The 271,762-nt window shown below is 40.7% G+C and overlaps 73 protein-coding genes across 73 annotated transcripts; 30 read left to right on the top strand and 43 right to left on the bottom strand.

The window, feature by feature from the left end:
- Window positions 1-8,993: 8,993 nt before the first annotated feature.
- EAF01_004502 (uncharacterized protein) lies at window positions 8,994-10,537 on the bottom strand. The gene is made up of 3 exons (XM_038912756.1): window positions 10,212-10,537; window positions 9,577-10,079; window positions 8,994-9,500 (listed from the first exon to the last, which is right to left on the bottom strand). Exons 1-3 carry the CDS (start codon window positions 10,292-10,294, stop codon window positions 9,064-9,066), a joined length of 1,023 nt encoding a protein of 340 aa, XP_038772440.1. The 5' UTR covers window positions 10,295-10,537; the 3' UTR covers window positions 8,994-9,063.
- Window positions 10,538-16,855: 6,318 nt separating this feature from the next.
- Window positions 16,856-18,679, bottom strand: EAF01_004501 (uncharacterized protein; the record flags this gene model as incomplete). The annotated part of the gene is made up of 4 exons (XM_038912755.1): window positions 16,856-17,855; window positions 17,908-18,114; window positions 18,213-18,252; window positions 18,307-18,679. The coding sequence occupies 4 exons, from the start codon at window positions 18,677-18,679 to the stop codon at window positions 16,856-16,858; spliced, it is 1,620 nt and encodes a 539-aa protein (XP_038772439.1).
- A 5,293-nt stretch (window positions 18,680-23,972) lies between these two features.
- EAF01_004500 (uncharacterized protein) lies at window positions 23,973-25,366 on the top strand (the record flags this gene model as incomplete). Its single annotated transcript, XM_038912754.1, has 4 exons — window positions 23,973-24,161; window positions 24,264-24,322; window positions 24,379-24,725; window positions 24,789-25,366. The coding sequence occupies 4 exons, from the start codon at window positions 23,973-23,975 to the stop codon at window positions 25,364-25,366; spliced, it is 1,173 nt and encodes a 390-aa protein (XP_038772438.1).
- A 1,217-nt stretch (window positions 25,367-26,583) lies between these two features.
- On the bottom strand, window positions 26,584-28,743 carry EAF01_004499 (uncharacterized protein). Its single transcript, XM_038912753.1, has 3 exons — window positions 28,004-28,743; window positions 27,384-27,920; window positions 26,584-27,320 (listed from the first exon to the last, which is right to left on the bottom strand). Exons 1-3 carry the CDS (start codon window positions 28,392-28,394, stop codon window positions 26,896-26,898), a joined length of 1,353 nt encoding a protein of 450 aa, XP_038772437.1. The 5' UTR covers window positions 28,395-28,743; the 3' UTR covers window positions 26,584-26,895.
- Window positions 28,744-30,297: 1,554 nt separating this feature from the next.
- Window positions 30,298-31,696, bottom strand: EAF01_004498 (uncharacterized protein; the record flags this gene model as incomplete). Its single annotated transcript, XM_038912752.1, has 3 exons — window positions 30,298-31,201; window positions 31,258-31,374; window positions 31,584-31,696. The coding sequence occupies 3 exons, from the start codon at window positions 31,694-31,696 to the stop codon at window positions 30,298-30,300; spliced, it is 1,134 nt and encodes a 377-aa protein (XP_038772436.1).
- A 385-nt stretch (window positions 31,697-32,081) lies between these two features.
- EAF01_004497 (uncharacterized protein) lies at window positions 32,082-33,575 on the top strand (the record flags this gene model as incomplete). Its single annotated transcript, XM_038912751.1, has 1 exon — window positions 32,082-33,575. The coding sequence occupies one exon, from the start codon at window positions 32,082-32,084 to the stop codon at window positions 33,573-33,575; it is 1,494 nt and encodes a 497-aa protein (XP_038772435.1).
- Window positions 33,576-34,353: 778 nt separating this feature from the next.
- EAF01_004496 (uncharacterized protein) lies at window positions 34,354-36,225 on the bottom strand (the record flags this gene model as incomplete). Its single annotated transcript, XM_038912750.1, has 2 exons — window positions 34,354-35,975; window positions 36,030-36,225. The coding sequence occupies 2 exons, from the start codon at window positions 36,223-36,225 to the stop codon at window positions 34,354-34,356; spliced, it is 1,818 nt and encodes a 605-aa protein (XP_038772434.1).
- Window positions 36,226-38,248: 2,023 nt separating this feature from the next.
- Window positions 38,249-39,264, bottom strand: EAF01_004495 (uncharacterized protein; the record flags this gene model as incomplete). Its single annotated transcript, XM_038912749.1, has 4 exons — window positions 38,249-38,623; window positions 38,678-38,737; window positions 38,792-38,821; window positions 38,881-39,264. 4 exons carry the CDS (start codon window positions 39,262-39,264, stop codon window positions 38,249-38,251), a joined length of 849 nt encoding a protein of 282 aa, XP_038772433.1.
- A 1,267-nt stretch (window positions 39,265-40,531) lies between these two features.
- EAF01_004494 (uncharacterized protein) lies at window positions 40,532-41,220 on the bottom strand (the record flags this gene model as incomplete). Its single annotated transcript, XM_038912748.1, has 2 exons — window positions 41,138-41,220; window positions 40,532-41,062 (listed from the first exon to the last, which is right to left on the bottom strand). Exons 1-2 carry the CDS (start codon window positions 41,180-41,182, stop codon window positions 40,532-40,534), a joined length of 576 nt encoding a protein of 191 aa, XP_038772432.1. The 5' UTR covers window positions 41,183-41,220.
- Window positions 41,221-42,530: 1,310 nt separating this feature from the next.
- EAF01_004493 (uncharacterized protein) lies at window positions 42,531-43,271 on the top strand (the record flags this gene model as incomplete). The annotated part of the gene is made up of 2 exons (XM_038912747.1): window positions 42,531-42,855; window positions 43,027-43,271. The coding sequence occupies 2 exons, from the start codon at window positions 42,531-42,533 to the stop codon at window positions 43,269-43,271; spliced, it is 570 nt and encodes a 189-aa protein (XP_038772431.1).
- Window positions 43,272-43,740: 469 nt separating this feature from the next.
- On the bottom strand, window positions 43,741-45,836 carry EAF01_004492 (uncharacterized protein). The gene is made up of 3 exons (XM_038912746.1): window positions 44,843-45,836; window positions 44,090-44,790; window positions 43,741-44,034 (listed from the first exon to the last, which is right to left on the bottom strand). The coding sequence occupies exons 1-3, from the start codon at window positions 45,003-45,005 to the stop codon at window positions 43,765-43,767; spliced, it is 1,134 nt and encodes a 377-aa protein (XP_038772430.1). The 5' UTR covers window positions 45,006-45,836; the 3' UTR covers window positions 43,741-43,764.
- A 1,579-nt stretch (window positions 45,837-47,415) lies between these two features.
- EAF01_004491 (uncharacterized protein) lies at window positions 47,416-48,072 on the bottom strand (the record flags this gene model as incomplete). Its single annotated transcript, XM_038912745.1, has 1 exon — window positions 47,416-48,072. One exon carries the CDS (start codon window positions 48,070-48,072, stop codon window positions 47,416-47,418), a length of 657 nt encoding a protein of 218 aa, XP_038772429.1.
- Window positions 48,073-50,483: 2,411 nt separating this feature from the next.
- EAF01_004490 (uncharacterized protein) lies at window positions 50,484-51,377 on the top strand (the record flags this gene model as incomplete). Its single annotated transcript, XM_038912744.1, has 4 exons — window positions 50,484-50,696; window positions 50,750-50,884; window positions 50,940-51,122; window positions 51,180-51,377. 4 exons carry the CDS (start codon window positions 50,484-50,486, stop codon window positions 51,375-51,377), a joined length of 729 nt encoding a protein of 242 aa, XP_038772428.1.
- A 1,006-nt stretch (window positions 51,378-52,383) lies between these two features.
- Window positions 52,384-54,357, top strand: EAF01_004489 (uncharacterized protein). Its single transcript, XM_038912743.1, has 2 exons — window positions 52,384-53,313; window positions 53,377-54,357. The coding sequence occupies exons 1-2, from the start codon at window positions 52,683-52,685 to the stop codon at window positions 54,303-54,305; spliced, it is 1,560 nt and encodes a 519-aa protein (XP_038772427.1). The 5' UTR covers window positions 52,384-52,682; the 3' UTR covers window positions 54,306-54,357.
- Window positions 54,358-54,906: 549 nt separating this feature from the next.
- EAF01_004488 (uncharacterized protein) lies at window positions 54,907-56,113 on the top strand (the record flags this gene model as incomplete). Its single annotated transcript, XM_038912742.1, has 2 exons — window positions 54,907-55,302; window positions 55,361-56,113. 2 exons carry the CDS (start codon window positions 54,907-54,909, stop codon window positions 56,111-56,113), a joined length of 1,149 nt encoding a protein of 382 aa, XP_038772426.1.
- A 661-nt stretch (window positions 56,114-56,774) lies between these two features.
- On the bottom strand, window positions 56,775-57,509 carry EAF01_004487 (uncharacterized protein; the record flags this gene model as incomplete). The annotated part of the gene is made up of 1 exon (XM_038912741.1): window positions 56,775-57,509. The coding sequence occupies one exon, from the start codon at window positions 57,507-57,509 to the stop codon at window positions 56,775-56,777; it is 735 nt and encodes a 244-aa protein (XP_038772425.1).
- A 1,499-nt stretch (window positions 57,510-59,008) lies between these two features.
- Window positions 59,009-59,483, top strand: EAF01_004486 (uncharacterized protein; the record flags this gene model as incomplete). Its single annotated transcript, XM_038912740.1, has 3 exons — window positions 59,009-59,113; window positions 59,182-59,337; window positions 59,433-59,483. The coding sequence occupies 3 exons, from the start codon at window positions 59,009-59,011 to the stop codon at window positions 59,481-59,483; spliced, it is 312 nt and encodes a 103-aa protein (XP_038772424.1).
- A 2,144-nt stretch (window positions 59,484-61,627) lies between these two features.
- Window positions 61,628-64,760, bottom strand: EAF01_004485 (uncharacterized protein). Its single transcript, XM_038912739.1, has 6 exons — window positions 63,211-64,760; window positions 63,030-63,160; window positions 62,851-62,980; window positions 62,437-62,800; window positions 62,326-62,387; window positions 61,628-62,271 (listed from the first exon to the last, which is right to left on the bottom strand). Exons 1-6 carry the CDS (start codon window positions 63,245-63,247, stop codon window positions 61,997-61,999), a joined length of 999 nt encoding a protein of 332 aa, XP_038772423.1. The 5' UTR covers window positions 63,248-64,760; the 3' UTR covers window positions 61,628-61,996.
- Window positions 64,761-66,239: 1,479 nt separating this feature from the next.
- Window positions 66,240-67,329, top strand: EAF01_004484 (uncharacterized protein; the record flags this gene model as incomplete). The annotated part of the gene is made up of 3 exons (XM_038912738.1): window positions 66,240-66,288; window positions 66,342-67,203; window positions 67,260-67,329. 3 exons carry the CDS (start codon window positions 66,240-66,242, stop codon window positions 67,327-67,329), a joined length of 981 nt encoding a protein of 326 aa, XP_038772422.1.
- Window positions 67,330-70,119: 2,790 nt separating this feature from the next.
- Window positions 70,120-71,380, top strand: EAF01_004483 (uncharacterized protein; the record flags this gene model as incomplete). Its single annotated transcript, XM_038912737.1, has 2 exons — window positions 70,120-70,145; window positions 70,246-71,380. 2 exons carry the CDS (start codon window positions 70,120-70,122, stop codon window positions 71,378-71,380), a joined length of 1,161 nt encoding a protein of 386 aa, XP_038772421.1.
- Window positions 71,381-72,060: 680 nt separating this feature from the next.
- EAF01_004482 (uncharacterized protein) lies at window positions 72,061-75,694 on the bottom strand. Its single transcript, XM_038912736.1, has 3 exons — window positions 75,615-75,694; window positions 72,620-75,476; window positions 72,061-72,539 (listed from the first exon to the last, which is right to left on the bottom strand). The coding sequence occupies exons 2-3, from the start codon at window positions 75,246-75,248 to the stop codon at window positions 72,484-72,486; spliced, it is 2,685 nt and encodes an 894-aa protein (XP_038772420.1). The 5' UTR covers window positions 75,249-75,476; window positions 75,615-75,694; the 3' UTR covers window positions 72,061-72,483.
- Window positions 75,695-77,968: 2,274 nt separating this feature from the next.
- On the bottom strand, window positions 77,969-78,967 carry EAF01_004481 (uncharacterized protein; the record flags this gene model as incomplete). The annotated part of the gene is made up of 4 exons (XM_038912735.1): window positions 77,969-77,988; window positions 78,037-78,106; window positions 78,165-78,326; window positions 78,851-78,967. The coding sequence occupies 4 exons, from the start codon at window positions 78,965-78,967 to the stop codon at window positions 77,969-77,971; spliced, it is 369 nt and encodes a 122-aa protein (XP_038772419.1).
- Window positions 78,968-79,405: 438 nt separating this feature from the next.
- EAF01_004480 (uncharacterized protein) lies at window positions 79,406-79,903 on the bottom strand (the record flags this gene model as incomplete). The annotated part of the gene is made up of 2 exons (XM_038912734.1): window positions 79,667-79,903; window positions 79,406-79,600 (listed from the first exon to the last, which is right to left on the bottom strand). Exons 1-2 carry the CDS (start codon window positions 79,772-79,774, stop codon window positions 79,406-79,408), a joined length of 303 nt encoding a protein of 100 aa, XP_038772418.1. The 5' UTR covers window positions 79,775-79,903.
- A 61-nt stretch (window positions 79,904-79,964) lies between these two features.
- On the bottom strand, window positions 79,965-84,687 carry EAF01_004479 (uncharacterized protein). Its single transcript, XM_038912733.1, has 7 exons — window positions 84,137-84,687; window positions 82,804-84,083; window positions 82,558-82,651; window positions 82,174-82,507; window positions 81,975-82,121; window positions 80,646-81,912; window positions 79,965-80,589 (listed from the first exon to the last, which is right to left on the bottom strand). Exons 2-6 carry the CDS (start codon window positions 82,911-82,913, stop codon window positions 80,843-80,845), a joined length of 1,755 nt encoding a protein of 584 aa, XP_038772417.1. The 5' UTR covers window positions 82,914-84,083; window positions 84,137-84,687; the 3' UTR covers window positions 79,965-80,589; window positions 80,646-80,842.
- Window positions 84,688-86,157: 1,470 nt separating this feature from the next.
- Window positions 86,158-87,567, top strand: EAF01_004478 (uncharacterized protein; the record flags this gene model as incomplete). Its single annotated transcript, XM_038912732.1, has 2 exons — window positions 86,158-86,251; window positions 86,303-87,567. The coding sequence occupies 2 exons, from the start codon at window positions 86,158-86,160 to the stop codon at window positions 87,565-87,567; spliced, it is 1,359 nt and encodes a 452-aa protein (XP_038772416.1).
- Window positions 87,568-90,482: 2,915 nt separating this feature from the next.
- Window positions 90,483-91,203, bottom strand: EAF01_004477 (uncharacterized protein; the record flags this gene model as incomplete). Its single annotated transcript, XM_038912731.1, has 2 exons — window positions 90,483-90,642; window positions 90,851-91,203. 2 exons carry the CDS (start codon window positions 91,201-91,203, stop codon window positions 90,483-90,485), a joined length of 513 nt encoding a protein of 170 aa, XP_038772415.1.
- Window positions 91,204-95,360: 4,157 nt separating this feature from the next.
- On the top strand, window positions 95,361-97,479 carry EAF01_004476 (uncharacterized protein; the record flags this gene model as incomplete). The annotated part of the gene is made up of 7 exons (XM_038912730.1): window positions 95,361-95,433; window positions 95,483-95,544; window positions 95,600-96,036; window positions 96,086-96,131; window positions 96,179-96,709; window positions 96,763-96,911; window positions 96,963-97,479. 7 exons carry the CDS (start codon window positions 95,361-95,363, stop codon window positions 97,477-97,479), a joined length of 1,815 nt encoding a protein of 604 aa, XP_038772414.1.
- A 589-nt stretch (window positions 97,480-98,068) lies between these two features.
- EAF01_004475 (uncharacterized protein) lies at window positions 98,069-99,758 on the bottom strand (the record flags this gene model as incomplete). The annotated part of the gene is made up of 3 exons (XM_038912729.1): window positions 98,069-98,256; window positions 98,312-99,433; window positions 99,581-99,758. The coding sequence occupies 3 exons, from the start codon at window positions 99,756-99,758 to the stop codon at window positions 98,069-98,071; spliced, it is 1,488 nt and encodes a 495-aa protein (XP_038772413.1).
- A 9,846-nt stretch (window positions 99,759-109,604) lies between these two features.
- Window positions 109,605-110,738, bottom strand: EAF01_004474 (uncharacterized protein). The gene is made up of 3 exons (XM_038912728.1): window positions 110,723-110,738; window positions 110,475-110,639; window positions 109,605-110,343 (listed from the first exon to the last, which is right to left on the bottom strand). Exon 3 carries the CDS (start codon window positions 110,080-110,082, stop codon window positions 109,834-109,836), a length of 249 nt encoding a protein of 82 aa, XP_038772412.1. The 5' UTR covers window positions 110,083-110,343; window positions 110,475-110,639; window positions 110,723-110,738; the 3' UTR covers window positions 109,605-109,833.
- Window positions 110,739-112,392: 1,654 nt separating this feature from the next.
- Window positions 112,393-114,621, bottom strand: EAF01_004473 (uncharacterized protein; the record flags this gene model as incomplete). Its single annotated transcript, XM_038912727.1, has 4 exons — window positions 112,393-112,756; window positions 112,804-113,417; window positions 113,467-113,891; window positions 113,940-114,621. The coding sequence occupies 4 exons, from the start codon at window positions 114,619-114,621 to the stop codon at window positions 112,393-112,395; spliced, it is 2,085 nt and encodes a 694-aa protein (XP_038772411.1).
- Window positions 114,622-115,481: 860 nt separating this feature from the next.
- On the top strand, window positions 115,482-116,519 carry EAF01_004472 (uncharacterized protein; the record flags this gene model as incomplete). The annotated part of the gene is made up of 1 exon (XM_038912726.1): window positions 115,482-116,519. The coding sequence occupies one exon, from the start codon at window positions 115,482-115,484 to the stop codon at window positions 116,517-116,519; it is 1,038 nt and encodes a 345-aa protein (XP_038772410.1).
- Window positions 116,520-118,503: 1,984 nt separating this feature from the next.
- On the bottom strand, window positions 118,504-120,221 carry EAF01_004471 (uncharacterized protein; the record flags this gene model as incomplete). The annotated part of the gene is made up of 2 exons (XM_038912725.1): window positions 118,504-120,006; window positions 120,099-120,221. 2 exons carry the CDS (start codon window positions 120,219-120,221, stop codon window positions 118,504-118,506), a joined length of 1,626 nt encoding a protein of 541 aa, XP_038772409.1.
- A 3,056-nt stretch (window positions 120,222-123,277) lies between these two features.
- EAF01_004470 (uncharacterized protein) lies at window positions 123,278-125,545 on the top strand (the record flags this gene model as incomplete). The annotated part of the gene is made up of 10 exons (XM_038912724.1): window positions 123,278-123,723; window positions 123,775-124,175; window positions 124,225-124,324; window positions 124,373-124,481; window positions 124,534-124,731; window positions 124,790-124,905; window positions 124,956-125,114; window positions 125,167-125,261; window positions 125,318-125,398; window positions 125,454-125,545. The coding sequence occupies 10 exons, from the start codon at window positions 123,278-123,280 to the stop codon at window positions 125,543-125,545; spliced, it is 1,797 nt and encodes a 598-aa protein (XP_038772408.1).
- A 674-nt stretch (window positions 125,546-126,219) lies between these two features.
- EAF01_004469 (uncharacterized protein) lies at window positions 126,220-129,085 on the bottom strand (the record flags this gene model as incomplete). The annotated part of the gene is made up of 5 exons (XM_038912723.1): window positions 126,220-127,361; window positions 127,410-127,602; window positions 127,689-127,696; window positions 127,747-128,635; window positions 128,687-129,085. 5 exons carry the CDS (start codon window positions 129,083-129,085, stop codon window positions 126,220-126,222), a joined length of 2,631 nt encoding a protein of 876 aa, XP_038772407.1.
- Window positions 129,086-137,708: 8,623 nt separating this feature from the next.
- On the top strand, window positions 137,709-139,186 carry EAF01_004468 (uncharacterized protein; the record flags this gene model as incomplete). The annotated part of the gene is made up of 2 exons (XM_038912722.1): window positions 137,709-138,190; window positions 138,244-139,186. The coding sequence occupies 2 exons, from the start codon at window positions 137,709-137,711 to the stop codon at window positions 139,184-139,186; spliced, it is 1,425 nt and encodes a 474-aa protein (XP_038772406.1).
- A 2,710-nt stretch (window positions 139,187-141,896) lies between these two features.
- Window positions 141,897-143,495, top strand: EAF01_004467 (uncharacterized protein; the record flags this gene model as incomplete). Its single annotated transcript, XM_038912721.1, has 1 exon — window positions 141,897-143,495. The coding sequence occupies one exon, from the start codon at window positions 141,897-141,899 to the stop codon at window positions 143,493-143,495; it is 1,599 nt and encodes a 532-aa protein (XP_038772405.1).
- A 1,260-nt stretch (window positions 143,496-144,755) lies between these two features.
- On the bottom strand, window positions 144,756-148,517 carry EAF01_004466 (uncharacterized protein; the record flags this gene model as incomplete). Its single annotated transcript, XM_038912720.1, has 7 exons — window positions 144,756-144,782; window positions 145,258-145,488; window positions 145,647-146,315; window positions 146,365-147,379; window positions 147,438-147,467; window positions 147,604-148,331; window positions 148,380-148,517. 7 exons carry the CDS (start codon window positions 148,515-148,517, stop codon window positions 144,756-144,758), a joined length of 2,838 nt encoding a protein of 945 aa, XP_038772404.1.
- A 1,660-nt stretch (window positions 148,518-150,177) lies between these two features.
- On the bottom strand, window positions 150,178-152,286 carry EAF01_004465 (uncharacterized protein; the record flags this gene model as incomplete). Its single annotated transcript, XM_038912719.1, has 7 exons — window positions 150,178-150,346; window positions 150,409-150,526; window positions 150,576-150,830; window positions 150,889-151,119; window positions 151,163-151,588; window positions 151,641-152,050; window positions 152,102-152,286. 7 exons carry the CDS (start codon window positions 152,284-152,286, stop codon window positions 150,178-150,180), a joined length of 1,794 nt encoding a protein of 597 aa, XP_038772403.1.
- Window positions 152,287-154,261: 1,975 nt separating this feature from the next.
- Window positions 154,262-155,214, top strand: EAF01_004464 (uncharacterized protein; the record flags this gene model as incomplete). Its single annotated transcript, XM_038912718.1, has 2 exons — window positions 154,262-154,364; window positions 154,415-155,214. 2 exons carry the CDS (start codon window positions 154,262-154,264, stop codon window positions 155,212-155,214), a joined length of 903 nt encoding a protein of 300 aa, XP_038772402.1.
- Window positions 155,215-157,145: 1,931 nt separating this feature from the next.
- On the top strand, window positions 157,146-159,182 carry EAF01_004463 (uncharacterized protein; the record flags this gene model as incomplete). Its single annotated transcript, XM_038912717.1, has 1 exon — window positions 157,146-159,182. One exon carries the CDS (start codon window positions 157,146-157,148, stop codon window positions 159,180-159,182), a length of 2,037 nt encoding a protein of 678 aa, XP_038772401.1.
- Window positions 159,183-159,707: 525 nt separating this feature from the next.
- EAF01_004462 (uncharacterized protein) lies at window positions 159,708-162,228 on the top strand. The gene is made up of 3 exons (XM_038912716.1): window positions 159,708-160,121; window positions 160,177-160,954; window positions 161,004-162,228. The coding sequence occupies exons 1-3, from the start codon at window positions 159,855-159,857 to the stop codon at window positions 161,615-161,617; spliced, it is 1,659 nt and encodes a 552-aa protein (XP_038772400.1). The 5' UTR covers window positions 159,708-159,854; the 3' UTR covers window positions 161,618-162,228.
- Window positions 162,229-162,327: 99 nt separating this feature from the next.
- On the top strand, window positions 162,328-163,371 carry EAF01_004461 (uncharacterized protein). Its single transcript, XM_038912715.1, has 6 exons — window positions 162,328-162,475; window positions 162,527-162,583; window positions 162,645-162,660; window positions 162,714-162,839; window positions 162,896-163,177; window positions 163,252-163,371. The coding sequence occupies exons 1-6, from the start codon at window positions 162,473-162,475 to the stop codon at window positions 163,299-163,301; spliced, it is 534 nt and encodes a 177-aa protein (XP_038772399.1). The 5' UTR covers window positions 162,328-162,472; the 3' UTR covers window positions 163,302-163,371.
- Window positions 163,372-163,721: 350 nt separating this feature from the next.
- On the top strand, window positions 163,722-164,105 carry EAF01_004460 (uncharacterized protein; the record flags this gene model as incomplete). Its single annotated transcript, XM_038912714.1, has 1 exon — window positions 163,722-164,105. One exon carries the CDS (start codon window positions 163,722-163,724, stop codon window positions 164,103-164,105), a length of 384 nt encoding a protein of 127 aa, XP_038772398.1.
- Window positions 164,106-165,137: 1,032 nt separating this feature from the next.
- Window positions 165,138-165,455, bottom strand: EAF01_004459 (uncharacterized protein; the record flags this gene model as incomplete). The annotated part of the gene is made up of 1 exon (XM_038912713.1): window positions 165,138-165,455. The coding sequence occupies one exon, from the start codon at window positions 165,453-165,455 to the stop codon at window positions 165,138-165,140; it is 318 nt and encodes a 105-aa protein (XP_038772397.1).
- A 3,944-nt stretch (window positions 165,456-169,399) lies between these two features.
- On the bottom strand, window positions 169,400-170,778 carry EAF01_004458 (uncharacterized protein; the record flags this gene model as incomplete). Its single annotated transcript, XM_038912712.1, has 6 exons — window positions 169,400-169,538; window positions 169,658-169,715; window positions 169,771-169,902; window positions 169,963-170,093; window positions 170,150-170,221; window positions 170,408-170,778. 6 exons carry the CDS (start codon window positions 170,776-170,778, stop codon window positions 169,400-169,402), a joined length of 903 nt encoding a protein of 300 aa, XP_038772396.1.
- A 2,505-nt stretch (window positions 170,779-173,283) lies between these two features.
- Window positions 173,284-177,072, bottom strand: EAF01_004457 (uncharacterized protein; the record flags this gene model as incomplete). The annotated part of the gene is made up of 5 exons (XM_038912711.1): window positions 173,284-173,365; window positions 173,418-174,539; window positions 174,604-174,684; window positions 174,745-175,377; window positions 175,430-177,072. The coding sequence occupies 5 exons, from the start codon at window positions 177,070-177,072 to the stop codon at window positions 173,284-173,286; spliced, it is 3,561 nt and encodes a 1,186-aa protein (XP_038772395.1).
- A 1,239-nt stretch (window positions 177,073-178,311) lies between these two features.
- Window positions 178,312-178,883, bottom strand: EAF01_004456 (uncharacterized protein; the record flags this gene model as incomplete). The annotated part of the gene is made up of 3 exons (XM_038912710.1): window positions 178,312-178,398; window positions 178,459-178,785; window positions 178,872-178,883. 3 exons carry the CDS (start codon window positions 178,881-178,883, stop codon window positions 178,312-178,314), a joined length of 426 nt encoding a protein of 141 aa, XP_038772394.1.
- A 394-nt stretch (window positions 178,884-179,277) lies between these two features.
- Window positions 179,278-180,676, top strand: EAF01_004455 (uncharacterized protein; the record flags this gene model as incomplete). The annotated part of the gene is made up of 2 exons (XM_038912709.1): window positions 179,278-179,369; window positions 179,422-180,676. 2 exons carry the CDS (start codon window positions 179,278-179,280, stop codon window positions 180,674-180,676), a joined length of 1,347 nt encoding a protein of 448 aa, XP_038772393.1.
- Window positions 180,677-181,209: 533 nt separating this feature from the next.
- Window positions 181,210-182,733, bottom strand: EAF01_004454 (uncharacterized protein; the record flags this gene model as incomplete). Its single annotated transcript, XM_038912708.1, has 1 exon — window positions 181,210-182,733. One exon carries the CDS (start codon window positions 182,731-182,733, stop codon window positions 181,210-181,212), a length of 1,524 nt encoding a protein of 507 aa, XP_038772392.1.
- Window positions 182,734-183,297: 564 nt separating this feature from the next.
- EAF01_004453 (uncharacterized protein) lies at window positions 183,298-184,355 on the top strand (the record flags this gene model as incomplete). Its single annotated transcript, XM_038912707.1, has 4 exons — window positions 183,298-183,635; window positions 183,689-183,742; window positions 183,810-184,201; window positions 184,259-184,355. The coding sequence occupies exons 1-4, from the start codon at window positions 183,450-183,452 to the stop codon at window positions 184,353-184,355; spliced, it is 729 nt and encodes a 242-aa protein (XP_038772391.1). The 5' UTR covers window positions 183,298-183,449.
- A 515-nt stretch (window positions 184,356-184,870) lies between these two features.
- EAF01_004452 (uncharacterized protein) lies at window positions 184,871-186,280 on the top strand (the record flags this gene model as incomplete). The annotated part of the gene is made up of 1 exon (XM_038912706.1): window positions 184,871-186,280. One exon carries the CDS (start codon window positions 184,871-184,873, stop codon window positions 186,278-186,280), a length of 1,410 nt encoding a protein of 469 aa, XP_038772390.1.
- Window positions 186,281-187,171: 891 nt separating this feature from the next.
- EAF01_004451 (uncharacterized protein) lies at window positions 187,172-188,327 on the bottom strand (the record flags this gene model as incomplete). Its single annotated transcript, XM_038912705.1, has 3 exons — window positions 187,172-188,002; window positions 188,115-188,212; window positions 188,270-188,327. 3 exons carry the CDS (start codon window positions 188,325-188,327, stop codon window positions 187,172-187,174), a joined length of 987 nt encoding a protein of 328 aa, XP_038772389.1.
- A 1,335-nt stretch (window positions 188,328-189,662) lies between these two features.
- On the bottom strand, window positions 189,663-190,436 carry EAF01_004450 (uncharacterized protein; the record flags this gene model as incomplete). The annotated part of the gene is made up of 1 exon (XM_038912704.1): window positions 189,663-190,436. The coding sequence occupies one exon, from the start codon at window positions 190,434-190,436 to the stop codon at window positions 189,663-189,665; it is 774 nt and encodes a 257-aa protein (XP_038772388.1).
- A 687-nt stretch (window positions 190,437-191,123) lies between these two features.
- EAF01_004449 (uncharacterized protein) lies at window positions 191,124-191,926 on the top strand (the record flags this gene model as incomplete). The annotated part of the gene is made up of 3 exons (XM_038912703.1): window positions 191,124-191,540; window positions 191,595-191,774; window positions 191,837-191,926. 3 exons carry the CDS (start codon window positions 191,124-191,126, stop codon window positions 191,924-191,926), a joined length of 687 nt encoding a protein of 228 aa, XP_038772387.1.
- A 434-nt stretch (window positions 191,927-192,360) lies between these two features.
- EAF01_004448 (uncharacterized protein) lies at window positions 192,361-193,623 on the bottom strand (the record flags this gene model as incomplete). Its single annotated transcript, XM_038912702.1, has 3 exons — window positions 192,361-192,781; window positions 192,842-193,357; window positions 193,523-193,623. The coding sequence occupies 3 exons, from the start codon at window positions 193,621-193,623 to the stop codon at window positions 192,361-192,363; spliced, it is 1,038 nt and encodes a 345-aa protein (XP_038772386.1).
- A 478-nt stretch (window positions 193,624-194,101) lies between these two features.
- EAF01_004447 (uncharacterized protein) lies at window positions 194,102-195,821 on the bottom strand (the record flags this gene model as incomplete). Its single annotated transcript, XM_038912701.1, has 3 exons — window positions 194,102-194,505; window positions 194,560-194,938; window positions 194,988-195,821. The coding sequence occupies 3 exons, from the start codon at window positions 195,819-195,821 to the stop codon at window positions 194,102-194,104; spliced, it is 1,617 nt and encodes a 538-aa protein (XP_038772385.1).
- Window positions 195,822-197,587: 1,766 nt separating this feature from the next.
- Window positions 197,588-199,452, top strand: EAF01_004446 (uncharacterized protein; the record flags this gene model as incomplete). Its single annotated transcript, XM_038912700.1, has 2 exons — window positions 197,588-198,601; window positions 198,667-199,452. The coding sequence occupies 2 exons, from the start codon at window positions 197,588-197,590 to the stop codon at window positions 199,450-199,452; spliced, it is 1,800 nt and encodes a 599-aa protein (XP_038772384.1).
- A 1,758-nt stretch (window positions 199,453-201,210) lies between these two features.
- Window positions 201,211-205,312, bottom strand: EAF01_004445 (uncharacterized protein). The gene is made up of 6 exons (XM_038912699.1): window positions 203,402-205,312; window positions 203,270-203,348; window positions 203,005-203,220; window positions 202,578-202,957; window positions 202,052-202,517; window positions 201,211-201,972 (listed from the first exon to the last, which is right to left on the bottom strand). The coding sequence occupies exons 1-6, from the start codon at window positions 203,606-203,608 to the stop codon at window positions 201,530-201,532; spliced, it is 1,791 nt and encodes a 596-aa protein (XP_038772383.1). The 5' UTR covers window positions 203,609-205,312; the 3' UTR covers window positions 201,211-201,529.
- An 884-nt stretch (window positions 205,313-206,196) lies between these two features.
- EAF01_004444 (uncharacterized protein) lies at window positions 206,197-206,833 on the bottom strand (the record flags this gene model as incomplete). The annotated part of the gene is made up of 4 exons (XM_038912698.1): window positions 206,197-206,372; window positions 206,447-206,578; window positions 206,634-206,722; window positions 206,778-206,833. 4 exons carry the CDS (start codon window positions 206,831-206,833, stop codon window positions 206,197-206,199), a joined length of 453 nt encoding a protein of 150 aa, XP_038772382.1.
- Window positions 206,834-207,657: 824 nt separating this feature from the next.
- EAF01_004443 (uncharacterized protein) lies at window positions 207,658-212,151 on the top strand (the record flags this gene model as incomplete). Its single annotated transcript, XM_038912697.1, has 2 exons — window positions 207,658-207,797; window positions 207,855-212,151. 2 exons carry the CDS (start codon window positions 207,658-207,660, stop codon window positions 212,149-212,151), a joined length of 4,437 nt encoding a protein of 1,478 aa, XP_038772381.1.
- Window positions 212,152-215,241: 3,090 nt separating this feature from the next.
- EAF01_004442 (uncharacterized protein) lies at window positions 215,242-215,721 on the top strand (the record flags this gene model as incomplete). Its single annotated transcript, XM_038912696.1, has 2 exons — window positions 215,242-215,335; window positions 215,384-215,721. The coding sequence occupies 2 exons, from the start codon at window positions 215,242-215,244 to the stop codon at window positions 215,719-215,721; spliced, it is 432 nt and encodes a 143-aa protein (XP_038772380.1).
- Window positions 215,722-217,241: 1,520 nt separating this feature from the next.
- Window positions 217,242-218,210, bottom strand: EAF01_004441 (uncharacterized protein; the record flags this gene model as incomplete). The annotated part of the gene is made up of 1 exon (XM_038912695.1): window positions 217,242-218,210. The coding sequence occupies one exon, from the start codon at window positions 218,208-218,210 to the stop codon at window positions 217,242-217,244; it is 969 nt and encodes a 322-aa protein (XP_038772379.1).
- Window positions 218,211-219,830: 1,620 nt separating this feature from the next.
- EAF01_004440 (uncharacterized protein) lies at window positions 219,831-220,552 on the bottom strand (the record flags this gene model as incomplete). The annotated part of the gene is made up of 3 exons (XM_038912694.1): window positions 219,831-220,018; window positions 220,092-220,375; window positions 220,440-220,552. 3 exons carry the CDS (start codon window positions 220,550-220,552, stop codon window positions 219,831-219,833), a joined length of 585 nt encoding a protein of 194 aa, XP_038772378.1.
- Window positions 220,553-221,031: 479 nt separating this feature from the next.
- Window positions 221,032-221,732, bottom strand: EAF01_004439 (uncharacterized protein; the record flags this gene model as incomplete). Its single annotated transcript, XM_038912693.1, has 3 exons — window positions 221,032-221,219; window positions 221,272-221,549; window positions 221,620-221,732. The coding sequence occupies 3 exons, from the start codon at window positions 221,730-221,732 to the stop codon at window positions 221,032-221,034; spliced, it is 579 nt and encodes a 192-aa protein (XP_038772377.1).
- An 801-nt stretch (window positions 221,733-222,533) lies between these two features.
- Window positions 222,534-223,923, top strand: EAF01_004438 (uncharacterized protein; the record flags this gene model as incomplete). Its single annotated transcript, XM_038912692.1, has 5 exons — window positions 222,534-222,543; window positions 222,605-222,759; window positions 222,816-222,899; window positions 222,951-223,370; window positions 223,465-223,923. 5 exons carry the CDS (start codon window positions 222,534-222,536, stop codon window positions 223,921-223,923), a joined length of 1,128 nt encoding a protein of 375 aa, XP_038772376.1.
- Window positions 223,924-225,889: 1,966 nt separating this feature from the next.
- Window positions 225,890-228,009, bottom strand: EAF01_004437 (uncharacterized protein; the record flags this gene model as incomplete). Its single annotated transcript, XM_038912691.1, has 3 exons — window positions 225,890-226,223; window positions 226,359-227,731; window positions 227,785-228,009. The coding sequence occupies 3 exons, from the start codon at window positions 228,007-228,009 to the stop codon at window positions 225,890-225,892; spliced, it is 1,932 nt and encodes a 643-aa protein (XP_038772375.1).
- Window positions 228,010-228,511: 502 nt separating this feature from the next.
- Window positions 228,512-230,848, top strand: EAF01_004436 (uncharacterized protein; the record flags this gene model as incomplete). The annotated part of the gene is made up of 3 exons (XM_038912690.1): window positions 228,512-228,551; window positions 228,661-229,119; window positions 229,170-230,848. 3 exons carry the CDS (start codon window positions 228,512-228,514, stop codon window positions 230,846-230,848), a joined length of 2,178 nt encoding a protein of 725 aa, XP_038772374.1.
- A 9,622-nt stretch (window positions 230,849-240,470) lies between these two features.
- Window positions 240,471-243,850, bottom strand: EAF01_004435 (uncharacterized protein). The gene is made up of 2 exons (XM_038912689.1): window positions 242,477-243,850; window positions 240,471-242,409 (listed from the first exon to the last, which is right to left on the bottom strand). Exons 1-2 carry the CDS (start codon window positions 243,085-243,087, stop codon window positions 240,987-240,989), a joined length of 2,034 nt encoding a protein of 677 aa, XP_038772373.1. The 5' UTR covers window positions 243,088-243,850; the 3' UTR covers window positions 240,471-240,986.
- A 5,755-nt stretch (window positions 243,851-249,605) lies between these two features.
- EAF01_004434 (uncharacterized protein) lies at window positions 249,606-251,270 on the bottom strand (the record flags this gene model as incomplete). The annotated part of the gene is made up of 2 exons (XM_038912688.1): window positions 249,606-251,113; window positions 251,168-251,270. 2 exons carry the CDS (start codon window positions 251,268-251,270, stop codon window positions 249,606-249,608), a joined length of 1,611 nt encoding a protein of 536 aa, XP_038772372.1.
- Window positions 251,271-251,745: 475 nt separating this feature from the next.
- Window positions 251,746-252,027, top strand: EAF01_004433 (uncharacterized protein; the record flags this gene model as incomplete). Its single annotated transcript, XM_038912687.1, has 1 exon — window positions 251,746-252,027. One exon carries the CDS (start codon window positions 251,746-251,748, stop codon window positions 252,025-252,027), a length of 282 nt encoding a protein of 93 aa, XP_038772371.1.
- A 1,718-nt stretch (window positions 252,028-253,745) lies between these two features.
- EAF01_004432 (uncharacterized protein) lies at window positions 253,746-254,856 on the bottom strand (the record flags this gene model as incomplete). The annotated part of the gene is given in 2 exon segments (XM_038912686.1): window positions 253,746-254,267; window positions 254,287-254,856. 2 exon segments carry the CDS (start codon window positions 254,854-254,856, stop codon window positions 253,746-253,748), a joined length of 1,092 nt encoding a protein of 363 aa, XP_038772370.1.
- Window positions 254,857-254,883: 27 nt separating this feature from the next.
- On the bottom strand, window positions 254,884-258,758 carry EAF01_004431 (uncharacterized protein; the record flags this gene model as incomplete). The annotated part of the gene is made up of 11 exons (XM_038912685.1): window positions 254,884-255,037; window positions 255,252-255,394; window positions 255,548-255,687; window positions 255,739-256,203; window positions 256,953-257,080; window positions 257,162-257,534; window positions 257,639-257,819; window positions 257,895-257,981; window positions 258,045-258,107; window positions 258,164-258,268; window positions 258,540-258,758. The coding sequence occupies 11 exons, from the start codon at window positions 258,756-258,758 to the stop codon at window positions 254,884-254,886; spliced, it is 2,058 nt and encodes a 685-aa protein (XP_038772369.1).
- A 7,376-nt stretch (window positions 258,759-266,134) lies between these two features.
- On the bottom strand, window positions 266,135-266,764 carry EAF01_004430 (uncharacterized protein; the record flags this gene model as incomplete). Its single annotated transcript, XM_038912684.1, has 2 exons — window positions 266,340-266,764; window positions 266,135-266,259 (listed from the first exon to the last, which is right to left on the bottom strand). The coding sequence occupies exons 1-2, from the start codon at window positions 266,401-266,403 to the stop codon at window positions 266,135-266,137; spliced, it is 189 nt and encodes a 62-aa protein (XP_038772368.1). The 5' UTR covers window positions 266,404-266,764.
- Between the last annotated feature and the right edge of the window lie 4,998 nt (window positions 266,765-271,762).

Genomic DNA, 271,762 nt, shown 5'->3' with positions numbered 1-271,762 from the left:
CTTCTCTCTGAGTGTTGGTCGTGACTTTGCAAAGAATACGATACGATACGATACGATACGATACAATACAGATACGATGATGTGGTGGTGGTAAGAAAGTTGCAGGAAAGGGAGGGAAGAAAACGATGACGAAAGATGATGATGACGCTCGATGTGAACTCTTTGATTTATTTGCGGATGGATGAGAGTGCGTTTACATTAGCGTGCTTGACATTTCCAACCAATCAGATGTCTTCATTTCAGAGAATGCTCCACTTTGTTCATGCTTTTAATTGACACTATTCCTCTTTCATTTCCCATCCTCTCCTTGATTCGAAAGAGGAAGATGAAAGTTACCAATGGGAAAAGATGAAAATGGGATGAATGACTAATGAAAGTTACCAATGGGGAAAGATATGGTGAACGAGAAGGATGAAGAATGCATATAATTTTAATTAATAAGCCAATGAACTCACAGTCTCACCAGGAGACAAGCTCGACAAGCTTCGACGGTGGAAATCTCGAGTCAATGTGCCAAGAGATTTCCAGGAGTTATCGTAAGAGGTCAATAGACAATCGAGTAAATTTCAAACACGTGCACTGACTAATGACTGATGACTGATACAAATCAATGTCAAATGTCAATGCCCAATGGGTGATGTCGGAATGATATATACAAGGTCTGAAGTTATTCATAATAAGTTATACCATGTTATTCGACCTCTTCCTCCCTCTTGTGTCTGTTCACGTGATGATATCTTTGATAATTGTTATATACTACGAAGTAGGGACAAAAGAACTACCTACCTGAGTCATCATCCCACCTCCCTAGATAAGAAAGCGTCCAGCCAGATCCTTCATACCCAGGTACTAGGTAATCGCACCAACCATATGGCAAAAGTATATTTCCAATCTTCCTCATTACGGTAACCCGTCAATCACACAAAATCTACCTAGGCTATCCGTATACAACATTGGATGTTTGATAACTCGATTGCTCCTCTTAACCACATATAAACTTTCATCCTCCATTATCATTCAGATAACAAAAGCGAAGCTAATAATTCTTCTGGCCTGTATCCATCTGTCTATATCTTTCATATGTGCTTGAATCCTCATTCAATTACTTCAAACATCATTTCATTATTGAAGATTTACATACTCGAATCAGACTCTTTTCGTAGAGCCCATCTCTACATCAGTGAAAGAACAGGCGGGAACTGATCACCATTCGAAAGAACTTCAACAATCCAGATCTCTTCCTGAAATGACATTCAATATCAGAAATTCCAATGATCAATATAACGAAGACTCGAATTTGCATTCGATCCTTTGAGATGCTAATATTTGTTGTAGATGTAAATCAATAATTCAACAAACAAGTAACTAATTAATGCATCGATAGACTCGAAAAGATCAATTTCCGTCGGTTTTCCTTTCGCTTACGTAGCCCATCTCCTCTTGGTAATCTATCTCTCACGTGCTACCTTCACAGCGTATAATCGAGTACTCTGTACAGAGTGTACCAGTATGATATCTACACCCGAAATCTCATTTGCTTACCTCCCCATAAACCCTTCCAACCTCACCCATCCACGTGCCATCCTACATGGAAATTATCTCCGACCAATCAATCAAATAATCAATCGAGAACAATATCAGTCAGTACCAAGGTAGACTATCCGATCTCAATGTCTATCAAAGCATTTTGTATTATTGATCCTACAAATCACGAATTGGGATCTTCTGACCTAGTATGTATAATTCATATTATTCTATGACCTTCCTTTTTAGTAAGTTGGATTGAAAAGTATTATCAAATTATCAATTCGTGATTTAGGGTAACATAGTTTATCAATACATATACTATATTAATATATACATCATTTTTATCTCAATTTACACTTTCAAACTCATATTATTCAATAACAATTAAATTAATTAATTAAAACTATTTAGAATTTAATAATCTAGAATTTATTATATTGTTTTAATAGATTCTTATATTATAACCTATCTTTCTATATTTACTATAATATCAAATAAAAAATACTTCTTTATTAAATTTATTCCCTTTTTAATACTTATTATATTAAATTTGAATATCAATTTTTTATTAAGATAATATATTAAAAGCTTTTTATTTAATAAATACTTCTCCTTAATATAATTGTTACGGGAGCTGCCTCTAGGGTCACGTGGAAGTGTCTAGAGATCTCTCGAGGTGGTTTAGACTAGACTTCAAGTAGGAATTCAATAAGGTTGTAACTGGTTGCAATTCTCGTAACTATAGTAATGAAACTAATGATTGTTCTTGAGCACGAAGCTCTATATTATAATGAAACTCATTCTGTTATATAGACCTTCGTCTTCTGGAGCCCCTGGGATCCGTATGCTCCTGGAGCCCGTGGCTCCCCAAGGCTCCCTCACGTGACATGCGAATGTGTCATGTGATGTCTGTTGTAACACTTTTCGAATCAAGAGTTTTTTATCTTTTTCAATAGCTTCAATAATTAAGAATATTCTCCCTTCTTTATTATTCGATTATATAATAAATAATTAATAAATCATATATTAAGATTGAAGAGTATAAATTAAAATAAAAGTAGTGTATACATTAATATAGTGTATGCACTAATAAACTACGTTATATGATATTATAATCTGAATATTATATTGAAAGTATTTAGAATATCGAATGTTGAGTCATTTTTAATATTCTTATTTGAATAATTCATTATTATTTTTAAGAGAATAAATCAGTCAAAATAACAATTATAATGAAATATTTATAAGATTTAGATTTTTTCTAAAAAGATCATTTCAGTACGAAATTATTACATTTTGTATTATAAAACTACTTTTCTTTGATAACTTTAATAATACTTGGAATTTTGAAATAAAAATCAGATTTTTAGAATAGCCGAAAGATTAGATTTTATGTAAAGTGTTTTCGAATATTTCTATTAACTAATAAAGAAAGTATATGATTATATATAGATAAATTTTATATATAAATTGAATAATTCATTCAGTAATATGATTTATTTGTATATGAACTACGTTATATAGGATATAGATTAAGTAGACTTAATAAAGTATATATATATGAAGTATATGAATAAATAATTATATTTTATTCTATTTACTCTTTTCACACGAAAAGGAATTTACTATTTATACATATATATATATATATTAATTCTATTTATATACGAAATATATATATAGGGTAAAGTATAACATGTAATATTATGCTCCTAATTATATATTCTAATAATATGTAAGAATTATAATTATAATTTTTTATACCCCTCCTTTAATTTTCTAATACTTTTCTTTAAAAAAGAAAATCTAATTTTAATTTATTTATTAATTTTTAATAATTAGTTTCTTTACTTTAATAACATTTTCTAATTTATATATTAATCTCTTAATATATGACCTGAAATCTAAGGGATTAATTCTTTTTTAAAGTATATTTAACTTATACTTTAACTTTTTAATTAAAAGTAAATATAAATAATAGGTTTTTTAGTTTTCTCTTTTTTCATTATTATACTGTCTTAATTAGATTAAGATCTAGTAAAAAGAGAGGCCATTGAATATCTCAAATAAAGTACTTCGATCTAAATGTTTTTATATACTTTAAATATATCTTTGAATTATCTTTTATAAAGATATAAGAGAGCTCTAATTTATTAAATAGGGAGAAAATAATAGGATTAAATACTTATTCCTTAATGGGAGTAGTGAAGTCTTAATTAATTTAATCTATTTATAACTAAGTTATATTAAGTATATAGTATACTTATATATATTCAATTATATAAGGTAAATAGAGAAAAATAGTAAAAGATTTATCCTCTTTTAACATCTATTTGAATCTATTATTATGACGATCCTGTCATATTAGTGGATCGGCTTAGGGACCCACATGATCCACAATCCTGTATATTATCATTTCCCTTTCAAAAGCTTTTTCAGCTTTTTACCTTAATATTTTAAATAATATAATTGTCACATTATATTAAGGTTATATAAATTTTAAAAAAGCTCTTAATTATTTTTATAAAGCTTCCTACCATTAGTTTGTTTACCGAATACCTATTACTTACTATCTTCCATACCCACTTTCTCAATACAATCATTCATATAACTTTCAATTAAAACCTCTTTCTAACTTCGTTTTTACAAATCTTATTCCCAACAAGCTAATACTTTACTATTATATTATTTAAGGTTTTTCTACTTTATTAATAATGAATTCAAAGATTCTAAATCTAATATACAAATTATAAGAATTAATTAATTTAAAATATTAATATACTCGTATAATTAATATTATAATAAAATAGCTTATTTAATTGATTTACCAGATTAATTTGTATTCTATTAATACTCCTATTACTTTTTCATTAATATTATCAATAAAAGATATATTTCAAACAAATCTTTTTTCCTTAATTTATTTTATTTTTCAACAATTCTCAAAACCTCCTTCTATTAATTTCAAAGTCTTTTTTATAAAAGCATTAAAATCATAAAATATATATTTTTATAAAATAATTAATAACATTATAAATTATATTATAAAGAATATTAAAACTAATACTAAAATTATAAACCAAATATTAAAAATAATAAAGAATATAGATCATAATATAATTAGATTATAGAATTATATTTAAAATATTAATATACTTAAGAATAAGTTTTTCAAAAGGAAAAAATAATATAATAATCCTGTCATATTAATAGATTACTTAGGGATCCACATGATCTATAATCCTATATATTATCACTTCTCTTTTGAAAGCTTTTTCAGCTCTTTACCTTAGTATTCTAAATAATGTAATTATTATAATTATTATAAAATCTTATTATATTATAAATTTAATCTTCTTATTTACTCTCTTATAATTCCTATAATTCCTTACTTTTTATATCTATCTCTATTATCTCTTTCTATTTTATTCAACTTTTTCAATATATTAAATCTCATAATTAATATATTACTATTTTATTATAAAATATCTTCATTTTTAAATTACTCACCCTCAAATTCTTAAAATCCTATTCACAATATTAATAATTTCATTTTCAATCTTATATTATAAAATATTCTATTTTTAATCTTTTCCCTCTAATACTTCAATTAGATTGAATTCTATTCAAAACCTACTATTTTCATTCTCATTTCATTTTATTAATAATCCCCCTTTAATAAAAAGATCTTAAAGTTTTATAAAAAGATTTTTCTTCTTCATTTTCCTATACTTAAGAATCTTTTTTATATATATAAAACTTTCTTATAAGATTATTAAATACTAAAAGGTTTAAATTATTATTAAGATCTTTAAGAAATCTCTTTTATTAATTTGTTTAATATAATTATTTTAAATGTTTTATATAAATAAAATATACCTGCTTTCTTATATTAATAATAATAAGTATTTAATTCAAATAGATATTGACTTAATAATTATAAAAGAGAGTATAGAATAATTCCCTAGTTCGAATGCGATATAAATTAGAGAGTTATTTTGAAAAAACTTTTCTTAGTTTTTTTTCGTGTTTACTTATTCCTTATATACCTTTAAAATAATACTCTTATCGCTTAATAACTTTTCTTAAGAAACTAAAAGAAATTTACAATTCCAATTTAAAGCTCTCTATATTACAATAAATATTCTTTCAAAATAATATATTAATTTAATACATTTAATATATCTTTTTTTTTCTTTTTCTAATTATTAAATAGACTTAATAAGATATATATATAAAGTATATAAGATAAAACGTTATTATAATTCTGTTTATTCTCTTTATATAAAGAGATACTTACTATTTATATATATATAACTACTCTACTTATATACTCTATATATAACGTAGTTTATTAGTACATATTATTATATTAGTATATACACTACTCATTTTATATATAAAATTTGTTTATATATAATCATATACTTTCTTTATTTATTAATATAATTTAATTTTTTCTAAAAAACATTATAATTATTTATATAAATAATAAGAGTTTTTAATCAATTATTAAAAATTAAATTTAATATAATAGTTATTATAAAAGAAGTTTTTTCGCAACGAAAATCGTAACAATTTCAATCTTTTTTTTTAAATATAATAAAAATATTTGTATAAAAATTAAATTTTTGAATATTTGAATTATAATTTTTATTAAATATTTTATTCTCTTTCAAAAATAATGATTAATTATTAAAATATAAATATTAAAAAACCCGTGATTTTAGTATAATTTTAAAGTAGTATACACATTGATATAATATACGCACTAATAAACTATGTTATATAGGGTAAAGCGTAATATGTAATGTCGCGCCCCTAGTTAGGTGGTCCAACATTAATAATTTAAATTCTCTCTATCTTTTCTAATTTAAAAAAGCTTTTATTAAATTATATAACCTTTCTCTAATTCCCTCCCTCTTTCCTAATAGCAATATAATATGAAATCTCCTACTATTAATAATTATAAGTAAAATCGAACTTCTTTTTTACTTACTTCCTTAAAATAAAAAGCTTAGAATATATTATATACTATTTCTAATCAAATTAATACAACTTCTATTAAATTATATATACTATCGAAACGTACGATTACGTACTTGAGCGAATCACATGATTCTTTCCTTCCTTATAAGGAGGAGAAGAATTATATCTTTATATAGATTATTTAAATTCATATTATTCATTTTGTACAGACTTTTATAGTACTTTACCTAATGATTCGAATCTCGATCCCTCAAGTGATACAAACATATACTAAAGCTTTCATTTCAAGAACATTTTTAATTTATTTAAAGGTTTTCCTACATTCCTTTCAAATTTTTCTTATAATTCTTATAATTTATTAAATCTTTGTAATAATCATTAGAAATTAAATATTAATCTTTTCTTTTTTAATTCTTTAAATTAATTTCGATTTAAAAATACTTTATATAATAGATTTCGATATACTCAAGTTCAAATAAATCTAATTTCAGGATTTTCTAGTGATTTTAATTTAAATAATTCTAATTTATTAAGTAGTGTATCAATTTTGATTAAATTAATAACAATTATTTTCATTATTAATATCAATATCTTTTCTAAATTTGAATTGAAACAACTAAAGATTCGAATTATAATAGAATATTTAAATTTATAATTCAAAATTAAGATATAGTACCAGGGCACAGCTAGTTGTCGAACATTAAAATCATACTAAAAGTCATATAAATTATTCATACATTTTTCAATAATAATATAATATATATGTAAAGAATTTCATATTAATCTCTTTATTATTAATTAAATTTTAATAAAAATAAGATTATTATTACGGGAGCTGCCTCTAGGGTTATATGAAAGTATCTAGAGATCTTTCAAAGTGATCTAAACTAAACTTTAAGTAGGAATTCAATAAGATTATAACTATTTACAATTCTTATAATTATAATATAAAACTAATAATTGTTTTAAACATAAAGCTCTATATTATAATAAATCCTATTTCTTTATATAAATCTTTGTTTTTTAAAATCGATTAACAAATTAATCAACTTAATAAATCAATTGGCTTTTAATTATATAATATTTATTTTATAATCCCTAATAAGGTCGCTATTTATCTAACCTATACTTATTAATTAGCCTATATTTACTAAATAATTAATACTTATTATCTAACTTATACTTATTAACTAACCTATAACTATTATATATTCTATACCTACTATAAAATGAATACTAACAAAAGATAAATATCTATCTTTTAATTACTATTTATTTATTCAATTACTATTATTTTTAATTACCCTTTCATCTTTTTATTCCTATAATACTATTTTCGTAGGTCCTAATATTAAGGCCTTTGGTTAACCTTATAATTCATGTTGTAGTACGGGTACTGTTACGGGAGCTGCCTCTAGGGTCACGTGGAAGTGTCTAGAGATCTCTCGAGGTGGTTTAGACTAGACTTCAAGTAGGAATTCAATAAGGTTGTAACTGGTTGCAATTCTCGTAACTATAGTAATGAAACTAATGATTGTTCTTGAGCACGAAGCTCTACATGTAAGGAAACCCTTTCCCTTATATAGACCTTTGCACTCTGCGATCCCATCGATCCCACTCACTGAGAGTAGTGGGCGTAGTGGGATCCCACTGATCCCATTGATAATAATCGGTGGGACTGATGGGATGGTCCATCACGTGATACTAGTCCCGTGAGTCTTGTCGTCCTGTCTTATTTCCTGTCCTAGGGCTAATCCCTTGGGAGCTTACTAATCCTAGCAAGACCTCTCTTGCTTACTGTGTCCTGTATTGCTTATTCTTCTTAGGACCATACTGTCCTAGGAACCATGTCCTATGATTCAGTGTATTCTATAACTAATACTATATACATGCCTGAGGCTTTCCTTGGGTGCCTAGTGTCCCCCGGTATACTGCAGCTGAATCACTGAGGCCTATAATACCATTATAGCCTATAAGTCAGTGATTCTACAGCCTGTTACTAATCCGTTGTAACAGGTACCTCCATAACAATTATTTACTTTTAGAATTTTTGTTCATTATAAAATCTATATAGAAAGTTAATATATATTTAAAATATTAAACTTTACTAGTAAAATAAGCGAAAATTAAGAACTTTTCTTTTGATATCAATTCAATCTTATATGTAATAATATTCTTATATTTTAAATTCATAAAAAAAACAGATTTGGATTTCTGAATATTGAATAAAAATACGTCTAGAATTTTAACTGATTTTAATGATTTTGAATATTTATTTTTTATGATTAAAAATAGAATAAAATGACTGTGGTTTTTAGTGTGATTTTGATATTCGACAATTAGCTGTGCGCAGTGACTGTAGCTGGTTTAATCTCGCTAAGGGGTGCGACGAGCTACGGTCATAAGGTTAACTCTTACAATCTAAGTAATCTTACACCACCCCCCCCCCCAAACAGATCACCACCCCATCCCATCCCACCTCCCCACGTCAAGTCCACCTCCCGCCTCACAATCCCATCACCACAGAGAGAAAAACAGCAGAAAACCTCAAAGTCTCGACCCCATCTCTCCCATCCCCCGAATCCTAAACCCATGTCTCGGAGTATGAATCTTCACCTTCACTCCCTCCCTTGTCCGCGACTCAATCACAATTTCCTTCGTAGTCAGTCCCACCAAAACTCCCCTATCCCTCCCACTCATCCCCGTATCAGTTGGCCAAACTTCTACTTCCTGTTCTTTTTGCAGTCCTGTCGGATCTAGCGAATCGACATGTTCATCAGTTTCTACGAAATCAGATGTGGAGACCATTTCAAGTACTTCTGCTCCAGAGAGAAGTTTGGGCTTGGGGATGTTTTTAGCAACGAGTTGAGTGGCTTGGTCGAATCGAGAGATCCATGCAAAGGTTTTGGGGAATTGTTGCGCGGAAATATAGTTCGTGGGTAGTGCACCAGGTAAAGTGGTTAACCAATGGAAAGGCCAAACGGCTAAACTTCGAGTCAGTATCAATTCTCAACTTCCCCCCTCTCCCATCATCATCATCATCATCACACACAACCATACCTTCAATATCCGCCAACATCGGCCCCTCACTCCCCAAAATCCACTCCCTCCCATCCTCCAAAAACCCATTTTCCAAACCCTCAAACGCCCCTTTCAACGCCGCCAACGCTTCCGGTCTCCCTTTCTCCAAATTTCCCCTCTCCCAACTCTTTCCCGTGTAATCCGCGCGATCACTTGTAAATTTCTTATCCCCCAACAACGGTAAATCCAGTGGCAACAATTGCGCCGCGCGCAAAAATAATCCATCCACAGTCCATATCTCCAAAAGTTTCTCGATCCCCACCTGCTCAGTAGACGTCCCTGAGATTTTGGGATACTCGGGAAACAAATCCTCTAGTTTGCGAAGAATCAATCGCGTATCGTGGTAGATATCACGACCGATACACACGATAGGAATACGTCGATATTGGGTTCCGAGCGCTTGGATATCGGGGCGTGGCATGGTGGGGGGTTGGAGACATTCGGAATAGGGGATTTGGCGGAGTGTGAGGTACCATATTATTCTTCGGGGGGGTTAGGAATGGGGGTTTGAATGGGGTGATGGGATGGGATGGGTTGGGTTGGGATGGGATGGGAAGATAGATGAATGATGAATGATAGATGATAGAGAGATGCATAAATAGATTGGTAAATACCTCTTAGCAAACGGCGAAAATTGATAATGAAATATAATTATCTCGGGATTCTGATTCTGATTCTGATTCTGCATCGACGTCATGGTGATGCTAATGCTAATCTGATGCTACAGATGATAGGATAGATTTGAATTTTGAAGTCCACAAGTAACTGTTTTGAAAATTGGAATATGGAAGGTAATTTAACCTTAATTGGAATATTCGAGATAGGAAACTCGATTTCTGATCGATCAACTTTTGATTCTGATTTCGAGTGAGTAATAAACAAGTAAATAATAATTTCACATAACAAAAGAATATCAAGAACACGCACCCTAGACCCTCGAGCTCGACCCCGAACCCCAAGCTCCTCTCAAATGCGGAGATGTGCTGCTGGGGTGTGGATATATACCGAGGTTCGGGGTTAATGATTCAATATGTGTGTGATGTGATGTGATATGATATGATATGATATGATATGATATGATATAATATGAACTCCATGTTCATTATTATATTGATATAAGGTTTCACGGATTTTCCTCCGCTCTGACACTATATATAGGCATTAGTATGTGAAAGTTTAAATATCCTATAATAATAAAGTTAATATCAATAACAAAAAGAAATTTGATTTGAAATTCTCCTATAAATTTATATATTTATATAACGTAGTTTATTAGTGAGCAGGTTATATTAGTAAATGAGTTACTTTTATTTCAATTTATATTTTCAAAACTATATTATTTAATAATCATCGAATCAATTGATTAAAATTATGAAGAATTTAATAATCTAGGGTTTATTATATTATTCTAATAAATTCTTGTATTATGTTCTATCTTTTCATACTTATTATAATATTTGTTAGAAATTTTTTTTTTATTAGAATTCCTTTTTTTTTAATGTTTGTTGTATTGAATTTGAATATTGATCTTTTATTAAGATAATATATTAAGAGCTTTTTATTTAATAAATATTTCTTTTTAATATAATTAAAAAAATTTATATATTGATATTTATTTAATATTTTATTTACCTTTCGAAATGTACAAATCTTTATATTCAAAAGTATATTTTTATAAACCAATCTTCTTATATTTTTAATTAAAGTTAGTACAATCTCGAATATAAATATAGAGAAACTTACTTAATAATAAGTTATTTAAGATTTAATTAATATTAATTAAGAAAGAGTTTTTATTAAATTGTAAGGAGTTTGAAAAATTCATTAATTTAGATTGAAAGAGAAGAAAGAGAAAGTAAATATATAAATTCGAATATTCAATTTCAAGAATATAGTTTTAGAATTAAATAATATTAAGCTTGTTCCTTGAAACTTTGAATTTATATTTTAAAAAGTGATTGATTTTTGATATAAAATTTTGAAAGCTATAAAGAATTTAATTTTTGAAATATGATTAATATATACCTTAATAAATCTATTAATTTAAACATTATATAAACATTTCAAATTATTAAAATAATCAATATTAAATAACTAAATTAAATAACTTAAATATAATAATAACTTTAGATATATAATATTATTCTCTTTAAAATCTACTTGAAAAACTATTAATTTATAACTTTCATATTTATTTAATATTAATATTCGATATTTACTCTTTTTCAATTTTTAATATATATATTAAATCTATCGTATTATTTGTTTATCTATTAAATATAAATTTAATAGCTTATTTTATAAAAAGATTGATTTCGATATATTAATTAGAGAAATAAACCTGTCCTTAAATTATTAGAAATAAGAAAATAGTTTTATCCTTTTTATTTCTATATATTATTATTATAGCTTATTCTTGATTGCCTAATTATACTGATTTATTTCTATTGTGTTTTTTAATATTAGTAATAATTATTATTATATATATAATCTTTATTATAAAATCCATTTCGTTGAAATTATAGAAATCTTTATTCAAAATGCTATATTTCGCTTACATATTTATAATTAATCGAAATTATTCTTCAATAAGTTTAGAATTTTTAGAAAAACTTTTTAAAAATTATAAACATAATTAAAACATATTTTTAATTTAATTCAACACTTTATAAATCAATATATCTAAAACTTTTTAATATTCTTTATATTCTTTAATTTGAGAATATAATTTATTATATCTTTTATATTCTTAAATTTAAATAAAAAACCTTTCGAATTTATATTAAGTATATATTCAATAATAATATCTTTTTTAGTTCTAAAAGATTATAAGATTTAGATTAATATTTAAAACGAAAAATAAAACCTTTTGTTTTTTATTATAATATTGTATTCAAGATATTATATATCTTTATAACCTTTTGAATACTTGTTTTTTTATTTCTTTAAATAACTTTAATAGTAAGGAGTATACACACTTCTTTATTATTCGAATTCATTATGAATTGTTAATAAAATATATGTTGAAAAAGAAAAAAGTAAATTGAGATGAAAGTAATCTGTTTATTAATATAATCTGTTTATTAATAAATCATATTATTAGTAGTAGTAAACTCTTAATCGATTTAGTTTATCTATAGCTAAACTATACTAACTATACGATATATCTAAGTAATACTAATTATATAAGGTAAATAAGAAAATAAAGAAAATCTATTCTTCTTTAAATAATTTAGATTTATTATTATAAAATCCTATTAAATTATAATATCTTAAAAATCTTTTTGTTTATTCCTTTACAATCCTTACATTTTCTTTTTTATCAATTTTTATTATTTCTTTTTACTTTATTTAATTCCTTTAAATATATTAAATCTTATAGTTAATATATCATCATTTTGTTATAAGAATATCTTTACTCTTGAGTTCTTAATCTTTGAATTCTTTGAATCTCATTTATAATATAAACAAATTCAATTTTAATTTTATATTATAGAATATTTTTTTTTTAATGTTCTCTTTTTTATACTTCAATTAAATTGAATTTTATTTAAAATCTATTGTTTTTATTTCTATTTCATTCTATTAATATTATTCCTCTAATATAAAGGGTTTAAAGTTTTTTAATAAAAAAGGTTAGTAGTCATATAACTAATCTTAATTCACATTTGATGTATTAATAATCTAAAACGAATTATATAATAAATATTAAATAAATTATAATATTAGTTTTTAACATGGTATATACTCTATATTAATAAAGATTATAACTTTCTTTTTGAATAATTAATAATATATTATATATTATAAGAACGCTATAATTAATATCGATATATTATAATTTCTATTATACTTTAGAATTACTTTTATATATATGAATTATATTATATTTGTTTCTTTATATAAAATAATTATAAGTATTATAAAAAGGTTTCGTTTTTATATATTAAAAGTCTTATCAAGAATAATTTTCGAAATAAATAAAGCTTTTTGAAGGGATTTTCCTTTTTCATTTTTTTGTAATTAAAAATCTTCTTTTTGTATATAATATTTTCTTATAAAACTATTGAATATTAAAAGATTTAATTATTATAGAAATCTTCAAGTTATAAACTTAGTATTATTTAAGAAAGTTCTCGTTTTACTTAGAATCATTTATTCTTAATCTTTTACTTTTAGAAAATTCAAAGGATTTTTCATTAGAATTTAAATCAGAATAATTTAGTCTTTTATCTTTATAAGAAATTTCTAAATCTTAGTTTAGACTAAGTTAGGGTTATTATTATTACTATTATTTACTAAAATTAATATATTATTACCCTCGTTATTTAGCTTAATATTACGATTCATTTTCTTATTATTATTAAGTATATTAAAATAAGATTTATTCTTATAATCCCTTTTTATTGATTTAGAATCTGTAAAAATTCTATAATATAATTTTATAATAGTTTTTTCATATTCTGAATATTATTTATTATAAGTAATTTAATAATCTTATGAAAACAAATTAATCGTTTCAAAATAATATATCAATAAGAATTTAGATAATAGAATTTTATATGATTAAACAAAATTTTATTAAGAATTTAGTAATGTTATATTTCTTATTATTAATAATATTTTTATTAAAGATAAGTAATAGATTATCCCCTAGACTATTAATAAAGGACACCTCGCTTATACAGGGATCGTTGTCCAATCAGCACAATAGGAATTAAGAATTGTTTAGAAATTGGTTGTGAATATTTCTTATTTTAGGAAATGAAATATAATAATATTTTTAAAATCATTTAATAATTATTCTTCAATGAAAAAACACAGAAATATATTTGATATATTTATTATTATTTTTCTAATGAATTTCAGCTTTCAAATTTAATATAAAGATTTTTATTTGTAATATTGTTTATTGAATTATGAATAATTGTAAGTATGTACGGGCTATAAAAGGTATTCTAAGATGATAGTCTAGGGGATAATAAACATTTTTAAGATTTCAAAATATTTTCTAGTATAAGGTTTAAGCTTTTATTAGGAAATTGTTTTATTATAGTATATAAAATAATTGAAGTTATTAATGAAATTTGCTTTATTTTAAATCTATTAATCTTAAAAGTTATAAGATTATTATTAAGTATAAAAGCTCAAAATTATTTATTGTATTCTATGAAATGTTCCGATTTAATAAGGTGAGTATGACCTAGATACTTTTTTTTTCTATATTATATTTTGAAAATAATATTTTATAAATATTTTATAATAAGGTTTCTTTATATTAAATCCTTTTGAAAGCTATTCTTTAATTTTATATATAATACTAGAGTATAGCTATTTGTCGAATACTAAAATTACACTAAAACTCATATAAGTTATTTATATTTTATTGAATGAATATAATATATATACTAATAAATTTCATTTCAAATTTAAGAAAAAAAATATCATTTATTTTTAAGATTTTCATTTATTATAAAATCTATATAGAAAGTTAATAGAAATTGAAAATATTGAAATTTACTAATAAAATAAGCGAAAATTGAGAACTTTTCTTTTAATATTAATTCAATCTTATAAATATCAGTATATATCTATTTTAAAATAATGAAAATTCGAATAATAAGCTCTTTATTATATAATAAAATCTTATTAAAAATTTTGATTAAATTCAATGATTTTAAATATTTCTTTTTTATAATTATAAATAGGGCAAAACGCCTGTTTTTGGTGTGATTTTTGAAATCGACAAACAGCTGTATACAGTTACTGTACTCTATTCTATACTCAAAATAATTTCTTTTTTTTATAAACAAAATAAATAATATATACTATAAAGTAATTTATATACTAGAAGCTTTTTTTAATATAAAGTTTTTTTACATTCTCATATATAAAAATATAATTAAAGTTTTCATCATTTTGAATAATAATGATTATAAAAGGAATAATCATTAGATGAAATTCTTAGTTCATTCTTTACTTAATAATATATCCTTAAAGTCCTACATTTTGTCTATATATATTATATAAAGAAATAATAATAATAATGAACGAACTCAAGCATTTTCTCCTCATATCAATTATAATAATAATACGTTTGTACTAAATATTATAAAAGAATTCTAAAACTTGAAAAAACGATATAAAAAATCTTTTTATTATGAATTAACTTATACATTTTAAATATATAAGTATTTATAAATCTAATAATAAAATGTTATTGAATGATAGGCTTACTAATATTGTATTTATTAAATTGGAATTTAAAAATTCTAAAGAATTTCTTTTTTCTTTCCATACTAGCTAATATACTACTATTGAATTAATTGAAATATCTTCTTTTAATATAAATGTTATCGATATAAATTCAATACCTAGAAACAAAATGAAATTATTTAAAAAGGTTGTTTTGATTTATTCAAGTAAGTTTAAATCCTAATGTTTTCATAAGTTGATGAGATAGTAATTGAAAATTCCTTTCGATATTTAATTTATTATTAATTAAAAAGTACTAGAATTTCATTATAAACTATATAAACCTAGGATATTTTTTTACTGAAACCCTATAAAAAAAAAAAGTAAATTCAGCTCGATTCAGCTCATTCTTATAATTTTGACTTCAATTCTACTGTTATATCATATATTCGATTTATCCCTAAGCTTGAAAGTGACTAAGTCTTCCACTACTATTAGAATGTCAATATTATTATTAATCTAGAACTGATCTCCAAGAGGAGTACTTTGGATTCGCTACTTCGATGAAGTTGGGGTTGAGAAATACATGATGGTTTGATGCGAACATTTCAGATAGCTGTACTAAAATATTTCAGTACAAACTAGGTAGCTGTGGAAACTTTCAGATGACAGTCATAGTTGCGAAATGGGCATCGGATTTAGCAATAGAAAGTGCAGATGGGGAAGGCTTGACGATAAAAGCTCATGAATTGTTATCATCTCATGCTTAATAATCCAACTTATTCGCTATCAAGCAGCGCCTCTGTAACTTATTTCTCATATTTTGGTGTTCTAGTCTATGGATATTGTATTGGACTGTATTCTAACAACTACCCGCAGAGGCCAGACCAATCTATACCAGTGGCAAAAAACAATAACGCCATCGAGACCAATTGTATCCCAAACCACCGCATACCCGACGCCAAATCAAAAATTCATCCATCATCATAAATTTTACCAAATCCAACAAAAGAACGTCAGAGAACCAAACACCAACACTAACGCCAAACCTATACCCAACCCACTACACCCTCTCCTCACTTCCTACATCCACCCTCTGCATCACCGCCTCCCTCTCCACCCTCATCTTCCCCAACCCCTTCACCCCCTTCACCCCCACACTCCCTACCCCACACACGACCGCCAACCCCACAAACGGCAAACCCAACCAACCGGTCCACTCTCCCCTCCACATAAGCCCCAACTCATAGAGACCCGCGACCGCCGGTCCCGCCAAAAGCGCACTACTCGTTTCCACCACTGCGATCAATGCGAAAATTCTCGCCACATGTTTCTGATCTACCAATCCCGTGATTAACGAGCGGACAAGCGAGACGAATCCCGTGCCGAGGGTGTAAATTATGAGACCGATGATTGTGAGATGGAGACTGGGGGAGATGGCGATGGTGAGGGCACCGAGGATTAGGAAGAGAGAGGAGATGCGGGCGAGGAGGAGATCTTTGTGGGTTGATGAGAAGTGGAATTTGGTTATTAGAAGGGAGGAGAGGAAGGGGATGACAAGGAGGAGGAGGAGAATGTTGATTAAGGCCCGGAGAGAGAGGATGAGAGATGCGTGAGATAAGGGGATGGAAAATCGTGTAGATATGTAGCGGATGCAGAGGTCGATTGATTGTTGACCTATGACGCGGGTTATGGACGGTAGAAGGAGGAGAAGGACAGGTAGAGTAAGGAGAGGTCGGCTAGTGGTGTAAAAATCGGATAGACGGCGGGTGATGGTAAATTTTCGTTTTGGCTTTAAGGGTTCGTTAAACTCAGATGACGAATCGCTTATGTATTCCGAAGATGAATCGTCTGGAACCAATGTGGAAGTCTTTGTCTGGGAGGCACGAAGATGAAGTGTCTCGGGTACAAAAGCAATAAGACATGATAATCCCAATGTCATAACAAATACTCCACAGCATATTGAGATCCATGGAGAATAGACCATAATTGCGGCTGCTACGGTTGGGGCAATAAGTTCTGCACAGAGTGAAGCACATGCGGCAAAGAGGAAAGCATTTGCCCTGTTAATTGTCAGTGATAAGAACTGAAAGTGTTATATCCCTTGGATCGTACCTTTCATCTTGAGTAGTAACATCTGAGATGATAGCATAAAATATTGCGGATGCGGTTTTTTCACCGCCACCAATGAATTGCAAGAATGGAGCAAACCATATAGCACGGATTGGTAGCATCATCCACTCGCTCATAATGAACACTTCAAATAAGAGGGAAAGGAGAAGTCCAAGTATTGACAAAGTAAAGACTGGTTTGCGTCCAATTCTATTTGTACGTCAGATGAATTCTTTTCAAATTGCAAGTTCGCAATTCAAATTGCAAAAAATTGACCATGTAACTTTACAGGTATACAAAATTCGTACCTATCAGCCAAGAGTCCATATGGAACAGCCATCAGCATTCCTACATATTATCAACACCAGTCTCTAGTTTTTCTTTTACAAAGATCTTCCATACCTGGTAACGCTTTCATTGTTTCCAATACCGCAGTCAAAATATTCAATTCTTCTTGAACCTTATCGCCCTTGCACCTAGCTTCATCAATCGTGCTACTCAGCCCTACCCCACCTTCTCCCTGTAGTTCTTCATAATAACGATGACACAAGATATCCTCATATATACGCATCGATGGTATCCAAACCAGATAGATTGCAACCCCAATTATAAAAACTATCGTGGTAAGAAGTAAGATGATAATCCGCGGAGAACGCGTTTGATGAATCAAGGAGTTTACGCCAACGGTACTTGGCCGTGAATGCTCAAGAAGAGGAGATTCCTCGTCGAACGTTCCATCGTGTGAAGATCGTGGTTTTGTTTTCGATAAAGACATTTCCGCAGATGATGTGAAGTATTGCGCCGGCGCATGTAATAATCAAGAAGAATAGGAATAATTTAGTAAAGAGAGAGTGGAAAAGAATTCAGAAATGAGAAATGTAGTACCAAACAAATACAAATAAGAATATACTTTACATATTCTCTGACTTTGGGAAACAACAGTCAACGTTGAAATAGAAAGCAACTGACCTTTTTTGTCGCATGCACGGTGAGATGTACATCAGATGAATCGTACATAAGTAATTCAACGTGTTCGCTCCTGATTATATCTTAATAGAATCCAGGCATTGGGTGCGTACAGAATGAGTGGCGAAAAAAAAAATGCTGGGTTTAGACGCTAGAGTGCGTAAAGCGAGAAGATGAAGGGGTTGCAAGAGATCGTACCTGATGATAACGCGCTGGTGTACCCGATATCCCTACATCGTTGTTACGGGAGCTGCCTCTAGGGTCACGTGGAAGTGTCTAGAGATCTCTCGAGGTGGTTTAGACTAGACTTCAAGTAGGAATTCAATAAGGTTGTAACTGGTTGCAATTCTCGTAACTATAGTAATGAAACTAATGATTGTTCTTGAGCACGAAGCTCTACATTGTAATGAAACCCATTCCCTTATATAGACCTTCGTTCTCTGTGCTCAGTCGGATCACAAATGATCCTTCTGATCCGATCAACTGGATCACTAATGATCCCTCTGATCCGGTTACCTAAGCGTCGGGGTCACGTGACGTCTATTGTGGCAGACCATCGTAACAATCGTGCACGCCCCTATATCGTGCACACTTTTATTTCTTTTAAAAAAGATATTCTAAATTCAATATATAATCAATCAATCATTGAATTCTATTAATAATTATAAATAATATATCATATTACTATTTATTTCTTATAAATTAATTAAAATATAAAAATAATTATTATATATAATATAATTTCAATATTAAAATTATTAATATAAAAATATTATATATTAATTTATTTATTAATAGGAATAACGAAAATTGATTTTTTTTTAATTTTTTTTATAAATTTGAATATATTTTAATATAAAGAATTGAAAAAATTAAGTTTTTATATTGTAAATTTGATATTATATCAATATATTATTCTAAGTTTTTATAAATAATCTTTTTTAAAATAAAAATTAATTATAAATCAAGTATTTTATAATAATTTTTAATTTTTTGAATTATATAATATTATTAATAAATTTATTTTAATTAGAAGACTAAAAAAAACTATATTTTATTAAATATATATATATAATCGATTATTAAAAGAATTATAAAAATTAAATATTAGGATTATATAATTAATAATAAGATATTTCTAAAAAAGATATTTCTTTTAAATTTATTAAAAATAGAACTAATTTGAATATTAATAAAAAACAGAATATATTATAATATTGAATTATAATTATATTTAATCTATAAAATTTAAGGACTTTTTAAAAAAAAATTCTTTTAAATATGGATTTATAATATTTTTTTTCTTTAAAAAAAAATTAGTAAATTTATTTATTAAGAAATTAGAATATATTATTTTATTTATTATTTTTTCATTTTATATATTAATTTATAATATAATAATTTTTAATTTTTAATTATTTATTATTTTTATATAATTTTATTATTATTATATTATAGATTTTCTAATATATAAAAGTTTAATTTTCTAATTAAAATTCAAATAATAATTTCAGATTTTTAAAATCTATAAAGAAATATTTTAAAATTCTTTTTATTTTTTTGAATATTATGTATATTTTTGAAATTGTATTTAAAACTTAATTTTTCATATTTTTCAAAATCTCAAACTTTTTTTCAATAATAATAATATAAATCGATTCAAAAAACTTATTTTTAATAATATAGATTTATTCTAATATAAATTTTTATTAAATTATTAATATCTTAAAATATTATTTTTTAAATCAATTAATATTCTATTTAATATTTCAAATTCATTAAAAATTAATTATTATATTTCATTAATCTTCAATTTGTTTTTTATAAATTTTGATATTATTATAAATAGTTTTAGATTTATAATCAATTTTTAATTCAATAAATTAAAGCGTGCAAGATACAGGGTCGTGCACGATGCAGGGATATCGGTTATGGCGTAATTCACGCGCTGACATGCAGGCACAAATTCTATCTTATCATCGCGAAATCAGCCAATGAAAAGTGCCATAGATAAAGGAAAGATGCAGGTTTCAGAGACATCAAACGGCCATCGTTGGAATTTTCAACATTGCCAAATAAGGGAATGTAAAACATTGGATATATCCTTTACCAGGTGATTCTTCTTCTTTCAGGTACTCCTATCTCTCTGTTGCTCCCTGCTGACGCATCTTTATGCCGTACACCATTAAATTCCATGGATACCACAATGATATTGATGTAGTGAATCTTGCACTCATTCCAATACTTCGGATACCCACAGCTTCATCGTGCGACTTCTTTAGTTCGGAACAGAATTCAGAGTTCACAATCATTCCGTTGCTTCTCAATGACACAATGATTTCCAACTCACAACTTAGCAGTTGATTTTCACAGTAGCCGACAGACTTCTGTGGCACAATGGAATTCGTTCTAGAGCATCAAATTTGAGAAACATGGCTTCCCGATACTTGCTATTGACATATAGATCTTCCACTTTAAGTCCTCGTTTGTCCAAATCCATGTCAATCAACGTATATTTGTGGCACAATTGAGTTTGTCCCAGGGCGTCGAACATAGGAAGCTTTGGCTTCTCGAGATTTTGAACCGAACCGGCATGCATCTCTCTTATGTACAGAGAGTGAGATTGTTCTCTTGAGCTCCAATGGTAATTGAATATGGAACAAAGTAGTTGATGTCTCGAAGCAGCCATTTGTCTTGGGTGCATGACGTACAATCGTCCGCTGTTGATTAATGATGTTCTAGTGGACTTAGTTTCAGTACACAGGTGTGAATAGACTCATATCAACTGGGTTACATATTCTTTTTACCTAAATACGTCTTCCGGGGTTGATCTGCGAACTTCGATCTCACGCACCTTTTTGATATGCATTCTAAAATACATCCACCAGCACTAGATCAGCTGGTGTTTCTTAAAATACGGACGACTTATTAGCTTAAGTAAAGTCCAATGTACTTGGAAGTATGTTTCCATGCATTCATACTATTGTCTGTGCGTTACCAATGTCCGATCTGGTTCGCCCCAATTGTTCAGTTGTACACCCAGAATTAGGAATTACATGATTCTTGGGGAGAAACGAGATGAAGTCAAACTTCGATTTCTGGGAATGAATTGACCATTCCGTACATGGATGTATGAAGCGAAATCGGCTATCATGGTTGATACAACGTTTATAGATTGGTTGGGTCTAAAAGATGTTGTCGACAATTTGACACCTGTGAAGGGTGTCTTTTACCACGTGGTATATCAGTGCAGTGAGTGTGAAAGCATGACCCACGTTTCTGAGGCAATTCCTCTCACGTCAACAAGAAGGCATGGCTTTTCCCCCTCGTTGTTGACATTCGTTTCGCAGGCCAGTTTCTTAGATTACCTACTGAATGGTATCTCGTATCTACGTGGCAGTGAACGCTTGCATCCCCGAAAGTTAAGGTCGCAAGAAGCTATGAACGTTATACAGCGATACCATGCCTTACTCATTAGCACTCCTGATTGAAATTTCCGTTAAGTTTTTCATCACGTTGAAGCCACCAACGCCCTGGGTCATCGACTAAAATATGAGTGAAGGCTAAGAACCATTGCTCTGGATCTTTGCACAGATTTTTTGCAGCGGGAGATTTACTGTACTCTGATGATCTTCCGCAGACACCGTTCTTTACCTCAAAAACTCTAACTTCGGACTTTTGAAGTCAAATTCCACAGAAGAATGAGTTTTACGTATCTTCTTCATGTGGTACACAATAGTAATGTCAAAACTTACATGAAGCTATTCAGCCCAACTCGCAGTTAAAATTGGAAGCGATGGCTGATAGGTTCATTGACGAGTGCAGTACGTATCTGCCTGTGTTGACTTGCTCAAGTCCACTTGGCAGAGGAGACACACCCAACTTTCAGCTCGAACGATTTCGAGAAATTGTTTGAGTTCCACAAGTCTGTTTCCCGTGATGAACAATCATAGCAGTTACCAGTCGATAGCAACGAAAGAAGATTTCTCTCCCAGGTAACATACCAAGATCCAGAGATTATCGTGGCAAAGGGGTGTCTTAGAACATATTATGATAATAACAATCTGTCGTGCATATTCACATGTTCGTCGTGCTCTCGGAGTTTTAATATTGTTATTCGCTTGTTCCTGGTACCTGATCATCATATATACATTGCCGTCCCCATGTTTTCTGGAGGCATGGACCGAGTGTTATTAACCTAGCTCTAAACCGTTTCAAGCTTAACCTCCCTAAACAAAGTTTTGTATCTGTGAACCTGAGGATTTCATTTTCGGACTTCCTAGTGGCTTGGCCGAATATCATCAGACTATTCTGATCTTGATCTTGCCAACTAAAAGTGTGTATCCATAAGCCTCGAAATTACATTTCCGAACGGATGGTGCTTTCCATACAGGCTCTTCCCAAGTTGATCAGATCGCTTCACACTCGTAACTCTAATCGTAGCCGCCTGTAAAAGTTCCAATTCGAAAATAAGAAATCGGCCAACCGTTACGTACGAACAGAACACCTTTAATCAATCTCAATTAGAATTTGGCGACTCTTCGTTTTTCTCTGTGGGCCATTTGCCGGCTCTGTAAATTTTCCGATTATCCTATCGTCTTGAGGTTAGCATTCTCCGAGAGATGTATTGCAATAGTAGTGTCTTCGCACTTGACAACATGTCGGAAGAATAGTGCCACAACAGTCAATGGATTTCATTCAAGTAGAATGAAAACAATTATACTTTATGTGGCTTGAGATATGCAGGACATTATACTAGATGTTCGAGGGATCAGCTCTGTGAGTTCCTCAATGCTGTTGATGGGGGTCACTCCCGAGGTCATCTTGCATCTCTGAAGGCTGGGCATATGACATCTGAAGCCATCTGAACCCCTCATCCTATTGAATACGGTGTTTCTTCTGCAGCTAGATATACAGTCTCTACTTGATCTTGAGGTTCTCGGTCCAAGTGAAGCCCTGGAGAGACTGACATGGACCCATACCGAACTCTCGTTCTCTACGTGATGAAGAAGTATAAGAATCAGCATCTATTCCACTCCAAATCAACATTTTCTCAATCATCTTACATTTACACCTCAAACGAACAATTGTTAACAATTAAAATGCGATCCGTCATCATCACCTCAGCATTTGCAGCTTTGGCCTTTGCCAATCCACTCCCCCAAGTTATTGATTTGGGTGCGATTGATGCTCTTCCACCAGCTGAAGTTTATAATGCTCCAGTAGACATCCCTTCCAAAGATGTCGTGATTCAGCCAGTTGTCAAATCCATCAACGAAGCAGCTGCTGCAGTGAATAATATTGCTGTTTGAGCTGTTCCAGATATCCCAACTGTTCCAAATATTCCAGATATTCCAGATATTCCAGATATTCCAAGTAGATCCGCTAAAAAGCGTGATCTTGCCAAACGCGATTGCGAGCAACAACCAGCCGGCTATGGTCCAAACTCTAAGTAAGTTCCCAGCACATGATAACCTCAAATCATAACTCCGACTGACAATCTTAAAGACCAGATACCGCTGATGCTTTTTTAGCCGATCCTCAATACAACAAGATCGCCTCTAAAGCTCCCACTCCACAAGGTTACACTCTTACTTTCTCTGGACTCAAAGGTTCTACCCAGACCACCTCGTATCTTGGTTACAAGACCTTGAAATCCTATGACACTGTTGAGTGTGCTCAATACTGTGATCAACAAGAAGGTTGCATTGCCTTCAATATCTACTTTGAGCGTGATTCCACTGTTGATCCTGGGTTTAAGTGCTTCAACCCACCTTCCACAATCAACTACAAGTGTGTGAAGTGGGGTATTCAAATCAAGAAGGAGACTGCTACCAATACCGGTCAATACAGAAGTATGCTTCTCTCCCTTTCTGTTTGAATCAGTCAAATCACATAGTATTCTAAGAATCCTTCAGAGGACTTCAGCGTCGTCATTTCCGGATCAGATGGATACAACAAAAACTACTCCCCGGAACCTTGCGATAACTACAATGGTCCAGCCTCTCTCGGAGGAGCCATACAACCCCCTCTCGATCCAATCACCAAGACCGATACCTACATGGGCTACAAATTTTTCTCCTTTGACGACGTCAGAACCTACGAATACGGAGTCGTCGCCTGTACATCCGCCTGCACCGCGCAATCCAAATACAATATTGAGCATCCTCCTTCTTCCGGCCACCCAGCTATCTGCAACCAAGTCGTCGTCTACGTATTGAGTCAAAGCAACAAACCTCAAGGAATCTACTGCTCCATGTATACCGAAGTGTGGGCTCCCAACCACGCAACTAATTATGGTCAATGGAGAGGATCTGAATACTGGTCTGTTAGTCAAGCGTATTCCTATAGCAGAGCAGACTATGATGCCAAGTATCCAAAGGCTATCTGTGATGTTGGGGGATGTCCAGCGGATTCTTACAAGGGTGGTAATTGGGGCGGATGGGGATTCGAGAAGAAATGTGAGTCCAAGAGATCTGAGAATGTGGTTTTGTGATGGATAACTGATCTGTTGAGATATAGAAATGATAAGATTACTTTTCTTTCAAATGGATTCACTCTAACTCATGATTGAGATGATGGATATGATGGATGGAGGCCTTTTGATGGGGTTTAGTTTATATTCATTTCTCTTGCACCACACTCCTTTATGATTTAATGAAGACTATGGATTGGAACATGGAAGGGATAAGAGGATGTGGTCATTTATTTAATTTATTGCACCTAGGCTGGTATATCTTATAATAACGAAAAAAACTTATATGTTTTTCACCATATTTTTCTCCTCCTCGTGATTTGATTTTTGCGCACTGTCATGTCTATTAATCTCGTCTTTCGAAACCCATTATTTTCAGCCGAATTTCCAACTCCCTACATTGGCCTTTAGCGATTAATAAGGATTATCCTCGAAGCTCTCCTATATCCCACATCTAAACCCCTACATTCTATAAGTTACAAGAAGGGTGAATATAAGTTCTCTTTCCACATTCTGTATCTTACATCCTACATCCTACATCCTACATCCTACATCCTACATCCTACATACTTCTCTTACCTCTCCCCATCTTCCCTCTCCCCCTCTCTTTCCCTATCCCTCTCCATCCTCAACCATCCTCATCCCCTCCCCAAAAACACCCTCTCACAAAATCATTCCCTATCCTCTAACCTCCCAACCCAAGACCGTATCCCATATTTCACATCCCACACTCCCGTATCCCCGCTCATCCAATCTCATCTGGTTTTCTGCGCAATATCCACAACTCAAAAGGCTCATCACAGCTTATCACTTCACATTACTTTACTTCCCTTGGTTTCTTTATACCCACCCAAGTACCCTCTTCTCTTCTCTTCTCTTCTCTTCTCTTCTCTTCACAAGTCAACATCATAAGTATTACCATCAGTTCAATCCCATTACTATTGATTTATTTAATCTGCCATTTATCACCATCACCATTACCATCAACTTCATTTCACGATTTGCATATTCAAATTCACATACACACACACACCAATTCAAAATTAAATTCAGATTCATATCTTTATACAAATTCCACTATCTATTCCCTATCTCTCTCTCCTTCTCTTGTTCTCACCTCCCATCTGCCACCTCCCCTCTCTTCCTATCACCCCTTTCCTCCCCCTTCACCTTCTTCACTGTCTTTGCTTTCCCCCCCTTTTTGCATCTCTCTTCCCCCCCTCATCCCAATCTCCCACCAAAAAGCTACACATATGCACACCAAAAGCTAAGTAGACCAACATTTCGCCTACTCATGATATCATATACTTCCTAAACTATGCTTACTAATATAATAAACTATGCTGTCCGTAGACAGGGTTCTCCGCTCCAGAAAATGCATTGGAACGAAAACAAACAGACTTATTTGCACCAACTCGCGCATGCACCTACGCACCAACCATCTAGATCGATATGTGGTCTATCCACCTCCTCCAGACGCACTAAATCATCATCCACCAACAACTATCTATTAATCCCGTGATGTAAATCTTAACTCATAAAATCGCACTTTACAACTTCTCCTTCAAGAGCCCCTTCATCCTTCTCTCCACAGCCTCCAAATACTCTCCAGTGGTAACATAATCTCCCTTTCCGGTGTTTCCACAAGCCAATGCCAGATCTTTGGTCATAATGCCCTCCTTGTCAACAACATCCACACAAGCTTGTTCCAAACTCTCTGCAAAAGCCACAACTTCTGGGGTATTATCCAAGTTACCTCTTTGAATCAAACCTCTTGTCCAGGCAAAGATTGATGCGATAGGGTTTGTGGATGTAGGGTTACCCTTTTGATGTTCGCGGTAATGACGAGTGACTGTTCCGTGTGCGGCTTCGGATTCGAAGGTCTTTCCATCAGGGGTGATGAGAACTGAGGTCATGAGACCGAGGGAACCAAATCCTTGGGCAACAATGTCGGATTGAACATCTCCGTCATAGTCTGGTATTTCGAGTTAGTTTATCCCGAGTGTAAATATGAATCATATCAGAGGGAAAAACATACTCTTCAAAGCCATAACATAACCACCTGAACTCTTCATCATTTGCGCAACCATATCATCGATCAATCGATGTTCATACCAGATGTTCTTCTCCTCAAATTGAGTCTTATATTCCTTTTGGAAAATCTCCTCAAAGATATCCTTGAATCTACCATCATACTTTTTCAAAATTGTGTTCTTGGTGCTCATATACAAAGGTAATCCCTTGTTAAGAGCCATCTTGAAACTGGCATGAGCAAATCCGCTGATGGATTCATCGGTATTGTATTGGGTTTGCGCAACTCCTCCTCCTGATTTGAAATCATAAACGACTGTTTCGGTTGGCTTGCCATCCTTGGGGGTGAAAGTCATGGTAAGAGTACCTGGACCTGGAACAACCATATCTTTGGCCCGGTATTGATCTCCAAATGCATGACGACCGATGATGATTGGCTTTTTCCAGCCAGGCACGAGACGGGGAATACGTGGAATAACGATAGGTTCGCGGAAGACGGTTCCTCCTAGATGATTACGGATCGTACCGTTTGGTGAAAGCCACACTATTTAAGTACTTGTTAGCTTCTTTTCTAGCTTCCCATTTTCGGAGAAATGTGCAGTGTTTGTATAGGAAAGCAAAACTCACTCTGCTTCAAATTGAATTCCTTAACTCTAGCTTCATCCGGAGTGATAGTAGCACACTTAACACCAACAGAGTACTTCTTAATAGCTTCTGCCGCATCAATGGTAACCTGATCATTGGTTTGATCTCTATACTCCAATCCTAAATCATAGTATTTCAGATCAACATCCAAATAAGGATGAATGAATTTATCCTTAATATCCTTCCAGATAATGCGAGTCATTTCATCACCATCCAATTCGACAATTGGGTTCTTGACCTTAATTTTTTGGAAAGATGTTGCGGATGCCATGGTGCGCGAATGTGTAATGGCGCTGCCAAATCGTGGAGTGAAGATTGAGGATCGAGGTGCGCTGCGAAGAAGGGAAGAGGTGATGCTGCGGTGGAGAGACATTTTCGAAGAGGTGCAGACGAGGCTTTTTGATCAAAAATCCGACGGCTACTCTGCTTGGTCAATCAGACGTTTGAAATTCCTAGCTGCAATGCGCTTGCTTGTACCGAGGACTAGTGAGGAACGTGGGGGATTTCTTAACCGCGGGGAAGGAGAGGATGTCTCGGAGGGAGGGAATGAAGGGGGAATTGAAAACTCGAGGGAGATATTCTCGGGTCAGTTCTAGGGGGAATATCTTATAGGTGTGTATATGTATGTAAGTATATAGAAAGTCTAGAACAACTTTAAATACAGACGGGAAGGAGGGGAAGAAAGGAAGGAATTTTCCAAGCTCAAGCTTTCTGATCGATAACGGAGTCACATCTCAACAATGAATGACCAAACATCCACATTTTCAATACATAATGAATTTGGTACATCTTATTCAATTTAATTCATCCAAACCACACGTTGATCATTCTATTATCCCATCATTATCCAATCCATTGACTCCAACCTCCATTCTCCGCCAATTCAGACTTCACTCCCGCTTTCACTCTACCCATGGAATCTAGTCAGTACCTACCTACCTTGGAGGAACATTCATCTAATTGACCGAACCCGGAAGCTACAAAACAACGAAAAGGTTACACACAACATCATACAACCAGTCACTCAATTCATCCACCATAGGCAAAATATCTCTCATTTCCATACGTTCCCCAAAACCTCGAAAAATCCATCAGCTGTGCCCCGCCTACGAATCAAAAGCTCTATCCGACAACGGAGCATTTCCATGACATTTTCCTCTGCAGCTACCCCCACATCGGTTGATTTAGCAGCGGCCAAATGGCGGATTGGCGATGCTGCGTCCATTGCGAGGAGTCGTAGAACAAGGGTTCAATCTACAAGGGGATGCTTTGGAAATGGTTCCGGAAAAGATCGAGAGCTTTTTTTAACCTTATCATGTGGAATGTGGATGATATGGTATGGATGGAACCATCAAACTATGGGATTTCGAGAATTCGTCCGCTTCAAACTTACAAAAGGTCTAAAGAACGATTCCTATTGTAGACTATGCAGATGAGGTAAAGTATCAGGTATAGACCTTTTGTCAATGATATCATCTTCATTCTAACTTTCACACTCAAATATAACTAACAAGTAGCTGGGTAGCTACGCTCAACACCCGAGGCACAATGCTCTCTAGAACTACTTTCCCTTAATTCTACTCCCGTTCTACTCATACTTAGTACCAACTCACGCATAGCCTACTATGAAATAATTATAAAAGATTTGCCTTCTTCATTGTGACTGGTCATCTCACTTCTTTTGCAAGAATTTTTAAAAGAGATAACTCTACTTGTAGAACTTCTAATGTTACATACACCTTTACATCCGCGACCAGTTGACAATCCCTTCGCTCTCGCTAATACTTTCACCCCTTTTCCCTTTGACCTACACATCTTGATAGTATAGAATCTCCCCGAACAAATCACCAATGCATACATATCAATATCAAGTTGCCACAAGCATCCAAAATTATTTTATGATGAAAGTACCTAATGAGCATCGTTCCTTCGCTTTTACTCATTCCTTGACTATCCTCTATAAATCTTTGGAGAACGATAAGCCCTTGATTCCTCAATATTTTCCTTGCCCCCAGTATCGTACAAATGATGCATCTTTCCCTAACCCCTTTGCGTTTAGAAGTGAACCAGATATCAATTCCTTGCCCCGAACTCCAAGAAAGTATTCCATCCGTTCATCATAAAAGCTCCCTTTCCTTCCTATAAAATACAGTCTCAATATATCAAATTTCCCGAATTAGAACTGCAGTCCTTCGAGTCCTATAACTCCTTGAAGAGTGAAGTCGCAATGCCCTGAATACCTCCAGACGAACGATATTCAATGATCCAAGGATCGTTTAATCGATTGGACCAAAAGGATGCGGAGTTGGACCCGTGTCAACAGGAGATGAAAGTTTTGCCCTCGATTTACTCTTTCTTGAGCTTGAGGACGGAGTTGATTCGCCAGGTGGATCGGACTTCTTCTTTGACGGCCTTTGCCTTTTAGTCTTATTGATTGGATTGCCAGATTTGGGTGTATATCCACCATCATCTTCAGCATCTCGCTTGCGTTTGATTTTGGAGCTATTTCCACTCAGAGTAGCATCATAGCCAATGCCATCCTCTTCGACGATTTCTAAGGAATCTTGACGAGCGGGCGCGGGAATGTGAATGCGTTTTCCTGCTCCACGCAAGGCACCAGGTTTGGTGTTTATTTTTTCAATAGGACCTTCCCCGTCTTGAAGAAATATCTTAGGTTCATGACGACGGAGCCAATTGAGAACACTATGAGGATTCTTGAGTGTAACATCTTGTGCTGTAGGAGGATAGACGACAGTCGCCATGCCAGGGACTATATTAATTGACGCATCAACTTCGTGAAGGTATTTATCCATTTCCTCCAAAGACATGTAGCCGATTGGATGCTTCTTGCCAGGCTGAGGCTCGAAATCAGCCAATGATTCGGGAGAGACGTGAGGATTCATCAAAGATATGTGTGGAACGGTCGACATGAGTTTCGCAAGAGATTGGGTTGGTTTATCCGTGGTATTCGTGTCATCTCTGTCCTTCAATAAATCCTGGAGTTCTTTGTACAGGGCTTGACCTTCAGGTGATGTGTCTTCGGCAGCTCTCGCAAGCTCTTCTTTTGTGACTAAAGCAGGAACCTCTGCAAGAGCAGGTCCACCAAGGTTCAAATCGATGCGCTTGTCGCCTGGTATTTGAGCAGAGTTGTTAATGTCTAGTAGTAAATCCATGAGTCGACTGTAAATTATTTTGTTAGCTATAGTTCTCAAAAGCAAGTTCGAATCTTCACTAACTCATTTTCGCGCGCCAACTTCTTTGCTGTCTCATCTGCCAACTGCTCCTCCATAAATAAATGATTACTTTGGCGCATCGCTTCATCAAACTTTATTCGCATCTTGCGATACTTCTTTCTATAGTCGCACATATTAGTTGATGATATTGCAGATTAGAGAGGTAACTTTTGGGCAAGTTTGTGATGTTGGATTCGCAAGGTTGGGTTTGCAACAGCACAAGTGAGTAATTAAGTCATAGAAAACTAAGTACAGTCACACCCGTTCCTGACAGCTCTCCAAGTGAATTTCTCGGGAAGTATTTGAATGGAATTGAAGGAGCGACGTACCGAAACGACTTGTATGGCGGTGGTTTGACTTGATCTGGCGGACTACTGTGAGCACCATCCTCATGCTCTGTGATATCCTCACCCAAGATTTCTTCATCAAGGGACGACGTCATATTCGACTATGTTATCCTTAATAAAAAAATCGCGATGATTTCTTGATGGAATGGATTTCGATGAAATTATTGTTGTTGTAACAAAATCAAGGAAAAGATCACCGTCGTCGCAGAACCGAGATTGATCATTGAATAAGAATGAAGCATATATTTAGAGCATCATCAGGCTGAGAGTCATTGAGATTAGTTCAGGGTGAAAATAGCCGGTGCACTACAACAACAGCGCAGCCTTCTCAAGCTCATAAGGCTAGTCCAGACCTCGTTAGATCCGGGTCATCTTATCACCGTATCGCCGACGAGGAAAGTTTCTCGATAAGAAATTTTGATGGATTAATTTTATGGGAGGTTTATATTTGATCAATTGCCTTGTATTTCCAACTACAAAATGTCACCATTAATTGTTGAATCAGACACCATGGACTCAACTAAAGATCACAAGAAAGAGAGAAAGGAGAAGAAGGAAAAAAAAGAGAGCAAAAAGAGAAAGTCAAGTGCTATTACAGAACAACCAGTTTCCACAGAGTCAATGGACGTCGACACTGAGATGACAGGTGCTGATGAAACAACCCCAATTGAATCTAAAAAGAAGCGCTCGAAGAAGGAGAAGAAGGATAAGAAAGAGGAACCAGTCGGAGCTTTAGAGGAAACTGAAGAAGCGAATCCAACAGAAACTCCAGAAGAAGTCGCAGAAACAAATGACGATGAGACGTCCGAAGAACCACCAACCAAAAAACGCAAATCCTCCGTCGAAGAAATTGAAGTCGATATTACTCTCCCAGAACCTCCTTCGAAGAAAGCTCTCCGTCGTCTAAAGAAAGGCAAACCACTTCCTCCTTCCAAATCAGGCGCAGAATCCTCTCCCGAACCCGAAGGCAAAAAGAAGGCTGAAGTCGAAAAGCGTTCAGGTCATGGTGTGTGGGTTGGAAATTTACCTTGGAGTGTATCAAAAGAAGAGTTACGCAAATGGTTTGTGGAATTCTCGGATCTTGAAGAGGAGCACATCACCAGAATTCACATGCCCGGGCCAAATGATGGAAAGCCTGCGAACAAGGTGGAGAAGAAGTTTGGAAAGCCCGTTCATAATAAGGGATTTGCTTATGTGGATTTTGCTACGGAGGAACAGGTCAAGATGGCAGTTGAATTATCTGAACAATTGCTCACTGGACGAAGACTCCTCATTAAAGACAACAAATCTTTTGAGGGTCGACCAGAAAAGAAGGAGGCTGTGATTGAAGGAAAGCCACCCAGTAAGAAGATCTTTGTCGGCAATTTACGATTTGATGCTACAGAAGAAGTTATCAAGGAGCATTTCGAAAAGTGTGGAGCTATTGAAAAGATTCACGTTGCAACATTCGAGGATTCTGGAAAATGCAAAGGTTACGCTTGGGTTACATTCGAAGAAGTATCAGCTGCGCAGAGTGCAGTCAAAGGTTGGGTCTTGATCGAAGAAGATCTCTCTGACGCGGAGTCCTCATCTGAGTCCAGTGATTCTGATTCCGATGCCGAGTCCGATTCAGAAACTGAAACCAAACCAAAAGCAGAGAAGTCCAAGAAACCAAAAATCAAAACGAGGAAATGGTGGGTAAACAAGATTCAAGGACGTCCTTTACGTATGGAATTTGCAGAGGATGATCAATTGAGATATAAGAAGCGATATGGAAAGGATGGATCCAAGAACCCTAACGAGAGACACCCACGCGAAGAACGTGAATCTGGTGGCAGAGTTGGAGCTAATGATGAACCTGTTGTGCCGAGGGTTCCAGGAGAGAAGAGAGAGAGATCAGAGAGACCTGTTAAGAAGGTTGAGTATAGATCATCTTATGCGCCACGTCTGACTGGTGGTATTGTAGAGAGTGAAGGAAAGAAAACTAAGTTGTAGTGGTAAAATGGTGTCTGCGGACGGGTTGGAGGATTGTAATGAAATATATTTGTGAATCAAATTTCATGTTTTTCGCACCGAACTTCGGCGTACTCGTCTCGCCGTTTATGTTTGTCCATTTACCATGGCATCAATTATCATCATCTATTCTAGCGTGTTATCTGCTTCCATCACCGCAGACTCATGTCATTCACACCACGTTCCACTTCAAGGACAAGCTCACTCACACAGCACATATTTCACATTCACAGTTGAAGTAAGCCTGTTTCATTCATTTTCATTCATCTCACTCTCTCACTTCTCACTTCTCAAACACCCGCAGTACTTTCAATAAAAACCAAATCACTATCTCTATCCCTCTATCCTCCTTCACCCCCTTGCACAATATGATCCCCAATCATCCCTCATATCATACCTGTCATCTTCATGTAATCATCATCCCAGCCCTCGATCCCACTCCCGGTTTTATAACGAAAACATAGACTTCCCTCTTTCCCAACTCCAGCCATACTAACGGGATTCCAAAATACTTCTCCCATCTAACAACACCCACAGCCAATCCAATGCCCACTACCTTCTCGAGTACCCAGTTCGACTCATGGTCGTTTGGAAAATCGTACATATCTGCTGAATTTCCAAAAGGCTGCAGAAGTATAGTGTGAAACTGAATGTGTGGATATATGCCCAACCTATGTTATCCCCCCCCTCTAGCTCCACATCCTCCTTTCAGTATACCATTCTCCCGCACCCCATCCTCACATCCACCTTCCTCTCACATCTACTGCAAGCTTCCATCTCCCGCTTTCTCCCCATTAGCTTTAGGCTGGAAATAATCCACCATCTTTGCTGCTTGCTCCACATGCGGAAGAGCTTGTGATCTGTTCAGCGTATTGAGATTTCCATTCGAATACGCGTTACCAACTCCATTACCATTCTCCACTCGATTCAAATTTCCAAGAGCAGCTTGTGCTTGACCTCCAGACATCGCATTACCCTTCGCATTGGCATTCGTACGTACCTTGCCACCAGAACCCATATTAGTTCTCGCGACCTGATAATTCTGTCCATCTTGATTCAAGTTACTCGGATCTCCAGCAGGCGGTGCCTTAGCCCGACTCTTCCTCGGCCGACCTCTTGTCTTAGGTTTGGGTTCCTGAGCAACACTTGAATTATTCTTCGCGTTTGGATTCGAAGCCTGATCTTTCGTCTCTCCGTTATTTCTGTTGGAGTTTTGTGAGCCTCCCTTTTCACCACCCGTATTTCCCGTATTCTGTCGTTTAGCACCTGGGGTGCCAATAGCATTAGCGATCGAATTCGAAGCTTGTCGTTTGAGATTATTGGGATTTTGAGGATAGTTGAGTTGTGGTGGCGGCCTGCTATTTCCATTTTGTGCTTGTGACTGTGCTTGACCTTTTCCTGGACTACTTTGTGAATATCTGCGTGCAGGTTGTGATGGTGGCGGCATTCTAGAACTTCCTCTAGAATCCTGCTCTCGTGCTGCATCTTTTTGCTTTCGAAGGACATCGTCAAGAATAGCCTCTTCACGTGGATTTGTTTGCTGTCCTGGAGCATTAGCACACCTTTGTTGTCCTGGAATTCCAATCATCAGAGCAGAAACTTCAGAAGCTTCTTTGAGTCGTTTCTTTTCAGCTTTATCTCGTACATAGATCGCCTTTTGTTGTCTGCGTAAATACGTGTCGACCATATAAGTCTTTTGTGATTCGGTAAGCTTTAGCATGGCCTCGGATGATATCATTCCATGGTTCAGGATCTGCTGTAACATAAAGTCTCGCTGTCTTTGGGAAATTGTGATCATTGGTCGACTTGGAGCTTTCTTCTGCTTCTGTCGCCCTTGATGATCTGCTTCCTGTTGCTGTTGCTTAAGTCTTGCATTCGAGGTGAGAGCTGCCTGTCTTTGCGCTGCCTGTGGATCGGTGGTAGGATCAGGATTAAGACGAACGAGAAGAGGCTCAACCCTCTTATCCCATCCTCTAAGTTTCGCCTTGATTGTTGTGACATACCAATTCGGCATTCCTATTACTTCCATGCGTTTGATCGCCGTAACCCATTTTAAGTTCGTTGATTCGTTTGTCAAATCAATAGAACCACCTCTAGTGGTGGCCATGTCTACAAAAATGGTTGCCATAATCATCCTTGTCTCAAAACCATTAATTGACCTGGATTGAATTAAAACAGGAACGTAAAACTGTTGTCTGTCTAGTAAGCATTGCTCTTGTGCTAGCGCATTCAATTCTTCGAATGATAGAGTATAAAGAAAACCCAAGACGGTGATTGGCACCTCCGATTCGTATTGCTCAATTCTTGTTGCAGGAGCTGGGATAGGGCCCATTGGGATGTGCAGTCTTTGATTGTAAAAGCTCGGTCGGATGTTTGGTTTGCCTACAATTCATAGTCAGTGGTAATCGAAGACAGACATGCTCAGACAGATTGTACTTTTTTCGTCAATGAACCATTCCCAATCTTTTAGACCACCAAGCGCAGAGACACTACATGAAGGAAATTTATCCTTGAATGCTTGTTGCGATTCAGAATAATCGTATTGTAAGAATACTGCTTGGGAACGGCCTTGAACTTGGCGACGAAATTCATTCTGGTCATTTAAAAATCTAGAAAGCTGTTGGATCGACATGGCAAAAGTTGTGCTGGATCTGAAAGCTACCCAGGTAGAAAGACTATCTTAAATAAGAGCAAGTCTTGAGTGCAATGGCGCATGCAGAAATCAAAAAGGTTGATAGAAAGCGCAGTAGAAGCAGTGATTGAAAAAAGGTTGTGTCGGATTCGCTTTTCAAGTGGTACTGAGAGAAAAGTCGATGAATCTTAAGGTTTGGTTCAAGAAGCGGCTTTTCGCGGTCCTTGGTGGGAGAGAATAGAAAGTGAATACTTTTTGAGCCATACAAATGAAAGTTGATACAATGAAGAGGCTTAGATGACCAATAATAATGCAAACTTTAATAACAACAAATGCTTCGACATATCCAAGTGATGCTGAATTCTCACTCCCTGACAAGTCTCTATTGTCGGTACCCTACCATCGTCGCCATCTTATCTTCTTCGAATCAATGTGTATTTATGGTGAGGACAGTAGACACAATTCCCCGTCCGAAGACTCCTCATCTGAAAGCTTTATGATTTATTATCGGACGATACAATCTAGTTGAGAAGTTCTGTAACGAACCTTCTCCTGCCATTTTCACACAAAGTACGCCTTTCGATCTCTGCAACATATTCCAGTGGCTACAAATGCTCACGAGCAATATAAATTCTGAGATCATGATCTGCAGTAAGTGCTGCAGTATGGTTTTATTGCCATTTTCATGGTCTTTGGGGTGAAAAAAATGGGAGAGGTCCGTTGGCTAAACGAAGTCGTTATGCTGATGCTAAGTGAAGACTTTTGCAGACAGACTTTCTCCATCGAAAAGCCATGGATGGCAAAGCTTCGAGGTCCAGTAATTAGAGTTTCTGTTTGGGCACACTTGTGAAGAGAGGCTGGATGTCGTGTAGGCTTCGATGTATCAGTCTTGAGAAGCACGTCTTGCTTCTCGGTCCAGATGAGTTCTGGAAATCACCTGACAAGTCTGGCATATTCAGGTATTTGTATTCATCTTGAACACATACTAATAAGCCTTCAAATAGCAACCTAGTCGGTAAAAGACTATCGTGGTCTCGAGTTACGAGAATCTCCTGTCCTTCCTTCCAAGGAGAATGTACAGCTCCTCGTGTTTCTTGATAAGATTTCAAGGCTTTTTGTGTGTATTCTGTACCTATTGGCGAGGAAAGAAATCAAATAGTACAATGCTCCCACTCTTAGAAAGTATGGATTGTCACTGCAACGCACTTGCTTGCAAATGGTCAATGAAGTGCGTTTGTTGTGTTGCACAAGTTCACGTGCAGCCTGCAGATTGCTGACACATAGCGTGCAGGCTTTACACCATGCATCCTTAATCCAACAGCCTTAAGATCATACAATCACTAACCAAACACCTCAGAGTGTCGAGAGCTGCTCAAATGCCCCTTGACAAGCGACGAGTATGTCATTGTATTCGTGAAGTTAATGGATAGTCTCTTCGCTTCAGCCATCGAAACTTTTACGGTGGTCACGACAGGGTGAACATTTAAATTCCAGTTGATGACGGGATGTGGGCGTCAAGATGGGATGTCTGAATTCTCAAGTAGTCATACGGAGGTGAGAAAAGCTTCTAGAAACTGTATATCGAAGAAAGAATTCTTTTTATTGACAATCCTCGTTCCCTCGTTAAGATTGCTTTTCCACACCTAAAATAGGGGGATTCTAGACCCAGCCAGTACGTAAGCTCTGGGTTATCTGCCGACTGCTGGATCAAAATAATCATAAAACGAATGCCATGCGCTTTATACCCAAGCCTAACTCCGAATACAAGTGCCATATCATCATGTTTTTTCCATTACCAAGGCCCCATCGAAATCCTTTCGATTCTGCTTCAATTTAGTGGCCTTATCACATGCCAAGCTTCATGAACTAACCTTTTGGTGAGAGTTTAAGACTACAATGTTCTCATAGTCATCGATTGATCCCTCCATTAGTACTGCTGCGACCACCAACCAAACGGTTCTACAGTTGCACCTAGAGCAACTGACGATGGGTTGCTACTGTAGGGAGGGGTCTGAGGGAGGGCTCAGAAAGATGTATCGGAATCTATAGGATCGTCACTGAATCTGCTACGATTTCGACGGTGATGTATTTGAACTGGCGTCGCTGATGAAAATCCGGTAGTGTTAGCAGCTGAATGTACAATCTGTTGTACAATCTGTTGATTGCCATTTGATCGAGGCAACAATTGACTGGCGCGGTTTGTCATCGAAAGTTGGGAAATACTAGACGATGTATTGGGATTGATGGGATCGACGTTGAGTTTGCTGTGTCTTTGAAGATCAGGAGTTCGATTCGGCTTTGCCAATAAGAAGCCAGCAGTTTTCAGAGATGGCTGTACACTCTGTTGAGCTCGACTGGGTGGAAGTACTGGTTGACTGGGGCCGTTTCCCAATGTAGGCTTGAAAGTGGCAAATGAGTCTATGTCATGCGAATCAAGAGAGGAAACTCAAACCTCGAGAATATATAAGTTCTTGCCTATTTCATGCTTGGTGACGTGGATAAAGGTGGAATCCTATCATGCTCATTAGTTGTTTTTTGTCGGATGAATGGAAAAGTGAGTTCTTACGGGATCATTCCTAAAAGCGTCACTAAGCGCCTGTAATGAATGGAATCATGAGCAGATTCTGCAGTTATCATTCCAACGGTCATACACACCTCGGCCTCAATAATTTCCTCTCCTCCGCGAAAACTCTTCATCTTGCTCACCCAGTATTCATAGATGTCAGGACGTTCCTTGAACCAGTCTTCACTCGGCTTGATCCAACTATGTTTGTTGACACCCGCTGGTATTGTCAACTGACCAAGCTCACATAAATTGTCTTTTGTAACAGGTGAGTCCTTGAAGCTCTCTGCCCGTGCAAGGTATTCCCAGTGACGTTTGCTTGTATTGTAGCGATTGACAAACGTCGCAACAGTTTCAAACACATAACCCGATGTGATATACATAGTTGGCATGCCAGGAATGTAATCAGCCTTTCCTCCGCTGTTCCTGAAGATGCGTGTCTGGAAAGAATATCTCCGCTCCTGTGGCTGATCCATTATCCGAAGCGCTGATATGAATAACTGATATATGAATTTATGATATGAGTTTGTATAATGTAATGATAAGATGCTTTGTTGACATCGCCATTCATAATATATAGTCATCGAATATTTGGGGGGAGGAGCAACGAAGACTGAAGGTAGCATATTCTCTCAGGAAAAGAGTAGTTTAGTGTGGATTATATTTCTTGGATTACAGGAACGAAGCGCATAGATGTGTGCACATGATTCAGGAGCGAAGCAGAAACTTGGAAATGGAAGGATGTGGATAGAACCATGGTTCTCGATAATCTCTGGAACAAGTAGTGTGGGCTTTCAGTTTTTGATTACCATTTTATGTCGAGATTGTTGTAGATCCTCGATTTTCATCAAACAGAACGCACCTCATTTTTGAATTGCGATGCGAACTCTAGAAGATCCAGGTACGAAATATAATCAAATTTGGAGTTTATTGAAGAAGTCTCTGGAAGTTCTTGGATGAATCCATGGGAAAGGGACGTGTTCGAATCTTGAGTTGATTAGAGTTACATCAACTTCTATTGCTTTCCCAATCGTTATTCTTCGGCAGCGGACGCTTTTCTATCTGTTATGTTCAATGAAAGACAGGTTTAATGGGGGGTTCTTTAAAAGCATTTATCTTCGGTCTCGGTGGTCAGTAATCTCCCTTCTAGTCACCGCCTGTGTGGTTACAACATTGATTGAGATCTTCTCTGCATCCATATTCAGTTCAAATCACTCTGTAACGGCCAATAGCACGAGAGAGGTAATATTTTGGGCCCGGACTTCGGGTATTCAACATCAATATTTTCATATGATCGATTTCTCGTCAGCCGTACCTTCTTTGCCAAAAAAAAATCTGGTTCATTACTAGCCAATTTCATCAATATAGCAAGTGCGTTTCGGGCCATTGGCATGCTCAAAACTGGGCCATGATCATATGTAATCTAATTACTAAACCGGGAAAACCAAAAAGTGCAGCAAATATCCGACACAAACTTAAACGCAATTACCTAGAGATATCAGGAGCAAGACTTGGCGAGTGTGATATCAACCTTGTAGATTTTGACCCTAGCCTCCTCATACAAATTGCCATTCTCTTTCCCTAACAATATCTCGCGTGTTATCCCATTCAATTTCTCCGTTTCAATTCCCATTATGAGCCCAACACCCATTCTCTCCCCGCTAAACCCCATCTGCATCTCTCATACATCGCCTGACTTTTTTCTAACTCCAATCAGCTCCCACTTTGGCCCCTAGAAGCTCACTAGCCTGTATATAACTTCTTATCTAGTTGCTTTAGTTGGCAAGCTGATGACCGAGGGACATGCTGCGCTCGCTCATGAAGCATTCGATTATGTTCTCTTCCCTGACGGTCAAGTGGCTGGAGCTCCGCACGAGCAAATCCAGCACCATCCCCAACAGGATGATATATTGCGCCGACAATCTTTTTATCAGGACCAGTATTGCCCCTCATGAGCCCCACATCGTTGAGTCTAGTCTCCAGTTCGAGCCTCATCGCTCGCTCATGCGGAGGGACTGCTCTCGGCTCTACCTTTGCTCGGCTGTAGTCGAGAGAAGACTTGTCTGGCGTGGTGACAGGATACTCGTACAAAGGAACAGGTCCCGTTCTATTCGCGTTGATCCTTCGCTGAGACAGTTCTCTACTTTCGAAGAGAGGATACTGGTTTGGGCGTTGTCCTTCTCTATTGCCGTACCTATGAGGCATATTGTTTATGTCGTTTCTTGGAAGAGTTGGGGGAGCTCGATGAATCTCGGCAACGACTACCCTGTGGGGCTATTACCACGGAGTGTGTGGTATTTCTATGGGTAAGGTCAGAAGGGAGGGCTTGATTATGGGTGAGTGACTTACCAGATGATCCTTAGTATTATCAGAATTTCTTCTTCCGTAATCCATCCTGGGTTAGAAAATCGTGTAATTGGAGGTGCAGTAGATGGTCTGATGTTAGTTAGTACGATTTTTTTTAAAAGGCCTAGAGATGTGTTCATACTCTGAATGTGGTTCAATTACAGCTCAAAGAAAAATCACCGTGATATTCCTAAGGTTGAGATTTGATCTTAGATGACAAAATATCTAATAAGCAATGAGCACCGTGGGATTATCAGCCGGCTGATAATAGAAAAATGTATGGGTTTGGATCTAGCATTGAGCCCTCACTCATCATACTTATAGTTCCATTTCCTATGCACACAATTGTGTATCCAAAGATTAAAATTTTATATCAACATAGCAGTCAGTCGACATCAACACCGGTGACTGATATAACAATGCTACTCATAGCGAATCATCCGCTTTCAATAATACTTTCTGACGCATCTATTTGCAAGGATAGTGTACTTGACCTGCTTCTAGCAATGGCTAGGAGCCTGGACATTTCTCTTGCCTATTTTTACAGCTCTAAGACACCAACTTGTGTACCACTCTTAGCTCCGGCCCGCATATACTACTCCATAGCATGATACTGCAAGCGCCTTAGACGCTTCCATGCCAAAATGTAACTGTGTTTACGAAGACAGCCAGCGATGTTTCGAATAGCAAGTCCAGAGTAGTAGAGTAATTGGAAGACGGACGATAATCAGTCGCTTTCTTGGCCTCTGTATCTTACCAATGTGCCGGTACCGCTGGGTACCTAGTCTATGGTCTATTTTTGGGACTCCAATACTTATCGGATTCCGGATCACGAGTGATATTCTCTGACAGACATCAGATGCTAAGCGCTGCGGGGAAAAGCTCAGTACCGCTGCAAATCTCTGGTAAGTGATCAACGGCACTTCGGAACCCACCCCGGTCATTCACCCAAGTCATCGCATTTACCAAACTGTCGGTACCGCCGTGTGACTGATGGCTGCAGGAGCGTCTAGGAGGTTCGTTTCGCGTTTTTCGACATTTAGGAGACTAATCTGCGTGATTGGACAGGCGCTTGAATTTATCCGCACAATGTAACATCGTGCCAAAATACCGGCAGTGTGCTCATGAGGGGAAGTTTTTGAGCGCTTATCAGCAAGGGATGAAAGTGTGCTTGCTTATAAATACACCCCGCTTCATTGCTCGTGTCACCCGTGAGATGCAGGGCGGCGCAGCCCATTTGTTCAAACGAAAATATAATAAGTGAATCTTATAAAACTAATGACCCCCCTCGCTACCGAAAGTTCAATTAACCATTGATATATTTACCAACGGCATCTATTTATACCAGAGCAAAGTATTTTATTCCCACCTGGCACCACATCAGTCATTGTTTAGTATGGCTTCTGGTACGGAAATCCAGCCTCTATGGCTTACTTTCCTCAATGAACAAGCCTCGACATCATCCGGTCAGGTATTTGCTACAGAAATCTCAAAAATCTTTTTAGACTTTCTCTTCTCCGAAGACGAAGATGCTGTCGCAAACGCCGCAAAACAAATTAACGATTCGACGCGCGACTCCCTAATATCTGAATTCCAATCAATATACGACTTAGCGGCACTTATACCATACGAGGATCCTAAGCAAGATATGTTGTTACAGCTTATAGTTGAGCTTCTGAAACTTGAAAGGAAAACTTTCAAGGGTGCCGATGGCAAGGAGGGTAAAGACTTAGTGGGTCCGAATGAAATGCATACTAACACGATGAACGATAGATTTTCGAGGAAAGCCCTATATATCATGATATCAACATAGAAGTCAAGCACGATATGTGGAATGCGAGAAAGGATACGACGAATATCTCTTTGACATACATTAAGCTAACCTTACGCAGTGGATGAACTTGATTTGGATGTGAAAAACAACGACGAATATACTCAATTGTGTATTGAGTGGATCAATCTCTCCGCGTTCTATGCTCGCTGCATCGCTGCAAGTGTTGATGATCACGATAAGAATGCGTACAAATTCCCTGATGTTGAGATTTGCGAAGCTTTGGAGCCGGATTACGATCCTGCTCCAGGAATTGATACAGATTTTAGGGTTGTGAAAGCAACTAGATACATCATCGTTGCTTGAGAGAAGATCAGAGAGGACAATTTTAAATGGTGAGATGAACATGTTCCGATTTAGGAAAAGAAATTACAGGAATTCGAAAATTGTTATGAGAATGGATTTCCGAAGGTCGCCCCTTGTTTTGAGACAACCACCTGGCGAGAAAGAACTCATCGACACGGGAGATTTGGGAATGGATATCCTAGCATCTGTGAAGGCTGCGAGGAACAAGTTGAAGGATATGCGAGAAAGAATCCCCGAACAGGAGAGCAATGAAGATTTAGCTGAGAAAAAGGATGAATAAATCACGAGATGGACTCAGTTCAGTAATAAAAGTGAAAACATATTCTTTGACCGCGATGCTTTTGCGAAGATATTTTGGCATATTAGCGATGATCATATAAAAAAAAAATCTATTTACAAGAAGTCAGAAAGGCTAGGAACAAAAAATCTAATTTCTAATTCATAAAGGTATCATTAAACATTTATCTAAATCGTTTTTATCTAAATAAAGAAATCAAGCAACAGCACTTCCTGCGAAAGCCTCACTGATCTCAGTAGCGTTTTTCTCCAATGCCAACAAGATGCCGAGCAAAACCTTCGACTTCTGAGGGTTCAAGTATCCGGATGCGATATGCAAGGCTGTCTCACTGCTGACATCAGAAAGAGGAACTTCTCCATTTGGAGCACGAGTACTTTGGACGATGGGGATATTTAATCTGTTTATTACATCTTCCATGGCGTAGTTGAAGGATGTGCTCACACCTCCTGCACCGGCACCGGCAATCTAGTATGGTGGTTAGTTTGGATGTTTGTGGTGAAGAAATAAAAGAGAAACTTACAACTATGCCCTTGGCACCGCTAGAAACAGCATTGTAGAGGGTATCGTTATGCATATCTTGATTTGCGAACAAGATATCCACTCGAGGAATCTCGGTTACATTTGAGATATCGTATGCAATCTTTCCAGTAGGTTCAACTGGTGGGTAGAAGAAATAAGGAGTATTTGAGATGAGAGTACCCAAGTTGCCCATCTCGATGGCCTTGAATGTGTCCATAGTATTGGCATTTGTCTTGGTAACATAATATGCGGAAACAATACGATCATTCAGAACGACCAAAGCTCCGCGACCAACTGCCTTGGGACTAACACCCACCGTAATGGCTTCGAGAAGATTGAAAGGTCCATCTGCTGAAATGGCGGTGGAGGGACGCATGGATCCGACGATGACAACTGGTTTGCCGCAGTTGACAGTAGCATCCATGAAGAAGGCGGTCTCTTCTAATGTATCTGTACCGTGGGTAATGACTGCACCACTCATGGTATCATCTTTGCAAATTACCTCGTTGATTTGCTTTGAGAGGTCGAGGAGAATGCTGGAGGTCACATCTTCACTGCCAACGTTCGAGATTTGTACTCCAGCAACGTTGGAGACGTTGAGGACTTCTGGAACTGCGTCGAGGAGAGTTAGAATTCCCACGGCACCTGCAGTATATCCAGTCGTTGCTGTGTTACTGTTGCTAGAGCCTGCAATGGTACCACCTACCTTAAATTAGTACATATTTTAAGAGATTGTTAGGAGGATTTGTCATACCAGTTGCGAAAACAGTGATATTTGGCAGGCTTGCATTCATCTGAGTGAAATTAAGTCCATTGGAGTTGGTGAAGACAAATGGACTTGTATCACGCTGATAAACCACTGGGAAAGCAGAAGCAAATGCTGCGAGAGCAGTAACAGACAAGAAACATGAGAACATGATGAATTGGAGGATGTTCTTCTGGATGTGGAAAGGCGAGGTACTGATTACAAAAGGAAAACCATGATCTCTTTATACTCATCGCCAATACATCACGATATCTCACCGGGTAGAATCTTTTTACTGGCCACCAAGTATTTTACATGATAGTTTAGTGCGTCATTGCTAGACTTAGCCACCGAGTGTTTATCTTTATCAAACTAATCCTCCAATGCCAATAACATTATCAAATCATATGTCTGATTATTATCCAACCGATATCGCTGGGATACGAATTGACTCTCGGTCGTAGAAAAAAAAGCTCATCGTATAAATCGTGGGGTTGGTACCTGGTCCTGATGTTCAGGGAGAACGAAGGAGAGTGGAACAATGGAATGCGGGTAGATAGTCTAATGACTAGCGGAGAGGGCATTTTCAGGGGACAAGCCAACATCTCATTCGACTACCGACGAATAACCTTGCCAAGTCAATTTTCCCTATCGGATCTCGGACGTCCCTAAAATATCCGGCGCACAATCCATGATGCTGGGCGGGGCGGTATCCTTTTCAACCTTGATATTCAGGCTGTTCGTCATCGCTGCCCCATTGCACGCATTGATCTCGCTTCTTCGACAGTGTACGATCAGACACGATCATCCAAACTTTACATCTGGGGATGGATGAGGCAAAAGAATGGAAAGATGTGGATAATCCTCAATCTCTTGTGATAACAGCAAACTTGCCGGGTTTCTAATTGACTTTCCCAGACGTCATCGACATCTTATCATTTTGAGAAAACGACCATAGTTGGGGTCATGTTCATTCCTACGAGCTTCAGTGAGAATCCGGAACGGTTAGATAACGCATAGCTTGATCGTATCCTTATCAAAATTGGTAATCATTCTGTGATGAATCCGAAAGTCCTATCATGATACGAACGAAATAACAAATTGGTCAGTAGAATAATAATCGGTTCATTATTAGACTGAAAGTGGAAGTGGAAGGACGAAATTCTTATCGTGCCAATAGCGTGGCTGACTTGGGGGATCAAAGACGGTGCTAGATAAAGAATATAAGCCACCTTATGAACTATATGAGAATGTAGATACCTCATCCTTACATCCAAGGTCGATGCTGTTGAATTGTTGAAGCTCCAATTCATATTATGTAATGCCGCTCTCAAGACTCTCAGTATCTAACATGTTTCCAGACAAATTTAAGAATCTGCCAATAGTCAACCCAATCTGAACAGGCTAGGCAAATATAAACGACGATAATTGAAGAGACTACACTAATCATGATTCGTGGAATTGTCTTGGCTGGGAAAAAATCTTCTGCGAGAGGGGAGCCTCAAAGAAGAGAAGTGTTTTGAGCAATTTAACAGTTTCGAGACGTCGTTTCTTTCCGACCCGCGTAGAGGTCTGGGATGACAAGCTTCGAATCTGATGATGAGAGCTGAATGTACAGTACAATCCACTTCGCAAAGACCTGAGCCGTGCTGGTGGCATCTTTTGTCAGCGTAAGGTTAGCTGATCGCGTTCTCAATGAACATAATGCAGTTCTATAATCTAGCTGTTTGCTTTGATTATCCTCGTAATTTCGCATATATCAAGGAATCTGCACAATCACTTGTGTGTTTTTGCACTTGCTAAGAACTATTTGTTCATTGTTTTTCGGACATAGAAAGACACCGGTGATGGTAAAAGAGACATCAGAAATGGCATATTGTTGAGGAGAATTATTGATTTCTGTTGGATTAGTCATCCTTGTACCACCTCGCCGACGACAATGAAAGTTCACTGGGGAAAAATACTGCTTGAATCTAGTATGAAATCAGGATCAGCATACTGGATTCTTGAAAGCACTTCCTACGATTGGTACGATGGCACTGATCAAGAGCTTTGTGCTTCTCACGGTCCAAAAGCGACTGTTGATTTGAATATATCTTTTTAATGTCTGCATATTTCTACCCTAAGGGATGGATAGAGGACGACCATCTGCAACCTAGTCTTTCATCAATAATCCCAACCCTCAAGACAAACGGCCACGATTGATGTTCCTCGTTCCTGAATTTGAATGCACCATCCTTGGTACCTCTTAACTGGGAAATCATTTGCTTCCATAACTTAGGCCCATTTGTCAAGAAAGACGAACAAATTCATGTCCAGAAGCTGCATAAGTAATCTCCGTCCCCGTATCTCTGTCTCGACTCGATACCTAATTAACAAAAATTAGTAAGAAACCCAGTACTCAATCTCAAGAACGAACCCGTACCAATCCTTTATCTTGACCTGTACTTTTTTCTTGGAAACGCCATTTCGATTCGCGGAATTTTCGCTTCTGGATGCATCTCTTTCCACTTCTCAAAACCACTGCGAATATCGTTGATCGTGTTCTCATAATACTTCTCCCCGATACCGCTCCAGTGCTTTCACTTGAACAACGGATGCTTGCCGAACTCATCTATCGTCGTTACCAACCTCATCTCAGAGTACGATCTGCCTGTCTTGTTGATCGTAGTCCTTCCAACCACATAGGAAACCGATTCGATTACAGGATTGATGTAGAGGAACTGTTCGTAGATATACTTCCAAATCCCAAATCCAAATTCTGGTGACAGAGCCAACGGCCTATATCTGGGATCGTGCGACGTAGGTGATCCGTATAGAGCATAACATTGTCGACCAGCTACAAAGGCGATATGACGAGCTTGAGAGAGCAAGTTATTCTCTGTGCTACAACAGCGCATTGGTTGAAGTAAAAGGTGATCGGCACATGTGTATACAAGTGTATCCTTTATTGGGTTGTAGAACGAAGGGTATATATCGCCACTGGTCCCCTTTTGAGAACAGGTGAGATTGTGAAGGTATAGTTGCTTGTAGTGTTTAAGATAAACCTCGCGAGAATTGAGACAGGCGTAGTATAGCGCAGAAGGCTTTGGTAGTTCGAATGGCCCGAAAGAATCATGGTAGACGAGTTGTCCTTCTGGAAGCGCTTGGAACCAAATTTCAAGCTGTATCTCTTTAGGAAAGAGAGAAAAGTTCGTAAAGCATAAATCTATGTTGGCTTGGCGCTTTGATGAAACCATCGTACACCAATGTTGTTGTTGATGTCCTTTTCCTTGATGATAGAAGCTCAAAGAAGTTAAAGATGGTATATATTAAGAGCTGTTTATTTTTCTTCAATAATAAACAATCTCGGCTCGGAACGGGTGTTTCCGACTTTCATTGACCATATATTGTTAGGCTTGAATTTGATTTGCTCAACAAGTACGTCTTCAAGGCTACTATTTAATTGACCTCAGTTATTCACTAGCTAATTATCAAACTACTACACTCAGTTCGCATATTTATTCCAGATCTTCTAGAGCCCGTGCGAAGAATTTTTGCAAATTGAAAACAATCATGCATTTTTCCTTGTGTAGAAGGCTGCACGCTTGGCTGATAATACATTCGTATAGTGTGACTTTGATTTTAGAACCTCTGCCAGATACACGTCCATCCCAAATTGCTCAGAAGTCAGGACTGGCGGACTGATTAAGAGACTCTGTGTTTCACAGCAGTACACTACTCGAGATTGATGCCACAATTCAATCCATTTGAGGATTAAAAGGGGTAAAAGAGGTGTGAGGCAACGTATTGTCAGACTGCAATTGGAGACCACTGGGAGCCCCAGCTCATTGCCCCAATCGTAGAAAGCAAGAGTGTAGAGAAGTGTATTAGCAGGCTCTGAGTAGTCTGTGGAGCGCACATCCAAGAATATAATGGGCGCCACTCCATGCCAAAATGGATCAGATTGTCATCCATGGATACCACAACAAACGAGGGGCTCACCTGGGCGAGCATTTCGATATTTCATTCTGACAAAAGCAGTGATCTGGCAGAGCCATTTTAATGATGGTGGATGGAACGACTTATTATATCACCTCTTGCAGTAGGATGGAAAACCTGGCTAATCTGGTGTGTCAACACTCAACTTCTCCTGAAAACCACTAGGGCATGTCTTACTAGACGTTAGCTCACTTCAAGAAACCACAAATAATCATATGATGCCAAGAAACTGACCGCAGCAATATTTTACGGATTTCTGTTCTAACTTACAATTTTCTGGTAATGGATACTGGGAATAGTTATCACCTGAAGCGCATATACTTGTAAGGGATAGGGCGTGAGGTACCCTTGGTTTATGTCATATCAAACTCCATCGTAACAACCATTTGTCGATCATTTAGATAAGATTATCCGGGTAAAGGTGTTGAACCTCGCAGATATGCTTATTTTTGGAATCCCATCTCGGCGGCTATTTTGAGATGCTCAGCTACCACAGATCCCTGCTTGCACGGCTATCTAAATTGTAATTGGAACGTTTTGTATTACAAGGAGAACACTTCGGAATACTCTTATGATTCGCTCGTATTATTTTTGGCTTCATCAACCCGGTTCTCATAACCTTGGTGGAGATCTTTTCCGGTACTCGACTATCGTATCTTCAGACAATCTACGTCTCAGTCCGCATCCTGACCATAATATCGAGCGGTTATTTCCCATCTTGTGATGAGATGAGTGAAGCCTATTTGCCCTTCATCAATTAACCTTAAACAAATTTGAGGTGTGGCGTATACACTTGACAAAAAAGTAAATCCTTGGCAATTGTCTTTCATTCCTTTGTGGTGGTACTTTGAGATGCCAAGCTCCCCAGTATCCTAAAGTTAAGATGAAAAGTATATCCTAGTTTTATCCCATCATTGATCGAATGATTTCATTGGGGTTTTTCGTTTTGAGAGCTTGAGATCGAAGCCGCCACGGTACCAGAGTCAGCACCTCCGAGTTCCTTTGTAGAAGTAAATGCTCAAGGTCTACTCGATCAGAATGAATTTGAGTCTCACAATAAGCTGAAAGTTGGGCCGCTTGTGGATAGCTATCAATCTCTCATACAAAAAAATGCTCCTCTTAATGTGTACACCCTTTCAACACTTAATTTCAACCCCATATTTTCAGATCTACATCCATGTTCCTGGCACCTTATATCCAATAGATATCGCTAAACGATTCGCGAGCACTCTTAGTCTAATTGTCACAAATTTCGACGTAGCGATGGAGACAGGAAACCTCTGAATGGTTCGCGAGTGCTCCAGGAGGCTCAATTTTCATCCTCTGTATCTTTTTGATATCATCTAGGCGACCTGCGACATCAATTAGCGTACTCCGTCACCGCTGGTGTGAGTAGGAGACCTATCTGAAGAGCTGCAGGGTTATATTAGGTCCCTCTTATGGTAGTGGCATGCTCGCAAGTCTTGTATAAGATAAAAAGGAATTCCTACAGATCTTGCTGTCTATCGCTTCAATCCCCCTTAACTTCTCAACACAGCAGGCTGTGTCTCCTTAACTTTAAGTGCTTATCTATATTATTATTTATTTTCGGAACTTTTCTTGTCAACATCCACAGTACCTTATCCTACCCTTTGAAAAAATTATTGTCATTTCGTATCCACAAATCATCATGTACACACCATCTATTATCATTGGTTTCCTCACCCTGAGTCCTCTTGTGGTGGCCCACGGAAAAATTGCAGTTGTTACTGGAAACCTTGGTGGAAACGGTACTGCGCTAGGAATCAAAGGAGCTGCTGTTGCAGATACTGGGTCAAACTCCAAGACGGAGTCCGATACTACGGTATTCGATATAGGTCGTAATAATTGTGGACAAACAGAGGTAGTTGCACTAAATGCCACCCCGTTCATCAACTATCAATTAACAGTTTCAAGGCTGCAGGAAGAAACAAAGCAGAGTCCGGTGTGACTAAGTCAATGGCTCTTTCGGGCAACACACTTCCACAAATAAGTACCGACAATGCATCCATCTCGGGTACTTTCCATATTGTGACTTCTGATGGTGCAGGTGTATGTATAGAAATTTCCTTATTACCGAGAAACATGATCGCTGATATGCGCGTAGCCTCTTACGGCAATGGTCGACACCACTGGAGAAGGTGATTTTTCGAATGCGGTCAAGGCCGTGGTTACTACCCAAATACCAGGAAAGAAGGGCAACATAAAGAAGAGTAAACAAACAAGATGGGAGCGAGTTATGAGAAGCATCGGTTTGATGAAAAGAGCCTCAAATATCAACGAAGACTATGTAAGATAGTTGGTCCCTAATCAACCGTTTTTCAATATTTGCTAACCAAGTATGCAGCCATTCAGTGTGGATATTCCGGCTGGTTTGACTTGTACCGGCACTGTAGCAGGGCAATCCAATGTCTGTATGATCAAGGTTGTGAACCCATCGAATGCGGGACCTTTCGGTGGATGCGTTGCTGTTCAGCAATCTACGGGTTCGAACGCAACGGCTTCTGCCAGAAGAAATCTTAAGCCCATGAAATTTTCCGTTTGATAATAAGTGGTATTATATAGCATGCATGCAACATCAAGGAAACAGGAACCGTTAGTGGAGGCTCTACCCCGGATTAGTCAGGTGGAGCTAAAGTTTTGGGACGTAAGCGGGGAACGGGTTTCATAGGGCTGTACAAGTCAGATAAGGTTATCTTGTATATATGTGAATCGATGTGTCCATGAAATTACTTTTCTCTACTTCCATGGCCCCAAACATACTGCTGAAGATCAATGTTGTGATTGAAGCAATGAATTGTTCATGCAGCGGACCTCAAAATACCACCAATGTACTTACTCATTGAGTAGCAATGGACCTAATTTGATTGGAGCGGAGTATTCATGGATCCTGATATCGATAACAGCGGTGGATCGAAAGATTCTGTGCTCTGTACTTGAGTACCGTTTGAAGCGAGGTGAGCGGAAACACGACCACAATCTGTAGATATCCGCCTGGAGTTCATATCATATATGTCCATCTAATAAGCTTTCGGGTACATCAGGTTCAAGTTAATCTTTCGCTGGATCTAGTTCCATTTTATCCTCGGCATTTGTCAACACTGAAAGTCAGCATAATCTTTTCCAATACGTTATCGCCGGCTCGTCACGTGCGAAGCTCTGATGAAGCTATTACGAGAAGCGACAAGATAACAGCTACAATCCTTCTTCCATGGCCAGATAAGAATTCCTCAACTCATTCGACACTCAATCTATATGCATCTTCACGTCAACCAACGAATTTCCTTGATTTCCTTTTGCATGTCTATCTATGGATTTACAAATGCCTCAATAGCATCTTTCAAGCTTGTTCATGCATTTTTGGCGTCAAACGAAGCTGCAAGAAGCCTCAGCAATGCACATTTCCGTCCCCGTGTTCCATTACTTGTATATCTTTGGTTTAAAGTTTTTGATAAATCTATGATGGATGAGTTCTGATCCCCTCGGTGTTTGTATGGGTCATAGATGAAGAACTTCTTACAGCCGATAATTTGTCAATTGGTAATGATGTACCTGCATATCTGTGGAGGGTGGTCTGTACTGTATTCCCTCACCTCCTCTTGCCCGATGTTCTGATGCAAATGTTCTGTCATTGTATCTTGTGAATCGGTGGCAATGCCGATATCAAATATGCATCTCAATTCCCACACCAAATAGGCAGTGATGCTCAGTGTTTATTTTCCATCCCACCTTCTGATTTATTTCATATTTTATCTTCACTTTCGTGAAATGGGCCAGTAGTAAACTTGTTCTTCATTTATTTTTCCCCCAGAGATTTCTTGGTACTCAATAAGGTGGCTGGCTGTACACAATGAGTGACCAAAACGATTCCAAGTCATCATGGCTTTCGAAAGTCTGCCGACCTTCAGCCAATACCTCGCCAACGTCCACCCCCCCAAACGAACAATCTTCACTTCTCCCTCGATTGACCGACGTAGGAGAGACTTATGAGCTGGAAGACGACGGTACAACTCCAACCAAAAGATGGCTTGCCGAATTTCTCCTCCTGTTACGAGGTTCGGTTCCTGTTATTCTCGCATACGCATTGCAGAACTCTCTTCAAACAATCTCAGTCCTGATAGTTGGACAGCTAAGTCCCGAAGCTCTAGCGACTGCAGCTTTCAGTTACATGTTTGCAATGTCTACAGCATGGCTTATTGCGCTTGGTGGAACTACGGCTTTAGATACATTGGCATCGTCATCCTTTACTGGAAGTAAAAACCCTCACGATTTGGGTGTATTGTTACAGCGAGGTTTCTTTGTTTTAACTGCATTTTATATACCAGTTGCTATACTATGGGCTTGCTCCGCTCCAGTTTTCAGATTGTTGGGACAGGAAGAGTACATTTGTGTTGATAGTGCTAGGTTCTTGACTGCGTTGATACCAGGTGGATTAGGATATATTTACTTCGAAGCTATGAAGAAGTATCTACAAGCACAAGGTATTACTTACTACTCTCCACTTTCTTATCTTCACTGTTACCTGTATCTAATTTGTTGTACAGAGATCATGCGGCCAGGCACTTACGTCCTTCTAATAACCTCCCCCCTGTCTGCCGGTCTCAATTATCTCTTCATCTACACCTTCAATTTAGGTCTCATTGGCGCTCCCCTCGCTACCGGTATTTCGTACTGGCTCTCCTTTCTTCTTCTAGTCCTTTACTCCCGCTTCATAACCGGACACCAATGCTGGGGCGGCTTCACCATTCAATCACTTCATAACCTCGGAACATTTTCCCGTCTTGCACTTCTCGGAGTTATTCACGTCGGGACCGAGTGGTGGGCCTTCGAAATTGTCGCGTTAGCTGCCGGTAGATTAGGTACCATTCCTCTCGCTGCCCAAAGTGTCATTATGACGACCGATCAAGTAATGAACACAATACCATTTGGAATCGGTGTAGCAGCCAGTTCACGCGTTGGAAATTTGCTAGGAGCAAGAAACGCAAAAGGAGCAGCTAGAGCGGCTAATGTAGCGGCTTGGTTGAGCATGATTATGGGCTTGCTGGTTTTGATTGTCCTTATGAGTGTGAAGAATTTCTACGCGAGGATATTTAACGATGATTTGAGAGTTATTAAGTTAACGGCGGAAGTCATGCCATATGTTGCTTTATTCCAGATAGCAGATGGGCTTAATGGGAGTTGTGGAGGAAGCTTGAGAGGTATGGGGAGACAGCATGTAGGTGCCGCAGTCAATTTTGTTAGTTACTATTGCGGTGCGCTGCCATTGGGTATCTGGCTCGCGTTTCATGGATGGGGATTGGGAGGACTATGGGTGGGTCAGTGTATCGCGCTTTATAGTGTCGGTGCACTGGAATGGGTTATTGTTGCGTGGAGTGACTGGGAAGGTGAAGTCAAGAGGGCCTTTGGAAGAATGGAGGTAGAGGACCGGATTGAGACCGGAATCGAGGGATTGGATGTGAGGGAGGAAACCTAATGGATACTTATTGCTGTAAGATTGATGGACTTGTGAATAGCATCGCCATATCGTTATATTAGCTTTTGATAGAGGTTTCATATTGCATATAAAAACTTTCAAGAGCTCAAGCAGTACAAGGGTATCTCAAAGACTGTTTTCGCTTCTGTCGATATACAACAGCAGCTGCCTGGAGGAAGGACGCCATGAATAGATGATCCTAGCTAGTTCAATTTGATCTTGGCTTCTATGGCTAAAACTCTCTCTCTATATTGTTTGATGAGGCGCTGCTGGATTGTATCCCGAAGATGCTGTCGACAAGTAGCTTTGGGTTAGGGCGCAGAGATACCATCTTACATCCAGACCTTTCGGTGGTTGCTCGGTACAAAGCTTAGACTTATTGGCCTAGAATTTCAGACACACACATTCTTCAGATCACCAATAGCGAGCCTCTCGATTCTGATTGGCTCAAATAATTAATGAGTAGCTCCAACACTAAAATGATGGCGCAGGTTTCTCCATATCACGTGATCGTCATCAATCAAGCCGATAAGACGGCGAGCAAATTTATTTCGGCAAAATTCATATTTCGACTATCTTCTCCTCACCACAAACCTTCAACATGCCCAAAGCAAAGAGTGGCAAGCGCAATGCTGCCGCTGCTGGCACGCCTTACGAAAAGGCCGCTGCATTAACCAATTCATTCAAGCATAATAAAGATTATGGACAACATATTCTTAAGAATCCTGGTGTCGCAGAGGCCATCGTAAAGAAGGCGAACCTCAAACCTACAGATACAGTCCTCGAAGTCGGTCCAGGTACAGGAAATTTGACTGTGAGGATATTGGAAAGCGCAAAGAAAGTCATAGCCGTCGAAGTCGATCCTAGAATGGCTGCAGAAGTCACAAAGAGAGTTCAAGGAAAGCCAGAACAGAAAAGATTGGAAGTTCTTTTGGGTGATGTGATCAAGACCGAGCTGCCACATTTTGATGTGTGCATCAGTAACACTCCTTACCAGGTATGCTTTTATCCATTTTGTTTCTTTGATTTTGAGTGGAAATTTAACACTCGAACAGATTTCATCACCACTTGTCTTCAAACTCCTCTCCTTGCCAAGCCCACCTCGATGCAGTGTTCTCATGTTCCAGCGCGAATTCGCTCTCCGTCTTACTGCACGCCCAGGTGATTCACTTTACTGCCGATTGTCTGTCAATGCGCAATTCTTCGCCAAAATTACACACATCATGAAAGTTGGCAAAAATAACTTCAGACCACCCCCACAAGTCGAGTCTTCTGTGGTTCGAATCGAGCCCAAAACAGGCAAAGAGCGTCCAGGAGTCAGTTGGGAAGAATGGGATGGCATGCTGAGAATATGCTTTGTTAGAAAGAACAGAACTATGAGGGCTAGTTGGCTCGGAATGAAGCAAGTACTTGCAATGTGTGAGAGGAATTATCGAGTTTATTGCTCAACGAACAATATCGCTCTTGACGAAACCCCAGTCGAGGATGAAGACGAGGATATGGACTTGGACGATGCCCCAATAGCTGAGGAGGGAGAGGAAGAATGGGGAGGAATGGATGTGGAGAAAGGTGAGGAGGTTTTTGATGAAGAAATGCCATCCTTCTTTCAGGAACTCAAAGGAACCAATAAGCCTAAAACCAAGAGCAAAGTACCCAAGACTCGAGTCGCAGAACTCGTTCGAGAAAAGATACGCAAGGTTCTAGAAGACGTAACTGAGTTAGCTGACACGCGTGCCGGAAAATGCGATGAGAACGACTTTCTCAGATTGCTGTTTGCATTTAATGAGGAAGGATTGCATTTTTCATGATTGCAATTTAAATTTTCAGGGATGGGTAAAATGGTGTTTATAGTGTATGTAGGCATGGAGTTGGTGGTGGGGGGTTTACATGGTTCACATTTGATTCCCTACAAAGTTGGGATTACTGCATTTATGATTATCCCTATTTTTGCTTCTTCATGGTCTTCAAGAGTGCGGACTACAGTCCGACAACCAGAAGGTTTCGACCTCAGAATCCAATCAAATAGTTTCAAACCGTTGAAATCCTCAATGCACTCTATATGCTGCACTGTTTGAAACACGTAGGTCTTACATCTGAATTGTCAGTCTGAGCTTTTAGACTCACTGTGCCAAAGCAGGTCTTTGGGTGCCTGAACAATGCTTCACATACCTAGGTTCGACATGTTTGCGTGAATCCTTCTTAGCCAATCTAGGCACCTGTCCATCAAACCCTCGGGTGGGGTGTCGTAGAGATATACTATGAAATTCACATCAAAGAGCGCATCGTGGGAAAAGATTGGTACGGTGTGTTCTTTTGATTAAGTCTTGCATTATCCTAATTTATCCTTCTCATGCAAACTGGCACATCCATTTCCTCCTTCTATTTGTACATACAATATTCTGTTGACACGTTCCAACAGAGACCTTGATATTAAACCACCATTTCACAAGGACAATCGAATTGTCCCCTCTAATTGAGGGTTCCACTACCAATGCATCTTGGGAGTGGGTAAGTGTTTCCGGTGCAAAGACTGATAGTTCCAGAAACCCAGCTCAATCCTCCAAAAGCCTGGCTTGAGTAGCTATCGGCTTGGTAAGTACTGGTGTCTGAGGGCTGGCCAATACATCCGGTGTCAACGTAACCAGATTTTCTAAGAGTGTAAGGGTTGGAGACGACGGCTCCATATTTGCCAGCTGGGACGGTGTATGTGTAGGCAGCAGTGTAGGTAGAAGTCCATGTGTCTGTGTAGGTAATGCCATAATTGGTTTGGAGGTAATCTTTGATGAGGGTGAAAGTAGCGCCCTCAGAGACAGCGATCGAATTTGCGATTGAGTATCCTTGAGTGACAGCGACTGTGGAAGTCGTTGTTCCTGCCTTGACGACGGAGGACATAGGCACGTCCCAGTTCAAGAATTTCTTGTCAGGGTTCTCGCGAATGACAGAGTTAGACTTGCAACCACGCTTGGCTACAGAAGATGGTGGGTTGCCGCCGGAGGTTCCATTGTAGCCTACAAGAGGAGCAGGTACTTGAGTGATGTCGGAACCGTGGTGGAGCTTCCAGAATTCGGCTTTGTCCATGATTTCTGTGCGGCCATCTTGGCCGAAGAGAATGATCTTGGACTCATCCAAGTGGCGGGGAACTGTAGCTGCTCCCACAATGGTGGAGCTCAACAAGAGGCTAGAAAGAAGCGAGGTAATATACATTTTGAAGTGTTGATGATATCAATTGAGGACTTGAGAAGTGTTAATTAGATGGAAAGTGAGAGAGACTGAGGCTGGATGGTTGTTCAAAGTCGCTGTTGAGAAGTTGGAGACCTTATATACTCTTTCCTCGTGGAGATATCCCGAATCTCTTCCTCAACATAATTGACTTGTGGATAATTCAGGCCACTTGGAAAACCTTCAGACTCTCAAGGTAGATTGGGATGAACACTCAAGATAGGAGAATTACATATCCCTCGTAGTCCTCAATCTCTACGAGGTCACCAATCATCAACAGCGTGCACGCTCATGACACAATGAAACTTTTCCCAGGTACCAACAAGCTTTTCCTAAGAAGCAGCCGAATAATATCCATAATGCAATGTTGCCCTTAAGATGACCGCATGATCTGGTAATTCTGCGGCAGCAACCGCAAATAGCGGGATCGTCTCCCTTCACCGTTTCAAAGTTAATGAAATCACGATCATCCTCGTTTTATGGGGAACAAATTTAAACTTAAATTTTTTCTAAGCCTCATGTTCTGCCCTGTGGACCGAAGTTTCTTTTCTTGGCATTTAATCAATTAGAGTTTATGATGGTATACTTCTTCATAATTACCATTCTAGGGAACTTTTGACAGCGATCTTCTCCCCTTCTTGAATGAGATGGCGTTATTTCGGTCAGTGTCTTCTCAATTAGGCATTTCGCCTCATGGTCTTGTCTTGATAAAGTTCAGCAACGTTGATAGGGATGAGTAACGCAATCACGTTTCTGTCATGTAATCATGCCTGCCTATTCGTAAGAGAAAAATGAGGCCAAAATTCATCATTCTATTAAATTCTATGATAACACAATCAATAATAAAATGTTAAGAATCAATAACATCAAATAAATACCTGAATAATTTTCAATCATAAAGATTATTTAAACGTTTAATTCTTTCAATGGAAATGGAACATTTGGGGTTATTGAAGGGCTTTGCCAGTGGTGAATTCCGGCCTGTATTTTCTCCCACGTACTGCGTAGAGCCTGCCAAGCGCAAGTGCCATCAGGGTACCAGTGATGCCTTCATGACAGATGGTTGATCAGTACCGAACTGAGGATGTGGTGGATGATTTCCTGCATCGAATGTCATTTCGGACTCAACGCACCGAAGTTGTCCCAAATATACTGAGCCTCGTAGAAAGTCTAAACGTCGTGGTGACTGCAGCAGATAGAGTATTGTGATAACTTTGTCGTTATACGAAGTACAGGTATCGATCTATCTTGAGACGAATTGTATATCGTAAGGTTTAATATCGGTCTTTGTGCGTAAAGCCTGTTGCGCCGGTCTGTTCCCCAGCCGTATTATTGTCTATATATCCCATACTCCAGAAACTGCATACTACTTCTCTCCAGCTTTCTATTCTATCAATCTTTCAGCTATCTCTACTTCTAAATCACACATCCAACCCTCACTCTTAACTTCCCATATTTCCCAATCTCACTACTCTACAATCAACATGCCTTCCATCCTCCTCAAGACCATTGCTCTCCTCTCGCTTGCCAGCTTCACACTCGCTGACCTTCACTCCACTGGCATATGCGTAGACTACAAGAACGATGCCGTATGTTCCAATCTCCTCACTCCATCCCTCACAATCTACATTATTCAATAGAACTAATCAAAACCTAGATTGTGTACAACAGTGCTGCTACCATCGCAGCTTGCACAAACTATCGTAATAGAAACACTGGTAGTGAACAATGGGACCAATGCCCCGATTGCAACATGATTACAACTGGGACTCCACATTGTCGATCCGATGCTTGGCATATTGGTGGTGATGAGGTAAGCTCCTATCTAATTTTCCTCTTTGTCATGAAAAATATGATGATACTGTTATTTTGGAAAATGTGGAATAAGAGACTAATCACTGTGTTAAGTGGTACTACTATTGCCAGCAAAACAAAGCAGGTGATTCTTTGGCAAACTAAGCGCCCGACGGACGTTGATGGGAGAAAGAAGTGTACTTTTATTGGAGGGAATTCTTGGCGAGCTTTTGGGGGAAGAAGATTTTGGCAATTACTTGTTCAGCGACGCGAAATTTGAATAATTCATGGCACGACGCTATGTGTCCGATTCATTCACATATTGAATGATCTAATCGGTAATAGAGTTATGACTATCATAAGAGATGGAGATTCAAATGATACACTTTTGATCAATTAAGAAATGAGCATGATTATTCAAGTGCTTCTGCAACATACACTCGAAAATGTTGCTCACTAATTCCCTGTCGTTCACTCTCCTCGTAATTTATCCCTGATTAATCTCTTCAATTCGTAAGCTGAAACCAACGATCACCTCTATGACCCGCTGCCAGATCCCCCACAAATCTAAGTCTCGTACGTACTCTTGATCTCGATAATCGTGTGATTCTGACCATAGCTCTCAAGTGTTTCTCTTACGGATGAACCCCTGGATTCACAAAAGTAATGAAAGAGTTGTGACAAGTAATCGCGAATCTCGGTATCGCTGCACTAAAAAGTATTTCTTTCGTATAGTATTGCCTCTGAAACCTTGAAGGGTGTATCAGCTCGATAGACACCAAAAGGGGAAAGAACGAGACACGCGAACGTTAGGATGAGAATAAACATGAATGGCGGCTAAGCCGATTGATTCTTTTTCAACACGGAAGCTTCAGAACTTGAAGGGAGGAGAAGAAGCATTGCATGTTATAATAATCAATGGCGACGTTTTTGATTCCCTCTTTCCCATTTTACTAGTTTATTGCTACGAGCCTTGCTACTTCTCCTATAAAATCTCAATGCTGTAAATTCAACCACCTCTATGGTTCTAGAGTAGCAGAGAGTAGCATTGAACATCATTTTCTCGAGGTCCCGGCATTAGAAATCATCTGCAGCACAATTAAATCAAGTAACAAATAACATTCACTTGAACATGTATCAGCCTCCAATTGCGGTAACCGTTCTCAACTGCCCTCTGGGCTAGACGTGTAACAATTACTGAGAGTTGATCAGTTGAGTAGTTCTAAAGAGTTCTCTGCAGTCAAAAGTTACACAAGGCGTAATCACTAGGAGGACAAGTGGCCGGTGAATCTATGCGCGATAGCTTGCTTGCTAACAGAGAGAACCACAATGCCCATTATTTGTGGCAGTATTTCGATCTGTGAACGCAAATTGAAAATCAACAATAGGTTTCCGGTCATACCGTACGTTTTCGAAGTTGAACAAGGGTACCGACCGAAAACTACTCATTGGCAAATACAAATTATCAAGGAGCAGCCAGGACAAGAAACTTTTCTCGAAACCCTGATCTTTGATCAAGTGCTGATTTAAAGCTCCACAGTAGACTTTAGATAGAAAAGCGCGTACATTCCAAGTTTCTTGATGCAGAGAATATGCTGGATTAATAGTGGATGAATTCGTACCAATATCACCTGTCGGATTCGCATCCACGGGAGGTATGGACAGCTCTATCATGATTGTGAAATATTTACTAAGGAAAGAGATTCAGAGATACGAAAAACTCACAATCAACCGACTATGTAATCCGCAATGACTTTCTCAAAGATACATTACATTCCACAAATCGCTTGGTAAAAAGATACGAAACCGGCATGTTATTAACTTGTAGCCGCGCTAATCAATATCATTCGCGGATATTTGCTTCGTTGATTCATCCTAAACCAAAGACCGATTTCTTGAATCAGGACGAACTAATGGATCTCGGTGTTGTAATTCGTATACAATAGTATTGCTAGGGCTGGTATTGAGAGTGATATACAATACATATACTAATATGTATGATCGTTGATGATATCTACATCTCTAGATGTTATATGAAAGAGGCTGTACTAGAGATATACTGAGATACAGGAATTTCTATATTTTAAGTTGAGATTTACATATTTTGATAAACCCTTTCCTCATCGGATATAAGATTTCTCTAAAATATATAGATTCCCAGTAACTTATGAAATATGTAATCTAGTGTATTTTAACATATGAGCAATACTCAATGTCATCGAAATTTGGAATACTCCCAGTGAAATATAATTCAACAAGAAGTACTCAGTATTGGGATATCTTCATAAATATCAATAAGTACCACTTCATTGAAACGTAATCAAAGTAAGGAAAATATCAATCACAAAATTGATGGACATACCAATGCATATATTTCATTGGAAAAATATTTTTTATGTTCAAATTGGTAATCTATGTTCAAAGAAAGCTTCGACATCAAAAGGATATCTGAAGCAAGTTATAAGGCTCAAACAGAAGCCGACGTAGCACTAGTATACATTTAAGCATCATTGAACAGTACTGTACTGACAGTATGTCGAGGAACTGACCTCGATCAATAGAGAGGAGATAACCCAACGCCAAGCACCATGAACTCCACCGCACCCATATACCAAATCATAAATCATCTCATCATGTATCCCAAAACCTCTATTCTATACGCCAATTTTCTATTCAGGCTACACGAGCGAATGGGACTCGATATTAACATCATCCTTTTTATCTCCCAAATAATCTATTTCCTCCTGGATGGCTTCAGGATCCGCAAGTATTTCTCTTGAATTTCTGTACTCGATTTCGTTGGGTTGTATAATCTTTGGGGTGGGACTATTTTTGACTTCGATGTATGGTTTAGGAGCTGATCGGAAAAGGGGTCGGAGAAATGGTATCGAGGACGTTATAATGACAGTACAGTTTTCCACTGCGCACCATATGATGTACCTAACCGAAGTGACTATTATGCTGATTAGATTTTGTTGTTAAATATATATAGGCTGTTTAGACTTACAGGTAATATCATCATTACTGCCCATTATGCAGTAGGTCCTGATGACGGCCGCGATAAAAGCACTAAGATAATTAGCTAAGTTTCGGGATCTTTGAGAGAAAAAAAACTTACAAAAGGCTGACTCCCAATAGAAATGACAGCAGAAGCTTCAGATGCATGGGAATATGAAGATTGATGACCATTGCAACCGGTAGAATTGTGAGAACGAGATCTGTCAAGGAACTGGATGATCCTTGAAAATAGCCAATAGCTGCTTGGGTTCCCATGGACCAACATTGATCTTCATGTCCAACACGATTCCAGTTGTAAGAAATATCGGAACACTCGAAGAATATTTGTATGAGTGCCATCAGATTTATGATGGCATTTTGGGCAATGAGAAAGTAGAGGAATCGTCTTATATTCTGCTGGTGTCCAAGGATTCGTAAGAGGTAAACGGCAAAGGATATTCTACCGAGTGTTGGTGATATGATACCTGCAAACGATTTAGCGATGGATGAAGCCGACAATTTGAGGATGACTTACCGAAAGGCTCTCCGATAAATTCAGCTCTTATAGCCATCGCGGCTTGTGTCTCGGTAAGAAACATAATATGTCTCCCTAATCCAAAGGATATACCCCAAGTATTAAGTGATATATGACAAATGCCAGAAATCTTAGGATTTTGTTAGTGTAGTACTAGAAAAAGGGAATTGATCACATACCATAGCAAGTATAACTAAGAGATCCTCAAGAGCAAATGCGAGATGGTACTTGGCTTTGGCGATCAATCTCAGCATTATTAATATTCCGGAAATCCCGTATAGGGGCCAACATATTAGGAGTAATCGGGACCCTAAAATCATTTAGTATTGTAAACAAATCGATGGCTTTCAAGGCAAATACCTATGGAAACATCCTCAAGACTGCTTTTTGACTCCATGAGGAAGGTGTTTTATCAGGAGACGGAGGAATATTGCTTTGTCGTGATGCGGATGCCAATTCAAGGGTATAAACAAGCAGTCATGGTAGATAGAGAATGAGACAATATTACGATAGAATCAATTTGGTATGGGGATTGAAATGTACTTAGATGTAGTGCCAATCTTTGCCAATAATTTAGGGCGGTTCTACTAAGACGTGAAATAAAATCAGATTCCTATGCCAAACCATCCATGAAACACGTAGAATCTTCCAAGCAAATTCGTAAGGCTATCCTGCTGGAGGAAATCTTATGTAATTATTGCTCATGTGAGACAATTAAGATACGAATATAGCTTGAGACGATCAACGTTGCAAAGGTCTGAGCGTAACTAATTATGCCATCCAGGCCATCCTCCTAATTGTTTCCCCACGAAAACAAACTTTCAGATTGAGACCCAAATTTGCAGGGCATAATGACGTTCCAGGGCATACAACATTAGATATCTCGATGACATCGCTTGCAAAGTTTATGAAGTCGGGTCAGGATTTTGTATATGATATCTTTCTGCATGAAATCACCAGAGAGGCGTAGCATTGCTACTAAGTAAGATTTCCGTCGAACGATCTCAAGTTCATGCCAATGATATATCATAAACAGTAGCAAATAGTAAGAACGCAAACGGGACTTCTTGTTTGGAATAAATGAATCAAATTGATTAGACACCCCCGGTGATAGTACCAGCTGTATATCAGCCAGGCGATGCTGTTGCTTAATCAGGAAGATTTGTGAGGATGGACTTATTGGATGAGTCTATGCTGTCGATCGTCAACAGGAACAATCATCCCAACTATATTTTGAAAGGTCATTCGAACACTGGTCGCAAATTTAGAGTTGCATAGAGTGCTTGGACAGGTATTTAGATCGAAGCATTCGGAAAATTTTCCTTATCTGGACAAGCTCCAAGAAGACAAAAAACTTTATATATAGAAACCGAATGAAAACACAATGAGAGATTTAGATGACTATCGTCGATAAGAGCAAATCAGAAGTGCTGGAACTAGTACACTCGCCTACTAAGACTCATGTTTCACATGTTGTGTGAGCACTTCGCAGGCTCTTCTTGTTACCAGTGAAGAGAAGACAAAAACATGACTGTGGCCCAGTAACAGAGTAAGGCAAACTTTGCAATCAACGGGAGAAATCTTCAGACAACATCTGTAAGTGCGGCCGACTCCCTCATAGAACCACTCAGTTGATGATCGATCAGCATTAGATCAGGGCTTCACATTACTGCCGTGTCTGAACAGTTTCCAAGAGTATCGAACTGAGAACTTAAGTTTGAGAGCTGCACTGATTCAATCAATGTTTAGGTGGCTTTCAAGAATTCCAACTTCCGAAAAGTTGGAGGAAATTGTGTTGGGAAGAACCAACAACAATTTGCATGCAAGCACGATAATCATGGGCCAACGCCCCAATTCCGAAACCGGTCGGTCACGTGATAAAACTTTGATTTTCCTCTCTAAGCGCCATCTTTCAGACCCTGGCCTGCAGTACAGTATCGCCAAAAGGTCACAAAGGATGACTTTCTGGTCATTCAAATGGCATCAAACTATGCGAAGCGAGCCAATGAAGAGATGTGCCACACTCTTGGAGATACCCTATGATACGATTGCTCAATTGCTCGCAACACATCACCTCAGACGGCACTCCCACGGCAAAGAGGTGTGCATACACGATTGACGGAGATGCAGCAACATCATTTTCCATCTATCTTCTTTACTGGAAGATAGTAGATCCATTCGATAAACACGTGCTTTAACATGCGATTCGCTTGCTATTCCCTATCATCCCTCCGACGTCATGCTTTCGACATAATTCATAGGGATTTCAACAATTGGTCTTGGGAATGGGGTGATTGTGTCCAAGTGACCACTTGATAAGAAGATTTGCACAGCCACCTAAGTTCGTGACAGGTTTTTTGAAATTACCGATCGACAGATCTACACTAATGATTGGTCGGCCTTACAGCCACACTATTTGATGACATTAGAGTAATTTGCGCCACACATGCTATGACGACTTTAGATTAGGTTGGCATTTATGGGGCATTACATAGTCCGTACGAGCTGACCTACCAAGTTCATTCAAGCAAGAATCACGACGAGGAAAGTTGGTTGGGGGATGGAGATATGTAGGAAGGTTCCTCGAGTTGGTAGTTGTGGCATTGACAATGGTAGTGTCCACGGGTGGCTTTATGGGATGGCAGGATGGCAGGATGGCGGGAATCCCAAGTACCTAAGTAGTGGCCTAAAACTAAGAAGCTCGGGAGGTAGACAAGTAAAGAATCATGGTAATCTTCAAAGTGACAACCCCCAAGCCCACAAAGCTATGAAAGTAATAAAAGTAGCTGTCTACCGGTAGTCCATTTCTTGTGCGACTACCTACCTACTACTTTACCCTTTTTTTTTTGACAGTGTGGCATGGCCCACTCTGACTAATTGAGAATCTGATAGGGCACAACTTGCGAGAACTTAATCAATTTAGCTTAGCCCCTTACAGAAAAACCTGAAAGTTTGTTAAGAAACGGGGATATGCGGGGTGAGGAGGTCAGGAACAGGTGAATATGCTTACTTGCATGCTTTGGGTACAACTATTCCTTGTTATGATGGCAGCAAGATGATCTTACAATTCCCCATTTCCCGTTCCCTTTCTCTTTCAAGCGGGGAAGTGGAAGTGGGAGTGAATTCTTTGTTGGATTGGAACTTTCCCATACCTGGGTACCTTCCCTCAATGTGACGTCACAAACAGGTTTCTTGCCTCTCGATTCATCGGTCCTGAAGCATTTGAGGTCTTCGAATTTATTATATAAGGATTGTCTTCTACCTCCCATATCCTCCCTCTTTCTTTTATCATCAACAAACAAAGAAGCAAACAGAAATCAACACCAAATCAAAACAAATCACAACCACTTTCTACTTTAAACCCTCAAATACCATTTACTACATTCAAAATGACTGGAGAATCTACTGTACAAAAGGTCAAGGATGTCCTTCACATCGGTATGTATTGCCTCTATCCTCTCATCTAGGACACCTCGATCTAACAATCTCAGGTTCCAACAAGGACAAGGACCACACCGCCACTGGCACAACACACAACACTACCGGTACTACTGGCACCCACATTCCAGGTACCACTCACAACACCACTGGTACCACTGGTACCCACATCCCAGGTACAACTCACTCTGGCCATGCTGAGGGTTCTCACGGACCTCACAGCTCCTCTGCTGCCAATGCTGCCGACCCAAGAGTCGACTCTGATCTAGACGGAAACCGTCTTCCAAACAAGACCTCTGCCGGTTATGGTACTCAAGATGCCGCCTATGGCACCACTGGTACCCACACTGGTACTCACACTGGTGCTCATACTGGTGCTCATGTTCCAGGCACTACTGGTCATCAAGGTTATGGACACACTGGCACTACCGGCACTACCGGTACCCACATTCCAGGTACAACTCATACTGGACACTCCGAGGGATCCCACGGACCTCACAGCTCATCTCTTGCCAACGCCGCTGATCCAAGAGTCGATTCGGACTTGGATGGCAACCGACTTCCTAACAAGACTTCCGCTGGTTACGGCAGTGGTCTTACTGGCTCAACCGGTACTCACACTGGAACTCACACCGGCACTCACACCGGCACTCACACTGGTACTCACACTGGCAACACAATCGGAGGAACCGGCTTCGGTGGAGGAATTTCCCACAGCACCAACGCTGGTCCTCACAACTCAAACATGGCCAACGCTGCTGACCCAAGAGTCGACAGCGATTTGAGCAGCACTGGTAACCGCCACGGAGCTTCTACTGGACACTCTGCATTCGGTGTTTCCGGCTCCCATGCCACCCCAGGCTCCGGAACTGCTCAGAACACCGCTGGTCCACACAACAGTGACATGTTGAACAAGTAAGCATAACTTCACCCCAAAGTATTCATGAATACATGCTAACAATACCCCACAGAGCTGATCCAAGAGTTGATGCCGACCTTGATGGTTCCAAGACCTTGGGAGGAAACAAGACATACCATTAAATCACATGTACAATAATACCCTTTCGCTGAAACCGACATGAATTTGCGATACCCGAGGATTGAGCATACCCGCGTAACTGGGGAGCTTTTTTATCTTCACACGATTGTCAGTTTCGGCTTTGGGATTTCTTTTATCGGCATTGATGGATGGAGGATTAGGATAGGAAAGGATGGACACATGGGAAACTTTTAGTTTTACGCATGAATTTATGTATTACGAAATGATAATATCACTTCTTGAATAATTTGTCGTTTTGATTTGTGGTGTGATTGTGAAATTGAGTGATTAATAAGTAAGGTGTTTTTCATGATTGTTTAATGGTGAATATGGAATGATCAGCTAAAACATATATGACAATCATTCAGTCAAAGCCCCTTCTCACTTTCCAGCTTCGTAGCTCTACTCCCTCACCAATATACCATTATCATATCATCACAATCACGAGCTTTACTTCCTCCCTCTTAACAAAATTTTGTGGCAAAAAAATCTCAATTAAAAATTCGGTAATAGTCTGGATTGTCGCTCTTCACTACTTCAAAAACTACAGCAACATTTATCACTTCAGGATCTAAGTCATGAGATCCAGCGATTCCGAACAGAAAGATGTGCTGCCCATCTATGATTTCTCTTACGATTTTAGAGGTATATAGACCCAGAACATCTATAACCCTACCTGAGTTACCATTACTAGGTACCTATTTCCCCATCCATCATCTACAAAACCCGTATCCAAACCCCTGAAAAGCAAAAGAACATAAACTTAACGCACCGAAGAAAAGAAAATATTGTATACAGTCACAACTTCTCAATGGGGAACAGTATCATTTAGTCTCCGACTGAAAAATTGCCGGACAATTTAATAAATAATGACAGGCAGGGAGATTTTTTAGAGGTTCTACTAGTATCTAGGTAGGTAAGGTTAGTTGATTAAGTGTGGCTAGCATATTGGTTTTAGTCTGAGAAAAGAAAAAGGTGGGAGCTAATGTTAGGGTGGACGCTAGGAGGGTAGGGGTTGAGGCTAGGTGTGAATGGAGCTAGTGATTTTTGGGGGGAATGGGGAATTGTGGAAATACTTTGAGAAGTTTGTGATTAGGAGATTAGTTTATGGGTTGGAATTGAGGAGGTGGAATGTTGTTTGGGTTGTTTTGCTGATGAAAGTGGTAGTTGAAGGATTTACGCTTGCTGGGAGTCCTGTTCGAGGGGTGATGAATGGTGCTAGTGCCCAGATATGACTTTGCTACAAAGCGGTTTAGTGTTATAGGTTCTTTCAATAATGATCAAAGGGGCTCGGTAGGTAGTGCTAGATCTGATGAATTCAAGGGAGTAAATATATTTGTGAAAGTTCACCCAAATTCCATAGTCCGTAATTTTCTTGCTAGCTAGGCATGGATTTCAGCAACGCTGTGAAGAATACAGGATTGTAGAGGATTACTATCGTTTATCAATCTTGAATAGGCTGTTCTTCTATTCACATGTAGTACAAAGAAGATACATAGCATGTCAAGATATCAGTACGGACAGAGAAAAGCAAGAATACTTTCTATACTCCCGATTACGGGCTGCACCCGGATCGACGCAAAAGATACAAATACTCAACGCAACAATCTCGAAGTGAGAGAGATACTGGATGGAAGCGTGACGACAGTCTCCTAGCGCTTTCTTCCTTCTCTTTAGGAAGGCGTAATCGCTAAGATTGCAAAAGCAAACTGAATCAACATTAAATTCATCACAGTCTCCGTCACTTTGATCAACAACATGATATACGGCGGGGTATTTACATACTACTCATGACCTAGATTATGGCCGAGAACCTCGAACTAGAATTCTAACAAAGTTTTCCAATGCCGACCCTGTGGCAACAATGGGATCCTGTATATTATGTTTCAATTACTTACATCTCAAATAGAGTGCCATGTTTTTGTAGTTCCGCGCTCCAGATGCTGTGATCACTTTGCGTGTCTTTCGATTTCAGTTACTTATTGCACTTTTTGGTCTACCACATGCTATGCATTCATGGATTCAGAAAGTGCTCTCAAAGGGTCTAAACCAAGCTGGTGGGTTTGTGCTACAAATCCTGAATGCAGAACTTTATGTTAAGACGGATGAAATGGAAGAGTTGCACTAAATCTGATCGTAGAAATAGTTATACGGCCTATATCTTGTATTATGATATTACAATAATTAATCTTAGAGCCATTTTCTGGATAGGGGTAAAAAGGAGAGGGAGCGTTCACTTCACTTACTGAGTGAAAGATAAACAAATAGGAGAGAAGGGAAAGGAATTTTATAACAGGCTCTAAAACAATGTGTACAACGCGCTTCATACTGAAACTTTCTAAGTGTTAATCTCGGAAGATACTCATCCTCGTTGTCGATATATGTCTAAATCGCAACACTTTATTAACCTTGCATATCTTATCAATGACCTGACTGAGCATTCACAACTTATTTTCGGGCTATAAGGAGAACATGCACCTGTATAATTCCATCTCATCGTTACGTTCTTTCCTCAGTAGATAAGAAGGATTGCTGGTCACTGGTTAGTTCCTACCTTTCGATATCATTGCAAACAGCATTCATAATAAATCTCTTGCACTTCTCGTCAATGTAACCACAACAGAACATTACATCCAGTACATCAGTAGCATTAATTACATCCAAGAACATTCATTTGATCATTCAATTATCAATATCAATAACAACAAGTAAGTCATGTCCGTCCATCTCTCTGGGAAGATAGAAGATTACGTCGATGTTGATGAAGGCAGGAAGAATTACAACATCTAAAAATGGTACTTTTCCAGTCTTCCAATAGGTATGTACTCTATAACCCACCCTCTCATAAGGGGATTCGCTTTCGGGCCCTCCAGCATTCATCTATTTGGATACTTGCCTTTCCTAATCCTCACACCCAGATTCTCCATTCTTCCCATCAAGCACCTCCCCGATGCCGAAGACGAAAACGATTCTCTCCTCCCTCCCACATCACAAATCTCATCCCCAAAACGTACACCTGCACCACGAAACCCTCATTCCCACCCCTCCGCCCGCCAGCCCTCCCTCGCCAAACTCCCACCATTCCTAAGAATCCCCCGCGAATTGCGCTGGATGATATTCGACGCGCTCGTAGCGTCCATTACCAAAATCGATATTAAACCCTCGTTTATCGATACATTCCACGCATTGCGTCTCAGCACCAAAGGACTTCGAGAAGAAGTTATCGGATGGCTAAGAAAAAGACCCGATGTGATCAATGCATTTCCCTATGGCTGTTTTATCCCGCAACGCACCACATTTATTTTGAAAATCGACGATCACTGGAAAAAAATCGTCAAGCACAAGACGGTTTCTGGGTCCCACGTAACATTTAAGAGTGGTCCCAAAAATAAAAAGACAAATGACAATTCGCAGTTCCCCGAAACAAAAGCCATCAAATACATGAGTCGAGAACAAGCATGGTACAGTTTCTGCCGCGCATTAACCCCGTTACACATGACGAAAATGCATCTCAAATTCGAGATATCTCTCCCGGAAGAACTCGCACCGACGAGTCACGGCAGCGGATTGAGTGCTCTTCCACGCGAAGAATTATTCCAAGCGCTCGCCGCATCGCGATATCAGGAAGGAGCATGGGCATCGCAGCGGGTGTATCTACAGGGGACCCTGGATCAACTAGCGAGTTTGTATAAAACGGATACGCTGGCGCAAATAGGAGATATGGTGCACCTGGTGCAGAAAACGGAATTTGATAAGGAGACGTGGAGGTTGTTTCGGGATCAGCAGTGGGAGGTGGATGATTATGAGAGTTTGTCGTATCCGTTTGATGCGACGTATTGGGAGGATCAGAAGTGGAGGGTTTGGGGGAAGGGGAAAGGGAAGGAGGTTTATGAGTATGGGGGGAGAGTCATGGAGGCGGTGATTGCGTCGGCGGAGGAGTTGAGGAGGGGTCCAAGTTTGGAGGGTTGGGCTTCTGTGGTGTCGGAGGTGGATGAGGAGGAATTATTTGTGTCTAGGAGGGGTGAGTTAGGGGGGAATACGGAGTGTTTGTGAGGAGGGTGAGTGTGGCTGTGGTTTGGGTTGAATAGTATATAGTGGCTCAGTCGGGGAATTGAATGAGACACAGCGTTGAGGTGAAGGTTTTAAGCGAAGATTTGGAATCTTGAAAGAGGGATGAATGGATACCTAGGTACTTTACAGTGTATACCACAGCAGTAGTATTAATGATGAATGATTAGATAGATACCTAGTCTGATAAAATCATATACTTAGGCAGACTCAACTTGAGATGGGTTCATGTGATACTTTGTGAAGAGGTCAGTATAAAGAGATGACTATATCATCATCTATCAAATCTAATCCATATAAGATTTTGGATACAACTATAGTAGCAGGACGGTCTCAATGCCGATGTTAAATCCAAATCCGCATCTAAAAATCGAATGAGTAGACTTACTTTATCATACTCTCCTCTTCTCTTCATCTATCTCCAACCGTCTCCATGAACCAACAATTATCCAACATAACAACATACCAATCATATATCCCACACTCCAACAGCACTAAACACAGATACCTACCTCCCCCGCCATCTCAAGTTCCGAAAGAGCCGAATAACGACAACAGAAGACGACAAGTATAAAGAACTCCATGATAGATACATGACCAAAGACAGCGAGGACTACATTGCAGAAACCAAGATAACACTACCTATCTCCTTAATATACACACCACAACTGACTCACATAAACCAGTCCCAAAGACTTTTTAATTCTCAAATTTCCCAAGATGAGCACTCAAAAACGGCAATCGACTGAACAAAATGGTATTTATCACTGCAAAACTAAACTTTCCTTCATGACGACCTAAGCCATCCATCTTCCAAGTAACCTCTTTACTCTACCCCATCATTTCCTCTCTCTCCACGATCACCCCGATCTTTTTACTACATCTTCCCCAAATCCTTCTATATACAACACATTCATCCATACTTCTTCCTCATTCACTTCTCCCACCATCAACTTGATTCCTTAATTCCCTTCCTTCTTCTCCCGTCCTCCCGTCTTTTATCAACATTTTTTTAATCTTCGGGCGCAAAAACACACGGAATTCAAACTACCTGTATGCATTTACTCAAAGGACCGAGGCTTTTGCATTTATTCAAGTGGGATGCCTTCATATTCCGCGAATCCTAATGCGAGGTTCATGTTTTCTATTATAATGTGAGCTTCAGTTCTTTCATATAAGTGCAAAGCATGATCAAGAAATTTTGAGGGAAAAAAAAAAACTTACGCAAACATTGAGTTGCGGCTCCCTTTAACAAATTATCAATAGTTGCACAAACAACCACTCTCTTGCCACTGCTATGTACTCCAAATCCACCAATCTCTACGCCATGCTTTCCACTAATATTCTTAACACTTGGTGCTTCTCCAGTAATCTTGACCAATTTCTCTCCAGCGTAACGCTCTTGGTAAAGGTTTCTAATATCTCTACTAGTCATCTTCTCTTTCAAAGGAATAGAGATAGAGTGATGAATACCCTGGAACCAGACTGCAACGTGAGGAATAAAAGCAACTTCAACACCTAATTGGTTGCCAATTTCGCGTTCGTGAATGTGATCAGTGAGAGAATAAGGAATGATGTTACCAGTAAGGTTCTCAACATCATTCTTTGGGGATGGTTTGGTACCTGCTCCAGAGTAACCTGATACACCGAAGATAGTTGGTTGACCACCAAGGAATGGTACCAATGGAGCAATTCCAAGTTGAGCTGCGGTAGCATAACAACCTGGGTTGGAGATTCGAGTTGCCTTGGCAATATCGGATCTGTTGACTAATTCTGGAAGACCATATGTCCATTTACTGTCAAATCGATAATCCGCAGAAAGATCAACAATGACACTATTTTGAGGACCCTTGCCCTCGTTGACTGCATCAACGAAAGGTTTGCAGACACCGTTTGGTAGTGCCATAACCCAACAGTCAATTTCACCATTTTCTTCCATTCTGCGAACATCTTCTGGAGAAAGGTTTTCATAGGTAATATCTCTCTTCTCATAACCCTTCAACTTTTGTCCAGCCAGCTCTCTTGATGAGACATGTCTGAGATCCATGTTTGGGTGAGCATTAAGGAGACTAATCAACGCTTGTCCAGTGTATCCTCTGGCACCAATCAAAGCAACCTTGGCGGGCTGGGTGTTTGATGAGTTTTGCTTGCCAAAAGGAGGGTTAGGATTGGTAGTTGTAGCATATCCTCGTCCTGATGTAGGGAAGCGGGAAGTTCGGGAAGATTTGACAGCAGGTCTACGAGCAGAAGTAGAGAAAGCTCGGGCTTGTTGCCTGATACCACCCTGACCAGACATGGCAGCACTCATTCCAGTAGCTGCTCTAGCAGCACGGTGAAGCCGTGCCTCAAGGTTAGCATCTCCGAGCATAGATCTACCGTGAGTGGCAAACTCAGTCATGAGGTCCTTGACTTCATTACCATCGGTAATTCCATACCAGAACATAACCTCTCCATTCTTAGACAAGCTACCATCAGATTTATCAAAGAACCAAGTCAGATTTTCATCGTCCTCCTTGACAGTCCAAACCAGCTTGCTGTGATCCTTCTTGATAGCAGCGAAAACATTGTCAGCAACGTTGGTCAACCATCCAGCCTTGGTAATAGTAAAAGTGGCCAAATTAGAAAGAGAACTTGGGGACTTTGGAGGAAGAACAATTGCAAGAGCATCCATGGGCTCATCGAAATAGGCCTTTAATTCCTTGTTCTTGAGTCCGTCAACATATCTGTCAACAGTAGCTCGTGCATCCAAACCTTCACGATCCCGTACAAGAACATCCTTCAACTTCTGGATATCCTCGAACTCGGAAAGAGCGCTGACAGTAGCTAATTTGTTGCCTCTTCGGATCAAAGTTCCTGCTCCGGTATCGGTGAACAACTCTTTTTGAAGATCAGCTGGGTGAATGATAGCAACACTGGAAGATCTTGGGAGAAGGTCAAGCAATTGCTTAGTCTCCTTGATCTTCAATCTAGTACCATATCTGCACCACCATTGTGACATCAAAGAGTCATATTCCTCATCGAGGTTGATAGCAGAAATCTTCTCGTTGGTATCGGCATTAAAAAGTCCTCCCTTCTCAGACAAGTAAACAATCTTCAATGGCTGTAATTCTCTGGCAAGTTCTCCAGCCGCAACATCAGCATTGACGTTCAAGACTTGACCTTCAGGAGTCTCAGCCATAGAAGTCAAGATTGGCAGACATCCCGCATTGATAGCAGCTTCAATTGGACCCTTGTTAACCTTGTTAATTTTGCCAACCAAATTATATTTCTCCTTGTCCAAATAATCCGCACCGAAAACACCAGAGGTGATTGGTCTCGCTCTCACTCCCATCTCCTCCAACTTCTCAACCAACTTCAAGTTCTCCTCCAAGAACAGCTTTCGCGCAACTGCCAATGTCTTTCCATCTGTAACGCGAATGCCCTCTTCGAATTGTGGTTCCACACCCGCATCCTCCAATAACTTATTCAGTTGTGGTCCTGCGCCGTGCACAACAACTGGGAATAGACCCACATGGTTGAGGAAGGCGAGGGCAGAAGTGAGAGATTCGAGATGTTCAGTAATAATCGCACCACCAACCTTGATAACTGCGAATTGTTGAGAAGACACGGAGCTGAAATGCGAGAGATATTGTTGAACTTCGCGCTTGGAGCCAATGTTGCTGAGTAGTTGAACAACCGTCGAACGAGTTGAAAAACTATCGGTAGCAGGCGCAGAGTATTGACGTCTGGAAGAGAGAGCTACGGCGGTGGTAGCTTGTGGGAGGGACCTCACAGTTGAAGAGGAAGGGAATTTGCTAGTCGCAGTGCGTGCTCTTCGCGCAACGATAGCTGCTCGAGATCGAAGTGCCAACATGATGGGTGGGGGGTTAGAATCGATATGGAGTGGAGATTAGTCGGAGTGAAATTTGTTGAGGACAACAAACTCTGCCTTCTTATAGCTTCTTCTGTGCAGAGCTTATGAGAGAGAAATTCGATGCAATTCAATGCCACACAACCGTCTGATCCGAGAGTTATCTCATGCAAGGCGCGGAGGATTCGATGTTGGTTGAGCGAGGGTGCTATGAACTGAAAATAACGCAGACTAGAGGGATATAAAGTGTAAGTGAGTCAATTCCTTTAATAGCTTTGTAAATAAATCTCTCGCAGTCTTCTTCCCAAGAAAGAATGAAAGAGAACAATCAAGATGAGCCTGAAGACGAATGAAAGTTATATATCATACCTTTCCTCAACCTTCTTCACAATTTCCATGAAAATGTAAGTGGAAGTAGATAATACTCATCAGCTATCAAAAATGACAGTCATAGTTCCCAAATGCTCTGGTAATAAATTCAATCTGGATTTCACCCCTCAGGGATTGATTGACCTTGTGCCTTGTGAAAATATAATGTGGAGAAGCGCCGATGTTCTACGATTGGTTGAATTTCTTGAAGTGGGTCGGATTTTCAGATTGTGGAAGATGATTGGTTAGATATGGACTCTTGGCATGAAGAGATACCCCACATCGAGAAGTTTTTTTATTCCATTTTATCGTGTCAAACTTTTCTCTTAAAGCTTCAGACTTCACTTGATACACACGTGCCATCCATACATAGCAACAAAGGTGCGGGATATTCCCTTTGTTCCCTTTGGTGTGAAATCTGGAGGTGCGTGGGATGAAGGGGAAAAGTCTTCAATGTGCAGACTGTAGCTAGTAAGGTGGTGGTAGTGAATAGTAGTAGTTAGTATAATAGTAGTGGTAGATAAGAAGAACATGTTATTAGGTCGTGTTAATCCATGGTAATAAAAGTCAATATGAAAGTCAATATGAATATGAATATGAACATGAATATGAACATCAACATCAACATCAACATCTAGAAATCCTCCAAAAGTAGGAACCTAACATCTTGATACAAACCATTCAAACACCCCATCCCAAACCCATCAGTCAATCTATCATCCCGTCCCGTGCCCCAGACATCAACTCAACTCCTCTCATCTCCTCCCAACTTCATAATCTTATCAGATCCGCACTGATCTCGATCCATCAACACCAAAAATGGCCCTAACTCACCCTAGGTAACTCACCCTAGGTAACTCACCCTACCCACCCTCACACCACCATTTCGTACTTCATATCCAAGTAAGTAACCGTGGAAACGCCAGTCCCAGCTTCTAGTACGTACCTTGTATCCATTTTACATATCCTCCCATTCACTCTCCCATTCAAAACTGCGATATGTAATCTTATTAACCTTATTTTGTGAACCCAAACTCGATACACACTCGAGTACCAACTACAATTCCTCCACTGCGCTATCCAGATACCCAGGTGCCCAGATCTCGGAAGTCGACCTACCGGTACCGGAATCAATTTACCATAGACACTACACTAGACTCATAGCAATTCTCTCATTCAATCCCGCTGTATACATTATACATTATACGTCCATTACATCCGAGCTCCTGAGCACTCATCACTCGTCCTTCACCTCCCAGTGTATCCTTACTCATTACACCTTTCACTCATCATAAATACAACTCTACCTAATTCCTTTATACCTGAATACATACCTCATAAACACATCCTCTACAATTACTTCCCTTCTCTCCCATCCTCTCCCATCCTCTCCCATCCTCTCCCATCCTCTCCCATCCTCTCCCATCCTCTCCCATCCTCTCCCATCCTCTCCCATCCTCTCCCTTCCTCTCCCTTCCTCTCCCTTCCTCTCCCTTCCTCTCCCTTCCTCTCCCTTCCTCTCCCTTCCTCCCCAAATCTCTACCTCATAAACCTCACTCAAACCCATATCTCCACCAAAGACGCTGAAATTCATAGACACATAGTATTCCTCAAATCCTACCCATAGACCTAGATCATAATGATCACTTCTTTCGATAAGATCTTACATAGATAGTCCTAGGCCCTGGTGCTAAATACAGTATTGACATTGAGGAGCCTACATTGTAATTGTTACAACGCTTGTGCTCTGGTTCTCTTAGCTAGCAGTGAGTGGAGTTGCATGCATACCTACTTTCTAGCAGTACGAATGTACTTCATTCATCATCAATACCTCACCCTAATCAACAATGTTACATCTCACTCACTCACTCACTCACAAAACAATCCACAAACACAGATATAAAAAGTCATAATCTCTCCATTCATTCAATTACCATCCACCAAATACTACAAGATACCAATCCCCCTTTCGAGCTGAACAACCCATTCATCCATCTTCATGTTCGTAGTCTGATTGAAGATCGTTGATCAGAAGCCAAACCAAGTTAGATCATAAGAAATGGATTAGAGGGTTCATCAAGTCAAACGATATCAAAGTGACGCCTTCATGAAAAAGAGGAAGAACCGATCGTGTAAAAAAATCTCAAAAATCTCAACTCCTGAATCGTTAAAAGCCCCTTCGTTGCCCTCTTAGCTTTGCAGGTCCCTCATGCAAAAGCCCAAGAGAATTTGGTGTCAAGTGTTTCGTTCCATGAAAGTCCGTACAAACATTCATGTGTCTTTTCTTTCATAATCTCTGTACCCAAGTATACCGTCATTCAAGTCCGTTTTCCCATTCTTCGTTCGTACTTAATTTAATGCTTGGTAGCAACAACTAGATTCTCGTTAATGATGAACCCATGAAATGGGTTAAGGAACTTACCAGCAGGAACTACGATGATAATGATTAAGATGATAATGCCTGCAATCAAACACATCCTCATCTTCATATCCTATGATCCCAAATATTAGCTCAGCCCCCTCATTTTTTAACTGGAAATCGTCATTTACCTTCCACCACATTTGTTTGCGGACTCTGTTAGCTCCACGACGAAAACCTTGCGCTGAAACTGCGAGACTATCGGTTTTATCTTGAAGAGAATCTAAATGAGCACCACGTTCCGAGACCTTGTTGATGTTCTCGCGCATTACACCGACGGTATCATCGATAGTCTAGAAGGGAGTAGAGGTCAGTCAAAGCACTACAACATAAAATCAAAATGTTTTCGAGTTGTCAAAGTTGTCTGGTAAATTTGGAGCCCCTTTGTGACTGAGAAAGTTTTGCCAATTACACATCGTTCTCAGCATCTGAGAAATTGTTGCTAATAAGTATAGGCGCAACCACCATATCTCCGGTCTTTGGAATGATTGTCGGCCAGATATGATTTACATCGTAACTCGAACTGGCGGGCGGCTAAAACACATGCGCAGCGAAACCAACATCATGTAATTGATCGATGTCTGCACAATCTACACCTCTTCTCATCTCGCATTTCGAGGACATATCTCCAAATCGTAACTATCGAGTGCAATATCTTTATTCTGTAGATTGTTGATGCTTATCGCATGGTCGGTCGGTCGCAAAATCGTCATATGCATGATGATGACAGGGTGACAAAACTCTCCATCAACTCCCGAGACACAAAATTCATCGACAGACAACTTTTCTACCCGTCGGAAGATTGTATATCACTTACAGCTTGTAATGCCGCCGTCCTCTGATTGCCTCCTGCTTGTTGAGATCCTGCACCTGCACCAGCAGCTCCTCCGCTGGGAATATAAGGATCATATTGAGGTTCTCGGTGGTCCGCCATTGTGTTGTGTTTGTGGGTATAGGTATTAATTTGATCGTAGAGAGGTCGTAAATTTTACTTTTGCTGTTATTGAAATGATAAATAGCTCAGCAAGAGTTCGTGTCGTGAATAAATCGAGTTGGGGTAGGTATTTGTTGTTATTGTTTTCTTAGAGATGGAGGAGGATGTAAGTGATGGAATAATGAATGGCTTGAATAAAGTTCGGGTTCTGGAGCACGTTTAGAAGCGAAACAACTGAAGGCCCAAACGTGATTGATCTTTGCCAAGAGGCTTTTCAAGGTTAATGGTTAATAGTTTGCTTTCTTTGAACAGCAGTGAATCAAACTCAGTAATCAATTAAATTCAATTGAGTACCTATCTAAAGAGAAAATGAAGATGAAACAATAAACAATAAACAATAAATCATACAAAAATAAGAGGGAGAGGCGTACAATTTATTTAGGTTCGAGTTATTGAAATACGAACGGCTTCATCGGAATCCGTTCTAATTCCAGTTGCTTGCCAACCTAACTGTCTACGCAATTCACGATGAGCCATCCTGCGCCTACTCAATCTACACGTGATACACCATCCCAAACCCTGTCGTTGTAAACCTTGGAATTCCGGTGGCTCTCCAGAGTCAAAAGAAGATGGCTGTGTCACAGTGGCGAAACATTGAAGATTTCACAAAGTCCTCAAAGAAACGAATGCGGAACGTACTTGAATCCGATAATACGTTGGTGCTGCTATCAGTGCTGTCAATTCGGTCAATGCGACTCGTCCTGTCGGGTTCATATTATATTTCGGCTTGACGTGTTTGATTTGCATACGAAGTAGATTGGTAAATTTATTAAACTGGACAAGTTTGACAGACCCTTTCCCCCGGATTTTGATTCATTCGTAACATACATACCTAGGCTGCAATTTGTAATCATCATACTCGTATTTGTTTGGCAGCTAAATCAAGAGCCAAGATTCATGTAACCTACTTCAAGTGGTAAATGGGAAACATAATAAAAGTTAAATCTCGTGAGCATTAATTGAACTATTATATACATAATCTAGACGCCCGCCTCCGTTCATCGACTCGTAAAAGGTATCAAAAAATAAAAATAAAAGAAGTTAGTAAAACCTCGCATCACCAAACCGCCCATTTCATAAACACCTCCTTGAACACCACATCTCCAATCTCATTGCCTCTCCATAAAAACTAGAAACGTAGTAGTAAAATCGAAATACTTTTATCCCAATTCCCCTGTGCCCCAAACCCCCAAAAACATCAATCATCCCACAATCCATTCTTTACCCAAGCTGTCTGTCGTGTAAGATGTAAAAGAGAAAGGCAAATATGGTATAAGGAGACAATGGAATATCATCAACAGAAAAATGGAAAATATGAACACGAGAATGTCGAAACAAAGAGAATAAATGCCGTCATTCATCGTGAGAAATCGTGGGAAAGAAGAAAAAGAAGAAGTAGAAGGAGAAGAAGGAATAGAAAATAGAAGATCGATAGATAAAATTAGAAATAGGTAATGAATAGATAAAGAGCAATAAAACATCAGCATGAGGATAGTGAGTTATGCCGCACATTGGCTGATTGAGTGATGGTTTTCGATATCATGAGATGAAAATACAGAAACCTATAGATCGTTAGATAAATGCAAACTTGGACATGAAGTGAATGTAATCCACGTACCATCGGAATTACTTTAGGTTCTCTATCGATTATCGAGAAGGAATACCAAAAGAACATGGTGCAAAAAGCATCGAGACGTTGCAGGAAAAGACCAAACACCCTTTGAAGAAAAGCGGACCATACCAAAAAGACTTGCAACTCAACGTTGGGTCTTGATGACATACTAGCAAAGACCTCTAGGCTATGCTTCGAGTAAATCAAGACGAATTCATAACAAACCCTCGCTCTGAACCACGTTCCCACAGAGGTGGTGAAACAAGAAGAGACCTTCGTCTTGGTCGTGGAGATTGAAGTATGGGCGTTTGAATCTCCTCGTACACTGTCGGCGACATCAAATTTATATCATTCAATGGCAAAAATGTCGATTTCGTCTTAATGGGCCCTATTTCCTCGGAATCTAACAGCATCTGTCCAATACTAGCAATTTTTAGAGCATCCCATGTGCCTTCGCGTCTAGGGCCTGCTTCCCTTAAGATAGTGACCGCATCTCTCCTTATTTTTTGATCAGGACACGCGTATATCACAACAAAAAGAGAAGGGATAATCCCCGCATCAAAGACGAATGTCTTCAAAAATCGAGGATCGGAAACAAGCTTTTGACTGAGAGAGATGATTTGACGGAAGATGGGAAGGAAGTGATCGGAAATTCTGTAATCAAGAAAGACTCCTTGACCCATGAGTTCTATCCCAAGAGCCTTAATCTGAAGAGTGGTGGCAGCAATATAATCTGCATTGCCCGAAGGAGATTGTGCATAAGAAATGATTGGCTGAAATGCTCTTTGCCAATCTTGAAAGCTGGAACTGAACTTAGGAAACTCGAACCCTGTAAGGATGGGAGATGATGCTTCCGGGTGAAGCTTCTGAACTCTTGAAAAGCTGATTGCCAAACTTTGAGGAGAAAGATCCGGTGACGCCAAGCGCCTTTGTAGGTCTGCCCTTGGTATCTTCGGGAGAGAGTGGTATAGCACATGTTCTAAATGAACTTCGGCTTCTGCAAGGTTGTCCAGTTGTCGAGGAATGTCCGGTTTAGGTACATCGGTTGATATGAGATCAAGGACCTTGTCGCTCAATGAATCTGGATCATCCGGTCGTGTCACGATCGCCAAGGCAAGGTGGAGATACGCTGTAACAATTTCATTTTCTACCAGATCCGGCGCAGGAGAGCTCAACAATGGATTGTGGTGGGGATGACTTGAAATTAGTTCATGATGGTGCATCATCTTAAGTGCACTATAAATGTGTTTGTCGGCCAACTGAGTGTTGCCATCTATCAGATGTCGAAATCAGTAAGTGTTCGACAGAAAGGCTCAAAGAGAAAATGGAGCTTACGAAAATTCTCAAAGCAAAATATAATGATAGACACAAGTAAAGGTACACGAAGAGAATTTTGACTCGTTCGGATCAGGTTACGAAGATACCGAATGGATCTTCCATATTGCTTCAGAGCGTATCGACGGTGCATCTCTACTTGATCGGCTATATCATACGGCGATTAGCACTACATTATCAAGTATTCCTTGGGACTTACAAATCCTCTTGAACCCAGATTCGCCTTCTTTCGGATCCATGCATTTCGAGACTTTCATTGCTTTGCTCAAAGCAGCGATTGCGGTGGCAGCATGCCGGACAGACGTATCAGTATGACAAGATTGAAGGATAATAACGTTGAACAGTTTCTTTTTAAAGCCTCCGGCGAGCTCAAAAACGGTTTCTTTACAGAAGAAATCAAAATATTGAGCTTCTTGCTCGTTACCAAAGTTCAACACGGAGATACTGAGTGGTATGGAAAACGGCGGGGACTCCACGACTTCTTGAGATATGCCAGTAGATATAGTTGGGCCCATTAGCCAGGCTGGCTTATCCTGAAATTGGTATTAGTATTGCCAGATTAGAAGAAAGATTGAAGACATACCTTAGGACTGAATTCGTAGCCATCACACTTCCTGCCAAAGTTTATACATCGCATGCACGATGGTTTGGCCTCATCACATTTGACCCTTCGCAGCCTACAATCGAACGAACTATTAGTAAATAATCCAGTGGGTATCTTTCAACATAAGAAATTCCAGTATGATGAAAGAAACCACAAACTTCATACTATCAACATCCAATTGATCATGTGGATCAATCGAATATCTCAGTCACCACTTTTACTCACTTGCAAGTGGTACACCCTGTCTTTGACTTCTGCCTACACGCACGTGTCTTCCTAAAAGACAGTGGAGATGGCCCTGCTAACGTGATATCTGAAGAGAAACTCATTGCCATCTTGAGAATATGGCAATGATGAGAAGTGAAATGCGAGAATATGAAATAGCCAATCAGAAAAGACGAATGGTGTGAAACAAGATACTAGCCTAAGAAACAGGGCTAGGATAGGAGAGAAAGGGAGGAACAGTGAGAGAGGAAGCTTGGGGAGATCCGAGACTTCTAGACGCGCGCAAGATTCCAAAGGAGAGTAAGAGATTGAAGTCGGCGTTAGGAGATCCGGCTCCTTGATGAGGAAATCAACTACGTGTATAAGTCTGCGGCGGTAAAGATAACAGCGGTGAAGATAAAGATGATTCTTCCATTGCTATATAGGGCTGGTGGTGGAGATGAAGTACTCCACGCGAATGTGTATTAAAAGCAGTAATCATAATGCTCATTGTTGATGATACTAACAAGGTGATGTTGTTGGAGTGTGGATCCCGAGTGTTATATTTTTTGACACTATATTTAAAAATAGAAGTGACCGAAAATGTAAAGACAAGGTTACGATTGGCTGGATTAATATTCAATAATTAGTGACCAATATATCTTCCAATCAACAGAGGTGATTCTATTTCGAAAGTGTCGTAATCCTTGAGTTATCCCTAATTAATCCTTGCTCCGATCTTATCTTCTCATCAAATCCTAAGGTTTCCTTTAACGCGCGACGGTGAGGATAGACGATTCCGTGTGCGTGCGTGCCTTGCATGAGATATTTGCAGAATCCTTCGAACATCTGTAAGGTTATTATGTGATCTGTCCAGGTGTGCCAAATTAACCAATACCACTCGATGGGGGAGGGGAGATTGAATCCCATTTCTATTTGAAGATACTCATACTTCGTACTCATTCATGAGAGACGAGGCTGAAGAATCCCTTCTTTGGGATTTGGCGCGCTGGGAAGTTGAGAATCATCGTTTGTAGACGCATCAATCATCCGTATCGAGGTAATGATCCAAGGGAATGAGAAGTTCTTGAAGGATGCCAAGGACCCGAATACGTGCGGGAAATGGCGATACCAGGAAACGGCAGATCTTGTAGGATCTCTTCATATCATTCCTCACTTCGCCCACTAAGAATAGAGATCCATCGTATATTACTCCGTATGTCCTCGCATGCCGGGGCAGTCCGTAGGGCTTTCAACCTGAGAGTCCTCGAAAAGATTTGGTGCCGCAAAACCAAATAACTCTTCAACGGGTATGGATAAGCTAAGGATGTAAGAAGGTAATCTATATTAATACCTTGACTCATTTCCAATCTCTCAAATGTCAGATCCTGCCCATTGATCATTGTTGATGTGCCACTCCTTCTATATAAGGTCGTCTTCCTTTCTTTATTATTTTTGGTGTGTTGGCTGTAAGATGTCGCCATGAGTTCCATATGATGGTATGCCAAACGATCTAGCAAAACCAAGGTCCACAGTGAAAATGATGATCAAGTATTGGAAGAGTCGTGCAATCATCACCGGTCAATTTATGAGGTATGAAGGAAGTCGGCCAAGCATGAGATTAATTCGAAGCCACAGAGCCACAAAGCCACCTCGCTGCCGCCCGAGGATTGGATTCATGTTTGATCACATGATCACATGATCAATGATCAATGTTCAATCACGGTATGAAACAAATCTACCAATGGCCACACGAACGTTGAGCACAGAGGCTGTCATCTCATTTATGCTCCACTAAGTTTCCATACAGAAATTGCGAAATGCAAACAGAACTTTATTTCGACCGTCGAGGTAGGTACCTGGGGTAAGTTCGATCTAGAGCAGAAAGACTCTTCTCTTCTAGCTGAGACAATACGACCGCCACATCACGTTAACTTGACTATAAAGTGATTGAAAATAGAATTAAAGCTGGAAATTCTTGGAATCATCATCATTCTGCCCATGCCAAGTCAACCATTATTTATTTGCCTGGGCATTATGCGAAGTCCACCTGCACCTGCACCTGCACCGGTTGTCTGACCAAAGTCGGTTTTCCGTGGTCATTGAAATGACTGAAATGACTGAAATGACGGAAATGGTATCGAATGATTCGGATTGTTGAATTGACCGAATCACTGGGTGGTGTTGGTAGGCTGCATTGATGAATTACCTAGACGGGTAAGTAGGTAGGTAGGTAGTTGATGGAGAGAAGACAGAAATAATTCATTCATCATCCGAATAATCACAACAATACTGGTACGGTAACTAACTAGGTACCAGATAGATAGTACTTGGATGGATATGCATTCATCCATTTTCTTTTTCTTTTCTTCTCTTTTCTTTTCTTTTCTTTTCTTCTCTTACCTTACCAAGAAATCAAATACGAGGGCTTGGATGGAATTTCTTTCAAACCTTTCCGGACTGATCGGTACATATTCTTCTTTCATCGAATACAACCAAGTTTAAGAGCCGAGACTCATAATTCTCCACAACCTTCTTCTTATTCCACTTTCCCAAGTGTGCTACTCACGAATCGGATTCAATGCTGTACCGTTAGTATGGATGCTACTTTACTCAACTCTACTGCACGGTACTTGGTTTAACTAAACTCCGACGAAAGTTCGTTCCTCGTTCCTCTGTTGCTTTTTACATTCTTGGTGTTGACTTCCAAGGCTACTCCGCCTCAATATCCTTGCTTCTCTTTATAAATCTGCATTCCCCGCAAGATCATCATCTAGGATTCTACCTCCACATCCGCGCCTTCCCCCATCAATACGAGAGAATTCCACAGATTCGTCACTACCTACCTTGTAACCAACCAGCCTACCTTGTACAACACAACCAAGCGTTACTTTACATTCAAGAAATCTCCTCACTCGAAAACTTCAAGCTTCATCAAAACAACACAGCACTTATTTCCATAGTAATCATCCTATTATGGTGTTGGTGCCGGTTTTGCTACAACCCAATCACTCGTTGGCTTAATTTTTGGGACTTCTGCTCCCCCCCCCCCCCCCCCCCAAAAACAATTTGGTCGTTCAATTGTTCATTGTTGATCTTGGTCCTTGGGAAAATAGGGCATAGAAAGTTCGAGGAGAATAATTCAATCGTTTATCCCACCCCCTTTGGAACCATTCTCTGGATACAATTTAATTGAAGGGCTTTCTTACTGTCGTTGTCGAGGTGGTTTCTGAATATTTCGTTATATTCACCTCTGGTGTTCTTTGGTGTAAAGACGTCATTGACCCCAGCGCTTTTTCAACCTCAACACCTATCTAATATCTATTACACGACACTACCAAAAATTGCACAAACACAAATATCATACTCTTAACTATGAAGGTCTCGAAGTCTTTGTCGGCTGTCGCTACAGCTTTAATAGCTGGAAGTCATGTCGTCAATGCCATAGAAGTTGATCTTGATTCTCCGGGTATATATTTCACCCGTTATGTTAAAAATTATATACTGACCGCAAATTCAGCTTCCATCAAGTCCGCGGCGAGTACGATTGCGCACGATATGATGTCCTATTATACCGGAAACCAAACGGGTGGCATACCCGGGAATCTACCGGCTCCATATTATTGGTGGGAGGCCGGAGCAATGTTTGGCTCATTGATTGACTATTGGTATTATACAGGCGATTCGTCATATAACGATGTTACTACGGAAGCTATGCTGTGGCAGACAGGACCAGATAATGATTATATGACCCCGAATCAAACTAAAACGGAGGGAAATGACGATCAGGGATTTTGGGGGTTGGCGGCTATGTCTGCAGCCGAAGTGAATTTCCCGAATCCTCCCTCAAATAGACCTCAATGGCTCGCTCTCGCGCAGGCAGTTTTCAATACACAAGCTCCTCGATGGGACGATAGTACTTGCGCTGGAGGTCTACGATGGCAAATTTTTACCTTCAATAACGGTTACAATTACAAAAACTCCATCTCTAATGGTTGCTTCTTCAATTTGGGTGCGCGACTTGCGAAATATACCGGCAACGATACATATGCGCAGTGGGCAGAGAGAACCTGGAATTGGATGGAGCATGTGGGGCTTATGGATCAAAATTACTACGTTTACGATGGTTCCGACGACACTCTTAATTGTACCAAGCTCAACCATATACAGTGGACTTATAATGCTGGAGCTTTCCTTCTCGGTGCGGCAAATATGTATAATTATACCAATGGAAGCGATATCTGGCGTGGACGTGTCGAAGGTTTACTAAATGCTACGCATGTTTTCTTCGAGGATAACGTCATGATGGAGGTAGCTTGTGAGAACAACGGAAAATGCAATGTTGACCAGCAATCATTCAAAGCATACCTTGCTCGTTGGCTAGCGGCTACAACGAAAATGGCACCTTTTACCTACAATTCTGTTATGCAATTACTACGCCCCTCAGCTAAAGGGGCTGCCGCATCATGTGTAGGAGGCGATAACGGTCGCACATGCGGACTTAATTGGAGAACGGGACAATTCGATGGATTTTATGGAGTGGGCGAACAGATGTCAGCTTTAGAGGTTATTCAAAGTAATCTCATCGCGCAGGTTGCAGGACCAGTCACTAATACCACGGGTGGAACAAGCAAAGGTGATCCTACTGCTGGGTCTGGGAAAAGCCCTAGTAGCTATCAGGCGACACGACCAGTTACGACGGCTGATAGAGTTGGAGCAGGAATTCTTACGACAGTAGTATTGGTGATTCTTCTTGGAAGTATCTGGTGGATGATTGTGGATTAATGAAAGTAGGACTTATGAAAGTATTCTTGTATATATATTGGTACTTGGGACGGACACGAAATCTCCTAGAATTATGGGTATTCGATGCTTCGGATTTGGGAATCCTTTGTAATTTTTGGCGAAAGATGGGATACGGACTCGGAATCTTGGGGTTTTTGGGCGTTTGGAAGGGGTTGGAGTAGGGCGGGTCTGATTGGGGTATCGATCTGATGACGGTCTACATGATAAATGACGATATTGGGAAAGGAAATATGCGGCCGCGCATAATACTTACGTGCATGAACTAGGATTAGGAAACGGAAGTAGATGGCAATACTACATGAGGCACTTGGAAGGTAGAGGGATGAAATCATCACATTTGATTTGGGCATAGTTTGGTGGGATGTGGAGTGTGGAGTAAAAGGAATTTTTGTAATCTTTTGGTTCTCGTAACTTGTAAGAAGAGAAGATAAAAGAAATTGAATGGGAATTAGATGTACGATGGTGATTTTTGACTTTGATGTGAAGGATGCAGAGGGTGGTTGATTGATTTTGAGATGATGAGGATATGTGAGATGAGATGTGTGAGATGACATGTTTGGTTGTAGGAAGATAGGAGCTTGGAAGTGCACTATTGGGAGTTTAAGCATGTCCATGTTTACCTACCTATGCTATGTATGATGGAGAGGATGCGATAGAGAGGAGGATGTATATTAAAGGATATATAATAAAGAATTTGAAGGGGTGGGGGGTTGAGATAAGATGAGATGAGGAAATAAGTCAAGATGAAGTGGTTTGAATATGAATATGAATATGTGAGTTGAGTATGTGAGTTGAGTAAGTGAGTTGAGTAAGTGAGTTGAGTATATGTATATGTGTATAAATATGAGATAAATATTAAATATGTAGAAGATATGAGATAGTGTAGTTAAGATATTTTGAATTATTAATTGTGAATTTGAAGTGAAATGGGATGAGATGAAGTTAGGCTAAGTTAAGTTAGGTCAGGTTAAGTGTAGGAGCGGGGGTTGAATCTGTAAGTTGAGTAGTTAGTTGAGATATTATGTTGTGTATTGTAGAGGGTATTGTCGAGGGTATTGTCGAGGGTATTGTCGAGGGTATTGTAGAGGGTATTGTAGAGGGTATTGTAGAGGGTATTGTAGAGGGTATCTAGATGGTTTGTTAAATGTTGATATGGATATGGATATGGAGGGGGGAATAAGAGGGGGGAAGATATATGAAGATGAGAGGGATATGTGTTTGAAGGGAAGAGAGGTAGGCAGGTAGGCAGGCAGGTAGATAGATAGGTACTATCAATCCTCCAATATGCATTCGAAATCAGAGGAGTATACTTACAGATATGGAAAGAGGAGAGGGAATAGAAAAAGCTCTTCGCGAAAGAAATGGAGAAGCCGGAATGGATCATCTGAATCTTCGGTAGAGCCTTTAGGGCTTTCATTGATTGAATTTTAGGACTACTTTGGATGCAAGATACGAGTTTAAAGGAACGGAGAGTGATATTGGGTTTTCTTCATTTCGAGGATATTTAGGAGATTTGTTTTGTGGGATATGTGAGGGAGGAAATTGAGGTATGAGTTGTTGAGATGTTGAGAAGTGGGATAATCCGGGGCGTTTCTGCTTTGTAGGGGAGATGGTGATGGTGAAGAGTTATTCTTGTAGATATGAAGGAGTGGGAGACTATAGAGTTAATTATACTATGGATTGAGATTCGAGATTATTTATTGATCTATCGTAATCGCGGCTTTTGTATTTATTTCTATTCATGGGAATGGGAATGGGATGGGATGGGCGTGGTTACTTACGGTGACTTTGGTGAGTGAAACATGTATAAGAATTGAGCAGGAATGGATGGATTCTAGATATAGAAGAGGTGATTGTAGATAGAATTAATCAAAGAGAAAAACTTGACTCCTTGCTTTCCTTCGATTTGGATTTTGTGATATGAAGTGATCTGATGTGATGTGATGTGATGAATGTTTTTGAGTATTTGATTTTGGTGACTTATTTCGCTTAGATGTGTAGAGCGGAACTTGATACGGGAAGATATTGATATAGGTAACTATGGAGATACGTGGATGTGGGGTACAGAGTTGAGAACCCAACTTGGGGGAGGGTTATGTGGACAGGAGTCGGTAGATTTGGGACTGGGGAAGGTTGCATTGTTGGATCATTGGGGTATTGACAGTGACTTTGCTATCGGTGTTGATGTTGATGTCGATATTGATCTGTTTTTGATGGGGTAGGGTATGGCAGGGTAGGGTCGGGTGGAGTGGTGTGGTGTAAACAGAGGAAAACAGAGATGCTGTTGTTATGATAATACGGCTTGATGAAGGGTTTAGCGGCGCGGTGGCGTGGGTAGAGAGATTTAGCGGACTGGGAATTGAGGAAAGTCATGGATTGAATAGTAAGGAATGGGGAGAGGGCAGGGTGTATAAAGAGATTTAGAGTCCTAGAGCTCGAGCGATTCGAGAGTACTGAATTGAAAGGTTGAGGATGCAGAGACAGCGGGTTGTAATAATATACATAGAACTGAGGGGTGAGCAAATAAGAAGGGTTGGATGAAGATGAGAAATATGGTAAGAGGGATATTGATGGTAGAGTTCTGGTAAACGCAAGTGCGATTAGAGATACGCTGTTCTCGTCTCTTGGATGCAAGAGCAGCAGCAAGGTGAGATATTTATTGCAATATCTGCACTTCATCTGCTCATCATTCACATCATCAATTATTACAAGTGCATAAAAGATGTTGAAAAAAAAGCTTCTAATTACCAGGTACAAAACCAGTTCTAACAGCCGCTGATGTATCTGTCTATGGTATATATACATATATTTCTTGTAAAAAAAAAGTCCTAGAACAAAATGTCAGCAAGTCTGCTGTCATTAGCATAAGTCTATGACTTACTTCCCATCTACTATTAGTCCAAGCAGATAGCTTCATCCTTCGATTTCCCCCTGGCTCTAAGAAAATCGGTTCTTCTCTCCCTTTCCTCCATTTCCTCCCTTTCTGCTTGTTCCCTTTTCCGTTGCCTGGCTAGTTGCCTTGCTTTCATTTCTGCGATGGTATACTTGGGTCGTCTATAGAGATGTATTAGCATAGAATATATGATAGTGTTCGTTGTGTGCAGTTGACTTGTATCTCATGATCAACACAATGTATGAGCTGAGTTCAACAGTTCAAATCATCAGAATGTTCAAATTGCATTGAAGATTCAAATTCCATCATTTTGCAGTTGCAGTCCAGACAATTGGAACCACTGGTATCAAAAGGGGAAGAAGAACTTACACGAATCCATACTTGCTAACACGCATGCCCAAGTTCACAGCAAGCCTTGCGTTCGCTTTTTGCACTTCCTTGACGGAAGCGGCGGCGGCAGCGGCAGAGGCGGTGACAATTCTCTGCTCCTCTTCAAATGCTTCATCCAACTCCTCAAAGAAGTCAGCAGGGAAGCCGTCATTCTCTGCCTCCTCGTTGACCTGGCCATTTTCAGCTTGTGGCTCAGGTGCGAGGGCGGCGGCGGTAGCGGCGGCGACTTCTTCTTCTTCCCATGCTGCATCAGTATCTGCGGGATCTTCAGGAAAGTTATTGTCCTGGGAGACCTCGATGGCCTGGTTGTTGTCTTCTAATTGTGCGGACATTGTTGGATTTGGAAGATATGGGATGGAAAGAATATCTAGTATGGGAAGAATGTCTGGTGCGAGAAGAATGTCTGAAGTTTGGTTGATCTTTGAATCCTAGAATCATAAAAAATTCTCATATACAAAATCATATTTCCATCTGGACCAGCTAAACTACCCCAGATTCTGTTTTGGTGCCGGTTAGGAGCTAAACTTTTGTAGTTCATGTCTAGTGCTGGATCGGCGTCTTTGAAAAGACTATGATGGACGTTGATGGCTCATATAAAGTCACTAACTAGAAACCAGAACTCAATGGGTACTAAGAGAGCTCTGTCAAGGGTTCAAAGGCTGAAGATCTACAGAAAAGAGTCTAAATCACATCATGACTTACGTTTTGAAGTCAAGAGTCATAATTTTCTGAGGGAAACTACGTGTGCGGTACAAATCTATTTATAAAAATACCTCGATATGACTTTAAAGTTTGAACTGCATACCAATATCCTTGAGAAAAGACTCTTCAGCAAATCGCAACTTCCAAATAATATTTGTTCCACAACTCATCATGAATCACCGCCGGAATCTCGAGTTCGACTGAAATTTGAAGCATCAAAAACCGTTGAACTCTAGAACTTTAACCTTGATTTTTCCCACACTAATAATTAGAAAGACGTATTGGTCATGTACTAGCTCCGAAGCTAGTCTTCCTGGCTTCGCACACAAGATTATAGATTATCACGTGTGGATTATTAGTTGCACATAATAGTATACCAATGCACTTTTACTTCAGAAGGAGTAAGAGATCCGTGTATACTAATGGTGTGATTCGATTACTAGATTTTGTTTGATCTATTTCATTGGCGGTCAGATATACGTTTTGGCATGTTGTTGGTGTTCTGAAGGGATCTTGCATCTCGCTTTTCTTTAGCGAAAATGATACTCCAGGGCATTCTCCTATGTCCCCCAAAAGGTGGGGGAAATAATGTTCACATGGTAAAGCGGAGCCTGTGTTATACAAGCATGATATGATCTTCAAGACTGGAAGTATATAATTATGTTGCTGTTTGTTGGATCGATTCGAGCGACAGCTATTTCCCATCTGAGGAAAGCAAATGTCCCGCTAGAGTTTTTAGTATGTATTCTACCAAAACGAAAAACTGTTACGGAAAGTCCCTCTTACCTAGTACGGAGCTAGAATCTTCAGATCGAGAAAGATAATGCCATTAGATTCGGTATGTTGAAGTAATTCAACAATATAGAATGTTCATAACCTCTCAGAAAGCAGGATTTTGATCAATTTCATGACATAGAATAGCTATGAGTACGTTAGCTTTCCGCAATTGCGAGCTAATTATGAATTAGCCGGTCGTTTAAGAGAGCGAGTTATTACAAAATCATTTATTATGAAGGGTTTCGCAGATTTTAATGTGAAGTACTTCGGTAGCTCATCGGGACAGAATCCAGAGAATCCTCCCAGCATATCCAAGTTTCGAACCAGTCCAAGGAGATGAACTAATTCTCACTATCCTATCTCTTAGCCTCCCAAGCCATGAGAGGAAACCCTAATCCACGTTGTAGAGGATATTGGCAAAGTTTCCCGATCTCTCTATTTCCCCAATCCCCCGATCCATGGACCAATGTTCAATGATTTATCGATTAGATAGATCGGACCTCAATTCATACTACAGGGGAGTCGCTCATTCTTGCCGTGCCGCCTGTGGCTGTAATGCCTCCTTCACATCTGAGCCGGCTTTTGCATGTCACATTTTTGATAGACTTCCAGAACAATGCTAGAAGAAATGTCAGATTCCAGAAGGAGACTGAAACGTCGATTTGAAAATTAGTTCCTGAGTGGCTTCAGAATTCTTGCGATTTTGTGTTTTGTCTTCTGATGTGTGTTGTAAGGGGTGGAATTCTTCACATGATTTTGAGATATAAATCCGGTTCCTGTAGGCAGTGGAAGGAATCGAAACATCTGAGCATTTCATATGGAACATTTTCGATTCTGGAAAAAATGGCTGTTTGGATCTTCAACCGGGATATAAGTGATATTCTGGGTAGTAGGCTATGTCGGCTGGGGATCACGCCCTGCCCAAGGTATCACGTTCGTTCGTCTTCAATCATCCACAATTTCTTGGATTAATAGATTTTCTTGTCATTAAGTAAGAGCATTTGCGTTTCGGGTTTATGTTGCAAGCCATAAAATAATGTGTGTATTGACAATAATCTTTTACTATGTGTTAGACAGTCTCCAAGTTCGCCAATATAGCTACCATTCATCTCGAAAGAATAAGATTTATCCCTTGCAGACCTTTGTCCCAAATCTAAAGGCCAAGATAGAAGCTATTTTAAACCATGTTTCGAAGAGTGGAATTTCCATGCAGGGCTGAAGAAAGCGATAGGCTGTGCATCATGAATATTGAGAATCAGCTGGAATTCCATGACGTCTACAATTGCGACCCGCCTCCAAGATCTAATGTAAGATCTTACGATATAGACTGCGAATCGATAACTTTATGATGTATTATTGGAAGGGTGGTAAGAATAAAGTATTGTCAATGTTTTGAAATCAGCTTGGAGTCGAGACAACTCAGAAATGTTGCTTTGCAGCATCGGGAAGAAAGAAATACGATTGCGGATGAGTTCAATTTCTATAATTGGTTGAGATGAAACATTAGCCTTACTTAGCAACCCCTAGTAACTAATACCTTAAACTAAACTCCTTCCCCGGATATCCGTGAAACATCTATCACACCACCAGATGGTCATGTGATCATCGTGAAAGCTTTGAATTCAAAATAGGTATGTGAATGGTTTTCGCATGTTGAGAGTCGAAAGTTGGGATCTTTGAGTTTGAAGTATATTGTATATCCGAACTGTTGGTAATACCTGGCCCAGTTGAAAAGACGATCTGCGCAAGGATCACGGGAGGTTCTGCATATACGGAGACGGTCCAGCAGCCGAAATATCACAACCTCATAGAATATGTGTTTTCCGCTTACCCCCCACATCCAAAGAGACGTTGTGTGTGAATAAAGTATCATGCCAATGGGATACGAGAAGGATACGAACATCAAATCAGCTGATAGTGACCAGCTGTACGCCAATGATTTGCTACACTTTTGGTATTTGAGGTCGTACAACCTCTACACACTTTGGATCCCTACTCCGCCGACGTGGGACAATACGACGGGAAAGCATGTGTAAACATGCGGACGAATCCCAGAAGAAAATCCCATGCGGACGATACTTAATCGCCCAGACAACCTTTAATAGAGATGAAATCTCAACAATTTTGGACCTCGCATAGTTGCGATGGCAACAAGTTTGAGTGTAGAGATACCCTTAAAGCTAGAAGCCAATATTACGGGATGTAACGCCATTTCTGCACGACTAATTATTTCCAACCATCAAATTTGAAGATTTTTGGTGTGTTCTTTCAATTACCCAGCTACGCACCGAGTTGAAACATTCATTGGGTCGTTTGACTCCCGAAAAATGCAAACGGACTCAGTTCGCTACCGCCACAAACAATTGCATGACAATATTCTCGTCATTGAAACCTTCAATATTCCAAGATATTGTTGTCGGGTTGGTAGAGAAATAGTTTCAAAGTTGCAATTGGAAATGTTTCACAAAAGCGGCTGTGAAACTCACGAAATGTGCCAACGAAAAGCAGCAATATAATGAAATTAGAATTGCCGTGACTTTGTCAAGACACGGTCAGCCTTGCATGATCTACAGAGTGGCTTCAATGGCTTTCCGGCTTTTACGTCTTTTGCCCAGGCTACCATGTAGTATCTGAGAATAGAAAATTTATTTTCAACTACATTGGTTTGCTCAACGCAATCTTGTAAGTATTGTTTACTATTGTTTGAGTCTAACCCAGTGAAGCAGAGACATATATCTATGCTACATCGAACACGAAGTCGAAGCCATAGCCATAGCCAAGGTATCCATTCTTAGTTTTATTTAAAATTATTCTCTTTTTGACCCTCCAACGGGCTCAGACCTAACGCCGAGCTGAATTCTCAACCTCTAGATTTCCTATAATATCTATGACACTTCGAGACTACCGTTCCCTTATAAATTCTTCCTCCCTCTTCATCATCTCTCTTCGTTGGACAGCCACATGTTAATCGTTACACAGCATTTGTTTATCACCTTTGTTACACTTCATTATGGCATGGATGAAGGGACTACTTACTAGAGCAGCTTCGTTGCATGCTTCATTATCTCAATATTCTACTAATGGTCAGTGATCTGTGGCTAATAGCATTGAACTTACTGACTTCTATTGTAGGGCGATCTACATATGGGTGTTTGAACGCCTCCACACTTCCTCCATTTCTAGACGATGGTGGTGTATGTTCACTTGGCGTCAAGCGAATAAGTTGATTTCTAGCTAACATCCACAAAGTCATATTACGGACACCCTTGGGGAAACGCCAAGCCAGGACCACACCTTCCACCTAATACTGGAAAGACTCGGTACTATGATCTCACAGTATCCAGATCTATCAAAGCACCAGATGGATTTCAGAAGAGTGTCATCTTAATAAATGATCAATTTCCTGGACCGCTTATCGAAGCAAATTGGGGAGACATGATAAGCGTTAGAGTCACAAACAACATTACTGATAATGGAAAAGAGGGGCTGAGTCTTCATTGGCATGGTCAACCGCAGAAGCTGAGTCCTTGGGCGGATGGTGTACCCTCTGTCTCTCAATGCCCCATTGCACCTGGCAGTAGTTTCACATACGAGTTTCGAGCCGAGTCTTTTGGAACCAGCTGGTATCATTCCCATTTTAGCGCCCAGTATAATGATGGCCTTTTTGGGCCATTGGTCATTTATGGGTAAGAAAACCTTCATGAACAACATAAGCCGCTTACTAAAATCTTGAAGCCCCAATCACGTAGATTATGATATCGATCTGGGTCCTGTCATGCTGGTTAGTCATTTACCTTTCACTCTTGTTATGGTACTGATGCGTTACAGTCTGACTATCTTCATCAATCATATCGTAGCATGGTCGCAGGCGTCGCGACAAAAGTTCCAAATGGTCCGATATTCCCACACGTGGACAATAACTTAATCAATGGAAAAGGGTCGTTCAATTGCAATTCTACTTTGAGTGGAACCTGTACACCGGATGCGGGGTTCTCCAAATTTAAGTTTACCAAAGGCAAGACCCACCGTCTCCGACTCATCAACTCTGGTAGTGCAGGCACTCAAAAATTCTCAATTGATGGACACCGACTTCAGGTTACGACAGTCGATTATGTTCCAATCGTTCCTTATACGACTAACGTGGTAACTCTCGGAATTGGTCAGAGAGCTGATGTATTGGTTCAAGCAACGGGAGAGTCAACGGATGCTGTTTGGATGCGATCTGATCTAGATGTTGCATGCATGCTTTTGACTTGCACGAACCCTCATGGTTTAGCAGCAATTTACTACGACAACGCAAATACGACACTTGCGCCGACAACAACAGGCGTATCATGGGACAGTAACGATTGTGCCAATGTCAGACCTCTCACCCGTATGCTGATGACTGAATATGCTGACACGAATCACAGGACCCGTTACATTTAACCATTCCCTACACTGAAATCAGCCCACCCGAGAGCCCGTCCATTACGCAGCACATGGAAATCAATGTTAGCGTGAACGGATCCGGCAGTGCTCTGTTCACCGTGAACAACTCAACCTTCCGAGCTGACTACAAGTAAGCTTTACATTCTAACACACATTTTCATACGATAACTAACCAACCTAGCTCACCCCTACTCCTCCTCGCCAGCCAAGGAACTCCCGTCTCAAACCTTCCTCACGACTGGAACATCTACAACTTTTCCAGTCACCCCTCTATCCGCATCCACGTCACCAATATCTGGGATACTCCTCACCCTATGCATCTCCACGGGCATGATTTCTTCGTGCTAGCTGAAGGAAAAGGAACATGGGACGGCACCATAACCAACCCATCCAATCCCGTTCGACGCGACACCGCACTCATGAGACCCGGATCCCCATCCGAACCCAGTTTCCTCGTCGTAGAATTCTTCGCGGATAATCCTGGCGTGTGGCCATTCCATTGTCATACGAGTACGCATGTTAGTGCGGGGCTTTTAGTCAATATTTTCGAGAGACCCGATTTGGTAGCTGAAGGGAGAGATCAGAGAGGTATGACTCCGCAGGTGGTGAAGGAAACTTGTGATGCGTGGAATGCGTATACTAGTGCTGGAGGGGAAGTTGATGAGATTGATTCGGGATTGCGTCGTCGAAGATATTAGGGTGGTAGATGATGGGAGATTACATTTTCTTTCTTCAATAATGCCTTACCACGAAGCGTGGTTGTTTTCTCTTCTTCTTGTTCTTCGAATCTTAAATGAGGGAGATTTCATGAGACAATAGTACCGATTGTGCCTCAGGAGTATAATGCATAAAGATAGTTTATTTGAACATTATTTTTTTGTCTCGTAATCAGAAACATGGTATTTGGGAAGCCCGCTGGTGGACTAATACTCACTGTCATTAAAATGTCCATATTTTCTTACGTTGTTGGATGAAAATAGTATGAATGTCTTCAATCCTAGGACTACAGATCTAATGTGTTCAATAATCTGCACCGTGGTTTAACGAAAGACTTCTGAATAGTTATTCTTTTTTAGACACTAAGTAGGCTTCAAAGATGGATCTCACTTTGAAAAATGAATTCGTTCGGCACGACGCTTTATTAGCTCAGTTCAGATAATTGAGTGCACTACATGAATGCTATTTCTTGTTGCGCACCGCCAGGCGAACATCATGTTACTTTTTCGGAAATAAAAGAGAGAAAAAAACCCAATTTCCAATGACCTTTATGAGAGACAATTTCTCATTCTATTCTGCATGCACATTGCGAACGTATCCCCACTGCCTCATCCGGTTATTTACACAATCTCCGTCGATCGGATCCATACTCGTCAAGGTCGAACTTCCTTCGACAGCCTTCTCCGTATCAAGCCAGACCTGTGTTCTACCTTCCTTCTCTTTTTCGACCAGACCCTCATAAAACTCAAGTATTTTCACTGCTGGATTATCATTCATTTCCATATCCTATATATTCGCTGCACTATCACGTACACGCTGTACCTATTCTTGGTAAAGTATAGTGGGAAGATCTAGACTGTAGCCGAGGAAGCATAGCATCTGAATACGTTGTTCGTTTTGGGTTGACGATATGGTAGACTCTGGGTAACCCGGAAGACGATTCAATCGTCGAATTCGACTTCAGTGTACCGTGCTTGGAAGATGTCACAAGTTCGTAAACGACTTTCCTAAGTACATCGACGGGGATCCAGTCAACAGCTCCGAGTGGCCCCAACGACGAAGGTAAAACCTTCAGATATTTTGATAACTTCAAAATTAAGGGAAGCCATCCCTGTTCGTCCCAGCTTCCAACAGTGCTCATACTGGAGATGAAGTGAATGGAAGGACCGAATCTTGAGTGAGCAGAGGATTCAATCAATTGACGAACACGACGAACACGTGTTGCGCTCATTTGGCTAAAGGACACATTGAAGTCAACATGCCAAGCGTTGTGAATGATGTGCGTTACTTCATTGAGCAGTTCCTTGTATTGGTAAAGTTTAATGCCCAACCATGCTTCCGTATCACCGGTCGCTATGCTGAGAAGACGGACACGGCTAAAATCTGTGAAAAGGCCCTTAGACGAGCTGGAAGTAAGCTGGCGTTTCTCGATATCTTCGCCTCTATTGAGACAATAAACTTTGCATGTCTTGTCTTCTTCAAGTAGATTGCTTAGAATGTATGAGCCCAAAGATCTAGTAGACTCAGTCAATAGAGATACTTTAGGTCCAATGACTAATGTCGATGGCCTAGCAACAATGGGTAGGTCAGAAATGAAACATTCATATTCTTCCTGCATTTCACCATGATCTTCATTTCCGTCTTCAGCAGAGTTCGAGAGAGCGCGTGCTAATTTTTCTGGACTTGGATATGCATGTATCATTGGATCGCGTATTGAATCCCGTGGAGGATTTTGTGATTTGAACACTGAGTTGATTGCCTTCGTTAATGAGATCATGCCTAGCGAGTCCAGCCCATGTTCAAAGAAATTGTCAGAAAGAGAGAGGTTTTCGAATCCTTCTAGATTCGAGATGGTTTGAATGATGGTACCTTGCACGTCAGAGCTCGCGCCCTTATCCACAGAGCTATTTCCGTTTGTAATATCTCTGTTCATTCCTTGTTCATTAGTAAATATTTCATAAAGACTATTGAGCTCTGCTTCATACAGTTTTTAGGCTTGCTTGCGTTGTACTGTAACTTTCCCAGCTCTGGGAAATGGTTTGTCTGGTTTGGTAAATGCGACGAAGTCCTTGCTCGTTATACGCGCATGCGCGGGACAACTAATATTTGCAGTCTTTATTGTTGGCAATGATTCATCCAATAGGGACTTCTTGGACCTTTCGATATTGACTGGTTCGACTAGCAAGGACGACTGAAATTTCTTAGTACCATAGACTATGGCAGATTTAACTTCAGGATGGGAGTTGAAAGCATTTTCCATGCTGATCGGATTGAACTTTTCCCCGTAGAATAGACGATAATATCGTCAGAACGGCCCTCATGACGCCAGAGATTATCTTTATTAGGGTGCTTGGAAAATAAATCCCGAGTTTTGTATTCGGAAAGATCTGGAAACGTACAAAAGATGCCTTGGTATGCTTCTATGGATAGATCACGAACGATCACAAGCTCAAAGAGTTCGGGAAACTGATGCCGCATTTCAATACAAAATGATGTAGAAAAATCAAGATAGTCCCACTACTTCATGACAGAGTCAGTAGGCATGAAATCAAGGCTAGGAGGCCTGAAAGAAGTATCCATAAAAACAGTTTAGGTGGAAAATGCTTACATTTTCTTGAGGTGGTAAAGTCGCTTGAATATATCCTGTCTCTGTTGACCTAAACCCCACAAACAATCGATGTATGAGAACTGATGATATCCTCAGGCCTTTTAGGCAGTGGGCCACCTCCTGTCATGATATGTTTGACAAGAAGAAGGTTGTTCAAGAACTCAGGAACCTTCGATATCTCCACTAATATTGCAGGTGGAAGATCCGCCACCAGCACTTTACCATGTATATGAACCTCATTTACTAACTCCGCAGTCAATGAAATAGGCAGTGGAAGCACCGCTATTTGCTTGAAGTATATAGCAGTCATTATCCTGTAGACGCTCGCGGCATCTTTTCATGATGATAAGTAAGTAATGTATTCTTTGGAACTTCCTGAAATTGGAAAGTACGTTGCAAACTTGAAACATAAATCTGGAGTCCAGTCTAGAGCTGAGCCACCAGAAGGGAGAACGATACGCACGAAATAGTGGGAATGTCAATAAGCACCGTAAACCTCGTCAATATTCAGATGTTGTAGCAATTCCATAAAGCGAAGTAGCCCTTTAAGAGGCATCTAGACCTGTAATAACACCTTGTGGTACAACGATAGGCTTGGGTGTTCCTGTCGTTCCAGATGTATGTATAACAGCAGCAAACGGTTGAAATCTCGCCTCTTCATATGTTGCGGTATACTTATAGTGAGGTAAGATTTATCGAACCTATTTATTATACTCTATGGATTTTATAATAAAATCCCTACAAAAATAATGTTTTCTTATACAAATTAAAAAAATTTAATTTATAATACTTTTCCTATATAAATTAAGCGATTTTTTAAAGAAAATTTATAATTTTTATCATTGATAGCTTATAAATTTATAAATAGAATATTTAAAAATAACCTAGCCTTTTTTATATATAATTAAATTAATTTTAAATCGATTTTGAACTCTTCTTATTATTTTATATAAAGTTTTAGTAAAGAAATAGGGGGTTTGAAAGCTGAAAAATTGATGGTTTTAGTAGAGAAATCGAAATCTGTGCGGTGAGGAGGTTCCAGAACTCTTACATCAAATTCAGGATGAAAAAGTAATCTAGGGTGGGAACAGCTATGGTCCCAAGATCGACTTTAGTTTGAATGTCACTAACAATCTTCCGAGATATCTGGGAATCCTTTGCAAATAGGGATTTACCGCATCGATAATCTTTAAGTAGCTTGGTATGCGCTTCTAGGCTATTTGGCCGGGATGGCACAAAGAGCTACCAAAAGTAAGTCAGTGTGGAACGAAGCGTGAAGGGATTGACAGACCTTGTCTCCAATTTTGATCGCTGCTATCATCAGGAGTATTTACCGCAGATCATGGGGACCAATATAGGCAATAGAGTCGAAGTTTTTCCTAAGGCTAGTGTATTTTTCCACCCAGTTTGACGCGACATCTATGGCTTTATCCAATTGACTGAACGTGATGTCCTCGAATTCATCACGCGGGTCGGAAGTCAAGGGCCTAGAGATGCATACTCGATCAGGCTCATCAATTGCAGCTTGATGTATATAGTGAGCGACTAATCGCTTTCCCCAATCCCAAGGCAGCTCTGAGATTGAAATATCTATTGCCATCTCCATTCCAGGTTGCAGAAGATTCTCAAAATGCAATTTGGTAAAGATATTTGTCAAAATTGAAAGATCGTGTAGCTAGCAATTTCAATCTGTATAAGTCGATATATATAATGTTCAAGGGTTTCCGAAAGGGTGGGCTTCGAAGCGCTTACTATTGTAATCTGCGCTCTTGATCCAAGTGATCTCTCCCTTGCAAAATTAGTGCAATAACCGTACGATCTTCATAAAAACATCCTAGAGTGTGAATTTGAGAAACAATGTAAATGAAAGGAGGATCTAGGTCAGGGAAGTCATACTGGGTAATTCGTACATGGGTGACAGATTGCTTTAAACACCTGAAAGGCTAGCAAGTCACGATAATCCGAGGGCCAAGGCAACTGACAATTGATATCATCAAAAAGTCTCTCGAGTCACCTCCTAAAAGGTGATTTGGACAAATTGGGACAATTTCGCATAAGTGCGATTTCGTGGGCGTGGGAACATATGCCAAAATTGCATCAGCTTGCATGACTAGTGAGCGATAACCGAGCAATACTGCAGACGTTTTGCTGTATCAAAAGTCAAGATGATCTTTAGAAATCAATCTCAAACTTTAGGCAATATTAGACTAGGAAGGTTTAGATGCAGTTGCGTTCGCATTCGAAAATTCATTGGAATTCACATTGCAAATGTAATGGTTGATACTGTGCAGACTTCTATCAAACGAAGGGAAACGATCGACTTCAGAAATCCCTCCTTGCAAAATAGAGTACCAATTTTCAGGTATAATATATGGCCTTGCAGGGCTAGCTGCATCGACTGAAAATCAGCATTCTACGTGGAAATCTACTTGACTCAAGTAGCGGAGATGACTAAAATGAATCTCGTTTAACAGTGTGGCAGAAACTAAAATTCATGTTACCAGATAGAAGATATTCGTTCCGGGACGATTTGTGATGTTCACTTGAAACAGGACAAGAGCATAAAGGAATCTTGGAAGACACGAATTTCCCGACGTCTTAGAGTTCAAGGACTCTTTATGTGGCGACAGAATCCTGTGACTGGAGTACCAGTGATACAAGACTCACTCATACAAGGAGTAAAAATTCTTGGAATAATCAAGAATTCTTATCTCGTAAACGACCTCTTGCATAATAATTTGTGGTACTGCTGAAACTCAATATGTGAATAAGGGTTCCCTATAGATTAGAATGATGTGCAAGAATGGGAACTTAGCTGTTGTTTCATTCGAGAAGCCGATAGATGTGTTTGATATGCTCCCGATGTGTAAAGTGTCATGAAGAGGAGGGCAGATAACGCTAACGTTCACCGCTATGTAGCAGTAAATTCAGCTTTCTCAGCCGAGTTCATCGATCCGTCTGACAAATATTATAGAATTCTTCCAGTTTCTGTGTAACGTAGTTTAACACCGAGTGCACCATATCACCGAATGCACCACTTCAAAATACACCAAAATTAGCCTTTTCCTAATATTCATATTTTAATACTTAATCAATATTTTTTAAAAAACAAAAAAGATTTATTAATAAGAAAATATTTTTTATAAAAGTATTAAGTTTCTATATAAAAATTTCTATTATATTCTATAAAAAGTGGAAATTGTCACGATTTTCGTTACAAAAAAACTATTCCTATAATAACTACTATATTAATTCAAATTTTTAACAAATAATTAAATTTTTATAATATTTATATAACGTAACGTATGGGGAACTCGGACATATGGGGAACTCGGACACTTTTTCAATTATTCTACACGCGATCTTGTTCTACGAGCCACACAATCCTCCAATTCCAATTCCGAATCACTTGAACTATTCTCTAGCTCTTCTTCTTCAATCTCTTCTTCTGATTCTTCAATTGGGCGTTTGCGTGGCCGTCCTCGTGGCTTTTTCTCCTTCGGTTTTTCCTCCGCCTCACGTACTATTTTCAATACTTCCTTAGTACTAAAGACAAATTGACCTTGTAATTTGACTCTTTTGCCTTTAGTTCTTTTCTTTCGAGTCTCAATTACCTCCTGAGCATCAGAGAGCTGTTTCCGAAGTAGGGCTATCTCAGCATTTTGAGATTCTACAAGCCTAGTCATTCTCTTGGCATATCGACGAGTTGGCGATGCAGGAGAACCACTGCTTGCTAGAGCTGTATTAAAGATCTGATTTGCTTGCCTTAGTTCTGTTCCATCTGGAGGAGAACTCCTGAGTATAGACAAGTCTAGGTCTTGATTGGGGGTTCTCATTTGTGGAGTAGAAGGTTGCTGGGAGGAGTTAAATGGTAACGTAAGTCATGGCGTAATGCGTCTAATGGCGTAATGCGTCTAATTGTGGGGGACCACCCCATCAAAAAAGCAACAATTCAACAATGGTCCGTCGAAAAAGTTTAAAAGTGCAGGAAATGGAATCTCGACTTTCTGAAGCAGTATTAGGAGTTCAAAATGGAAAGTATAAGTCTTCATATGAAGCTGCAAAAGAACTGGGGCTTTCTAAAGATACTGTGACGCGACGCGTCAAAGGGGGTTCGTCGCGTTCTGAAGCACGTCAATCGCAACAGAAACTTTCTGCTGTACAAGAGAATGTACTTCTTAAGTGGATAAAGCAATTGACAATTAGCGGCTATTCACCAGGCCATCAGTTGTTAAAAGAATTGGCTGAGGAGTTACGTTCAAAACGGACTTATAATTTGGATTGCCCCTCATTTGACTCCCTTGAACTCCCACCACAACACCTTCTTGGTCATGAATGGGTTCCACGATTTATCAAACGACATCCTCATCTTACAGTTGTTATTGGCCGTCGAATTGAATCTGTAAGAATGGATGGTGCAACCAGGGAAACATGTAGTACTTGGTTTGACGCGTATCAAAAAGCGATTCAGGATTATGGAATTGAGAAGAAAGACGAATATAATATGGATGAATCTGGACATTCAATTGGGACAATGGAATCAACTCGAATTATTATCGATTCTACACTTCGTACAAAACATCAAGCACATCCAGGCCGTCAAGAGTGGATTTCAATGGTAGAGTGTATTTGTGCGGATGGATCCATTCTTCCACCACTCGGGATTTTTAAAGGTAAAAATGTCCTTCAAAATTGGATTCCGAAGGAAGTTCTTGGTAGCTGGTTCTTTTCAGCAAATACAAAGGGCTGGACAAGCAATCTTCATGGATTAGAATGGCTAAAACGCGTTTTCGAACCTGCAACTCGTGCAAAAGCAGGTGGCAAATATCGGCTTCTCATCTGCGATGGCCACGATTCTCATATTAGTGGAAGCTTTATAGCTCACTGCCTTCAAAATCGAATTGTACTTCTTATACTTCCTCCTCATACCTCGCATTTGCTTCAGCCACTTGATGTTGCGGTTTTCGGTCCATTGAAAAAACGGCTCACCGCAGCACTTTCTGATTTGAATCAAGCTCAACTTGTACGAATACAAAAGATTGAATGGATGGAGGCATATATTAAAGCTCGAGCCGACGTATGCCATCATCAAAATATCGAATCGGCATGGCGGGGAGCTGGGTTACATCCATTTAATCCACAGAGAGTGTTCCGTACACTGGGTCGAGAGTTTACCCCCGAAGTCGAAATATCCAAAGAACCAACCCAATTTGATATTTTTAACCAAGTCTTCGTCAATAGCTCACCCCCGGATGTAGCAATCTTACAAACAGCAAATAACCTTTTAAATTCAACAATTGAAAATGATACGACTCTTTCAACCCCGGTTCGTCAATACATTCGAAAATTGACGATTGGGAGTGAGCAACTTCGAGCTCAAAGTATTGTTCACCAACACGATGCGAATAATTTACGAGCTATTATGAAGAAACGTACGATACGTAAGAAAGGAAAGAGACTAGTTTTGAAGGGTCATTTTCATATTTCTACGCAAGAATTATGTGATGCAGTAGTGGAAGTCGAAAAAGCTACTAAGGTACAGACAATGAAAAAAGGAAAAGGGAAAGGGAAAGTAATTGAATATGAAACTGAAACTGAAGAGGATATTGGAGAAGAAGTTGAAGATGAATCTGAAAGTGATACTGGAGATTGTATTATAGTTGATTGTTGAGTAATTGAGATTTTAATAGAGTGGTTCCCCGCAATTAGACGCATTACGCCATTAGACGCATTACGCCATGACTTACGTTAATGAATCGAGTACTTTTCGTGGGGCAAAAGGTACTAAACCAGCTCCTCTCCAGCCAGCTTTAATATTAGAAGAATTCAATGCTTTTTTTCTAATATTTTGAAAGAGTTCTACCCATTCAGCTCTTTGGATTCGCTTTACACCAGCTCGAGAATATCGATCGACCTCTAAAGCATGATATCGTTTCATTGGCCCATACACCGCAATATCAAGTGGCTGAAGCAAGTGAGAGCAATGAGGAGGTAATATAAGTAAATCAATATCATTATCTATACAGAAAGCAATAAAGCTACCTGTAATATGGCTTGAATGGCCATCCATGATCAAAAGTCGAGGTCGGTCACCTGACACTTTCTTGGATTCTGGTTCGAAAACCCTTTTTAACCATTCTAATCCATGGCTATTTGAGGTCCATCCATTTGTACTAGTAGAGAACTGCCAGCTTTGAGGTGTGTCCTTTGGAATCCATGCAGAATTCGTATTCTGAGCCTTGAAAATGACCATAGGTGATAGAGCATTTCCAGCTGCATTGACACATTCAAATGCAGTTATCCATTCTTGCTTGCCAGCTGTAACTTTCCAATTCGATTTCTGAGTAGAATCGACTATAATGCGCGTACTTTGAGTACTTCCAACTCCAAATCCGGTTTCATCCATATTATACATATCATCTAATTAATTCATACTTTCGCTCAATGAGACGCGTGCGAAACGCGTCAAACCAAGCCTGAATATTCTCCGGAGTTGCTTCTTTAGCCCGATTAGACTCTAATTGACGTGAATAGCATGTTTTAAGTTCTGGATGTCGTTTTTGGAATCTATAGATCCATTCGTGGCCTATAGGTGGAATTTCTGTCGAGGTAGGATTTCGAGATGACGCGACCCGAACGCGTCGAAGACGAATTTCGTCGGCCATTTCCTTCACCAACATAGGTGTAGCAGGGAATCCAGTGATGGTAAGTCGTGAAATCCATCGTACAAGAGTATTTTCTTCTGCGTTTGAAAGAATTTGAGCCATTTCGTGGGTTTGGGAACGTGTTTTCTTCCCAGCCAGCCTATCAGCTAGGGTAGACTTAGGGACTTCAAAATGCTCTGCAGCCTTTCTAATTGATTTAAATTCTTTCAATTGAAGTGAAATTATAGCCTTTTGAAGCTTCTCTTCAATTTGAGCAGATGTAGAAGGTGATTGGGTATGCATAATAAAAGTTATTGCGGTTTCAAGTTGGTGATGGGCTAAAAGTGTCCGAGTTCCCCATATGTCCGAGTTCCCCATACGTTACGTTAATTAAATGTTACAATTTCAAATTTTGAAAAATTATATTATTAAATAAAGAAAGTGCACGGTTACGCACAGACGTATTTTGTATGTAAAATTCGTGGTGCACTCGGTGTTAAACCACGTTATTCAAACTAGGTCGTGACTTGCATTACGTAAGACTTTTCCAATAGATATAGGGCAGCTCCTTGCGCATTCTGAAGACCAGAAATCCCGAGGAATAACGCTAGAAACCTCGAACATACAGTAAGCCATCAACCACAGAAGCATAGGTTGACTGATGGCGATATATCCGTCAATGTCGCCCGAATGAATAGTGTCGTCGAGCTATTTAATATTTGACCGATATATTGCAATGATTTCATGCTTGGCAACATAAAGCATATGCTAGATGATCCGTCAGAACGGAAACATCAGCACTAAGTCAAATGGATATGGTAATCATCAAACACTATTAATATCCTGGTCGGAACACCATATTCAGTAGCGGCAAGGAATTTATGGAGCTAAGAAGAGTATACATGCACTCCTAGTAATTGCGATTGGTCCTTAAGAAGAACTACAACGGACACAGTAGGTGTTGTCGATATGTGACTGCCGGCAGTGAGAGTAGATGCTCTCAGTTGAGTCTAACAAGACATGCGACGGCTAGGCCGGGGACCCTTGGATTTACGATGACGTAAATAGATACAGCTCTTTCGGAGGTATTCCTCACTTAAAATCTCGGTAATCTTTAAGCGATCTACGTTGTGTGTAAACTTGATGCAAGGAAAAAGTCTTTCATGAACTGTATACCACCACGCGAGAGAGCTACATCAGGACTAGCGTTGGTAAACTACACCACAATTGTATAATTAGTCTTTGTAAAAGAGATAAGTGTAACAGTGAGAAGGAATATAATTTATCATCCTCTCGAGTTCATAAGAATTGGGCTAAGTCACCGTTTGTTCAAAGATACTATACTTATCCTTGTCAAGTGATTTGAAACAAACTTATATAAACTAAAAGTTATCAAAGTTATTTACTACACTCTATAAATTTTTATAAAAAATCCCTACAAAAATGATGTTTTTCTATACAAATTAAAAAAGTTAATAACTTTTTTAGTTTAAAGAATTTTATTTTCAAAATTTCAAAATTGTTACGGGAGCTGCCTCTAGGTCACGTGGAAGTGGCTAGAGTTCTCTCGAGGTGGTTTAGACTAGACTTCAAGTAGGAATTCAATAAGGTTGTAACTGGTTGCAATTCTCGTAACTATAGTAATGAAACTAATGATTGTTCTTGAGCACGAAGCTCTACATTGTAATGAAATCCCATTCCCTTATATAGATCTTCGTACTCTGATGTTGGTTGGAGTTTCTTGGAGCCCTGGCTCCTGGGGACTCCACCACGTGACACTTGTCACATGGCATTCTGTTACCCATCGTAACAAAAATAAGTATTTAATATTATTCTTTATTGAAAAAAAAACATATTTTTTATTTTTCATTATTTTTGATTATAAATTATATAGATTTGAAGTTAGAAAAATTTAAAAATTAAAAATTTGTATTTGTATTATTTTCTTACATAAAATAAGCGATTTTTTTGAAAATTTTATAATTCTTATTTTCAATAGTTTATAACTTTATAAATAAAATATTTAAAAATAAACTAGTTTATTTTTAATTTAATTGAATTAATTATAAATCGATTTTGAATTCTTTTTATCATTTTATATAAAGTTTTAATAAAGAAATAGGGGCCTTAAAAGCTGAAAAATTAATGGTTTTAGTAGGGAAATTGAAATCTGTACGATGAGGAGGTTCTAGAACTCTTATATCGCAAGCCTTGAGTACACTAAAGAAGCAGGTGTCTCTGGCAATAAGCCTTTCACCATGCCTCTGGATTATCACCTACTTTAGTTCCATAACGAAAGCACTATTGTCATCATATGAACGGCATGATCTGTTTCTTTCCAGTTTTCTTATTCTTCAATACACCAATAGACTACGTATTTGTTCGCGAATCTGCATGTTGTTTTTGTCGTCAACTGTCTTTCAACTACATGAATCGATTATCAACGTTATTGCTATTCAACGATAGCTGCCTCACGCGCTCTCGATCCTGTCTTGGCAACTTTGGAACATGTTTTTTTTGACGTATGTTATTAATTTTTTCTCCAAAGTCATTGACGATTAAAGCACATTAGACTAATGGTATGATAACCTTCCTGGTGTTCGACTTTAAGAAAATGCCCAATGGTAACGCCGAACGACAAAATTTTCTACTTTCAAATCTCTTTGCTCTTTCGAGCATGCCTTCAGTTCACTTAAATCCTCCAATCTATCTCAAATTTTAAATCAGTTGAAATCCACCACTCTCGAAAACTCAAACCATTCAAAACTTCCATCTACTAGAAAGGGTCTTGTTAACGTTTATGAGTCCATACACGGACTATTGTCATACCTAGGTATCTAGGTGAAACTATCAAGGATGAGTTTTACTGACATCAATCAGGATTATATTTCCGCCAACATTACCAAAGTTATATACATCCATCAATATAACCAAACCAAAACCAACCACCCTATTTCCATTTTCCATTGCGAAACCGCAGATAAGAACTTCTGTCTCAAAGTTCAAAATCATTTGCCTCCTACTTTTTCCTTCCTATGATTCCAAGACTCTGAAAAACAAACTAGAACAACTATTTCCCAAATCTAATATCTAGAAAACCTCAACAGCTGATTTCTCTTCAGACAAGCGTACGCGAGAGCAGTAATCGACAACTGATAATACCAAGGCTTCTGACGCGACAGTAGTTTGTCCTCACACCTGTTAGTATATCCTGAGATAGTATTACACGTTGAGAATATTCTCAATAAACAAGTGTGTTTCTGTGTCCTCAAAATGCTGATACCGACGCCGCACAATCTTGCTGTCTCTCGAGTAATGAGAAGCAGTGGCATGCATGAGGTATCTCATACAGGGGCCGCAACTTGAGCCATAAAACCCCAGACTATGAGGCTCTAGCCATGATCTATGATTTTTGATCCAGCTAAAGGCTTTAGGGGCGCTGAATGCCCTCTCGAGTTCTTCGAAGCTGTGCGTAATCTCTTTCTCACCTTATATCGAGCTATTTTAGACTGCAGATGAATAATCGTCCAAGAATCACCATATATCATCAGAATTCACCATATGGTTATCGTATCTATCCGCCCGTCTTTGTCCTGAGAATGAAAGTTAGCTTATCATCAACCCTAAAATCACCGCTGCTTCTCTATAACCTGTATTGACCGCCTCAATATAGGTATCAACAGTCCTTTGAACCACATCATTAAAAATAATAATAGTAACATACTCGCTTCCTCGGCATCTCTCCTCCACTTTCTAAAATCATGCCAAAATTCCCATACCCTCCCAAACACCCTCCCCAATCTCGATCGAATCCTCGCCATAATATTTCTCTTTTTAAAATTCTTCTCTCTCCGATTTTTGGTTGCCTGTGTAGCACATCTCATTGTATCTATGTAATGTCCTGATTAGCGAGTACTCTTGCACAATATTGAAGTGTTCACATACCAGATATCTGTAATCCGAAAGTCTAACTTCTGATAGAAGACATTGATGACAGCTCTCCGATTTATCAACTATACAATCGCTAAGCAAGCACGCAACAGAAATAACAAATATAAGAAGATAATCAAGCTTTTTCCTCCACCACTCTATTCCACGCCACCAACTCGTTTAAGATAGCTGGGGCAGACAGGTACAGCCAAACAACACGTCGTAGAAGCGTAACCGACAATCCGATCTGATTATGATTCGTAAAACTGTTATATATATAAACCACACACAGAAAGAGTTGTGGCTTCGATCCAACGTAATAGAAGAATCAAACAATTAAACAAGCTTATTATGACGGTTGGTTGGTGTAACATAACAATGATACAATAGATAAGGCTGAATCCGCGTGTATCTACCCCGCTAGATCATAGACAGTCGGACACGACGTAGAAGACGGAGCCTTCCTTCTCCCTCAAATACGCCTCGATATGGATATTGTGTTAGAAGATCAGTATTGAAAGCCAACAAGAAGACAAGACAAAACAAAAGAATGGTTCAAAACCAACGATAGAATTGACACTCAGACTTACAGCCCCTTTTTATTATTATTTATCAAGTATTCCTATTCCTCCGCAGAGCCTCGGCGATGCACAATTCAATCCCTCCCCCCCATTTACCCATTCCAAGCTCTAGTTCCAGTTCCAACACCACCCACCACGCACCCCCACGCCAACGCGCAAAACCCATTCAAACGGTTCAAAAACCCATACCGAAATCCACTCTTGGAGCATGAATCCTCACGATCAACCAAACTCCTCCCAAACCACACAATCAGCGTGTAACCTCGTACGAAGCGACCCCGCTCATCCAACCAATATTACCCTGCCCCATCCAAACACCAGGGCATTTCTGCACCCGCGCCGCATGATTGCAGAAGACTGGATTGAGATTTTTTGTTCGTTCGCCGTATCCATTTCCGTATCCATTTAGCCGGTTCGCCAACCAACGTGAAGGGTACCGAACGGTCGGGTCGATGGATCGGGCTGAGCCGCCTTTTGAGTACCGAATGTCCAGGCTTGCGCTCATGAGCTTTGCTCTTTATGATGATGTTGAAATATAGTGAAATAATAACGTTTGGGACAAGATAGAATTCTCAAAATAGAACTCTGATAGGAAAAATGTACATCTTAACAGACATTAATACCTTGAGGAGTCAAGTAAAGCACCTAAGTGAGTACTTTCAATTTTTCATTCGACTGAAAAGAATAAGACGATACCTACCCCGACTTCCATCGAGCCGGCTTGCTCTTGAAAATGAAACATGAGGAACTGTTATGAAATATATTATATTCGAAGTATTATTACAGCATTCGCGTGTGCATTGTGTCAGGTTCATACTAACAATCAATAATCAACCCCCACTAGTATGCATTATCATGTAACAAACAAAAAACTCCAGAAACGAGCGCGATAAGCAAATGCCGCGACAACCGCGGAGAGACCAGAAAGAGTTTTACAGTGTAAAGTCAAGCAATGCTGACTCTTAACGCCGCAAATATGCCTTGTTAGAACCGCTACTCCGCAATCCCATCCTTCCGTCCATAATAGCCACTTCCAGTGTTTCCAGCCCTGCCCCTTTCCATCCTAGCCCACCATTTTCATCTCCCTAAACCATAAATTGAATGTCGAAAATCATCAAGATCATAAAATGCTTATAGCATGGTGCCAAAAGTGCCATCGGTTGGGATGGCCTTTCTTGGGCTAGACTTCCCATCATCATCTGTGTTTGGCTTACGATGTCTAAATGTAAATCCGACGAACAAACTCTTGCTCATAGCATCTTCTCTATCGGCCATATTCTCCAAGGCCGTTTGCTTGTCATGGACCTCCTTGTATTTAGCCATATCAGCTTCGTTGCTGAAATCATCAAAGTAGCCTGCATCGGTTTCAGAGTCCAGCTCTGGTACAAATGGAGCACGTTGCGACCGAAGAGTATTCCAGTCAACCTCGGCAAAGTATTGATGTCCATAGACTTCTGAGATTGTGGAGAAACGCTTGACCTTAGATGTGATGCAGCTATTTCTGTTAGCAAATGCTTGTCTAGTGGCAAGTATCATAATTACCTTGTAATGAAGTTCCAAGTGCGATTACTAATAAAGTAATTTGGATCCTCCCAAACTGGTCTTTTCAACACTTCTCTCCAATGCTTCAAATTCTTCCAGGTTTCATCAACGGTAGCACCGGCAAAGGGAGGAAATCCTGTTAAAGCCTCGAAATGCATACACCCCAAGCTCCAATAATCCACTGTGAAGTCATACTCATCTCCTTTCAACACTTCAGGGGCCATATAATCAGGTGATCCAACAATCGACTTGGCGTAATTAACATCTTTGTTTCTCAAGGATCTGTAACCTTCTCGGCGTTCCGCAACAGTACGCTCTTCGATAGGCTTGCCAAATGGAACATATGTCTCTCCAACCTTTTCAAGCTTCACTCGCATGGACTCAATCTTGCCTGGAGCAAGGAAACCTGCAGCAAGTCCAAAATCCGTGAGCTTGACATGTCCCGTCGAATCAATCAAGAAATTCTCGGGTTTCAGATCTCTATGAATATAACCGAGCTGATGCAAAGCATCCACGCAACAAAACATTTCGGCAATGTAGAATCGAGCATGTCTATTGGCAAGGACGCCAGTGTTGTTCAGTAGGGTTCGGAAATCTCCACCTGGGACATATTCCTAAAATAAGTTAGCAATGCGCACCCGTATAAAGTGAGATAAATCCTACCATAGCTAGATATATACTCTTCTCATCCTGGAATGAGTAGAGCAATCTAACCAGCCATTCGCTCTTGGCATTGGTCAAAATATCACGTTCCGTGAGGACATGTCTAATCTCGTCCAGCTTGAACAATAATTTCTTGCTCATAACCTTCAAGGCACAGACTTCCCTAGTATCCTTCTTCTGAGCAAGGAAGACCTGTCCATAACCACCTTGTCCAACTTGTGTCAAAATTTGGAAATCGCCCTGGCGTAGGCGCACTCGACGTTTGCGCAAATTGGCACGCTCCCTACCGGCATATTTGGACCAGACTGGAATATATTCTTCTTCGGGAGTTTCTGGGGGAGCGGGATATTCTGCCTTGAAATGATTGAGTCGATTTTGACGCGATCCGACGTAGCTCAAGAGGTCATAATAGTAATCAAGAAAGTCTGCTTATAATTAGTAGTGCTACTGTAGAACAACAAAGGAATACTCACAAAGCTGGGTCACATTGGCCAGGCGTTTCACATTTGGCTTGTGCAAAATCTCCAATTCCTCTGCAGTCAATCCACGTTGCGTGTTGTATTTTCTGGCCGGTGGTGGTGGAATTTCCCGAGTTTGATAGAGCTCCTGGCGTGAAATCGCTGCTTGGTTTAGAGAAGGGGAATCGCGAGCGACCGCTGCTGGATTGAGCGATGGGGAATCTGTTTGTCTTGCGGCTTGAGGAGTATTGTTCTCTTTACCTTGTCGTCGTACCGGGCTCCCTGAAGGGATCGATGATTTTTGGATGATACTCTCATCAGTGTTCCCGGTAGGATTGCTAAAGAATTCATCGACTGCGTTGGCGTTCACTCCCTTCCCTGGAGTCAATGGGTTGCCAATCGGAACGCGACCAGTCTTTGTTGGACTGCTCAGATTGGCAGGAGTAAGCTTCATAGCAGAATCGAAAGCTGTAGGCAATTCGTTGGCTCCAGGTGGATTGCGATTCTTGCTTGGACTTCCTTGAGGCGTTGAAACGGGATTTATGAAGTTGCTTCTATTGACGGGAGTGCTGGGTCGATCACCAAAACTTTCATTTTGACTAGAGCGAGTGTGCAAAGGTGGTGGGGGAACTGGCAAGATATCATCATGTTTCCCAGCTTGTGCGGAGGGGAAAAGATTGGTTATGAAGCTGGACATTGTTCGACTTCCTAATCGCGGATTGGTTGTTAGGAAGAATAACTCTGCAGAATGACAACGCACTTCAGACTAATGAAGGAACGGAGCAATCACAAAACGTAAAGCTCGCAGAAGGTTGTATTAAAAAGAACAAGTGCGAGTGCAGAGTGGCGGGGCTCGAAACGATTGAATATGAAGCGTTGAATGTGAACGTTCTGGCTCCACGATTGCATCGAATCCCCCAAAGAAAGTGGTCTAAAGTACCTGTTCTTGCATAAGGTAGGTGGGGGCGGTCTTGGGCAATTGATGTTTATTTGTGGGAAAGAGCGCTTGAGATGGGTGTGAGATGGGTGTGTGAGATGGTTGCGCAGAGCAACCACCAGTAAGCATGGATTCAGAGGCAAACGATGACGTAAGCGATGGATCCAAGGTCAAGTGGGTAGTATCAATCACTTTTTCATTGTACTCCCTCCGTATGCATTTTGAAAGTCGATGTTTGGAACATGGAAGATTAATTACTAGGTAGGTAGGGAATTGAGCGAGAGAGATGTGATCCCACTATCGATTTGTTATAGCTCCTCAATCCTCAACAGGTTGTTTCTTCTTTGCTTGATATCTGACATCTTTAACTAACCATGGCCTTGTACATAGATACCGGTCCAGGAAGGTAGATTGGCGTCCACACAGTCAAACATCCAAATACATACTAATTGACGATCTAAAAATTCCTTCCCCTTCTCTTCCCCGCCACTAGATAAGATCGTCTTCTTCCGCAACCTTAAACTGTTACTAGGCAGTCTAATTCTCACAGATCGTATAGCACCACCAGCTTCAGAAAACAACACGAATTCACATTTCCATCGCTATCGATATCACTCGCCATGCTCTACACTCTCAATCCTTTTTCATCTCCCTCCACCACTACCGAAATCACCGACCTTTTCATATATCCTATAAAGTCTTGTCGTGGTATCTCAATCAAATCGTCCCACCTTACTACTCATGGCCTCGACCTTGACAGACGCTGGATGTTTGTTTCCGGCGAGGACCATAAATTCATTACCATCCGCGACATCTCCTCTATGACCTTGATTGATACCGCCTTTGCTACGGCCAAATCTTCCCTAGAATCTGGCAGTGAAGATGCCGAATATCTGGTCATCAGTATTAGGAATACAGACAAGCAGGTCATGGTCCCCGCACGACCCACAGAACCATGGTTAAAAGACAATACCACCTTGACGCAAGTGGACATTTGGGATTACAAGATAGATGGATATGTATACAAGGATGAGATAAACAGCATATTTAACAATTTCTTTGAGAAAGATGTTAAGCTGGTATACAAGGGACCAACGCCCAGAATTCTGCGGGGTAACGGAGCACCGGAAATTTTGGGACGAGAGGAGAGCACCAACTTCCCTGATGTGATGCCAGTTTTGATCGCAAATGAAGCTTCCCTTCAAGAGTTAAACCAAAGATTGGCCAAGAAAGGAGCGGATGAGATCACAATTGAGAGATTCCGTCCGAATATCATTGTGAGGGGTAAAGATGAGAAGAATACCGATGATACCACACCCGCTGCATGGACAGAAGATAATTGGAAGCGAGTGAGAATAATCAACAAGCCAGAACCAGGACTTTTATCCACCGCAATGGGTTCAAATGGGTTGGATATTGATGTCCAGGCTCGTTGTGCAAGATGCCAGGTTCCAAATGTGAATCCAGAAACTGCGGAAAAGAATAAACACGAGCCATGGGATACACTGGTGAGCTATAGACGTGTAGATGAAGGTATCAAATGGAAGCCATGCTTTGGTATGCTGGGTGTACCTAGGACGGATGGGCCCATTACTGTGGGAATGAAATTTGCGGTTCTGGGAACTACAGAGGATCACAAGTATATGAAGGGATTCTAGTGCTTTTCTTTTTGTAGTTTGGGGAAATCAAAGGTACCACGTTCGGTATCGTCATCATGTTTAGAATTTGATCATGCCATAGTCAATACTCGCAATTGTCCATCAAATAGCCAAGCTATTGTCCCTTTCACAATGTAACACGAGTTCCGAGAATTTCGAATGCCCGTAGAGAATGACCGGCTTTGCTTTGCAATACTTTGAAACTGTGGATATACCGCTGTCCACATTTAGCTTTCCCGGGAAATGTTTTCCAGTCTTCATCCCCGCATCTCCTACCACAATGCTCCCCAGAAATCAAGCATTCGATCGATCCCATTTATACACTCAATTTCTTAACTAGCTTCTAAAACATGAATTTATAGTCTTACAACCTTTTTATCAAAAATAATCAAAAATAAAATTCTAATTTTATTAATATAACTTTAAAACGAAAAAACTTTTTATTAATCAAAAAATATCAATTGATTTGATCATTCTTTAGAATTTAAAGCGATTAAGAATTATATTCATAAATTAATAAATTATTTAAAATAATTTAATATATAAAGAGTTTTTATTACAACTAGTTTTCAAATAAACCTTTCGGTTTTTAGATTTTTATTTTCAAATTTCATTTCAATCAAAATAATCTAAGATTAAATGAAAATTAAATAAATAATAATATCAATCATTCTTTATTATATAATATTTTTCTTATTCAAATTGAAACTTACTTAACAAAGTTATCATAAATTGAAATATCGAAATATGACATTTAAGTATTTATAATAAGGTATAGAAAAGTTATGTTTTGAAAGCTAGTTAAGAAATTAAGTGTACTCTGTACTCTCTATAAAAACAACTCGATATCTTTCTCCTCATACTCTTTATCCTCAGTCAACTCTCTTCACCATCGACAAATTCCAAGTATTTTCCCTTCCTTAACACCCCTCACTTCTTCCCCGATTTTCGCCATTCGAGCACAGCCTGAGTGTCTTTCGGACCTAATGAATAGGCAATACAACACATTTAATCCCCCATAACTTGGAGCTTAGCAATGACCCGAGTTAAAATGCTCACAAATAGTAACGCCTATAACATACACACCTTCATTTTCTAACCCCAGCTCCCCAAAACCCTGCATTCAACTATCAACTAATCACAACACCTCCCGTAACATCCCTCTTAAATCCCAAGATTTACAATCCCGAAAAACATTTGAAATCCTCTAGTATCAGCAGCGTAACCGTATTTGCCCAGCTGCCAAAAGGTCTAACAAGCCATTCCTTCTCCTCCCTCTCCCTCCTTTTCTCGGAGCACCACCCCCAAAAGTCCCAAATAAAGAGTCATAGAATTAGAGTACTTACCAATATCCATTTTCTTCCATTATTCCGCCCTTCTTCCCACTTCTCATAACGAATCTTCCACATCACATCACACTACTCATCCAACAGATCCTGCGCGGTCCCTCTTCAACTGGTATCGTAACCGGGATGACGATTCAGTATAGCCCAAGTAGGAGATCATAGGGTGAAGAGGGGATATTGAGATTTTGGCTTGATGAGGTAGGTGGTTTTGATGTCAAGGAAATAGGAATCTATAGAGTGAGGAGTGAAAGGGGGGGAAGGGTGTGACTTAGATAGGGGTAGTGGATAAGGGCGGTTGGTAAATATATTTGATTGTTGAGGATTCACCGTGAGGATATCAGAGATGGTCAAAAATGGGATGGGTTAACTTACTCGTGGATACTAATCACTAAATACACGTTTTCTTTCCAAGGCTTTTCTTCCCAAGCACTATAATTGAGGAGGACATCGATCCACACTCCATAGTGTCATTTTTGGAGTTTAATGATCCGATCACTTGGATGCTCCATTCAATTTGGGATCATGAGCTGGTGGTATCAAGCAATACTTTCCTTTCATTATTTCAATTTTATTAAAAAAAAAAGATGGCGTAGTTGCTGGAGCAAATACTGGGAATATTTTTCTTTTCATTGTATCGTTTAGAGATCGCTCTCGAATTGTCTGACCATCAATCCCTTCTCGGCAAGAGAATCTTTGACTTGCTTGACCGTATATTCTCCTCTATGGAACATACCAGCCCCAAGAGCAGCATCTGTGGAAGTCTTCGAGAAAACTTCTTCAAAATGGCCAGGGTTTCCAGCTCCACTGGAAGCAATGACTGGTATGCTCACCGCACTCTTTACTTGGTCAATAAGTTCTAAATCAAAACCACTATTTGTTCCATCTTTGTCTATGCAGTTCAAGAGAATCTCGCCTGTTCCCATTGCCTCGACAGCAGTGACAAGCTCAACGACATCCATATCTCGTGTCTCTCGGCCTCCTTTAATCGTGCATGCATACCAGCAATACTCTTCACCATTTGTTCCTGGGTATCTTGTTCGGATAGTGTTATGTTTCGTTTCTTCAGGTTTCGTTACGTAAACTCTTTTTGGATCCACACTCACAACCACTGCTTGGTTGCCATAAGCACCAGATATTTGCTCTATGGCTGTGATTCCAGACAATTTCTTTCCGCTTGAATAATACTCCTCTGCTGCCGTCACAGCGTCAGATCCAATGGATACTTTGTCTGCTCCACTCTGGAAATACATTGTTGCGATTTGTAATGCTGAGATCTTTGTACCATCAGTATCAATGGTGTCTCGAATACCTCCTCCAATTGTTAATGGAACAAAAACACTTTTTGATGTCTGTCGTAATATTTCAAGCATCGGTACATCTGCTACCGGGCAATCTCTGAAACTTGTGATGTTGAGAAATGTAACTTCGTCGGCTCCTTGCTCGTAGTATTTTTTGGCCATCTCAACTGGCTTTCCTAGATTTCTTACATTTCCCCCATCTGTTTTTTCCCGCACATCGTATTGATCACCCTTTGTCACCACTAAATCTCCTTGATCATTTGTTCGCACATCCAAACATGCAATAACTCTTCTAGTCAAGCCTTCTTCGGCAGCGACCAAGCCTTCAACTGCGCTACTGCTATTGTCTCCGTCTAAGAAAGCTTTGATTACCCTCAGTCCAGCTACTCCACTCTTTTCTGGATGAAATTGTGTCGCCAATATGTTTCCCTTCGCGATCGCTCCAACAAACTCTTCGTCCCCATAGCGTGCGGTTGCGACAGTCCAACCTTGGCTCTCCAATTCCCCTTGCTTATATGGAACCTTGTACGAATGAACGTAATAATACTTCGAGCTTGGTCTCAATCCGAAAACTTCTTTACCCGATGTATTCGCGCTGTTCCATCCAATATGTGGTACTGATTTCGAGCTATCATCGAATCGATCGAGAGTTGCCTTGACATACCCAAGCCCAGGAACTGCTGGATTCTCCGCAGACCCCTCAAATAATGCCTGTAATCCAACACAGATACCCATGAAAGGTTTCCCTGAATCAATGTGTTTTTGTATCGCTGGAAGGTATCCGGCTTTGGAGAATTGTGTCATGCAGTGACCGAAATGGCCAACTCCGGGAAGAATGAGTTTCTGTGTTATAACTTATTAGAAAGAGTAAATGATATGAATGTAAGAATACATTTGAATTCGCAAGCATAGACTTAAAAACTGAAATAACCTACATCTGCCTTTGGCACATCTTCTGGAGACCTTATCCATTCAATAGTGTAGCCCACCTTCTCGATGGCATTGACCAAGCTACGCACATTCCCAGCAACGTAGTCAAGCAGATATACTTTTGACATGATGACATATGAGTTTACGAAGTGATTTATCACGGGAGGACTCAATATTTACTACAATGAAAGCGGCAGGTGAGTCATGTAGAAGTAGTATAAAATTGGGTGTTGAAACTGCCCCGCCAACGAAATATTCTGCCGTCGGCTTCACCGCCTTTTAAGATGCGGCCGCATTGGATCTGGAAGTACCCCCCATTATTCGATTTGTTGGTAAACCTACGTTAACCTCATTCATCACTTCTAACTTTCGTATTGAAATTTCTTCATATTGCCATACGCAATCATGCGGCATCTCAATCAAATACAATCGCCATAAGTCTAAATAACCTGTACAGCTTCTTCACTCAGCTTTCGACTTCACCCATGGCCACTAATCATTGGTCACTTCTAGAATCATGGACAACGCGTTAAATCATAATACATCTCTATACCTACATATGCTAACAGTTACAAGCCTTAAGTCTCTACAGACTCTTGAAAGACAGCGCAAGCATGTCTGTTTTGGTCTTTACACAAACTGTCACGACATCAGAGATCAGCTGTTCGAATGACCCATTATGCTTTCCATCAGCCGATCTTTGATCATATCTGTTCTTGGGAAGGCTTGACAGAAAAGCGTGGTGGTACTAGAGCAAACATATTGCTCCGTTTTCTATAAAGGATCGCTTTCTGCAGTCTAGCTCTTCCATGCTGGTAATATGTTCTCTGGCTTTCCGCGTTCGGGATAACTTCTCACTATAAGACGGTCTAGCAGAAGCGAGCCCCTTTAAAATTCCTTATCAGGGAGAAGTAGATTGTTCGTTCATATACCAGCAGGTACATAAGACCTCATTTTCTTTGATATGGCTTCTTATTCAGAACTTGGTGGCCATTCTTCTCCAATCATGATCTTCTCGATTTCCTCGCGAAAGAGCACATGCCCAAATACCTAGCATCGACTCATCAACAGCATTCTCTACTGCTCAAGAGTTCTGATAGCAGAGGCTGCCAGACTGGATGCAACTTTACAATATTTGAAGGGAGTGCAATCTCAAAGGAGAACACAATTTCTCGAGGTATTTGCTTGTTTAAGCTGTGTTAGACCAAATATTTCTGGTTGGCACACTCTAAGCCTGTTTAATAAAGACCCTATGGTCATTTTCAGGTACCAACCTTATGTGATTTTCCCCAAAAATAATGATGTCCATTTCCAGACGAGGCACTTGGTAAGTCGGGTACCCTATTTTCTGGCCACCCCTGTTTTGGGCCAGGGAAGAGTATGGCTTACATAGCCGCTATTCCAAGCCTCGTGACAAGCTGACGGTGAAGGATCATGGCTAGCTTTACGTAGATAAAAAGCCAAAGGTAAGTCATGCTTGTTCAATTACGCAATCCAATTATTAACATGTATCAGAAATTCCTTATTACAAAAGCACCAAAGTCCATGTACGTGTTTGGACGGACGAATAAATGAATGCGGAAGGAATTATAAATTGGGTTCGCGGGACGAAACACTCCTGTCGTATGTTAAAGACAGAGAGTTTTGGAATAGGTGGTAATAAGTCCGGGGTATGCAACTATGAGACTCTCGGATTTCTGTTTAAAATGACCAAGGGACGCATAAATTACATTTTCCTGTTGATGAACTTGCAAATTCGTGAGTTGTGATCATGGCTCTAGATCTTGCTTTGATATGTCCAAGTATTTGCCAAATTAGCTCAGTGGGATAGGGTTTATGGTCAGCTGGACTTCGATCAGATAATGGAAGATGTGAGGAATTGTGCGGCTTACTTCTCAGACTATAGTGGAGGTGATTCGATTTATAAAAGAATGTATATGGAGTGGAGGGAAATATGTTACGGGAAGATATCGAAACAGTATGCGAGAATCAAGAAGCTCTGAAATTCTAAGCTGCTTTCACATGCCAAGAGACTGAGAGTAGCTCTGTGTCAAGAGTCCCCATGAATTTCAACGGCTATATGCCATCGCAAATCCTACCTCTTTTCACATTGCGCCTCCTCATCTGGAGGACCATCACCAATTCTTTTCAGAACCATAACATCTTCCAAATTCCCTACTTTCATCAGATTTCGAAACGGTGGATTCATCGCATAAGTAACAAATGTGGTTTCTCAACAAGCTAATTAATTCATCGAATTCGTACTCAACAACAGCACATAAAGTCCCCTTAGCATACCCCCTTTCTCGCAAATCGGTAATCAATTAAAACTTCAGGCCAACGAATAAGATACCTTTTAACTACATTGATTTTGGATTTCTTCACTGGGAAAGAATAAAAACTCGTCCTGCCAATCAAAAAACCATCATGAACTCTCAATTCTCGCACACCGTCGTCTTTTGGTAAATACTCACTATCGTTAAGGATAACGCGAATAATTTCCCCCCCGCAGCTGTTGATATCTTCTGTGTCATTAGGCTTGTTCTTCGATTGATAAATCCGAATCTACGACAACGTCAAAAGGATTCTTCATTGGATTACTCCTTACAAGCACGAATGGACGGGCATCAGAGGAAAGTGCGCTGCGAAGGATAAGCCGTAGCGTGGTTCATTGTGTGATTGTCGTGCCCAATGGGGAGGCGGTGTTGTAGATTGTTGGGACATCATTCGACAAATTTGAGATTTGCTTGGTATCTGTACGATGTTGATCTTCCATCTTTATGGCGGAGCGGGCATAGAAGTATCAAAAACTTCATATATGCAAATCACTCTGCTTATGAGAGATTGTTGATGTGAGTCACGTTTTCGTCAGCAATCAATGGCCAAAGGCATCTATGCATCTATCTATCTCACCCCGCACTTGCTTCCTTCCTTTCGCAATTACCGAAAGACATTTGACTAGGTATCGATATATTATCTTATTTTGTTTGTGTTTTCAATCGTCGCTACTTAATTATCGAACCGATTCATCGAGCTCAGTGGATCAAGGTAGTCCTCAAATCAAATTGTCTGATACGAAAGAACCGAGTGGTAACGATACAGTCGTGGCATTGAACCGTCTATAGGAAGACATCCCCACTACAATTCCGGTGAAGTTCATTCAACAGCCTCTCTTGTTATAATCATGGATTCCTCAGTAATTCATCCCTCAATAGTCAATATTGGCACAAATTCATACCTCCTCGGACATGGCGTGTCCACAAATATCAATGGTGAAACTACTGAACGCCAGGTGCCTCTAACCATTATTTCAACCGATGTGGATAATGATCAAATCACTCAATCATGGTTGGATTCCAAATATGAAGAATTCTCTAAGAAAGACGATGTATGGTGTGATATTTTTGCTCGTAATGTTTTGGCGCAAGAGTCTCCTGGAGTGCTGCGTCTCATAGCCAATTCTGGTCAATCCCAGATCCTCACATTGAGATCTTTCGAATATGAAGGAGTTCTTCCTGAAGGTCCTTATATTCTAAGTGGTTCAAAAATCTATAGAATTTATAAATTGTACCCAGACCCTCTCGGTGCATTTGTTTGTGGCGTTGTACCAACTGCTCCAGGTAGCAATCGGTATGATATTATATCTAATATTTGACTGTTAATACTAATGGTGTTTACCAGCTACCAAAGAACACCTATGAGTTATGTTCCAGTTCCATCTCGACTTTACTCTTCCCCATCTCATCTTCGACCCCTCTTAGGGAAACGCATAGCAGTGAAAGATATCATTGACCTCGAAGGTGTCCAAACTACTGTCTGTAGCAAAGCATACGAAGCGCTGCGAGATGTATCAAACACCACAGCTCCATCGATACAAAAACTCATCGATGAGGGTGCTGTGATCATCGGAAAGGTCAAGACAACTCCATTTTCATCGGGAATGGGCCCAAGAGATTGGGTAGATTATCAAGCACCATTTAATCCTCGAGGTTGTGGTTATCTAGATACTTCATGTAGCAGTGCCGGAAGTGGAGCTGCACTTGCTGGATATGAGTGGTTGGATTTTACTATTGGCTCGGATTGTGGGTATGAGAGTTTGTGAAAAAAGTCGCTTACTGACTAGTATAATAGCACTCGGAAGTATGGTCAGTCCAGCGGCGGATAATGGACTCTTTGGCATTAGGCCTACTCACGGTCGTATCTCTTGCGAGGGTCTTGTTCCGGTGTCATCGTAAGTCATTTACTTCGAGTACGATGGTGAAGTTGACTAATGATATAGACACCTCGATACACCTGGCATATTTAGTCGGGACATATTAGAGTTCAGTGCTGCCACGAAGTTATGGCTCAGAGCATCTGATGATTTAGATCCAATCACTTCTTCTGTGGTAAATTATACCCTATTTGATTCAATATTGTGGCTGACATATTCACCCACAGATGCCTACGAAGTTAACAATTCTTTCGGAAAGATACGCGGACTTAGCTCCAGAGATGAAAAAGGTAATGGAGGATTTCATACAAGATTTCGAGAAGGCAACCCAGCTTCAGAGCACAACAACCACCATGGATGAGCTTTGGAAGTCAGATGCACCAGAAGACTCGTCTAAAAAGACCTTTGCGGAGACATTTCAAACAGTAAGTATAAGTAGTGCTAAAGACTATCCTGTATTTCCTCTCTAATAAAAATGTCCAGACATTGGCACATATTCAACTTTACGGGCACTACAACAATACCATCTCATTCCGAGAAGCCTATAAGAACAGATTTGGCACAGAGCCGTATGCAGAGCCATTGCTCCGTTATAAATGGTACTTTGTTCTTTCTGAAACATCAATAACCAATGCTAACAACACAACAGGGATCTCGGTGCAAAACTAACACAAGATCAACTCACCACAGCATTAAAAGAAAAAGAACTGTTTTCCAATTTTATGAAAGAGCATCTTTTCAATGATGGTGGAGTCATGCTATTACCTTGTGCCCTACCAGATATCCCTTACCGTGATGGGTATTTCGGGTCAGTTCTAAAGTTCCTCAGTCGATGAAACTCTCGTACTAATTTGAAGTAGGTCTGTTGAGGAATCCGGCGCGCCGTGGCAAGGATTCAACGTTCCTATTATTGTATTCTCATCACTTGGTGGAGGACCAGCAGTATCAATCCCCGGTATTTTCCATGTTCAAAATTCAGACGTTTCAGATATGCTAATGGAAATAATATAGTGGGACAACGACTATACGATTCGAAAGTTACGGGAACAAAAGAATATCAACCGGTTGGTTTGATGCTCTTGGGTGCTCCAGGTGAGATAATCAATTTTGCACATTATTGAAACAAGTATCTAACACCGTCCTTTAGGAACGGATGAGTATCTTATCGACCTGTTGAAACATGTGTTGGTGGCTTCTAATCGACCGCTCAGTGTCAAAACGGGTAAAGTCGCATTCTGAGATTGGCTAGACGGGATAATCGTCAACTGGGTGATTTTGATTCTTCGCTTAAAATGTTCATCCAGAACTCCTAGGTAATCTTACTTTGCTTTTGATGAGAAAATTGGTAGTCCTGTTATGCAAACCCTTTATCTCATATATACTCATTGTGAAGCCTGAGAAAGAATAATCATGCACCTTCTTCATATGCCTTTCTTTCTTTCTCTCTTTCTGACATTCATTCATTCTTCCTTTCTGCACTGGTAAACTTATCATGTAGGATCTTACCTGTATTCATTCATCCAGTAGAGTATAATTAATACCTTATCTCTACCATACCACCCACTCCATCTATCTCGCAACCGATGATTAAACAATTCATCCAGGCATACGAGATTTTTCCGTTTCAAGAGCATCAATTCGTTCCCTCCCATATACGATCATAATCCATCTATATTGTAATCTTACAATCGCAACGAAAAGCCTTCATTCATCTACGTATCACTTTGATGATGAATGAATGAATGAATCAACAATTTAATATTTTCAACACCCAAAACAGAGCACATTACTAACCTCCCTCCCTCGCTACAAACACCTAAACACCAATTCCAAAACCCTCCTAACCCAATGCTATATCCTAGTTCCTTTACACTAGCTAAACTAATCCCCAAAGCCTCAACCTCCCAGGATATTTACCACGAAAACGTCATCAGCGCCGGATTCAACGCAATGGGTAAAAGCAAATGACTCCCCGTCACCGTCGCCATGGGTAAAATGGCCACGAAATCCTGAATGCGCCAATCATACGGGATGAAAGGTGCCGTGGCCAGAACAACAATACAGGAGATACCCAGGAGGGAAAAAATCATCGAGTATTTGAAGTTTTTCAGTACCTTTGGGATTTCGATGAAGAAGTTACTGAATTCTGCTTCTTTGGATGTGGAACCCCAGGTCATGTCGATTTCGAACATGTGCGAGAGGAGGGCTTGTGAGACGTGGAGGGAGAGACCACCAAGGAAGATGGCCAACATCAACGTCCATTTGAAATTTTCGTAAAGGGAGAAACCGAGACTGCGTTCGCCGGCTCGGTAGCGCATTCCTGCCAATGCGACGTTTCCAAGACCGTTGAATACGATGACGATGGAGAACCAGACTTTCCAGGAATCGATATAGTATTTGTCGAGGTATCCGTTGAACCATCCAATAGCGAAGTAGTTGGCTGTGGTTAAGATCCAGGCAGCTCCAATGGCATAATAGGTACCGATGTATGAGATAATTGTGATCTTTGAGGTGAATCGAATATTGGAGAACAAGAAGCTTCGGAAGAGAGGAGTAAATGGTCCTTTGGAAAACCACATACGTAATGGGTGAAAGAGAAGTTCGTTGCAACCATATGCATACTTTTCCCATCTAGCAAGTTCATCGTAAACGGTCAATGACACACCCTCCTTAAATCCTTCACCAGCCCATGCAGCCAAGCGAATAATATAACCATTCACTTGAAGGCGAAGAGACATATCGAAATCTTCAGACACGTGAGATTCCGACCAGAACTTTTCATATCCATCCTCATCTTCATATGAAACCTGCTGAATGGCTGCCCAGCGCAAAATGGCATTGTGACCAACGAAAGGAGCAACGTCTCCGTTCGAAACAGTATATCGGATGGCAGTATAAATCAGGTTCGTGAAGAAAGTGATTCCGTTTTCGAAATATGTATTGACGACCTGCATAACACCAGACGAGAATTGCATAATGCCAACCTCAGGAGATAACTCCATTTCAGTGCAAGCATCTAATAAACAATCCGAGGGGACACGCGTATCAGAATCGACTAAAACATGTTAGATGAGTCTTTTTGAGATGGTTGATGAAAACTTACTCAACAAGATATAGTCACCAATGCGAATGTTTCCATCGGCCCATGCGCGCCCATTGTCTTCTAAAGCTTCTGTCAAGCATCTTCCATATGCTTGTGCTTCATCTGCTTGAGTCCAATCCTCAGGTCTTTGAATCAGAGCTAACTTTTCCTCGACCATACAAGAGATATGAAGTCCGAAGTTCATGTTGGAAGCCTAAGAAATACTGTTAGCATAAGTCAAATCGTGTGAGTAAATTCACTGCAGCAAATAATGACATCAAAGGCGTGATTATGGCTTACTTTTTTGACTATTTAAGTGTTAGCAAGGAGCTTTCATTATTTTCAAACAGAGACTTACATTTTCCTCTTCTGATGAAATTGTCTCCATGTCTTGGTCGAGCAACCCATCCAATACTGTGATCAGCATAAAAGTCAATTCTTGCTTGTCTTTCCTTCGCACCGAGAATTTGAAGACCATCGTCGTTGATGAACATGTTGGCTGAACCACCTTGTAATTCATACGTAGAAATGGCTGCCTTGATGGATTTTACAGTGGGTGCAATAACAGATTCTAGCCCCTCTTTATAGACGGGGCACTGGATTGTGATGTGTGGAAGATTCCCTTTGAGAATACGTGGTGGTGCTTCAGCGGAGTAAAACTTTGAGTTAGCTTTCATTTGTCTTACAGGTCCGAAGAGTTGAGCCAGACATCCAACGATGGCTTGAGCGAAGAAAAGAGTGAAAAACACCTGAACAGGGGTTAAGATTAGAAGTGCAAAACGAGTGTACTGTTTATCAACACTGCTTTCGATGGATACTTGACGGATGCCAAGACCCAATGTTGTGATGATCAAAATGAGGGTGAGAGTGACCAAAATCGTGTTTTGCAAGTGTAGTGCACGCGTTTGTGGTAGAGGCCGGCCAGTTTCTTCATCCATTTCCACTTTGCTAACATCTGGAGCTTTCTTTTCTTCCTTGACATCTTCCTCAAGCTTCCAAACCAATTCCATCAATTCTCCTTGGATTTGCTTTGCTCGTTCGATTAGATTTAGTGCATCATCATCCCACACAACTAGCAAAGCCTCAGATGCAACGAATGCAGCAAATTGATGTTTCCTCGCGCGAGGTAAATCTTCCATTGCTGGTACAATCTGTATCCTGAGACCATTCAAAAGCGGGACATCGATAGCCTCTGGCGAGCATTCTAGAAAAGTCTTGATAACTCGAGAATTTACTGTCATTGCGCACTGTGGAGATTAGTGATTTGCGAGTTGGAATGAATTTTCAAAGTTTCTTACTTGAACATTAAGACTTGCACATGCCGCAGCAAAAGCAGAATTTCCTAGTTGTGGCGGGCAAGCCAGATATGTACCTCTTGTCTTCCTAAGTACAACACCCTCATATTCACCACTACCATCACTGACCCAAAGATTTGCGCATTGTTGTTGATGAATATAGTTGACCATAACCTCGTATTTTATACCCCCAATCAAGCTTGAGCCACCGTTTGATCGATTCGAGGTGGAAGTTCTTCTTGACGATTGTGAAGCAGGGTGGTCATTCATAGGTTGAAGCAGCGATGTATTATTGCCTGTTTGTGGGATCCTAGTAGGAGCTTGCTTCTCATTAATGGTAGAAGACCCCGCTCCAGTCGCCGGCTCAGGCTTCTTTGGTTTGAAATAGTTTCCTAAACCCATCTTTATGATGTCTCTAGCAGTCAAATGAAGTTGTTAAGAATCCTTGTCGGTGATTTTCGCAATTCAGTCGAGAAGAAAGCTTCTACGCTGGATTGTTAATTTCGACCTTGAAGTTACAAAAACGTGGAAAGGTGTTACTTTGTGATACGAGTGACTATTTATCTTATCAGAAGAGACGCTCCCACAAGGATCCTGCATCTGACTAGGAATACATCAGAATGTGAATACATACAGAGAGTGTGTCAAGGATTTTCGGGAAACCTGAAAACTGCCTTGTAAACTTTTCAATGCCCTTGTACAGTTACACGGGTATAACGAAGGTCAGATAATAAAAGAATGAAGGATGAAGGACTGAGACACCTGTTCACAGTAGATTCTTGGAGTGATAGAAATTGAAAGGTTAGAAAGAAAAATCTTAAATGCCGACAGGTATTTAATACAGTCATGAAGTTTTTGCAAGGAAAGATCTGGGCTTGATCGAACTTATCTGGTATAATTCTTGGTATAGATCTAGTCACTGACAGCGTCTTATCTATTCTTTGAGCACCAGCTCTAAATGATACTAAATTATGAAGATCAATATAAGTCTGTGAGAACGGCTGTCAAGAAAATCTGTAGGCGACGATTTAGCTCATGTTTCCAGAAAGAGATTAGGAGCGTCTCTTAGCACAAACTGACAGGAGTATTAGGTACAAAGATCTACCTAGTAGCTCACGATAGAGTTCAGTTCCTCGGGTCTTTTCACACACTGGTATGGTCAATATAGAACCTTTTTCTCCGACCAAGAAAGACAATACTACTGCCCAGGTGGTCAACATCTGTAATATTTAGCTGTAAGGATTCTGCGTCATGTGATGCTGTGCGACTAAACGCATTTGTTAATTGGCAGTCTTTGGGTATTCCTTCTACCGGGGAATCATATGAATTTGCTTGTGACGTTAACAGGTAGTCCTTCCATAGACGATGCCAGTTGAGTTCATTTGGAATCCCGTACACCAGCACAATACTTAGTAACTTGAACGTCTGTCATTGCATAAGAGCTCGTCACGTTACTGTAGATCCAAGGACTACATCGTATATCTTCGGAAGTGACTACTAGGTAGTAATGTGCTTGAAATTTGACAGCGTGAAGTAGTGATGGTTAAATCATTTGCGGATCAGAGTGATGACAATCAAGATATTGAAAAGACCAGGAGCTCGTAACCTTAGTGTGTGGTGGTTTGATGGGGGAAAGTGGAATTAGGAATCAAGATGAGGCTTATTGAAAGGTGAACTAAGAGATCTAGCGTCTTCTTGGCATTCAAACCGTTGACCAACTACCTAGACAGTAGGCATAACATATACCATTGTATGATTCTATTGGTAAAAGCCAGTTTTATATAGTAGGGCTTCAGTGACTTAAAGAAAGTAATGCAGGTGCAACTTTCTTCAGCCCAAAGTTAAAATTTCAATGATACAAAATCAATCGATTGAGGAGTGGCTTCAATAGCTCGGAAGAAAATATCAAACATTCTTACTAGGAATTCCCACCTTTACTTTATGTTGGCCGATATATCTTACCTAGGTATTCATCGATTTATCTAGATACCTAGCAGTACCCAACAATATTCTGAGGTTAGACACTTGCACCACCTTGAAGTTAATGACTGTTCCATCCTAGATCATGGTGACATTCCCCCAGAGAAAGATGGTAAACTAGATGATCTCCAAATGGCGGAGAGAATCGGATCTCTTCAATATCAAAAAGACACCACACAGCAGGTATCCCGTAAGACCTATTCCAGCACCATGAGTGAAAGAGTAGATAGATATCTGCTTACAAATAGGAACAACCTCTTCCCATGAGGTCTACATTTGGTATCTCCATCAAAACGTGGAAGAAGGAAGTTGACAGATCTTCCTTACTTTTACTCCATTCGCTATCATCTACACGTTTTTGTTTGTCTCTTTATCCATTCTCTAGGTATCAAACGGCATCTTGCATGAGGAATGTAATACTCATGGCTCATTACCGATTGCAAACACATGGATTACCGAAAAATCCCATGATACTAAGCGTTTGTGGCACGCAAATATCTCACAATTGCCCCTCCAAATCTCCATATCCATCTCTCGAGCGGGATTTGAAAATTATAAGAAACACCTACCAGTAGAAAGCGAAGAAAGAAGAATGTACGAGTAATAATGGAGTCTCCATCCTCTATCTGGGTAATAGGTAAGTTCATTGTCGATCGAGATATATAATGCCGAATGCAATTCATCAATTCTAACATATATTTATATCATCCTATATGACCATATCTATTTAAAGATAGATTCTGGATTCTATGCAAATACTGAGCTCTGGGATGTCAATAACTAATGAAAGTTCAATCGCTTAATGTCCTATCCATCAGAATGCAAGAAGCGATACAAAGTTCAAGCTCTAGATTTGAGTAGTAGATCTTTTCAAAGATACGTACCTAGTAGTACTTCTGACACCTAGAACGGACTACCTGACGTCCCAAACCAAGTAGAGAATTACACGTAGCGATCAACTCTTCACTTCTTCAGAAAATTCCATAAATACCTACCACAGCATCCCACAAACCAAAAGACTCTACCAACATCTCTCTTCCACTTCCTTTTTCCATTCTGTTGGAGGTAAGTTCTAGAATATAATAATAATATTAATATTCTAGTAATAGTGGAAGACTTAGTCACTTTAGCTTGAGGGACGAATCGAATATAATATAAGAGTTGAATTGAAGACAAATTATAAGAAAGAGTTTAATTGAGCTGAATTTGCTTGCTTTTTTCCTAGGTTTTCTTTAAAGAATATCCTAGGTTTATATAGTTTATAATGAAATTCTAGTAGTTTCTATACTTATAAATAAGATCGATTTAAATCGAATGTTATAGAATCGTTTTATATCATAAAAGAAAAATACAACCAATCAATTTAGTTAATTTATTAACAATCTTCCATATGATTTCATCTCATTCTATTTCATTATAAATCAATTTGATAAGAGATATAGCTATATTATAATATAATAATATAATTTTATAATATAAAATCATATTATGCTTATATTATTAATATATATATAGCTTGATTAGTAAGATATTAATAAGTGATTTAGTATACTTATTATAGAATCTCACACATTCGAATCCATAAAGCAACATCTTTCCTCGAAACTCCAATTCCTCTCTCTTTTGAAGTGAAGTTTTCAATTCAAATTTTCCCCATAACTACCTAACTCCCTACCCATGTATTCACTTCTGAGGTCTTTCCCTCTCTAAGATCTGTTGTCATATATAATAGATATGCTAGATCTATGGCAATAATCCTCTAAGAATACTCACTCTCCTCGAGATAATCATCCATCTGGTATCTATCAATCTAATATTCCCAAGTCCAAAAGTCCCATTCGCAACCCCTAGTACAAACACTACTCAAATATCTATTTATTCATACATCCTCTCAGATCTCCTTATTAATCCTTGCCATCAGCTTTTTTATCTATTCATTCATTCCTCCATCCACCTCCAAATCTCAGAATCTCAAAAGAATTCACAAACCCGTCCAAACTGAAAAGTTCTCGACTCAAATTCGATACCATTAAGATTCATATATAGATATAAAAATGGTAGAGGTTTGAGGCTTTGAGTCCTCAAAGTCTAGCTGTGCTTAGCTATACGATGGTGTATTTTATCTCATCACTGAGTACGTAGATATACAGGAGGTCGATCGATAATCACATGTCATGTCCGGTAACCACATAACGATTCTGGATATCTGAGAATCTTCTCCATCTCTTCTATCGACGTGGATAGGTTTGTGATTTTAGGGAGTGTTATTGATATCTATATACTCACCTAGGTCCCTATAATTCTACCATATTCATATTCATATTCATAACTCACATCCATACACACTACATACACCAAATATCCAAAGTCCAGCAGATATGGCATGGACCTATCTCTCAAAGATCTCGTCTACACCATATGTACTTTACTACCTTCTCACTATTTCATTTCCTTAGCCAAACTTCCCAGAGAACAAGCACAAGAATAAACTAGTACTGCAAATATTGAGCCCTCTTTCCATGAGTGGAAATTTGTATTTTTTTCGTACTACCTACTGGGTACTTTATGCTACCACTTCTTGTTTGATTAACCTTACCACTGAAGTAGGTTCAGGTTTCTCAGTAGGCAAAATCCGGGTTTCTGTCGCACACCTGGGGTCAATAGCTAGTAGTATCGTACAAATGTAATCTAACGTAGGTATCTCGAGAAATTTTGTCGTTATATGGATTTTAATCCAGGGGAAATAATACTCGATTCCCCTTATTTATTAAACGACAGGTCTTTTGTTTTGAATATCCACATGTAAATTTCAAAGCCTTACTTACTCCAGCATTTCATTTCATCCTTGTAGATTTCAGAGAACTTCCCTCCCCTCCCCTCCCCTCCCTAATCTCCAATCCGCATTCAAACCCAAACACAATGAACTCAGCCCCAACTTCAGCCCTGCATATAGTACCATATCCCGTACTACATCTCGCCTCTCACAAATTACAAGGCCCTTAAGGTCCCTTCATTCCATATCACTACTATGCCATCTTAATCCCAATATTCCAATATTCCAATATTCCAATCCCCTCTATCTCCACATCTCACTCCACACACAAATAATCCAATAATTCGTACCCCATACCCTCGTACCCTGGTACTTTCGTACACCATCCCAGCCCCCAATCCCATCTCGTGGCTACATCGCTGTTCCCCGGATTTTTGGTGGAAATGGAGTTGAGATGGGTTGTGATATATGCTTCTTGAAAAGTGGTATTGTGAAACAGGAAGTGAAAATTAAGTGAGATTAGGAAAGAAGTAGTGCCGAGATGAGATTAGGTGGTGGCGATGGGCTTCGGGACCGGGGAGTTGGATAGATGGATGAATGAAAGAATGAAGAACTAGCAATTATGATGGCATTGTACCTGTATTCTAGAAATATATCACATCCCGTATCCATTTATTTTCTCAGATATTTGTTTTTTTTCCTCGGCGAGGTAAATTGCTACGATTGGGATGTTTTGAAATCGGGACACTGTCACCCATTTCTTTCCTCTCTTGCGCTCTGGAAATGAATTATACATATGTATAATTCCATATTTACTTCCTATCACTTTGATACCTACTGTACCATAATATGCAACTCAAGAATATCAACTTCCATATCTATTTAGGTACTTTGAAAATGAAACACCACAATGCTGGCAGGACCTTTACAGAATTTCCACATGTATACAAAGTTCAAACCGCGCCTCACCAACTGCCTCGATCTTCGCAGCGGCAGACGATGATTATTAAAGTCTGGAAAGGGGGGGAAAAGAGAGAAGGGATATCTATTTTCGAGAGTGCGAGGCTTGAACGATGATCTGAGACAAGATGGAGGTGGGGATGCAACATACAGATAACTAACCCCGAGTCTCATTGGCATTTCCAAATCCTAGATACCTTATATCATTATCAATATCACATCAGCTGGAAAGAAAAACTTTCTCTTATGCGCTGTGAGGATCTATTTTGTAGTGCATGATCTGGACTTCAAACCCCAGAGATAGAATAGTATAGATAATTGCCAGAGAAGAGTATCGTTCGAATCTGCTTCTATATTCTACCGTGTATCTACCCATCATATCGTGCTTGAGTACCTACATACAGACAAGCATGTAAATCCTCATAGTATATAGGTAGTTAAACAAAGGAGCATATGAAAACCCTACCGAAACGAAGCGACCGAGTATTTTCACCACGCGGGATTTTTTTTGTGTGGAAGCTGTGGTATGTGTATATCTATTCTGATAAAGGATACGACTCCGAAATTGGGGGGTCTATGGGTAGGTAGAGGAATTAGTCGAGGTGGGATGTAAACAGAAGATACTTGATTCGGGGATCGGGGTGAAGTTTTTTGAGAAAGGGGGTGGGGGAGACTTATCATGTCATGTAATGTAATGTAATGTAATGTGAAGGAGATGGAATTTGAAATCTGTGGTTTTGATGCGGGTTGAAGGGATGGAATGGGAATGGGATTGGGGTGATATTGATATTGATATAAATATTGACAATGATATACAGATGTCCGATGTGATAACTGATTTTTATTCGTTCCTCACTCGTAATCTTACATTCTAAATCCTGCATCCCATATTCCATATCCAAACCTCAAACCATCTTTTATTTTCTTCATCAATTCCGAAATCCGATAATATGTTCAGATAACTTCTATCGTCCGAGCCACGGGTAGATAGACTCGTATGTAGATAGATAGATACTCGATTTCAGGGTGCGATCAGATATTTTTGTTAGTCTGGGCGTGCGCTACTAGGTAGGTGGGTAGGTAGTCAAAGATAAATGTCAATGCTATTTTATTATACTGGGTGGAATTTGATTGGCTTGGATGGAATTGATATGGAATGGGTATATACTATATTTATCATACATTGGTAGGTAGCTCGAGGGTAGGTCACCTTAGGTATAAGCGATGGTATGCCATTCTTTCTCTACAAATGGATGAAAGAAAAAGGATCTTCAAACCAAGACTCAAATGATCTAAATTTTATGGTTTAGTTTGATCTGATCTGATAACAGTCTGTCATTTTGAATGAAAGATTTGACAAGTACTCCATCTAACTTTAACTTGAATCAATTAATAACTAACACTATCAAATGTTTACGGAGTTTGTGAATGATTTTAGCAGCAGATTCCGAGTTTCTTGGATTCGGTCGCTTCTGTTGGCACGGTTGGTTCGTTCGTCGGAAAATAAAATTGTATGATTTTTGGGATTTTCGTGATTTGCGATGTTAGTTGATTACTAGGTAGTGATGGAGATTTACTACAGAGTACTGGTATATTGATTAATCGAGCAGAGCAAGAAAGGCCTCCACGGCAGTGGCTCCCGGAGGGCCAGCGGAGCGTCATTGCTAGAAAGATATTATGAAAATGAATATTGGTAGGTAGGTAGGTAGGCGGCCAGAGTAGATGATGGGAAAAGTCGTAAGCGGAGGGAGTGGTTGAAGGAACTGACAATGTTTAAAAGGGGTTAGAGCTCAGTTCGCCAGATAAGAATTTGCTTGGCTGTGTAAGGTTATCCATGGATAGATGTTTATATATTCGTTTATCCAATGAAATGGATGATCGACGCGGAAAGCTGCATGCGAATGAGGGGCAGATTGTGGATTTGATATAGGTAGCTGGAGAATCCGATTTCTAATTATTCATTGTCTGTAATGTAAGTGCAAAATCGACATTTCGTATCGACATTTTGATTTTACGAGATGTGAGCTTAGATTGAACGAATGCTCATCAGAGGAATTATCACGTGGGAAGAAAGAAGTACTTGATAGATTTGGTAGGTAGATACTATTAGAGATTAAAAATTTAAGTTACTGGTATCTATTTAGGTCTTGATAACCTTTAGCTGAGAAAGCTGTATGATTATGTCAGCATTGAATGAAGCTTTTCTTGGGGAACAAGTTACTAGAGCCCTGATTTAAAAGAAATGGATGTAAGTCTTACAAGAAGGGAAATAAAGAAGGGAAATATTACTCATTTCAGATTGAGAGTAACAGTGGGTGCCTGGGTGTATTGAACACTCGGTCTTGAATGATTCATTGGGTAACAATTGATATTGAAGAAGGGTACCGACTAGGTAGGTATTATGAGGTCGGCCGGGGGTGCTTTGAGGTCTGATATCGTGCAACATCATACATATGAAATCTGTAAGTAACCATCCGTCGTACCACCTCTATCTCTTTTCACTCTTCTCTCTGATAAATTTCCACATCTTCACTCACTTGCCTATATATTATGAGTGATATCTATGACATCTGCCTAGTTGTTTTAGGTTCGTGCTCTCTTCACTTTTCCTGTCCTTCCCTTTTTCGGTAAGAACTACCAACCGAGCTAGACATTTAAGTTACTCCACGGGCCTAGAAACATCCACTTGCAGAGTGACCACAGCCATGCCATGCTTTGCTCTGCCTCAGTTCATCAAAGTCTTCATATCATCTTTTCCATCTTTTCCATCTTTTTCGTGCGCACCACTACTACTGTCACCGAAGAAAATTAGGGGAGAAAATAGCCTTGTGTCCGCTTTGATCTTCACACTATCTCTTTTTTCCCACTAGTGATCAAAGCTACATGTCAACTAATGCCAGGTCCAGATGAAGCTGGATGAAGCTGGATGAATCTAAGAACTTCAGTCGATATCTATCCAATCATTTCACCTTATCACACAATCATCCTTCTCTTTGCCTCTTGATATTCAAGGCCATGCTTGAAGTAGAGCGGAAGCCAAGAAACTATACCATAAGAAGCTCATCCTTCGTTTTCCCTTAATATAGCTCGGCCACAAAACATTTCTTTCCATCCAGATCTTTCAACTTTGATTTCTGTATTTTCTTCATTCCTTCTCTCTATCCATCATCATCTTCTACTTCCTCAATCTTGAGCACATTCGCTTCTGAAAGTATCCAGTTCCATTGCCTTACCATCTTCGTTACAATAATCACTACAATACTATAATCTTAATAATTCACAAGCAAATCTCTCCATTTCTTGTCACACAAAATGGATCAACAACCTACATTTAGAGGTCATGCACCTCAATCATCTATTACCACAACAGCAAGACCTAGAACACCTGAAAACATGAATCCATTCGGTGGTGATGATAGCATTCAACCTTCTCCATCCCAAGACAGAGTAGTTAATCCTTTCGCTTCCCCGTTCGCTTCACGACCTGGCTCGACTTTCGGTGCATCATCTTCGATAGGAAGGACATATGGTACACGATATTTTCATTCCAGGAGAGTAAAGAAGGGAGAAGTTGATCAACCATGGAAAGCCACTAAGGATCCAAAGGAAAAATGGGTTACAATTATTCCCATCATTGGCATGCTCATAGGTTTTGGAATTGCGGGATTTCTGATCTATGATGGAATAGCTTCAGTGACTCATCACAAATACTGTCCAGTTATGAGTGATGATTTCTCAAGTGGTACACTCAATACCGATATTTGGACTCAGGAAGCAGAAGTTGGTGGCTTTGGGTATGTGATTCTTTCCAGATTTTGAAAATAGTTTACTGACTCACACTTTACAGTAACGGAGAGTTTGAACAAACTACTCTTGACGATGAAAATGTATTCATCAAGGATGGAAAACTCATCATCAGACCCACATTACAAGATGCAAAACTCATTGAATCAAATACGGTTATCAATCTTACATCTGATGGAACATGTTCATCCGATGTTCTCACCAACTGTGTTTCAGTTACCAATACTACCGCCGGTACCATCATTCAACCTGTTAGATCTGGAAGAATCAATACCAAAAAAGGTGCAACGATTAAATATGGACGTGTTGAAGTAACTGCCAAGTTACCCGCTGGTGATTGGTTATGGCCCGCAATTTGGTTATTGCCAGTCGTGAACACCTATGGACCTTGGCCTGCATCTGGAGAAATTGATATTGTTGAATCTCGAGGAAACAACCACACTTATGCACAAGGAGGAAATAATATCATCTCATCCACTCTACATTGGGGACCCGATTCTGCTAATGATGGTTACTGGAGAACAAATGTCAAGCGCACTGCACTCCATACTACTTACTCTGACGGATTCCATACATTTGGTCTTGAATGGTCTGAAAAATACCTTTACACTTATATCGACTCTAAGTTACTTCAAGTACTTTACAATACATTCGGTGAACCACTTTGGCAACGTGGTGATTTCCCTGATTCCAATAGTAATGGAACTAGAATTACAGATGTATGGTCTCAAACCGGGCGTCACAATACACCTTTCGATCAAAGATTTTACCTCATTCTTAATGTTGCAGTTGGTGGTACTAATGGATGGTTTGCTGATGGAAAGAGTGGAAAGCCTTGGATTGATGCTTCTGCTACTGCTAAGAATGATTTCTGGAATGCAAGAGATACTTGGTATCCTACCTGGACTGCCAATAATCATCAAGGTCAAATGGAGATCAAAAAAGTCCAGATGTGGCAACAATGTGATGGAACTGAGGAACTTTGAGTAATTTTCTTTAAGGGGAAATGAGTCGTTGTAATAAGTTGTTGTAGAATATAGCTGGCGCTTGGGGATTTATCGTCTTGATTGATGAAATAAGACCGTCAAAGAGATTCGGATGGGATTTTATATGGTCATATTATTTCTTTTTACTTTTTCTTCCAAATCTTATTGATTTGGTGTAGATTAATAGCGTGCTTGTCATTCAATTAGGATTATAAAAGAACCTTTATTCTATTTGTTTAAGTTGAAGATGTGTATAGGCCTTTATTATAATAATTTTGATGTTATATAACTCGAAACTTCTAATCTTGCCCCTGAAATACATTACTTCAAACTCGAAACTATATATTTTAAGATTAGAGAATAAGTTGTTACGAATAGTATTATAGTTGAATTCAGATATTTGAATTAGTTATACACATATATATATTTTTGTTAAGTAATATTAATATTAATATTTAATATTCGATGTTTAATATTCAATATTTTATATAATGCTTTTGATCTTTTTATAAAATATATATATATATAACGTGGTTTATCATCATGCGGCCCATATCATCATGCGGCCCACTTTCACCTCAATTTGTATTTTTAAATCCATATTACTCAACAACAATTGATTCAATTGATTAAAACTATTAAGAATCTAATAATCTAGGATCTATTATATCGTTTTGACAAGTTCTTGAATTATGACCTGGTTTTCCACACTTACTACAGCATTTATTAGAAGATACTTCCCCATTAGGATTCCTCCCTTTTTGACGCTCGTCGCGTTGAATCTGAATATCAACCTTTTGCTGAGATAATATATCAAGAGCCTCTTGTCCAGTAAGTACTTCTCCTTGACGCAATTGGGTTTTTTTCGCACGTCGATGCTTGCTTAATGCCTCATTTGCTGCCCAAAGTGTACGGATCTCTGCATTTAAAAGTGTATTCTCATGAGCTAATCTCTCTATACCTTTAGTTAGAGCTAGTATAGTCTCAAATATAAGTGTAGGAGAGCTTGATTGATAACAATTGATTCGAGATTTAATTAATGTTGATTGAGAAAGAGCTTCCGTAGGATTGTAAGAAGTTTGAGAGGTCCAAAGGTCTAAATTGACAAAAGGAGAAGGACTAGATATATATATTCGAATATCTAATTTTGAGAGTACTATTTCAGGATTAAAGGGGATTAATCCTGTTCCTCGGAATCCAGATTTCATATTCTGATTCGTGATCGATCGTTGATATGCAGTTTTAAAAGCTATAAAGAATTCGACCTTTGAGATATGATTGATATGTGCCCTTATAAACCCCTCAATTTGAGTACCATATTCTTGTTTTAACCTATTAAAACATCCGACATCAAGTGATTGAGTTAAATAACTTGAATACAGTGGTAGGCATACACATATAATATCATTCTCCTTGCAATATAATTGAAAAGGTATGGATTCATAGCTTTCGTGTCCGTCTAGCACCAACATTCGGTATTTGCCTACTCTGCAATCCTTTGTATGTTTATCGAAGTGTTTTAACCATTCCAATCCTGTCTCATTGTTCGTCCACCCATTGCTAGTAGGTTTAATAGCCCAATCTGCAGGAAGATCGGTTTCCGTATACCAATTGGAAAGATGCACCTGTCCTTGAACCACCAGGAATGGAGGTATGATTTCCCCTACACTACTACCGCATATGATCGCTGTCGCCCATTCCCTATTGCCTGGTTGTACTGCTTTACTCCTACCACTCCTCCCAGCACTAGTAACTACCATACCAGCATTTATAACTCCCATCATAAAGCCTGTTTCGTCGAAATTCCACATATCGCAATCTTGTATACCAAATTTCGCTCGCATATTCGATATAAGACGAAACCACTTTCGAATAAACTCAGGATCCTCGCACAAAGCTCTTTGAAAGTCATAAATACGACTAAAACGCGTCTTTAATTCTTTGTGACGCTTTACGAATCGATGCGCCCAGAGCTTTCCAACCGCTTTTCCACCTCTCGATTCAAGAATATGATTCGCCATATCTTCCACCCCTTTAAGTTTAGGTGGAAAACCTCTCGAATCCATATCAAGAATATATTGAATAATGATCTCTTCTTCTAATTCTGTAAGTTTATGGGTTTTATGTCGATATTCTGTACGAGGGGTAAAACCGTCTATTCTACGCCGTAGTGTTGTACGTGGTATATTATACATCGTAGCAACCTTTCTAACACTTAGTTTTTTGTCTTTATGAATAGCATCGATAGCTAGGAGTATACGGGCTTCTTCATTATTCGAATGCATCGTGGGTTGTTGATAAAACGCGTGTTGAAATAAAAGGGTGCAAATTGAGGTGAAAGTGGGCCGCATGATGATAAACCACGTTATTTCGAGACTATATGTTTGATTCGAAATTGTTTATTTTGAATTGAAGAGAGGATGAGTAATGAGTAATAAGGAGGAGTAATGAAGAGGAGTAATTAGTAGATTAATGAATAATAAATGATAAATAGATTAATAAGTAATAAGTAGAATAATGATTAGTGAGTAGAGTAATAAATAGAATAATAAATAATAAGTAAGTCAACTACCCCACTTTCCGACCACCCCCTCTTTTCGACCACCTCAAAAACCACACCGCTTTGAGTAATTATAAAATTTATACTTTGAATAACTCAACAATGCTTTAATCAATTGATTTGAAATTTTGATATTATTATAATTGTGATATGAAGAATAGATATACCGAAGAAGATATCGCAGAGGCTCTTAGAGCGATTACAAATGGAGCAAGCATACGAAGAGCTAGCTTGGATTATGGTGTTCCACGTACCACACTTCACGATCGAATATATGGTGGAGTTTCGCATCAAAAAGGCGCCCAAATACTTCAAAAGTTATCTCCAATTCAGGAGAATCGACTAGCAGAATGGATATTAGTACAGGAAGCTCTTGGTACTAGCCCTACACATCGTCAAATCAGAGAGATGGCAGAGCACCTCCTTATTGTACGAGGGGAGGATCCCTCACTTGGAAAGAAATGGATACATAGCTTTTTTCGAAGGCATCCTAATATTGGAACTAAGAAGCAACATCAAATCGATTCTGCACTAGTTTCAGGTGCTACATCTGATATTATTAAGAAGTGGTTCCGGAACCTCGCAATCCCTGAAATCAAGGCTATTAAGCCGGCCAACAGATGGAATATGGATGAAGCAGGTATAATGGAGGGTCAGGGTCTTAATGGACTAGTAGTAGGAAGCACTGATCGAAGATTTATTCAAAAAAAGCAACCTGGATCTCGAATTTGGACCTCTTTTATAGAATGCATTTCAGCCAATGGAAAAAGCATTACTCCCCTTGTAATATATAAGGGAAAATCAGTTCAACAACAATGGTTTCCAACAGATTTGACTCTATTCAAGGGTTGGAACTTTACCGCTACAGAAAATGGATGGACTACAGATGCTACAGCTTTAGAATGGCTGAAAAAGATCTATATCCCTCAAACTACCCCTATTCAGCCGGAAAATTCAAGACTCCTCATTTTGGACGGACACGGAAGCCATGAAACTACAGCATTTATGTTAGAATGCTTTAATAACAACATATATCTCTTATTTCTCCCACCACATACGTCACACGTACTACAACCACTCGATTTATCTGTGTTCTCACCCCTAAAAAGTGCATATCGAATCGAACTTAATAAATTAAGTCTATTATCCGATTCCTCACCAATTGGAAAGCGCAATTTCCTTTCTTGCTATCAGAAGGCTAGAATAGAAGGTTTAACTATTCAAAATATCAAGTCTGGGTGGCAAGCTAGTGGTCTTTGGCCCAAAAATATGGCTAAACCTCTTATGAGTCGACTTTTGCTTGAAAATAGCAATAGAGAGGTTTTATCACTTAATCCTGAATCTGATGATGATCATATTCTTCAATGGAATATATATTCATCGTTTATTCAATGGAAAACCCCTCAAAAAGGAGCCGATATCAGAAAATATAGAGATATAATGATTCAAGAGAAGGAGATCGATTTGCCAACACGAAGATTACTATTTCGCAAGATTATAAAAGGATTCGATGCTAAGGATTATGAACTCTTAGAGGCAGAGAATAAGATTAGAAAGCTAGAATATCAATTAGATGAAGCATTACCTAGAAAAAGGCGAAAGGTTGTGGTATCTCCAAATTCGAAGTTCGCAGGGATTAGAGCTATAAGGCGTACACAAATTGAAGCTGGAGATCGTGAAGATGAGGTAGATGATAGCTCTAGTGCTATAGAAAGTGATTCTACAGGCGATTTCATTGAAGTTCAATAGTTATTGAGTTATTAAAGTTTTAAGTGTAGATAATATGAATTTTTTAGGTGGTCGGAAACAGGGGGTGGTCGGAAAGTGGGGTAGTTGACTTAGAGTAATGAGTAATGAGTAGAGTAATAAGGAGGAGTAGAGTATAAGGGATGAGAGAGTAGATAATAAGGAGGAGTAGAATAATTTAAATGATTGTTTTAATAGCAGTGAGAAGATTATATTGATTGGTCGTTTGATTGGTCGTCTGATTGGTCGTTTTTTTTGTTTGATGAGATGGGGTTGTAATGAGAGATGAGATGAAATGGTTCTGGGAAATAATTTCGGGGGTGGGTTTGTGTTTTTGATTTTGTTTATATCTATATTTATGAGTTGTTAGGACTGTTATTATCAAGAGGGGGTTGGTGAGGAGGATTAGATAGCGAGTGGGGATTTTGGAGGGGTATGGAGGAGGACATTGTAGGGTTGCTAGATTGCTGGTGAGATTAGGGCATTTGTGTATGGGTGTGTATGTGGGAATAGAGAAAGGGGTTGAGAATAAGATAGGAATTAGGATGGGATGGGGATGTGGATATCTGTGGATTGGAGAATAAATAATGAGTATGTGTGTCTGGGGGTGAGGGTGTGGGATAGGGAATGAGGAGGAATGGAGGAAGATAGAAATAGGATAAAGTAGGAATCGAAATAAAAATATATTGAAGGATAGGTAAAGAAATTGGGGATTGAAAGAAGGCTAAAATAGAGAGGTGATATGAGGGATAGAAGGGGTAGAGTAGAAGATTGAATAAGAAAGGAAAGAATAGAAGGAATATATACTCGTATATAATGAGGGAGTCAGGGGTGGAAAGTGTGTTAGGGAATGAGCTGACAGATATATTGTGTAGGTAGGTAAAAAATAAAAAATAAAATAAGATGAGTTTTAACTTTTTGTGAGAGGAGAAGATTGAAATAGGGGAAGGTTTTTGGGAGATGTGGATGAAGATGAAGATGAAGATGTAGATGGAGATGGAAATCCAGGGTGGCAGTGAAAGAGAAAGAGATTTTGAATTTGTACATTACGGGCTGATGTGAGAGTTTGGAGGATGGAGATGGAGATGAGTGAAATGGGCGAGGGGGTTTAGTGAGTGTACGAACGTGACTAAGGGTATGCGGAGGAGTTGGTCACTGATTGATATTTTGATATGCATTGTGAAGGGGAGGGGAAGACGAGGGTGTGTTTAAATTCAATCTTGGAGACGAGGATTTTTGATATTCTAGATTTTATTGTGTTGATTAAGAGGATGGCAATGGGATGTCATACTGTATGTGATATATGTTCAGATGGAGCGTTTGTAATATTCTGATCTCATCTTGCTATGGTTTTACTCTGAAAGACATGAGGCTTATCGGTGAGTAGGTAGGTAATGAACAACTGGAATGTAAGTTTCTTTTCTCTTCTTTCTCTTTCTTTCCTCCCTCTAAAGATAAACCATTCTAACTCACAACTCACAACTCACCAACTCACACCCTCACACCCTTACCTCCTTCCCCCCTCACTCCCCCTCCCCACCCACCCCTTCATCCACCTCTCTACCACCATCCCCATATATCCACATCCCTCTTCCACCAAATCCGGTGCCTCCCTCAAATGTTCACTATCCCTCTCTGCATTCCCAATTTCAAATTTTATATCTCCTTTTCCATTCCCTTTCCCATTCCCCTTTCCCCCACCATTACCATTACCATAAACCCCCTCCCAATACCCCAGCAACTTCACCGACGGATTTTCCCTTACCACACTCATACCCCCACTACTCCTCGCGCTCTCTTTCAAATCATCTAACCATTCTTCTACAGGACAAGGAATGAAATCCAGATTGAGGGATTTGAGGAGAGGGAGGAGAGTGCGGGTCCAGTGAAATGTGTGAGGGGAGAGGAGATTATAGATTGGTTCTGGAGGACGGGGGAGAAAGATCAGGGAGAGGATGGTGATGGTGAGAGTGTTGAGGGGGAGCCAGGTGCAGTGCTGAGGGGTTGATGTTAGTCGGGTTGGAGGGGGAATGGGATTTGGGGGAGAGGGGTGGGATAGATGGAATGAATAGAATAGATAAGAGGGACAAAATGAATGAAAAAGATGGGATGAGATAGGATAATATAAGAGTGTATAGTAAAAATAGTACATACCATATCCAACATCGGGAGTTTCCCAAGCATAAGCGCAGATCTAATAATCAAGGGTATAGCTTCCGTCTCATTCCAAATACCCAATTTTGTATCTCCAGCTATTTGTCCAATACGCAATATATATGCATGCGCGGCATATTGGGAAGATGCGACAGACACAATTTGTTCCGCGACCCATTTAGAGCGCGCGTAGCCGCTGGATGAACATTGGGATATTTTGACAGGGGCTTCGGGGATAGTGGCTCGGGGATCGGTACCCAAAGCTACGGAGATGGAAGAGCAGAAGAAAAAGCGTGCGGGGGTTAGAGAGGAAGTGGAGAGGGATAGTTGGATGAGATTGTGGACACCGGCGAGATCGTTTTCGAAGGCGGAGAAACTGACATTAAAGTTTACGGCCCAGGCGGCGTGGATGATGTGGGTGGTTTTGGTTTTGAGTTCTTGGAGGATTGAGTTCTCGAGACCGAGAGTTGAATCACTGAGATTGCTTGTTAATCCTGTGATTTTTGGATCGGAGGAGACTTCGTCAAGGCCTCTTTTTATCAAGGATTCTTTGATCCGCGCATTTGGATGTTCGCCTCGCACTAAACAATATACTTTGTGGACCTCGTCATCAAGCGAAAGTTGAGCGAGAATATGGGCGCCTAGGGAGCCCGTGGCTCCTGTAAGAACCTGTATATGTTATCAACATCGATACTTTGTGGAACGTAAGGGGACTTACGACAACTTTCTTCTCAACACTACTTGTGCCTGGAGTATGTGGTTTAAATTTTGAGTATTTCTCGACTGATGTCCTCATGGCCTCAAATACATCTTCGGTATCTGTCACCTCTTCCCCCTTTTGAATCGCACATAATTTCTTCGCCAATCCAGCAACACTGGAACTTTCAAACACGACATTCTGACTAAGATTCCGCACATTACCACCCATGGAAAGTTTTTTCAAAAGCAAGCTTCTTGCTTGAATAGCTTTGAGACTATCCATACCCGCAGTGAAAAAGTCATCTTCTGGACCTGTGAGCTGGATTCCTAATTCATTAACAAATAATCTCAAAATATATTGTTCTAATTCCGATCCTTCGAGTACTAGGGTTCCCGTCCCGGCTTCTTCAAATCGTCGATAGACTTCTTTTATGTGTTCGGCAAATTGGCGATACACCTGAGCGCGAATGACAGACCCTTTGTCGGTCACCGGATATTCTATTCCAGCCGGGAGAGTAAGTGTCATTTCTCTACTTATTTGAGATAAACTCTCAGCGTTTGCATTTGCCTCTCCAATTGCAGGCCAAATGCCATTAATAAATTCCTCATCCGACATTTCTCGCGCGGCTTCTGAGCGTATGACGAGAAGACCTGGTAAAGCTTTATCGATCCCAAAGACCACTGCTTCTCTAACGAGTAATTCATGTCGAATACGTCCTTCTATCGGAGTTGGAAGAACTTTTTCTCCATTGATTAATGTAATCCGATCATCAATCCTGCCCAGATATTTCCAAGCATTAGGGATATTAGGATGGGGTGTGAAAATATCCTTAGAATGATAGGAACCTGGTGGATCATCCGAATTTGATGTTACTAGTTGTGAGAGAGATGATAGAAAGACACTTTCGTATGTGTTGTTGTCAATTGGCTTCATGTATACGTGTGGAATCACTGAGGGCAAGATGCGAAGATAGTTCCAACTGTGATCACCGGGCGCACGCCCTCTATTTGAACCAAAAGAGCCAAATTCTGTCCTGAATCTAAGTTCAGTAATTTGTGAATCATTGAATTTGGATGTTCAGGAATACTTACGCGCCAAATAATGTGTTCAGAATCACACCTCTGATGAATTGAAAAGTTAGTAATCCTCTCCTGATCATAGCCAATTGTAAACAACAATTAAAACCCCCAAAATAGAATTTTCTCATGTAATGAGATATTTCATAGTATAAGAGCAATAAAAAGCGACTATGCTCACTTGCTTGTAAGATAATCACCAAGACTATCCGGACACTGACTTCCCGAGTAAAGAACTTCAGAACAACTCGCCATCTCTTCCACTCCTTTCCGAGTCTCCCCAAGTAGCTTCAAAGCATATGGAACAGCATGCAAAACAGAAGGCTTAACCTTCTGCAAGACTTCAACCATTCCATCTGCTGTCATTGGCACTGTAGCACTATGCAAATACATAGTTTTTCCTATCCACATCGTATTAGTGATGTGTTTGTTACCCCAACTATGATATAGAGGGAATGTTGTGAATTCAGAAGTTCCTTCTCTGTTAGAAACAGTAGCAATGAAGCGATTGTGAGGTTGATAAATTGGTTTCGGGAGACCCGTTGAGCCTGAAGAGTGACATATTATCGCTACCTTCTTCCTTTCCTCATGTTTGTCAATCATTCTGATAAAACGAGGCTCCCCTAGTACTTCAGGCCTGTCGTATATTTCACGCGTCGCCATAGAGATTATTCTCAGTTCCTTTGGAAGATAGTCTTTCTTGGCTTGGGATAAGTTTGAAACGAGCATAGATAGATTAGGATAAATGATAGTATCACAATTTGTCATCTTAAAAAGATTTGTAATCGCGGGTGCTGCGAGTCTTGGTGAAAGGAGCAGAACGGTATATCCCAATCTACTCAATGCAAATAATGATACCACATAATCGAGATCGGATGGACCTGCAAGAGCAATCACTTGGTCTTGATCCTGATCTCGTTAACACAAAATTTTAGCCCAATGACCGAAAAGACTCACTGGTGTACAACCACACCGTATATATTCTTTGGTAGCTTGATCAATGAACCTGTCCAAATTTTGGCCAGTGAAAAGTTCGAAATCAGCCACACCCTTGCCAGGCCGAGGGTAGGCAAGAATGGGGGACTTGATGTACATCGGCTGCCCTTACAGTAACGATATCATCAAGTATGAGGAATTCCCCCAAGTCGGAGTTAGAATCATTGGATCCCATAATTTGATACTGTGTCTTGACAGAACTCACAATTCATTATAATGATGGTTTCCGATCATATCAGAGAAGAATCCATGACCTATTAAACAGAACTCTAAAGCTAAAGTGGGGCGGGTGAGATTTGTCATACTCCGCAATTCACGTAGATTGTTGCTCCTTCAGTCTACACATCTAGTAAATCGACCACCCTACTTTCAGGCCACCCCTGTTTTAAACCATCCTTTTATACCAAAAATCGCTTTTTTAGTTTATTAATATCTCTATCAATATATAATCTAATTTAATAAAAATTTGAATATATATAATTTAAGCCATTTTAAATTTATTTTGAAAATTTGAAAATTTTAGGAATTTTCTATATTAAGATCTAAAACTTTAAAATATTGATTTTTAAATTTGTATAAGAATTATATATAAATTTGAAACTTTTATAAATCTTTAATAATTTTTTAATAATAATTATTAAAAGGAAACTATATATCTTTTTGAAAGTTTTTAAATTGAAATTTATATAGAAATTAAAAAAGAAATTAAAAAAAATTAATAAATATAAAGATATAATATACAATAAATTTAGAATAATATAAATAATTCCTATAATTTTAAGGGTATTCTTTTAAATATTTATTTATAAGAAGTTTTCTTTTTTTTCTGAATCCTTCAAAATAAATATATTATAAATTTATAATAAAATTTTATAGTTTATTTTTAATAATTTTTATTAAAAAGTTATTAAAGATTTTATAAAAGTTTCAAATTTGTATGTGATTTCTATATAAATTTAAGAATCGATATTTTAAAGTTCTAGATTTCAATATAGAAAATTCCTAAAAATCTGAAAGTTTCAAGGTAAACTAAAAATGATCTAAATTATATATATATAAATTTTCAATAAATTCTATCCATAAATAAGAAAGTTAAAAATTCCATTTTTGGTATAAAAAGTGACCCAAAAGGGGGGTGGCCCGAAAGTAGGGTACCCGACTTAGTTGCCACAATGTATGTGGAGATAAGCTTTGCCAAGATGCGGTGCCACGAACGTATGGGGAGGGGATCACCATCCTTCATCCCGCATCACTCTATTTTCCCACAATGCCAGAGATAAGCGCACGAGCATAAGCTGTCATTCTGAATTATTGACACAAGATTTCCGGAGAAACAACCTAAGAAATCTAGGCAATAAAAATAGTCATTGGTATCAACAGGTCATCGTTGTGATGAGGGGATTTATGGGTTTCAACTCCCCAATGATGTACACATGAAGCAAGGTGTAAGTAAAGTGGTTCTACAGGTATAATACCAACCAGTCCCCAGGAGCCATGCTAGGAAAATTTATCACCATGGAATACATGTGGTCGACTAAGGATTGATGGCTTTTCAAGATAAGCGAGTTAGAAGCACTTATTCATCGATCAACACCTACCTCAAATACTGTCTCTTACTATTTCACTACAGTTCAAGAAGCAAGCTTTAAATTTAGAGATTTTCCAGTCTTTGTTGAAATCTTGAAGCAGTATCGCTGAGTTTATCGATATCGGAATGTAGTGAGACAGCAACCATAGAACGACAGAATATGTTGATGTATCACTTTCCGGTGATTGTTGACTTCTTTGTATCGCGATCTGCTGCCAGAACTCCAGATTTCATAACTTCCAACCACTCCGGATCGATAGCCTTTTCGTTGAGATAAGGTGATATATCCGCATCTCTTGTACGATTGGAAATCGTAAAGCCGAGTCCAAGGTATGCCCATCTTTATTTAAGTGAGTACTTGAACAATTCGCTATGACGGGTTGTAATATCAAGACCACTTACGGGTTTTGTTTATTTTGGTATGTTATGTTGTAATCTTCGTATCTTGGGTCCTCAATAACCTCTATGTAGTGCAGGGAGCTACCAGGCCAAATCGCATTCACACGTCCTGTCTCATTATCTTTCCAGAATTAGTATATTAGAGATAAGCGATGGAAATGAGGCTTTACTTTTATACCAAGAACGACAACCTGAGCCTGAGCTCCAAACAGTTTTCTTCATGAACTCTTGCGTGTGTGCATTGAAAAGATCAGTCATGTCTTGCTTTGGGGCGATAGACTTGATAAATTCTCTTTGCATCTTTTTAATTAATTTGATAGTATAGTTAGCTACCTCGCCTAGAGATCCCAAGACAGATCCATTTGAAATGGGCCACGTTGGTCCAATGAAAGTAATGAAATTGGGTATATCTGGTACTGCGAGACCTGAGATTTGTCAGCCAATACCACTCTTGCACAAGCGAATAGAATTGATTTCACTCACCAAGATATGATTCTGGGATTGTCTTCCATTTTTCTCGAAGATCAACTCCATTTTGACCTACTATTGGGAAGCGAGGGCGATATGAGACATCAAAGCCTGTGGCACAGATTATTGTATCCACTTTACATTTCTGCCCTTCACTGTCAATAACAGAGTCTTCTGTAATCTCCTCAACTGCAGAAAAATGAACATCTACATTTGGCTCTTGAATCGCAGTCATATAAGGATCGCCTACATCATTAGCCTGGCCCCTTTAATTATGAAGTGCACTCACCAGGAGTAACTCTGCGACAACCGAGAGAGAAACTAGGAGTCAAGCCCTGAAGCAGCCTCTTGTCTTTAATAATTTCGCCCATTCGTGCCCCAAACAATCTTTGAGCATCTTTCTGAGCCATGCTATCCTCGAAGAACAAATCCCAAATACCATTTATCTCATTTTCCAAGTACTTCGTATGCTCTATAAGCGCAGGCAAGTCGTTTCTGAACTTTTCACGTTGCTCCGGGGTATATTCTTTGCTTCTTCCATCATTTCCAGCGATCGAGATGAACCATACCGGAGTACGTACGTAAACATCGATGTGCTTAACATGGGGTTGCATGTTAGGCAATGTCTGAATCGAAGAAGCTCCGGAGCCAATAATTGCCACGGACTCATTCTTCCATTGTTCTTCTTGATAGCCATCTGGCCATCTTGCCGTGTCTATCTCTAGTCAGTGTTTATTTCATGAACTAAAAGGCAACTGTTAACACACGAATGACTTTTCCTTTGAATTTCTCAATACCCTTGATATCCGGCCATTTGAAATTATTCAGTATGCCTGTTGCATGTAGTAACAAGTCACTAGTCTCCTCGAATTGCTTCTCGCCAGATTCTGATGTCTGCTTCATCTTGACAGTCCATTTCCCAGTCTCCTCGTCCCAAAAACATCCGACTACCTCAGTATTAAAGGTCATGTATTTCTTAAGGTCGAAAACTTCGCAGACCTTGTCCAGATATTTCCAGATATCTTTAGAACCACTAGCGTACTTTGGCCAATCAGGGTTGAGAGCAAAAGAGAATGCATATGCGTGTGAAGGAACATCGCAAGCGGCGCCGGGATATCTATTTTCGTACCAAGTTCCTCCGATATCAGGATTCTTTTCGTAAATGACATGCTCAACACTGCACAACTTAGTATTGATCTCTGTGCTTCACAATGGGTGATGTCCTTACTTCTGGCAGTGTTTCTGGATATGATATGCCATCATGATTCCTGACACTCCTGCACCAATTGTGAGGACCTTGAGGCGTCGATTTTTGGGGTCACGGAAGGTAATGTCAGGTATTTGATAACCATCGGCAGGAATATTCAACGAAGGGTCGCTTTGCGTGGTCCACTGAGAAATATCTGGCGCCATGTTGAGAATTGAGGGGAACGAGATCAAGACTTAGGATCTTAGAAAAACACTATCGGGTATATGATAGAAAGGAAGTCTATAACACAAACTGTATTGAGAATTTGAGAAAAAGCAGACCACTTTCATATTTCATGTCGCCTTGTAATTAAGGAAACTTCGAGTGTCCTTCCCACCCCGCACACGCATAAATTTAATATGCATGGTATGAATGCACATGAGGCTATATTCAATCGCCGACTTCGGGAGAACCAAACATCCTGGGTACCGACGTGGGTAGCATGCACCAGGTGTTCTAGGGTGAATGAATTGTGTGTGCATAATTACAGCATTTGCCGCTTGCATTGGTAGGTAGTGATAGAGGGGAAACTGAGTGCTTATGAGTGTCACCTTGCCTACTTGGGTACCTACATCGTGAAACTTTGAGTGTTGTAATACGTTACTCAAGATGATCGCAAGACGGATTGATCACGAATATTATGAATCTACCTAATGGTCACGTGCACTCTCACCTACCGATCTACGTAAAGTACTGAGAGTATCTACAAAGGAAATTATGTGTGAGATTGATAAGAATTTAGATAAGAATTTGTTAGTGTCTATCTCGTACCACCTCGCACCTATGATAGTAATGATACTAGCCTGTTACGGGAGCTGCCTCTAGGGTCACGTGGAAGTGTCTAGAGTTCTCTTGAGGTGGTTTAGATTAAACTTCAAATAGAAATTCAATAAGGTTGTAATTGGTTGCAATTCTCATAACTATAGTAATGAAACTAATAATTGTTCTTAAGTATGAAGCTTTATATTATAATGAAATTCATTCCCTTATATAGATCTTTATTCTTTATCCTAATCCCTAGAACCTTTTTGATATGTTGGATCGTTAAGAATCGCAATGCGCTTTAGGAGCGCTGAAGCTCCTTGACGCTCCATCACATGTAATTTATGTCATGTGACGCGGTATGTTGGATGCCGTCGTAACATAGCCCATAGGTAGGCAACACTAGACAAGAACTCTCTCCTGTCCTATTACAAAGGATAATTTTCTATTAATAACTATCGTGTTAACTAATTCATAGGAGAATATCTAGTTATTAGTTATACTCATTTATAGAATTATACTCTAAACTATTAAAGAATTTTCTTTTTTTAAATAAGAAAATATTAGAATAGACTATAAAGTCTTATGAGATATATTATAGATTTTATAAATTTTAATTTATAGATTATAAAGTCTAAATAAATAAATTGATATAGGATTTTAATAAAAGTCGGATTTTTTTACTAAAAGATATTATCCTATGAATTAATTACTACGATACTAGTTTCCTTTCGTTGTCTTACTTAATAACAAAGTCTATAATATATAATATATAATATAAAACTCAGTATGATCTATTAATTAATTAATTGCTCAGTGAGATATAAAGAATTAGTACTCTCTAGAAAATACTAAGAGGTGTACCTTCAAGACAAAGCCTAGGTAACAAGTGATCTTTAAGGATCTAAATTTAGTATCACATGGCTATTATCTTCATTAATCAGCCCCGGGTAGGTAATTGCGAATTTATCAACATTCAAGCATTCATTCATTTTCGCCGTGCAGGGTGTGTTCCTAGTACATAACTGAGTATCGTCCTAAGTTTACCTAGTACTGTTAGCTCATGAGATCCCCATTCCCATCCCCATCCCCATCCACACCCCATCTCATCCCCATTCTCTCACCCTCTTTTCCATCATTGAATATCTTACCCATACTGGTACATTTTTATCACCTGTTGCTCATACGCACTCAATACTCACTCAATCTATTGATGTAATCTTAAAATTATTCATATTAAATCAATTTTCCTTTTACTCTTTCTCTTCAAACATTCTTTTATAGAATCGATTTACCCCTCGACTTGGTCTACTGTCATATACTACGAAATACCAACATATTCTCAAAGAAGAACACCTCTCACATCGAAAGACAGCCATGACTACAGCAATAGATTGGGATAAGCCGGGGAAATACCCAGTCGTTCTCAGCGATGCCTTGCTTGGAAAATCTACCAACAAAACATATACTGGCATAAGATGCAAGTTGGGTCGTATCAATGTAATAAAATCATCGACTGACAATTGTTAGATAATCACAAACCTGATCCCTCGATCGGAGCCTCCGCGAACTCAGCACAGCTGAAACCTTCTTCCAATTCCAATTCTGCGAATTACGACCTCTCTCTTTCAGATAGCAATGATGATTATGTATATACTGGAGCTCGAACCTCCGGAGACGGTCAATTTATACTTACATTCGATCCCGTTAGGAAGGTCTTAGTTTTGGATCGCATTGATTCTACATTCGATATGAACTTGACGAGCGCACCGTGGACCGATGACGCCGCCCAATTACAATCACAATATGAGCAGTTGGAGCCACCGACGAAGGCTATCATTGAGGAACCTCAATCTAAAGTACCACAAAAGAAAGCTCCAAAATCAAAGGCACCTGCAGCAGCAAAAGCAAAACCTGCTCCTCGTGCGAAGGCAGAGAAGGCACAGAAGCCGAAAGCACCACCGCGTGAACCATCGCCCGAACCAGAAGAAGATTCGGATGATGGTTTCACGGTTGAATTTCCAGATGGGCAGAGCTCGCATCAACAATATGAGTATAGGGCACCAATTTTTCAGAGAGAGCCAAGCGAAGAAATTAGTGATGAAGATGAGGATGCAGATGCAGATCACGATGGAATCTATGAACAAAACCAGGATGTTGATCTTTTGAAACTACCTAGTCCAGTCAATAACCCCGGCGTCGAGGGTGAAGAAGAAATGGACCTGGATCTTCAGGCGGAAATGGAGGCGGAAATGGAAAAGACGTTGCTAATGCAGCAAGAAGAGGAGCAAGTAGAGGAGCAAGAAAGTGACGAAAGTGAAGAGGAATAAAGCTTAACATATGTATTGCAGCCATGCGTATTGGAGCGTATTTCGAAGATCTGGGCGTTTCGGAAGGAATTGGAGTATTCATGGGGAATCTGGCAATTAGGATTCTCGTGTTGGCATACACAGTAGGTACGGAACGGGTTTCACCCTGGTGGGCGATGATGGAAACTAAACATTATCTTACAGCATCATTCAATTTCTATAGACAAGTTAGAACTCTACAGTGCAAAATCATTCTTACTATTCTAATAATAGCCTCCGTGATTGCAAGTGCTTTCTTTGTATGATCTGGAAGGAATATTGACCTTCCCTTTCCAAATATCGATTGTCGATGATTGCTCCTTTATTGGTCTCCGTGGGCTTGTTTTCTATCAATCAACGTTAAAGAATCGCAGTATAACGAAACATTCCTGCGACACAATTAAATTATGTTCACAAAGTCTAAACCTTTAAGATTCTTTTCTTTATTCTTTTCCATCTTGTTCAGAAATTGAAGCTCGTCTCGTTGTCTGAAATCATTCCATCCACAACGTTATGGCGAGGAGAGAAGGAAATAAATACAGCGCGGATTTAATAAACCCCCTTTTTAGACTATGGAACATATCACATCTACTTTGATATCAAGAACAGATGAAGTCGTACTTAATCTTGCTCTAGATCAGCTTTTCCTGACATGGTTTAATGGGCAGTCCCTCTTCGGGATAGATATCGGTTGGGTGAATGTTCGGTTGGTCGCGAGACTGTCCTGAGGTTTTTGTGTGTTTTGTTTGAAAGTTGTGGTGGAAACGATTGGTATTGTATTGCATTTTTCGACTTTTAGCACTGTTAGGTGAGCATTTGTGGATATTTGCCCTGCATCGCAACGTCAATACCATGGAATTTATACACAAGTAAAAAATACATTTGCAGCAGCTATTGAGCATCTTCCTCTAGCAGGAAATATACCAACCGATTCTAATCAAAACAATTCTTTTCCCCGTGGATAGTCAAATAATACAAGAAACCACTTCGCTCACGCTACCGACGTAGTACTCGATCCCTCATATCCACACCCAACATACTCGAACCGTTCAACTTCCACGCCCGTTCATAACTAGCAGATTATCACAAAAAACCAATCTTTTCCTCATGCATCCAATCTATCGGTCGGATCAACATCCAAATTCCGCCAATGATTCCCCGTAATCATCGGGAGTTGGAGATACGGTCTTAGGATTAGGCCGCGGGCGTGTTTGTGGATATCTATTGTATTTCGGAAGCCTTTTGTGGAGATTTGGTGGCTTGCTACTTATCTTGTGTTAGACGGCTTGTTAAGGCAAGGCGTTTGATTATTAGAAACTTTACTAGAGATGATATTCTCGATGGACATCTCAGGGTGTAAATCTGAGATAGGGAATTGATATCACGTGATGGGATGTGGAAAGTAAGTTTGGGATTTGGAATTTACGAGACTATTGATGTTTCTTTAGACAGCAGTGAGAAATTCGACAGTACGCTAGTAGTAATCCTATATACTAATTAGCCCTGGCAATTTCCAACTGTCCTCAAAATCCTCAAGCCAAGTTAGTATCAGGGGTTACTGCTCACTCAACACCTTGTCATCCATCAGAGAAAACCGTTCACGGCTTAAATTCCTCATTATCAAGCTATCAAAGAAAATATAAAGTAACAAACTCCTATTCTTTGACGATTTGTGCTCCAAAGTGATTGTAACTGCATGCGGAGATTTTCTTTCATTATAGTATTCATATTGGATCAAGTACAAAGAATTTAGAATTATTATATGATATGGTATGGTTTCATGAATAGACAGTGTGAGATACGAGGAGTGTAATATCAATAGCTTGGTTATACTATACTATTGGAATATTTGTTGAGATAGTTTGCTATTATTTATTAGATACCAGGAAACTCCACGACGCAATCATTTCGTGATGGCTAATTGGTTCGGTTGGACACCATGGGCGAAGCCGAGGGGGCGACAGCCCCGTCCGCGACCAGTTCGTCGTGATTCACGTCCTTCTTCTGACTCTCAGTCTCGATCTCGGTCTCGCTCTAGACCTTTCTCTCGACCTCCTAGAAGACGGTCTAGTGAGCTGAGCCCGGCTGAAAGATTAGCTAGAGAGAAGATGGAAGAAAGAGAGAACGAGATTGAGCAGGAGAAATTACAATTTATGGATCCCGCTGGGAGAGCCGCGTACAATGAGCAGAAGAAACTCGAACACGACAAAAGAATCCGAAAATTGAAAGAGAAATTTGCAAGTCGGAAGAGGAAGTTGGCAGAGAAACATGCAGAGAAGGTTGTGGAAGAAAGTCGTGGGTGGAAGAGAAAACATGAAGATGATGCTGTGGTTCAAGCCGGAGAGAGACGACGGAAGTTTTTGGAAAATCGGGGGAAGAAGAAGTTTCCACTCTCACAATCGGTAAAGACGAATATCGAGCGGGAGAGGCATAGAATCCATACGACGGAATTGTTTGAAAAGATTTATGCGGATCTTCAATATCACTACTTGCACCCCACGTTGATCAATTCCGATACGTACGATCCTTATGAAGGGTTGTTTGACGATCTTTCTGGGGTATACTTGCGATTTCTATTCTTAGCTCAAAGGCCAGAAGACCTTGCGAGAGGCATAGGCACTGACAGTGCTTGCGTTCTCATGCTTTCACAGAATTTCCGCAACGCATTGAGCTATGGAGAATTGCCTGATGGAACTTTCGCCAAGCAAGGTCAAAAAGGGTACTCACATACTACTAGATGGGACGAATTTCACTTGAAGCTTCAGTTAGAACACTTCAGCATCAGAGGCTTTGCTATCGCACGACATATTCCATATATGAAAGTTTTTGAACGGAGCGGTTTGAAGATGTTTGAGGGCGATATACGGCCAGCGAATTTGAATCTCCAGCTGGATCCTTCGATCAGAGATCCGTTTGAAGTTTGGCTTGGAGGGGATGGAACAGTTTATCCTTGCTTGTTCACGCCCCTTCCTGGCGAATCTGAATCTGTACATCAGGGCGTCTTCAAGCTTCCATTCACGAATCCGAAGGAAAACGTAGAAAAGTTGGGACCTACGAGGAACCGTGTGGTTCCGCTCCGCTTTCAAAATCTGAAGGCCAACATATTCAATAGAGAGATTTTTAAACAGTATGCTCCCCCATCAACATGGCCAGCGAGCTGGGAATATCCGCCTGCGGATATTCAGCATCCATGTCGAGAATGGGGGAAGAACTATCCATTGTGTGTTGCTTGTGGTCTCCGAACGGGGCAGCGGGAAGTAGCAGAAGAAGTACAGGAAGAACCACAAGAAGAAGATGAGCCAGCAAAAGCACCCGAGGAGGAGCCAATCTGTCGCTGTAGGACAATCGATGTTTTCAATCGAATCTTGGTAGAGATCAAAGAATATCATTCCGAATCCAATTCCAAAATGGCTACCACTGTTGACCGCGGAGTCAGGATTCTACAAAATGTCCCAAGGGGTCATATCATTTCGGAAGTCCTTGGAGAATTCATTCCACTTGGTGCTGAGAGTGATTTCAAGTGTCCCTCTACATTATCTATAGACTTTCATGCTCCTCCTGCCGTTGATAAGTCTGGAAAAGTTCTAGAGATTGACCCGGATGTTGTAGTGAAGAAGACCGTTGACACCAACACAGAACCAATCGCAACATTGATTACTGGCCACAAAGGTGGATGGACTAGGGTGATTAACAGAGGCACGAGTCAAACATCAAATGTTGAATTCCGCTCAGAAGTCTGGGCTGGGAAATTACGCATCACTGTTAGAGCGTTGAGGGATATAAACTTTGGAGAACAATTATTTGGTATGTTTCCCCAGGACTTATCGCCCAACCACTGCTTCATCTTATCTTTCTATGATACTTGTGAAGTCTTCAAGAGGATGCTTGATCCTTCGACTTCTTTGGAGAAGCTTTGGGGTGAATTTTTCCAACAAAAGAATAGTTACTGACTTCTCGATCCTGCAGTCCGATGGGGGGATGCGTACCTAGAACCTGATGGGCAATCGTTGCATGCTAAAAAGAAGGATCAAGCTGAAAGGTTACCAAGGAGAGCACTTAGCGGATTCCATAAATGATTTGGAAAATGGCGAAGGAATACGAATTATTTCTTGAAGAAGAGTTTAAGGGGGGAATGTACTTTATTAGTCTCTAATCGTTTCATTTGTGAAAACATTGAGATTACTTACACAGGTAATGAATAGCACCGGTAGCGAAAGGGGTTAATGACAATTGAGAACTGAATCAGTAACCTACAGACCGTAGAACAACGTAGTCATTATTACGAGTACATACATGCATAAATACATACATACATATATTATTAATCTTCCAATCCGTTCTTGGTGTCTACCAAATCAATAATATACCCAGTGGTTTTTACATCCGATACCGTGAGGTAAACCGCTCTTAACCGAGGCAAGTGAGAAGGATTTTGTAGATCCGTGGGGAAGGTTGGTACAGTCAAAAGACCTGTGGCATGCGGTAATGCCTAGGTATAGTACGGGTAGAGAACAATCTAACAAACTCATTATTTCCAAACTAACTCCTTGTGTCTTTTGATTTCTTGATGTGAAAAGTTTATTTGTCTTCATTGATTGATCGAAAAGCAAAGAGAGAAAACGATGTCGACAATTAATCGTAGTGTTCGTACTGCATCAAGAACTCTTCGATTACCAACCCAATCACGAAACTTCAGAATCCTACCTTCTCTGCGAAGTCGTGCAAACTTCGGAGCTTCAACAAGGACAACACCATCGCTCAAACAATTCTCCACCATGTCTCCTTTGCAATCTGGGGCCCCGCCACCACCCCAAGCTCGAGAGTACGATCCTGAGATTAAGGATATCGCCAGCTATGTTCATAACACCCCAATTGAATCGGATCTTGCTGTGAGTTCTACCAAAGAATCACAATATTGATTACCCCGCTAATTGATTTTGACAGTTCGACACAGCTCGATTTGTTTTCCTCGACACTCTAGGATGCGGTCTCGAAGGTTTACGATTCAAAGAATGTACAAAGTTGCTGGGTCCAATTGTTGAAGGGACTATTGTTCCTAATGGTACAAAGGTCCCAGGTACACCATTTCAGCTCGATCCTGTAAATGGTGCATTCAATATTGGTGCTATGATTAGATGGCTCGATTACAATGATTGCTGGTTGGCTGCAGAATGGGGACATCCTTCTGACAACTTGGGAGCAATTCTCGCAGTGGCAGATTGGATTTCTCGAACAAACAGAGCTGGTGGAAGTCTCGGCAATGGCAAAGTCATAACTATTAAAGAGGTTTTGGAAGCTATGATTAAGGCACATGAGATTCAAGGTTGTCTGGCACTCTTGAACTCTTACAATAAGGTCGGTTTGGACCATGTTGTACTTGTCAAGGTTGCTAGTGCTGCTGTAGTTTCCAAATTGTTGGGATTGAGCGAGAAGCAAACCGCAGATGCAGTTTCACAAGCTTGGGTTGATGGACAGAGTTTAAGAACATACAGGCACTCTCCAAACACCATGTCAAGAAAGTCATGGGCTGCTGGTGATGCTTGCCAACGTGCCGTAAACTTAGTCTTGAAGGTTATGAAGGGCGAGTCTGGTGTTCCTACAGTTTTGTCTGCTCCGGTCTGGGGTTTCTACGATGTTCTCTTCAAGGGTAACAAGTTTGAATTTCAACGTCCATATGGCAGCTATGTCATGGAGAACGTTTTATTCAAAGTATCCTATCCAGGTATGTTGTCCACGCATTCTATTCTAGTTTGTCATCTAATATTTTTCAGCTGAGTTCCACTCTCAAACCGCCATTGAAGCCGCAAAACGTATTCGTCAACAATTGGTAGACCAAGGAAAGTCTGCTGCTGACATCAAGGAGATTACCTGCCGAACACACGAAGCTTGCGTTCGCATCATCGACAAACAATTCAAGCCTATGGACAACTTTGCCGATCGTGATCACTGCATCCAATACATGACCGCAGTCATGCTCGTTTTTGGACGTCTTGAAGCTACAGATTATACCGACGGAGGGGAGGCTGCTACTTCTCCTTTGGTTGAATCGCTCAGACAAAAGATTGCCTGTGTCGAAGATCCACAATTCACCAAGGATTACCACAACGAGAACATGCGAACCATTCCAAATGCTTTGACCGTCACATTGAACGATGGACAAGTTTTGGAAGAGGTTGTCGTTGATGCTCCATTAGGTCACAGATTGAGAAGAGAAGAAGCCAAACCAGAAATTTTGGCCAAATACAAGAGACATTTGGGACCACATTACAGCGAAGCTAAGGTTAAGGAGTTGGTTGACTTGGGCAATGACTCGAAGAGACTTGAGTCAATGGCAGTAGATGAGTATGTTGACTTGTATGTAAGTAAGGACAGCAAGTTTGTTTAGATTGATGAATTAGATGAATACCGTGTTTTTTGTTGATTGAGTTCGTCAACTACGGTTACAAATTCCGGTCTATGAGATGTATTGATTTGTCCTGAAAGTTTAGTGGTGTGCTTTGTTCTATTTACGTTGCTTATCAATTTTGAGGACCGGGTTGAATATATTGTGAAGAGAAAAGGGAGCTCGTTAATGATTACATGCTTGGTTCTCTAGTCTAGATTGTAGACCTAGAGCTCACTAGTGTTCGTGGAGTTTGCTGAGTTGAAGGGCATGCGGAAGGCTTTGACTTGGTGGGCGGGTTGTTTTCCTCGTCGCTATTGCTCTGGCGGTATTAGCAGATGAATGGAGATACTGTAGGGGTAAGGATTGCTGTCACGTGACATATGATACTTACACCTCTGCGATATCTCATGATGTAAACCTCGCAGACCATTTAATCATTCAACAGACGAGAGCAAAGTTAACTCTTCGGTTGATAACCCTCAGTATGCTCGGCGAGATTCCCATCCAATCATATGCTTACATCATGTACCGGTATTGCATTTGCTTCATGATCTCATTTCACACTCGTAGCATAGATTTATGTAGGCGTTAAATGAATCGATTGCGGAAGATGAGATATTGTATCAAACAATAATGCTAGAATTCAGCGATATCAAACGACTGTCCTTGCTGAAACGTTATACGCCGATGATTATACTATCACGTAAGCATAATCGACGCAGGGGCAGCCTGTAGATACCTACCCTCATCCCACTTTAAGATGGGATGAGCTCCGCGAAATAGCTTCTCGTTTGAACTTTGAAGAACTGTTCATCTCTTTTCTTGTTTTCTAAATATACCGAACATTCTACCATTATGGTATGTGGAGATATTATATGTCCGCTATTGCTGCTGATTTAGTATGATTAGGCCAAGCCACTGTCAGATGAAGAAGTTGCTATTCTCAAAGAAGCATTCGAAGCATATGTACGTGTTTACCTGCGAGATGCACTAGCGTTGGGAATATTCATACTGATTTGACCCACAGGACACGGATAAAGGAGGTAGGTTGTGTGAGATGACCTGCAGTGCTTTTAGAGCTGATTAGTATCCACAGGCAACATCACCGTAGAGGAATTTGGCCGTGTGATGAAACAGTCTGGACAAAATCCAACCGAAGAAGAACTTGCACAGATCATAAAAGAAGTTGATCTTGATGGCGATGGTACTATCAATTTTGATGGTATGATACCGTGAATCTGTTATAGGAACAGAGGGTCAGCCACTAAATGCATGCAGAATTCATTGCCATGATGACAGGCCGAACAAGGCACGAACCAAAAGATTCAAAGGTCAGCGAAGACGATCTGAAAGTAGATTCGGCCCCGAATCCTGTTTCGAGTGAAGAAGATCCAGAGGAGGAGTGGAAATCTGCGTGGAAGGAATATGATCAGTCTTTGAAAGGGTCAATTACTGCAGCGCAATTGAGACAGGTTCTGGGAAATCTGGGAGAAACAATCAGTGATGCAGAGATTGACAATGTTATAATGAAGTCTGTTGATGCGGAGGATAAAATTAGTTGTAAGTATCTTAACAATTATATGCGGCAAAGTATTTATAGTGAGTGAGAAATCTACTAACCTACTTTCAACTAGATGTGGAGTTTGTCGAATTCATGAAGGGGAGATCTACTTCGGAGATATGACAGTGATTAGGGGATGTATAGCTATAGTTGATGCAGATTACCCAATTTCATGTTTTGCTACCTATTACTACCCTCTCAGTTTCTACCCAGCACTTATAAATGATAGTGAATATAAAGCTTAAATAGAAACACCTACTGCCATTCTACAATAAGAACAGTCGACCCTCATGTCGCCATGTCTCAACATTAAAATCTGGACATCGGGTACCAGCAATGTTATCAGCTTGCATTAAATCTCGCCGGGTTGCGCTCAAGCGTTATAAGATAATGTTTTCTATTCTCGACGATGGCTATTCTGGATTCGCTCGAACCTATTTCGATTGTGCTGTGGATATACTTTATCTCAACGCAAAGACGTTCAAGGCCCCTCTTGAAGATCTAGGTGATGACTAGGTTCAATTCCAAGATGGCCTCAATAGTATGGATAGGGCTCAGCTTGCTCGAGTTCAAAACTTGTGCATCACATCTGAAGGCTTCAACAGACGGGACTTTCTAACATCATTTCTCTCCCATTTCCCCGAATTGGTCAGTCTCCACATCGTGGTAAAACATTATCACCTGGCCATATGTTCTCCCAGCTCTAGGGCGTGCAACGGTGTTTTATGCTTAGAGAAAAACTTCACACCTGAGCAGCGTGCCGGTCTCATCTTTACAGAGGGTCATGTTGATTTGATTCGCAATCTCAACCAATATCGCATCAACAAGACACATCCTGAGCTTCATCCTCGTTTGAGACACTTTCGTCAACTTACCGAGATTGAAGAACTATATATCGACGAAGATAAACTCAGGAATGATATGTAGCTATATTCGAAACATTTCACACTTCCTAATATTCAGTTCTAAACTATTATGACAAGGGGACTGGCCGCGATTGAAGTGCAGCAGCGAAAGGAATACTCAGCGGATATACTTGAGGCTCGAAAAGGAAGGAAATAGAGAAAGGTCGCGCGGCATACGCTTAACTTCGACAGATATGCTTATTGGAACCCATTGGTCTGCTATCGCTAATTCGAGCATTTTCAAGCCGTCACACAGTGCTCTCGCTTTTGTTCTCACTCACTGAACCGAGAAACTTGATATTCTTGATTATGCCATAGTTTTGCGCTATCTCACAAGACCTCATACTTCCGGTCGCTTGCTTTTCGCACACGAACAGATACCCGTTTCTGGATGAATCTTTTCTAGGGTGGTTTGATTAACAATAAAGCAGAGTCTACCATGGATTTCATATGTTTCTTGAGTTCAGCTGCAGCAAAGTGGATGTTAACTTGGCGGGGGCTTGGCAAGAGAAGTAATATCTTTCCGGACTTGATACACACGCTCGTAAAGTTATCTAGGGTTGTATTACTGCGGTAGTGAGAGGTTTAGATTGCTATTGCTAGATATTTCAGAATTTAATATAGTAAATCAGTATATTTCCTGGACAACTAATAAGCCTGACAAAACATGATTTCTGTAAGATCTGTTGCTCGCAACCGTGCTCTGCTCTGTGCTTTAGTCTCGGCTGTTTCTCGCCTCGGTGCTCTGTTAGCGTAGAAGAATTTTGGTGACTTCTTGATTTGTTAATGAATAAGATTATTTCCTTCCTTTCGACACAATTTGGAGGTTTTTTATCAGCAAGTCTACGATAGCCCTACTTCGAGAAGTAAAAAAATTAGAAAAAGTTCGTATCCAGAGCCACAATCATTTTGGGGGTAATTACCTACATTTTTGATTTATTACATACGTCTTTAGACTGAAAAAATAAATACTAAGCTTCCAATGCTTAAGATTCAAGAATTTGTCGCTTTCGAATTGTAGTGCAAACGACTAAAGCTCCTCGCTGTATGGTCCCTACTTGGTCTCCATTTCGTCTGTATCTTCGCCATCAAAGGGAAGGAAAGGCAGAACCTCTCTTGCGGCGAGTTCAAGTTCTGCTTTGTCCTTGAACACAGGTGCTATCATCCACCATTGTGTATTGAAGAACTCTTCCAACTCTTTGTCCTTCCCATGATCAATATGCTTTACTGGCAACCCTGTTTTGAGGAAAAGACCCCCTTTTCCTGGCGTCTCGGTTTCAGGGGAGAGAACACCTCGAATGTATTGTAAAGGAAGGTCCTTGTCCGAATTGTCCTGTCTCGCAAGGCGGCATATATCCGCACCTCTTTCCATGTAAGCTAAGGTCGCGTATAATTTTCTTTAATCTTCTTCCATTATCTCGGGCCCACTGTGCAAGAACTCTTGCTCTATCAATTGTTATTGCGGCATCACATCTGAGTATATCGTCTTCAATCGCCTCGACGATGATTATGGATTTCTGGCGACATATAGGAATTGAAAATCGTCCCGACTGCAGGGAAATTTCTTTTCGACTCCCACTTAATTTTTCTTGTAACGAGACGAATTGACATCCGCCTAGCTTATTTCTACCGGGAACTGGTCGTCCATTTGTGGATGGTCGTAAACTAGGACCTTCACGATTGATAGTTGTATTACTTGGGTTGCTCTAACTAGGCTGCGCACAAATTATCTGTACCCATAAATTATCTACAGATAATCCGTTTTGTGGGTTATCCATCAAAGGTTTTACCCGTTTTGCGGATTATTTGTTGAGGCTTTAAAATTACCCGCTCCATATAGATAATCCATCTATCCGTGGATAGATGGATTATCCGCGGATATATGGGTTATCTACGGATAATTTGCGGATTATATGAATATATCCGCTTTTTTCGCTTAAAATATGAAGCTATTCCCAGATTATTTTCCAGCCCAAAAGTGATCCAAGCTTAGATTTATACTAATTTTTATACTAATCATAAAATTATACTAATATTATGAAAGATTATGAATAATTATACAATATACAGGTAGGTGGATATCCGCGGGTAATTTGTACCCGCCCCGCGGGTTACCCATTCAGATTTTTGAATTATCCGCTCTGTAGACGGATTATCCGCGAATTATCTGTCGAGGCTATTATCCGCCCCGCGGGTACCCGTTACGCAGCCTAGCTCTAACCAGTGTCAGCGAGCTAGTCAGTGGTGGCCACCAAAAGAACCATTTAGCTTTCTTACCGGAGGATGGTCTCCATTATGTGACCAAGACCTCTTTCTTCTTGGGCCTGATTCACCTTTTGCCGAGCGGCGGAGAATCTTGATATTGCAGCTAAGAAGTTGTTGGATAAGTCCCATTGGGAAATGCGAAGTTGTGGCGATTGTTTATGATAGGCTGCGCAACGAGTACCCGCGAGGCGGATAATGACCTTGATAGATAATCTGTGGATAATTCGTTTGTGGAGTAAATAATTCAGAATCTGGATGGATAATTTGTGGGGTGGGTACAAATTATTTGTAAATATTCATTTATCTATATATTATATAACTATTTATAATCTTTTATAATATTAATATAATTTTATAATTACTTTGAAAATAGCTTCATATTTTAAGCGAAAAAAAAAATGGAGATTCTTTACTTTTTTTAGAGAATCTATATATCTATAGATTATTTACAAATAATTCGTAAATTATTTGTAGATAATTTATATATTTATAGATAATTTATTTATTTGTAAATAAATGGATTATTTGTAGACAATCTATGGATTATTTATATAAAACAAATAATTTTAAAGTTTCAATAGATAATCTATAGAGCAAATAAAACCTCTGATGGATAATCTATAGAGTGAATTATCCGCAGATAATCCATGGGTACAGATAATTTGTGCACAGCCTAGTTTATGAACGCATGTGCTCTCTTATGAGGCACGATTGCATTCTTTTGAGTGACGCAAGTCCCCATTGTGCAAACTAAACAATTCATTAAGCGGTCGAGAACAGCTGAGGGAGTCGAAGTTGTCAGCCTCCACACACAACTCTCATGAGGCTCTAAGGGTTGCGTTTTGGGTCGCCAGCGTAGGCTCACTATGCAACCGGCATTGATAAAGTATGTGTTTGATACCTTTATTGCATGTAGTAAGCTAAACCCTTGAGACATCTAGACGGTATCCCAAAATGGAAGGTGCTATAAAGCATACTCGAATGTGGGTGATGGTTATGGTTCCTGTAACCCTTCGTGGTAAACCTAGTAGCTGGGTCCCGTCAACAACCCCTTGAACTGTCCCTTGAGAGTAAAGTCTAGACAGAGAAAGCCGAAAGCTGCATCCTGCTCCAGGCTGACAACTAGCGTTGTCAGCCAGAAGGTCATATCTGCAACATACTGAATTTTGAAAGCCCTATCACGTAATCGTGCAATAATCTCTAGATTCTTGGAAGCAAAAAGTGCAATCCATATTGTTAGTCCCCTGTAAGACCATTTGACGGAGAAGAAGATTAAAATCAGAAATCTTTCTGTGATTCGCACACCCCAAATCTGAACGTAATCAGTGATCAGTCTTGTTGGCATATATGGGGCGGTGTCTTCAATGCAAGACATAGGTGCTGTTGAGCTGTGATACCAAGCCACGATATCATGCCACTTCTGTTTGGTTAGTGTTCGATTAATCTTATATCATTACCAGCCTACCAATAAGCGAGGTGAGGGAAATGTTTTTACTGGAGCTATAAACATTCTGCATGCTGCATATACTCATCACTGGAGGTCTCATTCTGTTAGACAAACCAGAGCATCACTACCTAGCCTTACTCTAGGGCTCTTTGGGGGACAAGATTTATTTAACCATCTCCACAAATTAGGCCAACTTTCACGAAGACCCTCCTAAGCGAAAGCGCTATTACTGCATTTCTAGACCATTATCAACGGACTTCAAACTATGGTTGTGCAAACGATGGTACCTGCACTCAATTAATAGATATTCATTGCTTATCATGAGCATTCAAGGGCATAGAATTGACTGATCAATATTCTTTTTGATAAACCTATCTTAGATACAACCACAAATTCTTCTGTTCTACCTGGAAACGAGTTTATAAGTTCAGCGCCCTTCCCATAATCTGATGAACAAAATTCATCGTGATTAGATAAATGGTTCGATAACGCAGGAACGCCTCTCCCAATTCACAAAGATCAAAACCCCCAACTTAATAGCGCCTTCTCAAACAGACTTTGCTATGTCGGCCCTCTTGATCTCTGATAGGCTTTTGAGCCTTGCAAGCAGACTTGTGCGATTTCCAGTGCTCCGCCTGACATGTTTCGCCGCAATGATAGATAGTTACAAAGGCCTCCTCGCCGAGCGGAGAAGAACACCCAGTGCATCCCCTATGGGCTGGAGCGCCGCAACGAGCACATTGACTCTTCATCGCGGAGAGAAGGGTCGTGATCGACATATTGGCTAAAGATGGCTCTATCAAGGAACAGGAATTAGTTTTTTCATCAAGTGCACGGTGGGTACAAGCAGGGTAGTGCTACTTACAATCTTTTCGAAGAAGAATTATCTACTTGGAGAGTGTGCAGAAAGATTTGGAGATTGGAAGTTAAGGAACGAAGTTGGAGGGAAAGTGGAAGCTTTTGTGAAAGAAAATGTAAACGGAGCTAAGTGAGGGGGTGCAAAAAGCTAAGGCTCTTTCAATTTACTATATTTCAGTGCATGAGCTGTTTAGTTAGTCTGAAAAATAAAACTGAGATGGCAAAGTTAAGTAACAGCTTACAATTTACATTTTCAATGTCCTTAAGCAAGTATGACCATTGATGTAGCTGTTAGTGGTGCAGCTATATAGTTTCATCTGACGGATCGATTCGCAAAACACATGAATGATTCTAATGGAAGAAGCATATCTTTGACCTTTTTATTGAGGCACGAGATACCTAAAAGATGAAAATGGAAGAGAAATATTGAATATGACACATCTGAGAAATTTCACCCGCATCATAAAAACTATTGGTTCGCAATTTGCCTAACTATCCTCCCCTCCCACCTAATAGATTACCCCTTCCCACCCCGAGTATGACCAAGATCATACTTATTAACCCCGCACCCGAAATCATTGACACCTAGCACCAAATCCTCCCAATAAAGCCAGAACGAATCATGAAAGAATCCCTGCCCCTTTTCTCCAGGCGTGATGATTTCCCTGCAGAATGATTGCTACTCCAGACTATCTGCTTTTCTCTCTTGGTTGCTTCCCAAAATCGACTCGGGACGGGATTGAGTACTAATATTCTTCATCATCCAAGCCTTCATAAGCCCAGATGTTGCTTTGCTGCATTTGAGATGCACGAATACGGTCCACAATCCTAAGTTGTTGCGTTGTAAATACCGTACGTGGTGGTCCCGGACCTGGGTTTGCAGATCTTGCAATGGCGTGACGTCTCCCGGGAACTCGACGGGGAGTTTGTATTTGATCTGGATGCCGTGGAAGATTCCCCGTAAAGTAGTGACAGGTTGATAGATGGGCTGCGTTGCCAATTACCGGACTAATCTATAATCGATGAAACATACCCAGCAGAACTCGTGCTCGCAGTAACGGCCTATTCTTTGATTAGCAACCCAGATACTCAATACTCTGAAAATTCAACAGCTTACAAGTCATATGATCACAGCCTAGGTTCTTCTCGATGCGGACTTGGCAACTGGGACACCTCTTGGTGGCCTTATTAATTAGATCTTGGCTTGCGTCTTCTTGTCGCAGTCTATTCCTGGACTGATCATCATACCCTTCACAAGTTAAATCAGTGTGCCAGGGCATTTTGTGAGTGAAGCATGTTTTAAAACTACATGTTCCACATGTCATGATAGGCTGATCGTCGCCGCCCTCATGGATTTGACCATCGTTACAGCCGGGGCCAAGGCAGTTTGTGGATTTGGGATCACTTCTGATGCAAGATGAGAGCGAGCTTTTATCATATCTGTATCAGATGTTAGCATGAGACTGTAGAGCAGATTTTTAGGGGACATGAAATACCTAATGAAGTCTGTCTCGGAGGCAAACAACTTCACATTGTCGAAGGAGAGAAGTACTGCGCATTCGGGACATCTAATCTAATCCCATTCTTTGCTTTCGATTTGCACACCAATAGACCGGGAAACGCACGAGGTGCAGCATGTTGGATCATGCGTGCACTCAGCTGAGATTTAATGTGGGAATTCAGCGAGCACAAGGTCTTCTGCACATATAGAACATTCCTTCAGTTGCGGTTGTGGTTTTGGTTGCGGTTCTGACCTTATGGAATCTTCGTGCTTAATCCGAATATCTCCGTAATCGTTAGATACGGGTTCAGCAGATCTCTTGCGCTTGAGAGGTCGAGATGCCTGCGACTGTTGAGATGGGTCATTCTGATTATAATAAACGCTGATGTCACCTATGGACCCTATTCGTAGCCAAAGATTGATAGCTTGTTGTCTTGCATCTGAAACCTGTCCACCGCTCTCGACCTCATGAAGTCGACGTAACAACTGACTTTTATTATATCTCGAGTGATTCTTTTCGTTCAAGGAACGAAGGATCTTTTTCATGTTGGTTTTGCGGTGCTCTAGTGCTGTAAGTCCCATGATAAGGTGCGGCAAATCGTCGTTTGGATTACTATCTGTCATGATGATCGCTGGTGGTAGGTAGTGATTGATTGCGTTTGTTCGAATCAGTCTGGGAATGGAGCTACAGTGAGGTAGTCTCCCTGACGAGATAATCGGTCGAAGCTCTGTGGTGATATCTTTGATTAAACGATAAACAGAAGTTCTGTGATATTCCTGCTGGTGATATGATGGGCAGAAGATTTGTTGCTATATCACTGATGAAATGATAAGTACAAAATGTTCAGTGGCGATTTGTGAAGATGAGAAGCAACTGACGGAGTATCGACAAATGAGTTCAAAGAATCACTGGCAGTCGAGTACGTCTTGAAATTGATAGGTGTTTCGTGCGAAGTAAGGAGATTGTGAGACTCGATAGTGATGGATGTTAGATAAAAATCTCGATGTGCCAGGAAAATTATCGTAGATATTTAGTTTCGAGGATGAAATAAAGCCCTCACAAAGACACCGTAGAGGAGTCTCGAACAGGCAGAGTGTGGTAGAGGTTTCTAGAGTTTAGTTGCCACATCTATTCAAGAACAGTCACAAGGATTCGAGGTGGAAGGTTTAAAAACCCGGAATGAGATACGAGTCCAAACTTGACCTTTGTTCTTGAAGGCCGAAGGGGTAGGTACTGCCAAAGTAGAAATCTTGAGTGAATTTTGCAGGCCAAGTCTAGAACACCATTACCGGTAGGCAGCTACATACCAAGAAAAGTAGATACATACAGTGAATTTCATAAACCAATTCTGAATTTGAAAAAATGAATGGTGAAAAGACGGTACATCTAGATTCCTAAGACCGTACTGTCTAAACATGGACAGCCAAATAGAGCGAGACACTTTGACAAAGTCCTTGACGATGAGCCAAATAGGGTAACGAAAACTCGCGTAATACCATTCACAGTTCAAGATGTTTAGGGGTAGCAGACACGCGAGATCTTAGACGGGTCTCTCCACTAGACTTACACTCGTTATTATACTTCAAGCCGTAAGAATGGTTCTGATAGCCGTCGACAGAAGTTTCGTCGGCGTAACAACTCTTGCAATGACAATCTCACTTCACGGGATCGAGAAACTTGGAAGAAATAGATAGATATACATATTTACTTAGTTTTCGCCATTGAATTACATGCAAAGCATACTGAGTAGCAAAATTAAATTTCCAAGTTGTGAAGAGCTTTGGTTCAGCAATGGGATCTAACGGCCTCTTTTTCACATAAGAAACCACCCATCATTAAATGGAATCTATAGACTTTGGCTCAATACGCACGGCATCTAAGGGCCTCCTTTTCCCATGAGGAATCACCCATCATTTCAGTAGAATCTCTAGACCTGGCTTTAATATAACAACAAAAATGCAACTTACACACTCCCAAACCTATCAACAAACTTATCCCAACATCTCCCCAAACCCAAGGTCCAAGCCCACCATCACAACCATGACAATCACATCAAAAACACACACACAACGCGGCACCATATGCCCGAGCAAACTATATGTTCTTCCCATGAAATCAATCAACAATATTACAATCGTAATCACATCTTGTTTCGTCTTATCCTTAATCAGATGAAGACTACCGAACGGATACTCACAGAGCAGATTATTGAAAACCCCCCAACAAATCACTCACGGATAATTCTACAATCTATCATCGTTCCCAGCTTAGATTCTTAATATTAAAATTACCAACAAACTATTCTCCTACCCCCAAAAGTCATTTAATTACTCTTTCCCCAAAGTTGAAAGGTAATTTACTCTTATATCATTTAAATTCTTTCATCAGTTACTTCAGTTACTTCAGACTAGATTTTAGTGAAAGGGAGAGTATATTCTAAATCACACAATACATTTCCAAAAAAAAAAAAACATCTCTCGCACACACGCACATCAATAATCCCCCCCCCCAACACATATCATCTCTAAACCACCCATCCACAAATCCAAATTATCATTACGCAGTCCAATCAGATAACCAACCAACCAAGCGTCTGTACAATTCACAAGTTCACTAAATCAAGGTATGCCTATACAATACATTATTGAAATGCCCGATGGCTAATAAAAAAGATTTCGAAGTAATCTAACCTGATATGACAGTGGAATATGAAAGGGCGGTCATCTGAGACCAATATTTGGGAGATATTCTGGCTTTGAGCTTACTATTTGGAGTTAGAGATAGAGAATCACAAGCAATAAGCATCTATAAAATCAAAATTGCATTTTACTACAAAGCATTTGAGATTGTTCGAAGGTGAATGCACAACAGCAATGATCATTATATAAAAGCAGACACCAGAAGGAACTCTTGTCGTGAGCGTCGAGGAACAAATTCACGTGAAGAGAGGTAGCCACAAACTTATTGAGTATCAATGTTATTAGTTTATGACTATTAATGATGTGAAACAATTACACTCTGAATAAATGACTCTCATTTCCGACCCCGTCTATCGATAGTATCTTATGAGTGATACCAGTAGATATAAATATTGACATAATCTGCTACCAAAAGTAATGCTGCCTTGATCATCCACCGCTAACTTCCGGTGAGACCTTTCGTTTGCATTTTCTTACGAACGGCCAAGCCTTGCTCCCTAGCGTATAATCCCTACACGGAATCAGCTCGCATGGCGAATGGATATTAGACATGAGATTCTTACGATTGTCGGTGCGGCTTGAGTGGCAATGCCGGTACAATTACTTCCTTAGTTTTGCGATGATTCACGGCTGGCAGTGCAGGTAATTGTGGTGGCTTTCCATCAGCAATACTTGAAGGGGGAGACTTGGAAGGAGCCAGAGCGGGCCAGTCAGATGAGTTGGTGGGGTCAACTGAGATTGAAGGCGCGCCCTTCTCCTGATTGACCTCAGGCAAGCTTCGCTTCTTCTTGTGCTTCAAATCGGTCTTTGGATGTTCTTGTTGCCCCGAAGATTCAGAACTACCATCTTTAGAGACTTTGCCTTGGTGTTTAACTGTCTTGGGCTCGGTCTTACGGACAGATCCAGTATTGGTGGTTGAAGAAACATTACTACTGTCTGGACTATTCGACTGGGATTGTTTCTTGAAATCCTTGGTAGAAACGTGAGTCTTTGACTTCTTGTGGTTGAACTTTGCAAGAGGTACACTGGGTGTAATTGAAGCCGTAGTGACACTTTGGATCGAGATCTTTTCAGATTTGACTTCATTATCTAAGGACTTTCCAGTTGTTCGTTCGCTGTCTTTTGGAACTTCGATTACAACCGTAGCTTGTTGGAGAGTGGAGTCTTTCGAGGCATCGTTAGATACAGATTCAGTGGAAGAGACACTTGGTTTCCGGGTGGAGTCTCCACTGAACAGTGCGTCTTCGCCGCCAAGTGATGGATTTGTAACTGTCGATTCAGTTGGTGAAAGTATGGCAGGAGTTACGATAATATTTTTTTCCTTATCGACCTCGGCCTTGCTGTTGGATTTGAGTTGCTTTTTGTTCTTCTTGAAATTCTTCGCCCTTCCTTGAGACATTGATTCCGAGTCCATTTCGGCTACTGTTCCGCCCAATGGCTCTGGCAAGGAGCTGTCGATAGGGCTTGTTGATTCGAGAATCTCAATAGATATCTGTTCAACGTTCTCCATCTCCATAGCAACCATGGTCTCTACTTTGTCTTCATTGGTTAACAATTGGTCTGGTGTAGAGCTTGTTGGTTCGTCGATTGGCAAAGCCTTTAGTGAGGCCACCACATTTTGATTGTTCAATTGAATTTGAGACGTCGGACTGACGGGAGTTACAATCGGGGTTGTATTGGCTGACCTATCTGTATATTAGTGCAACGCTCAAAACCAGATTAAACTTTCAACCGAACACAAAGACTCACGTATTTTGGTCAACTGTCTTCTTGTGTCGGCTGCCCGGACTGTTAGTTGAATCCTTCCCAGTAGGCCTAGATTGTGAAAAGCTTATTTAATGTCAGCGATTTCTGAATTGACAACAACCTACGTAGCATGTGTTGACTTACGTTTTCTTGATTGGCGAGTTCTCCTTTTTGTTGCCTGGGCGGTTAGGCAAATTTGCCATGTTGTGATCAGCTCCAGGTCTTGTGCCGTTACGATGGCGGTCTGCCTGGGCTCCACTATATGTTCGATATGGTGCTGCACCGGCAGTATTTGTTCTATTGTCTAATACGGCACGAGGCATTTGTTGTTGGAAATATGCTCCTACTCCTCTTTCATGCTGAATAACTTCCGTGAAAGCCGCACTTAGTCCATGTCCTGGAATTTGTTGAAGTGGTGCTTGTGTCAAAGGATATGAAGGGATAGACTGAGAATCTGGTGTATATGGAAAGGGATCAGCGACATTTCCTGGAGTCATATGATTGCCATTCTGATAACGAAATTGGGTTTGGCCACTCTGAGATTTCGAGGGTCGATGCTGGGATATCGAGTTTTTTCTTGACCAAGCTCGATTGTCGGCCGCAGGATTGAATAAATAGCGGTTTTGACTATCTGCATGGTAACCGTGGTAGCTGGAGTTACTGCCCGATCGCTCTCTTGAATTTTCAAGTGGATATCCTGCTGTTAGTACACGCCCATCTGGCATCTTGTAGCCATCAAATTTCTCAATTGCCATAGCTAAGACATCGGCATCGAATCTATCATGTCAATTAGCTTTATTGCATTGTCTAGGTCAATGTGCAAGCTCACGTTATAAAAGTTGGACCATTGTTGTTGGGCCGGAGTAAGAATTTGATTGACACCACGTTTCCGACTTTAGACATTAGAGTCTTCAACTCATGCGTGTAAAACATCTTCAAATCTACACCTGTCATGTATAGGGTCCGGCCAGAGAAGGATCTTGACGCTGCACTGTCATAGGTATACAAGCAGTAATCATCTGTTTTAAAGAGGTTTGGATCTCCTTCCATTTCACCTAAACCGGGTAGTGGCTGACTATTCTTAGAATTCTCAAAATTCTTAAGCTTTCGAACATCATTAGGAAGATCCATGCGAGAACCAACCGGATTATCTTTGCCCATGCGACGGTTAAAGCTATCAGTAATAGTGATGGGTGCATGCTCGTTACGGAAGTAAATAGGCTCGGGCTGAAGAACTCGAGGAGGGCTTCCTCGCGTGCTATAGAACATGTTTTGTTGCTGATTATTTTGCGATGGGTGTATAAACTTGCTCGGCTGAGTTCCATGAGCGCCGGTCCATTGATGTCTTCTATTTTGTTGAGTCTCAATCGAATTCCCACGATGCCTAGATTTGTTACGCAGCCCATTCTCGTTTTGGTGACTCTCGGAACGAGTTGGGGAAGCATTCAGGCTAGTTGTAGCATTAATCTTATTGCCCATACTGCGCTGATCTTTGAAGAAGCGATCGTATTTTTGTGATTGTTGGTGAGGATCAGTTGATGTCATCCCCGTGGCAGCTTCACCTCGATTCGCAGATTTCAATTGGTTCTGAGCTGTTGGAGCCAACGGCATACTAGCAGTCCTACCGGTATGAAAGCTAGACTTGGATTGAGGTTGCATGGGACTGAAAGGATGCGATACAAGATTTACTCCTGCTGCTTTTCCTGTTATAGGAGCAATTGCTGGTCGATTGACTTGGTTTCCGGCTTGAATATGACGAGTCCCATTGCCTGAGACAGCTCTGATACTCGGAACGCTGGGACCTTGAGGATGCAACAGCTGATATGCATCATGAGAAGGGACTGAATTAGTCACTGTCGAGGTGGCTTGTAACAGGCGTAAACGACAACTCTCCAAAGCTGCTTCAAGCATTGGCTTTAGCGCTGGAGAAACGTTCTCAGGTTCATGCTGACAGAAGTGATGGTGCATGCTACCCGCAGCAGAGTTCAAAACGAGGTCTCTATGATCTATAACCCAGGCTTCGACATATTCATTGATTTCGTGCTTTATCGACTTCTGTATGTCTGGTTTGCGTCGCTCATTTTCCTCGCCAATGAAAAACATGACATAATAGAGGAATCCAGGGCTCTCCAATTGAATATCGGCTGCATCCCAAAGAAAGCAAAGGTCATCCCAGTTGGTAGGCTTGCTTACATAGCAAAGAATATCTGGATATAAATCAAATAAGCTGCTAGCTTTAGCCTTGGCATCAGCCACTAGGTCACAGTGCGCAATGCAGGGGATTCTCGTAGGAGCAGATTCTCGTTTTGGAAAGCGGCCACGATCAGTGGAGATCCATGCAGGCATATTAGGGAGATTTCGAACGTTCCATCTCTCAGGATTGCTCTCCGTGGGTTGTGGAGCTTGAGGGGCTTGAGGAGGTCGAGAATTCTCCATCATATGGATCGGGACGTAATACGGTGGGCGACTCATTGTTCCTCGATATTGTAGAAAATGCGGGGGTTTCGATTGTTGATGTTGGTTCGAAGATTGGAAGTATGATCCTGTGGGTGTGCGCGGATGCTCTCGTGGAGCCGTGAAATGAGGAGTTCTATTATTATTTGAATGTTCAAATTGAGTTCGAAAATCTAGAGTCGAGAATGTTTGCTAGTGAAGCCGGTGAGAGCTCTCCCTAAGCAATTCTAGAGTTGTTGTAAAATTATTATTAAACTACTGAAGCGTCTTGTTTTGTAAATTGCTATTGCCAGAAATAGCAACGCAGCTTGGATGAAAGCTTGAAGCTCAATGCGACAATAATTGACTCGTTTATGCTACAAGAGAATGCAACGAGGTAGAATTGATTGTGACAGTGCAGAGGTTGTATTCGCAAAGAAACGATGGAATAGAAAGGTTTGTGGTGGGAATTATTAAAGTGCAAGGTATGAAAGAGGATCTTCCAGAAGATTTATGAGAATAGAAGGTGGAAAGACTTGTAGAGAAGGGTTGACTTTTTTTTTAAAAAGAAGAGAAATTTTTTGGCGAGAGAAAAAGTAGAAAGTCATGACCGTACTAATTCACCTTCAAGAGGCTAAGAATGACAAGTACTACCTAGTACCGCTAGTAAAAATTCATGACGAGTGCCCAGGTGATTAAAGTGAATAATATAGGTAATTTGATTGGAACTTGCATTTTATGGTTCATTATTCTGCTATCATTAGCATATTTTGAGGCCAGCTTTATCGTATCCTACCTACCTACCCATTCAAACTGAGTTTGGAGGAAGGAGCCAGATCGCACATCATGAAAACTCCAGCAACGAGTGTTTCATCCTTCCATTCTTTCGTCCTTTAATTTTTGTAGTCTTCCGTCCTCCTTATACTGAAGTCAAACACGAAAAGGGAAAGCTCCATTCGAAGGATACTTTACTTGAAACTGTACATGGTGAACTGCATGGAATGATGAATAAGTACTGAGGGAACATACTGCTTGAATAACGAGGTCTATAACTGCTATCCCGAACTTTTATATTAATTAATCCCTTCAAATCACTGTGTCCCTATCATGAATAATTAGAACTCTTTTCTGTCCAGTCCAAAACCAATTTATTCACTCCTTTATGTCACGTTGCCCAATTATGCGGGATAACTTCAGTGATTGATGCGATTAAACAGATCGATATTGTGAAATTGGTATTGTAAACTTTTGGGATATGCAGCGCAAACAATGCAAAGGCTAATTTTTGGAAAGAGCATTGAGCATCGTCAATATCTCAGATTTGTTATCTCCAGCAACAGCTTTTCCATTGCTCCAATCCACAGTCTATTGAAATATTAGTCAAAAGATCATTCCATAATATAAAATGTACGACAAGGAACACACCAGAGGTCTTTGGAAGCTATCTTCATTTGCTTTGATCTTCCTTACGGCATCTGCTTCATCCTTTGCACCTGTAACGATGCTGCCAACCTTTGATACACCCATATATTCCAGAATGCTCTTAAGTTGATCTGGGGTAGGTGCAGATTCGGTGACTTCCAACTCGAACTCTTGTCTCTTTGGGTCGGTTTGCGCAGAGTGATCGCTAGCTTGATCCTCCGTCGCGGATTCCGTAGCATTGGCAGAGGCTTGCTTCAAAAGAGTATGAACTCTTACTGAGGCTGGAGAGCTTGCCTTGTGAAAGAGAGTAATGACATCGAGAGTTTTATGCTATGAATTAACAAGGTCAGTAAATGCCTGATAATAACTTTCTACCATCAGAAACTGAGGTCCCTGAGAACTTTCATTGTACTTACGAATCGAAACATCTTGACTGGTATGTATTAATATGTTGATGGGTATTATTGTTAACCTTTTTAGATGCTGTTGTTTAACGTCGTCGAAATATTTGAAGCTTTGAAAGTTAAGATGACGTTGACCGTTTTGACCTTGTGCGGCTTTCCCCTCCGTACATACGTACCATGCTGTAACAAAAATAAATCCTTGGTGAATCCTTGATCCCTGCCATTTCTACACGGTAAATTTTGTGTGTTTTGTACCATAGCAACGAGGACTTTTGATTTGTCGCGTAGAAGACGTGAGACTTTAAAATCCTGAGAATTCGAGAACACCACAAATCTATCTCCTCACGCATTCCAGAAAATACCAGTCTATTTTTAAAAGACACATCACATTCTTCTCCCTTGCTTTAGGAATTACATAATGCCGCCATTAATATTACACAATGTTCCAGAGGAGGAGTGTTATGTAGGTGAAGATGGTATTAAAAGACCTTATGCTATGCTATTCCCTGGGTAAGCTTTTCCACGTCCATACAATGGAAGGTTATCAATCTGATTCAAGTAGAAATGATGGAAATCCCGCCGCGGCAAGAGTTAGAAGAACTGTTCCAGAGACAGGATCCTTTGGTAAATCGACAAGACGATCTCGATCAAGAACTGGCACACCAGCTTTGAAAAAGGAGGATCCAACCTTGGCAGCTGCAGATGCAATTTTCGCTGCCACTTTCGCAAGGAGAGCTGCGGTGACATCAGACTCGGGTCCATCTCAGCGCAAATCTTCGATACCGTCTTCATTATCGCAAACCAATATTCGAGATAACAATGCTTTAGTAGCTATTGATGGTAATGCGGGCCAATCTTCGAGATTTGTACACAAGGAGCCTACAGAGGTTATATTGCGAGGTTTCACGCCAGAACATCAATGGGCAGCTATCGCAGAATATGAAAAAATTGCTGGCCACATATGTGAAGATTATCCTCGCGATGCACCTCTAGATCAACGACGGTACAAAACCGACCTCCGAGATCCAGTTGTTTTGCGAAGACGTCCAATGACTATAGAAGAAAAAGCAAAGGCTTTGAAATATGCTGGTGGGAAGCACTGGATTAAGATTACGTTCGAATCCGCGGAAGCAGCAGATGCAGCGATAGAAGCTTCTCCACAAGCAGTACTTGGTTATTTTGTTCACGCTGAACTCTATCGCGGTGCGCCACCAGCAAAAGATGAACTGGGAGTTTCTACAGTAACATCAGAAAGATCATCTCGTCTCAATTCTAATAGACATCGCTTCGATCCTGGACCATTCCTTCCAGGCGCCGAACGCCCCCTTCAACAATCCGGTCTCCCCCGTTCCTGGACTACTCCTGAAATGTCGCAAATTGGTCGAAACGTACACTTTGAAGATCGCGCTCAATCCCCCGAGGGCTCGCAGGCTACAAGTCATACAATCGATACTACTACATTAACGACATCTACATTTACGGGTGGTAACCTTGCCCTTCAACAACGGCCGTCTTCTGCAGGTTCTGCTACTCCCGAAGCACCTTCTCTTTACTGTCGCAAAATTCCAACAGCTCAACGACTGCAACTTCGTCCTGCCGATCAGGCCCTACTCCCTCAAAAATCGTACACGCAGCAAGTTTTGTCCAACATTCCACTACTAAATTGGTTCAGTGCGGATATCATAGGGGACACAGTACCAAGGACCGAGACGGGCGAATTCGATTGGGCAAAAGCGAGTCTTTATTGGAGGATGATCTACTGGTTCGACACATACCTAGGGATTTTTGGAGTTGTGGAAGGAGAGAAAGATGAGTAGAGATGGTTATATGGAGGGATTTTAATGGAGATGTGGATTGTCTGGAGTGATGTGTTGAAAGACGAAGACGAAGTATATTAAGTTGTTTTGGAGAAGCTTTGACACTATACCCGAGATTGCGCGAAAAGAACTACAGATGAAGCTGGAGAGCATAGACGGCACAGAAATGTAATAAATGACCGGCCAACCAACTGGGTATGGATGATGGATGGGGTGATTGAGGGAAAGGAGTTTGGGCGAGACGTTTCCCAGCGAAAATAGCATGAAAGTTTATTTTGCCATTCTGTCAATCATCAAATATGAAACTACTACCCACAGCTCTCCGTCTCTACTTTATTCTTGTTAAACTTGTCAGCATACCTCCAAATCGTCTCATACACAATTTTTAAATAACTCCTTCCCAGATCCCAAACCCGAAACCGAATACCCCGATACCCATATACCCATATACGCATGCTAGAGAGAGAAAGAAAAGAAAAATTGGTCTAGAGGGGTATTAGTACGCTCAAGGACATAATCCACGTGCTAAACATTTAAACATAAAATCTATCGTTCCATTCTCGCTCTCTTCTGGCTTCATCTTGCTCAGACTCGGTTTCTGGTGATGAAATTCGATCGTCTCCGCGGATTGTACCCTCTGAGTGCATACTGCTGGTCTCGTGTGCCATCTCTGCTCGATTGTCTGCCGATGACACTGCGTCTATGTGTGTCTGCGTCTCCATCTCCGTTTCTGCGAATATTTCCGGCGAGGAAATTGGTGAGGGGACCTGCGAATCTAAGATAGTCTCATCTTTAAAGATCTCGGGTGTAACAGAGCCGAAAGTCTCGAATCTTGATCTCTCGCTATATTCTTCTCTGGGAGATGGAAGTTGGCTGGGAATCTGACTAGGCGGAGGCAACTCGAGTGGATCTAGACTTCTTTCAACAGGCTCTGGACTAAAGGGCCTTACGCCTCGGGAGCGGTTCAGAATCCTAGTGTCTCGCTCGGAGAATATTGACCCGCTATCTATATCACGATCTGCGACTGCAGCGAGTGACTGGTAATGATTGTTGTCAACAAGAAGACTATCGCTACGCTTGTGGTTCACCTTTTTATGGGGCACATCGGTAGCGGGCTGCGTGGCATCTACAAGGATTGATTTTTGTGGCAGAATGCTGAAGATCTTAGATGGGCTACCATTCGAGTCTGTGTTCGTAGAGGGAGGTTCCGATGAGAAGAGATCTTGACCGTGTTCGAGTAGATCTTCGAGACCACCTCCTGTCCAACCTTTTCGTGCAAGGGCTTCGAATATTTCTACCTCTGCGCGGACGAGAGATGAACTAGCTTCGACTACCTTCGTGCTCACATCTTGACAATCTCGCAATAATGCTCTTGAATGTTCACCGTGTAGTGTTGTAAGACCATCAAGTCTTGTAGTCAATTCCACCAAATGCCCTCGGAATCCTCGCACATCTCGCTTCCTCTGCTTGTGTAGCTTTAGCCCCTCTTTCTCCATCTTTTGTATTTCTTTGCTCTTGCTCTTCACTTCCTTTCGATACGAGACCTCCTCTTCCTCTATTTGCCTGCCCCAATTGTCTAGTTCATGCAGCAAAGGCACCTCAAATGATCGATATACACATTCTGAAAGTATTTGCTGATGGTTCGCTATCAACTGGTGTACCCCACTAGCAGACATTAAGTTATCTCCAGTACAATTCCCTTTGGCCGTGAAACTGTTGCTGAGACTGCCACCAGGGGGAGCCAAGGCTTCGGATCTTGCTTCTTTTAATCGTGCACATGCTTCCAAAGCACTTCCAAAAGCGGATGCAGAAGAGCTTAGCTCTGCGAGAGCTAGTCGGTAGCTTTTGGCGGTGCTAATGAGTTCGGAATAGGCGATTTGGGAAAGTTCTAGGTCGGCTTTCGTAAGGACGGCGTGGGGTGGATGAGGAACGGGTGGAGGTGGGAGCCCAAGGGAAAATGTGGATGCGAGGGGAAGTGTGGAAGCATATGAATAAGTTGGAGATCCGGGGAGGGGACGTTGCGAGGGGGATCGTGGTCGAGATGTCGGTGGTGCCATGATCATACCCGCTTTGTTTACAGAATCGAAGTGAAGCTTGAAGGGAATCGTTGAGAGGTCAGGCACATCCAAGTATTATGAGAGGCCTACAAATTATCGAGGCCGCACAATAGGACAGGACTTTTAACAATTCAAAATGTTATTAACATAATGTTTTACGAGTTATGTATGCGCGTGTTGACAACCAATAAAACAGGATAGTTTTTGATAAAGATACCTACCGACTATTGATATTCAAGATAAGAGACATGCAAGGGTTTGCTCAACAGTGGACGCAGGGATTCATGAGATGATGAAAATCTTGAATTTGAGGAAAGCTTTTGCGCAATTGCTTCGAGAGCTTTGAGACTTTGTCAAGAGACTTATTATAGATCATATGATTATATAGTAGGTTTTAATCAAAATTCAATGATATTCGCATTAATTGTGAATTTTTCCCATTCAAATCTTAGAAGAGTTTCACCAATCCGTGCACCACCACTATTGACTTGAAGAATTTAGCGCGATAAGGCGGGGAGAGCACTGAGCAGAGCTCGGAGGCTTATTACTTTACTTTAATTGCTAAACACAAACAATCTGAACTAACCGGGAACCTCCTCTCTAACTTTTGTTTATTGGCAGATCTGAGAGAATATAGAAGCGCATCTTTGGGTACCTCCTGATATTTTAAATACCTTCTTTTCCATACAAGATCTACAAAGGTCACAATTCATAAAATGTCTCCACCATCAGCTCTCACTATCCCCGCGGTCACGAAGCACACTGCAACTATCATCATGGCTCATGGTCTTGGTGATAGTGGTGCTGGATGGATTTCGCTCGCAGAGAACTGGCGTCGTCGCTCAAAGTTCCAAGAGGTCAAATTCATATTTCCAAATGCGCCAGCCATTCCCATCTCAGTTGTATGACAAACGAATCATTCGGAACGGAGTATCTGTGCTAATAAATCGTTCAGAACTTTGGCATGAAGATGCCTGGTTGGTATGATATTGTAAGACGCACTGACTCCGTTCGTCTTTGCATTTATACTACACCTCTGTTTTACAGAAGGATTCCGCTGACCACCTTTAATGAAGACAACCTTTAGTGACCTCCAGGCCGAGCAAGATGAGGCTGGAATTCGACGCTCCCAAGCTTACTTCCACTCGCTCATCAAATCCGAAATCGAAGATAGCAAGATTCCATCCAACCGCATTGTGATCGGCGGCTTCTCCCAAGGAGGCGCAATGTCTATTTTCTCCGGCATTACATGTCCAACACCACTCGGGGGTATCTTTGGTATGAGTTGTTATCTGTTATTACATAACAAGCTTCGGGAAATTTTGGGCCCAGATGGAGGCTCCAACAAGCAAACCAAGATTTGGATGGGCCATGGAGATGCTGATCCTCTTGTTAAACCAGCATGGGGTCGCAAGACGGCAGAGGTGCTACGGGATGAAGGCTATGATGTTGAATTGAAGATGTATCCGTATGTGCATTTCTAAGATTCGTTCTTTTATAAGGTTTCATGCTAACTCTATCATAGAGGTCTCGTGCATTCAGCCGATGTTACGGAGATTGATGATCTTGAACAGTACCTCATCAGTAGAATTCCACGAATTGGGAATAAAGAGAGTGTATGACTAGAAGAAGCCGATGTCAAAAGTCCTTACAATCTAGGGATGCTAGTGTGCTTCTTCCTGGTAACATTCATGGCTTGGCGCTGGTTGCAGAAAAGGAGAAATGACAGGATGGGAGATACCAGGACAGAATAATTTCAATTAAGATTTTCCGATTCGGATCTTGAATAGGTCACCAATACAGCCGCGGGACGATTTTGATAGCCAGAGTGTTTGAAATTTGCTTAGCGTGTCAAATGCAATATCTCTCTTTCCTCGAAGCTTTAAACGGTAGCTCCGTGCTTCAAAGCCTTTCTGTGCAATGTGTACAGTAATTACAGTACACCTCGGTCGTCATTGTGTCGTTTTAGTTTCCATCGAAGCTCAACTTCAAGGACAAAGAAATCTGTTTTGGGAAGCCGACTTTTCTTTGATGCTTTGGACCATTGGTACACTGATGCTTCGAAAATTATTTCCTAAGCTTCCAGTCCGCTGAATGATATTGACCCTAGAATCTATTAGCTAGACACAGAAACACAATGTCGCAACCTGGAGCACTTGCATTTGACACGGCCGCAGTGGTATATATTAAAGCTCTCCGGAAGAAGAACATAACTATTCGACGCAATAAATGGAGAGACGACCCCGGTTTCAATCGAGATAATCACGATTTCGAAGGGCACATTGCAAGTGGTGGATTCGGTGTTGTTCTAAAGGTCGTCAATTCCGAAACGAAAAAGCCCTACGCCTTAAAGCTCCAATGGAATCTCGACAAATTCGAATTGGAGTTCCCGGAAGGTGCTCTTATACCCCCTCTCACACCCAGCAGCGAAGCCACGAAGAGTTCTTCCCAATCAGTCGAAAGACTCAGTCTCCGCGCGAAGCGGGACTCCGAAACACGCATCTATCTCCGCTTCATCCGAGGCGGTCATCCACATATCTGCAATCTCGAAGCATTCGTTCAATACATACCTGAATATGGATATGACAAACCCGTCATGGGACTCTATTTCGAATACTGCGATGCGGGTAGTTTAACCAACTTGGCAAAAGCATTTCGTACTCACAGTGTTAAACCACCAGAATTATTTATCTGGCAGATTTTTTATGAGTTAGTTAGCGCGGTCGCCTTTCTGCATAATGAACATCCGGATTTTATGTCGAAAAGTGAGCATAAGGGGCGCGATGTCATTTTTCAAAATGATATTCAATCGGGGAATGTATTTTTGCAGTGGGGACCGGATAAAGAAAATGGGTATCCGCATGTGAAGATTGGGGATTTTGGGGTTGCGTTTACGGAGCCCCCTGGGGGACACGTGCCTAATCTTGAGGAGTATGATGAGCCGAATCCGGAGGATGAGGAATGGGAACCCCAGGAGAGGAAAAAGAAGGGAGAGGTTTGGTGGTTGACTGCTGTGGCGTATGAGTTAGCGCGTACGGGTGTTATTCTGGGGACTTTGGATAAGGAGAAGGGAGAATTGTTGGTTGTTGATCCGATTGAGAGTCATCTGAGTGAGGATCTGGATCAGATTTTGAGAGGAACGCTCACAGCTGAAATCGATGAAAGACCTTTTTCTGGAGAACTTTATCTCAAGCTTAAAGATGCTTATGAAGGTAGAGTAGGATTGATGTATCGAAAATTACCCGCTTGGGCGGGAAAAGAGGTTTTGGAACATAGGTTCGATGAGAATCGATTGAGGGATCTGGATCAAGGAGGCCTGGAGACGGAATTCGCGGAGAGACAAGAGGCAGATGTGATTAAGCGGATTGAGGATGAGCTTATGACAGCGTGGATAGACGATCATGATACGGATGAGCTGGAGAGGCTAGATGCAGAGGGAGTGGTGGAGGATGTGCGAGCTAGGTTTCACGAGCAGGCGGTGAGGGAAGCGGAAGCGAGGCGGATAAACGATTTGGCTGAAGCGAGGGCTGGAGCTGGAGGAAAATGAGTTGCGATGATTGTACTTTGAGAATAATCTAGAGCTTTGGGGGAAGATGATGGAATTGATTCAACTTTTCTGGCTGTATCTCACTCGTGCTCGTCTAGGCGTTTCTAGTCATGATTCATCACACAACTAACAGAGACTTGCAAACAATGTTCTTGACAGCCCAGGTTGCAATCCTAATCGACGGGCTACGGTGTTGTGAAAATTGAACTCATTTCAAGCAAGGTTTTGTCTCGAGTAGAGATGATTTTCACTTGGTTTTCAAGACTCAAAATTGATTTATCAAGCAAATTATGATTGAAGGAAGATAACCTACCATCCATGAACTACATATCATAGTACTGGGCAACATACAAGTATATACCCCACCAGGGACAATTAGCCATGTTCGTACCTGAGACCCCTTGGAGCATATGTGCTTGAGATACCACTCCTCTCCTCATCTTTCTATATTGAGCCTAAAAACATTTCCCCGAATACTCTACCCCTGAAAACCGTAAACCCTTACAATTCCTCAAGTTAAAGTGAGCAAACTGAGAAGGGAAAAAATTATCAATTAATTAATACTTGTGTATACAAAGATTCTTGCGCGTGGGTATCTCCCACTGAGTCTAGCTGATCTTTCTCTTTCATTCTTGAGATGATCAAGCTTTCGGTTATACACCTGAGCGTGTCTTCGTCCAATCAATTGAGCCAAAGCCTCGCTAGCTGTGCTACCTGTATCAACCCGTCTCTTCGTGAAAAGCTAGACAGGATCTGTAACTCCTGATTGTGTCCGAGATTCATGAGTGACAGAAATGATCTCATAGCTGGAAACTATCTCTAGACGTTGCCTCCTAAATTCAACCCTAATCAGGGGGAAACCTTTGACATTAAAGTAATTACCCAGAGTTTTCAGGCGTACAAAAAGTAGCTGGCCAAAACCAAAAGAGATACGGTGCTAAATGAGGTGCTACGCAAATTTCGGTCCGAAGCTGTTTTAGAAGAGGCCATGCCACTGCTAATAGCCATAGTTATGCTAGTGGTTTGGGTACTAGTGGAGCTGGCGCTGGGAGTGCTGCTAGTACTTGTACCAGTACTAGCTGCGACCGCCGTTTGAAGAGCCAGCGTGACGTTAGTGGGAATTGGAGAATCTATCCACCCATTCTTCTGCACTTGCTGAATTCCAGCGAACCATGCTTTTGCCATTTGTTGATATCCATAATCTGTTGGATGAAGTCCATCTACCAAGTCATTCACAGTGACATAGTCCATCATGTTGACGGTGGAAACCTTTTGACCAGCGGACACTTTAGATGCAACGATATCCGGTATCTTAGAATTGAAAGCGACCATCGCGGCATCTACGGTAGTGTTTGAAGCGGGGGTGAGCTGAGCAACTATGAGAGTAACATTTGGAACTGCCGAAGTAATCTCATCGATGAGTCCACTGAGTCGATCTGGAGCCGTGGTGACATTGTTGAAATTGTTCATGTCATTCGTGCCAGCCATAAGCAAAACCAGATTTGGATCCTCGGGAAGAGATAATTTTGCATATTCGGCAATTTCAGAGATAATGGCTCCTGGATGACCCTCATTGAAATTGTCACTCATGTTGCCTGCTCGGACTGAGCCCACATATTGAACGGTATTTCCAGCAGATGTGAGTAGATTACGAAGGCCAAGGCGAAAACCATTCCCATCACTAGATAAGAAGCCATATGTTATGGAGTTGCCGAGAGGTTGCTACGAGAGTCAGCACGCGGAAGGATTGGAAACAAAAGAATCAAAGGAGAGACCGACGACTCGAGTCAAAAAAGGGATACATCATGACAAATATCTTGAACAGGAGGCTTACAATTCTGAGGCTATTGCCAGATCTCATGCCATCAGATCTCGTGCCATTGGATCTCGTGCTATTGTACCCACGAGTGTTTACATTGGGAAATATCAATGCTATAGAAGCGTTAGTCGGAGCTAAATGAAAGTAGGTTTCGATGCATTTAAACATACCATTAGTGCATGACAGGAAAATGCTAATGCATATATTAGCATAAAGAAGGAAATACATCTGTACCGCAAATGTAACAAAACGAGATAGGGAAACGGGGAAGCCATCATCACTTTTGACGGGGTACCACTGTCTTTATGTGTGGTAACAACAGACGCTTGGGGGATATTTCTCAATGCAGTATGTTCCACATCATCTATACGTATTGTGCAGCCTAGATGCAGTCCAACATTCAAACAGGGGTGAATTGATCAGACGGCTAATTGAGGGTCTGAACGCTGGTGCGAACGTGAAGCTATTGTGACCTTCATGGGTAAAAGGTATTCCATTTCGTGGGAACTATCTTGCCTCTCATGAACCCCGCTGTGACCCGATATAAACTTATAGTCATGAGGTACAAAACCATGTTTGAAGTGATTGCTGACATCTAAAGCGCGTAAAAGAGGCTATGGTTTGACGTAAGGATCAAATGTCGTCTCATTGGAAACACCGAGCACCGTGCAGATGGATTTTTCCTGTAGAAGTTTCACAGATTTCGGACATAATCTCAACGGTCGGGCCACTTCGAATAAACACGCAGTCTGCATCCATGAAAGAACAATGGTGTTGTTTGATCAGAGAAGAGCTTGGATTAGGCTGATTGTTGATACTACCAAGACCAGAGGTGGTGTAGCCCTCGAGCGTGGCGCGTATGAAGCCGGGGCCTTTTTAACCTTACATATCACGTGGATGACCCGGACATTTGGGAGAACGAAATTCAATGTTGTAAAGCTTGGAAAAAATTCAGAATATCACTAACACAAAAATACCAGACAATCTATTGAAACTTTCTATCCATTCTATTTGATAAGCTCCTCAAAGAAAATTTGTTTCAAACTCAAATCAACTAAATCCCCCCTCCCCCGCGTGCGTCGTCCATTGTCCTTCCTCTGTGGTAACTCGAAATCCTTCACCCGCTCTCGGATCTTTTCGAAACACATCAAGATGGTGCTTCAAATTGTATTGTCTATGAGTTTTCTTTCTTGTTTGCATCTTTGTGAATAAGATGAGACATCTCTCGTCTCCACCGAGTCGAGGCATACGCGTAGCGTAGAATGCTTATCTCAGAGATATGTTGGGATATGATAGCTTTCCATGTTCGGAAGTATGCTCCATTGAAACAAGCAATTGTATCTTTCGGACATGACGTGCGGTGGCATTCATCGGAATGCTTGATGTAGGATTGATCCGAAATATAGTATGTGTAGAGATGCAGAGAAGAATCCAACATTTGAGGTCCCAGAGTTCTCATCCTCCAACAGTCGTCCGATGGTTGAAAGTTCCAATACGGATAGAAGTTTTCCATAATAAGCGAAACAAGACGAAATTTCATCGAAATATTCCACATCACCCCCCTCATCTCTGAAGCAAAGCATACGACTTGCAATTGCACTCAGTTGTCTTGGCAGGATTACACCGATCCATCACCTCCCTTGCTAACTGATTCAAAAACCCCTGAACGGTATCCAAAAACTCTTCTCTCTGTACCAGGAATGAACCCGAAACACTTCGATTGGAACTTGAAATATCTTTAGCAGATACTCTCCTGACAACGAATTGATTGAGACGGCGAAGGTTCCTCCGTAAAGGATACAGATTCTTCTCAAGCATTTTTCGAAGATCACCAGAATTCCCCCTATTCGATTGAAAACTTTGTAAGCTAAAGGAGAGACCAATTTGTAATCGACGTAAGTGTCCGTTTGCGCAGCTAGTCTCCACGCAAGATTTCAAAATGTTGGCAATCTTTGCGTGAGAGTAGCTGTTGATTTGAATCGTGAGATCCAAGGTGTGTACGTATTGAAAAGCTGGGGGCGGCTTTATGAATGTGTAGCCCAAGAATCGAATTCCATAGTTGCTGATGGATGTCCGATAAGGTAAGAAACAATATAGTTCGTTCAAGACTTCTCGATAGATCATTTGGTTTGTGTGAAGGATCGGCGGTGAGTAGAGTTTATGCTCTTCGCAGCGAGATTTCGGGTGGTTTGGATCCCAAGCCGATGTCCAGTCGAAGTCTGCCGAAGGGTCAATTGAAGGAATGAGGATTCGGTAGATCATTAGCCTAATCTCGAATGGGCATTTGAGGATGGGAGGGATCCCGCTTCGGGTAGAGGTGATTGAATCCGCAGACATCTTGATATCTCTTTCTTGTCTCTTGGAAACAACTTCGTCGAAATTGTAGAAACGTGAGTGGGATTGATTCTCAAATATCAGAACTGGGTCGTACACTGTCATTATCATGTTTATGCATGTATGACGACTGACTCGATCCGCTGCTCCACCGAAAATTTGGTGATTACCGGTGAGTCTCCGTGGTGGAATGATGAGTGGCCATACTATTAGTAAGGTGGAGAGATGTTTCCCGCCCAGTCGTAAAGCAGGAGGGATCTACCACCCCCCGTTACATTGAACAACTCAACTTACTGTATTCGACTTGCTTTGCATGTCAAATCAAAACCTATCCACTCCACTTCATGATAACGACCTTCAGTACGACACGTGATTAGCATGTGAAGAGAATGATCTCTTCAATCATCGTTGATACGAGATACTATTCGTCCAGTCTTCTCATGTCCGTGATTAGATTGGGCATCTGTAACAGATCTTCAACCAATTGAACAAGAAAAATCGAATGAGGTGCCAAAATACCTGAGGGTTGAGCTCCTTCATATCAGCACGTTTCATGTTGTGTTTCATCCCAAAATTCTCGTCAATCATCTCGCCATCATCTATCTCAGAAATCCCCTCCCATCCTCATCCTAACTTGACTATTCACCAATTCAACTCGACAATCACGTCCCGACATCAATTCTCCTCAAAATGTCCCCCGACTTCCCCAACCTCCTCTCCCCCGCCTTCCTAACGTTCTCCACCTGTCCTCTCAACCCCACCGCCGATCCCTCCTCCACTGCATCCCCTAATGAGACTTCACCCGGAACCCCCCGAGAAACATATCTTTTAGCAACCATTTCCCAGAATATGACGCTTTCCACCACACCAACTTTTATATGTACAGATTCTGCTAGCGCGTCGTTCGCGCTAACGATTATTCTCGAGGCGCCATTGACGCCTGCGCAATTGGAGGGAAGCGGAAACGGGAACATTAGTGGAGATGGAAATGATTTCGATATCAAGAAATTGAAGAAAGGACACACAGTTGTGGTGCCGAACCCGAGGAGGCATGGGGTCAGAGAAGGAAAACAGGGGTACATCAGGTGTGTGTGGGCTGATCTTACTGTGAGTTATTTTTGCGTATTGAAGACCTGATTCAAGGCTGATGAAGAAATGTAGATCATACCATCCTCTTTGGATAAACTCTTAGGAATGAGTGAGAGATTTATTAAAGCTCGTGAAAGTTTTGAAGAAGACAGCCGAGTGGATCTGGTGACATGTCAATCGTGTGAGAGGAAAGATAATGAGGAGCGGCTTTCAAGATGTAAAGGTTGCAGCGAAGTTTGGTATTGTGGCAAGGTAGGTTTTCATGTCTGGAAAGATTCGTTTCTGAGTGGTTGATGGGCTGACTACGAATACAGGAATGTCAGACTAAAGGATGGAATGAACAAGGTCACAAGAGTGAGTGCAAGGTTCTGAAAATGGTGTGCGGCATGAAGTTGAACGATTAGATGGTACAGTGTAAGAGGGCTTTGATGCTCAGTAATAAAGGAAAGCTGTAGTAATTGTAAAGGTCACTGTATCCTATCTAATAGGCAACAATTCCATGACAAAAGACAATGTAACATAGCAAAACCATAATAAAAGACAAAAAGTACAAGGAAAAACAACAAGAAAAACATCTCAAGTGTTTCTGTTTCCCTCCTTCATTGCTTTGCCAAGTCAGACCTCCCTCCTCTGTTTTTATGTTTCGATTTATTGGAAGAGTAACGCAAGTTCCGATATAATGAAATAAATAAGATACGAAACATCAAAGAGAGACTCGAGTGAGTAACAAATGAAACAAGACAAAGACGAACATCAAAAACAGTTATCCCCAGACAGCCGTCGATATGCGAGTGTTGCTAGAATAAAGAAGACAAACTTGATCCATTCCTCATCAGTTTTAATGGCTGATTCCATGCTTTTGCAACATATGCTTCTTCTGGTCTCTTTCTCGAAGCCAGCCTTTAGAACCGACCCGATCACACCCCGGATGAGTGCACTGAAATGGTGAAGGGTGTTCTTTCTTGATATGATCTTGAAGAAGCTTTTTCGTGTCGAAACCGTTAGGTCCTACTCTATCGCAGGACACTTTATTGCAGAAAAATGCAGAGGAGTTGTGCTCGGTCAGCATGTGCTGGGTGAGATCGTCGAGAGATCTAAGATCTTGTCTATACATCGCATCATAGTCTTGACAATTGGCATATGTGCAGAGAAATGGAGACTCATATATGTTGCCAGTGTGATTGATCTCAATCTTGTGGTAATTTCTGATGTGCTGTCTAAGGTGGTCCTTTCTCTTGAACCCGTTCCTACCTCGATATCTAAGTGGGTCAATCAGCGACTCTAACGATCTTGTACCTGAATGATGGGAGTGTACTTACGTGCGGCAATGGGGACATGGATGACGGGGAACATCTGCCTTGTGACATGCCTGGTGCCGAATCAAGTCACTAAGTCTCCCAGCTGTTGACTCGCAATCAGGATATCGACAAATATATGCAGAATGTCCGCTAACAGAGGCATGATTGTCGAGCTGCGTCGTATTGCAGAATAAGTCTCCACACTGGTAGCATGCGAATTGGCTTATTCCATGGCATCTCTCCAAATGAGCTTTACCTTGATTATAACCACTCCATGCACTGGAGCAGCCTGGGATGGGACAATGGAGGGCTTCATGATCAGCGATCATGCAATGCTCCTTGAGATCTTTGAAGGTATGAAAGTTCAACCCACAACCTAGCACACAGGATAGTGGAGGATGATTATCAGCCTTGCCTTTACTACAATAGACATTTCGGTTTTCTGTAAAAAGTGCAAGTTCCGATATATCAAGTTCTGATGAGCAAGTAGCGCAGGTTGTGTTGGGGTATGCGTGCCCGTCCCCATATTTGTATTGGCTGCTGTTTGTGAGCAAAGCCAAACCATATGTCAAGAGGCAATTTGTATATACAGTAAATATTGTTCCAAGCGAGGATTTTCTTCTGACAATTCGATACTTAGCGAGCCTGTCGAGTGCCCAGCCCTTTTTCTATGAGTTAGCATTTTTTTTTAAGCCAACTCACTCTGTGCCCATGTCAACTGGATTTGCGGCATCCCAATCAACAAATTCTTGCCAGGATTCGTCGCTGATGTCTTCGGGTGATAGGTTGTAGCTAGCGTCCATCTTTTATGCAAGGCGTCGAGAAGGTTGGATGATATCGAAGTTCTGAAAGAGCGGCGGTGAAAATATGAAGCCGGATAAGATTTCGAAAGAAAACGAGGTAATTTCTGGCGTAGAATCTTGGTGAGGGCAGGCCATAACATATAATGATGAGAGAGATTTTTTACGCTGCTTTAAAGCTACATACAAGCTCTGCAAAAAGGGCGTTGTCGAGTTGGTAGGTGGTTGCAAGGGTGTGATGCAGCTTATAGACTCGGTGATGCAAACGAAGAAATCAGCTTACACCAGGCTACGACCATTCATTCATGATTGCGATTTTCCTTAATACAAACATTGAAAATCAAAGAAAGAAGTGGACATCTAACCATTGACATGAAAATTCAAGGCAATAAGAGCCTAAGAAAGAAAGGGCACCGGACCCTCGAATTCAATTTATGTACAAGAATTCCCGTGATAAACACATACATTATATTTATTTCATTTACCCCCAGACATCGCCGATATCGACGGTCCCAGCCGTGTCCCAATTTATCGCGTCATCTTTCACTTGATACGCTTCGATCTCATCTGCTTTCCCATCAATTTCCACAACCGCAAACGCAGCTCCAATCGCTGTAACTGCTATGGATTTGAATACTTTCGGATTTTGTGTCGAGTTTGCCATTGCGGATGGATGAGATCCCATCGCTGACCAACCATTTATATTTCCCGAATACGTGTTTGTTTTGATCCCAGTACGCGATAGTACGAGCGTTTCTCCCCAGGTTTCGAAACCGGTTTCCACGTCGCCAGTAAAGTCAACACGTGAGTAAGATGCAGATGATGCGATTGGCATGTTGAATGTGAAGGAATAGTACGATGCGGCATCCAACTTCCAAGCTTGAGCTAAAGGGTCTCATTAGTCTGAAATATATGAAAACAATTCTATAGGAAACTTACTGGGATACTCCCAAGCTGAAATAGTCATGACGCTACTTGGATTTTGATAGTACAAGTTTATTTGATCTGCTTCATTCAGACGGTAAAATGGCTGCAACGCAAGACCAGTGTTATCTACAACGTCAACCATGATTTGGGTTAAATCCCAGCCCGAGGCAGTCAGATTTCCAACCTGCATTTTGTTGTTCGCATCTTGAAAAGCGATGATGGTGGTATTGCTGCATAATTTGCATTGCCAGTACATAATCGCAACACTTGAATTCTCGGAGATGATGTACTTCTCGGACGACAAGGTTCCTTCCTTCCATGAGTTTGAAGCGGCATCGTATATGATGTCGTGAAGAAGATTGTTAGAATCTGAGTACAACACAGTGATTTCCTGTGTCCCTGTTAGTAGATACTTTGCTACCGGAAATATAGCAACCTACGAAATCATTTTGAGGCATTGTGACAGCGGCAGCAAACGATGAACCATTTTTCGCGGTAACAACTGAACTTATCGACCAGTTCCCACTCGATGCACTGTTATGTGCTTCCAGTATATTGCCTTGGTTGTCTTGATAATACACTCTAGAGTTATTGACATTGTTGGACTGGTAGGATATTGCGGCAACATTTCTTTGGAATGGAGCAACGGTAGAGCTCGCCAACGATGCAGTGATCGTTGAGGGGGGTGAATTACTTGACGGTGGATTCGTCAACGAAGTCGTGGGTGATGAGCTGTTGGAAGATTCCGTGCTACCGGGTATCCGATCGACAGTAGCTACGTTCTTCTTCTTAGATGCAACAACTCCTCCAACCACTGCCCCTATGATTACGATCAATGCAATGACACCGGCTAAGATATACCATTTCCACACTTTTCGTTTCCTCTGCGTATCCTCTGTATACACTATTGCTTCTTTCTCCGTCGACACTGGCTGTTGGATCAAAAGTGCATTGTGTAGTGCCGGTGATGATGGAGCCTCCGAGCAAGCGCTATATTGTTGGGCTGATAGATTTGATGATGTCCTGTGTGACAGTGCGATTGGGGATTGGTTGTAACTATCGAACGGAAGTTCCGCGGGGAACACTGGCATTCCTATGAACTTCGTCTCTTCTTGATAGTATGGGCGCCCATTCTCATCTATTTGTCTGTTGCCGTCAACCACTGGACTAAATTTATCATGCTGCTGTGGACCATAATATTCGAAAGGTTGATTAACAACCTCCAACTCGCTGTGTCCAGACATCAGGTCATCACGTAAGTTGAAACTTTGCATGGGGACTTCCGAAGAAAAGGGAAGGGGAGGTATTCATAAAACGAATTCCTTCGACAAAGCTCAGAAGCGAGGATACAATGAGAAGGGCGAGCGACCGTGATATCCTTGATATCCTTTCCCTATCAACGACCCACATAGTTGATCACTTTGAGCGCTTCTCAACAGCTTGGATCATATGTGGACCTTGTCCAAGGATACTCGTCAAAAAATAAACGAGATATTTCAAGAAGTGTTACGGACCCCAACAACTCCTATGGCTCAGTCAAGGAAAAAGTTCTTGGCTGGGAGCATACAATAATCATCGCAATAGTGATGGGAACTCGGCTCCGTCTTCTTTTAATTGGAGAATCAACAATTCTGGACATGATACTGATAATTGAAGCCATTGAATAATTTCGCCATACCAGATTAATTTCACCTATTGGAGAATGAGACATGCTAGTCGTTGGAAATTCAACAGTGGGATGACTTCAGTACTAAGAGCCGTAGTGGTTTCAAGCCATCACGCACTACATCCGGTAAAGTGGATATGGGGAATCATAGATCGTTGGGTCAATTGAGCGTAATTCACAATTTTAAGCGCCGGGAATGCTTGCTTGCCATGCTTCAAGCTTTCAACGATGATAGTTTGACGCCGTATCCGGTCAAAACCCCTGTACTGGCAGGACAAATTGTTCGCTCGAGAGTCGCAGAGCACTTAATCAATCCATTTGGATCTGATTACCTGCATTCAGTTGCCCGCATTCCTCAGACTGGTAAGTTACCTAAATATATTGTACATTTGCCACTTCTGCTAGCTTATTTGACTGTCAAAAAGATCGTCTTGAAATTTCTTGGCTTCTTCACAGTATATTAACATTGGAAGTCCCCGAGGTCCCCGGGTGGGTTCGACTTTCTCGTGCGAGAACAAATTATCATTGCCCATAACTTTAACCTTAACCATAATCGAAACTATATATATTTTTAGATGATTTAATAATAATAAATGCACGAGATATCACAAATTTCATTTAGGGTATATTCCGTTCCACATCCGCGACTCCACTAAAATACGGGAATCGCACGTGGAAATGATGTGAATGGCTTCTGCTTTCAAGGGGCTGTATGTTCAGTACATATTCCAAGAGACTATCTATCACATCATTGTATTATCACCAATCAACAACAACAAAACATCGATAGATCCGGAAGAGTAGCTGTGGACCACCAATAATTTCTTCAGTAGCCGAGATTGTCATGATCGAGGAAACATTCTACAGCCGATCACGTTACTAACACGTGCTCTTAAGTTCCTATCACTTTTACGTTTACTTACTCATTGCGAGGCTTGCAATAAGAGAGGGGCTTATAGCAATCGAACAGACATATCCATGATACTATATGAGTTTTTTTATATGCCATGTCAAAATAATAAGGTGAGATGGATGTGTGCTTAGCTTGGAGTGCGATATACTTCGCTTGTATGGGCGAAGGACCAACTTTGAGAGCGCTAAAGGGAGCTTTTTCATTGTGATAGTCTCAAGAACTCCTTCAGAACTGAATAAAAGCGTATTCAAACTGCTTCTACATATTCATTATGGGCTAATACATCAACATTGAAAGATGTTTGTTGCGTCAAGTGCGATGGAACCGTAGAGCAGCTCTCTACGGCACACTCTTTGCTGGCTGTACCATGGTGTCTTTCAGGAATTAATTCTATTAAAAGGCTTCAATGTTATCCCCAAATAATGAAATTCATGACGGTAGAAATGGCAAGCTGTGTCAAGATGGAGGAAGAGTTTGAGATCATAGATCTTCCAGATGGATATCATATCTCCGAACTGAGCGCAGATGATCGCGCAATCCAACCTCTAGTAGCAGCAATGCAACTAACCGTCCACCAAAACGAAAGAAACAGAGGAGGACCCCTATTCCATGCAGATCTTAGACTCTCGGATCCAACAGGTAGGGACTTCGGAATGAACATCATCTACGAAATGTTTTCCCGCGGCTTACCAAATAAACGTCGAATGATGTCCTGCGCGATATGCGAGACGTTCATCAGAGATTTCGGCAATCTTTGCCATCTTTCCGATGATGGAACACTCGTGCCATTTATCTGGCCCGGCGAAGATATCGTCCCGGACTATTACAGACAAGCAGTAGCCAATGTGAGGAAGTTATTCGTGGGGCGTCCACTTGGAGATGAGTTTCGGAGTCACCTCGAGACTGCTCAACAATGGTTAACCTACTACGCACGCAAATCTGGAAATTTTGATACGTACGACCACATGGACGTGAGTATTCTGGGTCATGTTCGAGCTTATCATGGACCAACGGAATCGGAGCATCTCGCTGAAGTTCTAGAGAGAATACTTGAGGATAATAACGAGAAGACAATCTCCCAGACACACGCATTGTTAATGAACGATTTGTTACCTCATGCCAAATTATACCAGCCATGGATTTCGTGGCTAAAGAACGTTGCCATTTCTATAAAAGTCCGGGACAATCTCGGACCAGAGGCTCGAAAGACCTTGATTGCTAAATACTCCTTTTTAGCAGCCGAAGGGTGTCTACCTTCATTATACAACGGTGAGCTAGCAAATTTAATGTCTTTTGTTAAGGCTGGTGAGAGTCTATCGTCCATACAATCAAAGTGGATGCAAATAGCGAATCCTCAGGACGGGATACCCCCGAATGATATAGCACGTACAACGTCAAGGTTGATTTCGGATCTAGGTTATAACACAACATGTTTCTATCGGTTGTTTATCAAAATCGGTCAAATTCCAACATGTGTAAGTCACACCATTCTCATGAAATTCAATTTGATTCAGTTTCATCCATACTAATCATGGTGTAGGCCTATCTTTGGACCGATTCTTCTAAGCCTTCCGCCATCCCCAGACCACTATTTCAACCTCTCGATTCCAAAAGACAAAGCGTCCCAATAACTGTTCAGGATGCTCTCGACAGGTCGCCTATCATGAAGATTTGTTTCCGCAAATTTTGCTTAGAAGTTACTCCACAAGCATCCTCGGTCTCTATCTATATAACGGAAGAATCAAAACACGCTGAGAATTTGCACTTCTTCACCACAGGCGTAGACGATCCCCTCGGAAAAACCAAGCCTATATACACATTCCAAAATCCGGGGGAACACACAGCATCATGGTTCAAAGCCTCACATATAAGATCTTCCGAAGAAGCAAATCTATGTGCCGGCTGGGTCAAAGTAAAATGCATCATCTCATTTCCTCACATGTGGGATTACTTTCAAGCCCATCAAAATTCTACTAATCATCAATTCTTCAATCCTATGGCCCATAGAGGATTCGAGCACAAGGATCTCGGGATGAAGTTTCTGCTCGTTCTAGATGGAATCAATGATAATCATGGAAAGGGTTCTGATCTTACGGCTGAGCTATTGAATGAAGAACTGAGATGCTTTAGCAGGGAACAATTAGAGACTTATAGGGACTCGAAATCTATACGGGGATCACATATTAATGGTCATATAGGCGGAGTTGCGATTGAATCTGACAGATTCAGGAAAGTGATGATAGGAGTAAGGATGAAGAGTGGCGAGTTTGTGAGGTATGAGGTTGTGAAGTACAAATACTATGTAGAACAATTTGGGGGACGTTGAAGCCGGACATAACAATGAACCTGGGCGGACGGATAAAAGCTGCGAGCTAGGAATTGAGGGGGAAAAATAGACTCCACGCAATGACCCAAAACAAATAAGCGACGGCATCCCAAACAATACCTACAAATAACATCTTAATCACAAATTATTTTTCCCCAATCCACCTTATGGTACCCAAACATAAGTTACATTTTGTTGCATATCTCATTTCTAGACAGTGTGTTTAGGCACCCTTTTCTCCTCTTTTCTTTTCCTCGTCCTAGGCGCCAAAGAGCACTGCCGCACCCAGGATTCGATGCCGCGGGGGCGGCTTCACAAAGTTGATCCCAAGAATCTATAACTCAAGCGTGCCTAACAAGTTCTTTGTTGCATTTCGCAAGCGCGGCCTATGCAAATATTTGTTTGACTGCCTTGTTGTGAGAAGAGGATGTGAGAGCTTGGGGTTTACAGATATATGTGGCTTGTACGAATGCACCACATTTGTTCATAAAGTAGAAAATTCATAGGTCTACTGTGCTGATATATAATATAGGTCTTTTCTAAAGAGTAAGTTTCTTCATCTTTGGGGGATTCTTGGAATTACTGATTGAGCAGAAATTAATCAACAAGTGTTGAGAATTTCTCAGTGAAAAGTAAGGGATATATTTAACCTATTCAGGTCCCCCCAAACCTTACAAATACTTTTCGAAAGAACTCTCCTCATGTTTTGGAAGAGGCATGGTACATCTACATCTTGATACCAAATTGAAATCATTCCCAGAAAGCATATTCCGTATATATACATCATAAAGCTAGAAACTCTCAAATTTCTAAAATTGACAATGTGCACAAGATTTAACCAAACAGTAATATTATGAGATAACATCTATCTAACTCAATGCAGAGGAAAATTCCCAGTGAAGCATTTTTAAAGCTCCTACATATTCCAGATCAAAAACAAGAACAGTAATTCCTTTTTCTTTCCCCCCAAAAAACAACTTCCAATACTTGAATATCTCTCCCTCAAAATGTAAATCAAAAAGTCCTAAATCGACCGATTTACACAAAATCTCAAATTGTCAGATGTGAAACTGACATTCCAACTCACAATTCGAATTGACGGCCACTCTTCAGCGCTCCTCCCCTCCATATCCAAGGCTACAATCCAATTCTAACTCAACTCAACTCCACTCCACCGCAGCCACCTCACCTCCAACACAAAACAGAGCCCCCCTCACATTTCTCCCCTCTTACATCATCAATCACTCCTCCACCCCTTCAAAAAAATCCCCACACTCCAACTCCAAAATCCAAAATCCATTCCAATCCCCAACTAACTCTTTCCTCGTTCCCCGTTCCCCTTTCCCCATTCACCATTAAAATTCTGCCTACCTAGTACCTACCTACAACTTCTACCCAACCGAAGTCTCCTACATATCTCCACCAACTTTCCAACACGCCAGCGCTAACTTCTAAGAGCACACTTATCCTTGGCTTCATGTAAATTTTGGGGGCAAAAGGAAAGGAAAGGAAAGGAAAGGAAAGGAATGGAAAGGCCTCTGCCTCGGGAATGTATGTCTTGTTTCATGTAAGAGTTTCATTTCTTGGAATGTGTAAGTGGAGTTGATGTCGATATTGGGTGTGGTGTAGATTGAAGTGGAGTGGAGTAAAGGTGGTGTGTGTTGGAGACCAACAATTGAGCTCAAATACACGTGACTTTGATTTTTCAGATTTGGTAATTGAATACCTATCCAGGTGCTTGTACACTAGTGGAATCATTGAAGGATGATTAGGGTGTAAAGGGTACCGAGATGAAAATGCCGGAATATGAATCAATCGCGTTAAAGAATGTACACGATTTCCTCGCTTGACAAGAAAGGAGAGAAAGTACTGAATATTTATCGTTTGAAATTTGCTCTTTAATTGAACCGTTTCCATTGAGTCATGATACGAGCACTAATAATGCCCTGATTGCTATTTACAAATAAGCCTTTGACACCTCATTTGCATCGTGCTGTTTCCCCTATACTGAAGCCTAATACCGGCGCTCACTTGATCAACCGAATATACCCCTCATATAATATACATATTTGAGAAATCAATGCATAACAACTGCGACATGATCATCCATGTATTTACTGATATCACCCAACCCGATACTTGCAAGAATTGAAACTGCTCCAAAAGCAATACTGACATAGTATACCCATGGGTATGCAGTAGCATAAGCTTCTTGGCCTGCAAGTACAACTTCATTCCAGATCGTAACATTGTTACCCACCAGCGGCAAGATTTCATCTAGAAGGCTTGCGCCGGTTAATTCCGCAATATGGCTGATGATTTTTAGGTCAAAAATGCCATTCGCGTAACAAGCAAGAGCAATTTTGACGGAAAGTTCGGGAATGAACTTTGTCAGAAAGACGTTATAATAGGTTGTGTAACCGATCGCTCCACCAACTACACGAATAGCGAGTGTGAGTGCTGCGATTGTGGCAATCAAGTCATCGGGACAAATGATAGTGGTGATAATTGAGGCGGGAACTGCATTCAAATTTGAGAGTCAGTAATCATGCGCTGAAACTCTTTTAGGGGAAACTGAGTAAGAAAGCCGAATACGCACCCACGATACCACCAATTCCAAGGCCAGCTACGACGAGAATACCATATACCGCGTTAATGTTGTTACGGTCAGCAGCAGCAAGGGCACCGCATCCTGCGGTCATCATGCAAGATGAAATAATCATGAGCATACGGTTTCCTCCGCGGAAGACAGATAAGAGCCAAAGAACAACGCATGCTCCAACGAGAATGGAAAAGCCAACAGGAAGACCTCGAATCCCGACACCAATTGGATCATGTCCGTAGACATTGAAGGCTTGCGTGGGCCAGAAAAGGAGGACAGAGAAAAAGTTTGCACCCGAGATGAAGGTGATGACGAGGGTGAGAGCTAAGATGCGCGGTTCTTTTCGGAGTCGAGAAGGAAACATGGGATTTTTAGTCCCATAGACCTCCCAAAAACAGAAGGCGACGATGAATGCAACACCGAGGATGAGTGGAACAAGTACATGTGCAGATCTCCAAGGATACTGGATTTAGTTGGTGAGCTTCTTTTTATTTTACAAAGGGGTCAAGATAGGAGTACTTACCTGATATCCACCCCATAGAAGACCAGCGACGAAAAGAATCAGACCAACGATTGAGAGAAATCCGCCTACAAAGTCAATTTGAGATATAATCTCTTTGCGTGAGAGGCCTTCAGAATTTACTCGGGGAGGTGGAAAGTAAAATATTGCGGTAATAACGAGCCCCATGAATGCCCAGAGACCACAGAACAGTCCAACATATCTCCAGCTGGAATGCGATGCGATCAACTGACCCCAGAGCACAGATGGGGTAAATGGTAGAATAGTGAAGATTAGGACGGCAACATATTTTCCACGCTTTGCTGTTGGTGCAAGTTCGGAGGTCGCAGCAAGTGCTGTTAATTCATTTATACCAGCGCCTGCGCCTGCGATAGCCATACCAGCTGTAATATTTAGCATATTGTGATTTGATCTGCAGCATGAAACCTACCGATGAAAATGTTCATGGAATGTGCTGTGGAACAAACGATCATTCCAATGACAATCAAACCAGCACCACCGATGGCAATGTACCTTCTTCCAAATAGATCTGACAATGCTCCTACAAATGGACAAACCGCTGCCAAAGCGAGTAAATTGGATAACACAAACCAAGTCCACCTGTCTGACCCACCCAGATCGCCGTAGATATATGGTGGAATACCACCTAGTTACTATTAGATCGAAACTGTTTTTGACGTAAAATAATGACTCACCGAAAAGATATACTGGTATCTGGGAACCTGTCCATAAGAAAGCCATCGCAACTAAAGACATCAATCGATTCATAGTCATCTATGAAGCACTGCTTAGCCACAAATTCTTAAACATATCTTCTACATGCCTACCGGTGGTTCCTGATCATGGTCTTCATCGTCTCCATATGTTCGCACACCATCTTTCTCGTAGTAATGCGCATTTCCTGGGACTCTCGAAACAGTACGAACAACTTCCACATGGCCTGCTGTACTGGCCCCAAGAGGGCCAATGTCCTTATCGAGTGAGTTTGACATTGAATTGTCAGAGTGATTCGGAGGAGAGGATTCTTGAATCATGTTGTAGGGATGAAAACACAGAAGAGAGATGTTAAGACTGGTTTTAGGGCCCTACAGTGAGAATGGAAGATTTATGTAGTGAAGCGAATTAAAGAAGTCTGGAACAACAAGAAGGAAAACCATGGGCATCTCTACCTTCTTATCCCTAGAGGCCATGCTAATCTCCATATATCTCAAGAGGCATTCTCATACTTTATTAGGTGCATGACCACTATTCCAAAATATCCTTGTCAAATGTGGTTTCCCAAGCTAGTTCAGTGGCGTTTTCCCCAATCTCGAGAAGATCCTCATTTGACCGGTACATTCATTGGCGCATTTGATGGTTTGTACTATCGACCTTAGTCGAGCGATCTGAATTGAGACCTTTCCTCTTTAGCAACCCACCGAGGTATAATTTTTCAAGCTCCTCATCAATTCTGTGCCAGTAATGACAAAATGCATTCCTTTCGAAAACGAAGAGGAGGGACTTCCCTCTTGGCCTTCTTAGCGGCCTTTTCCATGATCGAACGAACGTACGAACCAACCTCCACGTTGATCAACACGGATTGGATTAAAATCGTTCCCATTATCATAAACGGGTCCCACGGAACACTAACAACGAAGCCTGTTCACCGCAAGGTTATTTCTGAGTTCCTGTGCCTTTCTTTCCAAATCATACGCTACCTACATGCTGCGATTTTTGGATTCTGCAGAATGTTGGGCTAGATTTCTGCAATAATGTATGGAATAAGATTCGATGGATTGGTGGCCCATGTGTTGATAAGGGGCCCCAGCTGTCTGACAAGGGCAGTGAAGAAGCTATGCACCAATTGAACGCCCTGTGAGCACGCATCGTCATCAATTGATCTGGGGTATTGAAGTTGGAGGAGTTACATCCCGGAGAAGGGTCTCGAAAAGGCTTCGATACAAACTTGGCAGAATCTTTGAGAGACGAAAGGTATGGGTTTTGACATGTAATTTCTGTCAAGTCTTCTGACCGTGGGTTAACCTACAAGCTCGTGGTCTGCTGAAAAATGTTCTGTTCTTTCAATTTTCGACACAATTGCAAGTGCTCGAAGGCACAGGAATGGCAATTGGCTATGGAAGAAAGGGATCCAAAAATAATAGGAAGATTTGATGATGCAACGGATTATCAGCCGTTTCTTGAAAACTCCTCGGCCAAAAATGTGGAATTTCGCGGGGTAAAGACTGGCATGTTACATGTAAGCCTAATAAAGTGGATTGGAAAATAACACCAAAGTCTTGGGTGCCAGATTAGTCGTTCTCGAAGATGGGGAACCTGGGGAAAGTAGAAACGTCCGAATTCCGTACTCAGACAAGTGAATACGATAAGTTACAGTTTTGCTCGAATTGTCTGCGTAAAGACGTAGTAGGTAGTAGGTAGTTCTTGCATTGACCGTCTACTATTAGGTCAATGGGTTTTCGGCTTGTTGGCTTTGTCTGAATGTCGAAAGAACTGTTTCGCGTCAATTGTACAGCACCACTGTAATTGAAGAACGCATGCAATCCACAGTCGATATAGCCTGATCAATACCTGTTCAGCGTGATACGTGGGTTGATACTCCTTACCAGTTTTAGCTACCGTAAGATCTTTTGATGATAGAGGTCCAGTCCTTTTTCCAAGTCCTGCATAGTTGATAGAGATTCTTGGATGGGTTGAGCATTTGGGGCATGTATATGGTAAACGTCGATAAGCATGTGTTGAAAGTGATGCGGGATAGATTTTACGTATTAGTCTAAATGACTTGCATTGCAAAAAGTGTCACTCTACCCAACTATTGTCAGTTCCATGTCCCGAGTTGTTTTTGGCGACCATAAACCGCACACCAGTGCTATAGTCCAACCTCGGGCACCGAGGTATTCAACAGTTGGTCGAACCGTCAATGAATCTAATTTTTTGCTTACAAGGCGATCAGTCGCCTGGAACCATATAAGCTTAGCGGCGGGTGTTCTTTTGTCTGGTACTGGAAGGAAACTAGACTTGAATTCAGGGCTGAGTGTCTGGTCACGTACGTCGATCGGATCAAGGTCCGATGTTTGAATGGTACCAAACTACATCATATATCTCGACAGGATGTAACCTTAACATCATTTTTGAAAAACAATTGATTAATGCCTTGTCAGATATTTAAAAGTTGATACTAATCAAAGGGGATAGACTGGCAATATCCTGAATCAACCAAATGATTTCAGTGTTTTGATGTCCTCCTTTCCCACTGGGTATTCGTCAGAAGAGAGATCGGATCCCAAACGTGGGATAATTTCGTTGAGTTTCCATCTCCTATATCTTGCATATCGGATCGAACATTGAGCTCTGTAAAAGATTGAACAACGGAGGCCCTTAGTATCAAAAAAAAGGCAAAATTCGTTGGTTGAAATTGGCTCGACTATGCTAATAGGATCACAAAAAAGGTCTTGCGCAATACCTTGAGATATCTGTCTCTACCAAAAACCGCTCAATCGTTTTAGCGCTGCACCCACGCCGTCTCGCACAGCAAGAGTGCCTTACCATACTGAAAACCTCTTGCACCCTTTCATTTAACCATAATTCGTGTATGAACATCCACTGCTGTGAGACTAGATCAGATTTAAGCCACAGCATGAGTTTTTGTCCACTCTCTAGCAGTCGCAATTGCAGCCGGCTCGTCCTCTTTCCATCTCTTTGCCACTTCTGGAGCTAATGGATCGTCCGGGTTGGGAGCCCCGAGAAGAGCTTGGATCGAGAGGAGGATTGTTCGAATCTGGAGTGCAGGAGACCAGTTACCTGCACAAGTCGGGGTCAGTGGACTGCATATGAAGCAAACCCATGAAATGGGACATGAAAATGAGGTTACATACCTTTGAGAACGTCCAAACAAATTCTGCCGAGCTTATCAATATTTGGGTGATAGATCTTTGTAAGGAATCTAATCTTTGGAGGAGTCATCGGATAGTCATCTGGTAAAAACAACTCCAGCTTGAAGATGCCGCCTGTAAATCACATTAGCCTACTGAAAGTGCTAGAACTTGTCCGTAGTGTATTAACCTTCATATGGAGAAGAGGATGGACCGTGTATCGAGACATCAAAATATCTTAAATTGTCCTCATGGGGAACTGCGCTGATACCTGGAACACTGTATGTTTTCGTTAGTTACGGCATGCACGATCCAATCTGAAAGATTCACATACGGCTCTTGCATCAATCTCTCCGTCTCCTTGATGATCCGTTTTGGTAAAGCCGCCATGTCGATAAGGTTCTGTATTGAGTGTCTGTTGAGCTTGTACTTGGTTGAATTAGTACTCTTTTGGCAGTTATCGAGTCTAAGGCTCAACATACACCCATAAAGGTAGGGGTTTTTTTTTCGTGCTCGTGATGTTGATAAGATAACCTTATAGGTACCGGATCGTTCAGATCGAGTGGTGGGGTACTTTATCAAGGGAAATCGTTCTGGACGTCTCGGAAACCAAAGATGTGGGCGTGGGAAAAGTTGAACGAATTGTCGATGGATCTACGAATGGTTTCCAGTACAAATATCACCGTGATATTGGTTTGCTGAGTTAAGGGCGATAGATCAAGAAAGAGAGAAGAGGCTTTTTCAGAAAATCTGATGCTATCTTGATGTAACCTTACTTATCAAACTCTTAAAACTGCACAGCCCATGCACAAGGCTGACAGAAAAGCTTGAACGGCAACTCCCGCTTAAGGTTGACGCTAGTACTACTTGGTATGTACGGAGTGGCACTATCTGCAACAGTTTCACATCTCCAAGGACTGGGTGTTTTCCACACTCTTGTCCTCATTGCCTTATCGTCATCCAAATCTGCCATTGAAACAACTTGAAGATCACCATGCCCTTTGATCGTCATAGCCTAATATTATCGTTTTGATCTTCCTGTCTAAGACTGTATGCGGTTAGGTTCGTTCAAGGATTGCAGAATGCCTATACCCTAATTAGATAGCACTCTTTGAGTTTACATACTTCGAACATCGAAATATTCGCCCTGTAGTCATCCCCGTACGAAGTGATATTGTTGATTTGGAGAATGCGAAAACTTTAGTACTCAGATTATGGAAGACTCGAGAAAGGGGAAGACCATCAGGTCGGCGTTTGACAGCACTACATTTGATGCAGATGTGTCTATACATGTAGACCGAAAAGTCGGATCCGCTACTATATCTCCTTCCGGACGCGACGTTGCTTTAGCCTCGTGAGTACTTCAACAATCGCATTCCGTGATTTGCTAAGACTTTTCTCTTCTGTTCAGGACCGATGGCTTAGACATAATTGATCTTGATTCTCCTCTCAATCCCCCACGACATCTTCGACATGGCCTCCCATGGCTTGTGGCTGACGTTCAGTGGTGCCCTTTCGCGGCTCGCGACTATTGGGTGGTTAGCACTGCCAATCAGAAGGCTCTTGTCTGGAATTTGAATATGCAGGAGGACGCTTCTCATGGTGCAATTGAACACACACTCCATGGGCACACAAGAGCTATTACCGACATCAATTTCTCGGCGTATCATCCTGATATCCTGGCAACATGTGCCGTTGATGGATATGTACATTGTTGGGATCTACGTAGACCACGGCAACCTGTTCTGAGCTTTTGTGATTGGTTTGCAGGTGCAACGCAGGTCAAATGGAGCCGTCAGGATCCGCATATCATAGCTTCATCTCATGATCGATGGCTACGGATCTGGGACGATAGGAAAGGCGCTGTTCCATTGAGGTCCATCAATGCGCATGAATCAAAAATATATGGTGTTGATTGGAATCGTACTCGTGCCTCAAGCTTAGTTACTTGCTCTTTGGATAGAACAATTAAATTTTGGGATTATGAGAACGAATCCGATGTCCCAGAGCGCACTATACACACAGGATTCCCAGTCTGGAGAGCTCGACACACACCGTTTGGTTGGGGAATCTTAGCTATGCCTCAGGACACTCCTGGGGACCTTCATCTCTATGATCGGCGTATCACTGGGGACAATTCTACCGACTCTATCACGGAAGCAGTCATTACCTTTCCGGGGCATGGAACTTCAAAAGTCAAAGAATTTCTCTGGAGAAGTCGTGGAAGCATCACAGATGAGGGAGAAGACAATAGAGAATTCCAGTTAGTTTCGTGGGGTGAGGACAACCAATTGAAAATGCAACACGTGAACCATGATACACTTGAGGGAGTTGGCTATGTGAAAGGGAAAAAGGTGCACGGAAAGCTCAACCTCACACGTAAAGGAGCAGTCTACAAGACGTTTCGTACCACGGAAACATCTGCAAGCGATAAGAAGACAGCCACAATTACCGGTCCTCGACCTGGTAGTTCTGGCCTGAAGCTGAGTTCATTTAGTGTTGGGATGAAAAAGATGACCTTGCCTCACACTTCCCGTACTCATACCACAATCCGCGCCCCTGCGATGCGAGGAAAGGAGAAGGCAACGAAGCAAGAAGACTTAAACCAGTCTCAGATTGGCTGGATGAGTGGAATCAAGTTCTCGAAACCCGATAACGGATCCATGCGGCGCAAGCGATCATTGTCGAGAAGGTTGTCTTTGCTGAGTCCTGAGTTTGAAGAGGATGGTGATTGGGACGAGCCAGAGACTTTACACGATGAGATTATACGCATCAATGACCAGCTTCCGAAAATTACATTTGATGGCGTTGATATGGACAAGAGGACAGTTGTTGTTTCCATGAACGGACCATGGGGTGAAAATGGCACACCAATTTATATCAAGACAACCATTACCTTCCCTGATCAGTATCCGGAGACCAAAGCCCCCACCTTTACACTTGGCAGAACGTCCCTCATGCCCGATGAGACCTACAATAAACTTAGAAAGGAAGTACAGCAAATTGCAACAAGTTTTGTAAGTCGTAAGCAAGGCTGTCTGGAAGCTGCTCTATGTTATTTGCTTGGAGAGGTTGATCTTGAAACGAGTACTATATTTCTTCATGATATAGATGATCTAGACGATGACGATTTGGATGGTCTTGCAGACGAAAGTTCAAGCGATGAAGAGGATAGTGATATTCCCCCAGGTGCTTCGGCAATGATGTCTCAAGAGCTAGATTCCAGTGTTACGGCGGAAACGATCAGCTTACCACGAAATGTTAATGTACCACTACCTAGACTTTGCGGTGCTCGCTTTGCAATGAACGGCAAGCTAGTCTGTTTCTTTCCACCAAAAGAAGATAAAATGAAGTCTTTACTCGAAAAAATAACCGATTCCAGAACTTCCCGACCGAGAGGCGAACCTAATTTTGATGCCTTTGGTCGATTGGCAAACAATAGTTCGCCCCAGCCACGCATTAAGGCTATGTCAATGACTGAAGACAGCAAAGCTGATTCTGAAGTATCAGATGAATATGATTCGTCAAACAGCAGCGATACTGATTCTTCGCAATTCCGTATTACTAGATATCCTGCAATGAGAGAGTACTGGCGTCGATCGAATCGTCGATTCCCTATGAGAGGATCGCCAACTATAATGTCTCAAAGGTCCGGTGGAACTGGAACTGGGGCCGGTACAGGAACTGGAACCAACACGGCCACCGGAACAGGCTTTAGTAGGGTGCGATCTGTGAAGCCTAAAAACATCATATCTTTATGTGATGTCAATGATTTTCTTCCTGCAAAGGTTTACCTTGCAGAAGAATATGCCATCTTTGGTAGTGGTCCGTATCTCTGCGAACATAATGCAAGTATTGCTGACAAGTACGGTCACTCCAAATTGGCTGATGTATGGAGATATGCTGCTATGCTGCTACACAATGATATCCCTCTTGAAGTTCTCGAACAAAGCCAACGCCGTGAGCCTGTGCTAGTGATAGCTGAGAGCATGGCAAAGAAACATCGTCGTGACAGCGGCTCAGATAGTGGTATCGATGTCTCTCACGATAAGCAACGTAGACGTGGTAGCTTTTCTGGAAGAGTCAAGTGGGGAAGCAGTCCTCTTGCCAAGCAATTGATTGGAGATCTCTTCACGCACTTTGAAGAGCTCCGTGACATTCAAATGCTTGCAATGCTATCTTGTGTGTTCAGTGAACCAATTGCTTCCGGCGCACCATCACATGCAATAAACGCTGATGGTGGCGCGACTCAACCGCAGACACCTCTCTCTATGAAGACTCCTGCGTTTTCTGTCGATTATTTCCCAAACAACAGCGCAGCTTGGAGTATGTATCAAAAGACTCCAGTAGAATCTGCTGTGTCAACACCAAAATTAGTTAATACGCCCTCTGGAATCTTTGGATCTATGGGATCTTCCACCGGTGCTTGGGGCAGTGACCCTGCTTCGGCATCGTATAGTTGTGGTGAAACCCCCCCTCTGAGGTCAAATAGAGGAAGCTCGGAAAATCTTCCACAACATACTCAAAGTCTGTCGACTTCTCCGGAAAACCCGAGAACCTTTCGACGTGGAAATTCGAGTCTTGCCTCAAGTTTTGCTGCAAACTTTTCGCGTCCGTTTTCTATGACTGCGTCATCATCACCACCGAATCCACCACCAAGTCGGAAACGACCTAGCCCAGTTGAACACATGTTGAGCTTGGCTCCTAGTGCTATTACTTGGGGGAATACAACAGTCCTTGGAAGCGTAAAAGAACGAGTTGGTAATGAACAAATGGCGTTTTCGGATGATGAAAGCACAATGGATGAACTCAAGCCAAAGGTTTGTATCGGGATCAAGATGACATTGGAAAATCAGAATGGGTTTGACGACGAAGGATGCATGGGTACGACACTATTGGATAGGAACCACATGGCTCGTCACATGAGCTATCGTCAAGCCTACGCCGAATTGCTTTATTGTTGGGGACTCCCCTTGGCTAGATTGGAAATCTTGAAGTATGATGGACTACGGAACCATACTTCTGAGATGGATGTTCCCGACAATAAGTCATTCGCTGCCTCAATAATGTCTAATGATAGCCATACTGTGATCCATGAGGCATCCCCTCCAACTCAAATAATTCTGGGTAAAAAGGATCTGCATGCCTCATCGACTAATCAAGGTCTAGACATTGCGGGCTATTGCCTCAAGCACGAAGCGCGTCTGGATCCCCTCCACTTGAGTTCCATCGGCGGTGCTGCCGGACGATGTGATCGCTGTAAGACTGTTCAACGCCAACTTTGCTGCACAATTTGCACAGAACCTATCAGTGCGGTGTTCCTGCCATGCTTATCGTGCGGCTGTGCAACACATCAGCATTGTTTAATTGAGTACAGGTCTTTCGGTAACAGCGAATGTCCTGGTGGATGTGATTGTGATTGTGGAGATAAAGCTAGTATGGGACTGATAGAAAGTCTCGGTGTCATGATTGAGTTCATGCGTGCATTGGAGCGGAAAAAAGCACTTGACAACAACGAAGATGTTGAAGAATGGGAGGTGCCAGTGGAGGAAAAGGACGATTGGGAGAATGTTAACCTTCCTCTAGGAGACCTAGGTCAGACTCCTACGTTGACTAAACGAGTTGTACAAGTCAGAAGTAGTGATTGGAATGTTAAGAAGAAACCGAGTAGTCTGAGAAAGGAGGAGAGTTTCTCATTTCTTGCGTAACATTATTACGATGATCAGAATTGATCGGCAACGAAGGGATTTGATTAATGGCACGGTATTTTACGAATTCTAAATTTGGACAAAATGGATTGGAATTTAAGGATTGGTGTTTCAGGAGAGCATTGTGAGGCTAGATGGGCTTTAAAATGACTTTCTGTTGATACGTAATAGTAGTATTCTATAATAATATGATGCAATGATATCCAATATTCAGTGTTCTCTTTCGGACTGCGTGCTCAAGCAGTGCCAATTCCTGTTTTTTCAACTTTATCATAATAGGGCTGCAAATATTGGGCAGATGTCTACCAGCGCTTTTCGTTTTTGACAAGATTTCATCGTAGCGGCTTGAACTGGCCATCACCTTTTAATCACATAGAAGCGCAATTGATTAACACATTATTCATGAAGATAGATTAACCGATCGGTTTTTCTTCAATGTTTATCGTTTTTTCCTTTTTTACTTAATGATCCCTTTGGTACTTGATGATTTGTCCCTCAATTCCCTTAAATCATAACCTTCCTTTGAATCGATGAATTGGCAATGAGAATTTGAACTAGCCGACTGAAATCATCAAGCAACTCTAAAAGACGGTTAACTCGTAACCGTGTATTATATGATCCACGGGCGAGGTTCCACTGGTTTTCCTCCTCATTCTCGGATACTCCAGAAAGCTGTGGAATTTCAAATGCTAGACCTAACGTGTTAGTTAATCCATGGTGTCCACAGTATTGTATTCAAATATTTCTATATACATACTTGGATCCAAAGCCTGCCGGTGTTTTCTACCCAGGGTTCTGTACATGAGGAGATTTTCGAATATACCGTTGGTCTACATATCATCTGCGGAGATTTTGGTATTCTATCATAAGAATTCTATTCTGTTGGGCTCTCACTCGGCTCTTGAACTATGCGACAGGTGAATATAGAAATTCATACATTGCCCGATCGGATTTCAATAGGTGACACAGTTTGTATTTTCGTCGAGATCCAAGACCTACAGGTACGAGTTTTCAATACGGTGATTTGCAAAAGGTGTTTGGGTATGGCTATCAAAGCCTTATTCCTTCCTTTCATGACAGCCAAGATACTTTTACACGGTAATAGTCGCGAAATCGATTTCATAGATTCGAGAAGCTGATAGAAAGTTGAGGCTTCCGAGCTTTAGGGAGAGAAAGATGATAAGAGATTACGCCAGAAGTGCGAAGTATGTTTGGGTTATTGCGGGGAAGAAACTTCAGAAGACAACAAATATGGACCAATAACAGCAGAATGTGATCATCACACAGAAGTATGTATGCTTGCCTTGCTTACAAGAAAGTATGTCCTTTACAATGAGTGAAGCATCGCATATCCTCACATTTCCCATCTACTCACAGGAGCTAGAAGAGTGATTCATAGAACTATATTCCACGAAGACGATGTTTGCAACGTAAGACTATCGTATATTTGCAGCACTTTTAGATATTAATAAAACATCCAGATATTGCGACCTTGCACTACAAAGTCATCTACGATCCGATCCGAATTTATTCTGGTGTTTAGCTCCAAATTATAGTTCTATTCAGATCCGCGAAGGGGATGATCCGGAAATGATTTGTGGGAGCTGTAAAGCCTCGACTTGTGTGCAACATCAAAGTCCATGGAACCGTGGTCTAACCTATAAGCAATACGATTTTTCATTGGCAAAGGATGAGGAGTCTCGGAAGGAAATCGAGAAGACCACGGTAGCTTGTCCGAAATGCTATGCGTGAAATGAGAGGAATGGGGGGTGTCTCAAAATTATATGTCGAACCCGTGACTGTAAGTCGGCGACAAATCATGTTAGTGCATTTAGAAAGCGCTGAGCATTTTCAGCTTCACACGGCGCTAGATGTGGCTTTGAATTCTGTCATAGTTGTTTGGCTCCTTGGGGGTTTTTTCAACCACAGCATAACCCTAGTTGCATGCGCTTGAGATAACTGAACGAGAATAGATGCTCCTTATGCCAGTTCATGCCCTTCTTGGAGAGAGGAGAACAGACGAATGGGGCGGTCACGAAATTGCAACGAGTCCTCTTGCAATTTTGTGTCGAAGCCGCTTCCTGATGTTGCTTTTTAGCATCTTGCTAGGCATGAGGCACTTCAAGGTACATTACCCAGATGGTTGAAGACTAGTAAAAAGGATATGGCACGAGGCTCCATGGTAAGATTAGGATAGACATTAAAGTATGTTTGTTTCATTCTTCGCTGCTAGTAGCATGTATATTGGACGCTATGCTACGTAGGCTGGACAATCGGTCTCCTCGCTTGCTCAATTGCTCAGAAAGCTTCGGTTTGAAGTTCTTCTCCGGTGGTCTTCTCCATCAGTAATTCAAAGTTTCTGGATCTTAGCTCGCAACAATCCTTTAATTCCAATACCCAACTTGTAGTATGGCGTTAGCTCTAGAATACATTCTTGTGGACGTCCTTGCCCCGCTCACAAGATTGAAGTGGGCACTTTGAAATGCGACAGATGAATCAAGATAAGAAGAACAAATTTTGTATTTGAGAATAAAAATGCGTTGGTAGGCCTCTGATATACCTATGTAGCTCAATAGTATCGTCATTAGGAGTTGACAAATTCCGATATTTATCGCATAAATCACGTGCCATCTTCCGGTCTTGGCTGAACCTTACCGACTACACTTCATGTTTCCAAACACATCTTGGCAAGCCACAACACACAAACGTTCCGTCTATTATTACATTCTGGAATCCTATCAGAAAGCTTTGCATCTGGCAGATGTTAAAATTGGGATTATTTTGCGAACTAAACTACTCCAGAAGTCTAGATCGGCAAGACGAAGAATGGTGGGTTTGAATTTCGATGGCTATTTTTAGAACTCGAGTTTGGTATATGATCACAGAACTTCTCCCAAGCTCTATATTTCTTGGACAGTTCTAGGTTCTCGCTCTTTAATTTTGTTTTTGGATGACTGGTTCATTTCTAAGTACAATTTTCATAAAAACACTCATTTAATAAGCTTTTTTGATACCTTATTTCATTGCCAATAGACTTGGCTAATCGTCTTTCCTTGACATACTTACTTATAATCATTATAATTTTCAATTATGAAGTTCTCTACTGTCTTCATCTCTCTGTTGGTTGCTGGCATCCATTCACTTCCCAACCCGGCTGTGCAGCGGGAATCAGCGGGTATCACAGGTTAGTCTGGTCTCTCCATTTTTGACATGATACTAATAGCCGATAAAGTTGGTGCCGATGGATCAACCAATCTTGGCGGAGACGCAGGAATAACGAAGAAGCCCGATGGTTCTACAAACGTCGGAGGAGAAAGCGGTATCAACGTGGCATCGGGTGCCAATAATCAACCGCAACAAGGTGCAGGAGGACAGACCGCTAATGGTGGCAACAAAAACGGAACCGATGGCTTGGCCGCGCTCATTGGATCACTGAATGGTGCATCCGGGGGGAACAGCACTGGTGGAGCGAAAAAGTCGAATAGCACAGGCAATGCGAATTTACCACCGGGAGTAGCCTCCAACTCTAGTTTGGCAAGCGTCTTTGGAGCATTGGAGGGTGCAAAGTAATTCAGAGTTTGAGAGGAAGACTTTGGGAATATGAAAGATTCTGGGGACAGACTGTGATTTCACCTGGCAATCATTAATGGAAGCAGGCTTCATGTTCTCGAATAATTCTTCGTCGACGCAATGCAGCTCTAACCACATTCTTTATCACATAACCTTATATAAGGGAACATCCACTACAAAATAAGAACTCTTAGCCATATATAGGCATTGTTTTCCGGTTGATACAGCTGTTATGACCTGCAAGTAAACTACTAACATTTGACTTCGTGAAGATTTCTAATAGAAAATGTGCACTTCACGAGAAGATAAAAGCGAAAATTGATTCCATCGATCATCTATGCTGTACGTTCTAAGCATCGCTGCTCCACACAAAGTTCTCCACATCCCAATCTGCTTCTCCACCTCCACATGAAAATCCCAGTAGAGGTTACCAAACATTCTCGTCCCAAATGAAAACTCCCCTGATATCCCAATTTCGCAAATCTAACGACTACTTCCAGGGCGCGTTGAATATGTGCTTACTAGACACACTAGAACCCAAATATTAGACTGGATGGCGGATGGATTGACTTTCATTACTTCTAGGCATATGTGACCTTGTGGTGAATATACGGTCTTGCGCACCGTAATGTGAACCATTTCAATGGAATCAAGCTCCAAATTGGTTCCAATCAAGGTAGAAAGATATCTCTACTTGCCCTGGTTGTTCTGAGACATGGCCTGAGGGGTTTGAACCATGTTCTATCGATAAACGAGACTAAATACATATTCTCAGGAAGATGTCCGGATCCCTCCATAACAAGACAAATGTGGTTATTGTTAGCACCATTGATAGATTCGAATTTGAAGGTGTCCAGACATAGAATAATCATCTGGGTCTTCTCCCGAAGACTCTTCATACTATTCTGCAGTTCGTGATCGCTATCATGATGAGCTGTCTTGGAGACTTAATTGTACCTGCTTCTTGTGGATACTTGTACTAAGCCTTGCAGTAGAAACCTTCGCGAGTTTCCCGACAACAAGGTATTTGTCGTGCATATTGTGGGAAGGAAAACTCTTGATTGGAAAGGGATAGCCCTTTCAGTAATCGTAAAGAGACTCTGCTTCACCACTATCACTTGAGCTTGGGCATGAGTGAATAGTGTGGAGAACAAAAAAACGGTTACAAATTGATCAATCTATGAACGTGACAGGTTTTCTCTTTGATTGATGATAAACTTACCAGCAATCTAGTAAATGAGAGTAGAAGACTATTTCCTCTTAGATGAATAGATCAATTTGATATAGCGAAGACACTGAATCTTTTGTGGAGTCTTAATATTGCTTGGTAGTTTGGTGTTACTTATCATTGATTCCGACCTACGAGTATTTTAGAATGGTAAAATGGGCTTCGAGAATACTCTCAAAATATCGATGAATTGGTTCGAATTCTGGCAACCTGTGGTTGTTTCAAAGCGTAGCCAGTCAGTGCTCATGAACACCCTGCATTCCATCTAAACATTCCATATTCCGGGAGCTTCTTAAAAGCCCGCCGTGATTACCCTCGTTTTATAATTCTTCGGTGCGACAAATAATCCTTTTGCCTCTACACAAACTCTCCCTTCTAATGTCTCCAAACGTCCTTCTACCCATCTCTTTCTTTCTCCACCTCCCTCCTCTCCTATGACTGGTGTACATCTCACTACGTAGAATGCATTGGTAACACTTGGCTTCAAATATTGCAACGACAATTGGGCAGTGACGCCTGTTCCCGCGGCCAGTTGTCTGATCGCACATCTCCCGAGTGATTCATCCATAATCGTCGCTATAAGACCTCCATGCACCACACCAGGCCATCCTCCTAGTGCTCCTCCTAAGTATACAATCGATATAAACTCTCCTGTGGTAGAATTATAAAAAATTCTTTGGTACCCGCCTATCGATCTAGATCCTCCCAATGGACCAGTAGTAAATCGGTGCGGACGCTCTTCAGGTGTGAATGTGGAATAGGCATCCCAAGATTGCCAGACGGGATCCTCAGCTAGAGATTGTACCAGTGGGATCTTTGAGGCCTGCGCGTGTAACCAAGAGATCATGAGTTCGTCCGAGGGAGAAGAAGGCTCGGGGAGTGCGGGGGGAGATAGGACAAGCGACACATATTGTCCAGTTGTAAGTCCGATTAGGAGGAAAAGAGAGGCATAGATTGTGGGACGGAGGGATCGTTTTCGTTTGGGAGATGAAGGTGAGGGCGTTGGCGCAACGGACCCAGAAGGGAATTGAGATCGCAAATCGCGGTACTGGGGTATTGATTCAGATAAAGGCTCGGAGGTAGCATTGATGTTATGATTTATGGGTTGTGGTGGTGGTGGAGGTGTTGAATATGCTCGTGCTGACCATTTTGAGAGAAATTGTGATCGGAACGGATGTCGATATGTTTGAGAAAAGTGTGGTGGTTGTTGAAGAATGCTTTTGTATGAACGAAATGCTTGAATTGGCAGTCTGGCAGCCATCTTGAGCCAATCTATTATAAAAAGAATGCCTCGATCTCTGGATCAATGAACTCTATACAATTTTGGAAGCTTCACATTAACATTAATCAAGTGCCTCGGTTTAGTTTCTGACGCTATGTAGGCTTTAATGCCTCAGATACAAGGCACAGGTTTCTATATCAAGGTTGCAGTGCCTATGTTGACGATATGGTCAAGTCAAGCCACCAAAAAGACAATCAAAGTGTAAGAGAAACTGGTCGTGTCGTATAGCTTTCATTAGACGACACGGTATGCTCTCTCAGTAGGAAGCTCAACCACGATGCCAAATCCCTGAGCGGTTTCAGTTCTCCAACAGTGAGATGAGTATTACATGTCTGAGAGATGGAACTTACGTTTCTGTTTTCCTTTTATCAATTCGTTGTCACCTTTACTCTTAGTTTTGATATTTTCATAGTTCATATTCGGGTTCCTTGCAATCATCTGCATATCTATTCTGTGTCAACGTTTTGAAAATAATAGAAACAGTTTTGCGTTTCTGAACTAAGAGATCAAGTAGATGACGTTTGTCAAGAAAAATTGAGACGGTAGTAGGCCTATCATTAGTGTTCACTATCGGTGAAGCTTTTCATCGATTCTATCTTCATCCTCTAGCACATATACTAGGGCCAAAGCTTCCTGCGCTTACTTGGTGGTATGAGTCTTACTTCGATGTGGTTCATCAGTGAAAACACGCTTTCAAGATCCAAGATTTTCACGAGTAATATGGTAGTTTTAATCATGCCGTTGAGTTCAATTGTTAATGTAACAGCACGGATTAGGCCCACGATTTTTGTCATTTCAGACGAGCTCTACATACAGGATCTTGGGTTCTTTTACAGTGTTTATGCATCAATAACGTCTCATAGGGACAATTATGAATATCAGCTGCCTTGTCTTCGACTAGGAAATGGCGTGGGCACAATAGCAAGCTATGCCCCTAATAAGAGAAGGCGCGGTGCTCCAAGCCTGCTCTTCACGAAATGTGATATTCTACACTTTGAAAAGTTCCCATATCTAGCAAGCATGCGGGCACGCCTGCATCATTCCTCCATGTACTCAGATCAGCATAACTATTCTCGGTGTTTGAACCGCTCAAAATGTTTTTCCAGATCCCTTGGAACTTGGTTCGGAACACTATTTACGGGAAGAGAATTGCGAGTGATCCAAATTCCAATTCGCCTTTGGTAAAAGCGGTCGGAAATGTTTAGGAATCGAGTTTGCACGCGTCAAGCTATACCTTCCGACAACAAAGCTTGTACGAATATTTGAGATGCGGTTATTTGAGACGGATGACAGTGATACAGTATATCTGCATGCTTATCATATCATCATGCCCAAAAATGGATGCCAAAGGAGTAAGAATCATGGTGAATGCTGTGTTCAAAGCGTGATGGGATCATTTGGAAAGGAAACCTGGTATGCGTGGAAGTACATATCATGTATTCTGAGCCCTGTTTGGTTCGATGGCGGAAAGTATGATTAGCTTGCAGACATGAAATAGAAAGGACCACCATATACTTGAAACCGATTCGAATATCGAGTCGAAGACATCAAAGCCTTGAATCCAGAGAAGAGAGAAAATGTTGACAGTTTAATGATTCATTAGACCCAGGACGATCTATGTACATGCACTGAATATCGCTTTTTCCGATTTTGACCACGATTAAACCATAATTCAATCTCTCCACGAAGTAGTTTCCCAGTCTTGAAACCCACTTTCTCGAGCACTCTAGCACTGGCATCATTACCAGGAGTGTAAGCCGCTATAATTTGCGGCAAAGACTTCTTTTCTATAATAGTTTTTAGTCCTTTCTCCATTGCAAAGTTCCAGTTTCAACATTCTAACAAGCAAATGTGACAAACCTTCAAGAGTCCAGAACATCTCTACAAACAATCTCAAAGCTTCTGTCATGTACCCCTTACCCCAATGGTCTGGATGAATCTTATACCCCACATTCTCTGGTTTATGGGATATTCCGATGATACCCACCATTTCCATCTCTTGCCCTTCTGTCTCATCCGCCACAGGTACTGAAATAGACAATGTAGTCGGGGCCATGATTGCCCACATTGGAAATTGGACGCTGGACATACTTTCCAAGATCCTTTCTTCTGTCTGCTCGAGTTGAGTATTTGGTGCTCGGGTACTACACAGGTCATTTAAGATCGGGGTTCACTATAGACTTTTACAGCTTAGCTTGGGAGCCTTACGACCATTCAGCGTTACGAGGCTCGGAAAGAATCTTGTGACAGCCATGAAGATGCTTGTCAAGATTGATAGGTTCAAGGGTTAGACGATCAGATTTTACTGTATGTGACGACATGATTTTGATAGTTGATAGTGATACTGGATAGTGAAGTAAGAAGAAATATGCGAATGGGGAGTCTGTCAATCTTTGTCTTATGAACAGCGAAAGGGGTCGTATATTCGTTTGATATGAGATGCACAACCCACTTGCGCAGTGACTCATATAATGAGAAATACCTACCTGATTGTTTGTTTCAGTCAGCATATTCTACACCCTTGTAATCCCACCTTGATGAAGTTGGGGTTTAAATATATCAGTCACGCTAGTGTATTTATTATAAAACAATGACGGCGAACGTTGAATGGAACAAAATTCTCGCGGCACCGATTAATTATATGGATAGTATAGAATTTCTGAGATTACTCAACGTAAGCGATAAGGTGGAAATTATTTGCAAATAGTCGACTTCAACGGTCAATTGAGTCGCCGGATTTTTGGGGTTTGAGGAAGGCTTCATGAACTAGCATTTCCACTGGAGAATGGTAGAATAATATTCACACTGGTCTCGATAGCAACCATTCTCTGTGCCTCACAAGTTTCTTTTCTTTGCCCCCTTTGGTCCACATTTCGTGTTCTTCATCCTGAAGGTCTCCTTCTTTGAAGCCTACCTTCTCTACAACTCTCTGACTGACAACATTCTCGGGGTCTATAGCCGCTACCAATGTGTTCCAATCCCCTTCTCCTATATTCAGTTAGATTTTTAGGGGATCATGGCTGGCGTTGTTTTCACGTACTCTCTTTACTCCAATATAACCCCAAAAATAGCTTCATAGCTTCAGTAGCAAATCCTCTGCCATGGTAACCAGTGTGTATACCATAACCAACCTCTGCGCCGTGCCCAGCTTCGAATCTTATCGTTCCAATTGCGCCAATGAGCTCAGGCTTTTGGTCGGCGGGGGTAGGTGTTGTCGGCCGAAGTAGAATTGCATAGTTCTCAATCCACGGCTTTTCGGGGTTCGGTAGTCTTTCAACCATATATGCTTTACTCTCCGCGAGGGACTCGCTTGGTTTTCTAAGTTTGGTTGAATGTTAGACCTGTCTTGGAGATCAAGAGTGGGTAAGATTGAAAGGGCTCATATTACGTCCATGACTTCGCTCCCGGATCAGAGAGCATTTTGTGATAGCCATCGAGATGTTTCTCTATGGTCATTGGCTCTAACCAAAGACGCTCGGATTGAGCTGCGTATTGTGCCATTGATTTCCTGAAGGTATATTGAATGGCTTCATGGCACCGGTCTCTATTCATAAGAGAGACTCAATCCTTTATATTAATGGTGTTCGGAATCGAGTCATAGTGAATTATGAGTCAGCACCAAAAACCTTACTCTGAACTATGAATCCGATGATTCCTAAGGTATGGCGGCTCGGGTGGCATACAGAATTCCAACGGTGGGGTTGATAAGCTTTGAGCATGGTCAACCCTGCTAACCTACCTGAGTAAATTCATACTGCGTAGTGAAGGAACACTAGAATATTTCCAACCATGTGTATTGAATTGCAACTTAGCCGTCGCAGATGGTCTTACTTGATAAACTGCAATCGGCCCAATGAAAAGGTGTAAAAATGGGTGGTCACCACCCCTCCACGAACGATTGAAGTCGATATTAAATGCTTCATACATATCGGTCTTCAATTCAACCACACCATTGTCACTGGTGACTTTAGATAGGGGCGGCTCCCCGAGGCATACTTACTTGCCTTTGGAAGGCTGTGCAGAGCTGACATGCAGCAGTTCATTGGCATCTTCTAGCAAAATTAGATCTAGCTAACATACCGAATTTTCTGATGCCACGAAATGATTCTTGACCATTTCTGCTTCATTACCAGTGCATCTAAAAAATTTACGGTTAAGTAAAGATCGAGTTTTTTTTATTGAATCAATACTGCACTGCTGGATCCTGATGGGCAGAGCCTCAACGCACCTGATTTCAGGGAGATCATTCGTCGAAGAACATCAAAATCATAGTCGAATTGACCACACCTGGAGTTGTAGCTCATGTCAAAACGTAAGGCAATGATTGCATCTCCTATTGAGGGACATCTACTGACGTGACAGACAATCTGAAGACCTGTGGAATGAGGCTCTTGAACGAGTCCGGTTTACAAATACTTCAGCACTCGTCGCCGCGGGCTTAGAAAGGCGACAAATTTTGGTAGAAATTTTGTATTTAGTGCAAAAGCAGGAATTCAAGGAAGAAAATGGAAGTGGGAAAGGAAAAATGGTCAAGTGATCATTATTCGCGACATATTTGTTAAACTTGCAATCTGGATAGAAAAGTTCAAGTCTGTTGGGGATATATTTGTGCAATATGATCCAGTCCACGCGAGTTTACCATGGGCTGTTGTCAGGTTTCTATTGCAGGTAAATGATGCACCGCTGTGGTTGAAGATTCGGCTATTAATTAGATCGCAGGCTGTTGTCAGCGACACCAACTCGAATGCTGCTATCCTTGAAGGCGTGGAGATTGGCAGAAACATGGATGGTCTCACGCAATCTATGGATGTATGCCAGACATCAAAACAGAGCCTTGAGAACGGGATTTCATCAACGAAGCTGCTGGGAAATGACTTAGGACAACGTCTTGGAGAACTGCACAAGCTCACACAGACCATTCAACAAGACATGTCGTCTGCAGAACTCAGATTGAACAAAATCGAACACCATTTGGTCAAAGCCTTGAACGATCTCAAGGATCCAGTGCAGCGCATTGCTGAAGATCTATCTAGTGTACAAGATAATCTCAAGGAACAGAAGCAAGTGAAAGTTTTTAAATGGCTTACAATGATACCAGGCTCTAGCCATCACCGGGACAAATTGCGCACTTATTATCTGGTTCTTATAATTGGCTGTTGAGATAGAAGGAATCCAAGGAATGGATGGAGGCTAGCACATCCTCCATTCTGTGGCTACATGGAATCCCTGGCAGTGGGAGAGCATGCTTGTATGCCATGTTATCGAATATCTTAGAAATCGAGCCCAACAGCATCCCAGCTCTGCACCCATTGCATACTTCTATTGTGCTCGAACCATCAATGAGCCTGAAAGGACTGATCCAACACAAATACTGAGAAATGTATTAGAGCAGTTGTGCTCATTCGATGCGGAGACCCCAACAAGGGAACCTGTGTCGAAAAAACACCTTGCTCGGAGGAAGGAAGCCCGAGGACGAACGCCGGAGAAACTCAGTCTCGAAGAAACGGTTAATATTATTCTGGAATTGTTAGAATCCAACCCTGCAACCATAGTCCTTGATGGACTTGACGAATGCGGTCCTGTTAAGAGAAACAATCTGCTTCTCGGCATGCAAACGATTATCACGAATTCGAACAATATTATCAAAGTTTTGTTAGTAGCAGAGATGACCATGACCTCGTTCACCATCTAGCTCGTTCCCCTAATCTATACATACATGCAAATGACAATACTGGGGACATCATAATGTTCATTAAATCGCGTATTAAAGAGGCGATTTATATTAAATGAGCAGAAAGTGATCGATTTGAATCACTTTCGGTGAGTCAAGCCTTACATCACGGCCGAGATGTTCTTCTAGCATTACTTAAAGTGAGTACGAAAATAGCTCCAAGTGTAATCAATCTTGCATTGTCCATCTGGGATAGGAAAATGGTAGAGTCGCTTTTAGACTACAATTCGGTTAAGATTGACGATGAAGTGATTCTGTTCGTGGCGGGTAACGTAAAGCACGGCAAGGAGATCATGGACATACTATTGGCTCGGGAAATGGAATATAGAAATTTCGGAAACGGTGCATGAACCTGCGCTCGAAACTGTGCTTGAAAGCACATAGTAGTCGGGGCTGCAATCCGATAATGAGTGAGTATTCATATTGGGATCCTCCGGATCATTCAATTCTTTTCAGACTTCGATCTCTTTCTGGGTGTTGCATCGTATTCAGATATCCACACGTTACAACCATTGAAACTTTCGCATCTGGTCTACTAAGTACATTTCTCGATAACTTATTGCATGTACGACTAGGTGGAGCGTTTCGATTAGGAGAAGAATCGCTAAAGACTAAACTAAATTGTTTGGTGGGTTAACTCGTTAACTCGTGTAAGATCACAGGTGTCGTGTGTTTACAATCCGGATCTCAGGACAATAGTAGAATCTTTCTACATTCACGCTGTCTCTTTACAAGATCAATGGATGAAAACGTGTGATGGTTCTTCATCAACGGGTGATTAAACACCCGAATAGACGGCGAAAACCATAGAATCGGTACCACATGCTTGTCAGGTTAGCCTTTCGGTCAAATACTCTGGAAGGAAATCAGCTCGGAATCAAATTCTTTTGATCTAGTTGGAAATCGTTTAAAATACCAATTAGTCACAAGCAAGTAACGAAAAGGCCAAAACTGACCGCGTCTTCGAGCAAATCAGAAAGTGTATCCGCTTACGCCGTTAAACGGGAAACTATGAGAGACACCATTACATTCCCTTTTGATTAAGAGTAGACTGAATTCCATCCCATTCCGTTTCATCACAGACCGCGGATATCCTTATATTGATGATATGGAGCAAACCGTAAATGCGCGAGAAGAAAAGGAGAGTAGAGTTCGATTCCCACAATCTGGTATGAATCAGGAAATGACAAAAGAAATATGAAATATGGAGACACGATTATGTATCTATCTTCATAAAGAAACTGCAGGATTAGAATTGTTCGTGTTTTTGTGAATCGAATATTACGTGTTCATTTAACAATGTATATACCAGCCGTGTTATTCTAGGTGATAGTGGTATCAGTTCGATGTTGAATATGTGGAGTCTGGATGGAGGTTTGAGATGGTAGATTATTTGTATTTAGATACAGGCAATTCAGTTCCAGATTCTGAGAGGATTGGCTTCTGATGCACGGAGTTAGGCTGGGGATCAGAAGATCTAGGGTTCATGTGGTGCGAGTGTCAATGAAAGAGGTGAGGATCAGAGGGGTATGGTTAAGGCCCGATGCTGATTGAAAATTGCGGTGAGCAGGTTACGATTGTTTTGAGAAAGATACGAATGACGAACAACCCAAAATCTAGGTCCTGGTTGTCCATGTGTATTCTGTTCAAGAAGCTAATTAATTGCAGAAAGAAGTAATCCTTGACTAAGCCTTGCTGTAGAATTAGCTCCTTTGTAGTAGGCTATGAATGACTTGAGGCCATTCATTTACTCCTTGTTCATACAGTTACATTTACTCTCTTCAAAATAATAGAAATGTTGAGGAAAAACATGATTGTAATTTTGATACTAACGCAAAAGGTGAAAAGTATCAGGATACAAGTATGCTTTTTAATATACAAACTTCGCTTAAATACGAGCAATAATATCCAATTCCTCTTACAAAGTTTAAGCATCTAACTTCAATCTTTCTAACAAGTTGTCTATCTTTCCAAGTAACGTTTGGTAGTTTATAGCATCTGCGGCAAATTCATCACCTGCAATCTCACCGTTGAGAGTCCGTATTTGACCATTCATCATTGGATCAAGGGCAGAGGATTGGGTAGGGTTGATATCAACCACCGTGCTAGACTTCACAGCATTCGCAGATGTAACATCATCGATTACTTCCTTTTCGTCTTCGTTTTCTTCATCGGTCTCATTTATATTCTCATCCATCATATCGTCAATGCCCGAGTCTTCAAATCGGAGCCTGAAACGCTCGGATAGGTAAAAGCGAATGCTAGAGAAATCTCAGTCAGTATGCACAGTGTTTCAATCGGATCAAAGCCTTCAAACTTGTTTCAAAGCTTGCCTATGCTCTAATCCAAAGCCAAATTTTTGAAAGTAGGAAAAAAAAGGAATTTGGGTGACATACTCATCAAGTAATTCAATAGTGTCAGTCTCCTGTCGCTTTTCAATTCTAGCCGCACTCTCCTTAATCAACTCCTCAAACTCTGGCTCATCAATATAGTCCTCCAACCTATATGCCATGTACCTAGCACAGAATTCCTCTAGTCTTTGGACTCTTGTCAACCATCCAGCTCTCATGACATCATAAGGATTAATCAATTCCACATCTAATTCATCACTGTCGGTATGTGTACGATCAGCGAGTGTGCTCGAACCATTTCCTAGAGTACTTATAACTACTGCAGCTTTAGTTTTAAGTTTCTCAATGAAGAGCATGTCCGCTGCAAGAAGAACATCTATCGCAAGATCAAGAGGAATATCAACATTCTCGGTGTAAAGAAAGTCGAGGATGAGCTCTAGAACAGCAGGGGGGCAGTCGACGTAGATGATTTGCAAATAATCAGTAACTTGAGCTTCTTGAAAGGAGGAACTAAACATCGTTTGGAAGTATTCTGATCTTATGAGCATAGCGCGGTGCGCAGGATAGAGTATTGATTTCTGAGGTGAATTGGCAATTGATGTCTCTTGCGGGAATGAGCTCGAGGGGCCAATAGGAATACCATTTGAGGAAACATTTGTGTTAGGTGTTGGAGTTTCTGGTCTAGAACTTAAAGCCTCATCGGAAACAATATTTTCGTTTGCCTGCAGCAGAACATCCGCAAACATGGAATTATTCCTAGTCCACTTCACATCCTTGGCCTTCACGGTATCGATATGTATTTTATACTTCAAAACATTCCCTCGATACCAAGTCTCCATCTGATTCCTTGCTCGTAAAACTTCATCTTGATACCGTTGCCGAGCTATTCTCCTATCACGCCCACTCAAGAGCCCTTCCCAGAGGGATTCAATCTCAAGATGTTTGCTGATTTTATCAATCCCTTTGAGCACATCGTCCACAGAGGTGCTAGACCTAAGACCAAGATCTGATGGCACTTCACCCATGTATAAATATCGAAAAGCAACCTGAAAACATTCTGGGGGAATAGAAGGTTCTAGTTTCCATGACTTGGTTTCTGGGGCAGCCAAAAGCTTTCTTTGCATATATGGTGAGCGTGCAGAAAGTATCATCTTGTGTAAATTCCATGATTCTGATCCAGCACTGAGTATTATGTCTGAAGTTTCAGGAGTCTGCCTAGTAAGGAGAGAAGTGATATGAGAAGCGAATGATTGTAATGGGTCCCTAGACTTTGAATATTCGTACTTTAATAGAAGGTTTCGGATTCGATCGTTTAATGCATTGTATAAACATCTCTCCCCTTGAAACGTATCGCGTTCGCAGAGAGCTCCAGCTTCCAGAAGTAGTTGAACAACATTGTAATGTCCACAAAGACTTGCCTTGATAATTTGTCAGTGAGGTCAATTGGTGATGGGAATGACATAAGGCTTACCAAGATCAATGGCGTATAATCAAACGGATCTCTAGCATTGATATTGATTCCAGGAGTTGTAATTGCTTGCTGAACCCTCTTGACATCACCAATTCGACAAGCAACGCAAAGCTCTTGGAATTGGGGACTAGTATCAAGAGGGCTTTCATCTCTCAAAAGTCCTTCCTTGATCAACTGGTGCTCATCCTTTAGTTGAACTTCGAGCTCATCTTTCCGTTTTACCATTCTGAAGGTGTGTGTGCAAAGAGTATGAAATAGAAGGTGTAGAAGTAATCAGCAATGAATATCGATGGTGAATGGCAAAGTATAATAATAACACAGATAAACATATAAAATTGTGGCAAGGTTGAGCAGCTACTGATCTTGACACAAGCACATGGAGGGGAAGAAAGCTTATCGATAAAAGAAATCCGGATAAGGGATCGGAGTTAGATGTTTCGACCGTCATCCAAATTTCGTACCTTCACCGCTTCTGGCATTATCCAAATTTCCCCGGGTGACGTCCAATTCCAGTTTGGTATCAAATAGTGAAATGGTTGGAAGGGCAACCAAAAAGTAAACACCAACCTGAATGAATTAATTCACAATCCATCTTCATCAACTTTGAATAAAAACGACAAAACATCGCCAACCTCGAATAAATTACAACAATACTAATGTTAATTGCTTTCTTTACTTAGATCAATGCAAAGATCTCCCCTTTCTTAAATATAATACTTTCGGAATCATGACAGAAGAAAGCAAGTACGAAGTTTTGGAGAAGATAGGTAAGTCTTCAAAGTACCAGAAGTACTAACGTGGTTCATATCTAATATGTTACTCGTTGCGCCAACTCTTGAGTGAGACAATGCTAATATACTCTGTCTGATTCTGTAGGACATGGTTCTTTTGGTATCATTCGAAAGGTCCGCAGAAAGAACAATGGAGAAATCCTATGTAGGAAGGAGATTAACTACATGCGGATGTCACAAAAAGAACGAGAGCAACTACAAGCCGAATTCGCCATTCTTTCTTCACTAAAACATCCAAATATTGTCGGATACTATCATCGAGAGCATCTAAAGTCCAGTCAAGATCTTCATTTGTACATGGAATACTGTGGAAATGGAGATCTTGGTAGAATCATAAAGGATTTACAAGCTAAGAACAAATATGCTGAAGAGGGTTTCGTTTGGAGCATATTCGCACAATTGGTTTCAGCACTGTATAGATGTCATTATGGAGTCGATCCACCGGAAGTTGGAAGTAATGTAATGGGATTGGGAAATACCGCCAAACCACAAAAGCCAGCGCCTGGTGTCATGATATTACACCGAGACTTGAAGCCCGAAAACAGTGAGTATCCTTGGCATATACGGTAATATTTCTTATACTAAATTTAATAGTCTTTCTTGGTGAAGGCAACTCGGTGAAGCTTGGAGATTTTGGTCTTTCGAAATTGATGGAATCTCACGATTTTGCTTCTACATATGTTGGAACTCCATTCTACATGTCCCCGGAGATCTGTGCCGCAGAACGATATACGTTAAAATCAGATATCTGGTCTTTAGGCTGCATCATGTACGAACTTTGCACACGAGAAGTTCCATTTAACGCGAAATCACACTTTCAGCTTGTGCAAAAGATTAAAGAGGGCAAAGTCACACCAATACCAAATATATATTCGCCAGAACTTGCATCTGTTATTAAGGACTGCCTTAGAGTCAATCCCGATCGACGAGTCGACACCGTTACATTGCTCAATCTTCCTGTCGTAAAATTGATGAGGAAGGAGAAGGAGGTTGTTGAGCTCGGTCGACTTTTGAGGACGAAAGAAGAAATGGCGGCTAAACAATTCAAGGAGCTTGAAGAAAGAACTGAGAAGCTCGAGGCTCAGAAAGCAGTTATGCGCGCCGAGATTGATTCATCATTGCGAAGAGAATGGGAAGTTAAGGCACAATTGGAGATCAATCGTTTGGTGCAAATAGAGGTGGAGAATTTACAGAAACGATTTGAAGAAGAGGTCCGAATCCGAGTTGAAGAAGAGTTACAAAGATCCGCCAACAGCTCTCGATCATCGAATCCAGACAACGACACTAGCTCAAGCTCTCTGACCGCTAAAGAGTTATGTCCCTCGCCAAGCTCATTGGACTACCCACGATCATCTGTTGGTAGCACAGGTGATGACTTTTCATCGACCACAGACTTTACCGACCACACCATGTCACCCGAGCCCAGCAAACCATTCAAGAAATCCACCAGAACACCATTTTCTCGAGCGCAAACCATGTTTAATGTACATGGAACTCCTATGGATATTGAGATGGCCGATCCATCACCAATTTCTATTGCCTCCTTGTCATTATCTCCACGCCGGAACAATGCAACCAAAGCTCCTGGCACTAACCGAAACATTTTTGCTGCTGCAAACGCAAATGCCGAGGTTCGCTTACAACCTCTTCTACTAGATTCTGACTCTGAAGATGAGGATGATCTTCCAGTGCCTTCTCCTACACGACCTAAATCTAAAAATAATCCTTTTGCCAAGGGTGCTGCAAGACCACATCTTATCTCACAGCGTACAGCACCATTACAAAAGTTGAATACTCAACCAAATTTTTTGGCAACCAAAAATCAAGGTGGATTGCTTAGCAAGAAGGAAGCACAAAGCCCAGTAACCAAGAGACTATCGAGAATTCCAAGCATGACGAGTTTGACTGGCAATGATACGGCAGGAAGTCCAACACGAAAGTCGAGTTTGACAAAGAAATCTGAATCCGACCTACACAAACAGGCGATGAAGAATAATACAAAGACAGGAAGTGCACCAACAATTGGACGAACTCTAGTCGAATTAGCACAAGCTCGTGCTGGAGGAAGACCAGTTGAAATGAGCCCTAGTGGAAAGGGAAGATCATTCGGAGTGAGAATGGTAGAAAAGGAAAAGGGCGAAGGAAGAATGAGGGGCAGTGGAGGAAGCATTGGAGATATGGAGCCAACGGTGTGGAACCCTGACAGGGATGAAATGCCAAGTCCCTTCTTGATCAGAAACAGATATACAGGGGCTGCAGGGCGTTCGAGATAATTTGATTTCGGGTTGCATTTGGTGTTGCTTCTATGCGGGTATGAAGGGGCTACGGGGAAAAAAATTGGCAATCAAGTGGTGGTCATGATAACGAAACACTCGCTATGACTAGCTTTCATTTGTTTTTTGTAAACATGGCTCGCGGGGAGTGTTTGGCATATCATGGTTTAGTTTGGCGATCGTGGTGGTATACCGATTTGGCGTTGGGATTTCTGGGGATGACTTATTTTTGTTTACATAGTTTTTTGTACTGTATCAAGTGCTCAGTAACTCAATTTTGCGCTCGGTTGGATTGGTTGGGTGGGATAAGATTAAATTGGGCTTGGATAATGATTGGGTACTTGAGTTGGTCCTTTTAGGGCAGGGGAGGAAGATGAGCGAAGGGAATGAAAGGAGAAGAGAATCATATACATGAAATAGATAGTATAGGTCTTCGAGTATGCAGGTTCTAAAAATACTATAAATGTATCATATTGTTGCAGAAGTCATGTACGAGTGTCCCCGTGGTAGATAGACGCCCCTTTGCTTTGCTCGCCTAAGGGATGCCCCACTAATTAGTTTTTTCTTGATGTATGAATGAAGTGATATATAACGCTGTATACTGATCGTCTTCGAAAGTACAAGTATTACGGGCTACAAGTGTACAACAGAACTGGACCCTTATTATAACAAACTCGGAAAACTTTCAAAGGAAAATAGATTTTTGATATTTTCCTATTTACTTCATTCAATGAGATTAGATACATTTAAACGTAATATACATTATGTAGTGAGGTTAGGATAGTATTAGTTATAGGTGGACTGAATCGATTGTAAATTTATTGTTATTAGAATGTGTATACTATATACTATGTATGAGGATTTACTATGTAAGAGGATTTATGAGAGTAGATACTAGATGAAGTATTAGTTAATTTGTATGAATAATTAATTACTCGTTTATATTTCATATCTCATTTGTTACGGGAGCTGCCTCTAGGGTTATGTGGAAGTATCTAGAGATCTCTTGAAATGATTTAGATTAAATTTCAAATAGGAATTCAATAAGGTTATAATTAATTACAATTCTTATAATTATAGTAATGAAATTAATGATTGTTTTTGAGTATAAAGCTCTATATCCTAATGAAACTTATTTGTTATATAAACCTTCATTATTTGGAGCCCTTAGGATCCGTATGCTCCTAAAGCCCGTAGCTCCTTAAGGCTCCCTCATATGACACGCGAATGTGTTATGTGATGTCTGTCGTAATATCATTCTGTATTACTACTCAACGAAATAATTAAAGATATATAATATAAACTAAAATTAAATATAACTTCTACAAATGTTATTTTTATTTAATAAAATTCTATGTAGGATTTTCTGTATAGAAATAAAGTTTTATAGATGTTACGGAGGTACCCGCACCGCAACATGGATTATAAGATAAACCTAAGGCCTTGGTGTTGGGACCTACGGAAACAGCGCTGTAGGGACAATCGGCTAGAGAGCACAGGTTAGATAAGCGGTAGCATCATTATAGATCACGGGATGGACATCACGTGATCAGGAAACCGACTTGTCGAAATCGGCTTTACGGTAATCGACTTGTCGATTCATGAGGTACGAAGATCTATATAAGGGAATGAGTTTCATTATAATGTAGAGCTTCGTGCTCAAGAACAATCATTAGTTTCATTACTATAGTTACGAGAATTGCAACCAGTTACCAACCTTATTGAATTCCTACTTGAAGTCTAGTCTAAACCACCTCGAGAGAACTCTAGTGTTACGGGAGCTGCCTCTAGGGTCACGTGGAAGTGGCTAGAGATCTCTCGAGGTGGTTTAGACTAGACTTCAAGTAGGAATTCAATAAGGTTGTAACTGGTTGCAATTCTCGTAACTATAGTAATGAAACTAATGATTGTTCTTGAGCACGAAGCTCTACATTGTAATGAAACCCATTCCCTTATATAGACCTTCGTTCTCTGTGCTCAGTCGGATCACAAATGATCCCTCTGATCCGATCAACTGGATCACTAATGATCCCTCTGATCCGGTTACCTAAGCGTCGGGGTCACATGACGTCTATTGTGGCAGACCATCGTAACACTATCCCCTTCCTAGCTTAGCGCTTGTCCCCAAGCGTTACTTATAGTGTTTACCCCACTTCTTGTAATAATGTAATGACTGATTTCTTTCTTTCATAATGCCTGTTGTTAGGACTCCCAAATCAACTGAAAATCGTGCTTGCTTGTATACCAAATTCAAAGAAAGAGGTTTTATTATGGATGATCCTTGTGCTCGTTGTTCTTCCCGCAAACTTGAATGTCGTGTTTTGTCAGAGTCTCGTCGTTGTGGTGAGTGTGTTAAAGCTGGTCTGAAGTGTGACCTTCTTCCTCCCACTGTCTCGGATTGGGATGCTTTGGAGCGCGAGGAACAACGTCTGGAAACGGAGCGCCGTGCTACTCTTTCTAAATTGATTCGCCTCGACACTCAGCAACGATCCCTTCGTGACCGTGCTGGTGCCATGTTGCGTCGTGGTCTGAAAACCTTGGATGAGCTGGATGCAGCTGAGGAAAAGGATAGGTTGGAAAATGAACGTGTTGAAAAGGAGCGGGAACAAGCATCTGTTTCGACTGCTGATCCTAGCGACGACTCCTTTGCTTTCGATTCTTCTTCTTTGGATCCTTCGATCCTTGCCTCAATGGATTCTCCTTCTTTCTGGGCAAATCCGGGTATTGCTGGTGGAACGCCTCCAACTTCCCAGGGCAGTTGAGGTTTGTTCTTGGTTCCCATGAATTCTCGGTATGTGGATAATCTAACCATTTGATTAAATACTTGATTGTGCCTCTGACGTACTTGCAATCTAGTATTGTTTCGACATCGTATATGGCGTTCGGGTTAACTGGTTCGATTTCCGTAAATGGCGCACTTGGCGCTCCTGGTGGTGCTGGTTCGAGTAAGGATATGTGAAACACTGGGTGAATATTCATCGTGTCTGGTAGTTTCAACCGATAATTAACGGCTCCTATTACCTTATCAATCTTGAATGGTCCTAGTTTTCTGTGATCTAGTTTATTGCTTGGTCTTTTGGTTTCGATGTTTCGTCGTAGCAGATAAACTTTATCCCCCTCTTTAAGCGTAGGTTCCATACTACGTTTCGTATTGTAGTAGGCTGCTGTTATGGATGATATAAATCTTAGATCAAGAGCAAGCTGCTCTTGTAAATCCTTTAATTGTTCGACTTGTATTATTGCTGATTCGGCATTAACCTCCTGTGGTATCGGTGTTTGGTATGCTTTAGGATTGAACCCAAAGTTAGCGCGTGCTGGTGTAATCTTTGTGGTTTCCGTTTCCGATGTGTTATATGCGAATTGTGCCATAGGTAATAGTTCTACCCAATTGTCCTGTCGGTAATTTACGTAGCATCTAAGATATGCTTCCATTGTCTGATTGGTCCTCTCTGTTTGACCATCTGTTTGTGGGTGGAAAGATGTCGATAGCTTTCTCTTGATACCCATAAGTGCTAGCAAGGTAGTCCAGAATTTCGAGGTAAAGAGCTTGTCTCGATCCGAGATTATCTCATCTGGTACTCCGTGTATGCTTACTATGCCCCTTAGGAACACATATGCTAGTTGCTCAGCATCCCATGTTTCCTTGAATGGTATCATGTATGCAAATTTTGTCAATCTGTCTACTACATTGAGTATTGCGTCGTACTCAATTCCTGTAGTAGGGTCTTTCGAGAGTGGTAGTTTAACCACAAAGTCCCATGTAATGGACTTCCATGGCTGAGAAGGCATGTCTGGGGTCTGGAGCTGACCATACGGAGCATGTCGTGATGACTTGTTTCGTATGCAGGTGTCGCAACTTCCAACAACTTCTTCAACTATCGTTCTCATTCGTGGGAAGTAACTGATTTCCCGGATTCTTGCAAATGTCCTTGCAATTCCTTGATGTCCGTGTGCCGGCAACCCATGTTGTTCCGTCACAAATTCCTTAGTCATTTGACTCGGAATGTATACTTTCCCATGAAAGTATATGGTTTCGTTTTCTATTGTGAATCCTGGTTCTATTGCTTTGCGTATGCGTGTAGCTGTAGCATCCTTGTCGTAATGTGATTGGATTTGGTTTCTGAGATGGTTGTCTTCCAATATATGAGTAGCTGCAAGCTGTGGTGCATTGTAAACCAGTGATTCGCCTTCTTTCTTGAATATTGCGTATGATTCGTACGACTTATTCTCTTGGTATTCTGGTTTTCGGCTGAGAGCGTCGGCTCTAGCGTTTTCTGATCCTTTAACATATGAAATCTTGAAATTGTAATTGGCCATGGTCTCCGACCATCTGACCTGTCGTCTGTTTAACTGCTTCGTTGTGGTGAAGTAAACCAAGTTCTTATGATCCGTATACACCTGTACTGTGTATTTTGATCCTTCCAAATATACTCGCCATTCTCTAAATGCGTCGACTATCGCCAGTAATTCTTTGTCATATATTTCGTAGTTCAATTCGGCTGGTGATAGTTTTCGAGAGTAGAATGCGATTGGTTGCTATTTCTCATTTTGACCTGGTTGGCTCAGAACTGCCCCTATAGCGAAATCTGAGGAGTCCGTCTCCACTATGATTTGCTTATCAGGGTCGAATGTCAACAGTATTGGCTCCTCGGCCACTGCCTGTTTGAGCGTTTCGAAGGACTCCTGCGCCTTGGCGGTCCATTCAAAGCTTCCTTGATCTTTTATGGTTAACGTGGTCAAGGGTGTAGTAATCCCTGAATAACCCTTGATGAATCTTCTATAGAAGTTGACGAATCCTAGAAAGGATTGTACTTCCTTGATTGTGGTCGGCTGCTTCCATTCGAGCACTGCCTTAACCTTGTCTTTGCTCATCTTGAGCCCTTGGCTTGACACGGTGAATCCTAGGAACTCTGTTTCCGTAACATGGAATTCACATTTGCTTGGTTTACATAGCAAATCGGCTTTGGTTAAACTTTCAAGAATGTTGCTGACATCTTTGATGTGTTGGACCTCGTTGTTTGAATATACTAGGATATCGTCCAAGTAGCATATACAACAAGTGTCCAAGTACTGTAACAACACATTGTTCATAAGTCTCATGAAAGTAGCTGGTGCATTAGTTAGCCCGAAGGGCATAACTTGATATTCGTATAGCCCGTATCTTGTCTTAAAAGCGGTTTTCCATTCCTCGCCTTTCTTCATTCTAATCAAGTGGTACCCGTTTCGTAGGTCCATCTTGGTAAATATTGTAGCTCCGCCTAATCGATCTCTTAATTCCGTAGCTAATGGAAGTGGATATCGATCCTTCTTGGTAAGCGTGTTGAGCTTTCTGTAGTCCACAACTAGTCTCTTAGTACCATCCTTCTTGGGTACCCACATAGTTGGACTTGCCACTTGGGACGTGGATTCCCTGATCCATCCCTTGGCCAAATTGTCATCGATATATTCCCTGAGCGTCTTCAGCTCATCGGCTGACATTGAATAAATTGGGGTGTGCACAGGCATCTTGCCTTCCTCCAATATTATCTCATGATCCCATGGCTTGTGTTCTGGCAAAGCCTCATGGATCCCTGGTTCCTTGAACACATGTTCGTATTTCTTGTACTGTTCTGGTATCATAGGCTCTTCTGCCTTGATTGCGATTTCCTGCCGTGTCGTTGGCTTCTGCATTTGTAGAGGAGGTGTACTGGCCTTCGCTCTTAATGGAGGACCCTGGACTGGGTGTCCTACGTCGCCGGTGTTGTTCGCGTTCAACTCTCCTTGGCGCGTGTTACGTCTCGCGGACGCCTTGAACGTGTCGTCGTGACCGTTCTTGCACTGATCAAATGTCACTGTCTCTTGTGACCAATCTATCTTAGGATTGTGTGCCTTCAACCATGGCATCCCTAAGATGATCTGTTGTTGGCCCAATGGCACAACGTCAAGCTGTATAACCTCTGAATGTTGGGTTATGTTCATTTGTACTGGTCGTGTCTCCTGTGAAACATTCCCGTCAGATCCTGCTAGTTGTCCGTCAACTAACTGCAATTGGTAGGGTTTTTGTTTCTTCTGGAGTGGAACTCCCAAGTACTTTGCAGCTTCTGGTGCAATAAAATTTCCTGTAGCCCCTGAATCTATCATGGCTTGCTGTATTTGTCCGTTTATTTTGACCTTGCAGTATATCTGTCCTGCTTGTCCTGTAGCATTCAATTGCTGGGTAACTTGTTTTTTGTCTGTTTCATTGGATTGTTGGTTCCTTGTCTTTCTTTTCTTGGGGAACCATCCGGTTGCTTCTTTATCTGATCGATGGATTCCGCAGAATTCATCATAGCAAGCAGTCCAGCTCATCATCGCGTGATCTGCTGGTATCTCTTCCTTAATACATTCTTCCGTTACCGACGGTGATGGGGTTCGGTAATACTCCTGTTCCCACAAATCTACTGCATTCATACCCTCTTGGTTTCGTGGTAACTCATCCAATAATTTCCGGAATTCTTCACTGGTGAAGGTCTCAGTTTCTTCGGTCTTAGCTGGATGTTCCTGGGATACAAAGGTAGCGTTAAGTTGGCCTTTGCCGAACTTGGGTTTGAAGTTGCCTTTCTTTCCTCCTGTCTTCTTACTTCGGCAATCCGCTGCCCGGTGCCCTGTTTTTCCACATTCAAAGCATAAGTTGTTTTCTCGTCTACGTTTCTTTTCCTGATCATCATTCCTGTTTGCGTGGTGCGTGGCGTCTAACTCCATAGGGTCTCCGTATCTCTGTGGATTGTATCGTGGTCTACCCTCGTTCTTGCGGTAACGCCCTTGGTTTTGATTTTCTTGAGGTTTGTATGATCTTTGGCTTTGCTTAAATCTGTAGAGACGATCGTCGGCTTCAATAGAGTCCTTGATTAAGTCGTTCAAATCATTACTCTCGCCGTCTCGGTCTAGTTCCAATCGTACTTCTGGTTTGAGCCCTTTTCGGTAATGGCTCATGATGGCGGTCTTATCCCATTTGGTCATTCCTGCATATCTTCGGAACTCCGTAGCGTACTTGAGGGCTGATCCTGTTTGCTTGATGTTAAAGATCTTTTCCTCGGCTATCTCTAACTCGTTGGCGTTTCCGAAAATCCTACGGATTTCTGTTTTGAACCCTTCGAAGCTCTCGAAGATTACTCTGGTAGGTTTCATGCGGTATCGCTCGCTGTTCTCGAAGTAGTCCCGCAAGTATGGCTGAATCCATTTGCCTGCTTCTCCTCTGAGGTATGATACGGCCCATACACTCTTGGATTCCTTTTCGGTAAACTTGTCTTCGTTGAATCTGAAGTAGATTTCAAGTTGCAAGAGGAAGGTGTCGAGTTCCTGTCGACTTCCTTGGTATTTGTCTGGTAAGGCAATCTTGAGTGTTTCGTTGATGGTAATTTCCTTGGGAGCATCGGTCATCTCGACATCGTCGGTGTCGGGTGCTTGTGCCTGACTGCTCGCGGATGCACTGGTGGGTGCCATATCGTCGGTTGGTATTGAATCGGTACTTGAAGCAGAAATGGTGCTCAAAGTGTTACGGGAGCTGCCTCTAGGGTCACGTGGAAGTGGCTAGAGATCTCTCGAGGTGGTTTAGACTAGACTTCAAGTAGGAATTCAATAAGGTTGTAACTGGTTGCAATTCTCGTAACTATAGTAATGAAACTAATGATTGTTCTTGAGCACGAAGCTCTACATTGTAATGAAACCCATTCCCTTATATAGACCTTCGTTCTCTGTGCTCAGTCGGATCACAAATGATCCCTCTGATCCGATCAACTGGATCACTAATGATCCCTCTGATCCGGTTACCTAAGCGTCGGGGTCACATGACGTCTATTGTGGCAGACCATCGTAACATCTAGACACTTCCACGTGACCCTAGAGGCAGCTCCCGTAACAATAGAATTTAAATGAAAAATAAAAGAGATGTAATATATTAAAGTTAATAAGTTAATAAAAATAAGTACAATTTCATAATACATTTTAGATGCTATTTACCTTTATTAATTTTGTTTTTATATTTTATTCTTCAATTGAAAATCAAATAATGTTTTATTACAAAAAGAATTTTCCTTTTAATTATATGTTACGACGGTATCCAACATACCGCGTCACATGGCCAAACAGTCACGTGATGGACCTAGAGGATCTAGGGGATTAAAGAATAAATGTCTAGATCTATAAGATCCAAAAGATTCAAGCAGAACAAAGCCTTATGATTCTATAGAGAACGAAGGTCTATATAAGGAATAAGGTTTCTTTATATATAGAGCTTCGTATTCAAGAACAATCATTAGTTTCATTATTATAATTATAAGAATTACAATCAATTATTAATCTTATTGAATTCCTACTTGAAGTTTAATTTAAAACCATTTTGAGAGATCTCTAGCCACTTCCACATAACCCTAGAGGCAGCTCCCGTAACATTATATAGAATAAAAAAGTTATGAAAGATTAAAGTTAATTAAGTAAATTAAGATTTCTATTTCATAATTAATATTCTTGAAAATAAGCGAATTTACTTCTTTAAAAATGATAATTTATTCTTTTTTCTATTTCAAATAAACATACCTTTTCTGATTATAAGTAAATCTTTATAAATATATATACATTGAAAAGTAAGGTTTCTATTTAATAATATTCTTAAATTTCAATATTAAAAGTATCAAATCAATTGAATTATTAAAGATCGAAAAAGTTTTCAAAAATAAGTACTTTGTCACGAGGTGATACTAGTCTTTCTGCCCTGTCCTATCCTGTCCTACTATATATGTGAGAGCAAGATAGAACTTTCAGTTCTATCTCCTAGTCTTTTATACTTTTATAGCGCAGCGGTAAAGCTTCTAAATGCTCTCAGAAGTGGTCCCGTGACATACTTTTTAAATTCATTCAATAGATTGAATTACTTTCATTTCAATCATTTTAATTTCTATCTCTTAAAAACTTTCCAATAATATAATTATCATATTAATAAATCATATATATCAATTACAGCTTATTCTATTTCAAAACATTAAAGTTAAAAAAAATTAGTTTATATTATACATCTTTAATTATTGCGCCGAGTATATTAATTAATCCCTTAATAAGTTTCTACAAGCGAATCTGAAAATAAAATCTTTCGTTAAAAATCTAAGTTACTTATTTATACTTTTTTCAATCCCCTGTATAGCTTATAATATATAGGTAGCGTATATTATAATTCTAATTTAAAATCCATCTTAATTCAAAATCCCCCTCTCTCTTAATTTCAAATTAATTTTTTAAATAAAGAAAAAATGATTACTATATCTATTATTCCGCATTTAAACTAGCCTCCACGTAATATTTCAAAATATTCATAATAATGAATTATAACTTTGAATAAAGAAATAATAATGGATTTCTTTTTTAATAAAGAATTCTTCGTTTTATATTATAATAGTATTCTTTCTTTTGTAAAAACTATAAAGAATTTGTGAATTTTTTCTTATAATATTGAATTTTTATTATTGTGATTAGTCCTATTGATATTATAGTAATATTAAGTGATTTAATTAATATTTATTAAAAACAACGAATTTAAAATGAAGTCAAGGAGGTCAGCTCAGAGGAGGAGACATTATAAGAAGTAACACTGTTCGGTGTAGCAGACGAATTAGCAGAGATTAGAATACCGGTATCATTTTCAATTCAAAGTGGTTGGATATATATAGAGCAGCGACACTGCTAATATCTAGCTATTTATTTGTTCCCTTCTCTCTTATTATGCTACCTAAAAATCAATATTATCAAGAGCAAGAACGCGAAATAAAATCAAAACGTATGCGAATTGTTTACGACTCATGGGTAAATGATCCGCCGGTCTGAACCACTCACTGTACTTTCAAATCCGTCCTCCTATGCAGCTCAGCCGGGTCATATTATAAGCGAAAGCCATAATTTCAAATGTCTCCGTGACCATTATTCACCATCCCAAGGTATGAGCCATAGCCAGCGACCATATTTACCAAAATTCTCAACCATAATTACCACTGTCAACTCAATGACATCCATTTATTAAGTTGTCATGTCTATGTCTTCGTGTATCCGTGATCGTATTCGTAATCGTGTTCGTGTCCTCGCCCATGTCTCGCTGCGCAATTATAGAGGTACGCCATAATGTGAACCGTCTGCCTTACTCATTATCCGCAGCAGCCTCTCTCTCCTTGTCCATCATTCCCGTTCTTAATTCACTTCCGGAACCTCTACCACCTCTATACAATCTTCGAGATTGGTGGAAACCTCGATCTCCTCTCCCACCCTGAAACCCACCTCGTCCTTGATCCCCAGGACCAGATCTTCTACCCATCCATCTATCTCCACCATGTGGTCTATATGGTGGTCTACCTCTGCCACCCCCTCTACCACCTCCCCCACCTCTACCCCTATTGATCTTAAAGTCAATCCTCTTTAATGGGTTAGTCACCATCTCAGTATCTGCAATTCCCAACTCTTCTTTCTTTTCTTGGTCGTTAATAGTCCAAGCTTGAAATATTTGACCTAGTTCATCCACGCCTCGCAACTCATCAACCCAAGCAAGAACATATTCAGCCTTAGGGTCGTAATCAAAAGCTTGTTTGACGGGGTTGAAGATTCGATCATTGCCTCGAGGATCATTGCCAACTCCGGCAACATATTGCCAATTACCCCAATTTGAGCTAACATCATAATCAACCAAGATACACTCGTACCACTCTGCGCCGATTCTCCAATCAATGTACAGATGTTTGGCGAGGAATGAAGCGACGTTCTGACGAGCGCGGTTGCTAGTATAACCCGTATGATAACATTCTCTCTGAGAAGCATCAATGAAACCCATTCCAGTTGTACCGTTTAGAAATCTCTCAATAGTCTCCTGTATTTGCTCTTTTGAAACACCATCTCGTGGTGAATCCAGCCTACTCCACTTTGAATGTGCATTTTCTTCTTCCTTGAATCCACCCAATTGAAAAAGCTTGGGGCCAAATTTGCGAGTGCAGAGACGCATGTAATCTCTCCAAAGAAGTTCGAATCGGACCCCGTACGTGCCTTCGTTTTCTCCCTTGCCATAGCCCTCGAGATCTTTGTATCGCTTGTCAGAATCAGACCCATTCTCAAAGAGAGACATGGAAGAATGGATCTGACGTGAAGTAATTGAACCGAGAGCAAGGTATGCTGAGAGCTTTGTAGAGAAATCAGTACCCATAAGCCCATTGCGACTAGATTTATAAGCGTTCATCGAGCCAGAAGTAATCAAGTGGTCGAGTCGTTCTAGCGCATGAGATTCACCACCGGTAAAAGGATGTACCGACAATGAATTCTCCGGGTAGGATGGGGGATTCTTGATCAGAGGTTGCGCATTGATTGGCTGAAGAAGCGCACTCTCGATCTCCTCGTAATTTGTCGGAATCGTGAATGGAGAATATTGGGGCGGGACGTCGGTAGGGAAGGGTGGCAATGAATTCTTCTCCGGCTTTGGTAAAGTTGGACGAGGCGCTTTGCGAAGGGGTTCAACACTCTTGCGATAAGTCGTATACACATCGGGAAGATCTTTTGGATCGTCAAATGGAATATCTCGACTACATTTAAATCAGTAAATTTTGGGGGGAGGGGGGTTGAAATGGGTGATGGGTGTAAAGAACATACTCATCAATCAAATATTTCTCATCTTGCCACAATTTAAAGTCAACACCGGCTTGATCGCAAATGTTCTTGGTTGAGCGCTCTTCTCGTTTCTCTTCTACTCCTTCTTCGGAAGTCATCCACACTGCAGAAACCTTGCTGCCGCCTGTTTTTCCAAATCCTTCGATTAAACCTTTCACCACCTCATCGACCATACCTACCCTAATAGCCAATCCACTCCCGACCTTCTCCAGACCACCCTTCAGATCCCACACGCTCTCCGCTAGGAACTTTGCTCTGTGGGGACCACATCTCCAGAATGCGCCGATGCGACTTCTGGCCTCGGGGTAAGGACTCTTACTTCCATCTTTGGTGATAAATCCAGAGACCTCGATTTGTTGTGCGGCAAAAACATAGAGTGGGAGAAGATGTGTGAATCCATGATCCTTGTTATCAACGAGAGAATGAAGGATAGGGTTATCGCCCACTCGTAGGTCCCGGCGCATGAGATAAATCAAGACGTTGGAATGCGACATCTTTGCAATGGTGGCAATTTTTTGATGTCTTTGTTTGAGAGAGATGGAAGCGGTCGTCAAATCAAGAATTGATTTAGTAGTGGAACAGAGGCGAATCATGGAAAGATCCGGGGGAGAAGGGCCGCCCGGTGGTATGAGATCAGAAAGGTTCACCCCACAGGTCCTGACTCGAGGACAAATCAAGCGTTTGGGATATGTCTTGCAGCAGCTTTAGGGTAGTAGTGGGGTTTCCTGATGGATATTGAATTTTTGACGGACCAAAGTATAAAATGTAGTCGCGCAGTGGTGATGCACCGTGGATCGAACAGAGTCAAGAGTGACGGACGGAGTGGTTGTTACTTGTGAATTGCAAGTTGGAAGAGGGATAAGTAGTCTGATGGGGGAAAAGGAGGATGGAGAAGAAGGGTCCAACCAAGTCCGAATATGAGCCTTGATTGGATGTCCCCGAAGATGAGATGAAATGAATGATCCGTCAATTAAAATGCACAGAGGTTCAATGATTTGGAATGAAAGGGAAATCTCCCGTGACGAATGAATGAATGAATAATAGTAATGGATGGGTCTTTGGGATAATTCCAATCAAATCAATCAATCTCACCATACCATGATCAATATGGGATAGGTAGGTAGTTTATTAGTAGTATCAGTCTGTGTGAATCCAAGTTAATGAGAAAGGAAGAAGATGGTGAAAGTAAAAGAAGAAAAGTTGGTTCGTTCTTCAGTTTTTGAAGTACCGGTCCCTAGTACTCTATTTACGGGTGGTGGTTATTCATCTGATCAACTCATCTGGACCCGATTCGATTGGAAATTTCCATCTCCTGGATAATATTTATTGGGTCGAAATTCCTTGGGGGAGTGAGGGTAGCATGTAGAAATGGTCAATGTAGTGTACCCCGTCGGTAGTGTGGTGCAGTGCAGTGCAGTGCAGAGCTGAAGTCGATGTTGTATTGACGCACGCATATGTTGCTGAACCCACGATATATACTTTTGCTTTGGGATGGATTGAAGGAATGGATGTTATCGAGGAAGATGAATGGGATTGTTTTGTTTGTAAAGCCCCAGAATGCACATTCAATATTCATTCATTCATTCATTCATTCATTCATTCATTCATTCATTCATTCATTCATTCATCCGTGATCCATTCATTCATCGCTTCAATGATTGTTTCCCCAATGTGAATTCTTTCTTGTTTCTTTCTTCTCTCTTTCTTCTTTCTTTCTCTCCTTCACCATCGAAGAGGAAAGTCATAGTACCGAATAAGTAGTATCAATGCCATCGTACCTCTCTTACCTCTCTTACCTCTTTCGCCTCTCGTTTATCTCTTCTGCCACTGAAAATCATCCGATGTTCCTGTGCAAAGAGTTGAGGCTTGCCGTGCGTCTGGTGCTAAGACGATCGATGAAGGTTGGTGTTGGCTTGTCAAAAGACGATGCTCAAAGCTTTGGTGGTAGTGTAAGGATCGCCCCACTTTATTCATCGTGTTCAGGAACCAGCCCTTACTGGATGTGGTTAGATCCGATCCCAGCTTTTTCAATGGAATCAATCCTCACTTGGATCAATCACACATTACTTGCATGAATGCTGTTTGGAGAGAATGTCTTTCGGCCGTCTTTCGGCCGTCTTTCGGTCGTCCTTCTTTTCTCTCTCAAGCTTCACTCTTTCGTATTCATTACTCTTCACTCACACTTATGATTGATATGGTAGGTAAGTCAATTCCCTTGCACTATTGATACCCATGGACCTCTCAGCTACTTCACTCCCTTGGTACTTTACTCATTACTATATTGATTGTCCTACCACGTAACATGTATAACAGTGCTCTCACAGATATACGCTCTTGATATATACAACATTGCTCTTGATATATACAACGGTGCTCTTAATATATACAACATTGCTCTAAAGATATACGCTCATAATATGCATCACAACATCTCACCCATCACATCCATCACATCCATCACTTCCAAATCTATCTCATCTTTCCCAATTCCCAATAGAAAGGTATCAAAACATACCACCAGATCGAAAGTCGGGACGCATATAGAGCCACGATATCTCGGTCGCGTTCCAACATGCACCGATGGCCGTTGCACAGTACCACCATGATAATCATCGTCAACATGTCATTTGAAGCTTTTACGACGATGACAACAGTCTCGTTAATCTCTTTCCGAAAACCATACAGATCTGTCAATCAAATCCCAAGAAATTGACCTCGGTGCTGAAAGACAAAGATTCACGCTCAGGTGATCACTCAACATCTGCAAGACGGTGGAGTACAGCATACATACATATTAATGCAACATGCAACATGCAACACCGTTCCAGATCGTGTCATCGGTATCTTGCATTAGTTCCATGTTGAAGCTTTCTTTTAGTCGATGATTTCATGAAGGATCAACCTTTTCATCATGAACTAAGGTTAACTCTTCTCCCGAGGTCCTTGGGAAATACTTTTTTTTCAACGTCAAGCCACGTCAAAGCATGCTTTTCAAAAGAAAAGAAAATTTGCTTACCATTTTCCATTTTCTAATCTACCATTTTCGTATCCAATTCCCCAGGAATGAAAGAATGACCGGATTCAATCAGAGGAGTACATTAATAATTAGTCATCCACCGTTTTCGAATTGCAGTCATACCATTATACCACAATCACACTTCCTACCGATTCATTCTTGGCTCTGCATGCAATACATCATCTTTCCATCCCGATTTCCCCTTCGTGTTCTATCCCGAATACCATCCCGCGATCTCTTCCGAACACGATCCCGAAACTTTACTTTGAATTCATTTTTCCTCCAACTCTTTCCACTTTCATCTCATACAATAGGCATAACGTCGAAGTAGGTGACGCGAAACGCTATGCATAGTGGAGAAGGACCACTCCCAAAGAAATGATCTTCATACCCAGATCCTTAAGTTTCCACTAGCTGAACTCTAATCGTTTCGTTCCAATCCGAAATGTGCTTCTGCGTTCCGTTTTGGATTTACATAGAAAAAGCATTCAGAATCTTTTACGAAAGCGAGATGGATAATCTAGGAAGAAAAGCGTTACCTTTCATGTGGGTGATGTGATGGTAGTTGAAATGCACTGCCTTTCACTGCATGTTCCATGGTCGAAAGTCCAAGTGGCGATCCCTTTCGTATTGCAATATGCCTTGATGTGTGAGTTGTGAGGATTCTACTCGAGATATCCCACGCTGACAAAAGGCAAAACTCGTGTGGAAATACTCGATGCTGGAGAAATTCATACCCGCATTCAATTTTGTGATGAGAGATGCATCGTATACGATACGGCATGTCGAGATGCATTGAAATGAATGGTACTTTGGGTTGCCGTGCATCTGCTGGGACAATCAAGTGAATCACATATCAATCATATAGTAGGTCTGATGTAGAATCTTCTTGATCTTCAATCTCAATGACATTCCTAATTGGTATATGGAGTTGAAACATCAATTCGCATCATCGAAGTGTTGAGAGTCCAGGTTCAAGAATCAATAAAGCCATTCTAATCTTGAAGTTTCGATTTTCTTTGACCTCGCGGTATCAGTACCTAGCTTAGTAGATATCAAATTGGTTTTCACTGTCATGAATCTTTGATGGATTACAAACTACCCGGTAGTCAGTTATGATTCTGGTTGAAGCCACATGTATGATATGCTACTGCGAATTTGCACTTGCTGTATTGTTGGGTTCTCTTGTTACTACTTGTATAGATGTATGTATGCATACATTTCCCGCGAAACGAGTGCAAAACCATCTGCATATGAGATCGTTGAGTTCTCTCTCATTTGACCTTGGATTGGGTTATCATACCTGGGTATGCTCATTCGCTTATGACCATACATTTTCCGTAACGCCACTCCTTTTGACCTCTTTATATTCGTGTCATTTTCACGGGGAGATTAATGATATCGTATAGTATTAGGAGTTGATCATGATGAGAATAGTACCCTGAAAGATACATGTGATTATTCAACTCGAGGTATATGATTTGCGCGCATGCGATGAAGTACAGTGGGATTTCTGATGATGGGATTCTCTACGCATGTATGTATCTGAAATCAAGATATCTGTGCGGCTGGAATAATTATACGTCTCTGACACTTTCGGCATTACAACTTAGGCTGCAGTATCGGATTCATGGGAAAGTAGTAGGGTTGGTTTGTATATATACCCTACCTTTCTTGGAAGAGAGGATTGCTGTGCTGTGGGTGGATAGAATGAATAGAATGAATAGAATGAATAGAATGAATAGAATGAATAGAATGAATAGAATGAATAGAATTAATAGAATGAATAGAATATAATGATTTGATACTTTTATAAATACTCATCTACTTATTTATTTATTTTTGAACCTTTTGAATTTTGCAAAAGATGTAATGGATTTAAGGGTTAGAAAAGGGGGAGGGGAAGTATTGGCTTCTGCTTCTACTTCTGTGTTTCTTTGTCTATAAGTTATAGGTACTAGATTGTCCTAAGGATTTTGGGGAAAGTGAAGGGAAGGGAAGGATTTGTTTTGAATTCTTCGGATTTTTACAGGCGAAGATATTTTCGCTAGATGGACCTGAAATGCATGAGCAGTTGGAAGATTTGCCGGGCTGTGTTACGAGCTAGACGGCTCGATAGGTGAGTGAGTAAGTCAGTCAGTCACTTCTCACGTTGATTCCGATGTTTTTTCCATCTCTTGTTTGTAGAGAGATAGATGGAGATGCTGATCTATTGGTCTCATTTGCATTCTTAAGCTCGCTCGTGCAGTTCTTCAAATGGGTTTTGGTGTGGAGTTTTTAGATTTTTTCTTGATTCTTTATGGTTGATTGTAATCTGGGATTGTTGTGCTAGATATGAATTTCTACCCCGGCTCTTGGATTTTGATTTTGATTTTGATTTTGAGATTCGGCGGCAGATTTCCACTAGCATAGTCGAGGAGCGTGTTGCTGTTGCGAGGTTCAGGTTGGAATGTGCAGTGGTCGTTGGATTGTAGGGGAGGAAGGTTATGAGGAGACATGGCTGTGAAATGGGTATTTGTATTGGGGGGATGGAGAGGAGGAGGGCGAGGAGGAGAAATTGCTTTATCCGGTGAGGAGTATTTTGCAGGGGATTGAGAGGTGTGGGGGTGGTGCGGGGAATGGGGAGAAATTTGGCAAGTGTAAGGGAGGAAGTAGAATTGTTTTGCTGGGGAAGGGGGGAGGGAGTTTTGTTTTTTCCGGTGTTTATGAAGAGGGGCGGGGGGAAAGAAGAAGCGGGAGAAAGAACGGGAACGGGATCATACATCGAAACCCCAGATTGCTCGGATAAAACAAAAATAAGCACAGCAGCAAGAAAAACAAACATAAACCGCGGAAGTAGATAAAGTGTATGTTGATTATTAAGAGAATATATGTAGATGTGGATATGGATATGGAGAGCGAGGATGTTTGGTTTATTACGAAAGAGGAAAGAGAAAATAAAAGAGTGAAGCGGTGGGTGATGAGTGTTGTCTGGATGTAGGGATTGTTGTTAGGTGAGATGGGGTGGAATGAGAATGAAGGGGTTTTGGGGATGGGAATGGGGATAGAGTTTTAGAGAAGAGGGAGTAGGGTTATAAAGAATAGGGATAGAGGATGGGGATGGGGATTTGGGGGGATAGGGTTTTGAGGGGATAGGGTTTTGAGGGGACAGGGTTTTGAGGGGATAGGGTTTTGAGGGGACGGGGCTTGAGATTTGGAAAGTGGGTGAGGGGCAGCTTGGGTCGCTGATAACGAGTGATAAATTGAGATTTCCTAGTAACAGAACTACATATCATATCTTTGCATCTTGGTGTTCATTTGCATCACTTAGATTTCCCCTACATCCCCCCTAAATCTCCCCTCCATCCCCCTTCCCTCTTAACCCCAAACCCCCCCTTCTCAAATATCCCCACTCCCAAGAAACTGATATAGTAGTAGTATATCAACTTACCAAAAGACCCGAAGTTTTCAAGATATAAAATTATCGTTGATATTTCCAGAAAATTCATGATGTGAGGTTATTCCTTGGGTAATGCGTACTGAGCCAAGAATCTGAGAGATGAAAGAATGGAAATCGTGAATTCGTAGGGTTGGGTTGGTGTATACGCTGGATGGAGATGGTTATGAGGATCGGATCGTGGCGGGCTTGAGGGATATTGCTATCTTCCTGGGAAACACAGGCGCATATAAATGTCAAAGGTAATGCAATGGAACCTGAAGCTTCGTGTTTCTACTCGGATTTGTACTACGCTTATCCGTAGTGAGGGAATTTATTGCGAGTCCACTTCTACAAGGCGAAGTTCTGAAAACGAGATTCACAAGTTTTTTATTCAGTGTTTTGGTTCTCTCATTGCATTTTTTACGTGTAGACTTTTACTTTTAATTTCGTGAATATTGTTAAGATATAGGTACATTAATATCCCACCGAAAAATGCTCATCGAGGTATTTATCCATCCATCCAAACTCCATGCTTATGCTTAGGTATGCTCATACTTATATTCCCCCACTCATACATACATGCATGCATGTATGTATAAGTTCACAAAAAACAACCAAGAAACTCCAATCCAAATATCCACTCACAAGAACCACTCTTCTTTCTTCACCCCCATATCCTAATATCTAACCACCTCATCATGTTCAGCCAATACACCTCCAAGTTCGCTCCCCTTCTTACCTCCACTACTACCCAAACTCTTTCGTTCGTCTGATTCCACAGTACCGATTCTTTCCGCCTCAAAATATCTAGCTGGTCTCTTTCTGCTAATCGCATCTGCATCTTTGCATACCAAGATACTTCGATTCTCTCTGAACAGTCTATCGATATCTTCCAAAGTTCTATCACTCGTCTCAGGATAGAAGAAATAAACAATTGGTACGAACGACGCATTGAAAATCGTCCATATGATATAAAATTTCCATTTCAAAGATTCGATTCCAATCGGTGTAATTTCCACCACCATGAAATTGAAGATCCAATTTGTCGCAGTACCAAGTGCAGCACCTTTAGTACGCATGGCGAGAGAATTGATCTCGGTAGGATAAAGCCAGGGAACACCTTGCCAACCGAACCCGAAAAAGAGGTAATAGACGAAGAAGAATGCGACAGAGGCAGAAGCGACTTCTTTTTGATGAGCATAGCCTTCCATTTCGTTGAAGCGGAGTAGAATGGTAATGAGTAGGTAACAGACTGCTTGACCGGCAGCTGCATAAATCATGAGATTTCTTCTTCCCCATCTCTCTACATTCGGGATGGCGAGAAGCGAAGCGGCAAGATAAGATACACTATTGCAAGCGGCGAGAAGTCGGGCAAGTGTGTTTGAGAGACCGACGGAGGAGATCAAGACGGTGGGGAGATAGTAGGATGTTACGTTGATACCACTAAGTTGTTGCATGGCTTGAGTTCCACAACCTAGGATAAGACGACGAATAGTTGAGGTTCCAGCTTCTCCGGTTTTGCCACGGAGAAGATCAAACCAAGAGACTCCGTGCGCTTCTTCGTATTCAACAGCGTAGATAATATCGTTCACATCGTTGCTTACACGATCGTCTTTGATATCGAGATCTTCGAGATCAGCAATAATTTGACGACCTTCATCGACCTTTCCGTGGGCGATTAACCAACGAGGAGATTCGGGAAGCCAAGGGACAGTGGCATATAAGATGATGATGAAGATCAATTGGAAGGCGAGTGGGAATCTCCAAGTGACTGGACCGGAAAGGAAAGAAAATCCATATGTAACCCAGTTACTAAGAGAGAACCCAGCAATATTGAGAATCATTTCGATGACGACGAGTTTACCTCTAAGACTAGCTTTTGAGGTTTCGGATTGCCAAACGGGTGCCGTGGATGTATTCATACCATTCCCGATACCAGCTATGATTCTTCCCGTGATCATCGTGGGAACATCGTAGGCTGCGATTTGAAGAATGGCGCCAATGGTCATGATGGTTGTTCCCCATAGAATGGTCTTTTTGCGACCGAGTTTTTCACCAAAGGCGACGGCGGCGATGGCTCCTACGAAACAACCAATATCGTAAAGAGCAGTAATCGTTCCAACCAAAGCGGTTTTGCCATTGAGATTGAGAGTGTTGAGGAAATCCTCAGTGACGATGACACCACCTAGACTCGGTTAGAAAAGATGATGAAGGAGGAGAAGATAGACATAGGACATACCGAAAACACCTTGATCATAACCAAACAAAGTCATATCAGTTGCGCAAGCAACCGTGACCCAGAATGTGAGCCATCCTCCCCTCATACCAAACCAAGGAGCCATATTTTTTGAAAAGATCCGTGCGAAGAATATAGATTTACTTGCAGTACAAGAATGATTCCAACGCAGTAATACAAAAGATCATCTGATAATGAGAAAGTAATCAAAAAGAATGGCGTTACCAACAAGTGGAATATTCATCCTTTATATAACACCAACCAACAAACAGTATAAGATGTGTGGAGAGGGCGAGTACCAATGACTCGCAGATCTGAGAGATTCCAGCAGGAACATTAATCAGGATTCCAAGCAGGAACCAAGATCATCTCTCTCCCAACAACGTGACCAAGATTACACTCCATAATATCTTGGTATGCACCCCCGGATTTACTATTCGGGCAGCGATTATCACGTCACTTTGTAGGCACAGCAAGATCCGAACCTTATAATGCGGGAATAGGGAGTGCCGAGTGGTCAAGCACAGTTGCAACGCGTACAAGGGGTGTTGGCTGTTCAAGGCCGCAGCCAATCGCCAAACATGGGGTATTCCTTGGACGGGACGTCTTCGGACGTTATGGAGGTTATGGAAACTGGCCGTTCGGTGTATTTGTGGAACTCTCTCAGACGTCGAAGTTTGTTTCAACTTGGCCGTGATAAGCTCACTTGGCCTATTCAAGCATTAGTGATGGAAGAAATGGAAGAAATGGAAACTCTGCCATGGAAGCGAGAGTTTAAAAGCATGAATGGGGAGGAGGTTTCGGATGGATTTATCCCTGCTCTTCTTCCTCTGGGGATTGGTATTATGTCATCGAGCAGATGAAAAGTAAATGCGGTGGGGTGAGGATGGAGACTCAGAATTGTTGTGAGAGTTATCGCACAAAGTATGTTGGGGTGCATTGTCATCCCGTGTTTGACGGCTTCATTATTCGGCGTAATTTTGAGTTTGCTATGCGGCAACGTCTATAATAGATTTATGTAGCGGTAGTTTGATGAATTGATAATATGAGCATGGGGGTAGAGTATAGGAATTGTGTATATAATCTCAGGGGTAAATGAATGAATAAATGCATGTCCTTCCTATTTGTGGACTCTAACGATAGTCGCGCGATAGAAGGAAGAAAGAAAGACGCGCGCGGCGAATATCGGTGTTGTAAGGTTAATGGCGGCTGTAGAAAGTCGTAGGTTATTTAGAGTTCCGTGACTAATAGAATCCAAAATACTAGTTAACTAACTAGAAATTATCATCAGACTGTTCAAATCGCAACAATTACCTACATAAATTACATCTGTCACAACTATGCCAAACAACACAATGGACGCATCCCCCCCCTCCCAAAATCTCATACTCGTTTGTTGCGCTATTCTCACACCCCATGCGTAATCTAGTAACAAAGTGGGCGGGCGGCACACAGACAAAGCTAATTTCACCCCTGCCAAACCAAAATATTTACACCCCATCATTTCATTCGACATCCCCGTCCATATCTTTTTAACCCGCCATTTGCCTCATTTCTCCCGGTCCTGTTCCCTCGCCGATTATCTGATGTTCATCTTTTCTTGAGACCCAGCTGCCTCCAATGCGGAGTACGTATGTTGTGGATCAGCATCATTTCTCTTGGTCTTGGTTGGGGACTCGAAAGATACACCCCAATACTTTGTCAATAAACCTATGTAGTACTACTCATTTGCCTGGTTGACTTGATAGACAGCGTAGATCACCGAGTGAGTGGGATCAGCGCAAATAAGGTCCAGTGGGCGTGTCGTTTTCTTCTTTGATAGCTCAGAAATATAGAGAGGGATATTTTGCTTTGTCTTACGTATCTAGGTAAGATGAGATCTTCAAGATAGTTTCTAATCAGGATGCCAGCGAGTCCTGTCATTCAATCATAAGATATCTTATTATTATATTTGACCGCAGAATTGACTCTTCTCATGTTTATGAAATGATACTCGGCCTCGATATCAAAATTTTCTGTTCGTTTCGAAGTTGTCACTTTTCATAAATAGACGCTCAATTGATTGTATTCATCAACGTGGTCAAGCTGACGCGGAAGTCAGACGAAGCATAAGAAAGAGGGTACAGTGAGAAAAGAGAGATTAACATTCAGATAAAAAGAAAAGCAAGATCATGAGATCTAAGTCTCATATTTCCTCCTCTGGAGTATCCTCTGGAGTAATTTCAAAATCTCATCGTTTCCACTGCAGCCGCAATATCCAACGCCGTTCTCCCCTTCGAGTCTTCGTCCAATACTTCACAACCATACTTTTTTACCAACACCCCAAACCAATGTCTTTTGGCTTTTACTTTCTCATCTTCTCCGCTAAACGATGACGGTGTTCTTGAAAAATGTTCCTGCTTTGCCACTATGTGTAGTGCTCCTTCTCCTTCATTATTCTTAGCCTTGAAGTCAGCACTATGCTCTTCATACCATGGTAAATGAGCTGAAGTTTCTCCGGCATCTAGATATAACAGTAAGGGTGTCATGCCCGCAATATTCCGCGCGTCTATAGAGCCACCCAATGAGATAAACCGATTCATCAATGGGAAATAATACGGCACGCAATATGTTGTGTTGCTTTATTCAGTTTAGACTCAGGCCCCATGGTCCCAGAAGGGCTTGAGAGAACTCTGAAAGGGTCTTCAGCGTCGAGTTTGGTGAGCTTCCACTTTTGTAGCAATTTCCAGATACTATCTTCCTCGAGGAACATGGCACATGCCATTAGTGGAGTTGTGCCCGACGTTTCTTGCCTGGTTTTTATTTCGATGTTAGCACCAGCTGAGATCAAAATACTCACGGTTTCCGGTCTACCTGATATACAGGCAAAGTGAAGAGGTGTCATGCCATCTGAATCCTGGGCATTGATATCTATGATGCAACCAGTTCTTTGAGCATGGTTGAGCAACATCGATAAAACACCACACAGCCGTCCGCGAGCAGCAAAATGAAGCGGCGTGCGCCCATACAAAGACCGAGTATTCAAATTGGCGCCAGCCAATATTAGAGCAAAGACTAAATACTCGGAACTAGTGCATGCATAGCGGAAGAGGCGTGTGCCCATCTATATCCTTCGCGTTTACATCGAATTTAGGGTATAGCCGACGAACAACTGATACGAAAGTTTGTTTGCAGTCTATACTTAGAGAATTGTAGCAATCAACATGAACTATCCTCATAATATGTACCGCAATCTGTTGTCGATAGCTTTTTGCATCGACTGAGACCCCATTTTCATGCAGGTATTCAATCAAAGCAATGTCCCTTAGATCTCCGTCAAAATGTGCCGCTACCTCATGCAGCAAAGTATTTCCATTCGAGCTATCGATCCAATTGAGATCTGCTCTGTGGTTTACGAATATCTTAAGAAGCTCAACAGATTTATGGGAGTGACAAGCCAAATGCATCACTGTTTTGCCCTGCCACGTTCGAGCGGAGATAGAAGCCTTCTTCGGGTGATCCAAAAGCACTTTTACCATCTCCATATTCGTATCTAGAGATTCAGCAATAGTTTTGTGTAGGACCGACATCCCTTTGCAATCACGTATTTCTAGATTCATACCAGTGTCGATTATAGCGCTTACAAGCCCAGAATCTACAAACTTATACATTGTGCAAACATATTTCGTCAAGATTGTTTTGGATATTGACATCAGGTGAAAGGCTCAAAATAGTTGGGATCAGATCACCTGTTGAACTAATGAGGATCTGTAAGCACGATGTAGGGTAGTATATCCGTTGATATCTCCGTTAATATCTTGGACATTGATATCAGCACCATGATTGACAAGCAATTCAATGAGCTCGGTTGGCTTGTGTCTGTCATCCACCACACTAGCATGATATTAGTCCCAAATAAACTATGGATAAGCTCCTGATTATGAGTGTTTCATATAGCAAATCTCGAAACCCGAAATCATTGGATTCGATAACACATCATGGGCCGAAATGATGGAACAAAATTCATTCTGTTAGAACAGAACACTAGGTTCAAGATAGAATTATGTTCCAGATCAGTAGTAATATAAAAAGAATGATACGTGCGTACCAATGTAACGGAGTTACTCCATCTGAGATTCGAGCTTGATTAGGGTTTGCTCCGAAGGCCAAAACTTGTTTGGCAAGGTCAGTCGACGATAGCTCTTCACAAGCTCGGTGAAGCAAATTCTCGTCATCAGAGTTCATGGTGCACTATTATAGAGTAAATAAATGTCTGGAATTGATTGCAGTGAAGATCGAGTTCTATCCCATATATAGAAGTAAACAGGGATTTTGAGAGGATAAAAGAAAATGGACTGAAAGGTATGATGAAGAAGGAATCATCAAAGAACAGTTTCTATTTACTGGGTCAGCACCAGCCGAGAATAAAAGCTCTAGAGCAATTTGAGAATTTCTATGACTTTTGGGTGAAACTGTAAGTAGCAGAGGAGTGTCGCCGTTGTTATCTCGGGCTTCAAGATCAGCATCTGCCAACAAAAGTATACCTAAGATTTCCTTCGCAGCAGCTCAACTATGTTGATTGATCGCAGCTATACCAAAATCATGGAGTGGCGTTCCATCCCCCGATTCTGGTAGATTTCTACTGTGTATAACGCGACGAGCTGAGCCAAGTTCCGTTAAGTGATTACTGCCTAAATTTGGCATCTCTCCTTTCTTCAATATGGTCTTTACAGATCTTGCTTCAATGGAACTCGTCGCTACCATTAGGGCAGTCTGGCCTCTTATAAAGCCCATATCACCATACCCTACGGGCGCTTTTGCGTTGGGAGAAACATTTGCTTTTCCCAAGAGAGTAGAAACCAAAACATGATGTCCATTATGAGCTGCTCGCAATAAAGCCTCTTCAAGTTCTTTTGGCTCGCGATACGGAATCATCTCAGTTATTGTTTCGACATGGCCGGCATTACTGGCGATCATTAGTGGGTATTGACTGGCATTTGGCGGAGCATTTCCACAGCGGCTTGCTGTGCCTTCCATCCGAGCGGTCAGAGGAGACACACCTGTGGGAGGTCAGTAAAGAAGAAAAGACAAAAAATCAAGCCTAATGTGCCCAACAATCAGTACTGGAAGGCAAGATAGGGATGTTTGCAATCTTTACGAAGCTCTATGTGAGATTCTATAATAAGTATACTAAATCACTTATTAATATCTTATTAATCAAGCTATATATGTATTAATAATATAAGTATAATATGATTTTATATTATAAAATTATATTATTATATTATAATATAGCTATATCTCTTATCAAATTGATTTATAATGAAATAGAATAAGATGGAATTATATGAAAGATTGTTAATAAATTAACTAAATTGATTGATTGTATTTTTCTTTTATAATATAAAATAATTCTATAAGATTCGGTTTAAATCGATCTTATTTATAAGCATAGAAACTACTAGAATTTCATTATAAACTATATAAACCTAGGATTTCTTTAAAGAAAACCTAGGAAAAAGCAAGCAAATTCAGCTCAATTAAGCTCTTTCTTATAATTTGTCTTCAATTCAACTCTTATATTATATTCGATTTGTCCTTCAAGCTAAAGTGACTAAGTCTTCCACTATTACTAGAATATTATTATTATTATTATATTCTGGAAAATTACCTCCAACACTCTAAGATTTTGATCACAGTTTGATATATAGGACCAATTCGACATCACAAAGGAGTTCAAGAACCAAAAGGCTTCCATTTTTGAAGTATGGTCCATGTTTGGGTATCATGATCAGGGAAATTAACATACCAGCGCCAAGCAGGAGCTTAACCACTCCTACATGGTTATTTAAGGCTGCAACATGGAGAGGCTTCAGTCCATCATGTCCGCCGATGTTTGGCTTAGCACCAGCATTCAGTAATCTACTCACAACTTCGCTATGACCTCATTTAGCCGCCCAAAACAAAGGAGTGTTTTCAGTACTATCTCGTTTCTCAACATCTGCGCCATTTTCTAACAGTCTTTGTGTCCAACAGCCTAGCCCGAAACTAGAAGCTATTTGAAGATGGGAAGTCATTTCAGATGCTAGAGCTTGACCAAATTGTGGCCAAAAACGAAATGTATTGGGAGAGTTTCTCAACGCGCCGGCCAACCTTGACCAAGCTTTAAATGTCTGGCTCTCAGACTTACAGAATTCTTCCAGTTTCTCATAGAAACCTGTATCTTCACAGTCGTACGCTTTGGCATGATAAGTCCAGTTCTTTGCAGCATACTTGGCAAGTGGAAATTGTACGAACGATCGACCAAAGCCAAATAGTCGCATGGATTGTTCCAAGTTACCTCCACCATCTTTTGCATCATTCGAGATTGGGTATGAAGAAAATGTACATCCTTAGACTTAGCTAATACATAGAAGCGTAATCTCGCAATGGGCATTTTTCGCGTCGATAACCGGGAAATGGGAACTTTTGACAACTTTTGTATAGTTCGATTACCATCCAAAAGAAATTCTGTAAAAGAATGATGCAAAATTTGCACAACCCCATCTTCCATTACTTTGAGAAGTGCACCATAGCTAGATCTGACGATTTCTTTAGCATCTCTGCCATTTTTGGCACGGTGAGGATTGTGTTGAATAGCCTTAGCAAATTCTATCAGGCGCATCGGTCGTGCTGACTGAGTAATTAGTTGTAAAATGATGATTTGTGTATCCTGATGGATGTTTATAAGTGAAGCATGATCGATAATTACCTTAATGTACATCTCTTCAAGACCCACGGGTAATTTAACTATCACTTCTCGTATTAAAACCTCATCGTGTTCTTTGCTCTTGATAGACTGACTGATTTGATCAAGCATCAGGCGAGCATACAAGAAAATGCCTTCAGACCGCTCACATACAGTGTTCTGGATAAAACTTTGCATGTTCCCACTGATGTCATCCTCAGCAAATTGCTTTACGCGCTGAAGAACGAAAACAGATGTATATTACGTTTCACAAGTTCCTCCTCGAGACTGACGTAAATAACTTGGGGATTTTTGAACGCTTGTTGGAGATATCGTTTTGGTCGACTGGTTAAAAGAACCTTGACTTGAGCGGGTCCAAATGATCCCAAGGCGTTAAGCTGAGAGGAAGTCCTCGCCCATATTCATCTCATCTCATGCATCAGCGATACAACAGACTCGTTTGAGCCTTCTTAGGCGAGTCAAGAGATGTTTCCACAAATGTGATGTGGTAATACTTTCCAGGCTCTGTTCATTTTTCACATGCTCAAACAGGTGCAATTGCAAGGCTTCGCTGAAGGGCAAAAGCTGGCACAACCAATCTCGCAAAAGATCACGAGAAGTGCGATTTGTTTCGATAATTTGTCTAAGAAAAAAGAAGAGAACATTAACGGACTCGTTGGCCGAAAGCGATTGAACCATGGAGGCTACAAGGACACTCTTGCCCGCACCCGGGACTGCCTTGATCCAAATAGACCCATGGACAGCAGATGAATACCACTGATCAAATTGTGAAGTCTCTCGAATCAATTCCCCTGTATTGCGAGCTTTAGATGAAGCATGGCGATTGAACTCGCTGGATAATGCTAGGTAATCTGTAGGGCTCAGCATTTCCTGATCTCGTCGAGATCTGGTTTTTCATCCACAAGCATTTGTTTGATAACGTCTTCGGATTCAATCATTTCGAAATCATCAGAACTCAAATCGGACATCATGATGGAAAAATCACTGTGATTGTTGATTGATGAAAATAAATCGTGAATGATTTCGAGAGCTTCCAAGGTGATTTAGGCAACATCAGTATGCATCTCCATCCGTGGTATAGCAATAAGCGAGATGGCATACGTGTACGCCTGGATGAGTACACCTTTCTGTTTTGATGTCTACGATAAATGTTCATCATCAAAGATAGATTTTTGAAAATTTGGAATAATATATAAGCTGGGGTTGATTTTCCTTTTTTCTGACTGGCTTGGTACTCGAATCAGATGTGGAGCATTAGGTGGGCAAGATTATTAGACATCAATTCTTAGACACCCCTTTCGCTTATACGAATAGATAGGAATGAGAAGGATATAAAGGTCTACTTTAATAGAAATCTAACTAAGGCTATTGCTGTAGACGTGATCGGCTAATCCCAATCCAAAAGAAACCAAGCTCAATCTCGTCAAGGGGGTTGGAAGTCGAACAACATTATCATGATTCAATATTTGCAAGGCTTAAGAGGAAAGTGCAACCCACCAAATTTCTCTCAGCTGGAGGCCCTTAGATATCTCTTCTGGGAACTTTAAAACCTACTTGTATGTCAGGGCTCCATGCCGAACATCATAATATGATAGCATTATACCTGGACGAATCGATGCTTTAAAGAAACCCAGTTACCAACAGAAGATGATATCACACTCTGTGGAACGACTACTTCTTTGCTTTCATGTTTTCTTTTTCACATCTCTTGGATACGACATGTAGAACCGTATAGGAGCTGCTCTGAGAGGTATTCCAAAACACCATCGACAATATCCATTCGCAACACATCGGAAACACTCAAATAAATGTCAAAATTTCGCGTAAAGATTTTCAGATTCAACTTCGACTTTCACAAATAATTACAATGTGTTTAGAAAACGGTTGCAAACTATTCCCACAAGATTCTCCTAACTATCATAGACAGGGCCTTTGTTACTATTCGTATAAAATCCACTAATGCATCAAGATATCTTCATAGAAATATAGTACACCTTTCGTTGCAAAGGCAAATACGCAGTATCTTTAGCACAGCAGCCCGAGCGACCTTACGATATTGCGGCCTACCTTTCCGAGTATCAAACCTACAAAGCAATCACATGAGAATGATCTCCCAAGTCTCAAGAAACACCGATCACATTGCGCAAGGACGAAGCAAGATAAGCCATAGGAAGTGCTATCGAATTGTTTACCACTGGACTAAGCATAAATGATAGCCATCTTATATTCTGCACATCACAGTCATCTTAACGCGAAAGATGGGAATTAAATCTTGCGCAGAATCCATATTCTATCTGCAAAACTATCCGAAACGAATTATATGGAGGCCCTTCAGTGACGATAAAACGGCGACTGTAGATCAAACAAGAGTAAAGCATTCAATATTCATTCAAAGGACAAATTGACTGGGAATGATCGATTACTACAGATGAATACAAACACGATAGAGTACAGAGTCTTGGGAGAATAGGCAGATAGAACGAAGTAAAATGATGTAAGGGCATAGGATACTGAGGCGTTCTCGACGAACCCTGATTATGGATTCGGAATCTCATAGGTTATAGTTTACATGTTTAAGGGCGATATTTCTTTACAAGCTGGAGTGATTATTGAACAATAAGCAAATGCTGGACTGGCAGATATTTAGGAGAGACATGAGAATAAATGTCCTGAAGCTCTATGGCAGCATAGCCTTAACGCTGAAAAATAGAAGTGAGCGAGAGTCATACATAAGACTTTTATTTTCTAAAGAGAGTAATTTCAAGTATCGCATATGAGAGATTGGGCAAGTTGCTGGTCATGGTCTGCCTCTACTATACAGTATACTATTATATCGCTGGCTTGTACTGCCTATAGGCATAACACCACTAGAATTTGGAATGTAGGTTACACAGGTTCCTTACAGCGTGAAGCGCTCTCTCAGATGGTGGGCATAATACACCACAGCACTCTTCAGGTAAATCATTAATAAGGATATTGTAACTCCTAATGAGATGAATTTCCATGGCAAAATTGAACCATCTTCCTAGCATCCCCATCAGACAACTGCCTGGGGGGAGACAGGAGACATGGTAATTCTCGTAAACTCTACGGCATGTATAATGATCACTGTCGGCGGATTATTCTATGTCTTCGCATCTTAACCCATGACGTATACAAGTCCTCCTCTTTCGCAAACTCGTACAAGAGCGCCCATCCAATATCATTCTTTATCTAGCGGACTCTGGTTTCGAGAACATCACGATTTCATTAAGCAGGATTTCCAATAGTCAGAACTGTAGTCCAACCATCAATTTTCCTAGTTCAAAGTATTAAATTACTTCCAAGTCCCCAATATCAAATTGATTTGGAATAACGTAAGATCTGACCTGTGAACTCAAAGGTAGTCTCGACATATAATTCCAAAGTGGGCAACGATCAAGACTATAGAAACACTACATGATAACTTGTTTATTCATGATATCAAATTAGACTACGATAATTAGTTTCCTCGAAACCAAAGTTGTGGAAACATCGGTGTCGCTACCTTGTCACCGCTACCTCGTCGATATGGTTTACCTACCTACCTATATATTTGCCAAGGAAAATTGTATGGTCTTCCGTACCATTACATATAGTTCCACGCACCTAGACACGCGCTTTCTTTCCCTAGCCCCGCCCGAATTCACAGGGAAATAGAACGAAAGATCGCCCGTCTTTTACGGACTAAAAGACTGATTTTCTGATTATTTTGATCCCAACAAACCTCTATATCAGTGTCCCACAACAAATATAATTCTTTTAGAGGAGATGCATCGTCTACTTTAGCACACTTTTGATTGAATCTTTTAAGCGGTCCACTCGTTGGAACTAATTTATCTTCATACTTCCACATTGTTTCCATACTAGTGTGATGCGAACGGAATGTCATATGTCAATCAATCATGTGTCAGCCGCACTCGAGAAAGTCATAGACTGATCCTTCTTAGTAGGTAACTAGTAAAAACCTAAAAATTCCACAATTGGGAACTCCTGAAATCGATTAAAGTTCGGGGAATTTTGCGCCGAGCAAGAGAACATGATGTGAGACATTTTAATGAGGAAGGAGATAATCGGAAAGGGGGGTTCAACACAACTGCCGAAACACTTGAAATCTCACAGAAGTCGAAAATTGAAATTTCGCATCATGTGACAAAAGCAGAGAAGACGTTGAGAGTTGTTCTGAGATATTCATACTAGTTGAGCCTGGCACGGTGCGTTGCGTTGCGTGAGAACTTGCGGATAATGTTGATCAAAATTTGCTCCCATCCATAGTAACGGATATCCCGATTTTATGACACAGTCAAGCAAATTCTTCTTGTTCTCAGGCTGGGACAATGATATGTTTACTGACCGCGTCCTTTTTCTTGAAAAATTTGATCACATTCCGTTTTTCCGTTCAAGTTTGGAAAGGAGAGGCGACTGCGGAATGGACAGCGTGGCCTAATCGCAACGGGCACTGGCACATTTTCTGAAAGAGGATGCTAGATTCAAATGAAATAATAAATCAATAAATTAAGACAATAATGAGTTCTCCATAAAAACTTCAAGCACTAGAGCAGTAAAATGGTGTGAGGGGTGTTCGCAGTGAAGACTACCTAGGTGTATCCCCCTGAGTATATAGACAACCCGAATAACATCTCAACGGCGACCGGCGCCACATCTAGCATCTCGTAAATACTCGCAACGCTGTTCTCGAACCTAGGTTAAAAACGATAGGGCTTCGTAAACCCGAGCTGCAACTCAGCTAGTCTGATTTCGGTTTCTCAACATGTGTACTTCTCACGAGATACTAGTCTGTCCCTCCCTGGCACCGAGTCTTTGGTTGAAATTCTAAAGGAAAAATAATCATGATCCTGACTATGTGAGTGGCGCAGCTTCTCACTATTGAGACCCCAAGATACTGGCAAACTAGCACTCAAAAACATAATTTTGGAGCGAGACTAAGTGTAGAATTGTCATCTCATTACACATTGTACTAGCTCTAGGAATCAAAGTTCCATGAAGAAATCGTTAGAGAAGAAAGCAAGATTCGATATCATGCAGATAGTGCACACGCAAATCAAATTAAGCAATGGATATCTTATTCAAATCCAAAGAATACCACCAACTCTCCAACTACCAACCAACACTTTCTGCGCTGCGCTACACAGCACCTACGCCGTACCTAGGTATGGTACATCCACCTCTAACATTTCATGACATTGACTATCGTAGATCTTCTACAAGACTCTCTCTAATAAGCACATTTCATTCCTACACACCCGGACTTCAAAGAGATAAAAGCGAATTCTTGCGCTAAAAGATCAACATAACATATGAAAAAACGAAAGAATCGTTTGACAATATGAAAGCGCAAGGTCTTCGTATAGAATCTAGATATGAGAGAAACACACTGGTGTAAAACGACGCTGAAATATTCCAATGCCATTGAAGACCACCGCGGACTTCGTCCTCTTTCCCACACATATTTCGACTACATCCAACAAGATATAACCTTACCATGCTTATCATCATCATCAACCTTTTCTATCCGCTTCAGCCTTCCGATATGGGAAATCACTCTCCTTTCTACATCTAGACATATTGCGAGAGTAGGCTCTATCATGTGATGTGACGAGGTGTGATACACTTACTGTGTCCTTATGACCCAATCTAAAACTCACCGCTCACTCAAGATTGGTATATAGGTAGTGTAAGCAATAAAATGAAGGTCAATGTGCCCATGTATAGATGACTCCCCTTGTACATCATACATCATACATCATGAAAAATCTATCACCCACTGTCCGGGGCTCTCCTCCAGCTCATGCTGTAGTCAAGCCCTTATTATCACATCGAACGAGTGCAATCTTCACACGTGCAAATCAACTCCAGTCTCCAATGAAAGTAAATTATAAACCATGAAATTTTATTACAAGATATTAAATAATCAAACGTCTAACAATCTGTATTGTTTCTTTCTCAATCGTTTGTTTGTATCACACATGAACACGTCAAACTCTTCAACGACCCCCCGCTCTAGAACATTTCACATAACCGAGGGAAACAAGACACACACGCGGCACATGAAAAAATCCCTCCTCGCAGCGTGGCAATAAGATCCGAACCAACCCTGCCACAGCAACCCGACTGACTGACGGTTGGGGTATTTTTAATCTCATGATCAGATTCTCCTCATTATTTTTGGTCTCCGCTCTTCTCCCGTGTGTAAACTTGGATTGACGGGTTGAAGAATTGTGAGGTATCATATTCGGAATACCCTGTCGATCGGTTCATTGTCCGAGACCGTTCTGTGATCGGTAGGATATGTATGAATAGGGCATCATGCCGACGTGGGTGGACTCCGAGGGCTGTGCTGGAATGAATTGCATGGCAATGTAAACCTACCTATGATCAGATCGGCGAATGGACATGGACTCAGTTTGTGATTAATGCAACAGCGAGTCAGAATGAGATGTATCTCTCGAAACATCATTCGCCCACATAATTTATCTACTCGAATAATCAATAGACTTGCATACACTATTTCGACCTGAAACGTCAACGTCCATCATCATTTCTCATTCTTTATCTGGGAATCGTCTGTGTGCACCCAAAAACATCCCAGTTCGCTAATCAAGCACTTGCTCGCCTCTTCCCTCCCGCAATTAATTCCCGCCCGCCATGGAGATATGTCAATACAACGCCAGCTAGCATGCCGTCTACTTACCAAATCCGTTATCTCCTGGTTCATGCCGTAGGATAAAATAGAATAACCAGTCTCCATCCAGTGCAAGTGAACAATATCCTCGGTAAAAGCTGTTTCATGTCCTTCATGATCAGATGATGACATTCCTTACCAAAATATGCAAGTACATTCAAGGTATGGGTATGGTATTCAGATGGGAAAGTATTGTGCAGACTCGTAGCTTGTGTGCCGTTCAATCTTAATAAGGTTTTTGCTGCATACATAATAATGTAGACTCGTGCGGGAACATGCCTCTTGAAGTGGCCGCATCATTCAATTCTAATTTGTTGAGAAATGTAGTCCAGAATGTTTTTCTGACGACGGGAAAGAAAGTTGATAGATGAGGCGAATAGAAAATGATACAAGAAACGACTAGATTGCCCAAACCAAGTCATGAATGAAACCAGCATTGGGCGCACCGAGCGTGGAATTGATTTCAATGTTCCATGTAACTTATTCCAAATAATAGTTTTGATTGTGTACTCTGTACTCCACGAATATTTGACCCCACAAAGTCCATGGATTTGCATCCATCCATACAGAACCAGACAGGTAGATTGACACCCCTACCGACACTTCTTACCCATGTATCATCGCCCGAAATGCACCATTTCAATTAATGTAGCCGAAAGAGCCGAAAGAGATATCAATGTAACACACAAAATTGCAGACGAATGGCACCTTCTTCTGTAATATTCACGTTTTCCTTTGGGCTTTGAAAAATTGCTGAAGAGCACATGAACCGGTAGTGCTTACTATTTGGGATATCCGTACAGGTATCTATAGGGGTACGGTAGCATTGTGTGTTGGGTCGTAGGGCTTGTGCTGCGGGAACGAGGCGCAAGAATTGGGCTGGTAGATAGAAATGATGAAAGTACAGAGTTCTGAACCAACTAGGGATTTATGACGAATCTCTATCTTCCTTGAAAGAAGAAGGCTGTTCCAAGAGAGACAGAGTGTATGCGATAGATCGTTTCGGAAAATCCTGGATCTGGATAATTGTCGGACTGTTGAGATGCGTTTTAGATTGAAGTACTGGGTACTGTATGATACGTCCCAAATATTTCAGCGGTGTGCAAAGCATTCCGTGGACTATTGTTTTGACCCCTCAATTCCTCAATTCATCACTTCATCACTTCATCGGATGAAATATTCCAATCAGTCGTGGCTTTCTGTTCGTCAACGACAGGGAAAACCTTGGAATAATTCAATGTTAGCTGTAGACGATACGTTAATCACGTATCCAATCCGGATAGAGAAATGAACAATTGAGAATTCAACCTTCCAAAAGGGGAAGATGCGAGCAAATTTCCTCCATGAAAAAGTTGGGGGGGGGGTGGTAGTACGGAGTAACAGGAATGATTGTTTAATCGAGGCAACACAATGCAGTGGTAAGACTTGGTTGGACTACTCGTGGATATTAATACACAAGCAAACCCTTGAAGGAAATGATGGATTAGTTTGCTCGGCCCGCTGCAGGACGGTTTTCGCCTTTTTAGTATGGTCCAGGAGCAAGTCTTGTCAATATGTCGGCGATTAAGCCTATAAAGGTACGAATGATAAGACTCGCTGGATCATTCCATGTATTCCCTTGCTCTTTAGCTCCCTTACCAAGTGCCACTCAGCTAGCAACTAATCAGCATGGTTCCCCCAGTATATCACTTGTCGATCCCTCAGAGACTTATCTACGGAGTACTTACCTGGGTCTAGTGTAAGACGTGGAGTGGAGTATTTCATCTTTTTTTCCATCTTTGAACCTCTCATCGCTACCTTTGTTTGGAAAAAGACGATTGGTGAGATGCATGCGAGCAGAATCTGGTAAACCTGATACCGATTGTATCTAGCTACATCAACCCTGGCAACATGAAAAGGTGTATGAGTAGGGGGGGGGGGAGGTTTGATCTCTTTGCATATACAAATACATACATATAGGCAGAATTAGCTTTCGTTGAAGGGAACACATAATTGGTAGAAGAGACAAATGCGGCCGGTACAGGCAGGTAGGCTCGAGGTAGGGTCAGCACGGCTCAATCTGACACTCTGCTTTGTGACCCATAGCGAAACAGATGAATTTTTTAATTCGCTGTCTACAGCGACACCATGATCCATGTAAATATGCAATGCGAGGGTGACCTCGTTCCGCGCCGCTTTCGCGGGCGGGAATGCACCATCTAGAAACAAGACTAACGGGTGCCCGCATGAACAGAAAGTAATGTGACCGTCAGATGTAGTTAGCGGTGAAGGGGTCAAGCCAATGATAGAAGATAGATGGAGGGTCGAGTCGGCAAAGTAAGATTCAAGAACGAACAAGAACGGAAAACGCTTTGATGGTCAATGCAAGATGTGTTGTGTTGTTGACAGTGGGGTGTCGCGTGCGAGAGGCACAGGGTTGAAATGATAGATGTTTGGCTCGTTGAAAAATGTCAATTGAGAATCGTGGCCTGATAGGTTACATAGATACGACAGTTATTTATGTTTGCTCGTCGTAATTGGGCAAGTAGCAAGGGAAAATAAATGAATTCGTCAGATGTGGAGGGAAGACCGGACATCTCGGCAAATTCCAAGGTTTTTGGAGAGTTCGTTGCTCGTGTCCCGAATGTATGGTCATCCCTTTGGACCTAAGGAGACTGATCCGGGGTTTGAGCCGATATGGCTGTCCATCGGTGTCGCTTGAAACTTGGCGTATTCATGTACGGAGTAAGTTTTGCTAACAATGCGTGGAAGGAATGGATTTGCTTTGTTATGTGGATTAGCCAAACCAATTTCTCGTCTGATGTTGGATTCTGATGGGATTAGTGCCAGTCTCGACTCTTTCACCTGAATAAATCTCTGCAATAAATTCCCCAAACAAGTCATTGGCATTGGCATTGGCATTGTCAGTTGTCATGCGTCATTACCAGCAAAATTGTGATTCTGGTCTGCACGAACTAAATATTCTGACTTCGCCGACCTAGATGTCTTTAGCAATGGTTTGTTCGCAAATAAGCTTCTTAAATGACAGAATCCCGGTGACATTCTTCGATGAGAAGGAATGTTTGAGAATTCGCTTAGGATATCTTTAAGAATATCAAGGAACAAATGGAAGATGTGAAATAACACTCTCTTTTCCCCCTTTTCGCCGTCAACAGCGGCTATTGACATATTTTCACGAAAACGTGATTTAAAAATTCCATGAACCAGGGGTTTGGGTGATCACATCTCGGGTCGTTCCATAGGTATGAAGCCGACCCGGGGCTGAAAAGAGTCGTATGGTACCACAAACAACAATGGATCTTAATCTTTAATTCGTGTTACACGATCCTGATTTCCCTACCATAATTAATATAATTAAGCTTATCATTTGTAATTTTGTCAATTGTAATCGAGGCTTCATGTGAATCAAAGAGCGGTATTAAAAATCACTCAAATGTAATCAGACATTGAAAGTGATTACATTTTAACATCTTGTAATGCTTATATATAGAATTCAAACGATATAACATCGACGATGATAATAAAGCTTGAAGATGTATCAAATCCACTTTTTCCTTATAGGAATGATTGTTTGAATTGACATTGATTATTAAATAGTATATATTTTTAGTATTTATGTTTTTCTATTCTTCTTTAGTACGAAGGTTAAAAGAGTAAGTATTATAAAATACATGTAACTATATTTCTACTTTAGGCCTTCGAACGAATCAAATTGTATCGCTGGTTGAAAATTTATATAACATATATTAAGTAGTGAAAGTATTATAGAAGTCACATTTTATTTATATTTTATTCGAAATCGTTAGCTTTTTATTGAATTTTAATTTGAAGTTCTATCTATAGTCTCTTTAGAACTCATACAAAGCTTTAAATACTTCAAATACTATAAAATCATTAAAGTTGATAAAGAGTAAGTAAAAGCTTCAAGTATTGCATTTTGAGGGGGAACAGCTTCATATCTATTCGAATGACTTAAAGCAGCAGTAAAGTCTATAAGATTTTACGAAAAGTGGGGTGTACATTAATAATTACCCTTACAACTTTTGTAGGGTTGGTATTTTGTTGATCTCCGACTCTACCTTCCGATGGAACTTCCAGAATAGCCTAATTAATTTTTATTGATTATTCCAACCATACAAATCTCGAAGAATCTCGGACGTCTTTCTTCTTTCCCTTCTTTGTCACTTGCCTTTTCTCTCGTTTACGTTGATTTCGTAGGATTATACGACGAAGCTTATGATTGACATCTGTAAGACCTTTTGGGGAAATTTGGAACGGACCCCTTCATCGCGTACGGTTATTCCCGTCCTCCCGCTGGGCCATAGGCGATCCTTTCGTCTGTTCGGCATAAGCTTCATTCCACTGTTTATGACAATTACAAGCTACTGCAAATTCGTCAAGTCAATATCCTGACACACTGCAATCCATAAGCATTTTACGGGAAGGCCATAGAACACAAAGATATAAAGTGATATCAAATAGAATGATAATACACATCCGGGTGTACTAAAAGGCTGTCATCAGATAACTTTACCCCCTTGATCGCGTATGCTTTGTCATGATAATGCACTAGATTCCTGTAAATGTACGAATTGGATGGGCCGTCCAGTTTCTGACAACGGAATGTGGGAATGGTGGCAGTGTGGCATGATCGTGCCGCTTCGTGGTAGCGATCTCGCCTGTTGTAGCCATGAACTAATCATGTTGTGTTTCAATCACAAAGAGTGCCACGTTTTAATTCCTTCCATTTGAATCGTTGGGTATTTTTAATGAGCGCCTCGACGAGGCCTTGAAGCGCGTAAGTCTAGACTCAGACAAATAATAATACTCAAGTGACAGCGCGCGCGTGTCTAAGCGTTTGAAAACGGCGCGGCCCTTGGCTGCCGACCCTCGAGGAATGTGGGCTAAGAGGTGGTAGCTGCAGGAGGTAGCATATTGCAAATGTGTTTAAGGTATCTTCATACATTAATAAATTGTGGAGAGAATCATACAGTCGATAGAATATGCCATCATACCATTCAATGGAGAAGATATGCACGTCTACCTTTTGGCTTTTCGCCTCAAGGTATATTTCCTTTTTCCCTAATTAGTGTGATCAGCTATGAGAAATATATCCCTTTACACAGCCTCTTCCTTTGCACCCAATAATACATATCTAGTGAATAGCATGATGTTCAAACCATTGTACACGGTTTGATCGTACATACCTAGTACGCCACGTCTCATCCCGACCCGTTGTCAAACTAAACCCAACGTTGTGAAAGAACATTCGGTCGATTCTACCGAGTCGTACACTCTATTTGCTTATCACAAAGATCGAGCCAAAAGGCTGAGTTTGTGTTGCTGCGGATGCTTCGGCGGGTACGTCTTCAATAGACCCTTGCATCTCCAACTTTACCAGTAACCAGTACTGCAGGTGGAAGAAACGCTTTATTGGCAGGGCTGTTGGTTGGATTCAATTCGAAATTGATTCAGGGATTCCGCGCCGTCAGACTACTGGGGTCATCAAGTTGGGTCGTATGCGAGAAGCAAGTAAACCCAGCCACCATTTCCCCAAAGAATTGTTTTCAACCAAACAGAAGAATGCGTGAGAGCTATCTAATTTTTGGGGAAAGAAAAAGCGAATAATTTGGAGAGAAACGAGGCCCAATTTCGGAGGTTTGGTTCAAGCAAGGCCAGTTGCCAACAAGTACCAGCATCAACACATTGTCATTTCAAGATTTCTAGAAACGTCAACAAAAAAGTCAAATCGAGTTCAACGGCCCATGTTGGGAAGGGATTCATATCCACTTAAATAATTACGCTTTCTCCATTCCCACGTTTCCCCGAATAGTCCACATTCTACCCGGTACCCATCCCATCTCATCCCATCTCATCCCATGCTTCTCATTCCCCTTCCGCCCCCTACCTGAGCTCTTTTATCATCCTACCCACCAGACCTACCTACATTTGATACAAGACCCATGAGGATTGGTCGCCGCCTGAAGGAAGTGAATTTTTGTTCCCAGGAAAATCCCGAGTTGACATATATGTAACTTGGCTTTTAGAACTGCGTGTATCGCAACATCGCCTTATCGATATTGTTGTATTCAAAGCCGAGAGTTGTTAAACATACTAAACACAACCTAAAGGACAGCAGCACAACTGAACAAAAACACAACAAATGTTAGCAATTTACGAAATCCGAGACATTAGATCCAAGAAGAACCAATCCCATCATCATACGGTTGAAAATTGAACAATTTCGATGGTTGTATGTTTAGCGCTTGCGACAACTTGATAACAATAGCAATACACAATACAACACAACACAGCAGAACAATCCCTCACGAACGAGGAGGACGATTGAGCAACGCAATTTTTCGTCTAGGTTTTTGATTTCAAAACTTTGAACTTATCTTTTGGAATGGAATATCACATTTTATAATCCTTTTCTTCTGAAAATTTGTGTAGAATAGGAGGAATAAATCCGGGGGTTTATTGCTTACCTAGAGAAGGAGGCTTTGCTGAGAGGACGGCAAGTCAAGGCAAGGCACGGCACGGCAAGGCAAGAAGGTTGAATCATTGTCGCGGCATCGCAATCGGAATTGGTAGCTGTGGTCGGCAAAGCGCATGAAGAGTCACAATTTCCTTTCGACCAAAGCAAGGAGGAAGCTAAAAGGAAGAGGAAACTTCCCAAGTACCTAGTCAAGACTCATCGGATATTCTGTCGTCTGTAAGAACACCTTTTGATACCCACTTTGGGACTCTCTCTTTGGTTCTCATCACCACTCTCTCTTACCATTACTCGTCAAGTTCTTCTACTTTTACCACTTTGCTTAGATCTCTTTTTCGTTATCAAAGTTTCCTACGGTATACCTGTTCGCCGTTATACATTTCCCTACCCGATTGTTATACAGTTGGGTTCCGAAGACCATCCTCCTCATCTACCTCTTAACTCCATTACACTTTCAAGGACGGTGACCATAGTTCCCCGTCTCACTTCCCTCGCTCGCGTCACTTTTTCACAATGGTGGTGCCCGGTTCTTCTTCTGATTCCGGTTCCAAGAAAAGTCAAACTGCATTCCTGCTCTGAGATTTGAAATTAGTAATTTGTCAGATCCAGAATAGACTATCTACCAGACTAAAGTCACCCTATCCACACCTAACC

The sequence above is a fragment of the Botrytis porri genome (genome assembly GCF_014898465.1).
Source record: "Botrytis porri strain MUCL 3234 chromosome Unknown BPOR_005, whole genome shotgun sequence".
NCBI lineage: Eukaryota > Fungi > Ascomycota > Leotiomycetes > Helotiales > Sclerotiniaceae > Botrytis > Botrytis porri.
This window is presented reverse-complemented; position numbering and strand designations above follow the sequence as displayed.

What these genes read in the sequence shown, in the direction of transcription:
- EAF01_004492 (XM_038912746.1), bottom strand. Translation starts at nt 45,005, where the DNA reads ATGTTCTCATGTTTCTTGTCTGTTACTGCTCTCGCAGCATTTGCTTCT. An exon ending in TATCACTGTTTTCGCAACTG is followed by an intron (nt 44,791 to 44,842) that starts GTATGACAAATC and finishes AATTTAAGGTAG; the next exon opens with GTGGTACCATTGCAGGCTCT. An exon ending in GCGGTGCCAAGGGCATAGTT is followed by an intron (nt 44,035 to 44,089) that starts GTAAGTTTCTCT and finishes CCACCATACTAG; the next exon opens with ATTGCCGGTGCCGGTGCAGG.
- EAF01_004499 (XM_038912753.1), bottom strand. Translation starts at nt 28,394, where the DNA reads ATGTCTCTCCACCGCAGCATCACCTCTTCCCTTCTTCGCAGCGCACCT. An exon ending in GGAATTCAATTTGAAGCAGA is followed by an intron (nt 27,921 to 28,003) that starts GTGAGTTTTGCT and finishes GTACTTAAATAG; the next exon opens with TGTGGCTTTCACCAAACGGT. An exon ending in TTATGTTATGGCTTTGAAGA is followed by an intron (nt 27,321 to 27,383) that starts GTATGTTTTTCC and finishes TCGAAATACCAG; the next exon opens with ACTATGACGGAGATGTTCAA.
- EAF01_004462 (XM_038912716.1), top strand. Translation starts at nt 159,855, where the DNA reads ATGTCGACAATTAATCGTAGTGTTCGTACTGCATCAAGAACTCTTCGA. An exon ending in CAATTGAATCGGATCTTGCT is followed by an intron (nt 160,122 to 160,176) that starts GTGAGTTCTACC and finishes TGATTTTGACAG; the next exon opens with TTCGACACAGCTCGATTTGT. An exon ending in ATTCAAAGTATCCTATCCAG is followed by an intron (nt 160,955 to 161,003) that starts GTATGTTGTCCA and finishes AATATTTTTCAG; the next exon opens with CTGAGTTCCACTCTCAAACC.
- EAF01_004435 (XM_038912689.1), bottom strand. Translation starts at nt 243,087, where the DNA reads ATGATTCGCCTCTGTTCCACTACTAAATCAATTCTTGATTTGACGACC. An exon ending in GAGAAATATTTGATTGATGA is followed by an intron (nt 242,410 to 242,476) that starts GTATGTTCTTTA and finishes ATTTAAATGTAG; the next exon opens with TCGAGATATTCCATTTGACG.
- EAF01_004482 (XM_038912736.1), bottom strand. Translation starts at nt 75,248, where the DNA reads ATGTTGGCACTTCGATCTCGAGCAGCTATCGTTGCGCGAAGAGCACGC. An exon ending in AGCCGCAACTCAATGTTTGC is followed by an intron (nt 72,540 to 72,619) that starts GTAAGTTTTTTT and finishes ACATTATAATAG; the next exon opens with AAAACATGAACCTCGCATTA.
- EAF01_004479 (XM_038912733.1), bottom strand. Translation starts at nt 82,913, where the DNA reads ATGGCAATGAGTTTCTCTTCAGATATCACGTTAGCAGGGCCATCTCCA. An exon ending in ATCTGGGTTCAAGAGGATTT is followed by an intron (nt 82,122 to 82,173) that starts GTAAGTCCCAAG and finishes CGTATGATATAG; the next exon opens with CCGATCAAGTAGAGATGCAC. An exon ending in ATTTTGCTTTGAGAATTTTC is followed by an intron (nt 81,913 to 81,974) that starts GTAAGCTCCATT and finishes GACATCTGATAG; the next exon opens with ATGGCAACACTCAGTTGGCC.
- EAF01_004485 (XM_038912739.1), bottom strand. Translation starts at nt 63,247, where the DNA reads ATGGAGTCAAAAAGCAGTCTTGAGGATGTTTCCATAG. An exon ending in TCTTGAGGATGTTTCCATAG is followed by an intron (nt 63,161 to 63,210) that starts GTATTTGCCTTG and finishes AAATGATTTTAG; the next exon opens with GGTCCCGATTACTCCTAATA. An exon ending in CTATTGGGAGTCAGCCTTTT is followed by an intron (nt 62,388 to 62,436) that starts GTAAGTTTTTTT and finishes TAATTATCTTAG; the next exon opens with TGCTTTTATCGCGGCCGTCA.
- EAF01_004474 (XM_038912728.1), bottom strand. Translation starts at nt 110,082, where the DNA reads ATGCCACTGCTTCTCATTACTCGAGAGACAGCAAGATTGTGCGGCGTC.
- EAF01_004489 (XM_038912743.1), top strand. Translation starts at nt 52,683, where the DNA reads ATGAGTGACCAAAACGATTCCAAGTCATCATGGCTTTCGAAAGTCTGC. An exon ending in GAAGTATCTACAAGCACAAG is followed by an intron (nt 53,314 to 53,376) that starts GTATTACTTACT and finishes TTTGTTGTACAG; the next exon opens with AGATCATGCGGCCAGGCACT.
- EAF01_004461 (XM_038912715.1), top strand. An exon ending in TGGTACTATCAATTTTGATG is followed by an intron (nt 162,840 to 162,895) that starts GTATGATACCGT and finishes AAATGCATGCAG; the next exon opens with AATTCATTGCCATGATGACA. An exon ending in TGCGGAGGATAAAATTAGTT is followed by an intron (nt 163,178 to 163,251) that starts GTAAGTATCTTA and finishes ACTTTCAACTAG; the next exon opens with ATGTGGAGTTTGTCGAATTC.
- EAF01_004502 (XM_038912756.1), bottom strand. Translation starts at nt 10,294, where the DNA reads ATGACGTCGATGCAGAATCAGAATCAGAATCAGAATCCCGAGATAATT. An exon ending in TTTTCGCCGTTTGCTAAGAG is followed by an intron (nt 10,080 to 10,211) that starts GTATTTACCAAT and finishes ACCCCCCCGAAG; the next exon opens with AATAATATGGTACCTCACAC. An exon ending in GATGTTGGCGGATATTGAAG is followed by an intron (nt 9,501 to 9,576) that starts GTATGGTTGTGT and finishes CTCGAAGTTTAG; the next exon opens with CCGTTTGGCCTTTCCATTGG.
- EAF01_004445 (XM_038912699.1), bottom strand. Translation starts at nt 203,608, where the DNA reads ATGATTCAAGAATCCTCTCCTCCGAATCACTCTGACAATTCAATGTCA. An exon ending in GATACCAGTATATCTTTTCG is followed by an intron (nt 203,221 to 203,269) that starts GTGAGTCATTAT and finishes AATAGTAACTAG; the next exon opens with GTGGTATTCCACCATATATC. An exon ending in TTCTATGGGGTGGATATCAG is followed by an intron (nt 202,518 to 202,577) that starts GTAAGTACTCCT and finishes AACTAAATCCAG; the next exon opens with TATCCTTGGAGATCTGCACA.